The 243,307-nt window shown below is 43.3% G+C and overlaps 4 protein-coding genes across 12 annotated transcripts; 2 read left to right on the forward strand and 2 right to left on the reverse strand.

Moving 5' to 3' along the window:
* Positions 1–38,270: 38,270 nt before the first annotated feature.
* Positions 38,271–65,010, forward strand: AQP11 (aquaporin 11). Its single transcript, XM_077842021.1, has 3 exons — positions 38,271–38,862; positions 62,887–63,003; positions 64,958–65,010. Exons 1-3 carry the CDS (start codon positions 38,271–38,273, stop codon positions 65,008–65,010), a joined length of 762 nt encoding a protein of 253 aa, XP_077698147.1.
* Positions 65,011–70,643: 5,633 nt separating this feature from the next.
* CLNS1A (chloride nucleotide-sensitive channel 1A) lies at positions 70,644–91,929 on the reverse strand. The gene is made up of 7 exons (XM_077807121.1): positions 91,767–91,929; positions 89,505–89,641; positions 85,427–85,537; positions 83,607–83,717; positions 76,576–76,749; positions 74,592–74,676; positions 70,644–71,258 (listed from the first exon to the last, which is right to left on the reverse strand). The coding sequence occupies exons 1-6, from the start codon at positions 91,883–91,885 to the stop codon at positions 74,609–74,611; spliced, it is 720 nt and encodes a 239-aa protein (XP_077663247.1). The 5' UTR covers positions 91,886–91,929; the 3' UTR covers positions 70,644–71,258; positions 74,592–74,608.
* A 999-nt stretch (positions 91,930–92,928) lies between these two features.
* Positions 92,929–208,637, reverse strand: RSF1 (remodeling and spacing factor 1). Of its 6 annotated transcripts, XR_013344815.1 has the most exons (17): positions 208,423–208,637; positions 170,000–170,091; positions 162,074–162,166; positions 160,634–160,839; positions 158,385–158,539; positions 153,286–155,045; positions 151,392–151,595; positions 145,760–145,864; positions 143,579–143,658; positions 138,930–138,984; positions 136,757–136,866; positions 129,961–130,028; positions 126,427–126,634; positions 124,382–124,605; positions 121,692–121,883; positions 105,978–106,790; positions 94,105–94,132 (listed from the first exon to the last, which is right to left on the reverse strand). XR_013344815.1 is itself a non-coding variant. In XM_077807160.1 (16 exons), the coding sequence occupies exons 1-16, from the start codon at positions 208,619–208,621 to the stop codon at positions 94,086–94,088; spliced, it is 3,798 nt and encodes a 1,265-aa protein (XP_077663286.1). In that variant the 5' UTR covers positions 208,622–208,637; the 3' UTR covers positions 92,929–94,085. The 6 variants fall into 6 exon arrangements, 5 of the variants coding, with proteins under 5 accessions (XP_077663286.1, XP_077663294.1, XP_077663272.1 ...); XM_077807160.1 differs by lacking the exon at positions 105,978–106,790 and having other exon boundaries at positions 92,929–94,132; XM_077807168.1 differs by lacking the exon at positions 105,978–106,790 and having other exon boundaries at positions 94,062–94,132; positions 121,655–121,883.
* A 287-nt stretch (positions 208,638–208,924) lies between these two features.
* AAMDC (adipogenesis associated Mth938 domain containing) lies at positions 208,925–232,123 on the forward strand. Of its 4 annotated transcripts, none has more exons than XM_077807191.1 (4): positions 208,925–208,996; positions 218,777–218,925; positions 229,681–229,776; positions 230,724–232,123. In XM_077807191.1, the coding sequence occupies exons 1-4, from the start codon at positions 208,933–208,935 to the stop codon at positions 230,862–230,864; spliced, it is 450 nt and encodes a 149-aa protein (XP_077663317.1). In that variant the 5' UTR covers positions 208,925–208,932; the 3' UTR covers positions 230,865–232,123. The 4 variants fall into 4 exon arrangements, with proteins under 4 accessions (XP_077663317.1, XP_077663333.1, XP_077663325.1 ...); XM_077807207.1 differs by lacking the exon at positions 208,925–208,996 and adding an exon at positions 209,066–209,104; XM_077807199.1 differs by lacking the exon at positions 208,925–208,996 and adding an exon at positions 209,154–209,270.
* Positions 232,124–243,307: the final 11,184 nt, after the last annotated feature.

Below are 243,307 nucleotides of genomic sequence, written 5' to 3' on the forward strand. Positions count from 1 at the left end.
GTGCAGTAAAATTCATCCATCAAATGCATAGCTCTTCTATAGTAACACTCTGAGTTTATAGCTGCTCCATATGATGTCATTAACAGCAAGAGGATCCAAATTCAATATCCTGGTCTCCTCTAAAAAAAAAAAAAAAGGGAAGTGGGGTCCTCATCTGTGGCTGATAAAGTAGCAACTTCAATAGTTAATCCAGCAGAGAGAACTGTAATAAACAAACAGCTGTATTGCAATCTAGCAGAGGACAGTGGTATGCAAATAATTATATCAGCTCTAGACTGATTGTTACAGAATGGGCCACATGGGGTTCAAAACCACTTTGGAGATGCACATTGTTTTAGACCTGATGCTAGAGATTTCCTTTAATATGATGTACTTTCTCTCAGCTCTCTCGGAACTGCTGATGAGCGGTGTATTATTCTTGGGGAAGCAGGGCATCTCAGGTTTTAGTGAAACACTTTTATTTAACTATATCATAAACCTGATGGATGGAACTGGATTCAGTGTCAATTAGAGAACCCCTAAACTCAGTCTGTCTCCATGTCTCTCTATAGACTACTTCCTGTTATGTACCTGCAAGGTCCACAAGATAAACAATGTCACAAGCTGGACTCCTGCTCTGGGCTTTTCTTAAATCTAGTACATCACCTTTTAGATCTTCTGAGATTTTGGGGTGAAGCTGCTCTGAAATCTGGTGAATATGCCATTCAAGATCATTCCAAGGTTGCTTCTGGGAGTCATTTGTGTGGTATGTTGTACTAGTTGCTGAGTCTTTTCACCCTAGGCGTTCTTTTCAGTCCAAATTCCAGAAGTACTTTTTCTGACACTGATGATAATCTCTCCGCTGGCTCTGATATTGGTTGGGCCATGTGTTCTGCAATACAGAATGTATGGCTTTCTCATATAAGTGCCAGGGCTGGCTTTCTTCTTGTTTCCTCTTTTCTGGGATACATAGAGACATCCAATTCTTGCCCATAATTCACTTTACAAACATTCGTGACTTAACCTCTTACCTCATTTTCCCCATCTGTAAAACGAGGGTAAGAATACTTACAGGATGCTTTAAGGATTAATTACAGGTTTCAGAGTAGCAGCCATGTTAGTCTGTATCCGCAAAAAGAACAGGAGTACTTGTGGCACCTTAGAGACGAACCAATTTATTTGAGCATAAGCTTTTGTGGGGTACAGCCCACTTCATCGGATGCATAGAATGCTGATAATAGCTCATCTTAATTAATTAGCCTCTTACTCCATCTTTTCATGTTCTCTGTATATATATATATATATCTTCTTACTACATGTTCCATTCTATGCATCCAATGAAGTGGGCTGTACCCCACAAAAGCTTATGCTCAAATAAATTTGTTAGTCTCTAAGGTGCCACAAGTACTCCTGTTCTTTTTGCGGATACAGACTAACACGGCTGCTACTCTGAAACCTGTAATTAATCCTTAAAGCTTCCTGTGAGTAAGTATTCTTACCCTTTTTTTCCTTGGGGAAAATGAGGTAAGAGATTAAGTCACACAACAAAACATTGGCAACACTGGAATTTGAACTCAGGGGCTCCTGTCTCCCAGTCCTGTGCTCAGACCTGTAGATTGCACCCTCTCTTGCTAACATCTTTGAAAGAGTCACATTTTCAGCAAATGTAACTTGGTAGACTGCTGCAGAGTATAATGTACTACTATCCTCCAGAACGGTGAGTTGAAGTGTGAAGTGATTTATGGGAGGAAAGTTTTTTATTTATGGGGGAGTGCATCAGGTTGGCAGCATTTATCTGAAATCTCCACCTGCTAGCAGACTATGGTCCTGCTAGAAAATGTTAAGTATGTTTTTCTGTTCACTCACAGTTGCAGGTAGCTCACTGTCCTACCGGACATAAGGGAAGAAGGAGTGGCTCTGTTCAGAGAAAGGACATGGGTCATGAACTGGGCAGTTCTCAAGGAGCAGCCAGTCTGGGGAACTGGGGGGATAAGGTGCATTGCTTCCTTTCTTTTCTGAATAAAGCCAAACCCCAGGAAGGGGATGACCCACTCTAGTGACTGAAATGGACTGCGTCTGAAACTGTGAGGAAGCTACCCGCTTACAGTAGGTTTGTAGAGCTGTGGTTGTAAGGTGGACAATGCTCCACTGTGAAATTTGTACGTATTGTTCTTTGCATGTATATCCAGAGCTCTGGATTAGCACATTTAATCAAATGAAATAAATAAAATAAATAAATAATTGAAAACATACATTGCATTTAAGAGGATTGTATTAAAGTAACTCTTCTTCCCCTCTAAGTGGTTACAAAACAATGAAGCTTTCAGTGCTTTACACTTCACAGGGTAAAAAGTACAATGAGCTGCTTAACATCCCTCAGTTCAGCTCTTCTGTTCTCATGGGTATCCAGTTGCAATGTATCCACATCAACCTCTCAATTCTCAGCTGATCCCAAAGCAGAGAGCATCTGGCTATGAGCTCTTCTGTTTTAAGATGCTGCTTCAGGACCTACTACGTTTCAGCACGAGTGTACAAGGTTTGCTATGCTTAAATTTGCTTGATGTTGGGAAAGGAGCAATATCACAAAATCCTACAATATTCATTCTGTTTATGAAATGTGCAGTAGGCACTCTTACACCTCCAAGCTAATATTAACCACGACGTTTGCAAACTAGAAGGAAGCCAGTTATATAACAGCTAAAGCAGGCCTGTTACAAGGAAGACTAGATTTCAGAGTAACAGCCGTGTTAGTCTGTATTCTCAAAAAGAAAAGGAGTACTTGTGGCACCTTAGAGACTAACCAATTTATTTGAGCATGAGCTTTCGTGAGCTACAGCATCCGATGAAGTGAGCTGTAGCTCACGAAAGCTCATGCTCAAATAAATTGGTTAGTCTCTAAGGTGCCACAAGTCCTCCTTTTCTTTAAGGAAGACTAGAACACTTCTTGGTTTGTTTTCTAAATACATTTTATATTTGTCTCCAACAAAGTCCAGCTTGCAATCCATGTACAATACAGTTATAATCCTTACAATTGTAAAATTGGTTCATTCAAAGAATCAGACCGAAGGACATAAATCTCATCCTGGGATCAGCTAACTGTGAATGGGGAAGCCAGACAACTAGAATATAAAGGAATGCAAATAAAATTTTCTTTCATTATTGACAAGTAGTCTCAATTGCAGAAGGAAGGAAAGGAACAATAAAAGTATATTATTAGCATCTGGATTCTAATTAAGTTATATGTGTACTTGCTCATATCAAACAGCTGGAAGGATGCTTGCCAGCGCAGGTAGACAGACGCATGCTAGCTCTGCTTGAATTAGCCTGATAACAATAGCAGTGTGGCCGCAACAGCATGGGTGGTGGCTAGGGCTAACTGTCCAAGTATGTGCCCAGGGGACTGGGTGGGATTGTACTTGTGGGGGAAGCAGGGAGGGTAGTCCATGCCACCACCCCTGCTGCGTAGCCACATTGCTATTTTTAGCACACTAACTTGGGCACCACTAACAGTGACTGTCTACCCCTGCTGGAAAGCACTCTCCCAGCTGCTATGTAGACATAGCCTAAGGGAGAAAGAGGGGAGTGTGAGGAATGAAAAGGTTAGGACCATGGTCTCACTGAGCACATGTAGTTGGCATGTCCTAATTCAGTCAAAAGTTTACTGTATGAGAGGCCCCAAATCTTGTATAATTTCTCACTCAATCTGCTATGCGCTTATGTTGTGTTGAAGCAGGGATTATAATTGCTTGACAGAGCAGGAGGAAGGGATGAGAATGGATAGTCCAGACACGTTCCAGGTGGGAGAGGGAAGGGTTCAGAAAATACTCCATGCAGGAATATCATCATCCTGAGAGAGCTATAGAATAGGTTGATGGAATTTAAAAGTTGAGGCCTAAAGTTAACTCTCTCCATGACATCCACAGCAGATGGGGAATAAGTTCTGCCAGTGATGCCTGCATTTATCATTGATCCACCCAGTTTTTCTTCAAACACCTTTGCATTTTCTCCAGTGTTCCTTTATGCATAGGAAGAATTTCCCAAAATCCACAAACACTATTTTATCCTTATTTCATTAAAACTCCCGTCTGTCACGATACCTTCAAAGCACTGTACAGTGGTTAGGCAGTTGGTACCATGACTGCTGCTTCTTATTCTGATCCTAATCACTCATTGTTACTTTGTGCGTCCCATGTCTGTATGTCGTATCCACCTGTTGTCTCTCATCATATACTTTCAAACTTGTAAGCTCCTTAAAGTGTGGACCATCTTTTTGTTATGTGCGTACAATGTCTGACACAAAAGGGCCACAATTCTTAATTTACAATTTGAGGTCCTACCACAATTCAAACAACAAATTGATGAGAAAAAACTGTAAAATTCAACACAGACTCCACCTGGCCTAGGTGTTACAGTAACTAAAAAGCTTGGTGAATGAGCAGTCAGATCATAGATGTACCAAATTAACTACGTAGGCCAGATCACAGAGACTGTGTCTTTCTGATAAGTTTTTAACAATACCTAGCATGATGGGGCCCTGGCCTACATGCTGTACTGTAATACAGATAAATAATTTTATTAAGATGATGTTAAGATAAAAAGGAAATGGTACAGAGTTTAAGCATAGAAGTTTCTGGTTATCAGGGAATAAGGTACAGATTATCAAGGGCGCGAAGTTCAGTTTAGGAACGGGTGGCGTAAGGAATACATAAGCTGCAATCTCCCCGATTGGGGGTAAAAGGTTAACAGGTCAAAGTACAGACATTGAGATATGGGGGTGTGTTGTTCATATAATGGCTATGTTCAGGTGTGGAGTATAATGAGTGGATGCGATGATGAGGATGGATTTACCCTCATTTGGTGAGATTTAATGTTCAGTGAGTTCATGGTTCGAGTTCCTTTTAACTGACATCTAATAGACACAGACAATTCCCAACTGCCCATTAGTATTAAAGAGAAAGAATTCTTGTGTTTCAATATCTACCCTAAGGAATGGTGTGCAAACATATTATGTTGTTGTTCCTTTATATTGGAAAGTTTAGGACTGAAGACTCTGAAAATGTATTACCATGAGGGTAAGAAACAGGCAGGGGGAATAGCCTCTGGAGATAGTGGAGGAGGTAAAATAAACAAACAGGGCCTCAGTATAGGGTTGCCAGGCATCCACTTTTCAACAGGAATGCCCAGTTGAAACGGGACCCTGGTGGCTCTGGTCAGTACCACTGACCGGGCCACTAAAAGTCCGGTCGGTGGTGCAGCAGGGCTAAGGCAGGCTCCCTGCCTGCCCTGGCTCCACGAGGCTCCTCCCAGAAGCGGCTGGCATGTCCCTGCAGCCCCTAAGCGCAGGAGAGGCCAAGGGGGCTCCTCACGCTGCCCCATCCCCTAGCACCAGCTCCCCTGCTCCCATTGGCCAGGAACCCCTGCACCCCACACCCCATCCTGCACCCCAACCCCCTGCCCCAGCCCTGAGCCCCCTCCTGCACCCAAACTCCCTCCCAGTGCGCTCATCCCTAGTCCCACTTCAACCTCCTGCCCCAGCCCTGAGCCCCCTCCTGCACTCCAACCCCCTGTCCCAGCACAGTGAAAGTGAGTGAGGTGGGGGAGAGCGAGTGACGGAGGGAGGGGGATGAAGTAAGCAGCGGGCGGGGTCTCAGAGAAGGGGCAGGACAGGGGCGGGGTGGAGCAAGGGTGTTCGGTTTTGTGCAATTAGAAAGTTGGCAACCCTACCCGAGTATTCATTGGCCTGCACCTTGTACACTCATTTACACTTCTACAACCAGAGTGTAAGATGCTATCAGATCAGAATGGTAGCATTTTACCCCCAATATAAATAATTACACAAGGTGCAGGGCAATAGAAATTCAGGCTCAAGGAGATAAAATATTCCACTTGTGATATATTAACATCAAAGCTTTTATTAGCTTAAGTAAGATTTCCCCAGTGCCCTTTTCTACTACAGTCTTCAGCAGCAGAAGACAGGTTTCAGAGTAACAGCTGTGTTAGTCTGTCTTTGCAAAAAGAAAAGGAGTACTTGTGGCACCTTAGAGACTAACCAATTTATTTGAGCATGAGCTTTCGTGAGCTACAGCTCACTTCATCGGATGCATACCGTGGAAACTGCAGTAGACATTATATACACACAGAAACCATGAAACAATACCCCCTCCCACCCCACTGTCCTGCTGGTAATAGCTTATCTAAAGTGATCATCAAGTTGGGCCATTTCCAGCACAAATCCAGGTTTTCTCACCCTCCGCCCCCCCCCCCCCCCACAAACTCACTCTCCTGCTGGTAATAGCCCATCCAAAGTGACCACCCTCTTCACAATGTGTATGATAATCAAGGTGGGTCATTTCCAGCACAAATCCAGGTTCTCTCAGAGGTTCTCCCAGACAATCCCTACACATAACTGGAAACAGAAGAGTAAACTTGTGGGGAAGTGTGCGGGAGAATTAAGCAGGATTTTATAGCAAGGAAGCTTCAGATTAGAGATTATCAGTGGCTATGATCTCTTAAGCTTAATTCTTTTTCCCCCTTCCCAAGACTCTGTAAAATGCTGTCATGACAGAGCAGAAAATAACACAGCAACAGGTTGTAAAGTCTGCTGAGTAGGAAAAAATCTCTATAAACACAAACCAAACAAGATAACTTAAGCAAAAAAACGTTCCCAGCCTTACAAGTAAGCCAGCCCTCGGAAACTGGGTAGGAATCCCTGCCTTCCCACATGCACTCTCCTCCTTCTGCTCCCCAGCAGACTTTTTTATAGCTCATCCTTTTAAGGGAGCTGGAATTAACCTCTTGTGTACTGGGACGAGACAGTGCTCCTCTACCCAAACCCACTCCCCTAGGTTGAAATCTCCTCTTTGGTCAGGCACTCATAGCTACACAGAAGACAATGCATGTACATTATTCATTACTTGGCTATTTTGTCTGACAAACTTTGTTGGATTGGTGACAAAATATTCCTCCCTTTCCAAACTGCCCAACTCTCTCCTCTCCATCCTGATACCGCCAGCCTGTGTGCCCTATTTTTCTCTATCCCAAGGTGGGTGGCCACCCCTCTCACTCCAGTTAAGTCAATTTCTTGGCCCACTTCAGCCCACTTCTTCCAGCACCTTCCCACATGCATCTAGAAACCACAGTGACAGCTGCTTTAGATTAGACAGAGAAAACAGATTTTAAAAAAATAGATACAGACTCCCCTCTCTGATCAGCCTGGCTCATTCCCAGCCCTGCAGACAACCTCCGGCACAGGCTAATGAAATCTGGATTTACTTTGCAATAGCTGCAATAATACATAATAATAAATAATTCTTTGCACTTCTACAGCACATTCCATCTGAGGATCTCAAAGCACTTTATAAATTTGAATTAATAAAGCTTTACAATATCCCTGTGACATAGGTAAGGAATACAGAGAGTCATTTCACCCAATACTGAAATGTAGCAATTGTTTAACAATGCACTGAAACACTACGCAGCTGTTTAGGACATGACAATTACCTTATCCGGTTAAAACTGCAGATGGAATTCAGGGAGGCAGGATGTAACTATGTTTGCTTGAATTTAGAATGCAATTATTTGTTTGAATTTGGCCAGAACAAAAGTGCCCAGAGGATCTTAAGGCTATGTCTACACCAGTGGTTCTCAACCTATTTACCATTGTAAGCCACATATGTGGCCCACAATGTGTTATGTGGGCTGCATCCAATACTACTTCTATGGCCTTGAGGATGTCACATGGGCCGCAGCTCTGTGCTGATTGGGTCACAAGTGGCCCACAGGCCGGAGGCTGAGAGTCACTGGTCTACACTAACACTTTTGTCGATCGGGGAGGGGAAGGGGTTAAAAAAACACTCCCCTGACCAACATACGTTACATGGACAGAAGCAACAGTGCGGATAGCAGGAGTGCAGGCTACTGCCGGTTGTTGAAGGTAGTTTAATTATGCTGTCGGGAGAGACCACATTTTGGCGAGGGCCTTAGTTTTACATTTCATTCAGGGAAGACCACCTCCAGCAGCACAGCAGCCCTTGTCACCGAACTGGAGTACTGATTCAGTACTGACTGCAAGGGAAGAGTGCCAGCTACTGAATCACCAACATCTTTTTCGAATCACCTACATATTTCTTTTCCTTGGAGATTTTCCATGCAAGTACGGACCTAGTCCAAACCTACCAAGCACATGAGACACCCCAGGGTCACCGGACAAAGCAATAAGGCTGCAGTTTGTCAGCCCTTCTGCATAGTGGTCAAAAATGCATCAATAAATTTGACACCTCTACATTTGTTCAAGTTTTCTTTCAGCTAACACACTTTGCTCACAGTTTTCAGAGTAACAGCCGTGTTAGTCTGTATTCGCAAGAAGAAAAGGAGTACTTGTGGCACCTTAGAGACTAACCAATTTATTTGAGCATAAGCTCAAATAAATAAATAGCTCACGAAAGCTTATGCGCAAATAAATTGGTTAGTCTCTAAGGTGCCACGAGTACTCCTTTTCTTTTTGCTCACAGTACGATCCCAAAGGAGTGTTGCTCAGCACTGAGTCAAAGTAATCAAAGCGTTACTTACACTTTGATTGCAAAGGAACATTTTTGCTGGCTTTGCCCCTATTTTTGTTTGTTGTGGTGTCACCTCTCAAGGCAGAAAAAAGTAATTAGCAACATCAACAGCAGCACTTCTGCCTTTATATCCATAAGTCATCCTTTGAAGTGTGATCAGCAGCAATATGCATAACATAAGTGGATAACTTAAGTTTGTCAAAAAAAAAAAAAAAAAGAGTACTTGTGGCACCTTAGAGACTAACCAATTTATTTGAGCATAAGCTTTCGTGAGCTACAGCTCACTTCATCGGATGCATACTGTGGCATCCGATGAAGTGAGCTGTAGCTCACGAAAGCTTATGCTCAAATAAATTGGTTAGTCTCTAAGGTGCCACAAGTACTCCTTTTTTTTTTGCGAATACAGACTAACACGGCTGTTACTCTGAAACCTGTCATTAAGTTTGTCAGGTAGTGTGAGGTGACTGTTTCTTCAGTTAGAACAAAAAGTTTAATTCTTGCAGGTAATATTCACCCACATGCTTGAATACTGGCCAAATTCTCCTGTCAGTCACACTTTTGCCACACATATCAGACCAAAATCATTTAAGACATAACTCCATTGCCTTCAATAGAATCACACCAAGATAAATTTGGCCCACTGTTTTATTTATTTGTATGTAATTCATTTTTTTATACAGGCATCTAGGATAGTATAGCAAATTAAACCACAACAGACATAGCAACCGAGGAAACCCACTCGCTATAATAGACAGACAAAGCAAAAAGGAAAATAATCCAAAAGAGAAAGAGCCGGCAACAAAGGGAAGCCAAAACTGTCAAAGATGTACTGAGCCGACTAGAACAGCTGCACACCAAGACTAGAAGACAGCACAAAGGGACTCTGGCAGGTCTCCACAGGGAGGGAGTTCCACAGACAAGCTTCCTGAACTGAGAAGGCCTTATTTTCCCTGTTAATTCAGAGGGGACCATGGGATGATGAACAAGACAGTTAGACTGTTCTCCTCAGGAAGGCCATTGAGACAAGTGACAGTCACTGAAGTACTTTGAGACAAGATTATTTTGTATGTTTTGCATATTAGGAGGACAGGTCAGTTTTATGGATATTGTAACAAATGCACGGTCGTCTAGGAATGTCACCGTTGTCACTGTACTGCATATCATGGTCTCTCAACTTTATGGTGAGAATTCTCCAAAAGCACAGATTCCTACCACTTGAACAAAAGGGGAATCTCCATGATCTATTAGCAGTATAAGGCCTATAACATACAGTTGGGCAGTTCTGTCAAATACCGTATTAAATATGTGTAACCCCTTTGGAGGGGCTGCTCCTAAAATACCACATGGAGCATCTAGGAGACTCACCCCAGGACTACAGCAGCAATTCTGGCAGAGATTCAGGACTCTATTTCTCAGCCTGCCTGTGGTCCAGGGCAGAGATAGAATGGGCTAGCAACATTACTAGAACCAATGATAAACCAGAATTCAGAGACAAAGGGATTGGTTTTATTTTCAGTTTTTGGCTGTGTTGAGCATAGCAGAGAGAGAAGCATCACAGCCACAGAGGACCCTTCTCCCCTCCACATTCCTACCCAAGGGAAGACTTGTGAGTCTTTTGGGGATTTCTGGGGCATTGAACAGTGTCATCCCAGCAGAGACCTAAGGATGCTGAGGAGAGTCATAGTCAAGCTACCAAGAGCCAGCCTAAACATACATTGGAATCCAGACTAAAGAGCCACAAGGCTGATCTTCCCATCCTTAGTGTGGATACTTTGTAAGAACACCATTGTTTATTTATTTTGCTATTCTGTTTTAAGATGGCCACCAACTTCAGAACTGCAACAAGCATCAGACACTGAGCTTAAATTCACTATTTGCCTAGGCAGGTGCTAGGAGGGGACACAGGGTGGTTTGTCCTGGCTGTACATTTGGTAGGGACAGAGTTTATGTATTATTGGTTTTTGTCTTTACTATCCTGATTCCTCTTTCCATTGTCACCTATCCTGAATTCCCCATATTTAATAAGGCCCCAGTTACTGTTTTATTACTCTGGGAATTGTGATAGCTATTTTTGTGTGTGCTCTGACTGACACTCCTCTGTAACAAACTGTGTGTTAAATATTTCCCAAGTGACAAGCCCTCTGTGTTCTCAGCACTAGGAGGGGTTTCCTTGAGTGGAGGCACCAAGCACCCTTATAGGTGAACACAGCACCCATAACCCTGAGGGGAAAAGGGAGAAGGCTGTAGTCACACCTCAGGGATGGGTTACATATGTTATGTTTTACATTATTCTATTAATCACGTTTATTATGGCAATGCCCTGTGATAAACCAAGAATGAGGTCTCAATGTGCTAGACACTGAGGTTATGTCTACACTGCCAGCTGATTGGGGCTCGCAGAGCTCAGGCTACAGGGCTGTTTCACTGCAGTGTAGACGTCTGGGCTCAGGCTGGAGCCCGGGCTCAAGGACCTTTTGAAGTAGGAGGGTTCCAGAGCCTGGTCTCCAATCCAAGCCCAGAACACTATACTGCAGTGAAACAGCCCCACAGCCTGATTCTCACAAGCCTGAGCCAGCTGGCATGGGTCAAGTGCGGGTGTTTAATTACAGTGTAGGCATATCCTGACAGTCCCTACCCTGAAACACTTACAGTTTAAACAGACAAGACAAATACTGGGTAATACAACACAAGACTATTTTTATTATGACTTGAGGAGCAACTCATCATAATATTATGTTTCCTGAGGACATTCATTTAACTCACCCTGTTTACTGGTTCAAATCTAGTCCAGCTCTGTGGCAACTGAAAAGTTTTAGCTTCTGATGGCCATTCAGTGCTATAACTACAGCGCCTCTAGGTGGATTGCTACATAAAAAAATTATACAAAACTATGCTGAAAGAACGTTATTAAGGTTGCAAAGTCAAGCACTCAAAAGCTAGGAAATGCCAGAAGTCAGATTGCCTGTGCAACTTTAATTCAGCCCCCTTGTGCGTATGGATTATGATACAGTCCTTAGTTACATGATCGTGTGTTATGTTTCCCAGAGAACAACTCCATCATTCAGGGCACATGATGGGCAGTGCTCACTGAATGTGCAGTTTTCTCCTTGTCGTTCAGTGTGTGGGCCTACACTTTAATTACTCCTCACTACAGAAACCCTGCTCTGAAGACAGGATTATTAGATTTATCATGGGCTTTTCTCTGATTTTCAGCACTATTGTGTCTGAAAGCTTCACTATACAATGCTGACCATCCCCAGAACAGGTCCATCACATGCATTTAATGAGGCAGGGATTCGGTGTGGAACAGATTCTTCTCACATGTAATCCTTTCTGCCCCTTTCCCTCCAACCCATCCCTGTTCCAGTTCTGTCTCTTCCCCACCCATGGCTCCTCATCCCAGTCCCATTCTCTTCACCTAGCTAGTTCCAGTTTGCACTCTGGCTTCTCATCCCACCCCAGTCTCCTTGCCCAGCAAATCCTATTCTAACGCCCCTAGACTCCCCATCCCAGTCTCCCCAGATTCAGTCCAAGTCTCCACACTGTTCCCAGTTTCCTTGCCTGTCCAGTCCTAGTCCCCTGCCCACTCAATGCCTCCTAGTCCACAGATTTCAGCCTGTCCCAGTTCTCCCCCTACCACTCCACAGATATGTCTCTCCTCCCTCCTGACCTGCAGTTACTCCCATCTCAACCATGTTCCCCACCCCCTCTGGCTCCCAGTCTCCCTGGGATTCTTAACCAATCTCAGTGTCCCTGCCTCACCCAGACAATCGCATTCCTCCCACCACACTATGGATCCTCATCAGATCTGTCTCCACTCCCCTTTCCAAACTCCCTCCTCCCCACCCCACTGATTCTCAGTCCCAGTTTCCCTGCCAGGCCAGCCTCTATGTTCCCACCCAGCTCCTCATCCAATTTCAGTCTCCACACACACACTCCAATAGCTTCTTTTAGCTGCTAACATCTAAGAAGTCTTTACTGAGTATGTGTGAACTGAGATTTTTCAGAGGCTGATAACTTGGCCAAATTTGGTGAAGGCATATCCTTCACACAAAAGCCATCCCCTCCCCGAAAAGTTCCTGCTTCAAATCATGGAGGCTCTAGAGCAGCGGTGTCCAATACAGGGGTCTCAAACTCAAATGACCATGAGGGCCACATGAAGAATAGTACATTGGCCCAAGGGCCGCATTACTGACACCTCCCCCGCCACCGCCCTCGGCCCTGCCCCACTCCACCCCTTTCATGAGGCCCCGCCCCGCCTCTTCCCACCCCTTCCCTGCCCCCATTCCAACACCTTCCCTGAGCCTGAAAAAGGGAGTGGCACAGGGATGAAGCGCCGAACCCCGGTGCCACCCATGGGCCTGAAGCTGGGAGCAGCACGGGGCTGAAGCCCCACCCCTGGCACGCTGCCATGGGGCTGAAGCTGGGAGAGATGTGGGCCGAAGTCCCATCCCTGGTGCCCCCTTGCGCCGCCCCCCAGCTTCAGCCCTGCAAGGCTGAAACTTCATGCTCCCCTTCTCCCTCTCCCCCTGAAGCCAGGAACAGCGTGGGGCTGAAACCCTGAGCTCCCCTCCCACCCTGAAGTCAGAGCAGCAGGAAGCTGAAACCCTGAGCTCCTCCACACTGAAACCAGGAGCGGTGGGGCCGAAGCCCTGACATGGGCGGAATCCCTGAGCCCATGGGCAGAGTTGAGGGGGCACGAGGATGTTGCCCCCACAAACTGCAGTACCTTACCCAGAGTGGGGCTGTCCTGGGGGCAGCTCCCTGCCCCCAACTCCTCCTCTCCCTCAGCCCTCTTCAGGCCCCACCCTCTGGCCAGATCCTAGGCGGGAGCCAGAGCCAGGGAGTGCGGGGAAGCTGCTCCTCTGGCTGGTGGTGCCATGGAATGGGCAACTGTGGCATCCCCCATCTGCTGCTGGTGCCCGGGGTTCTGGCTGCTCCTCAGCTCCCAGCCCCCTTTGATTGCTCACACAGCCGGTCAGAGCAGCCCAGGTGGGGACCTGGCTCCGGGGCCGGCAGAGCCCTCGGGGAGCAGCCACCAGCACGTAGCCCCAAACAAGTGGGTGGCACTGCCTCCCTGGACCCTGCTGTGCAGAGCTGGCCCGAGCCCTGCCAGTCCTTGCCACCTCCACCATCCCAAAATAAAAGTCAAACTACGCCTATGCCCAAGGGTCCCACCCCTGGCCCGGAGCTCCGAGTCCCCCACCCTCTGCTGGGCCCTGGAGTTTTTAATAGCGTGTTGAGGGGGGACTCAGAAAGAAAAAAGGTTCAGAATCACTGCTTTAGATTACTTTGAAAAGTTTCATTTGATTCATGTAAATGACTGAGTCTAGCAGGATATCAAAGAGCAAAAGATAGTCCCTTTTCCTTCAGCCTTCTTTTTGCAGGAATCAACAGCAGTCTTCTTCTGAGTGGCAGATTACTGAGTCTACTTCCTTAGCTAATTTCAAGGCCTTTTCTTTGCCTTAGAATATTAAGTACTTTATTAGTCCTGTTCTTGGTGGTTCATCAGTGTAAGAATATGGAAATGGGCTGCAATTAGCTCTTTCTATCTCAAAATTCTGTATCACAGATTTCCTTGATGAAGTTATTTATAAAAGAGAGCATATCTCCTCCTTCCTCTACTTCAGGGAGACATACTAATCAGATTCAATCTTTTTGTTCTATCCCTCAGGTCTTCCACTTTTTCCTAGATCCTAGTTATCTTTGATTTTTCATTATTTGAGTTTGGGATGCAGATTCTGTCTTTACTGCATCCAAACAGGCACTCCACCTTTGAAATCCTCTCTTGGAAGTCCTCCATCCCAGGCAGTTAATATAATTTACTGTTTTATGAACACAAGTCAACTGTTCTGCATGGATATTTATGCCTTTCTGCATTTCTTTTCAAGCTGTTTTTGTGTTGGAGCTTCAGGGTTTCCTATGCAGACCTCCTTGTTCTCTACCTGGTACTGGAACAAACTGTAAGGGGCCAATTCCACATCAGAGCAGTCTGGTGAATCCTGATAAAAATAGGTAATTTGACTTTTGCTTTTCTCCCAAGTCTGTTTCCTGGGCTTCTTCAAAGTTGCCATTTTGGGGGTTGGGGGAGAGAATGGCAGGTATTAAATCAATCTTTTGATGGATTTTCTGATCATGATCAGCAGAACTTCAGAGCTGTCAGCCCTCTGCCACCTTGGATGACCTCACTATCAGTGCACTGCTTTGTTTCATATCCTTTCCTTGCAACCTTTCCCTCACTGTGTGTAGTTTTGCTATTAATGCATAGCAAAGCAACGCTACCGCATAAAGGCAGCAAGAGAGACTTGATTGTATAAAGAAAAGGAGTACTTGTGGCACCTTAGAGACTAACCAATTTATTTGAGCATGAGCTCATGCTCAAATAAATTGGTTAGTCTCTAAGGTGCCACAAGTACTCCTTTTCTTTTTGCGAATACAGACTAACATGGCTGTTACTCTGAAACCTTGATTGTATAAGTAGTTTAGCTATTTGTTGCCACTGTCATTTTCTCCCAATTGTAGATTTCCTAAAGTCCTACACAAATTTGCAGTGTTCAGGGGTAGCATAACCATAATGGGGAGGAAAAGGTGTTAGTACTCTGCTTAAACTCCTCCCATATTTCCAACCTAAAATGATCAGCAGTGAAATAGTTGATCTTGACACTTACTTTGTCATCTTTGAGGCTTCAGCAACAACACCCACTCAGAAGAAAGGGAACAGTTCACACTGCTCAGTTTTCTTCTGACAGACTGAAAAAATACCTCTGAGTCACATTCAGAAAGTTTTCTTTGCAACCATAAGAGTTAGATGTTTCTTTAAAAAACAAAAACAAAAAAGAAAACAACCTAAGCTCACATTCTGCAGAAAATAGTGGTACCACTGGTAACATGCTACTATGGTGTACCACCCAGTACTGATTGAATCTGATCCCAATCATATCATTAGTTTGTTTTTTATTTGTTATATTTTATTCATTCTTCCCCAGAAAGTAAGGAAAGAACAAACAAACAAAAAGTAAAGAATGGAAAGGGAGGTGGAAAGGAGAATGATCTCTCAGTTTCTATCCACTAAGAATGAATCCAAGATTTCTAAAAAGTCAGACTAAATCTTTTCAAATTTATCTGAAGTTCCTCTTCTCCTGAATGTTACCTGCTACTGAGCTGCCAGGTCAACCAAGTCGCTGTGCCAAGCTTCTATACCTAGCGGCAGGCTGCTCCTCCCTTCTAAGCAATATATGCCATTTAGAGAACCGAGCTTTCTGTGAGGTGGAGAGTTTCCAAGATGATGGGATATATCCCAAAACACAGTTCTAGCAAGTAACTTTTAAGGAAGTATCTATTATTATATTAATCTTCCTGCCTGCATCTAGCCAAAAGGATTGTATCCTGGGACAATCCCAGAATATGTGAACCAGCATCTTCAGCAGCAGTCTACTGGGGGAAGACCCATGCAATGTGAGGACCAGTGTGAACAAAATGTAACCTTTTGCTGAAGCATTCTTAATCATAGATCAATAGCAGAGTTTTTAATGTTTTGCAAAGAGTGACTGGGTGCATGGGGTAGACCACATGAGAATGCCACACTCAGAGCAGACTGAAAGAAACAGGGCAGACAATCCCCAAAACTGTTGGTTTATACTATAATTAGGTTCACCAGATTAGTAAGAAAAGAGCTTCTGTAGCTCCACATTGGTTAATAAGAAGCCAAACATAGTCCCCCTTAGGCATTCCAGACCTTGGTTACAATCCAGACAAACTGGTCTAATATAGTGAGAGTTTACTGAAAACCCAATTCACCATATGTGTGGGTCTACCAATCCCAAAGGATCAGACACTTACCCCCAGGTCAATACATATTTCAGATCTTATCCAAATATCATGCTGTCAGCCAATCCTTAGTAAACTAACTAAAGATTTATTAATAAAAGAAAAGAAGAGAGTTTTTGAACGGTTGAAGAATCATACATACAAGTGATTTTCAATGTTCATAGATCAGGATCATAGCAATAATGGAATAGATTGCTGGCTTTCAAAAGTCTCTCTGGTAACTTCCAAAAGATTGGAAGGTGCGCAGTCTAAGGTTGCCAACTTTCAGTTTCTTAAAACCAGACACTACAGGCCCCTCTCCATCACTCGCTCCCCTCCTCCCCCAGTCACTCGCTTGCTCCCTCCCCCCACTCTCCCTTCCCCTGGTCGGTTGGTCACTCCCATCAGCTGCTCACTTGCTCCCCCCCACTTCTCCCTCCCATGGGACTCACCTGCCACCTGCACAGCCAGGCTGGAAGCTGATACAGAGCCTGCCTGCCAGCCCATGAGATGGAGGTAGGAGGTAGCCCCGGGTGAAAAAGGGCTGGCATAGGTTGATGACCTGGCACGGATTGATGACCCCCCTGCACTGCTCTGACCCCTGGCCCCTCCCAGTCCCCACACCCCTGGCCAGGCTGTAGCATTTGCAGGCAGCACCCCTCCATTCCAGCACTCCTGCAGGCAATAACTGGACTTTTGGTGTCCGGTCAAAAATCTTGTAGATTTTCAACAATGAGACTTTTTGGTTGAAAACCGGGCACCTGTCATCCCTATATCTGCAGCATTATCAGGAAGAGCTATCTGGAGAGTTGATTCTTCTTAATGGCCCATCAAGCTTGAATAGCCCATTCAGAATGGTCTGGACTATCTTGTGGGTGTCACCCCAAGAACAAACATTTTAGATACAAATACATAGCCAATATTCCTAAAACTTCAGATATAGTGATGCTACATGGATTTAACCAGGATAATCATACTTGACAGACTATAACTTTTCCATTGACACCTTACATGATACACTTTGTATAAGATTTGTTGCAACTGCATAATAGTGGTAGCAACAATGATACAGATGGTCATCTTATATACACAGATCTTTATTCCAAGCCTGGCGCAGTCAATCTAAGTTAGGGAGAGTCTTTTAGGCCAGGAAATCAGAACAGCTCGTTGTGTGAACCTATGGACCTTTCTCTACATAAGCAATTCTGGAGTCTCTGATGCTCCAAGCAGATCAGGACCAAATATGTCTTTCAAGAGATGTTTAACCTGCATGTAATGCCATACAACTGGACTAGGTAGGTTGTATTGTTGTAACAGTGCTTGGAATGGCAGAACTTCGTCCTCTAAGATCTGTTGAGAGACCCAATTAAACTTTTATCCATCCATGTCTCCATATTAATGGTTTCTTGTAGATTTTCAACAATGGCTTGCCCCAAAGTATAGCATCAATATGTGAGAACGGATGGAATTTAAATTTTGTAGACCAACTGACCCATGTTTGTCTGGTAGCCAATATTGTAGGGGACATTTTCTGATCAAAATAATAATAGTCTGAACCCAGTATTCCTGAGAATGTGAGGGAACGGCCAAATTCCCATTCTACCAATAGCCAGGGAGTGGCCTGCAACTTCATGTTCTGGAACCACAGTGCTGCCTGGCTAAGAATAAAGGCTGTATGACACTACCCCATGTTGGGGAAGCAGAACCCTCCAGATGTGACTGGAAGTTGCAGTTTATTCAAAGTCAGTCTTAACCTCCCACTCATCCAGTAGAGAATTTTTTAAATATATATTTAGTTAATTTTCCTAAAATAAAACTGAAGAACAGTAATAGGAGACCATTCTTTCCATTGTTTAATGGTAACAGAGGTCCATTTCTCACCCCCACTGAAACCTGCAAAACTCCGATTTATTCAATCAGAGTAGAATTGGGTCTAGAGTCTCCAAACCTCACAACTATCCCAAGACTCAGTCTTAAGACCACAAACACTCAAATGGCAACATCTGGAAGGGAAAGAAGTCATCTCAGAGCAGCGCTTACGCTCCATACCTCCCCATGCTCCTCATATAGCGTGACATCTTCTAACACCAGCTTCCAATTTATAATACTCTGTTTATAGATAAGAAAGAGGGGTGAGGAAGTATTTGCAGTGACATTTATTTTGCAGTGACAAGTATTTGCAGTGATGGGACATTCAAGACCAATTTTATAATTGTTTGCTTTGCCTTGATCTTGGGTTTAAGACACAGGCTGGCGAGTCAGGGGATCTGGACACTACTCCACATTTCTGGGTAGTAAGCCACAGCTTTCCTTTGTGATCTTGGACAAATCACTTAACCTTTCTGTGACCCAGGGATCCCTTGGTGCCAACTGATAAAGGAAACAGGGTGTGCATAGGGTTTTAAAGGGATCCTCTGCATTATATTTCACCAAAGTGTGGCACGTGAAGTCTCTACTGAGAGCCAGTAGCTCACTGGTCATCTTAATCATTGTGAAATGTAGGTATGGATAATACTTAATTTTCACTATAGACACATCTTATGCCTTTAAGAGAGACACACTGGATCCTTCACCTGGCAAACTGACAGTGTGCATATCTCATGAAAGAAGGGCCATAGCCAGCCTGGCTGTAAGGCAGTGTGTCAGGGCCCAAAACAGTGCAGTCTGACCTAGTGGTCAGAACCAGAGGTGATGTCAGGGTCGCTCTCAGGAGTCACACCAAAGACCAGAACCAGAGTGAGAGCCCAAAGTCACATTATGGGTCAAACCCGAGCTCGAAGCCATACCAAAGGTCAAAGATGGAATCAGAAGCAGGGGTCAGGACATGGTACCAGGCATAGGGACAAGGAGTAAGAGCCAATCAGGGATTTGGTGTCAGTGGCATCTACACAGCAACAGGCCTAACAACTAGTTGCTCAGACAGGGGAGGGACAGGAACACGAAGCTTTATACCCAGTGGGGTCCCATCAGCAGTCTAGTGCTACCTGACCCTGCTGACTCAGTGGGTGTAGCCTCTGGTGGTGGGGCATTAGCTGCAGTTCCCTCATCTGATCCTGCTGTATGAAGGAGCGGAAGGTAAGCGTCTTGCTTGGCAATGCTGTAGGCCTGGGTTCAAGATCTGTGGTATTTGACACCAATCAAGAATTTTGGGTGAGCAACAGTTCATTAGACATGAAAGTATTGTGTTAATTAAATCTGGGCTCTAGATTGTATGTTATGATCTTATTTTATATGCAACCATTTGTTTCCATTACTTCTACTTGCTACTTCTTGAATCCCTATACTTTGTTAAATAAAAGTATACTTGATTTCACTATAAATGAAACTAAGTGCTATGGTAGGGTTGCCACCTTTCTAATTGCTGGTAACAGACTCCCGAGGCCCCACCCCCATCACTCGCTTCTCTCTCTAACCTCCTTCCATTTCTCGCTGGATCGTCTCCACCACCCTCCCTACCCCCAGCTGGGCTCCCTCTGCTTTGGGGCTGGGACGGGAGCTGCTACAGCCTGACAAGGAGCCTGTCTGCAGGTAGGAGGTGGCCCCAGCTGAGCAGGGGCTGGCATAGGTTAATGACCCAGCGCCTCCCCCCACCCCACAGTAACTGGACTTTTGGTGTCTGGTCAGTACATCTGACCGGACGCTGCCAGATCCCCTTTTCGACCAGACTTTCCAGTCAAAAACCAGGCACCTGGCAACCCTAAATGGTACCTGAACACAGAAGCCAAAAACTGGACTGTCTGGTAAAACCCGGAGGGGTGGCAACCCTAGCTATGAGTTAAGCAGAGTAGTGATCTGAGGTAAAACTGGTAAGCTGGGGGGTACTACTTCTTTGGAAGCAGCGGACAGGTGAATATTGTGAGTGTCCAATGGACCAGGGGTTGTACACTTCAGGGAGATGCTTGGAGGGCTTAAGGATTGGAGTGTCCCTATCCCTAACCTGCAGTGACAGCAGAGCCTATAGGGCGTGGAGGGAAGTGCTTGTGTTGCCTGTCACTGGTGGAGTTGACCCATAACAGGCACAGACAGGCTCTCTCATTCTAAGGACAAGTGGTAGTGAGGTGCCTCACAACCCTGGGTGGCCCTGAAAAGCATCACACTTTTTATTCATGAGTTTACGCATCTGCAAAATAATACTCTCTTACTGTATCTCACAAGTGTTGTGAACCTTAATTTTTTAATGTTTGTAAAGTGATTGATATTATTAATAATAATAATAATATTTTGTATTGCAACAGTGCCTAGAGGTCCCAGCTGAGTTTGGGGCCCTATCGTAGTAGACACTGAGCAAACATATAGGGAGCAGCAATCTCTGTTCCAAAAAGTTTACATCCTAAATAGACGAGAAAGGATGGAAGAGGAAACAGAGGCATAGAAGTAACTTGACTTACCCAAGATCACCCAGCAGGTTCAGGACACCGCTAAGATTAGAATCCAGCTTTCCTGAATCCCAACCTAGTACTCTAGTCACCAGACTGCACTCCTTCCTGAAACTATGCTGGGATCCCTACCTGGAAAGCACTATAGAGGAACAAAGTATTATGCTCTTCTTATGCTAAAAAAAAAAAAAAATACTACCAGCCTGAATGAATGAATGACAAAAAAAACCAAAACAAAAAACAATAGCGTATGAAATAAGAATAATAATTAGTCAGTTAGTCTCACAAGAACATGTTTTTTCATATAACTTCTGATACTTCTGGCTATCAATGCAATGGAAACAGGTTTTTCACAGAATTTCAGCAATTCCAGCTCCCATCCCAGCCAACAGCTCTAAGTAAAAATCACTTAGTTGAATATTCAGAACTGGGTGATAGTCTTATTTTATCCAAATCTATGCCCCACCCCAGGTAGAAAGAAACCACAGTGTCAGTTCAAGAGATAAAGTGAAAGAAATTCAATCAGGTTAATTAAGCATTAATCTTATTAAACTTCAAAAGCAATTAGACAAATATGTTGATAAACAAGCAGCAGGTGTCTCTCTGCACTTGCAGCAGCAACTCTGCTGATTGAAACCCATGCCATAGGCGTCCACTCACCCATACTGAACTGACTGCCTGAAGTTGAAAGGGAGTAACTCCACTTTGTACTGCCTTCACAGCAGTTCGCTGCAACAGTGTCAGTCACAGTTTTGCAGGCTAGAGAGGAGGAACAAAGCACAATTGTTGGAGCCCCTGAGGGTGAAGCATAAAGCTGGCCTTACAAAGTAATCTCTTTAGGAAGATCCTCATAGAACTAATTGTACAGAGCAAACAGAGAAGCTGTAGATAAAATAAGGAATAAATCTGAGTCATTTTCTTCCTTCCTCATTCTACAATCCTTTTTCCCTTGAATTATTGTCACAAATAGACATAACCACAGGAGTGAAAGGCAGGATCATTCACCTAATTTATTTTCTTCATCTTTGGTCAGTAGCTCTTTGATAACACTGGCTAGTTGGATCCCTTTTAAGAGGATTGTTGTCTTCCTCCCTCTCCCAAAATCTTGCACCACATGCTTATGAAATCTCACATGTTCACAAAGAAAACCAGAGCTCCCATTTACTTTCTGAACTGCTGCTATTGTTTATGGCCTTAAAAAGCACCAGATGTATTATCATCACCATAGCAATTGAGAGGGAGAACACAAAGTCTAACCTAATTATTCTCTGCAAAGCAGTTACTGGCCTGACAAACTCTTTTTATCTGTTGAGTGAATATAGCATCTGATAACAGGCTCAAAAGGGCACTTGGCAATAATGTGCCACCATCACAGAGCCAATGCTAAGGTTTGAACTAGCCATTAGACCTCAGCTCTATAGTAGTTTAGTAGCTACTTCTGCTGGGCCAGGGGATTTGCTCTGCTAACTTGGGCAAAGGGAACCCTACATGGGCACAGCTCTAATAGGTGGAATATTACTTATTAGGACTTGCCTACACTACCCCTTATGTCGGCAAAACTTATGTTGGTCAGGGTCACACCTGTGAGAGACATAAGCTTTGCTGGCATAAGTGCCCATGTGCACAGTGCTATGTCAATGGGAGACGCTCTCCTGCCAGCATAGCTACCGCCACTCGTTTTGGAGGTTTTATTATGTCGGTGGGAGAGAGCTACACGAGTGATCTTACAGCGACCCGTTACAGCTATGCCACTGTAAGCTTCTTAGTGTAGACATTTAAGAGTAGGTTAGAGACAAATATCTGTCAGGGATGGTCTACATAATATTTAGTCCTGCCATACACGCAGGGGACTGGACTAGATGCCCTCTCGGGGTCCCTTCTAGTCCTACAATATTATAACTATGATTCTATGTCCTTAGCCTTCTCCTCATCTCCTTTGTCCATGGCAGCAGCACATCTGATCTGTGTGGAATGGGCTCTGCAGGGTTTTGACAGTGGGGTTAGAAACTAGAGAAAGTGGAAAACAGGAGTGCTGGATTTTGTACATCTACACTCCAAAAAATCCAAAACAAAACCCTGCGCCAATGAATTTCAGAGCCCAGGTCAACTGACGTGGGCTCACGCAACAGGTGTAAAAATAGCGGTGTAGACATTACTGCTCTGGCTGGAGACCGAACTCTGAGACTCTCCCCTCTTGACAGGTTTCAGAGCCCTGTTCGACATGCAGCTGTCCAAGTGGATATATTAAAAGGAGTCAATGCTGCTTAACACATCAGAGTCCCCTAGGCAGCCTTCCATGTCAGCCTAGCACCCAGAGGTTTACAGCCCATTAAATAACTTGAGCCTCTTTAAATTCCAGTAACAGTCAGTCTGTTCCACAGCACATTACAGAAATATAGAGAAATCTAATTTTCAGTCAAAACAACTGAAGTCGAATTTTTGTACTATTTCAATCTTAAGAAAATATTGCATTTTGTTTGACGATATTATTCATCACTATCTGCTAGTCAGAAACTCATAAGCAAAGCAATACATGACTATGATTTTCTGTTAAACGATAGGACTGTGGTTGGTAGTAAGTGATTGTTAGATAGAATATTTTGGAGACTATTGCCTTAAATGGACACTGCTAACTTGAAACTAGTCAATTTACCCTGAGTCCTGCCAATTTTTATGGTTTTACAATCACATTTAACTATATTACTAAATGTTTTTCTCCCCATGTTGCCATCGTACAAAGAAAACAAACTAAAATAGAGATTTTTTCTCTCTCTGTGTTATAGCCATCTTAGGTATTAGTCATAACTATAGTAAGTAAACCCTTTTCAGACCAAAGTGAAATTTTAACTTGATTTGGTCTCTGTGGGAGGAGCAAGTTGCTTGGGAGTAGAAAACACAAAGAAGGGGAACACTGTGTTGTGGAATTACTACAGATGTGCCTGAAGAAGGTAGTGTGTGTGTGTATGTGTGTATGCATATAAACTGTGTGTGTGTGTGTGTATATATATATATATAAACTGAACAGGTGTAAACCTATTGAATGCAACAGGATTGCATAGCTGTTAGTGACAGCATAATTTGAAGACAATGGGGATTCACAGGTATAGCTGAAGGCTTAATGTGGGCTTTGGAACTTTTATTTCTAGTGGTGATCCAGGAGACAGAAGAGACCCAACCAGACTCTTAAATCCCAAGGTGAGTTTGCAGGTTTGGAACTCTGAAAAATATTTTTCTACTTTTAAACTGAGCACAACTGATATGGTGAGAGACAATAAACATGGAGTCCCTTTATGTCATTTTTTACAGAGTCGCATTTTAGAATATGACTGCATTTTAATCTAAATAGTTTGACTCCCATTGTATTGATGGGAAGTAACATAAAAAATGAACAAAGGACTAAGGACTGCACACTGAGCTATTTATGCTAGTAATTCTCTTGTCAATGCCATGAATAAGCCTACAGTAGCTAACACCAAACCTAATGAAAGGCATAGCCAAAAGTAGTTTTGTAAAACCAAACGCAGAGGTTTTTCACAGAGGTATCACTTTATCCAAACTTTGACATAGGTTAAGGGGTAAGGCTTTCAGATAAATAGTTTCAAGTTAGACCAATCCCTAACCAGCGATGCCATTTAAATAGAGTTGTAACAGCTGCTTAGAATAATTAAAATGCATTGCACAGAATCAGTTCCCTGGCAATTATAACAATTAAATGGACATGCCATACATCATGATGCCAATTTAGTGGAGTCATCTGAATTATGATTGAGTCCTAACCTGTGCATTTATACTGGATACTCAGATGGCTGGGCACCATCACTGGCTAATAATATTACTTCTTGTATTTGACTCATTTGAGTAGTAACGAGTAAGCAATGTAATGACACTTTGCAGAGTGGAAATAAAAGGATCTTTGATTCTTTAGTGCAGCTTATTAAGATCAATGTAATTAGCCCTCTTCCTTCGATGGATAAAGAGAGAAAATGGTTTTGGAAAATCATGCTAGTGTGATATCGATTCTGAGAGCTACATATTAACCTGTCTAGTATACACATTCTTTTTGGTGGCATTAGTTCGCTGAAGTGTACCTAGAATAAGTTATCTCTGTCTTGATATGCAGTCAATGTTCATTTGCATACCCTATATTTGAATATACTGTAATGTACCTATGGAAATGTTGCTTTGTTATTAGAGGAGGAAAAAATTCTTTTCCTTTACTTTTTACTTACAGTTTTAAGAATGAGACGTGACTTCGAGAACTTGGTGCATATAGGCTATGGTGATGAGTGAGATATAAAGGCACAGATGGATATAATAATTTACAATTCCGAGGGCAGAGGCTTCATTCCATTTTACTTAAGATGCAATGCTGAATGCAAAATAATGCCTTGTCTTTCTTGAAGAACATTCAGTAACTTCTTGCAAGTAGAGTGCAGTTTAATAGAAGTTTATATAGGTGCACAGATAATAAGGTGAGGGATTTCCTAGCTATAACAGAGATTATGTGCCATTTAAGCTTGCAGCATGCAACAAGAGAAGGATTTCAATTCATCACCACCCAGAAAAATCAAATTTTATCCTCTCGCAAAAGATTCTGAAATCCTTACTGGCACTATCAAGCAGATGTCTAATCTAATATTGCCAGCCCCAAACTTACCAAAATCAGAGTCAGTCCCCGCAAAATTATGAGATTGGCTTAGAAACCATGAGATTTAAAATAAATGTTGGGTTCTTTTTATTTGCCTTCTGACTTGTGGATGCACTTGGACCATGTTTTCAAAGTTTTTGCCACAACGAGGAGGGCTTTAAGAAAAATGTCAAATATCACAAGATTCATGATGAATGGCAAAATTAAATAACATCTGGCCTTCTTCAAATAACCCATGTCTTCAAATCATCATTCATTTAAAAATAATCAATTGTATTTTTGACATATTAAAAATCTTATTTTAAAACCCCATTTCTACAGGATTCTACCAAGGATCCTCTATTATTTAAAAACCTATAGTGTTCATGCAGATAAATTTTTGTATATGTATTGCTATATATAACTTATATCCTATCCTTTAGCACTAGGAAGGAGAAGGTTGGGGGAAATATGTGAAAAAAGAGGTTTCAATTCTTTGCCCAAGAAATAACCTTTTTTTGGTTTTATGCTGTGACAAATAAATAAAATAACCTTTATGCTTGGTTTTAATGACAAATATGCTTAATAAAGTAAGCAATACAATCTGAAAGAAAATGAAACAGAGAAATGTTACTGCAAGCTGGTGCAGTGGGTCACCGACTTCAGCCAGAACTAAAAGTCACTGGTCAGCAAGGCTCCATCCTCTAGGTTTTATTCTTGAAGAAGGTTAGAATGCATTGGTTACAACCAGAAAAACAAAGGAAAAGTTGTTTGCCATAAATAAACCCAACTTCATGTACAATCAATCTCTACAACAAACGGATGAGAGCTCTCCCTTCTCAAAGGCTATCTACTCTTCTGCCTGGTGAACATAAGAACAACCATACTGGGTCAGACCAAGGGTCCATCTAGCCCAGTATCCTGTCTATTGACAGTGGCCAGTACCAGATGCTTCAGAGGGAATGAACAGAGCAGAGCAATTTCAAGTGATCTATCCTATCTTCCAGTCCCAGCTTCTGGCAGCTGGAGGTTTAGGGACACCCAAAGCATAGGCTTGCATCCCTGACCACCTTTCGCTCATAGTAATTGATAGACCTAGCCTCCATGAACTTATCTAATTCTTTTTTGAACCCAACATTCCATAACAACGAGTTCCACATGTTGACTGTGCATGGTGTGAAGTACTTCCTTTTGATTGTTTTAAACCTGCCACCTATTAATTCCATTGGGTGATCCCCAGTTCTTGTGTTACGTAAAGGGGTAAGTAACACTTCCTGATTAACTTTCTCCATATCATTCATGCTTTTATAGACCTCTATGATATGCCCCCCACAGTCCCAGTCTTCTTGATCCCTGCTTGGATGGAAGCTGTTCCATACCCCTAATAATTTTTGTTGCCCTTTTCTGTACCTTTTCCAATTCTAATGTATCTGTTTTTGGAATGGGGTGACCAGAACTACATGCAGGATTCAAGGTGTGGGTGAACCATGAATTTATATAGTGGCATTAGGATATTGTTTTTTGTCTTTTATCTAACCCTTTCCTAATGGCTCCTAACATTCTGTTAGCTTTTTTACTGTACTTTGACTGGATGTTTTCAGTTATCTACGATGACTCCAAGATCTCTTTCTTAAGTGGTAATGGCTAATTTAGATCCCATCATTTTGTATTTATGTATAGTTGGGATTATGTTTTCTAATGTGCATTAAGCTGTGAGAAGAGTTCCAGATTTTTCTGGATTCCCCTTAGAATTTGATCAAGTGTCCAGTGCCCAATCCTACTTCATTATATGCCCCTAAGTTCCTGCTTGCTGAAAATCAGATAGGGCCTCTGTCACATGGATTATAGCCTTCATCTCATAATTCTGCTACTGTATGTGTTGAATGGCTCATTTATATGACCTGATCGTTATGAACAGTTTAAAAGTATAACCTAATCCTTTGAAGTCAATTGTAAGAAGGAGCTCCCTTATGGCTCTGGTACCTCCTAGTGGCCCATCTGGGGATTGGCTCATCATATGGTCTGACACCCCTTCTGATTGCTCAGCCTGTCGTCCCACTCACTTTGTAGTCTCACTCATGCTTCCTCATAGCTTAGCCATCCAGGCCAGTCACACTGAAGTTCCCCCCATTCCAGAGTATTATCAAAATCCATTCCAAACTGTCCCCAGCAGTCTCCAAATAGGCTGCCCCTTGCATGCTACTCCCACAATGGCTTGTAAGGGAACCCAGGCCCATCCTCAACACTGGGTTCCAATCCAGCGACCCTTGACCCAGCAGCTTAAGTCTTTATTCTTCCGCTCTTACTACTTCCCTGGACCACTGCCTATTACAGGCCTTGCCTCTCTTCCCTCTGTATCAGGGAGTGTGACTGTAGGTTTCCTCAGCCTTCCTCTCTGTTGTCAGCTCCCTGGCTTTATAAAAGCCCCACCTGTTTCTGCTTAGGTGAACTTCATCCTCAATTAATCCTCATTGCACTCTAGCTCCCTGCCAGGTGCAGCCTGTGGCTAATTAGCCTCTCTTGCCTATATTAACCCCTCCAGGGCTAGTGGGGTGGGGTGAATGTCCCATCACATCACTACAAAAAAAAAAAAAAAAAACTATGTCAGGGTTTTGGTTTTGCATTTGTATTCTTCCAAAAATATTATTTATGGCAGCCATGTATTCTAGTATTCTGTATATTTGTCCGTCCAAAGATATTAACACAATGGGTTCAGAAACAAAACTGTGGATCTAAATTATTACAGTGGTTGAGTGTATGTGATCAACCATATCTCAGTCTAGTGGCTGGGCTCAGAGACTAAAAGAGCCTGCTAATTTCTCACAGCTAGAAGAGTTCAAGTAGTAAAGGCCTGTGTTTTTGGTGCTGACAATCCAAAGTCCCAGCCTCACTGAGGACCATGGTGTCTGCATGTATGTGGCCACTGATTGTTACACGAACACCTCACTACTTTATTTAATTGGATTTATAAAAACAAGTTGAAAAGAAAAACTACTCACAGACACTAGGCACCCATTAAAATTGTTTAATCACACAAACTTTATGGTTTGGGCTTCTCTCTAGAAAATATGTAATCTTTTCCAACAGAGATAACGTAAATTAAAGCTGCTGTAGGATTACCCAACAAATGATTGGTTTGTAGAATGCTGCTATATCTTGTGGTCATAAAAAGCAATTATATATACACAGCTTATGTAAAGAATTTATATATTCCAATTAAAATTGCAAGCTGGTGACCTTGAGCTGACCTTTTAGAGAACTATGACTGCTTGATCCTTTCTTCATGTAGTCATATGAGCATATAATGGAAAATTCCATGCTGACATGTCAAGCAAGCTGCAAATCAAAGGAATGAATGATGATCCATATGTCAGCAAACCGTATATCATTTCATGTTTTTATATATATATATATATATATATATATATATATATATGAGCCAGTCCAATCTTCCTCTTCTCTGGCAACTTGACAAGAATGTGAGGAATCTCACCCATAGCAGGACCACAGAAGTGGGAGGCAACTCAGTGACTAATTCCCAAATTGCCCTTCATGACAACTTAGGACACCATAAATAGTAAGGCTGGCCCTTGATAACCCACTCCTTCCCCATTTGTCTGTCTTAGCATCATAGAAGAAGGGACCTCAATATGTCATCTAGTCCAGTCCCTTGCACTCAAGGAAGGACTACATAATAACTAGATCATTTCTGACAGGTGTTTGTCTAACTTGTTTTTAAAAACTTCCAATGATGGACATTTCACAGCCTCCCTAGGCAACTTGTTCCAGTGCTTAACGACCCCAGACAGTTAGGATGCTTTTCCTAATATCCAATCTAAACCACTTTCAGAAGCCGTCCCAGAATGCCCCACAGTGACAGTACAGTTGGTACAAACACTCCTGGTGAGGACACACACCCGCTGACACAAGGATTGTAGCGTGGACATGCAAAAACTGTTCAAGTACTGCAGTGGCTGTATGCTGACATAATTTAGGTTGACATAATTTCATAGTGTAGACATGCCCATAGAATGGAAGAATTACTTCTCCTGTCTTGCTTACAACACTCCTGCTGATACATCCCAAAATGTTTACTTTTTTGCAACAGTGTTACACTGCTGACTCATATTATCTTGTGGTCCACTACAATCCCCAGATCCCTTTCCACAGAAGCCCTTTCTGAGCTTTGGGGGAGGTACCCACAGGTGAGGGCAGTGCGCAGAGCCTTCTGCCCCTCCACCCCCCAGGGGCCGCAGGGACATGGTGCCGGCTGCTTCTGGGAGCGGCGTGGGGCCAGGACAGGTGGGGAGCCTGCCTTAGCCGCGCACTGCTCCCACCCCGGAGCTGCTCAAGGTAAGTGGCGCTGCGCCGGAGCCCGCACCCTGAACCCCTCCTGCACCCCAACCCCATGCCTTGAGCACCATGCCGCACCCCGCAACCCTCCTGCACCCCAACCCCCTTCCCTGAGCCCCTTCCTGTACACTGCACCCCTCCTGCACCCCAACCCCCTGCCCTGAGCCCCCACCACACCCCTCCTGCACCCAACCCCTTGCCCTGAGCCCCCTTGTACACTCCGCACCCCCTCCCACACCCCGCACTCCCTCTCACATCCCAACCCCCTGCCCCAGCCCTACATTCATGGCCCTGCATGCAATTCCCCCACCCAGATGTGGCCCTCGGGCCAAAAAGTTTACCACCCCGATGTAGACTGTAAGATCATCAGGGCAGGCACTATTTCTTACTATGTGTAGTATGTACAGGGCCTACCATAATGGGGCCCAATCACTAGACAATACTGTACTATAATACAAATAAATAATAATTATTATTATTATTATTATTTCCTGAAGTGAAGACAAATGGAAGGCATATTTTCTTAGGAGTGGGATGATGTATAGTGCATATTTGAATGTATAATAAGCTACATATGCAAAAACAGGTTTGTACAATTGTGACGAAGGCTAAAATTTTGATCCTATATGAGGCAATTGTTAACTTGTAACTACGTGTGTGTTTAGAGCATATGAAGTGCTGCATTTTATTTATTTCTTTACTTTGATGTCCTTGTTTGTTTAATATAAAGTAGCAGCACATTTTAAACTCCTAGGAACCCTTATGTTCATGCTTGCTCCTAATTGTTGATCCCTGATTCAGCACTGGCAGGGATCAACAAAAGAACAGGTGGTAAGGCACAGCTATGCGAGAGAATTTATTTTGTTCTGTTTACTCTGAAATGATTTTGCAACTTTGCTCTGAACATTATACTGACCTTAAGCTAAAAGTAAGGTTTTGTTTTTGTTGGTGGAAGGCAACATATTCATCCCAGTAGGCACTGCCTCTGCAAAAAATTTACTGTCTATATCAGTGGTTCTAAAAAAAATTTTTATGGACCACTTGAAGATTGCTGAGGGTCTCAGCAGACCACTTAATGATCTTTCCAAATGTTGTTTGACTGTTAGTTAACTATTGTAAAACACTTTGGATAAAAGCGCTATATAAAAAAACCTTAATAATAAACTTTTTTTGTTCTACAAATAAAAGCACACACCTCATATTTTAATATCAGTAGTCTTACCTTTCTAATGTGATGGATGTGCCCTCTCTCCCCTGCTGTGGCAGCCCCCAAGCTGGGCCTGGGAAGGAGGGGGGTCTCTCCCTCTCTCCCCCCCCCCACAGCAGCCACAGAGCTCAGGCTGAGAAGGAGGGCTGTCTCTCCCCAGCAGCCACAGCCCTGGAGCTGGGGAAAGTTGCTTCTTTTTCTGGCCACCGCAGCTCTGCACATCCCAAATTCCTCTCACCCCACTGCCCCCTCCCATCTACCCCCTATTCCCCTCCCCAAGACCACCACCTCACCTTACATGTGTGTCTTCTCCAGGGTCCAGACATCTAATTAGTGGAGCCACGCAGACGTGGCTCCACTAATTAGGCGAGTGGCCCTTCATTCTCTCGAGTGCAGCTGCCCAGGCACACACCTTAAAGGGAACTATCCGCGGATCACCTGAATGGAGTTTGTGCACCACTGGTGGTTCACAGACTACAGTTTGAGAACCTCTGGTCTATATGAACCTTGTTCAACAAATTGCAAGTCAGAAAGTAATTCCTGAAAGTTTTGAAAACATAAGGTAATCTTTGCTGCCATCTTCTGGAAAATTATGTGTATATATGCCCAGGTATGCTGAACTCTGTCCTTTTCTGCCCTTGCAGATACACTCTGTTTAGTACTAGCTCAGCTGCAACAATCACTGATAACCACTGACAGCAGTGGTTTAGTTTCATAGTGCAAGGGGACTCTTGTCCCCTTACTAAAGCTCAGTGGGCGTGTTTTGGTTGGCTAGCTCCCGTTACCAAAAGGGGAAGGGTCGATGGGAAATCAGGACCCTGAGACTGACAGTCCCCAGGGGCAATGGGGAGAGGCCAATGCTCCAGGTCAGCCTGATTGACAGGGTGGGCAGGCTAATCAGGGAGTCAGGAGGCCAGGGTGGGTCCCATCTTCTGTGTGAGCTGGAATTGCCTGGGTCAGAGAGAGTGTGGCTAAGCTAAGGAAAGAGCAGGGGCCCAAGCTGAGCTGGGAAGCAGAGCCATGCCAGCCAGAGGGGCCAGAAAAGCAGCCCAGGAAGCAGGTCAGAGCTGGAAGCAGAGTCACAGAAGCAGCCCACAGAGCAGACCTGTCCTGGGGGGAGAGCTGCAGCCACAGAGCCAGAGACACAGCCCAGGGAGAGAGCAGATCCTGTGCTGGGAGCAGAGTTGCAGCCACAGAGCCAGAGACACAGCCCAGGGAGAGAGCAGATCCTGTGCTGGGAGCAGAGTTGCAGCCACAGAGCCAGAGACACAGCCCAGGGAGAGAGCAGATCCTGTGCTGGGAGCAGAGCTGTAGCCACAGAGCCAGGTGTGGTGAGCAACTGGGGCCAGCCAAGGCAGGATCCTGGACAAAGGGCCAAGCGCAGAAAGACACCCCCAGCCAAGGGTCCTTGCAGGCCAGACTGGGAGGGGGACCTTAACCCAACGGGGGGCTGATGCTGGGAAGAAGGGTCCCGCCACCCAAAGCCCGGAGGTGTGTGGCCACCACCAGAGCAAGTGTCCAACCTGCAGCCTCCCTGTAGCACAGCCAGGGACTGAGAAGGCCTGGGACCTAAAACGAACAGACTGTGAACTGCCCTGACGTTCCAGAGACACTGTTTGTAATGTTCCCTGCCACAGAGCGGGGTGATGTGTTTCCTTTAACCTTCCCATTTTGCTTTATTCTTTTTTAAATTAATTGTTGATTAAACAACTTGTATTTGCTTTAAATTGTATGTAATAATTAGTGGGTCAGGGAAGTGCCCAGTGCAGAGAGAGTACCCCAGAGTGGGGACACCCTAGCCCCTATCCTAGGTGACCACAGCAGGGTTGGGGGTCGAGCCCCCCAGGAATCCTGGGCCCAACCTTGTCAGGGTTACGAGGTCTCTGCCAGACAGGAAAGTGGAAGAGAAGTCCTCAAGGGTAGGGAGGCCTCTGGGTAAAGGCAGTTGGAGTGAGGACTCAGATTCTTTCACTAGCCCACTTCACCGGGGTAGTGCAGAAGCCAGGAAAGTTCCCCACAATAGCAGGACCATTCCCCGGCTTGCTATAGGATAGACAAGACTCTGGAACCAGTATCTTTACTGACCACTCAGAAGTCAGGACAATGTGCTTTCTACCTTATGATCACAACTACAGAATGTCAGAGGGGTAGCTGTGTTAGTCTGTATCCACAAAAACAACGAGGAGTCCAGTGGCACCTTAAAGACTAACAGATTTATTTGGGCATAAGCTTTTGTGGGTAAAAAACCCACTTCTTCAGATGCATGGAGTGAAAATTACAGATACAGGCATAAATGTATTGTGACGGTGCTCCCCATAAGGCTTTATGGAGATATGCTTATGAATATATACATGACATAACTGGAATATGTTTTATGCTACATATGCCATGTAACATATCTATGTAAAGGTCATGATCTATTGAATATATTTATCCTATTTGTATGCATGTATCATTGTTGTATTTGAAGTTATGAATATTGGCTGTATACTTGTTTGATTTTAAATAACCAGATCTGGTCTGCTTGTTTAGAAAGGAATTTGCAAGTTAAGTGTCCAATCAAGAAGCACTTAACGCACAATGGATCTTGGAAGGCTCCAATCCACATAAGAAGTCTTCCTGGAGACATTCAAGATAGCATGTGGGCGATGGCTGTTGCCTGTAAAAACTGAGTCATGCATGGATATGTGACTTGCCCATGTGACCTCAAAACTCCATTTTGTAGCTAGATTCTACACAGGGGGAGGGAGGGGTGTCCATCCACAAGAGAAAGTCTATTTAAACCCCTGGAAGACCCCTCCATTTTGTCTTCAGCTGTCTCAAGAGATAGCCTCTCCACCGCCAAGGATACCTGAAAGAAACTGGAACAAAGAACAGTAACTATAGGAGGTGTGAGTGATTGCTGGACCCAGACTAGAAGGAGTCTAGTCTGTAAAAAGAAAAGGAGTACTTGTGGCACCTATTCCTCTGCGGGTAAGGTTTTATCTGTATTCAGTTTTCTTAGACATAGACTTGTGTGTTCTATTTTATTTTGCTTGGTAATTCACTTTGTTCTGTCTGTTACTACTTGGAACCACTTAAATCCTACTTTCTGTATTTAATAAAATCACTTTTTACTTATCAATTAACCCAGAGTATGTATTAATACCTGCGGGGGGCAAACAGCTGTGCCATCTCTATCTCTATCAGTGCTATAGAGGGGGAACAATTTATGAGTTTATCCTGTTTACGCTTTATACAGGGTAAAATGGATTTATTTGGGGTTTGGACCCCATTGGGAGTTGGGCATCTGAGTGTTAAAGACAGGAACATTTCTTAAGCTGATTTCAGTTTAAGCCTACAGCTGTTAGGGGACATGGTTCAGACCTGGGTCTGGGTTTGCAGCAGGCTAGTGGGTCTGGCTCACACCAGCAGGGCACTGAAGTCCCAGGCTGGGAGGGCAGGGAAAGCAGGGGCAGAAGTAGTCTTGGCACATCAGCTGGCAGTTCCAAAGGGGGTTTCTGTGATCCAACCCATCACATATATATTGGCACATGAAGAGAAGGGAGTTACCTTACAAGTGGAGAACTAGTGTTGAAGGCCAATGTAGTCAGGGTGGATGTAGTCCACTCCCAATAATTGATGAGGATGTGTCAATACTACAGAGTGGTCTAGTGCTGAGATAATGAAATTCCTCCTGAAGGATAAAAAAAAAATGACACCATCAGAAACGTTTCTTCTCCACACATTCCAGAAATAAAAATTGTAGGCCCAGTGTGAACAGCATAAACCCACCTACACTCACAGCCTGGGACAGGTAGATCTTCACTTCTTCCCTCTGCAGCTGAAAAATACTCTCGGGGAGTGGAGGAACTGTCTCCAGTCAAGTGAGAACTAATTCTGTATGTGAGAATGGAGGCAAGAAACCATCTTCCTGTGTAAAAGTAACTGGTTATATTTATGCTGAGTAATTTAGAATTCACCATCCTTCTTCTCAATTGACCAAACATGAAGCTATCCCAAAGGAGGGACAATACCTATCTTCAGGGCTGGCCTGAGACAATGCAGGCCTTCTATATATATCAAGGCAGGGCCCTGTAATGGTCTCAGAGGTACCCAGGACTGAAAGTCATTTTGTTACATCCCCGCCCCCCAACCTACAGCATGAGGAAGTCTTGCTTGTGCTTAACTGGATATCAGCTCCCTGACATCACCAGCTATTTAGCCACCCAAGCACTCTCCTCTGACCTATACCAGCCTTTGCTTTGCCTTGTAGGTTAACAATGGGTGCACCCTGATCCCTTTGAAGCATTCCCCCTGTAGTGTTAAGCCCCTTATAACTGAACACTCACAGAAATACCAGGCCTGCTGTTTCCAAAGGAACAGTATACACACTAGTTTATATGATTCAACTGAGAATCAGCACCTTACTTAATATCACAGCACTGAGATATATTTATAGTGAAAACAACAATATGTTCCCTAGCCTCTGTTTGCCAGAAGCTGGGAATAGGGATGGATCACTTGATGCTTACCTGTTCTGTTCATGCCCTCTGGGGCACCTGGCATTGGCCACTGTCAGAGGACAGGATACTGGTCTAGATGGACCTTTGGTCTGACCCAGTATGGCTGTTCTTACATTCTTAAGTTTATTTTCAAGTGACAGCAAGTCAGGAAGTTGGAAACAAAAGGCTACATATAAAATAAAATCATAACATGCTTTCTAGAGACTAAATTTAACTGCTTAATCTCCTGTCTAAAGACATTTATTTCACCTCCAAGGTCCTCTGAAGTGTTTCAGCCAAGGTTGGTTGAGATCCCATTTTGATGAATGTAAAGGCACTGCCTGTTTAACTCCTAGGGGCAGGATAAGGGAGTGTGTTGTTTGCCTTCTATTTATATCCCCAAAGTTTACTGATTGTCCCTCATGGTTTCTTTTCCTGTGTGCTGCTTCCCTGTGGACTTCACATCTGTTTGATAACGTCATATGTAAATAGGCATCCATTGTGTTAGCTTGCAATGCTTAACTTACATCCGACAGAGAGAGAGAGAGAGATGAATAAACATCTCTTATCTGACAGAAAGCCTTCTTCTCCACATCTGCTGTGATACAGAAGCTAAGAACATATTTTCAGTGTGTATACATAACTCCTTACATAGTATCTCTACATACATTTCACAGTAGTATTAATAAGCAGTGTGACCCCAGCTTTCGTTTAAGACCTCACATGACATTCTTTGGTGAACCAGAATGTACATACTGTACCAGAAACAGGACAGTTGGAGTTCACTGTATTAAAAATGCAAATGCTTATATACTATTTTGAGGTTGTATGGGGCTTCTTTATCAGGACGATAAGGTTAATGCAATCTTTGGAAGGTATTAGGAAAGTCAAAGGGCTTTTTGGAACAATATGTGTGAAGTGGGTTTCCTAAAAAGTACCTTGGGGTGAGGGGAATGCACATTTTTCCTACCCAAGCCAAACTTTTGAAGATGCATCATGTGGAGAGAGATCCACTGTGTACTAATGACCTGCTTCTGGAAACTCTAGATGGAAGATCCCTGAAATGTATAAAGTGTGGGCTGAGTGTGCTTGTTCTCAGCTGAAGCTGTGATGAACCTATAACCAGAAGGAATCCAATTTGGGTGGAGGTTTGAGGGGCTATCCGAACCATGATCCACTTAAGGTTAGAGTGATCTCTGGTAAGCTTATTAGCATGCATGTAGGTTCTTTTAGGGTAGGGTGACCAGATGTCCCGGTTTATAAGGACAGTCCCAATTTGAGGGGCTTTTTCTTATGTAGGCACCTATTACCCCCATCCCATCCCAGATTTTTACACTTGCTATCTGGTCACCCTATTTTAGGGTTTTTAATATGTTGTTTTCTCTGTAATGCTTTCCCCCTTAAGAATAAAGTAGGCTTGCTTAGAAAGACCTGTGCGGTAATGGTAACTGTGGGCAGTCACACTGTTACCCACCTCTGAAGAGACAGCAAGCAGGCGGTGCCCTTAAGCAACTTGCCTGTGCTGGGTAGGACACAGTGAAGGCAGGGGACAGTGTCCTGAAGTACTGGGGGTCAGACAGAGGCGAGACGCGCGTCTCCACCCGAGAAACATCACGGGGGCTGGGGAGCTGGCAGCCGGAGAGTGGGCGCCCCTCGGCTGGACCCCTGAGGAGAAATACACCGGCAGGAGCCTGACCTGTGACAGCGCGGCAGCGACCGCAACCCAGGGGGCCGAGGTCACGCCCTCAGAGCCATGCGGGTAATTTCATGCCCGGGGCTGTCAAGACGCCCAAGTAAGGCTGGGGGCTGAATCAGGCTGAGGAACGCGGATAACTTGTGAGGTGGGGAGGAGGCTTCTCCCCATGACGGTGTGCGGGGGGCGCGCCCCTGGGGTGGAGCCCGGGTGTGGGGTTAGATCCGTGTGAGGGGACGCGGCTCCCGCCCCCGGCCAAAGGCAGGGGACCAAGCCCCGCCCCTCGCCTCCCCTCCGAGGGGACCCGGCTCCCTCAGCAAGCGCGTGAGCGTCACCTCACCGGATCAACGGTCACAGGCGGCAGCGCGAGCTCCGCCGGCTCGGGCGCCAGGCACCGGAGGCAACGCGCTGCCTGCGCACGCGCCGGGTTCGCTCGGGCTCGGGCTGTTTCTATCCCGCCAGGCGGCCACGGGCCCGGAGCAAAGGCTGGTTCCTTCGCCGGGTCCAAGCGCGGTGCCGCCAGCTGCCGTTTGGTGGAGGCTCCTCGAAGCGGGGAGGGGGAGGGGGAAGGGGCGCTTTGCCACATAGGCATTGCGGAGCGGAGGGGAGCGGAGCTAGCGACCGGCTGTGGGGGGAGCTGGCCAGGAACTGGGGGAGCTGGGAGTGACCCCCGAGCGGGAACTGGGAGAGCTGAGACACCCCCCGACAGGCTGTGGGGGGAGCTTGGCAGGAGAGGGGGGGACTGAGTCACCCCCCCCGACAGGCTGTGGGGGGAGCTTGGCAGGAGAGGGGGGGACTGAGTCACCCCCCCCCGACAGGCTGTGGGGGGAGCTTGGCAGGAGAGGGGGGAGCTGAGTCACCCCCCCCCCGACAGGCTGTGGGGGGAGCTTGGCAGGAGAGGGGGGAGCTGAGTCACACACACACACACACCCGACAGGCTGTGGGGGGAGCTTGGCAGGAGAGGGGGGAGCTGAGTCACACACACACACACACCCCGACAGGCTGTGGGGGGAGCTTGGCAGGAGAGGGGAAGAGCTGAGACACTCGCCTGACAGGCTGTGGAGAAGCAGAGTCCCCCCCTCACAGGCAGCAGGGGAAGCAGGGCTGGAGAGGGCTGAGCCCAGGACCTGAGTGTAATTGCCCCTGTGCTGGGAGAAGTCCTGGCCTGTGTCAGCCTGGGCCTCACTATGGTTCTGGATGAGACCTGGATCTCGCTCCTGCTGATGGCTGGCACCATGATGTTGGTAGGAGGGTGCCGGAAGCTAACCCAAGGTCATATGTACACCCAACGCCCTCGCACGTTTCTCCTGGAGGTGTTTGCCACTTTCCAAATCTGTGCCTGCACCAATGAGCTCCGGCTGCTGGCCAATGTGCAGCCTAAGCCACATGTTGCCCTCACCCTCACCTACATTTTTACTGTTCTGCATGGATTGACACTGACTGGCAGCACATGCAACCCCTGTGGCACTCTGCATCAAATCTTGGATGGTGGGATCTCAGTCAAGCAAGGCGGGCTGAAGATTGGAGCCCAGTTCGCTGGTGCAGTGCTGGCCAGAATTTACATGCACTGCATCTGGTCCATGGGGATCATCAACGTGCACTCTGAGGCACTGTCCGAGGGCTGCTGTAATCCCATCCAAACCACTGAGACCCAGGCTTTTTGCATAGAGCTGCTCTTCTCCACCGTGTTCCAGCTGACCATACTGCAATTTGAGTCAGTTAAACCCAGGCTCAGAGTCCACCTAATTGCTCTTCTCATTACTATGCTGGTGTATGGAGGTTAGTTCCCTTTTTTTTTTGTCAATGGTGGTCTCAAGTTATAGATATTTATGAATTATGTGATGTGTTAAAAAATGTGTGCATGCAAAATTGTTTCTGTAGTGCTGTTGTGCTTTACAGCTTACAAAAAATACTGAACAAAGGCCTTGATCCAGTAAGCTGAACAGGATGGGGATACTTCATTTGGACTCTGTATAGATGTAAAGGTCTACCTGCATAGATCCCATTCCAGGATTGGGGCCTGAGAATGAAGTGAAGTGAAATCTCTGTTCTAAAGAATTTGCAATCTATAACAGTTTTATAATGGGTAAAACTAAGTATAAAGAATTTCTCCAGATGGTTCTTTTAAATATTTTACTGAAACAAACAGAAAAATCCTTTCATAATACAACTTTATATTACATGACATCTTTCATACAACTTGTGTCAATACATTTGCATCAGTTTAACTACATCATAATACATCAGGTACATCAGAGGTTCTCAACCTTTTTCTTTGTGAGCCACCCCCAACATGCTATAAAAACTTCATGGCCCACCTGTGCCACAACTCTTTTTCTGCATATCCAGTAGATTAAAAGCCAGGGCCTGCGTTAGGGGGTAGCAAGCAGGGCAATTGCCTACCAGGGCCCCATGCCACAAAGCTAAGTTGCACAGGCTTCGGCTTCAGTGCCGGGCCAGGTGGTGGGGCTTGGGGCCTCGGGATTCTGCCCCACACAGCGGGGCTTGAACTTTCCGCCCTGGGCTCCAGCAAGTATAATGCCGACCCTGCTTGGCCGACCCCCTGAAACCTGCTCATGGCACCCCACGGGGGCCCGGACCCCTGATTGAGAACTACTGAGTAACATCAATGGGCAAATCCTTAACATAGTTATACTACTCACACGTAAAGCACGGTTTACACCAGTGTGATTTAATTAGGTATATTACACTGAGACTTCAGGTAAACCGTGACTAGACTCCTGCAAATCGGCGGATATCCGTGGACTATGTTTGAAGATCGTGGATTGGCTGTGGATACAAATTTTGTATCCGTGCAGGACTCTAACCATGACCAGGAACAAATGTGTCTCAAGTGTATACACGGTAGTGTTAATTGGCAATCAATTAATTCAAGTTACAGCACAACCAGCAACTCTAATCTAAACAAGACCAGGAAGAATGGAGCAAGTCCATAAAGATTTGCAGAAAAAAGTTTAGCAATTTTGAACTACATTCTGAAGTGAAATTTTGAGGACAAATGCAACGTGGTGGTGCTTCCTAACAGATTTTAAGTGTCTTATCTGAATTTTTCAGCAAAAGTCTTAGAAGAGGGGTATACACTAGATTATAGTATTCTGACAGCATAAAATATAACACAAGATTCCTGATTACTAACATTACTCTGCTGTCTAGCAAATATATGTGTAAGCCAAAGTATGTGTCATGTCATCCCCTTAGTGGCTGGTCCTCATAGAGGATAGTGGCCTGTTACTGCTGTTAGTTAACTCAAATGGTAGATTTCTGCACTGTGGATAGGGTGACTAGACAGCAAATGTGAAAAATCAGCAAAAAGAAAAGGAGTCCTTGTGGCACCTTAGAGACTAACCAATTTATTTGAGCATGAGCTTTCGTGAGCTACAGCTCACTTCATCAGATACATACCGTGGAAACTGCAGCAGACTTTATATATACACAGAGAATATGAAACAATACCTCCTCCCACCCCACTGTCCTGCTGGTAATAGCTTATCTAAAGTAATCGTCAGGTTAGGCCATTTCCAGCACAAATCCAGGTTTTCTCACCCTCCACCCCCCCACACAAATTCACCCTCCTGCTGGTGATAGCCCATCCAAAGTGACAACTCTTTACACAATGTGCATGATAATGAACTTAGGCCATTTCCTGCACAAATCCAGGTTCTCTCACTCCCTCACCCCCCTCCAAAAACCCACCCCCATACACACACAGACTCACTCTCCTGCTGGTAATAGCTCGTCCAAACTGACCACTCTCCAAGTTTAAATCCAAGTTAAACCAGAATATCGGGGGGGGGGGGGGAAGGAAAAAACAAGAGGAAATAGGCTACCTTGCATAATGACTTAGCCACTCCCAGTCTCTATTTAAGCCTAAATTAATAGTATCCAATTTGCAAATGAATTCCAATTCAGCAGTTTCTCGCTGGAATCTGGATTTGAAGATTTTTTGTTTTAAGATAGCGACCTTCATGTCTGTGATTGTGTGACCAGAGAGATTGAAGTGTTCTCCGACTGGTTTATAAATGTTATAATTCTTGACATCTGATTTGTGTCCATTTATTCTTTTACGTAGAGACTGTCCAGTTTGACCAATGTACATGGCAGAGGGGCATTGCTGGCACATGATGGCATATATCACATTGGTGGATGTGCAGGTGAACGAGCCTCTGATAGTGTGGCTGATGTTATTAGGCCCTGTGATGGTGTCCCCTGAATAGATTTGTGAGCACAGTTGGCAACGGGCTTTGTTGCAAGGATGAGTTCCTGGGTTAGTGGTTCTGTTGTGTGGTATGTGGTTGTTGGTGAGTATTTGCTTCAGGTTGTGGGGCTGTCTGTAGGCAAGGACTGGCCTGTCTCCCAAGATTTGTGAGAGTGTTGGGTCATTCCTTCAGGATAGGTTGTAGATCCTTAATAATGCGTTGGAGGGGTTTTAGTTGGGGGCTGAAGGTGACGGCTAGTGGCGTTCTGTTATTTTCTTTGTTAGGCCTGTCCTGTAGTAGGTGACTTCTGGGAACTCTTCTGGCTCTATCAATCTGTTTCTTCACTTCCGCAGGTGGGTATTGTAGTTGTAAGAAAGCTTGACAGAGATCTTGTAGGTGTTTGTCTCTGTCTGAGGGGTTGGAGCAAATGCGGTTGTATCGCAGAGTTGGCTGTAGACGATGGATTGTGTGGTGTGGTCAGGGTGAAAGCTGGAGGCATGCAGGTAGGAATAGTGGTCAGTAGGTTTCCGGTATAGGGTGGTGTTTATGTGACCATTATTTATTAGCACTGTGGTGTCCAGGAAGTGGATCTCTTGTGTGGACTGGACCAGGCTGAGGTTGATGGTGGGATGGAAATCGTTGAAATCATGGTGGAATTCCTCAAGGGCTTCTTTTCCATGGGTCCAGATGATGAAGATGTCATCAATATAGCGCAAGTAGAGTAGGGGCTTTAGGGGACGAGAGCTGAGGAAGCGTTGTTCTAAATCAGCCATAAAAATGTTGGCATACTGTGGGGCCATGCTGGTACCCATAGCAGTGCCGCTGATCTGAAGGTATACATTGTCCCCAAATGTAAAATAGTTATGGGTAAGGACAAAGTCACAAAGTTCAGCCACCAGGTTAGCCGTGACATTATCGGGGATAGTGTTCTTGACGGCTTGTAGTCCATCTTTGTGTGGAATGTTGGTGTAGAGGGCTTCTACATCCATAGTGGCCAGGATGGTGTTATCAGGAAGATCACCGATGGATTGAAGTTCCCTCAGGAAGTCAGTGGTGTCTCGAAGGTAGCTGGGAGTGCTGGTAGCGTAGGGCCTGAGGAGGGAGTCTACATAGCCAGACAATCCTGCTGTCAGGGTGCCAATGCCTGAGATGATGGGGCGCCCAGGATTTCCAGGTTTATGAATCTTGGGTAGTAGATAGAATATCCCAGGTCGGGGTTCCAGGGGTGTGTCTGTGCGGATTTGATCTTGTGCTTTTTCAGGAAGTTTCTTGAGCAAATGCTACACCACCCTTGTTTTTTCCTACACCCCCCCCCCCCCAGACGTTCTAGTTAAACTTGGATTTAAACTTGGAGAGTGGTCAGTTTGGATAAGCTATTGCCAGCAGGAGGATGAGTTTGTGTGTGTCCCCGGGAAGGGTCATGTACATTGGTCAAACTGGACAGTCTCTACGTAAAAGAATAAATGGACACAAATCAGATGTCAAGAATTATAACATTCATAAACCAGTCGGAGAACACTTCAATCTCTCTGGTCACGCAATCACAGACATGAAGGTCGCTATCTTAAAACAAAAAAACTTCAAATCCAGACTCCAGCGAGAAACTGCTGAATTGGAATTCATTTGCAAATTGGATACTATTAATTTAGGCTTAAATAGAGACTGGGAGTGGCTAAGTCATTATGCAAAGTAGCCTATTTCCTCTTGTTCCCCCCCCCCCCCCCAGATATTCTGGTTTAACTTGGATTTAAACTTGGAGAGTGGTCAGTTTGGACGAGCTATTACCAGCAGGAGAGTGAGTCTGTGTGTGTATGGGGGTGGGTTTTTGGAGGGGGGTGAGGGAGTGAGAGAACCTGGATTTGTGCAGGAAATGGCCTAAGTTCATTATCATGCACATTGTGTAAAGAGTTGTCACTTTGGATGGGCTATCACCAGCAGGAGGGTGAATTTGTGTGGGGGGGTGGAGGGTGAGAAAACCTGGATTTGTGCTGGAAATGGCCTAACCTGACGATTACTTTAGATAAGCTATTACCAGCAGGACAGTGGGGTGGGAGGAGGTATTGTTTCATATTCTCTGTGTATATATAAAGTCTGCTGCAGTTTCCACGGTATGTATCTGATGAAGTGAGCTGTAGCTCACGAAAGCTCATGCTCAAATAAATTGGTTAGTCTCTAAGGTGCCACAAGGACTCCTTTTCTTTTTGCGAATACAGACTAACACGGCTGTTACTCTGAAACCTGTGAAAAATCAGGACGGGGTGGGGGGTAATAGGAGCCTATATAAGAAAAAGTCCCCAAAATCGGGACTGTCCCTATAAAATCGGTACATCTGGTCACCCTAACTGTGGATCTAATGCTCTTGGGTTCCAGCCCTGCTGATGATCTATGCAGGAGATCAGAATGGCTCAACATGAGGGAATGTTTGTATTTTTTTAATTTGTTTTTTAAAAACACTGGAATATTACGTATAAAAAAACTACATTAAAAGAACATTAAGGTTACAAAATCAACCACTCAAAAGTTAGGAAATTCTAGAACTAAGGTTGCCTGAGCGTCGTAATTCATCCTTCTTTATGTAACATTATGATACAGTTGTTAATTACATGATTACCTGCTATTTGTTTTACTGGATCCCTGCCTCATTTAGTGCACAGGATGGATACTGAATGAAGCAGTGGGTTGCAAGAAGAGAAAGAATGGTCTCCTGCTGTTAAGGCAATTGGACTGGGACTCTGGAGAGCTGAGTTCTCTTTCTGCCTCAGTCTTCCTATATTGGGCAAGACTGTTATAATGCATACATGAAAAGAGGCTGAATTGTGGTTGCCCAGGTAAACTTAATTATGGTATTTCTTAGCTTGAATGCTTGACTTTGCAACCTTAATGTTCTTTTCAGATATTACTGAAAATCATGTATAGGTGAATGAGATAATCCTCAAATATAAAAATCATGAGGGATGAGTCCAAAAGCTTGTTTAGGCTTTGAGATCCTGATTCACAATGCTGCAGATTAATATTTATAAATTATTAAACTGGGCCATTTTCATTGTTATGTACTTCAAGCATTCAGTTTTTTCTCCAACAAATACCACATAGATTAAACCAGTGGTTATCAACCAGAAGTCTGGGGCCCACTGGACGGCCCAAGCAGGTTTCAAGAGATCTGCCAAGAGGGACTGGCATTAGACTTGCTGGGGCCCAGGGAAGAAAGATGAATCCCCACTGTATGGGACTGAAGCCTGGGGCTGCAAGCCCCACTGCTCAAGGCTGATGCTGAAGTCTGAGCAACTAAGCTTTGTGGGGTCCCCTGTGGCGGGGGGCCCCCGGGCAATTGCCCTAATTTCTGCCCCCAATGTTGGCCCTGGCTTTTATATGCAGAAAAACAGTTGTTGTGGCACAGGTGGGCTGTGAAGTTTTTGTAGTTATGTTGGGGGAGCCTCAGAAAGAAAAAGGTTGAGAACCCCTGGATTAGACCATAATATGGAGTAGTAATTTGCCATTTTAAAAATTTTACATTATTTTACTTGTGTTATAAAAAGTATACTAAATCTGTGAATTTGAACTAAGTTAGATGGTTTGTTTTTAAAAGCCAAATTGTGGGTGTGCTTTTCAAACTGACATGTGCTTCAGTAATGAATGACCCAGATATATCAGAGTACATTTCTTATATGTCAGGCTTCAGCCTAAGGTGAATGTTTTATGACCTAGTAAACGTTCAAGAGCTTTGTGCTGCAAGTGTAGGTGTGACTATATTCTAAAAAGCGATTGTTTTTTAAAAAAAACAAACATGTTTATTATTTGCTCCATAACAAATTTGTTTTGTGTACATTTTTTAAAACGATTTTTTCCTCTATTTTTTTCTGTTCTGGACAGAGACTTGCATGCCGTAAAGTACCTAGCAGCATACTTGGGGACAATACCAAAGATAAACAGGGTTTATGAAGTTATAAGGCAATTTTCACCTGGGCATTTAAGCATAAACTGCTATCACCAACATTTTTCACTAGGATCCTAAAGTCTAGCTGGGTTATTTCCTTATATATAATTACCAGTAAACCTGACCCAAAAGGGTGGTGTTACACCTCAATTTATTTTAACTACCACTAATATACATATTAGATGGGTCAAATTAACTGCTGATGTTGTGCAAGAAAGTTAGAAAAATCATCATTGTTATTTGTAAACTGAATGACTTTTATAGGGAGTGATTGAGAGAGAATAAATTTGGAAGCCCTCAATGTCATATTCTTTCACTTTTTGAAAGTACAAACAGATTTTATAAAAACTAACCTTTTCTGCCTTGTTACTCTTCATATAGTATTTATGGAAGTACCAAAAAACACATGAGTGATTGGTCCCATGTAATTTAGGTCTTTAAATATTTTCTGTTTGAAGGAAGGCACTTATATTTAAAAAGCATAGTGTAAAAATGGAAATACACCTTCTGTACCTTTCACAGCCCATAATTTTCACAGTAACTCCCAGTCTCCCTGACCATCAAAATTCAAGTGCAAAGAGCTTATTAAGTGATGTGCAATATTACCATTATTTAAAAAAAATATACTACAAAATATTTACTGTTGTACTATGAAGTGTTATATAGTATTAAAACTACACTTGTCAAATTAATAAAGAATATTTTGATGCATTATCCTTATGAGACCAGTAGCTCAAAATGTGAACTGGCTGTGATACCTACACACATGTATCATCCTTGAATGCAGGGAGCCCAGGGGGATACAAATATGAGGGAAAAGTTCAAGGTTGATTAAGGTACCTTAACTTTGCATTTCTATGTTTTCTGGTGTTCCTTTCTGTTTTTGTTTTTAAAGTATAACTTTAATTTTTATCGCTTGTAGATTTTTTTTTTAAAGTAGTGTTTTATTAAGGTTCAAATTACATTTTTGGTTTAGAATAAATATCTCAATATTTAAAACTGTCCAAAAGCATGTGAGGTACCTTGGAGAACAAACAGAAATACAGTGATACTGCCTTGAAGACTTTTTAATCTAAAATTTATACTGTATGTAAAATAACCTTTTAAAATGTTGTGTTAATCATTATCTGTATAACGAGAGATTATAGAAGTTCTCCGTTTCCTATGCAAAACTAGCTATGGAGGACTACTGCTTCAGTTTCTAATACTCCATTATCTACTACGTTATTATCTGGGTTGAAGAGGAGCTGATCCCTCATTCACCAAATTTGGCTACTTGATGCTCTTCGGAAATAGCAGGAGAACAGGAGGCAGAAAATCTCCTACTCCTCTGTTTTATGAACATTAAGTTGTTCTAGCAGCTACAACATTGTTAAGAGGAGGGGACAAAACAAATCACAAGGGGAAAGAAGCAACAAAGGATGGAGGAGACAGGAGAACATAGGAGAGAGGCAGGGAGGGTTAAAAATCCCTGGACTGAGAATGTGGGAGGGAAAGAGCAAAGAAAAGATTGAAGCAAACTTTTAGGGTGAGAATCATTCTTTGTTTCTTTACTATTTCAGGTGAGTCTCTTCATTAATTAGATCAACAGCCAAAAGAAGGTCAAACTATAATTTACCCCCTAAACAGTAGTTAAAATAGTTCAAGGTAAATTGGAGAGTTCACCAGTTTTGGTGGATACCATCACAGGTCTGGACATTGTGAAGTAATGTAGTGCTGCATCACCTTGTTGTGATGAGTCACTGCAAGGAAAAGAGAATAAGGATGACAGGAAAAATGTCCAAAAGCAGACCTTTGGTCAGCAAACGGAAAGTGTAAAAGTATGTGTGCGCCTCTACCCAGCTGCACATCTCTGCTTTTCCACACTTCCATTCTGACCATGATGGACAATCTGTTTTAATGTAAAAACAGATATGAAGTGGCAGCTGGGGTACTTTCCCAGAAAATTTTGTAATATACGATGCAGTTCCATACAATTTAGAAAATCAAGACATTTAAAGAGAAAGTTTATGTTAAATCTATATATTTATTTCCCCTGCCTCTTCCCATTAGGGGCTGCAAGGCACTTTCTCCTAGTGCTGCTACCACTTCATGTTCCTTTGGTTTGTGAGTCCCCACTTCAAAGGAAGGGGGGGAGGTTTGGGGGAGCAGTGCTCCCCCAAGAATAATTTCTCTTAGCTTTTAGTGGAGGAATGAGAGCTGTGTTCCTGCACAATAACTCCTGCCCCTAAAATTGTTGAGTTCTTCATAAGAACATAACATAAGAATGGCCATACTGGGTTAGACCAAAGGCCAGTCTAGTTCAGTATCCTATCTTCTGACAGTGGCCAATGCCAGGTGCCGCAGAGGGAATGAACAGAACAGGTAATCATCAAATGATTCATCGCCTGTCGCCCATTCTCCGCTTCTGGCAAACAGAGACTAGGGACACCATCCCTGTCCATCCTGGCTAATAGCCATTGATGGAACTATCCTCCATGAACTTATCTAGTTCTTTTTTGAACTCTGTTATAGTCTTGGCCTTCACAACATCCTCTGGCAAAAAGTTCCACAGGTTGACTGTGCATTGTGTGAAAAAATACTTCCTTTTGTTTTAAACCTGCTGCCCCTCACAGATAAAAATGAAATTAAAACCCTGCAAATAAAAAAAAGTTTGTACTTTTTGCATGATAAGCTAACTACCTGTTCAGTGTTTTTAGAAAAACTTTTGTATGTTGGAAAGTTTCATCGCTCTCTTTCTGTGTCTCTTTTTACATATCTCTTCTAGCTCCTCCTCTTTTCTTCCTTTTTTAAATATAAAAGTGCGGGGGGAAAAGTCTCATTTTCTTGCCTGACCCTTTCTGCCCAATCTGATTTATCCATTGTTCCCAATAAGCAGCCTAAACATGTTGTATAATCTACAAAATAGCAGACTTCATTCTAGTAATATATTTACAAGAGTTCCATGTCTGCAGAGGTGGCCATCTAATATTTAAGGGCCTGCCTTGTATTATTATGATGGCACAGGTAGGTAGGGAAGAGGAGAATGTATGCAGGCCACATTCTTCGCAACATCAGGATAGGATCTCTACTTAACACATGAAGTGGCATAGAGACTACTGGCTAGATGATGGCAACCCGAAGACAGCTAGCATACATGCTTTTTGACAGAACGGCAGTGTTTTCCCAGTAGCACATTTCCTTCCGTCTTTACCACAAGCTGCAGCTTTCAGTCCTAGAATTACACATTTTAAGACAGGATTTCACTGTCAGTATCTAATTCAATATTTCTTATTAAATACTGGTATAATCCTGAAATATTCATTAAAAATACTTTGGCTCTGGAACATGGAATCATAGAATATCAGGGTTGGAAGGAACATCAGGAGATCATCTAGTCCAACCCCCTGCTTAAAGCAGGACCAATATCCAATTAAATCATCCAACAGATTTTTCCCCATATCCCTAAATAGCCCCCTCAAGGAGTGAACTCACAACCCTGGGTTTAGCAGGCCAATGTTCAAACCACTGAGCTATCCTCCTCCCGCCCCCGACATCAAACACTACGATGTCAGAGTAGTTTGCCTTTGCTGAAATAAATACTATGCTTGGTGATATAAAAACTTCACTGTGAACGATTAAACATTTTGTTTAAATACTAAACAGAAAAAGTACTGTTTTTCCTCATGATCAGCAGTGATGTTGGTCTGTTGTCAGCAGATATTGGAAGATAAGGAAATAATACAGTGCCATCACTTTAAATATGTACTGTACCTGCAGCTTTCAGCTGTGCATTGTGGGAGCTACAAAATCAAACCACCCCAGCTCACTGAATAGCTAAGCTAGAAAAGGCAGCCCATGTTTTAAAGTTATAAAAATCAATATGAACTTCATTTTATATTGCCAAGCCATATTATAGGCAATTCTCAAATAAGCCTTCATAGGAAAATGATAGCTCAGAGGATTGTCAATGGATAAGGCTGAATTTTTGTCATGGGAGTCTAAGACTCATTGATTTCCAGGTTTTTAAAAAATGGAAATTTTGGAACTTTGTTATTTCATGCCAAAATTCCCAATAGTTAAACCAGTTTCACTGAGAGCTCAGGTATGTGGGCCGTGGAGGGCGGGGTGTCTAACATATCTCTGCTAGGTTTTTGGGTTTTTTCCCTTGAAAAATTTCCAGTTGGTGCAACTTCACCATTGGTATCAATGGTGGGACCACTAGAATAGACAAAGCTTCACGCACCCACAACCATTTGAAAGCATGTTTACACAATACAAGTTAAAATGCTGATGGGCTGTTGTTGTTTTGTCTTTCCTAGCACTCCCACCATCGTAATAATTGATGAGATGCACTAGTATTTGCAACAGTTGGAATTTTTTAAAATCAGAAAACAGGCTAGTTTAGATGAGGCCTTAGGTAATGGGAGCTCTAGCATCTATTTTATTTTGTTTGATTTATAATTACATTAAAAATGCACCCATTTGCTATTTTGTTTTGAGCTTCTGGTGTGCCATTTTGAGGAAGATGGGTGAGTATAACAGATTTTATGATCTCTATGGTTTTGGATTTTTTAAAGACATCACAGAATTTACTTTGCTGGTTTTTGAAGTGTCTGCAGTGGCTGAAGCAGAAAAGTGGTGAAGAAATGACAGTAGCAGGTCTATTCTGTCTGCCGTCCTGCTTTGGTGCTTCTACAGAGCTGAACTGGAAGCACTGGATAGCAGATATAAATAGTTTTACACAATTCTATTACAAAAGAAGTATTTTAAAATTAAAATAATGCATCTGTGACTTTTGGCCCTCTCCTTTACTATCAATTTGTAACTTTTACCCGTTATCCTCCATGACTAGGCCATCACTTTCTGTATAATTACCGTGATAACCTATTAACCCCAATAAAGGGATGTAGCGCCTATGGACTCTGCATTGCTAGTTTAGTTTAGGTCAGTTCAGAGGTGACAGGAAATTGTTACCATCTGATAGTTTATGTGAAATAAGTTGGGTGGCCTCAGTCTCAGATGGCTCAGAGAAATGAGTGGACCGCGTGGTAAACAATACCAGCGACCCTTCAGACAACCAAAGGCACATTCAACTGTCATTCTGCTCCTGCTGAGCCTGTAGTTGAAAGCTCTTTGGTGCTGTCAAGCAAGGGATAGGCTGGGTCTCCCGGGATCACTACAGGCATTTCAGAATTCCCAATGGTAATCTGCTGGGCGGGAAAGAAAGTTCATGCTTGCAGCTTCCTGAACAGTCCTGTATTTTTAAAGATGCAAGCGTCGTTCACCTTCCCAGACCAGCCCACACTGATGTCAGTAAAGAGTTCCCTGTAATTCACCAGACCTTGCACTCTGGGGCTAGGTGCTCTGGTGCCAGAATAGGGATATGCATGCCATCTGTCACACCACCACTGTTCAGGAACCTAATAGCTGCAAATCCATCCACTATGTTCTGCACATTGCTGAGAGTCACAGTCCTGTATAGCAGGAGTTGATTAATGGCTCTGCAAATGTGCATGACAGTGGCCCCTGTAGTGGTTTTCCCAACTCCAAATTGATTCCTAGCTGACCAGTAGCAATTGGGCATTGCAAGTTTCCACAGTGCAATCACCACTAACTTCTCAGTGGTGCTTTCATTTTGGTGTCCCTGTACTGGAGGGCTGGGGCAAGTTTGGCACACAGACCCAGGAATGTGGCATTGCACATCCAAAAGTTCTGCAGCCACTGCTCGTCATCCCAAACCTGCATTGCAATGTGATCCCACCAGTCAGAGCTTGTTTCTCAAGCCCAGAACCATCGCTTCATCATCTCCTGCTGCTCCATGCACACTACCCCCAACCTTGAATTGTTTCTTTCTCGTCTCCAAGGAATCATCATGTTCCCCATAGCTTTTCTTGTGGCTCTGCAAATACTGCAAGATCATGCACCCTGTGTTTGTAATGCTCGTGACAATAGCGCAGTGCTGTGCAGGCTCCATTCTTCTGTCAGAGATGGTGAACAGCAAGGAGGGACACGTGCATTTGTGGGATTTTGAAAAGGCATGAAAATCATGGGATGGAGAACACTTCTTCGTTGAAGTTGACCCGATATTCCCAGTCACCCCTGCATTACTTGTTCTGGCCTCATCAGGCATTGCAAATACTCCCAAAAGACAGTGCACTGAGTGGTGGCGAGTTGCACAGTGGGATATCTGCCCAGGGTGCACTGCACTCTGCATCGATACAAGCATTCCTGGTGAGTCTGTGCGCTGTCAACTAAAGGAGCCAAGCATGCACGCGCACAAGCGATGTACTAACTGCAGCGGCTGTATGCCGATGGAACTTAGGTTGACATAATTTTGTAGTGTAAACGTGGCCTCAGTCATCACCACCAGTTGGGAAGCATCGTCACTAAAGCTGTGAGTTTGTCATGGAGGTCACGGAAGTCACGGATTCTGTGATTTTCCAGGACCTCTGTGACTTCTGCAGCAGCCAGTGCAGCTGGCCCTGGGGCCACCTGAGCATGTCAGGCAGTCAGTCCCTGGGGCAGCCACACTACCTGCTGCTGGGACAGTCTCTGAACAGTTTATAAACTAGGTCCTGTTAAATAGAAGGAAGTATTTAAATTGGTAACGTAAAAGAAACCATTCAAGGAACAGTTTTCAGATAGTCGAATGAATATTAAGAATCTTACATTTCAATTAAATTCCTCTCTTTCTTTTCTGATGTGTAGCCCGAGAAGCTGTTAGCATTTTAATGCCCTGAGGATAATTATTAAATCTTAAGATTATTACACAAACAATTAAAATCTAAACACTTGGTAGTAATTTTGCAAACTCCATCTCACCAATGATGTTGAAATCTTAGTGATGTCATCACGTTGCAGAAGCAATGATGGATTGGAAGGTTGCTTCTTGATGCTGTGATGTGGGGGGGAGGATGGGACGGAGGGTCACATTGGGTGATGTCCCCCTCTCCCATGATTTCTGCCAGCGTTTATATGCCCTGCCCTGAACCTTGCTGCATACCACCAGAACCTTTAAATTGTGCCCCCCCCCCCACACACACTATCAACAATTACTGTCTCTGGTGGGAGGATTAGCTGTTTTGTTGCTGTTTGTTTGCTTGCTTGTAGAGGTAACGTAACTCTTCAACTTTCTGGTTATATTGCTTTTGTTTTAGTGGCAGGAAACTCTCAAGCCATCTTTAAGTTAAAGTTTTAACTCTTGATTCAGTCCATTTTCTGAAACATCCCTTCACTTCTAGTAGGATTTAATAGGAGTTGAAATTCAGTAAGGGTTCATTGTTCATGCTGATTTATTCACCCAAGGAAAATTAGAAGCAAGCTTTAAAAGACTTAACCCTGGGTAAAATCTGCAAAAACAACCCTCTCACACATGATTAAACACAGGCAGTTTAACAGCATGAAAATTCTGATTTGCAGATATCACTCTTCAGCAAAATGGCCACTACCAGAAGGACACACATCAAAAGTAAAAAAAACAAAAAAGCCAAATTATCCCCAGTATAACTTCACTGATGCAAGTGGTGTTACACTAATGATGTATTTAGCTTCCATAATGTACTTCATTTGTCTTTATGGGCCTAATCCTGAGAAATGCTGAGCATCTTCATTTGCATTTGAAGTCAGTAGGAGGTGAAGGTGCATGGCATCTCTCAAGATCATCCCTATGTTTAGCCTACGTGTTTAAAAAAAAAAAGTGAAAGAAGTAATGCATAAGGCAAATGTGATGTTATTTCCCTCCCCACACCCATTATTGCCTAGCAATTACTTACTGTAAGATAATGTACCTGAAAAGATACTGGAGCAAATTATTAAACAATCAATTTATAAGCACCTGGAGGATAATGAGGTTATAAGGAATAGTCAGCATGGTTTTGTCAAGAACAAAACATGCCAAAGCAACTTAATTTCCTTCTTTGATAGGATTACTGACCTAGTGCATAGGGGGGCAGCAGTAAACGTGATATACCTTGATTTTAGTAAGACTTTTGAAATAGTTCCTTCAGACATTCTCATAAGCAAACTAGGTAAATGTGATCTAGATGAATTTACTATAAGGTGGGTGTACAACTGTGTGAATCATACTTATTGAAAGATCATACTCAAAGAGTAGTTGTCAATGGCTTGTTGTCAAATTGGAAGGGCGTATCTAGTGCAGTCCTGCAGCGGTCAGTCCTGGGTCCAGTGCTATTCAACGTTTTCATTAATGACTTGGATAATGGAGTAGAGAGTATGATTATAAAATTTGCAGATGACGCCAAGATGGGATGGGTTGCAAGCACTTTGGAAGACAGGCTTAAAATTCAAAATGACCTTGATAAATTGGAGAATTAGTAGATGAAATTCAGCCAGATGAAATTCAGGGAAGACAAGTGCAAAGTACTTCACTTAGGAAGGAAAAATCAAAGGCATAGAACAAAGTGGGGAATAACTGTCTAAGTAGTAATATTGCTGAAAAGGATCTGGGGATTAGAGCGGCCCACAAACTGAGTATGAGTCATCAATGTGATGCAGCTGTGAAAAAGACTAATATGATTCTGAGGTATATTAACAGGAGTGTTGTATGTAAGACACAGGAGGTAAATGTCTTGCTTTACTTGACACTGGTGAGGCCCCAGCTGGAGTACTGTGTCCAATTCTGGGCACCACAATTTAGGAAGGCTGTGGACAAACTGGAAAGAGTCCAGAGGTGAGCAACAAAAATGATAAAAGGGTTAGAAAACCTGACCTATGAGGAAAGGTTAAAAAAACTGGACATAGTCTTGAGAAAAGAAGACTGAGGGGTGACCTGATAAGTCTTCCAATATATTAAGGGCTTTTATAAATGGGATGGTGATCAATTGTTCTCCATGTCCACTGGAAGTAGGACAAGAAGTAATGGGCTTAATTTGCAGCAAGGGAGATTTAGGTTAGCTATTAGGAAAAGCTTTCTAACTATAAGTGTAGTTAAGCTCTGGAATAGGCTTCCAAGGGACGTTGTGGAGCCCCCATCATTGAAGCTTTTAAAAACAAATGGGGCAAACACCTGTCAGGGATGGTCTAGGTTTATTTGATCCTGCCACTGTGCAGCAGGCTGGACTTGATGACTTCTCGAAGTCCCTTTGAGCCCTATAATTCTGTGATTCTATGAATGTTAAAAATTACATAAAAAAGTAATTGTTAGTCTAATATTAAAATTGTGATCACTGTTTTCATGTTCTATTATCATTTGGTGTGTGGCGTGTCACGTGCAGTCTGGGCATTGTGTTTCAGATTTCATGGAAGCTTAAATTGATGGGTTATTACACTGAATTCCCAAGGTACAGAGGTCAGAATCTCTCAATCTATAGTCTGTAACCTTTGGAATTTGCTCCCTTTGGGCATTTGGCCAAGGCTTTTCGGGTAGTTTACAGGGAAAGATGCAAAGTACATTTATATGCTTTGGTTTCTGGTTTATTGTTTGGGGGTTGAGTAGTAACAGCAGTAGTAGGTTTTTTGGTTTTTTTGGTTTTTGGTTTTTTAAATTTACCTCACTGTAAGTTATGTATGCAGTTATGTTTATTAACTTTTGTAAAGTAACACCTACTTACTAAGGCAAAAGGTTTAATAATGAATCATTAAGGAAATGGAACAACAAATAGAATAAAATTAGTCTTTTAATAAATTTCCTCCATTGAACAGCAATTAGAAATGGAGGTTATTTGTAACTGAAGTTCTTCAGTAGGCACTCTGCATATTCACACTCCTGGGATGTGCTGACGCAGTGCAGCTACAGTGATGAAACCTTCCAGTAGCAGAGCCTGTTAGAAGCATTTTGGTCCTCTCCTTTCTCCTCCTGACCAAGAGTGCGCACTGGAGAATAAATGCTAAAGCAGAATACCAAGTAATGATACAATTAGGACTCCACAGAAGCAGGGAAGGAGGGCAGGGAGTGTGAATATGCAGAGTGTATATCAGAGAACTCCAGTTACAAATAACCCACCTACGTTTCTTCTTAGAATGCGCTTTGCATATTTCCAGCCTTGGGAAAGTTTGGAAAGCAGTAGAGTAACTCCTTGCTTAACGTTGTAGTTATGTTCCTGAAAAATGCTACTTTACGCGAAATGATGTTAAGCAAATCCAATTTCCCCATAAGAATTAATGTAAATAGGGTGGGGTTAGGTTCCAGGGAAATTTTTTTCACCAGACAAAAGACTTATTTATATATATATACACACACACACACACACAGTATAAGTTTTAAACAAATAATTTAATACTGTACACAGCAATGATGATTGTGAAGCTTGAGATGGTGAAGTCAGAGGGTGGAAGAGGGTGGGATATTTCCCAGGGAATGCCTTACTGCTAAATGATGAACTAGCACTCAGCTGAGCCCTCAAGGGTTAACATGTTGTTAATGTAGCTTCAATCTACAAGGCAGCAGGAATGGAGGGAGGAGACACACAGTGTGTGTGTGTCTGTGTCTGTGTCTGTGAGAGAGAGACAGAGAACATAACATAAGAGGCCATACTGGGTCAGACCAAAGGTCCATCCAGCCCAGTATCCTGTCTACTGACAGTGGCCAATGCCAGATGCCCCAGAAGGAGTGAACCTAACCTAAGTAATGATCTAGAGATCTCTCTCCTGCCATCCATCTCCACCCTCTGACAAACAGAGGCTAGGGACACCATTCCTTACCCATCCTGGCTAATAGCCATTAATGGACTTAAGCTACATGAATTTATCCAGTTCTCTTTTAAACCCTGTTACAGTCCTAGCCCTCACAACCTCCTTAGGCAAGGAGACACACACCGTGTGTGTGTGTGTGTGTGTGAGAGAGAGAGACATGCATTGCCCCTTTAAGTACACTGACCCCACTCTAGTACACTGCCTTTTTAAGTAGATCAGCAAGTTGAGACAGCAGCTGCTGCCAGCAAGCTCCCTCCATCCTGAGCCCTGTCATGTCCCCCCTCCCGCATCTCCCCGCTCTGTGGAGATGGGGTAAAGGAGCTGGGGGAGGGGGACAACCTGACATTAACACCCCTCTTCTCCCGCCAGCTCTTGCACAGCAAGCAGGAGGTTCCCTGGAGCAGCTTCAAGGCAGAGGGCAGGAGCAGCACACGGCAGTCAGGGGAGGGACAGCTGAACTTCCTGGCAATAGATAGCCTGCTGGGCGGCTGCCGCACAGGGAGCTGATGGGGGGCTGCCAGTCCACCCTGGTTCCAAGCCCCCATCAGCTAGCTCCAATTGGCTGCTCTTTCTGCAAGCAGTGGACAAAACAGGTGGCTGCCAAACAAAGTTATAAGGGAGCACTGCACAACTTTAAACATGCATGTTCTCTAATTGATCAGCAGTGTAACAACGTTAACTGGGAAGACGTTAAGTGAGGACTTACTGTACCTCAGTAAAGGAGGGACAGAGTCCTAATTGAACAATGATTGAAATACTGACCTGCCAAAATGAGCATTGGTCCTAGATTCTAGATCTAGTGCATAGTGACTTGTAAAAGCATGGATTATTCTCCACGTAGCAGTCCTGCAAATTTCAACAATGGGAATGTGCTTGAAAAATGTTGTCGATATAGCATTCCTCTAGTACAGTGTTTTCCCAAACTTGGAACGCCGCTTGTTCCCGCAGCCCCCATTGGCCGGGCACAGCAAACCATGGCCAGCGGGAGCCGCGATCGGCCAAACCTGCAGACGTAGCAGGTAAATAAACCAGCCCGACCCGCCAGGGGCTTTCCCTGAACAAGCAACGTCCCAAGTTTGGGAAACACTGCTCTAGTACTATGAGCTCTAACAGGACCTGGAGAGGAAAGTAAAGCTGTCCTATAACACTCCTCAATACAGAGTCTGACCCATTTAGATAATGACTGAGCTGAAATGGCCTACCCTTTGAAGAACTGGTATAAGGAGATAAACACCTTGGGAGAAGATCTGAAGTCTTTAGTTCTATCCAGGTAATATGAGAGTATTCTTTTTTTATCTAAAGGAATGTAATCTAGCATCTTCCTTACCTATATTAGGTTTTGGAAAAAATAAGGGTAAGCTAATACATTGATTCTTCTTTGAGTAGTGTCCCTATAAGTGCTTGTGACAGACTTCCCTGGGTTGCAGCCTGGAACTGGGGTACTGCTGAGTCCTCTGGCATTCCAGTCTGGGCCCCCTCTCATACTGTGGGGCTGTGACAAGCTGCAGTCCTCTCTAGGTCTTGCACTTATACAGCCGTACATAAGCAGGGGCACACCCAGCTACAGTTACATGAATGCTTCTCCTAGCCACTCATGAACTAACAATAGAGAGGCTCCAGCCAGTTTCCCCCAGCTCTCCAGCCTAGGACCCCAGAGCTGTATGGTCTTTCCCTGGTCAGAAGCTTGACCAGTGTAAGTTATTACCCAATCTGCCCCTCCCTCCCTCAATGTGGGGAGGATAAAGCACCAGCCCCTGTTCCTGAGCAAATTTCCCTTTCACTTCAAACAACACCCTGTTATAGGCAAAAAATATATAACAGAGTTATTAACTACAGAAAGATAGTTTTTAAATGATTATAAGTAATTACCTAAGAAACAAAACCAAACTGCAGTCTGTTCTATAAACTAGACAGGATTTGAATCAAGCAGTGTCTCACTCTGATAGTGCAAACAGTTCAGCAATCTTCCATACACAGGCTGGGATTCCCTCTTTCCTGCCTGGGACCACCTTCCCCTGTTCAGTCTGTGTTCCTAAGGTGTTCGCAGGTGTTGAGTTGTGCGGGGAATGAGGCCAAGTGATATCACTTCCCCGTTTTATAGCTTCTTCCATGTGGAGGGAACTTCATTGTTCCAAGCAAAGTCGCCACTCCCCAGCACAGTTTGTGGGAAAAGCACAGGCACAAGGTGGAGTCCAGTATCACATGATCTAGTTACATGCCCTTGAATCATAGAATATCAGGGTTGGAAGGGACCTCAGGAGGTCATCTAGTCCAACCCCCTGCTCAAAGAAGGACCAATCCCCAACTAAATCATCCCAGCCAGGGCTTTGTCAAGCCTGACCTTAAAAATATCTAAGGAAGGAGATTCTACCACCTCCCTAGGTAACGCATTCTAGTGTTTCACCACCCTCCAAGTGAAAAAGTTTTTCCTAATATCCAACCTAAACCTCCCCCACTGCAACTTGAGACCATTCCTCCTTGTTCTGTCATCAGCTACCACTGAGAACAGTCTAGATCCATGCATACTTCAATGAGTCATAGCAGGGGCCATTATCCTTATTCTGGCTAGAATGTTCACAGGAAAGCCCATCAGGCGGGGATACCCTTCTTTCATGGCCTATTGTGTTTCTTAATGGGCCATTACCTTGAATGGTTCATCCACAATGAGCTGGTTTAACTGGATGTAAACTACCTTGTGGGTGTTACCCAGGAGCAAACACATTTGAAATATTGGCACATAGTATTCATAACTTTAGATACAAAAATGAGACATGCATATGTTGGATCATATTAAAGAAGTTCTGTATTAAAATCACAAATGAGTTTGCTTCCCCATAGTTTCCCCAGGGTATTACTAATTAAGAGGTCTCTTGGTTTTTGGTACTGTTTCTTTCCCTCTATTTGTGAAACTTGCAAGCTGCTAATTGCGTTAGTACATTCTAAGACAGAGTCTGTTCTCAAAGCAATTCACACAGAGAGAGACTCAAAGCAATACTCTGTAATAACAGAAACAGCACCCAGAGACTCCCCGCCCTTTTGTTGTATTAACAATTGTGATTAAAATAGAGATAGAGGATGTATGTGGATGAATGCTTGGTGTGGATAATAACTGAATGATCAGGGAGGTGCCAACCTAAGAATCCAGTGTCCATCGGCTGAAGAAGGCGTCAAGTGGGAATAACCAGAGGACCCCCAGAGGGCAGACTGGAATCCACCCAACAGCCTCAAGAATGGGAGAACCAAAGAACAAGATAACATCTAGCAGCGCAGAGCTGTCAGGAATGTGCTATCTGCTGATTGATTCAGCAACAGCATGATGAGGGAATTCCCATAGACTAGCATAGGAAGAAAGTCCTATAAAAATAGACTCTAGAAAGTGAGAACTTTGGGGTCTGATTCTGCAAACCAATTTCCAGGAGCATCAGATGAGCATCTGACAAGGCCCTGCTCCCTCCTCATGTCCAGGCCACCTGGCCAGTGGCTTGGCGTGAGCAACTCTAAGGCTGGTAACTATGATGATAACCTTGCAGAACCTGTGTGTGTGTGTGTGAATGAATGTGTGAATAAATATGAGATTGAATGGAATGTTATAGCTATAACTAGCTGCTTACTGTGATTCTTTCTGTATTCACAATAAATGTGGTATTCTGCCTTTTTCCCTTTAATAAGATCCTGCTGGTTTTTATTTTATTGGTATAACAGATACAAATAGGATAATCCTATTCAGCAAACCATAACTTTTCCTTTAACACCTTACATGACATACTTCATATAAAATGTATCAGAATCATATCGCCATGGTAAATATGGGGGTGCCAGGGTGTTGCTTTGGGGTACAGAATATCATAGTGTTCCACTGTAGATGTGCTTGTGTCCCTGCACTACTGATTGGAGAACTTTGGTAGGAGTGTCCTTTAGGCCTGTGCTGTCTCTCCTCGTGCTGCTCCACCAGGTTAGCCAGCATGCACGGGCTAACCCCCCTCAGTTTCTTCTCAACCGCCCCAGGCTAGAAACAGAGCCATTAGCAGTCTGTTAAGACTATTGTTTCTTATTTTACATACCTATAATTAATTAGTCTCCTACTGATAGTTTTAGTTTTCCCCTTTCTTATTTACCCTTAAAAAAAAAAAGAGACTTTATTTTCTTTCCTCCCTTTTTACCTGCTCTGGACCCTTTCCCCCAACAGGGTATGCCCGGTTCACCAGGCTTCAAGAAGTGCTGCACCAAGAATATAACAGGGTTCAAAAAAGAACTAGATAAATTCATGGAAGATAGGTCCATCAATGGCTATTAGCCAGGAACCAGGATGGGCAATGATGGTATCCCTAGCCTCTGTTTGCCAGAAGCTGGGAATGGGTAACAGGGGATGGATAACTTGATGATTACCTGTTCTGCTCATTCCCTCTGGGGCACCTGGCATTGGCCACTGTCAGAAGACAGGACACTGGGCTAGATGGACCTTTGTTCTGACCCAGTATGGCCATTCTTATGTTCTTATGCCCCTGTAAAGAGGCAATCCCAATCACAGATAAGCACTGTCACTGCATTCACTGCCTCTAGGAAGGCCACATACAACAGAAGTGTGGTCTTTGCCAACAACTCCAGCCAAGATCGCACAAAGACAGAGAGCTCCACCAGAAGATCATTTTCATGGAGGCAGCTCTCTGGCCCCACCTGCCAGGTAGACATGCATCTTCCCCACTGCCTTCTACATCTTAGGGATGTGGGTTGAAGAAACAGGCTCTGGACCCTTCTCACTAATCATCTAAGAAGAGAGCAGAAAATCCCCTCAGTGAGCCCAAAAATACCTGTAAGTGATCACCATCTTGCTCAGTATCTTCACGATTGAGACCATCTCAGTCTGGCATCCATGCCTCATGAAGACCAATGGCAACTGGTACTGCTGACAGGCCCATAGACCAGATGGGCATGGGCACCAGGTCATGGGTACCAAAGGACAAGAGTAAGCACTCTAAAAAGACGCTCCTTGTACGCAAGTCCACTTCTGAACTGCCAGCAACAGCTTGCCTGGCACCAGAACGACCAGTGTGGACCAGGTCTCCTTCCCCCCCCAGCATCACCACTGATGCCAGGACGATTAGTTCTGGCAGAATCTCACCATTCCAGAGACCTCTGCATGCTGGACGCACCAGAGTCCCCACACTTTGTTATGGAGACCTCTGCACTGAGCCTCTACCAAGCATGGGAAGTATTCCTACTGCTATGCCATGTCTCTCTGCTCTCTAGCGAGGGTTCAGACAGTGAGCCCAATACCCACAAATGGCCCCATCACCAACGTCTTGGTACAGCCACTCATGGGCATCACCACCAGGCACTGTGCCACCCCAGTGGCCATATTGGGACCCGCTCTAGCTTTGCCTGAGAATCCTCCAGGCACACCTTCTTAGCCACAGCATCCAAGGATTTGGAACTGCCTCAAAACATAGAGGAACAAGAAGCCAATACTGAAGAGGAAGTGACACCAAGGATCATATCCTCCTCTTCTCCAAATAAAGCCATCATGCCTCCCCCACCATCTTTGGCAGACGACTTTGATCTCTTCCAGGAGCTGGTGAAGAGGGTGGCCGACACCCTCCTGATACCACTGGAGGAAGTTAATGACACCCACCATCAGCTTTTTGACATCCAGTCTTCCTGTTCCAACGTTGGAATGATCATCGATAAGGTGACCATATTGACTTTTTGAGCCTTGACAAACTTGATAGGTCCTAGAGATTGTTCGAACCAGGCACTCCATTCATTTTACCTCCCTACCCATACCACAACACCCTTCCCCTTCCCTCTTCAGGGATCCTTCTCATGAGAATTTGCTATGACAAGAGAGAGATTGCCTCCTCCAGTTCGGAGCTATAGAACTAGTTCCTCAACATCTATGCGGCAAGGGTTCTACTCTCGTTATTTCCTCATACCCAAAAGGAAGGGAGGTTAGAGACCCATACTAGACCTCAGAGCTCTCAACAAGTTTGTCAAGGCTCAAAAATTCGAGATGGTCATCTTATTGATGATTATTCCAGCACTGGAACAGGGAGACTGGTTTTTGGCTCTCGACCTCCAGGATGCCTATTTTCACATCTCGATCATACCGGCTCATAGACCGTTTCTCAGATTCACTCTGGGACACGACCACTAACAGTGTTTTCCAAGGTTCTCTCAGTGGCAGCCACTCATTTATGCTATCAAAGGATAATGATCTGCTAGACAGGAAGGAAGGAAGGAAAGACTGCCAGAAACAATGCACATTTTTTGAAACCGTGCTTCTTCACTTTGACCTCTGTCATGATCAGTAAGTTAATTATGTTGTTTTAATGTTTAATTTAATTTTTTTAATTTAAGTATAACTATACTAACTATTACAATACTGCAACTAACATTTAATTTATTTATTTGTAGACAATTGTACTAATTATGGAGACAGACAGCTCTAAGGTGTCCTAATGTTGTGGCAGTTGGAAGGAACTGAGGTGGCAATGGCGCCAATGATCCTCCTGTAGCCACACCTCCCTAACTGCTGGCACAGGATCTGGGGATGGGAGGGGAGGGACAAGGCACTTCTAACAGGCACTACTACAGAAGGTTTCGCTGTCCTAGCTGCACCAGGTCAGCGCATCCCGAGAGACTGACTATGCAGGGGGCACTCGTAGAAGAACTGATACTATATAGTATCAATCAAGGACAGTCACAGAGATAGGGCTTATCACTATGCACTGGAAACTCAGATGTTGTCAGAAAGGGAGCTGAGTTATAGCCTGTGTTAGAGCATGTTTTTTAAATAGTTTTAAAAATAGTTCTGTCCAGTTCACCTGACCAGACAAACCAAATCAGAATTAAACTGTATTTAAAATCAGTTCTGCTAGTGCTGTTTATTACCAGTGTAACAAAACATACATTTAATATAGTATCATGGATTAACATTTGTGGCCCCATACCAAATATTTCCGCTCAAAGAAATACAAGTCAAGAGAGATGGTTTAGTTTAATTTTGTTTAAAATTTATTGCAGGAGGAAACCTCACTGGAGCAATATTTAACCCAGCACTGGCCTTTTCATTACATGCAAGTTGTTTCCATGACAAATTCTGGGATTATTCAGTAGTGTATTGGATGGCACCTTCCTTAGGTAAGTGCCTTTATGCTTTTTTGCACTTAAAAAAACATTGTAACAACATGTTATTTAGGGAAAGAAATCACAATCCTTTATTTTCACAATCTACTAGTTTTTCATTTCAAATTGAATCCAAAAAGCTACATTAATGCAATGTTAAGGTTAGAACTTGAATCAAGTCAGGACATTCAAGGTTATGGTTCCTAGATGAATCATAATTTGTCCTTGCATATATAGAGAGAGTTTAATCTCATGCCATGTAGTAGTAGTACAAAATATAACTTAGGTGGATGAGAGTATCTTTCATTGAACCAACTTCTGTTGGTGAAGGAGACAAGCTTTCAAGTTGACACAGAGCTCATGATTGTCTCTTTCACCAACAGAAGTTGGTTCAAGAGACAAGCATGAGCTCTGTGTCAACTTGAAAGCCTGCCTCTTTTACCAACAGAAGTTGGTCCAATAAAAGATATTATCTGACACATTTTGTCTCTCTAATATCCTGGGCCCAGCACTGCTACAATACTGCAGACATACATATGATTTAGTAAGGTTTGCTGTAGGGAACATAAGTTTGACTTGCCTGACTGTGAGATTTACATCTTAGCCTTACTGCCATAAAAACGTAGCTGTTGGAATTATTATTATTATTATTATTCTGATAAGAAAAAGTGAGATTGACTATGTGATCTTTAAATTTGTAAGTTAGTGGTCACATAGTCAAAGTCTGTATGCTCACAGGGTGCTTTGAAAGGAACAACAGCAAAATTCCAAATTGGTGTGCAATACAAGCGGATCCATTTTAACTGATCAGTTTTAAATTGACATACCTTATCTACTTTGGCTCTGCCAGAATGATATTCCAATCTGATATAGCTGTCTTTCAGTTGGCCCTGGTGCCTCGGTTATAAAATTCTGGTTGTTTGAGATGTGGAACATACTGTAGGACTGTACAGGTTCTAGAAAAATATCAGCTGCATGTGCTGGGCTCTGGCAGATCCTAAAAGGGAGGGTGAGCTGTGAAAGTGAAAAATAGCCTGAGAGAATTTGAAAATGGACAGAAATTGGTCAGCTGGTATCCATCCAGTTAGATTTTGTACTGCTTAATTACAACACACAAAAACTAAGAAAGATGGATTTTTCTTAAATTTTGGGCTAATTGCTCAAAATCACAAGAAAAGGAGAACATCCAGTATGTTGTTAATGTGAAAATGTACCTTTTCCTCCTCCTTATTAAAGTCCTGACTTGGCAGCTTCCACTCCATGAAATCTAAATGTGCCCTACTTTGGTGGTGATACAGCTGTCATGGAACCCCACTGGAGGTTAGAACTGGCCTGTAGTAGTAAGATGTCATTTTTAGGTACAAAATGAGGATGTTAAAAAAGCAATTTAGCAAAACTGCACAAGACAGTACCTCGTTTTAAAAAACCCTGTTAACTTATTCTACTTCTACTTGTCAGTCATCACCTCCCCCATGGATTTAATGTGACATCACTAGCTTTGAAAAGAAGCTGGCAAGTCAAAGTATGGAAAACTGGAAATGGGGTGTGGAGGCAGAGTAAACTAAGTCAGTGTGCTGAATGCTCCTAAGCCTTGTTACTTGGATCAGTTGGCACATAACTTCAAAGTTTTTGGATTATTGTTGTATTTTCAAGTCAGTTAAACTATATATGCTCTGTTTGGCTTTTAAAAGTAGATTTTTCCACACAATTTCTGTCTTTTGAATAATCTATTATTATGGTAAGAAATCTGACACAGAAGAATTAATTAATGCTGCGATCTTCTACAGGTTCTGCAAGATTTCTCTTTGCAGAAAACCATGTTTGCTATGATTCTTTGCTTTTTTTCTCCAGTCTCCACTGTTCTTTAGACTCTCAAACATATTTTAAAAATGCTTTTACTGTACATAGAACCAGGACTGTATGTTCCTCAAATGTACTTAAACTGCCTTTTTGTATTTTGTCCCGTCAGGTACAGTACTTGTGGCCATTGTGTGGGGTGAAATCCTTCCTTTGATATTCTGAGATATTTTTAAATGGTGAACTCTAGAACTACATATGTTAAAAAGACTCTTAAAAACAGAACTGAATTGCAGCAACACAGTACATAGAGGGAAGACACCGGATACCAGGCGTTGAGAACGCTGATTTCCTTACAGGCTTTCCAGATGATTTTATGTTTTGAAATACAGTGTTAGAACTTTACAGTAGAACTTAATTACATAACAAATTGGTGAGAACAAGAATGAAACTGTTTATCACATATTTCTCAGTTAAGCCATGTATATGAAGAAAAACACTATTGCAAAATGAACTTGTCACTTTAAATTTAATTCAAAATGCCATTCATTGACCTTTCTTCCAAACCTATATAAAATGTCAATTGTAGAGATACACAAAAGCAATCTGAAGTAGTTAGGTATCTGCTACTACTGGTTTAATTACATCAGGCTCTTATCCATATATAATACCCACAAGAGAGGGGATGGGTTCTGAAAATTTCATTCTTCAAATGATCTTTGCATATTCCACTTGTGGCATATGTAGCTTCTGCAAGGGGGCAGGGTGGGGCACGTGGCCCCAAAGGATGCTACTTGCTAGAAAAATTCCAAAGCTTGACACCAGAGGCACCACTTCCCACAAGTGTGAACATACAGAGGTGACACTTGATAAAGATGAGTTACTGATAAGTACTAACCCATCTTTTCCTCTTGTGACGAATCTGCCTCCTGCCACCTCGCTATCATGTATTGGCTCATTAGGGGCCAGTCCTGCATGATAGTAAAAGTTGCAGAATCAGGCCCATACTTCAATTATTTTTGTCCTCTCTTCTTCTGAGTACTAAGTAATTAATTCTTGGTCCTGATTGACAGGAGCTCATTTTCTATTGTTAACTTTGCCTAAGACTAATCAGTATTATGAGCATGAGGAGTCTGATGGAAGAATTTATTAATACTAGTCAGACTGTGTACTCTGATGACTATTCAGAGAGCTTGAATCATTTGTGACTCTATTATGTCTCTTTAAAAGCTCTCAGTGGGCATGTTTAGGCTTTAGTATTTTTCTTTTACATGGAACAGTACTCTGCCGTACAAAAAATAACCAGCAGAGCAGCTCTGCTGCCTCCGAAAAAGGACTCCTGCTGCACACCAGGCCAAACTGGTCAGAGTACACCTGTGCTTGTGGTGAAGACCACCCACAGGATATGAGCATTCCACAGTACTGTATGCATTGTCATATGGCATTTTTCTCTCTATGCTTTTAGAATATCATTAACATAGAAAACACTTTGTCCCCTGCTCATCTGCAAAAACATAATTGTTTAAAATTATATGTAGAGGGGCTGGTTGTATTTCTCCATTTATGTTTAGCAGGTTTGAAAGAGGATAAAGTTAACAAGTTTTATACGTAATTGAGATACTGAAGTATGGGACTCTCAAAGCAGTCAGGAGATTTTGCACTATTAGATTCTGGTATAAAACAGTAACCCCACCCAGACTTTAAAAAGCTATAAGGTGAATATTTTATGGATACCATTAGGTATTTTGCTTGTAGCTGCTCTGATTAATTTTTAGAGCAAGTAGTACTGCCACAGATAAGCACATTTTGCCTTTTTTGTTTTAAATAGCTGTGCATATGTAAGATGTTACAAACGGCCTTCTAGTCTCTTGGCTGTTAGCCTTATCTCAGCTAAGTTTCTTCTCGACTTAAGATGAGGAGTGGGTTTACTTCAGAGCCAATCCAAGTAGTGCTGTGCTAGTAAGACATAAAACTGAAAAACAAATGTCACCTCATCAACATACTTAGTCTACATTAGTCCAGGTCTGCAAATGTTGCAAACCCCTGATCTTTCTCCCAGCAAACAATATAATGCATTTAGGAACAGCCAGAGAGACATTTGAAATTATTTTTGACATGTTGCTGTTAGGGATTTCCAGAATCTTTAAGATGACTGACAAAGATGATTCACCTCTAATTCATTTAAAATCTTAAACAAAAAAATAGTGAGACCTGCAAAACTGAACTCTGAGCTGTAGCCTAAACTCAAGATTAGAGTTTCTCAAATTATCAGTGTTGACCTAATAATATTGGTCTGTTTACAGATTTGATTCTTGCTAGTTATTTTTTTGGGGAGATTTTAAATCTGTCCTTTGGTAAAGTGAAATTGCTACTCAGTACAGTCTTATATAAACAAAACAAATTTGTTAACACCAAGATTACTTAAGGGATGATGCATCAAATTGCCCACAAAGCAAAAAAATATTTCATCAATATTTCAGAAATATAAAGCTATGGATGAATAAAATCTGCCCTTTAAACATTGAAATAGAAATTCCTGGCCTTGATTACACTGCAGACCTCATTTTGCTATAGTACCAGATCAGATTGTTTTTCACTACAAAAGTACTTGGTACTGAATGAACTAAGCCTTACTGAACAGATATTTTTCTTAATCTCTTATTTTTACAAGTGTTCTGGAGATAAATTCTATATTGTTAATGCTTTCTTCAGATAACTTGTTTTATTCTCAATAAAACCTTTGCTTGTATATTTTTCCTTGCATTTTAGATACACGTATTCAGAACTCACTATGAGATGACATGACTACTAACTTAATTGCCCAAACTTTCATACAATAGGCCCCAGCACACAAATATTCACTGCTGTATTTCTGTATTCAGTAACTTAAAAACAAAAAGCCTAGCTTGCCATGTGCCAGTGTTGGGAAGGCTTCTAAGATCTTATCCACTCGGTTCTCAAGAACTCAGTTTGACTCCAAACTGATCACTGAGGTTTATTTATTAGCATAAAATCAAACACTTGAGTTGATTAGGCTCCAGGATAGAGGGTGGTTACAGGGCATACCAGATAAAGTTACAGAGCAAACCTTTTTCTTTATATACATTACATTGAATTTACTACATTCCACTGCTTTTGTTTCTCACTTCTATATTAGCATGTGTTTTATTTGTATTATATTCCAAGCTTTCTGTGCTTTTTTAAGTTTGCTACCTAGCAACACATTCCCCAAGACTACAGTAGTTGTAATAAGTTAAACCACTACTACTACTAGGCTCAATGTACAAAGGGGGTGGGGGGCTGGAGGGTGCAAACTCACCTTCTGTGGCATAGCTTCCCAGGGTATAATCCCACATTAGCTTGCTCTCCCTTTAAAGCATGCTTCTGTAATTTTAATTTTACTTTTATTTTAATTACATTATAAAAACCTGGTACAAAATGTAAATTTTTTTCCATTTAGCACCATAGGAGATTGTTTGAAACAGAACATATGCCAGTTAAAACAACATCCCCTGGGTTCATAGCAGAAGTGGTCCTTTTCAGCCATCACACAAGACATATCAGCACAGGCAGTTTTTACTTTACCAATGTCCCAGCATCTTAACCATATTGTGCAATTTGGAGAGTGAACCCACATGTCAGCAACTCTGTTTTACACCTGCACATCAGTATCCCTCAGGTGCAAATAGAAGTACAGATCAGTGGCTTTCCAGACCTTGCATTGCTGTGTTTGAGGAGGGAAAACAAACTTCCATACCCTATGGATTGCAGTGGTTTCACATTGAATTTCATGATATTTAACACTAGTTAATTCTCATTTCAGGGGTTAAAGGACAATTGTACCCACTTTCCTACTCGTGGTCACAGTTAAAAAGTGGGAGGGAGCAAGAATGGTGGAAGGGTATCAGTAAGGTCCATGTTGGTAACTCCTCTTCCCCAGCTCTGATGGATTTAGTTAGAAATGAATACTAGGTGTGTTTCTTATTCTAACAAACTCACTTCTCTGCAATCATCATTAGATAGCAGTTCAATTACACAGCTTCTGCCCATGCTGTTCCTGTTCTGTAGCTGAAAAGGTAATAGTTTTCAACTACGTGATAACATTTAGAGACTACATTCTCAGTTAGTATCAATGGGTGTAGCTCCATTCATTGTCTTTAATCATCATGGCCATTGCCTTTTTCCTGTTGGCCAGTAGGTGACAGCCACAGTATCAGGACTCCTAATTTCTATCTGCAACTGTGTCACTGACTCACTGATGTAAGGCAATTCACCTAACCTCATGGTGCCTCAATTTCTCCATCTCTAAAACAGGCATAACATGCTTGCATACAGGTGGAGTGTTGTGCAAATTAATTTTCACAGAAAAAAGAAAAACAGAAAAAGTTCAACAGGATGACTTAAAAATAAATCTAAAATATGCCCCCCCCACCCAGGATTGTATTTAAAAAAAAGGCTGATTGAGGACAGATTTAACATTCATGTTGCAGTCCCAGTGGAAAATAGAATAGAAAGGAGGGAAGTGGCTACACTTGCAGTTAAACAGTGTTCAGCACTGGTTCAGCTGCACCTGTTGTCAGCAGCAGGTAAATTTCATTGTGAAAACACAATGATTGGAGGTGAACAAAGACAAATAGTTGAAGGTTACAAAGCATCATAGGAACAGAAGACGAAATTACTTGCCAGAATCTTTCTTCCCTTTTTTGAAGTCTGGTACCCTATCTCCTTTTCTCCAGTCTTCTGTGCCTTTCCAGTTCTCCATGACTTATCAAGTAATTCTCAGTTTCAAAAGCATATTAGCCAATTTGCTTACCAGCTTAAGATACATATAAAATCTGATTTACAAGTGTTCCCAATTTCCAGATACTTGCCTATGTTCTTTACCAGTAAATGGTCTTTACTATTTTCCAACTGTGCCAGCATTTTTATCTGAACAGGCTATAAAAGACGCATCAATAATTTTAAAATAATCATCAAAGCTTCTTGTAGTACATGGCACATTGTTTATAATATTGTTAGAAGACCATTAATTTTACTGAAATAAGAATGCTCTACAAAGAGCAGCTATAACTAATGCATGTTATGTACATTGTAGCAGTGATTATGCCACCTGGTATCTTCTGGTATTCCACAATAAGCAAGTCATCCAGAGAGGGCAGAACCAGTTCAAAGAAAAATTCTCCTCAATACTGTGTCTGAAATAATTATAAGTGTCATAAATTCTAACCAGAAGTTTAAGAGGGGAATAGTTGTGATTGAAGCAGGTTCTCAGGTTGACTTCAGAAGAACAGATGGGTCTCTACCAACTGCTCCAGGCAGCCAAACTGACCTGCCTGCGCTGTTGCATGACTGTTCTTGCAGCTTCCCTTTGCTTCCCCATCAGAAGCCATTTTTCTGCAGGGAACATGAATTCTGCGCATGTTCAGTGGCGCAGAATTCCCCCAGGAGTAGAATATGGAGAGGAGAGTTTATCTGGCAGAAAACTGTCTAACAAATCAGAGTGCACAATGCAGTGGGATGAAAGGCAGCCTCAGCAGATCTGTTCATTGTTCTTGGCAACCAGAATCTCCTAAACCCAGGATAAGTCACAGTGAAGGTAGCTCTACCATACCTCAGTACAGTGCATCTATACTGGGAGTTTGCATCAGTGTTGTTACAATAGTGCAAAAATCCCATATGTAGACAAGACTTTAAATGGGTTCAAGGAAAACATCCCCTTTAAAATGCACTTAATTAATACCCCTCCCACCTCATTCCTCGCAAAAAAACACAAATAAGAACTGCCCAAAAAGAGCCCTGAGCAACTAAATGAGTCTTCCAAAGAAAATGATTGAAGGTTGCAACGCAAGCTTGGACTGTGAGATACAAAAGTCTAAGTTTATTAAACAATTTTGTTAATGTTTATTACAAAGACACAAAACAAGTCTCATCTGTGGGACTTCACTCTACCCTCTCCCCTACCCAGACTCTGTCAGTAAAAGGTGACAGACAAAAGATCTGAATAGATAAAGCTAGTTACTTGGAGGGCTAAAAATTTAGTTAGTTTTGCTTTGCATCCTCAGCTGACTTTACTTTTCTTTACCAAACTCCTGTTTCTATCATACATGGCTGACTCAGTGGATAAACAGATACAAAAATATGGACAAATTCTAGGACAACCTAGAATTCTGTTCTAATTACAATTTTGTTTCTTAATTCCTAGAATTCCTACAAAGGCTTCCTAGAAACGAGCCATGATTAGCCCCATTCAAGCATTAGATAAGAGGTGTTATTGTTTTTATCTTTTAAATAAAAACCCCACGGTGGTCACAGAAATATCAAACTCTGTTTTAAGCACATCTATAAAAGCATTTACAAACATGGATGTCCATGCTTAGGTCATTAATAGAGAAGTTATTAAAGAGGTTAATTCCCAATAGTCACTGCAATGCCTTCAGTTTTACAGCTTATTCTGGAAGTGCCAGGAGAGGAATCTGAAAGATACAAGACATGGGGTTTAGATAATTGGCGTTAATGAGGTTAATAATCTTTACAAAGAAGTCTCTGAACAGCTGCTCGCAACAGCCTGGGATAACTATTCACTCTCAACATGTCCTGGGCCGGATTTTCAGAAGGGTTGGGCACCTGCAGCTCACACGGACTTCAGGGGGAGTTCTGAGTGGCCAGCTGATCTGAAAAATCAGGCTGTATACACATATTACTGCTTTAAAAATCAATATCACCAAACTGCCAGTTTCATATATACAAAATTGTTTGAATAAAATGTGAACTTTTGTAAGTGGCATAAATAAAAAACTACTCTTGACAAGACGAAGCACAAATTTCACACTTTTATCATCAAAAAGTCTCCAAGAGCTTCCTCAGGCAACTGTGACATCTCATTTGCGTAATGAACAGGGACATGCAACGTTAGTTTCACATGAGGGTGTCACTTCAGAGGCATGGTGGTTCCTTGCTTTCTAAAGGATCACTGGGACGTGATGTTCCTGCAGATTGTTTGCTCAGTCTGCTTGCAATGTTAATGAAACTAAAAAGAATTAAATCTAAAATGATTTGCTCCATAGCGTACTATGAAAATCTCAGTAAACTTCCTCTTTATTACAGTAACCTACATGCCAAAAACTTGTTAGCACGGTGATTAGCAGAGACAAAGAGCTGTTTGTTCATCACATGGATTCTGTGATTACTTGGGAGTTATTTTATAATTTCTTGTGTTTTGAACTTGGTTAAAATTACATCAGCAAACCAACCTGGTGGCCCATTCATTACAGGGCTTTTCATACCAAAGGCTCTCAACTGCTTTATGAAGTGACGTAATACTTAGCACTACATACACAGATCACTTTATCCACCACTGAACTGGAGCAGCTGGTTAACTGCACAGCAACAGAGGTTAGGACAGGAAGCAAAGAATAGCAAAACCAATTAACACCAGCAACACCAAGTTCTGTAACATTCTGGGGCATGTATAGTGTAGACTCAGGAAGAGAACCGCCAACTGAAGATATTATAACATAACATATGCTAGGTGCTTTGCCAGCAAAAGCATTACCAATACACAAGGCTTCCATTTTAGGTTTTAACTGATAAACATCAATAAAACACCCAGATACAAAAAAATTAAATCAGTGTTTATCCAACAAACACCAGAACTGGTTACCCAATCTGTGTTGACTTCACCCCCTTCCCAGTGCAGTTTGTTTATATAGTCCCTACTCCCAGGCTTCTACCTAAGGGCTAGTCTTCACAGAGCACTAATGCAGACTTGGCGGGCGGGGGAGGTGGGGGGTGATTTCTAAAGCACACGAATATATTGCACATTAATTGTTCCATGTAAACTAAAAGTTCCCTAGGGTGCTTTCATGTAGTACTGTTTCAAATAGCACTATGTAGGTATACAAAGAGAAAGCCCTGACACCCGCCCTCCCCCCAATTTTTGGACATCTACACTGAGCTTTACCACCACCACCGCCCCCCTCCCCCCAAAAAAACCAACAACCCATAAGCCCTACAATACCACTTCCTAGGCGTCCTTAGATGCCTCCAATTCTACTGCTAACCCAGCCTGACCCAGCTCAGCTTACAGTGTGACCATTTGGTGGTAATGTTAGTACAGAAAGTAGCGTGGTTGCAGTGATATTACCACCACAAAGGAAACCTGCCTTTAGATGTGGCAGATGGATTCTTAATCCATGGGTTGATAGCCCTTGGAGGGAAAACACAGCTCTCAGAACTCCATCTCTATGGTAATAAGAGCGGATCTCTTCAAGGTGCAGATGCCATGGGTATCCCTGATACAGAGCGAGGAATCTGGACATAGATGGAAGAGTGACAAGAATCTTGATGTACCCGTAATAGCTCCTCTTTGAACCACTCATTGCTTCAGGAGGGTGGCAGGGCTCTGTTACAGACCTCTGAGTGGCAAAGAGTAAGGGAGGCAGAGCCCGAGTCCCTACAGCAAAGAAGAAAGAGAATGAAAGCTTACTTCAGGGCCAAGCCTCCCAGGATCAGTATGTGACCAGGGGGACATTCAAAAGCCCCCAGATAGTAGGAAGAGCTGAGTCAGATGTACAAGGAGCAGCACACAGGAAGAATAAGTAGTAGCAGGGGAGAAGAGGATGGGAAAGCCACATATGTACTGACTGTCCACACACCAGTACCCCATAGTGATTCCCAGCCTCCCCCTTGTGCAACCCCTGTTGAGACAGCTGCCTGCCTGCTTCCTACACTTGCTAACAATTATTTTTGATTCATTTTCACTGGTCCTTTTTCAGCCACTTTTTGCACTAACTTTCGGTTAGTTTGTTGTTCCTCTCCTTTTTCCCCCCGCTCCCCAAAGGGTGACACGTTGCTTGGAGTGAGGCTGTCTAATGGTGGCTTCTTGAGGCAGGATTTTGTGCTCTTCTGGGTTGAGGAGGCCAGAGATGCTCAAGCCTATGCACTGCTGCCAGCACGTGTAAGCTGCTCCTGTGGCTGGCCACCTCAATAGCTGCTGCAGAAGCTGGAAGACAGGCAACTTTCATGGAACTGTACAAGCCCACTGCAGAATCTGTATATGTCAGAAGTCAATTCTTCTCATCTTTTCCCAGATTAAACTGCTACCTGCCTGCCCGCCGCCCCTCCCTCCTGGGAAATACTGGCACACTTTGTTATCCCACTAAGATCAAACAGACAGGAAGGGTGACATTGCAGAAGAGGGGACATAAAGACTTTTTTCTAGACCTGCTCCAAAGCTGAAAGCTTGCAATGACACCTCCACTAAGAAAGAAGTCCTGTGCCACCCACAGTAAAACAAGAGATAGACTTGCCACAGAGTTCTACCCCCTTGAACAGTCTGACAAATCTTGTATGTTAAGGGGGAAAACAATAGATACCAGGGACAATAACTTCCCAGCAACAGACCCAGTACTTGTGTAGCTTCCAAGAGACTTCATGAGATCAGACAATTCACGTGACCCAAGGATCTAGATCTACCAACAGCCTAATCTACCTTTCTTTGAAGTGTGTAAGGTCAGTGCCTGAATAAGAAGGTAATTTAACCTGATCTGGCTGTTCATTTTACAGTTTAACTCGTTTCCAGAGTTTTGATAAACACTGTTAATTTTTTTTCAAAGTTGCTATATTTCTTCTTTTACTAGAAGATACAATCCCTGGTTTATTCACAGAACTCTCAATGGTTTCCAAAGTAATTTAACACAGGGACTTATGGTCAATTCTCAATTCATCGAACTACAAAAGCATACGGCTCTGCAGGACTGAAGAACCTCACACTGAAGGCAGAAAAAAAACTAAAGGTTTAAGCTTACAGCAGCATCCAACCTCCTCAGTGATCAACTTCTGCATCTTCAAACTGCCCTGCAACCACTGGTGCTGTGTCCACCTCCATCCCATCTGAAAACAAAGTCAAGGCAATGAAATACTGCAGCACTCACAAGCTGAACACAATGTGACAAAGTCAGTGCCCTCTGCTGGTGAGAGATTAGTGATGCAAGAGATACTAATATTGTGTTGACAGTATTCTAGGCAAGCTGAAAACACAGCAACTCCCCAGACCTATTTCACTTACTCTTAGCAATACCCCTTTTAAAAACGTCAGTCAGATAATAATAAGTCACTAAATTGCATGTTATAAAGAGATGCAAGGTTGTTAAACTGCAGTTTCTATTACTCTCCTAAGAAAACTTTTTTTTAAAAAGCAAGACCCTTATTTGTTTCACAGATTTGAACATCAGACCCTGCAACTGAGATGGACACATGATTAGAAAGCATAACATTGCAGGTGTATATGAAGTAGTTTAGTCTCAAATAAAAATCAGTCTAGGGCCTGTTCTGAGAACGTCTGACCACGCTCATTAGTCTCCCATGTAAAGCCATCATGTTGAGCAAAGTCAGGATTAGTCACTTTTTCTGAGATTTCTTGACACTGCAGCTAAATTCAGAAGATCAGCAGCCAAGGATCTATCATGGAACTAAGCAAACCCCAACCCAACCCACTCTTCAAGAACAGAGCAACAGCCAACAAGATCCAGGAAGGCTACTAAGCTTGCTCAGAACAGGTCCAAGCTGTGCCATACACGGTCCATTTTATTTCCAACATCCAGAATTTTGGGTTCAAAATCCAGACTGAACTTTGAGATGAAGGGAGATTTCACAAGAACAAATGAGATCATATAAAAACATTTTAATACAAATGTAATGTTCCACAAGTTTGTGGATTAAAAACATACACTAAGTTAACCTATAAAAAAGGAAAGAAAATGCAAAGGTAACGCTAAATAGAGTCGTCACTCAGCTGGGTCTCTTATTGCAACCCGTCACACGTACCCAGTTACCATAGTGCTGTGCTCGGCTACAAAAAGGATGGGCTAAGGACAAAGTTTCACAGAATGTTTCAAAAGGGGTTAGGTAAGGGGCAGAGGGTCCCAGGGGACAGTCAGGGGGCAGTTGGATGGGGTGGAGGTTCGGGGGGCAGGGGCACAGTCAGGACGGGGGGTTGGGTAAGGGGCAGAGGGTCCCGGGGGGCAGTCAGGGGACAGGGGGCCGTTGGATGGGGTGGAAGTTTGGGGGGCATGGGGGGCAGTCGGGCGGGGGTGGGGTGGGTTGGATAGGCGGTGGGATCCCGGGGGGCGGTTAGGGGTGGGGATGTGGATAGGGGTCGGGGCAGTCAGGGGACAGGGAGCAGGGGGGGTTGGACGGGTTGGAGGTTCTGAGGGGGGCAGTTAGGGGGCAGGGGCCAGGCTGTTTGGGGAGGCACAGCCTTCCCTACCCGGCCCTCCATACAGTTTCACAACCCCGATGTGGCCCTCAGGCCAAGAAGTTTGCCCACCGCTGATTTAGAAACTCTAAAAACCTTACCTGAACTGGTGCAAGCCTATATTCTGACACACACACTGCACATTTCTGACCCAGGGAAAAAGCAAGAGGTACTACCCTTTAAAGATTAAATGGCTAATAGCCCACAGCTTTTCCCCCGTGTTTTCTAATATTTGTCTCCAGGTTGCTAAGACTGCATTCACAAAGCATATAACAGTGATCGACCTACAAAACAGGTATTTTAAATGATAATGGAAATACTTACACACCAATGTAATTTTTCTTAATGTTTCAAATAATGTTATTACTCACTGTTTATACCATGAAACCGGCTTCTTTTTCCCAAACACACACAGAAGTTTATGATATTATTGCTCACAAGCCAATTTCACCATTGCTACTGCCACATAAAGCTGCATGCAGCAGGGGTCAAGAAACCTCACTACCTGTAGTCTGGTGGAAAGGGGCACGTCTCACCTTCAAACTCTCTCACTGAATCTTCTGTTCGCACTCCAGCCATGTTGTACTGGCTGCTCACAGACTGAGCTAACATGCCCTCTAATCTCTCCAAAGTGGCTTGACCCTCTGCAGTTAAGTGTGACAACCCTTCTTCATATGTGTAGAAGGAAGGGATATCGCCTTGTCCTTGTTCTGCAAAGACAAATTTGTATTTAGCAGATATGAAGTTATAAGATACTAAACCATCTTAAAAAAAGATATTTCCGGACAGGGATCAGGTAACGTGTACTTATTTATTAACCAGGTAGGCTATTTTTAAACCAATAGTAAGAGTCAAACTGAAAAGGATTCACTAGCATTGACTACACAGCAGGATCTCTTGATGAAAACAAGAGACCATTTAGAAAGAAATCCATACACCGTCTAAAATGCTTTTAAAAGAACTCTCTAATGAACAGCATTTTGCACTTTCATTTGCAGATCTCAACGTGCTTCAATCAATACACTTCTCCTCAATGCTCCTGCAAGGCATTATAGCAGGTGACAGCCCTGCTATAGTTAAGGTTCAGACCAGATTTCTGTTTAAAGCCTGAATCTTTTAAGTGCTCTAAATTCAATACAGTTACTCAGATTGCCTTGAAATTTGCAGTGCCTCATGAGAGCACAGGTTTCCATTAGTAGACCAAATCTGGGGACATTTGACCAAGGGGTTCCCTAAATACAGGTCTCCCTCATACTAAAAAAATTAAAAACCCAGCCTCTCTCTCTTTTTTTTTTTTTTTTTTTTTTTTTTTTAAAGTTGACACATCCTGGCAACTGATTTGTGCTTACAGATAGAGATCAAACAAGGGTGCAGATCCTTGCACCAGGATCTCAGACAATCAAGGGTTACCCTGGCAACCACCAGCCCATTGGGGAAAAATCACATTAAAACTTTATTTGACAAAGATTTTGTTACTGTACTGTAGCACATCAAAACCATCGTATGCTAAATGAGATGCTAATGAAATTACAGAGCATGGGGCAGAGACTAGAAGAGGCTGGATGGCATATTGCTAAAATCTGTCGGTCAGATATTAATTTTTGGGAAAATGTATTTTGGCAAAACAATTAGATATGCAAATACGTGATGGCAAGGGAGCTGCATTTTAGAGGGTGGTGAAGCGGAAGGATTAGGGGTGAGAAGAGTCTGACCCCCCTCTTTCAGCTCCCCGCATGGGAGCCAGGTTCTGCAGGGGCTTGCCTTACTGGGAGGGGGTCTGAGCCCCTGCTGCATGCCCCACCAGTATGAGCTGCGATCTTGGTCTCCTGCATCCCAGAGTTGTTTGCGCCCCACTCTCTTCTCCCTTGTTTGTGCGCCAGTATTTAAGGCACCTCAGCACATCTATGAAGGTCTAACCCCCCCCCGTCCCTCCCCATGTGAGCTGGGATCTGAGGAAGCCCTGCCTCTCTGGATGGAGAGCTTAGAATGGGCATGCTCAGAACAGACACTAAGACAACACTGCTGAGACTGGCATGAAAAGCTGGGAATGGGCACTGGGGAGTGGGGAAAAGAACATCCATGGACATGAATGGAGCCGTTCACAAGTCTCAGAGCTATTGTTTCAGGCTGTATTCAACTCCATAGGGTATTCAGCGGAGAACATCTCAGGGGGCCTATTAACACTGCCCTGAGCCTGCAACTTGGGCAGAAATCTGAGAACAAAAATTTTTCCCAAATATTCATTAAGTTGTTTTTTAATTATTATTTTGGAAAAATGTAATCTGAGTACACCAGAATATTCAGAAGATGCTGAAACCATATTTGAAAAGAAAATAAATTACACACGCAAATGCTCACTGGGAGGGGAGTTGTGATTAAGGGTGCGAAAGTAGTTGGTAATATGGGAAGTGACGTTTGGGTCTACAGCAAGGGCAGAAGATAAATGGGAATGGATGGTAGAGGAGGGAAGAAGGCTTGGGGGACTCATCTCAGAGGGAAGGGGTCAGAACATAAGAACGGCCATACTGGGTCAGACCAAAGGTCCATCCAGCTCAGTATCCTGTCTTCCAGCAGTGGCCAATGCCAGGTGCCCCAGAGGGAATGACAGACTAGGTAATCATCAAGTGATCCATTCCCTGTTGTGCATTCCCAGCCTCTGGCAAACAGAGGCTAGGGACACCATCCCTGCCCATCCTGGCTAAAAGCCACTGATGGACCTACATTCCATAAATCTATTTAGGGATTAACTGGAGTGGGAGGGGAGAAGATAGGACAGGATGGACAAACTAATCCAATTTCCTTCTTTGACAGGGTTTACTGGCCTAGCAGATGAGAAGCAGTAGACATGATATATCTTGATTTTAGTAAAGCTTAAGCACACTAGGGAAATATGGTCTAGATGAAATTACTATAAGGTGGGTGCACAACTGGTTGAAAGACCGTACTCAGAGAGTAGTTATCAATGGCTCACTGTCAAAGTGTGGTCCTGTAGGGGTCAGTCTTGGGTCTAGTACTATTCAATATTTTTATTAGAGACTTGGATAACAGAGTGGAGGGTATGCCTATAAAATCTAGATGACTCCAAGCTGGGAGGGGTTGCAAGCAGTTTGAAGGACAGGATTAAAATTCAGAACAACTCTGAAAAAACTGGAGAATTGGTCGGAATTCAACAAGATGAATTCAATACAAGACAAGTGCAAAGTACTTCACTTAGGAAGGAAAAAAAAATGCACAACTACAAAATGGGGAATAACGGTCTAGGTGGTACCACCACTGAAAAGGATCTGGTGGCGACAGTGGGTCACAAATGGAATGTGAGTTACCAATGTGATGCAGTTGGAAAACAGGCTAATATCATTCTAGGGTGTATTAACAGGAGTGTCATATGCGAGGAATGGGAGGTAACTGTCTTGCTCTACTCGGCACTGGTGAGGCCGCAGCTGGAGTACTGTGTCCAATTCTGGGCGCCATGCTTGAGGAAAGGTGGACAAAGTGGAGAGAGTCCAGAGAAGAGCAACAAAAATGATAAAAGGGTTAGAAAACCTGACCTGTGAAGAAAGGTTAAAAAAACTGGGCACGTTTAGTCTTGTGAAAAGAAGACTGAGGGGGGGAACCTCATAACAGTTTTCAAATATATTAAAGGCTGTTATAAACGGGATGGTGATCAATTGTTCTCCGTGTCCACTGAAGATGGAACAAGTAACGGGCTTAATCTGCAGCAAGAGAGATTTAGGTGAGACATTAGGAAAAACTTTCTAACTATAAGGTTAGTTAAGTTCTGGAATAGGCTTCCAAGGGAGGTTGTGGAATCCCCCATCAGTCGAGGCTTTTAAGAACTGGTTGGACAAACACGTGTCAAGAATGGTGTGAATTTACTGGGTCCTGCCTCAGCACAGGGGGTTGGACTTGATTTCTCTAGGTCCCTTCCAACCCTACATTTCCATGATTCTACTACATAGGGTAGCAGAAGTTGGGGGTTCAAGGAGGAGCTCATATCAGCCCTGAGTTCTCCCCTTCTGTGTGTGTGTGTGCGCTGAGATCTAGAGACCCCTAATCCCTCTGCAGCGGTTTGAGACCTCTGCTTGCCTGCTACATATTCTGGAATCTGGGACACCCTGCTCCACTTAGGGTGTCTGAGCCCCTTTCTCTGCCCCTCCATATGAACTGGGGTCTGATGTGCGGGGAATGAAGATAACGTTAAATAAGAATCCAGAAAAAGAATAGTGAAGATACACTGTGGCCAGCCCTCCCATCCCACACACAAGTGATGCATATCAGGGAGGGGAACGGTTTGGAGGTGGTGTGAACTGGGTGGACTCAAGGTACGGCGGGCAAAGTCTGGCTGAGGCAGGGGCAGGAGTCCCAACTGGAGGTAGGTTAGTGGGAGTGACTGTCCAGTTCAGCATGCAGCTGGGGCTACATAACCCAGGTAACATGCAGCCCTCCAGCAAGCTGCAGCATAGGGAAGAAGATTGCACTGTAAAAAGTTGCTCCTTGCTAACTAATGGTTTCATGAGAAGGGGAGGGGAATTGGAAGTGTTGGCGGGGGGGGAGGAGGGGAAGCTACACATTGTGGGGAATGGTGGGGCAGGGAGAAGGAGTCACATACCAATCTTTTCTCACATGCTTAAAGTTATGGTGATAACCATATAAAACACATGGTAAAAGACAAAAACCACTATCTCCCCTGGGCGAACACATTTCACAAAAAGATTACTCCGCATCCGACCTCTCACTTCTTGTCCTCAAAGGAAACCTGTCAGAGGCAACTAGTGAGAGGGACACAAAGGGGGCACCAGCTAAAGGGGGGCACGTGACCTCCCCATGTGACTCATCCCTGCCCCCCAAGTGACTCGTCCCTGCCCCGCCTCCAGTCCAGGACCCCCGCACTCTCCCCATCTCACATTACCTAGCAGGGGAGAGGGGCTCTGCTCCAGTCCCCCTGCACGTCCCAGGCAAGCAGCGTGGCCAGAGGCTGCCTGGGAGAGTCCAGCCGCTGCGTGCCGAACCAGGGCTGGAAGAGGAGGCCGAAAGAGGAGAGGCTCTAGCACCGCTTCTTCCCATCCAGCTCTAGCCCTGCCCCTTCATCTCCGCAGCTGCCGGCCTTGCCCACCTCCCCACTCCACTATAACAAAACATGTAGGAGGGGGAGGAGCACTGCAGAATCACATGGCAACCATGTGGCCTAGTGGAAAGACCACTGGACAGGGACTATCCCTAGCTCTGCCACTGGCTTGCTTGGTGACCTTGGGCAAGTCACTTCATCTCTCCATGCATTAGTTTCCCAACTGTAAAATAGGGATAAGGATGTGAAGCTGTTTGAGATCTACTGATGAAAGGCACTGCATAAAAGCTAGGTCTTTTGATTATTACCTAGCCACAGCTGTATACAAACTGCAAACCTTGGTGAGAACTACAATTGCCTAAATGACCACTAATGCTTACCCACAACATTTCTCTATTTAAAAAAATAGGAAATTAAATGGCAAAAAATTCACTAGCACGGAGTTAAGGCTGCCCAGTGATAGCTCATGCCCTTCCTGAATACTGAGTTCAGCAAAACTCAAACTTCTGAAAACTAGGAAAGAGAGTGTAAGGTAATTGCCCAGGCTACCTTAACTCTGCCCTCTTTCAGCAATGCCCCAATACACCCAGAATACACACTGCCTTCTCACTGTAAACGACAGGCGTTACCTGCACTTGCCATACGCTCAAACACTGAGCCTACTCCCCTGACAGAATACCACACCTGTAAAATTTAACAACTATTTCATACCATTTTATAACCCCTTCCCACTCACTCACAGAATACCATCTCCACCTACACTCTCCTTTACTCCTCATTAAATCCAGACTGTTCTCGTACCCTATCTCACTACTGACAATACCCAGGGCAAAAAAAGGCCCCAGTGCCCTGTTGCTAACACAACCTACACAGTTCTTCACTGAAACAATGCAGACTGAAACCTCGAGGTATATTTCCTGTGACCACACACATGGGGGGACTCAGCTCCAGATCTCCTCATATCACAATCATTGCTCTTCCAATCTGCTTTGACTTATTCCTCCCTGATTCAATACAGTTACACCTAAAACAGTAAATGCATAAAATTCCCAGGGACTAAAACCAACTCCAGGGGAGCAGAGTTAAATTGTGTGGGCATTTACCTTAATGCTGTATGTCCTTGTTTTCAGAAGTTTGAGTTTTGCTGAACTCAGCATTTGGAAAGAGCACAAGCTATCACTGGGCAACCATAACCCTGTGTTAAAGTCTTTTGCCATTTAATTACATTTTACATACAAAATATGTTAAGAGAACAGTAAGGTTGCAAAGTCGAACACTCAACATTTAGGAAATCCCAGAACCAGGTGGCCTGTGCAACCTTAATTCAGCCCCTTGCACATCTGGATTCTAGTACAATCTTTAATTATATGACCACATACTATCTCCCCACACAAGATGCACAGGATTAACGGTGTTCAGGGAATGAATCAGAGTTGTGTATTGAAGGAGACTGTGGTCTGTAGGGGCCCCACTTCCCTTGTTGCAGAAGTTGGAAGGTGTGTAGTGAATGAGGCAGGGGGATTTCAGGAAGAGAAAGGATGGTCTCATGGTTAAGGCCGTTGAATGCTGTCCTGGAGAAGTTGATTTTATCCCAGTCTCTGCCACAAAGTTCCTATATGATCCAAGGAAAGTCACTTAAACTGAGCTTATAATAAACTTCAAACTGCTAGAAACTTTACAAAATAGTTAGGAATAATACTTCCTGGTATACAAAGGAGGAAACAGAAATCAGTTGTCCAAGCTCTCCAGGAAAACTGTGTAATAGTGGAGAACAGAACCTACCTTTCCCGTTCTGTGCTTCAATCACACACACACTCCCTGAAAGTTCCCTTTATTACCATTTCTGGACCAGACTTCAATTGGCATTATTTACATGAGCAAATGCTTTATTTTAAACAAGTGCTTTGCTGAATCAGGACCTTTTACCACTGACTCTTCCACAACATGGCTGGAACCACCTAGCAGTTATTGCCACGTAGAATCCCATCTCCAGCAAAGCAAGTTGCAGGTCATACCTCTGGAAGCAGGAGGAGCCTGAATCAGAGGAGAGCTGCTAGACAGGTCAAGTAGAGAAAGCTAGTGTGGTGCTATCAAGGGACTCTAAGAGTGTGTGTAAACTAACAGTCCACTACACATTGTGTTCAAGTGACCAAGCCATAGGGTAGGTGTTGAAATCACATTAGCTTGTTGACTGGGAAGGCTGCTGTCAGTGTCTTGATGCTTCTGAGAATACAAACAAGGCTGTGTTTGGATTTTTGCTGAACTCCAACTAACAAGCTACAGTCCAATTAGTGATTTTCTGCTCATTTCTGAGCTTCTACGCCCCAAAAGTACAATATAAAAAATTATTTACATTTTTAAAATGTAGATACCACCAGTAACAGTCAAGGAACTTCTTCTAAAAATACAATAGACACAATTCTTAACCTGAGAAAGGCCTTCTGAGACAGGCTCCAGATACACAAAAGTTGGTAGGAATTTAAATGGTAGCTTATCACTAACCATGGGCTTCCACGTCATACTCCTCCCCTTCGTAATCATTGTCTGAATCTTCATCTTCAGGGTCTGGGTGTAGGGCTTGGCATTCGCACATTGCTGAAAACATAGCTTCCACTGTAAAAACAAATCACACAGAATTCTCCCATTGGTGAATGGCCAAAACAGCTCTATAGACACATTCCAAGGCCAGAAGGGACCATTGTGATCATGTAGTCTGACCTCCTGTGTAACACAGACCATAGAACTTCCCCAAAATAAATCCTAGAGCAGTTATACATTAGTAGGGACGTGACAAAGATACTTGTTTTAACCAAACACTAAATATCTGCCCCTAAAAAAGGATGGATAGTAAATATAAGTCTTCAGACTGGGAGGGGTCTTCATCACATACATGGCAGCATCCAGGAGTGGTGAAAGGGCAGAGTAACAGAACCCCTCCACCCCAATACACCATGACAGCACTCAGGAGGTTCTGGGGTGGGAGAGGAGATCAGAGAGCAAAGAAAATAGGAATTCTCCTTCACTAAAGCAGCCACTGAATTAAAATTAAAAGTTACACTATACTAAGATTACAAACTCGCAAGCAAATTAAGTTACTGCTTTTTAGATAATTCCCTTGATAGTCTCTAAAGTCATCACAGGGATGAGAGATAAAAGTTCTGTCATGGATTAGAAATCATCTGAGACACAGAACAGAGTAGGAATAAAAGGTCAGTTTCCAGCATGGCAAGAAGTTAACAGCGGGGTGCCCCAGGAACCCATACTAGGGCAGGGAGGTTAATATATTTTTGAATGATCTGAAAGTGGACAGGCGGAGAACAACATTTGCATACAACACAAAATTCTCTTTAGTCAAGACAGAAGACGACCAAGGAATGCCAGAGACACATAAAAAAACTAGGAGAATAGGCATACTGTAAACCTTTTTCCCTGCACTTATGCATTTTTGAGTTTAGACTCACTGTAAATACCCAAAAAGAAAGCCTAGGTTTCACCCCTACAGAAAATTTCATCCCAATTTGCAGCAGTCAAGAAAGAAAAACAATGTTGGGACATATAAGGAATGACAGAAAAATACTGAAATCACTTTCCATAGATCAAGGGCACTCATTCACCCGGAATGTTGTGTTCATATATTGTCACCGTATCTCAGAAGAGACAGAGGGGAACTAGAAGAGGTTCAGAAATCGGCAATGGAAGTTGTTAGAGGTATGGAAAGACTGCCACAAGAGAGATTAAACTAACAGTAGTTAATGAACACATTTGTTACACTAGTAAAATGGCACTGTAGATGAATTAGGAGTTGCAGACATGTAGTCTGGTTATTCTCAGAATTATTATTCATCAGATATAGTCTGAGTATTCTTAGAAATGTTATTCAGCTACAAACTGCAACTGTACTAGAACACTCATTGAAAACTGACTGCCCAACACATCCCAGCCTTAACTGAGATACTAAGACTGACAATAAATTAAGCACAATCTACTTAAGGCTATTTCTAGAAAGGCAGAAGTCTAATAGTTACCAAAGGGTAGTGGGAGTAGGGTGACCAGATGTCCTGATTTTATAGGGACAGTCCCGATTTCGGGGTCTTTTTCTTATATAGGCGCCTATTACCCCCCCCCACCTCCTGTCCCAATTTTTCACACTTGCTGTCAGGTCACCCTAAGTGGGAGTCATGTCACTTGACCACTCTGTACCTCAACTCCCCATATGCGTCAAGTCCCTACCTCAAAAGGGTAGGATGGCTTAACTCAGTGTTCATAAAGAGCTTTGAATCTCTTAACAAAAAGCTATACCATTATCTTATTTCTTTACTTACAGGCTGATTTGTCACTGGGTACAAATCTGAATTCTGCAATTGGTTCATCATCATCATCACTGTCTTCCTCCTCTTCCCCTTCAGCCATGGGAGTTTCTTTTGGCTCTTCCTCTAAGGAATTCAAGTGTTCAAAAGAAATCTAAACGTTTGCATTTCCCCAAATTCTGGCCCACTTGTTCTTTTAATGCACATACATATTACATATATAACAGAATCAGGGACCTGGTTCCAAAATGAAGCAACAGTACCAGTGTCCCATAATAGAACTAAAGTCACATAAAGAACACACAGGCAAAGCATAGCTAAGGCCCTTGTCTGCTCTGCCTCTTAGGAATTTATAGGATGTCAATCACCATAATATCCTGGAATAGCACTGTAATTGAGCCCCTTTGCCTTACTTCTATTTGTAGTATAGGCAGGCCCAAATAAATGACTAAGGCCATGTCTATGCTAGCATCACAACTGTCTGAGTTACAACCATACTTACATATTTTTTTGCAAGTGTCCCCACTCTGTGTCCAATGGGGCAAGGGTTTCTCTTCTTCTAAATGCAGCCTATAGCATAGCTTTAAAACGATAATAGAAAAAGATACTCATCTACATGGGAATGCTTGTTTTCACCAGTCTAGCAGTTTCCCTGAACAATGTGGATTGGGAATTTTTTTCCCCCTATACTGTAACATCAAGGGTTATAGAGAAACCACAGTCCAGTCTGGTCAAGGAAACTGACCTAGACTCTTCCTAAAAACAACTGTGTTCAAAATATGGTTTTGTCTCTATATGCATGATAATTTCCAATTATAAGAATGACAGTAAGTAATTACTTGATATACCATGTTTATTTTATAGTGCTGTGATACAGTCCCCATTAAATCAGTCAGCTTTTTGGATTGGCCCAGTAACGACAGAGTTAACCCATGTTCAATTTCTGATCTCGCTGCTCCTTTTGCTAGGCAGGCACAGGTGGTGGAAGTGGTGGGTAGGAAGCATGCTCAGCCTCCAAGGAGCAGGTGTGGGTGGGTGCCTCATGACTTCTATGAGTGAAGTCTCTGGACAACTAAGAAGCAGTGCTGAGAAACTCTACAGAGATTCATGTTAGAGCAGTGGTTCTCAAACTGTGGGTCGGGATCCCAAAATGGGTCACAACCCTGTTTTAATGGGGTCACAGGGCTGGCGTTAGACTGGCTGGGGCCCTGAGCCGAAGCCCGAGCCCCACTTCCCGGGACTGAAGCCCGATGGCTTCAGCTGTGGGGCTCAGGTTACAGGCCCCCTGCCGAGGTTGAAGCCCTTGGATTTCGGTTTGCCGCCCCACCTGGGGTGGTAAGGCTTTGGCTTTGCCTCGCCCCCCTCATGGGGCTCAGGTTTTGGTCTCCCCTCCTACTGCTGTTGTGTAGTAACTTCTGTTTCAGAAGGGGGTCTCAGTGCAATGAAGTTGAGAATCCGTGTTAGAAGCCTGCTGCATTTTTACATCTACTGAAATAAATAAAATAAGGAAGATGGCTGTAACATGGAGCCTGGTACCTGGAAGGTTTAGCATAGGGGTACAAACTAAGCCCACATCCCAGGAACTGCAGATTTTCTAAAGGAATATGGATCAAGTCCAGCAAGGCATCCATTTCCATGAAGAGCGTCTTGTACCACCAGAGCCCAGAAATTCTGCAATGTAGTAATGTCAAGACTCAAAACAAGCCAGCAGAGTGTCCACTGGCTACCTCCAAAAATACAGGATTCAAGGAGACTACCCAACACTTTGCAGGCTGACATCAGCAGGCAAATCTCGCGATTGTGGTGCCCAGCTGCCTGTTCTCAGTTATATCAATCTCATGCTCACCACTTTATAAAACACACAGATGCTCACAGGCACACACAACTCACTTGGAGTATGACAAAACTTCCAGAGAAAATACTATGGATCTTAACCAGCCACGCTACACAAACATGGAAATTCCTGCAATAATTGAAGCAGTGAGGTTTTGCTTTAATGCCCTGAATTCCAACCAGCAGATAGCAGCAATATGGTGTTACAAACCAGGAATGGACTTGAAAACTAATTGTTCAGGTTTCCACAGGCTATAGAAGATTTACTGTAGCCTGAGTTTGCACGGAAAAATAGCCAAATTGCTGTTACAACACAGGGGAATCTCTCCAGGTAGATTTCAGAGTAGCAGCTGTGTTAGTCTGTATCTGCAAAAAGAACAGGAGTACTTGTGGCACCGTAGAGACTAACAAATTTATTAGAGCGTAAGCTTTCGTGGGCTACAGCCCACTTCATCGGATGCATAGAATGGAACATATAGTAAGACATATATATATATATATAAATAAAATAGCTCATCTTAACTAATTAGCTTCTCACAATTTGTATGGTAACTTCCAACTTATCTGCATGTGTGTGTGTGTGTATATATAATCTTACTATATGTTCCATTCTATGCATCCGATGAAGTGGGCTGTAGCCCACGAAAGCTTATGCTCTAATAAATTTATTAGTCTCTAAGGTGCCACAAGTACTCTTGTTCTTTCTCCAGGTAGAAGCAGCTCTAGGTTCCCATGTGGTAATGCCAAAACTAAGAGCTTACCCTTATTTATTTATTTATTTAATTCAAGAAGTTTACAAAGCTTTTTCTCTAACCTAGATTCACTCAACATTTTGGAAGAAGCATAGTTAGAAAGAGAAGGATTACAGAACTTGAATAAAAAAATATATACATTGTCCATTTCTCCCTCACACGCTATCTGAACAAGGTTCAGTGGAATGACTGTCTTTTTGTATTAACAAGCAATAGGCTCCTTAAAATATACCTTAAACAGACATTATCAAAGCTGGGACACTTAATAATTTAGCTACCAAACTGCTCCTTTCCCTCCTCATTTGCTACCTGCACCTACTATGATGTTAGTGGGCTTCTTTCTTAAGGAAGCACTAAAAAAAAAAGACTTTAAAAGGAAATTTGCGAAAAATATGAACTGTGCACACACTGTTGCTTCTTTAAGATGCATAAAAGTAGCACAAAAGACTCAGCCCAAAAACATTTTTTTATAAGTAGAAATCCATTTCTTGTCTAACCAGGAAGACTGTTAAATAGAGTATTTATTACTACATTATTACAAGTAAAGTTATGACATCAGAATCTTTAACAGTCCGAAAGCTGAAGCAAGTGACTGGAGAGTGGGGAAAGAGGAGAGATTTTTAGTCAGTCTATTTAAAACTTACTTTTAGTTTGTCTTCGTTAACACTTATTTAACTGCAAAGGACGAGTGTTGTGGAGAAAAAATGTTTTTGTTAAAAGAATACAACACCCTACCCTTTCAGCAGAAGTTCATCATATAAGAGCTCCAAAATCCCCAAAAGCACCTCGAGAAAGACAGACTTATCAAACCTGGTATTTCTAAAGGGGTTTAAAAAAAACACCACTTTCAGGTCTCCTTTCTAGATCATGAAGAAACAAGAAAGAGCATAAGACTTAGTTTTCTTAAAAACCTCTGTCGGACAGCTTTAAAGATTCAGTAATAAGCTTCATACCATGAATTGCTCTTACACACCTGAAAGAATTCTGAATGAAGGCTTCCAGCGTAATTTCAAATCGCAGGCATGCAAACACCCATTCACTACCCAGAGGAAGGGAAGGAGTAGAGTAAGGGGAAGCAGTAGAGGAAAAGGGCATGAACACAAGTATCAAAGGAGCAGATAAGCAGGTTTTTATTCTGTTTAAATAGGACAAAGAGAGAAGGAACAACTAAAAACTGAAGTTTAATAAGAATACTCTCCTGCTATACATTTTAACAGGTCAAGAGGCAGGGTAGAAAATGTGAATAGTAAAAGTGTACAGTCAGGCTTCCAGAAAAGGCACAGCCTTTAAGAAAAGGAAAGTAATGGGGTAGAGTGTTTGAAATAAAAATAAAAAACTTAAAAAAAACAACCAAGGCCTGACACTTTTAGATCTCAGTTTCCTCACTGTTCATTATGAACAGTTCAAGTGACAAATTACCCCAACAGGAAGACCATTTTCATTTCAGTTAGTTTACTGAACTACAAAAGGAAGGAAGAAGAGTATGTAACAATACAGACATACCATACCTTCAAATTTGGCATTCACCATGACATACAAATGTTCCCATGGATAGGCATTTAGGTCCCTGGAGACAGCATGTAAACTTATGGTGGGATAGTCCAAAGAGAAACCCAGTCCAGACTTATCTAACCATGAGAGGCGACTGGAAAAAAAATAAGTCAAATTAAACAACTCCAAAGAAGTTCTGAGTCATGTGACTCAACCTTACAGATGAAGTTCAACAAATCAGAAACAATAAAATCTATGGAAGAGATACTGTAGGCAGCACTCATCCCACTTAGAACTGAACTAAGGCCCAAGAACTATGCTAACAGGTCCTTGTGTTTAAAATGAGACAACTTATGGTCACAGATACTATAACATTTTTTTTTTTTTTTTTTTTTTAAACAAGAGATGGAGTGTGAATCCAAGTGTTCTGGACAAGTTTCATCTTGGATTAATACATTCTGATACATTTCATTTTCTGTCCTTTACTCCTATATGTGCTGTTGATATCTTGCACCCCAGAGGTAGCTGCACCAATCCATGAGTATAGTCCATACCTCAGTTTGTAAAGTGCTTTGTGATCTTTCAAAACAAAGAGATCATCATAAAATAAGATCTTCCAGAAGTTGTGGTGAGGATAACAAATGCAACATTACTACAGCTTACATCAGTGAGTGTAAATGAGTTTCTATGGGACACCAGGAAGAAACAGGATTTGATGAGGTGGGGAATCACTTTCCTAATTATGATAGGCAAGCTGTTTCTTTCCTAAGTTTTAAATGTTGACAGCTGTAAAAGCACTGAGTCTGTACTTGGATCTAATGCCTCATTGTATTCAGCAGCGCCTGCTTCTCCCACACTATGGAACTCCAGTAATGTAACTGGAGTGCATACTGGCTCATTCTATTCATTGCTAGCAAATGGCTCTGGTAGAAGCCTCCCAACACACTATATGAGGAAGCAGGGAGAAATATTTGTGTAGACCTCAGACAAAAGTCTATTGAAAGCAAAATAAAAGGCGCAACTCAGTATTATGCATATTGACAGCACATGTCTTTGGCCTAGTCCACACCTAAAACTTAGCTTGGCTTAGCTACATTGCTCAGGACAGAGTGACGGCAGCACAATTACCTGGTTTATAACTTGGATTTCAGCACAGATAGCTAGTTTACTTATTTCAGAGTAACAGCCGTGTTAGTCTGTATTCGCAAAAAGAAAAGGAGTACTTGTGGCACCTTAGAGACTAACCAATTTATCTGAGCATAAGTTTTCGTGAGCTACAGCCTCTAAGTTTTCGTGAGCTACAGTCTCTAAGGTGCCACAAGTACTCCTTTTCTAGTTTACTTAAGAAGTGTGTCTCTAAGCTCCCCAGGGCAGTTCTACAGCACTGGGCATAGTCAGCAGTTAAATGAGGAAGAGCCGTGCACAGAAAGGCAGAGGAGCAGATCTCTGTACAAGAGTCCAAGAAGAGAGCCCTAGCCAGAGGGAGAGAGAACATCCTGGGATAGCCTAGAGATGGAGCCTAGAGATGGAGGGACCGGGAGCAGACAGGCAGGCTGGAAGCGCTGCTCCACACTGTGTCTAGGTTGCAGGCACAAGGCTCTCAGCCAGCAGTGGGCTTCAGGCACACAGCGAGCATCCCCAGAGCAGCACTGGGCATCCATGGGATTCCCAACACGCTATTGCAGACCGCTACTGCTCGGATAAACACCCTGAAAGGGGCGAGAGCACTGAGCTCTGAAAGTAGAAGTCTGAAAACGGAGCAGCCCCACCGCACCAGGGCCCGCCCCGGCCAGGTCCCCTCGCCCGGGCCCGCCCCCCCGCCGCCAGGTCTCGACCCACCCCACCCGCCGCCGCCCGTCTCCTCGCCAGGGCCCACCCCGCCCCCGGGCCAGGTCTCCTCACCAGCCTCCCCCCCCCCCTCTCCGGGCCAGGTCTCGCCCCCGCTCCCCGGCCAGATCGCCTCGCCAGGCCCCCCGGGACAGATCTCCTCGCAAGGCCAAGTCTCCTCGCCAGGGCCCCCCCCGGGCCCAGGTCTCCTCGCCAGGGCCCCCCCCGGGCCCAGGTCTCGCCCCCGCCGCCCGGTCTCCTCGCCCCCGGCCAGGTCTCGCCCCCACCCGGCCAGGTCTCCTCGCCAGGGCCCCCCCGGGCCCGCCGCCAGGTCTCTCCCCCCCACGCCGCCGCCGCCCGGTCTCCTCGCCCGGGCCCGCCCCACCCATCGCACCCCCAGCCAGACGCTGCGCCTCACTCGCCCCTCCCCCCAGCGGCTCCCCGGGCCGCACCTCTCGGCGATGTACAGCGTCCCGGTGCCCAGCCCGCGACCTCCCAGCACCGCCTCAGTGTCGGGCTGCTGCTGCCGGACCCCCTCGGCCGGCGGCGGGAACCGCTTCAGTAAGCTCATGGCAACCGTCTCCCTCCGCCCGCCGCTCCGAGCCAGGCCGCCGGAAGCGGAACCGCCGCTCTGGCCATCGATATGCCGAGGCCCGAGCCGCTCTAGGCAGCGCTCTATGGTGAGGAGGCGGAGCGCTCGCCCCCCCTGAGGCCGGCACGGCGGCCGCGGCGAAGCCCCGCCCCTTTGCGCTCGACAGCGGGCGTTCCAGTACCCCCACCCCGGGGGCGTCACGTGCCCTGCTGTGTTATTGTAGGGTCTCCTGCGAGGGGAGCCGTTTGGGTCTGTGGCACCTTACAGGCGAAGAGGCGTAGCGGAGCATAAGCCTTCGTGGGTAAACACAGGGGTGCATGCAGGCATCCCACGAAGGGGGTCTTCACCCACGAAAGCTTCTGCTCCGCTACACGTCTGTTAGTCTGTACGGTGCCACAGGGCGCTTTGCCGCCTCTGCCCGGGGAGGCTCGTCTCCCAGCTGGTACTGGGCCAAACCCCACGGGGCTCGGTCCAGACTAGCCCAAGGTGCTAGGGGCGTGTGGTCGCACCAGGCGGTGGGTCACTCCAGTGCCGGCAGCAGGGGGAACGGCCGGGAACACGGGAGGGCCCATGCCCCGGCCGCCGTGGAGGGTCATGCTACGGAGCCCTGTCTCCACAGCAGCAGCCAGGGCTGAGCACGCAGGAACTAGGGCAGGAGCGTGAAGACACATAAACCCTGCAGTGGGGAGACCAGATCTACACACAAAAATAAGTTGGCTTTACTACATTGCTCAGGGATGTGAAAAATCCACACGAGTGGTATAGTTAAGACGACCTCAAACCCTCCCTCCCCCTGTGGACAGGGTTAAGTCAAGAGAAGAATTTGTGTTGATTTAACTATCAGCTCCTGGGACTGTGGATTACGTATACCCAACAGGAGACAGGCCCTGCGGCAATAGCACATTCAGGGACCTTCTACCAACCCCTCTAGGAAACCACCCGCTGTGACACGTGCAAGAGAAATGCATGTTATAGACTCCTGTGAAACACAACAATGAAGGAATGAGAAAGCTGAGCCCCTGGAGCCTGATTTTATTTCTACAGAATACAAATAATTGCTATTGTCTTACATAGGAATTACTCTTATTCTATGGCAGGAAAATAGGATCCCAAAACATGACAGTTAACACTCTTAGCTCTGAACATAAAATAGCACAGGACCTTTAACAATCTGTTCGACCCAAAGACACCCAGTCCTTCCGAACAGAGGTGGAAAAAATCATTGCGGAAATTTATTCATTCAGGTGCAAAGAGCCATTGTGGTGGTGACGACGGAACTTACGAGATTTCATGCACACACCACAAAAAGATAGTGACAAGCAAAGTTTTACAATGCAGCTTTGGAGTTGCCTCTGTTTAGGGAGAGGGCCCAGTGCTGCTCCCAGGTTAGCCGCTAGTTTCAGGTACACTAGATACAGCAGCGGCTGGCACGCTTTTCTATTTGAGCCTTCCACACTCTGCAGTTGATTGGGAAAGGAGTACCTACAACCCATCCACCAGCACAACTGCTCTCTCCTGTGTTCTTCTGTCCCTTTTAACCCTCTCTCCTTTCCTATCTGCAAGATCTTTGTTTTGTCCCTATTTCCATCCTGCTGGCTGATGCCTTCCACTGTCTGTGCCCACACCCACTGGAAGCATACATGATGATCTTGCTGCTTCCAGGGCAGGCAGTGGGTAGAAGACTCTAGTGGCAACTTTTTACGTATAGACCTATAAAGTGAACGCTAGCGGCTGAGACTGCATTGTGCACCAGGACACTTGCTACAGGAACAGAGAGAGGGAGAAGATGAACATTTCCAAGGAGGTACTTGCCCCACATACCCCTACCTTTCTACAGGGACAGAGGGGTTGTCCTAGGCATACAGCAATTTCTGAAGCATCTGGCTCCTTTACCCTCCATGAAACAGGATGGAGGTGGGGGAAGAGAGAGAGGGAGATGGGGAAGAGAGCAATCCATCATGTTCCATATTTGATTCAAGAGGTTCTTTGCACTACTCATTGACCACTGAGCCAGGTTATTTTCCAATGCACAGTCACTGATCTTCCATCAAGTATATACAACTCTTTAATAAATAAAATGAGGGGGGATTTCACCCAGAAAAATCTGTTTTCTTGCTTTTGGGTTTAGGGTCCTGACCAATTGGTGACCTGACTTCAAAACACACCTCCAGTCTGGGTTTCAGAAAGCATGTGTCTTTCGCCGTTTCTTTTTTAAAACATTATCATCTAGAAAACAAAAAGCAAACAGAAGTGTTACAGTCTGCACCAGTTCAGATACAAGAGATGAACCTACTCAGTACACCTTAGTGACAATGCAGAGAAACTAATGGAGGACACTAGTTAAGGCATGGAGGCCTCAGCATGAAAGGTGGCAAATTTAAGAGGGAAAAAAAAGAACAAAGTAGCTCTTCTGTGATCTTCATCGCAGCATGTAAACTGAGTTATTAGTTAGATAGGCAGAGGCCCAGGCCGCATCCCACCTTGAAAGCTAAAGGTAGGAAAGTCATATATACACCTTACTATTTAACTTACCCTTTGATGACTGTGTGGGTACTTCTTGAGATATGAGTTTGGAGGCCTGGAATCAGATTCTGCTGGGAAGCTAACTAATCACAAGCCTCTACTACTTAGCCCACTTGTTGGCAGTCTCAGGACTGAGGTTAGTGACTTTGTGGCTCGGAAGACTGGACTACCCTCTCAGATCTAGGCCCTGTCTATACTGGGTTTGTTTGGACCCTTTTAACTATACCACGGCAAGTCCCTAGTGTAGACATGCTGTACTGGTCTAAAGTGGGGGCTTGCACCAGTACAGGTAACTTACTAAATCAAGTTTCACCAGGAAAATGTGTCTGCATTAGGGGTTTGCACCAGCATAATGACATCAGTGGGGCTACACCAGCGCAAATTTCTTGTCTTCTTGAGGTGACCCCTCCACCTTGCACAAGCCACGTCCACTACAGATCATGAACTAGAGGTTATGAAGCCACCATTTCAATTTGACCCACTGCCCGGCTTCTTAATATGCAGCCCATCCTTAGGCATTTTCCACTGCTTCTGGGGCAAAATGGAAATCCTGCATCAGATTCAGAAGAATTTTTTAAATGGAGGGTTTTTATGGAGTACAAAATTTAAACCAAACAACAGTACAGTGACTTGGGTTAAATTGAAGTTTACACTCCTTCCGTACACACACTTATTTTCGTTGTGCCACAGATTTCTGTGCTGACCATGAATAACTACCTTGCAGAAGACGGTATGGGGGCGGAGGGTGGGGAGGGTTAGAGTTTGGATAGGAACTGAAGGGTAGATGGTTTGGATACGGCAGCTATTAAGGGCTTTTAGCACTTGGGAGGGGAAAAATCTATAGTATCTTTCCCTGTAACAGCCAGCTGACCCATATGCCAGCATTTGCCGCTGGATCTAACAATAAGCTCATTAATTGGTTCCTGCTAAAATAATCAGTGAAAGCCAACACTGACATTTCCATTCACCATTATTAATCTTCAGTGTTACAACACTGAGATACTGAGATAAATGGGAAGTTCATACCCTTCAAAGAAGTCATCTTAGGTTGTCTACAGATTCAGTAAGGAAAACACATTGCAGCCATTTTACACAGTTCATAGTCGAAAGCTTTTCTTCCCAGCCGCAAGGGCTAGAAACAAAGTTTGTTTTAAATGCTCTTGACTTATATTTAGATTTTAAGATCTGGGGACAGGGGCCATCATTTTGTTCTGTTTGTACAGCACCTAGCACACTAGGGTCCTGGTCCATGACTGAAGCGCCTAGATGCTAACACAATACCAATACATAATAAACAACAATAAATCCAAGCCTGGCACAATCCTGCAGCAAGTAAATTTTACTGTATCCCAAGAAAAATAAGGGCCTAGATTTAAAGTATACTGAGAGTAGAAGGAAATAGGTTAAGAGAGACTTCACAGAGGCTAAATTCAAATTGATCTCCAATTCAGCTCCTGCTTTCTTCCGTACTTTCTGGGGCTGTTTCCTGGTTGGCCACTAAAAACTCCTTTCCTTAATGTTATGATTGCCCATTGCCATAAGCACCTATCAGACCGGCTATCACAAGCTGTAAATACATTTCTCTATAGATTTGTCGCAGTTAGTGGTTCTAATATTCTCTGCAGGACTTGGCTCAGCTCAGATGCACCTCTTGTCATGCATGAATAAGTGAACAAAGAAGCAGAGCTCTTGCAGTCCCATCTGAAAGCTTCAGAGCCTTATGCCTGGAATTGTCTGGCTTGGATATCATATTGCTGGTTGTAAGTTATAGCTAAAAAGCTGTGATCCATGTCAGGAGATGCTGACGACACCTGGAAAACCTTGTCTATACAAACAAAGTTCATGGCTGTAATTCATCACTGGTACAGCTCCACCGGTAACAGAAATGGTAGGAGCTGTAGCATAGACATGGCTTAGGTGTTTTAACCACACTAATGCTGTGGAAAGAGAGACACTGAACCAAACCACTTTCACCACTAGGTGAGCTGCACCATTAAGTGGATTATGGCAGACAAAGCTGAAGCGGTTAAGGAAAATGAATATGTAGAGTGATCAGAGCCTATTTACAGCATCACATAAATGGCATGCTGTCTCCAGCTCAGAACTGCATAGACAAAGCTTACTCTGCCTACCTTGAGAATCTACCATTTATCTGTATCCTCTACATTTTCTTCTCAGATGCATGAGTTTGGTTCTTTCGTGTCCATACAAAATGATGTTTCCACTTTCAAATTCAAGATGACCCCCTTCCTGTATTAAACTCTTATTAATATTAGGGTCGCTATAGCCACACTGTACTGCAGAAAAAGAAGAACTATTGTAGATTTAGGCGTTTCTTCCACTTGTGTCAGCGCTTGGCAAAATCCAGTTGGTTTGGAACTCTGTGTAGGGTCATTGAACATCATTTTTGTGTACCACTTACACAGTCCATTCCTCCTTTGCCTCCTAATACTCCAACAAAGCAACAGGTTCCAGCCAGGATCTCCCCTTTCCAAAAGTCTCCATAAACCACATCAGGAAAAAAACATTACAAGCGATAAAGGTTCCCAATCAATTTACTTGCCATCAACATGATTTTAAAGAATCATCAAATGTGTTTCCTTTCCTAAACTGGACCTTTAACTGCAGCTGTTTCTTTAAGGAGGCCTCTTGCCAAGCACCAACATTCCATTCCCCAGGTCTCAGCAAAGTTGATCCTTTTTCAGGTTATGTTTAACCTGCCTCTACAATCCAATTACTGAACTCTGATCTAGGAGATTGTGAACCTCTGACCAAGGCACCCATAAATGTCTGACAGGCTCTGTTGACAGACTGGCTTCAGATGTCTCACTTTGAGGAACTTATTTAAGCCTTACAATGACAAAGATTTTGTACAAACATGGGTCTAGTTAGTCAAAGAGAGCAGGTGGCAGCAGAGCTAAAGCAATAAGGGCCAGATTTTTAAAGATATTTAGGCACCTAGTGGGATTTTCAGCACTTAGATGCCTAAAACTCACTGCTTTCCATGGGTGGTAAGTGCCCCAGATGCTTTTGAAAAATCACACCAGGCACTTAAATTAGGATTACCATACGTCTGTATTTTCCTGGACATGTCTGGCTTTTTGGTTCTTAAATTGCCGTCTGGGAGGAATTTTTAAATATCTAAAAATGTCCGGGATTTTGCCATTATTATTTTTCCCACAAAAAACAGTTGATCATTCAAGAAAGAGAGTGAACGTTGATCATTCAAGAAAGAGAGTGAATGTTGATCACTTGAAAATGCCCGCTTCCCCCCCTAGCTCCCAGCGCTTGCGCCATGAAACAGCTGTTTCGCACGGCTGGGAGGGAGGGAGAACGTGGTACGCTCAAGGGAGGAGGCGTGGTCAGGACGGGGATTTGGGGAAGGGGTCTAATGGGGCAGGAAGGGGGCGGAGACTTTGGGGAAGGGTTTGGAATGGGGGCAGGGAAGGGGAGGAGTTGGGGCGGGGGCCGGGAGCGGGGGGGCACAGCAAATACACCCCTGCACCCCTCATTGGAGTGTCCTTTTTTTTGAATATTCAAATATGGTAACCCTACTTAAATTCCTTTAAAAATCTGGCTCTAAGCAGCTAGTCTCTCAATTTGCCACTCTGGATCAACTAATAGAACAGCCCTATATTTATTTTTAAAAATAGTATATTTAGAAGATACAGAATACAAAGAAAACTGATAGCAAAGACCAGTCAAGCGCAGCTATATAAAAGATAGGAATTTAAAATTTCTTCACTGTCATCAACTGCTGGTCAAAGAGAAACCCCCCCAGGCTAAACTGCCATAAGCAAAACAGCACAATTTGCTACTTGTAGCCAAACAAATGTCACTTTCAAAGGCTGGACCGATTTGCACAACCATTTTCTACTATCTACCTTAAAGTGAGACAAAAAGAAGCCCCTCCTTGCTATTTAGGTGCCAGGATAATTAAAAGCAAACATGCTTCTCCCAAACACATTATACTTTGTACATCAAGTTATTTAATTTTTTTATTATGACAATTTACATGTCATATTTATAGGAAAGAAATGACAGTAGATATTATAACAAAAACATTATGAAAGAAAAAGTTACACAATTAGGCCTACAAGCTATAAAATGGCTTCAGGCCCAGCTTATACACAAAGAGTTCTGACCAGACTGTAGTGACAGACAACAATGAACATTTCATTAACAAAAATATTGGCACCAGCCTTAACATTTTTTTTTTTACTTCATTTACAAGGAATACAGTATTTAAACAGTTGTGTACTGCAAATCTAAAAACATTAGCTGTTATTAAACTGCAGTTAACCCCTTTGAGCACTGAGACCACCATGACTTTTGTTTTAAAGTTTTTAACGTATCATGTTTTACATGCAGATGAAATTACTGGTGGGAAACAAAACAGTGAAAGCACCACCCAAGTTATGTGCAACAAGAATTACACTTCCAGTTTTTTCAACATATTTCCCCCCCTCCACACACACAACACATGCAGTGTGTGCACCTCAGTCCTTTCCCTTCAAAATATAGCAAGCCATGATTTCAGAGAAAGATTTAAAAATCAAGGTTTAGGACTCAAGCAAAGCAAGGGTTAAACTCTACAAAGAACGGCTAAGCGTTTGGAAATTTACCATGTTACCTCTTAAGAGTAAGATAAAACAAAAATGAGGCCATCAGTGAATTTGAGATAAACTTTAAGGAACTGTAGGTTTCTCTGCAACATTTAAACAGCACACAGAAGTAAGACAAAAACTGTATTTCATGTAAGCATATCTTAAAATTTAAGAGACCATATTTGGGAGTTTTGACCTAATTATCACAGAGTATTGGAACAACCATTCTGCTAGCAAGCAATCTGTACTAAATTTACTGGGACAGTGAATAGAGACATGAACATCAGGTATAAACACATAGAACGTGCCCATTTGACAGCTATTATACACCAAAGCATATGATAGCTGCTATGTATTATAAAGGAGAGCTGCAAAACAAGAAAGAAATTAGCAACCATTGGCATTTAAAAGAATTTAATGTCAGTTAGGGGGAAGTACCATTTTAATGAATGTACTTGTAAGAATAAGACAAGATTTCAGAGTCAATATGAATATGAAATTAAAAGCAAAAGATTTATGATTTGATTTCCTTTTCTACCACATTAACTTTAGTAGCAGATTAATATCTATTAAGGACCTTATAGTCATCTAGCTAATAAATGGTGTGCCAGTACTAGGCCTATTACGGCTTTCAGTAGAACAGCTTTTTTCCTGTAGAATCATTTGTTAAGTCCTGAGAGAGTCAAGGTGGGGTAATCTATTTTATTGGACCAACTTCTGTTGGTGGAAAGTACACGCTTTCTGTTCTACGCGGAGCTCTTCTTCAGGTCTGGGGAAGGAAGCAGAGCGCCTGAGCTAAAAAGTTGGGACTAACTACAAACAAAAATCCCGACTTGTATTTAGCTCAGACACCCGACGAAGAGCTCTGTGTAGTTTGAAAGCTTGTACCTTCCACCAATAGAAGTTGGTCCAATAAAAGATATTACCTCACCCACCATTTCTCTCTCATGTCCTGGGACCAACATGGCTACAACAATTCGTTACGACGTCCTAACAGGCTAAGCTAAATATTACAAATCAACATAGCTGTTTGGGTCATAAGAGGAGGGATAAGCATACAGAGTGGCCTCCATCAGATTGTGCCAAAGCCAAACAGTGTTAAAATATCTAATGTATTGCTCCAAAACCCCCCACATCCACACCTACCCTATAGCACTCATTCATCTGTTGTAGGAAACCACCTTTTCTAGCATACACAGATTTTTATGCAGCTGTGGGGACAGGAATGAGGTCAAGAGGGTGTCAGCCTCAGTGTCTTAAAGGGGCACAGTCCATTTGAAATAGTCAGTTTTTAAGAGTGAATTACAAGTTGTTTCAACACTATGCCTTTCTGAATCCCCTTCTGCAAATGGTCGTGAGTTTGCAATCCCATTTTGCTATTTTTTTCTTCCTGTCCCGTACTGCCATTTGAAAGATCCATTCAAAACGACAGGGGGGGAAACAATTTCTGACTAGCCCTGGGAACCAGTGAGGCTCACTATACACAAAGTGCTATCCGGTGCACAAAGTAAACAAACTGGGAAAAACAGAGCAACGTTTTCCTCCTCTAATCTCGCAGCTCTAGTTAGTAACTTTCGGGGTTATTTGTAGCAATCTCAGATATATTTACAGCCACAAGTACCATTATTAAGCAATGTGTCCCCTCTGCCTGCATTTCCCTTGTCTCTACTGCTCATGAGAACAGGTACTGGGTGCAAGCAGTTACAGAGTGATAGCTCAAAACCCAGGTTGTCAGACTTTTTACAGTTGTAATTGTGTCTGGAGCCTTTACACTATATGCTCAATTGTAAAAATCTATTACCTACTTTAGAGTGTTCTACTCTTTCCTTCAGAAACTGTACATAATTTAAGTATTGTTATAAGCAATATAAATTTTTTGGAATGTACAAATAAGTTAAATTACTCTGAAGCTTTGGGCAATTATTTCAATTCCCATGCAACCTTGTTTTTTGCTGTTTGGAATTCTGTCATTCAAACAAGGAGTTATACTGATGCTATAAAAAGAGCTTAGTAAGTGACTTAATTTTCAAATAGGGACTAATGATTTTCAGTGTCTCAATTTTTGGTTGTCCAACGGGAGACACCTCAAAGGGGCCTTATTTTCAGTGAGTGAGTATTCTGCTGTTTCTGAAAAGTCAGGCGTCTTTAACATGTCTCTGACTGGACACCCAAAAATGGAGGCATCCAAAATCATTCGTAATTTTTGAAAATTTAGGTCAATACATATTGCAAACATTAGTTCAATTAAAATTAAGGCCTCTCTCTGCTCACTTCATATTTCCTGCCTTCCAAAACAGTTAAAAGCAACATTTCACCCCAGGTGAGGGGTGAAACACAAAAGCTAAGATTGGCAGCCAGGATTTCCTAGATTGCGTCAAGAATTCTAGTCCTAATCCTGCAAACCTTTATTGGTAAAAGCAGTCTTAATGACTTCCATTGACAAACCTGTGCGTAAGGACTTGCAGACCAGGACTACTTAACATGAACTGCTTTCTTTCTTCCCTCTCCATTCAGTATAGTTTTTTTTCCAGTAAAGATTTGTTTCTGTTTGAAGGATTTAATATTTATTTATATACAATTTTTTAAAGGTTTTATTTACCCAATGGACTGGAAGTGTTCTTACATAAATACGCACATAGGATGCATCCTGTATATTAAAATCTATAATACAAACCTGTGAACAGTAGTCACTGCACATGTTCCACAATCACTTTTTCAAGGCTTAAAGAGTGCCATTTTGAGCCAGTTGACACATATCTTGATTAGACCATTTTTGGACTAGCATGACTGCAAAATATTATTTAATTAATGTATACAAAGGGGATTTTAAAAACCCAGGTGCCTTTATCTTGTTTACTTTTAAGAAAGCTAGTTTGTGAAACTGTGTGATTGGAAGCAAGTTTTAAAAAGTGACTGTTGGGCCAAGTCTTCATGCTGAAGAGCTTTCAATGCAAAATTAGAAATGCATGAAAACAGAGGTTTGTAATGGACACCCTGACAGTGTACTATTAGAATTATTGAACTACTACAGCATTTGGATAGTCACATAGTTCAAATGATAAAGATATTAAGATAAATTAGAACAAATGGACTGCCATGCAAAGGTTTTTTCTTTTATGAACATATATGCTGCCTGAGGTTCTCTGAATAAGTCAGTCTCTAATGAGGTGTTCAGACACAGTGAAGACAAAACAGAAGCAAATGGAATACAAGCCAACTTCCATTAGCAGAAGAGCAACTGAGGCACCTTAATCCAAAAGGATAGTCTTAAAGACAGTGACATACCTTATAAACATAAAATATAGAAAAAAGCATCACTGTTCTTCTCAAGTGCAGTTACAATGCAAAAGCCATTAGATAAAGAAAACGTGTCAATGTGTTCACGTAATTTAATGTGCACAGCTCTGAATCAACTATCAAATGCTCAAAGAGTTCATTGTTTAGTATTGATCTTCCTGTACTCATAATTAAACAAAGAGACATAAACTGTGTCTACATTTGTTTTTTAAAACCAGGAATACACTCATTTAGAAGAATCAAAGACGACAAAAACAGCCATGGTGAAGTTCTTACTAGATTACGGGCTTTGTTAATGTAATCCATCACATCGATTTAGAGTGAAGTGAATTTACTGTACACTTTTGACACCAATGCTCATACAAGTGGTTTGCAAGCCAGCAAATGTTACTCTTCTCTTTGTGAAATGGATTAGAAATTTCCATCCCTCATTTCATTCCCTCAACTTGTACCTTCCTCCACTCTACAATGCTGCTTAAAACCTAAACTGCACTTAATTAACTTTCTTCCCAGTCAGTTCTGCACTAAACAATGTTCAACTTAAAAATCTGCAATACCCGTATAGCAACTTTTAGTCACAACCTGATGGGTAGCTGTTTGTGTAATCAAATCCTTACATATAGGATTGATATCTGCTTATTCTTTTCCAATTGGAACTATTCTGTTAAATAACCCAAGGCAAGTCTCCATTGTGTTTCTAAAATTATTTGATCCTTTTGCTTATTAACTTAAGCCACAGCTGAAGATTAGTATTCACTGTGGATATTAACATAATCCAAAAACATTGCACTTCATTCCTTACCAAGATTACAGTAGAACACAATCTGCAAATGACACTAAATCAACTGGAAGACATTTCCATAGTGTGGACTAATGAAAATATTCTTAACATCTGACTAGGGGTCACTTGTGCTCTTATCAAGAAGTGCCATTTCCCAAAGAAGATACTATACATTTCCCATCAAGCAGAAAATCTTCAAAACTGGGGATTGGGAGCGTGTTGAAAATGTAGCCCTCTCTTTGAGCCAAATGTTGCAGTCTTTACTCAGATATGATTCCCATTGATATAAAAGGGAGCTTTGCCTATGTAAGAGAGTTTCAGGCTTGGACTCTTTGGGATGACATTAACACCAGAGATGACTTTTTCTTAATCAAATAGAAGGTCAGTCTACAAAACTGACATACAGGAAGTAAAGCTCCGAGCAGTGTCAAAGTCATGTACATATTTTCAGAACTGACAGTACCTGAAAAATAACTGGATCATCTGTTCCAGTGTTCTGACTGGACTTTATGATATTATCTGCTTTTACATCATTCCCACAATTAAGCCACAATATTTGATTTTTTTCCTCTGGTTGCATATCCAATACTTCCAACTCTTTTGTATTTTTCTTACATTGAAATTAGTTGCCCGCTACGTGTCTATAATTTAGAGTTAATGCAATAGCAAGAATGTTTGCTACAGCACTGATCAGATACTAAAAGGCTAAGTCAGAGAGCAAAAGGGTTATGGCACTGCCTAAACAAAACAGAAGTCTTGGCTGCAGAGTATTGCATATGTGAATCAGACAATTTGCATTGCAAATATTAAAAATGCACAGTTACTAACATTGAAAAATGGGAGCCACATGTCACTGATCATTTGAAACACAAGTATATTAGAAATGTAGCAGCACTACATTGTTGCATCACCTAAGGGGGAAAAAAAAAGCATATACTATGTAGTAGCTTAAAATGCTACATAGGCTTTTAAGAACACTTTCTAAACTTCTGTGGCTTTTCGCACTACCCTGTTTAAACATCTGTTAATGAAACCTGTTAACTATCAATTGACATGGTGGAAATAATTCGTTGTTTAAAAATTCAAATGGAATAAACTCATTGGGAAAGAAAGAGTGAATTCTCATTTTCTTAAGTTACAAACCTTGCTTACCATAGCAAACGATGAGTGGGTCCTAACCTTTTGCAGCTTTGATGGTTCTAGTTTTATACGTGAGGATATATGAACTGCTAGAATTCCAATGAAATAACATTAATGCAGTCGGTTCTACAGAACTAACATGGACAGAGGGGAAAAACAAAAACAAGGACTTTCAAGGCTAGAAGGTAGGTATTTTTGGATCTAGGTTTTCTAGAGAGGTATTTAGTAAAGGCCTAATGCCAGCTTTATTACAATGAAATAGAAGTGCTTAACTACTGACTGACTCGTCAATACGACATTGAGGAGGTGGGGATGGGGATAGGAAGGAGAATTCTCTCCTTGGTGCCAGCAGCAAATTTGGTGTATCCATTGCCGGCAATGGACATAACACCGGGGGGGGGGAAATCCAAATCTCAGCGCAAAAGGTTTAATAGATGTGACCTTATTCGATTTCAACATTTGGCAGCTATGTTTTAGCTGTGGGCTACAACATGTATAAACTTTACAGCCTGCATCTTAATTAAGAGCGAAGAGAAAACTGAGTGCTATCCAAAACAAACTTCAGCTTCACTGTCTATTATGTGCCAAATAAACTGTTAAAAAAAATCTATATACTTGAGCTAAAGTATATGCCACTCAAAGTGATGAGATATTGTCTTGGAGTCAAGCATTTTCTCCCAGAAATACTGCCTTCTTGAAATCAGTTGGTCACATGACAACTATTAAAATGTATTTTAAGAAAATTCTAATGGCCAAAGGCCAACACTACATTCAAAACCTGCTAGTACATCCAGGCAGATAAGTAAATCAAAACAGAAACACGCAAATCCAAAACAGAAAACCTCCAAAAGGAAAACTGCTCCATTTGTTTACTTCAATTTGAAGTAGATATTAGGGGCATGAATGGACCAGTCAAGGTTTATTTGAAAATCCCTCCATCATCAGATGTGCTGTAATCCTGTGGTCAATGCAGTATGTACAAACATATTCCTTTCAAAATACCCTGATATATGGTTTAAAACTCAAATGGCCAGGCAGTTACTTTATACAGTGGTTCTGGCATCTGTAAAAGTTTACAGCACTCACATGGTATCATCCCACTTACAAACTAACTTCACACCGAGATTCCCTCCCACCAGATACTGTACATTAAAGGCCATCTGATGAAATATGCACGGAAAACCTGTTTTATAAATTCATTGCTGGCACGTTTCAACCGTCAAAACTTCATTACAGTACACTTTACTGTACAAACACTTAAAGGATGTTTATCAGGAAACTCTGCAAGTCAAAATGGATACTAGAGTTCTTGTTTATTGTACTTTCTCGGCCTCTTTATTTACCGTGGTTATCTCCAGTCTTAAATCAAGCTGCTTTCATGAAGGTGGTTACTAAAATGAGCTATGTATGTTAACCTACAACTCACAAAATGCAACAGTAGAGACATTAATTTTTAAACTTGTCTGTTAAATTGTAATCTAAGTTGTGAACATTTAAATATAATATATATCTCATATGAAAAAGCTAGAGCACAAGTGTTTCTGCACACACACCCCCATTCCCGCCTCCCACTGCCCCCTGCCCCAGTTACGTTTTGGGCCCAGACCGATTTGGAATGCTTTCATAGGCCACACATTTCAACAAATTTGTATGCTTTCAGGAAATATAAAGTCAAAAATATACAAATCTCTTGTTGTTATAAGGTTTTTGTGAATGAAATTACCCAGGACCATGGACTTGGAAGGAGAGAAAAAAATTAAGAGGGACTTTACAGCAATTTATCTTCAAAGTTCAAAACTGGTCACTTCACAGAAAGACTGCAGAACTGGTGAAATTCTTGCTTCTAAAAAGTGATACTGTAGTGGAGAGTCTTTTAGGAAAAATAAAACAGCTTTTAATAACTGGCCCGCTGGTATGAGCTACCGTGGAATAAATTAGCACAAAAATGGAAGAAAGTCTTATAACTGTTCACTGTTACAGACGTAATCAACAAGGTCAGTCACTCTCAAAAGTTCATCCTCCTCTTCCTCTGGCCCTACTACCTCCTGCCCACCCCCTGTCCCATTGGGTGCCAGGGTGGCATTGGCTGTGCTGTCTTTGGGGGCTTGAGTCTTCTCACTTGGTTTGCCAATCAAGGTCTCAATAGTTTTACCTGGGCTCTGTCCATTGGTGGAAGGCAAGTCCACTAGGCTGTAGTCCAACGGACTTTCTACTTTCCCTACATTATCAAAGTCATCTTCATCATCACTTTCTATCCGGTAGCAGGGCTTCTTGGTGCTGTCATGAGGAGCATGAGGTGCTGATGGCTTATTTGCAGGTGCAGGCTTTTCTGCATCTTTGTTCGCATTGTCGCAGTTATCTTCATCATCTGTTTCAATTCGATTCAGCCGTTTGCGGACAGGTCTCCCCTCCTCTGGTTCATCCCCATCCTCTTCTCCTTCTGAGTATTCATCTGTGCTTCGGCTACGTTTTCGAATAGACTGCTTTGATTCCTTTGCTGGTTCATCATCTTCAGAGTTCTTGGACATGTAGCTCTCTGGAATGAGGAACAGACTTAAAGCCGTTAGCAAAATCTGACGGCAGGCAAAACATTTACAATTGCTCTTTATATTGTCCCTTTTATCCCTCTCTTCTGAAATGTCAATCCTTTCGGTCTTGCACCCTGCCGCCCCTCCCCTCTCACACCAATTCTGAAACTTTGTTAGCGTACTCACACATAAAATAAAAGAAATAGAAACTGCCATATTAGATCAGGCTAGTGGCCCATCTTGCTTGGTATCTTGTTTCTGACACTGACAGCTTGAGGGGATGGTGTAATCCCACATAATGGATAATTATGTAACAATATGCATTCAGGGGAGTTGTGGAGAAAGTTTATTCCTAATCCCTTAACACCCACTTTACACTCTTCCAGACACTGAGAGCCCAAATTATGGCCATAAGCCTTCCCAAAGAGAATTGTAGAACTCCTTTCAAAGCTCATCAACACTGCCTTAAATTTCAGCTGGAGGGTTTGCTACTATATAATGTAATGTCTTTTCCCTGTATAGGGAGAGTATGCTATAGCCCCTCAGCACTTGTAGCTTCTGCTAGTCTGGGGAAGAAGAGGCTGGGACAGAAAATCAAACACCAAGCAGTTTGACTCATTGGGCCATCTTGAACTACCCAGAATGCGTGTACACGGCCATCTGAAAGTACGTTTGTTGCACAGGAAGTTAACAACAGGCAAGTCTTTCACACAGCTAAGCAGTCTCTCACACAGTTCCACAATAAATCTTCCAGGTAATTATATATCCAGTGACACTGTTACACACTGTACTTTGATATGCCTGGGGAGAATACCAATGGTATCGCTGTGCTGTTTTTACTGCACAAAAAGCCTGTAACAAATTTAATACTATGCAAATTATTTCACAGAACAAATACTATTATTTAACCATTGGCAAGCCAAAAGTCTAGGAGTCAAAGGACTGAAGTTCCCAGTGAGGCTATTGTATTATATAGCAGATTCTTGGCAGAGATGTTCTCTCTACAACCAATTTACGGGAAGAGAATGCAAATTACATTTTAAGGCTCAGTTTGTAAAAGACAATAAGCTTGTATAATACAGTCAAGCTCCTTTGATCCTGAAGGATCCTACAGCACTTTATAAATTTAGGCCAACACTTGCCAAAATATCTTCTAATTATGGATGCCCAACTTGACACACAGTGCCTGCGCTTTGAAACATAAGAACAGCCATAGTGGGTCAGACCAAAGGTCCATCTAGCCCAGAATCATGTCTTCCGACAGTGGCCAATGCCAAGTGCCCCAGAAGAAATGAGCAGAACAGGTAATCATCAAGTAATCCATTTCCCTGTCGCCCATTCCCAGCTTCCCATTCACACCATTCCCGCCCATCCTGGCTAATAGTCACTGATGTACCTATCCTCCATGAATTTATCTAGTTCTTTTTTGAATCCTGTTATAGTCTTGGCTTTCACAAAATCCTCTGGCAAGGAGTTCCACAAGTTGACTGTGCATTGTGTGAAAAAATACTTCCTTCTGTTTTAAACCTACTGCCTACTAATTTCATTTAGTGATCCCTAGTTCTAGTGTTATGAGAAGGCGTAAACAGCACTTCCATTTTACTTACTCTACACCAGTCATGATTTTATAGACGTCTATCATATCTCCTCTTAGTTGTCTCTTTTCTAAGCTCAAAAGTCCAAGTCTTAATCTCTCCTCATACGGAAGCCGTTCCATACCCCTAACCATTTTTATTGCCCTTTTCTGAACCTTTTCCAATTCCAATATATCTTTTTTGAGATGGGGAGACCATATCTGCACACAGTATTCAAGATGTGGGTGTACCATGGATTTATATAGAGGCAATATAATATTTTCTGTCTTATTGTCTATCCCTTTCTTAATGATTCCCAACATTCGGTTCGCTTTTTTGACTGCCACTGCCATTGAGCGGATGTTTTCAGAGAACTATCAATAATTAGTCCAAGATCTCTTTCTTGGGTGGTAACAGCTAATTTAGACCCCATCATTTTATATGTATAGTTAGGATTATGTTTTTCCATGTGCACTACTTTGCATTTATCAACATTGAATTTCATCTGCCATTTTGTAGCCCAGTCACCCAGTTTTGTGAGATCCTTTTGTAGCTCTTCACGGTCTGCTTTGGACTTAACTATCTTGAGTAGTTTTGTATCTTATGCAGATTTTGCCACCTCACTGTTTACCCCTCATGGAGTGCACTGTCAACGTGGGGGCAGGTATTTTCTCCAGACATGGAGATGTAATCCGTGACAAAATTCTTTCAGAAGAGACTGGGAGCGCCTTCATTCTGTCTGCTACTGTAATGAATAGTTGGGTAGATTTCCAAAATGGCTTTGTTCGATATAGAAGGCTAACACCTGGCGAACATCCAAAGAGCGAAGTTTCTGTTCCTGGCTGTTTGCGTGTGGCTTAGGGTAAAAGACTGGAAGAAAAATATTCTGATTAACATGAAACTGGGAGATGACCTTCGGGAGGAAGGCAGGGTGCAGCCGAAGCTGAACCTTGTCCTTATAGAAGACGGTGTAAGGAGGCTCAGATGTTAGGGCCTTAAGCTAGGATACCCTCCTGGTAGATGTTATTGCCAACAGAAACACTACCTTTGATGATACATAAGAGCAAGGAGCATGTCGCGAGTGGTTCAAAGGGGGGCCTCATTAGTTTGGAAAGAACCAGGTTAAGGTCCCAGGGTGGGATCGGTTGTCGTACTTAAGTGTTTAAGAAAGCATCCAAATATTGGGTTGGCAAAGACCGACTAGCCCGCCATGCCTGGGTGAAACGCGGCAATGGCAGGCAAGTGGACTTTTATTGATGAAATAGAAAGCCCTTGTTGCTTCAGGTGCAGAAGGCAGTCCAAGATAAGAGGTATTGTTGAGTGTGTAGGAGACATGTGTTTCTGCGCTGACCAAATTGTGAATCTCTTCCATTTGGCTAGGTAGGTGGCCCTAGTGGATGGTTTCTTACTGCCAAGAAGGACTTCCCTAACTGGAACACGGCAAGCAAACTCCATTGGGTTTAGCCATAGAGCTTCCAAGCCATGAGATGGAGAGATTCGAGGTTGGGGTGCTGAAGACGGCCATGGTCCTGAGTTATCAGGTCCAGGAGCAGCGGTACAGTGATCGGAGTTTCCACTGACAGCTCTAGAAGAGACACATACCAGTGCTGATGGGGCCAGGCTGGAGCTATCAATATTACCGAGGCTTCTTCCCTCCGTATCTTGATTAGCACCTTGTGAACGAGTGGAATGGGTGGAAATGTATAAAGGAAGTGATCCTTCCAAGGAAGAAGGAATGTGACCGTGATCGAGCCCAGGGTGTGACTCAGGAAGAAGCAGACACTTCGTAGTGTGTCCTGTCACGAACAGGTCTATCTAGGGAAATTCCCCACTGTTGGAAGATGGTGTTCATGACACTGGGTGGATGGACGACTCGTGGTTGTGAAAGGACCTGCTGATGTAGTCTGCCAACTCGTTTTGAACTCCGGGAAGATAAGGTGCCTCCAAGTGTATTGAGTGGGCTATGCAGAAGTCCCACAGTTTGAGGGACTGTTCCTGGCACAAGGGAGATGAGCATGCTCCCTCCTGTCTGTTAATATAAAATACTGCTGTCTGTCTGTCATGATTGATACACATCTCCCCTCCAAGTGAGCTTGGAAGGTCTGGCATGCCAGACGGACTGCCCTCAGCTCCCTGACGTTGATGTGAAGTAAGAGCTCCGCGTGGGATCAGAGGCTTGAAGTCCTGAGCTCCCCCAGATGCGCTCCACACCCCATCGCTGACATGTCTGTGACCAGGGAAAGAGATGGTTGAGGTCTGCAGAAGGGAATGCCCGCACACACAGCTTGCGGGTTGAACCACCACAGAAGAGACTCAAGAACTGGTTGGGAAGGAGTGACTACCTTGTCTAGACTGTCCCCGTTTGGTCAATAAACCTAGGCTAGCCACGCCTGAAGGGGTTGGAGCCTCAGTCTGGCATGCTGCACTACATAAGTACGGGTGGCCACGTGGCTGAGGAGCTTCAGGCAATTCCTTGCCGTAGTGGTAGGGAATTGTCTGAGACCTTGTATGATGTCACAAAGGGTCTGAAACCGTGACTCTGGTAGAGATGCTCTGGCCTGTCTTGAGTCCAACACTGCCCCTATGAATTCTATCCTCTGAACAGGGGACAGGGTTGACTTCTGCATGTTCAGTAGAAGGCCAAGGTCATCGAATGTTGCTCTTATCAGGCTTACATGTGCCTCCACTTGTATTTTGGAGCGGTCCTGGATCAGCCGGTTGTCGAGGTATGGAAACGCCTGCACCTGGCACTTCCGCAAAAAAAGTGGCCATAACTGCCAAGCACTTGGTGAACACCCAAGGTGCTGCTGACAAGCCAAAGGCAAGGACCGGGAGCTGAACAGGAGAGAAAATCCCAGTTCTACCATGCTACTCCTGGGGGAATTCTGCACCAAAAAAATCCAAAATTCTGCAAATTTTATTTGTCAAAATAATGCCATATAATCACACCAGTTTCACTTATTTTGGTAATTTATTTAAACTACCGTACAGAGAAAAAAAAATCATACTAACCGTTCAGCATTTCCTAAACACATGAAAATTAAGTTACAAATACTTGGTAACCAAGACCCTGCATTCCAGTTATAATCCTGGATTTTCATTTAGATTACATGACTTTTATTTTGTTGTTTGGTGTTCTATAAAGTAAAATGACGCTTTAAATTGCTCAGACTTTCACACAAGAAAGTCACACAGTTTTGCTAATCACGGTCCCGCATTTTTAAAAATGGGTAAGTAAAATAGATCCTGAGCTGTAATCTGACCCCCCTGTGCCTCTCTGGCAGAGGGAAAAAAAAGCAAGAAAGCCCACACAGCCCTTCCTAGCTGAGGATTCCCTTACTGTCATTTACAACAAGGCTCCTTTACCCCACCTGGCAAAGTAAAGGAGCCTTAATTGACTACAATTAACTAACAATGGGAACATTAGCAGCCTGCCAGTTTAGTTGTTACATTTCTGCTCTGCCTTAGGGACAGAGCCTGCTTCACACAGCCCTATCCCTCCAAGCCCAGGGTGCAGCAACAGCAACCAGAGGGACAGAGAGCGTCTGGTTGCTCACTCATTCCACATGCAGGCAGGCACCAACCCCACCTCCTTGACCAGCCTCCCTCCTCCCCTCCAGGGTGATCTGCGCTCTGCTGCTGGCTGCTCCCAGCAAACGTGCCCGGGCATTAAAATGAGGGGAGCAAAGAAATCTGCGCACGGTATGCATTCTGTGCCCCCCGCAGGGCGCAGAATTCCCCTGGGAGTACCGTGCGGAGCACCCAGCTATCTGACGTGATCCAGGCCCACACATGGTAGAAGTGAGACAGCTGACACGAAAAGGATGGGAAGTTGGATCCGGTGTCTGAACTGGTACATCGCCCTTGGGCGCACCTTCAAAAGGCTTATTTTAAACCAGAGGACTTGCGGCTTCATAGCCTTAAGGACTCAAGAGCCACTCTCAAGTCCCTGGGCCACCATATTCCATCTGTGCAGTGGAGGCATTTTAAGCCCCAGCCCCTGCCTTGATTCTACCAAAGTCTGTTAGTAGAATCAAGGCAGGGGCTGGGGCTTAATATGCCTCCGCTGCACAGATGGAATATGGAGGCCCAGGGACTTGAGTGGCTCGAGTCCTTAAGGCTATGAAGCCGCAAGTCTCTCAGAGAAGAGGGTCGAGCCCTCAAATGGGAGGTTCTGGATGTCTGTTGGACCTCATACGGGAGCCCTGATGCCTGCAGCCAGGAGCTCCTCCAGATGGCCACCACTGAAGACATGGTCCAAGCAGCTGAATGGGCAACATCTAGGGCTGCCTGTAGCGGAGCCCGTGCCACAAGTTTGCCCTCCTCCACCAAGGTGGAAAACTCTGCCTCTGATTCTTCTGGCAGAAGCTCAGTGAATTCTGACGCAGCCCCGCAGGAACTGAAGCTATATCTGCTAAGGATCACCTGGTGGTTTGAAATCCAAAGCTGGGGCCCCCTGGTAGAATAGACTTTCCTCCCGAAGTGGTCCAGATTCTTTGCATCTCAGGCTTTAGGTAATGGACCTTGGTGCCCTTGCCGTTCTCATTCGTTTGCCACGAGTCTGGTGGTGGGTGTGAATAAAAGTGTTCAAACCCTTAAGAGGGAACAAAATATTTCCTCTCTGTCCTTTTCACCACCAGGGGCAGGGAGACGGGGGTTTGCAGCAGCATTCTTGTGGTATCTTGTATGGTTTTAATGAGCGGCAGGGTAACTTGGGAGGGTCCTCAGGGGTCCAGGATGTCCACCATGGGGTCTGATGACTCAGAGACCTCCTCGACCTGGAGCCCCAGGTTCTGGGTCACTCTCTTTAGGAGCTGCTGGTGGACCCTACTGTCCTCGAGTCCAGGAGCTGTGGAGGTACCAGCCACTGTCTCATCTGATGATGAAGATGACGAGGTTCTACCTGGAACCAGCTCTTGCTCCTGGCCTGTGTGGTGACCAGTAGCGTGTGGGATGGCTGGTCCTGCACCAAGGGAGATGGGGGAGGTGCATGGTTTTCTGAAGCTACCAACACTGACCTCCTGGAATAGGATCCCTGGCTTTGATGAAACGCTGAGGGGGTCCAAAACAGCCATTGGGCTGGAGCTCACCATTGCACGGGCCATGGCATCGGGCGAAATTGCTGTCTCTCCCTGTCCAACCTTGAGTGTCTGCGCTCCGATCTGTGCTGGGTCCACCTGGACACAAAGGATTCCACCTCTGAATCCAATTGGGAGGTCTCACTCTGGGAGGACCATGGGAGAGCAGTGCCCACCGGTGCTGTGGAGCCGTGCTGGAAGATTGGTGACCATTGTGGCTTCCCTGCTGGTCTGTTGCCAGAAGGTACCTGGGACTGGTGGACCAGATGATGGTGATGGATGTGGTACCATCACTGGCTTGCCTCGGGACGACACCAAGAGTCTTGGGGGTGCCATTGCCCTTGAGCCTGGTGCCCTGTCTCGCCTGGGCGGGGAAGGCAGTGCTGTGAAGGCGATGAGCTCTCTCGCTGCCTTAAAGATCTCTGGTGTGGTGGGCAGCTGCAAGGCCTCTCCGTGACTCTCCCGGGGAGGGGAGTCCTGAGGAGTTGGACTCCACTGACCCCTTGTTGGGGCAGGAGTCAACGGCGCCGGGCTAGGTGGTGCTGCACTTACGTGGCCCAATGCGGGTCTCGCTGTGCCAGAGTCCTCCTGTCCCGGCCTCAGCGTAGGTGAGCACCCCCGATACAGCTTCTTTTTCTTGAGGGGCACCGGGGATTGGGAACGGTGCTGCACTCTGCCATGCATGGAGCCCCTGTGCAGCGAGCTCTGTTGGTCCTGAGCGTCTCTATCCCAGTCCTTTCTCCGTATCAAAGTTTTCTGTGTCGACGTCGGAGCACTGCGCACCAATGCTGAGGTGCTAGGCATCAGTTCGACCGAAGTCGGTTCCAAGTAGGGATGGAGGACGGCCTCCATCAGAAGGATCTTCAACCGTTGGTGGCTTTCTTTTTGAGTCCTGGGGCAAAATCCCCTAGAGATCTTGCAATGGTCCTTCTGATGCGATTCCCCCAGGTACTTCAAGCAGGAAGCGTGGGGGCCGCTCCTAGGCATAGGCTTGTTGTAAGCTCTGCAGCGTTTAAACCAAGGGGACCGGGGCATGCCCCAGTACCGGGGGGTGGGGTAGGGAAGTGGGGGGGAGGTCCCCCAGAATAATTCCCCACTGGAATCTAGCTATATAATGACTAACTACAGCTACTAGCTAACTGGTTTAACTATTTACAGAAAAAGAAAAGGAGGACTTGTGGCACCTTAGAGACTAACCAATTTATTTGAGCATGAGCTTTCGTGAGCTACAGCTCACTTCATCAGATGCATACCGTGGAAACTGCAGCAGACTTTATATATGCACAGAGAATATGAAACAATACCTCCTCCCACCCCACTGTCCTGCTGGTAATAGCTTATCTAAAGTAATCATCAGGTTAGGCCATTTCCAGCACAAATCCAGGTTTTCTCACCCTCCACCCCCCCACACAAATTCACTCTCCTGCTGGTGATAGCCCATCCAAAGTGACAACTCTTTACACAATGTGCATGATAATCAAGTTAGGCCATTTCCTGCACAAATCCAGGTTCTCTCACTCCCTCACCCCCCTCCAAAAACCCACCCCCATACACACACAAACTCATTCTCCTGCTGGTAATAGCTCATCCAAACTGACTACTCTCCAAGTTTAAATCCAAGTTAAACCAGAACATCTGGGTGGGGGTGGGGTAGGAAAAAACAAGAGGAAATAGGCTACCTTGCATAATGACTTAGCCACTCCCAGTCTCTATTTAAGCCTAAATTAATAGTATCCAATTTGCAAATGAATTCCAATTCAGCAGTTTCTCGCTGGAGTCTGGATTTGAAGTTTTTTTGTTTTAAGATAGCGACCTTCATGTCTGTGATTGCGTGACCAGAGAGATTGAAGTGTTCTCCGACTGGTTTATGAATGTTATAATTCTTGACATCTGATTTGTGTCCATTTATTCTTTTACGTAGAGACTGTCCAGTTTGACCAATGTACATGGCAGAGGGGCATTGCTGGCACATGATGGCATAAATCACATTGGTGGATGTGCAGGTGAACGAGCCTCTGATAGTGTGGCTGATGTTATTAGGCCCTGTGATGGTGTCCCCTGAATAGATATGTGGGCACAATTGGCAACGGGCTTTGTTGCAAGGATAAGTTCCTGGGTTAGTGGTTCTGTTGTGTGGTATGTGGTTGTTGGTGAGTATTTGCTTCAGGTTGCGGGGCTGTCTGTAGGCAAGGACTGGCCTGTCTCCCAAGATTTGTGAGAGTGTTGGGTCATCCCTCAGGATAGGCTGTAGATCCTTAATAATGCGTTGGAGGGGTTTTAGTTGGGGGCTGAAGGTGACGGCTAGTGGCGTTCTGTTATTTTCTTTGTTAGGCCTGTCCTGTAGTAGGTAACTTCTGGGAACTCTTCTGGCTCTATCAATCTGTTTCTTTACTTCCGCATGTGGGTACTGTAGTTGTAAGAAAGCTTGACAGAGATCTTGTAGGTGTTTGTCTCTGTCTGAGGGGTTGGAGCAAATGCGGTTGTATCGCAGAGCTTGGCTGTAGACGATGGATCGTGTGGTGTGGTCAGGGTGAAAGCTGGAGGCATGCAGGTAGGAATAGCGGTCAGTAGGTTTCCGGTATAGGGTGGTGTTTATGTGACCATTGTTTATTAGCACTGTAGTGTCCAGGAAGTGGATCTCTTGTGTGGACTGGACCAGGCTGAGGTTGGTGGTGGGATGGAAATTGTTGAAATCATGGTGGAATTCTTCAAGGGCTTCTTTTCCATGGGTCCAGATGATGAAGATGTCATCAATATAGCGCAAGTAGAGTAGGGGCTTTAGGGGACGAGAGCTGAGGAAGCGTTGTTCTAAATCAGCCATAAAAATGTTGGCATATTGTGGGGCCATGCGGGTACCCATAGCAGTGCCGCTGATCTGAAGGTATACATTGTCCCCAAATGTGAAATAGTTATGGGTAAGGACAAAGTCACAAAGTTCAGCCACCAGGTTAGCCGTGACATTATCGGGGATAGTGTTCCTGACGGCTTGTAGTCCATCTTTGTGTGGAATGTTGGTGTAGAGGGCTTCTACATCCATAGTGGCCAGGATGGTGTTATCAGGAAGATCACCGATGGATTGAAGTTTCCTCAGGAAGTCAGTGGTGTCTCGAAGGTAGCTGGGAGTGCTGGTAGCGTAGGGCCTGAGGAGGGAGTCTACATAGCCAGACAATCCTGCTGTCAGGGTGCCAATGCCTGAAATGATGGGGCGCCCAGGAGTTCCAGGTTTATGGATCTTGGGTAGTAGATAGAATATCCCAGGTCGGGGTTCCAGGGGTGTGTCTGTGCGGATTTGATCTTGTGCTTTTTCAGGAAGTTTCTTGAGCAAATGCTGTAGTTGCTTTTGGTAACTCTCAGTGGGATCATAGGGTAATGGCTTGTAGAAACTCGTGTTGGAGAGCTGCCGAGCAGCCTCTTGTTCATATTCCGACCTATTCATGATGACAACAGCACCTCCTTTGTCAGCCTTTTTGATTATGATGTCAGAGTTGTTTCTGAGGCTGTGGATGGCATTGCGTTCCGCATGGCTGAGGTTATGGGGCAAGTGATGCTGCTTTTCCACAATTTCAGCCCGTGCACTTGCCCCATAACCTCAGCCATGCGGAACGCAATGCCATCCACAGCCTCAGAAACAACTCTGACATCATAATCAAAAAGGCTGACAAAGGAGGTGCTGTTGTCATCATGAATAGGTCGGAATATGAACAAGAGGCTGCTCGGCAGCTCTCCAACACGAGTTTCTACAAGCCATTACCCTATGATCCCACTGAGAGTTACCAAAAGCAACTACAGCATTTGCCAAGAAACTTCCTGAAAAAGCACAAGATCAAATCCGCACAGACACACCCCTGGAACCCCGACCTGGGATATTCTATCTACTACCCAAGATCCATAAACCTGGAACTCCTGGGCGCCCCATCATTTCAGGCATTGGCACCCTGACAGCAGGATTGTCTGGCTATGTAGACTCCCTCCTCAGGCCCTACGCTACCAGCACTCCCAGCTACCTTCGAGACACCACTGACTTCCTGAGGAAACTTCAATCCATCGGTGATCTTCCTGATAACACCATCCTGGCCACTATGGATGTAGAAGCCCTCTACACCAACATTCCACACAAAGATGGACTACAAGCCGTCAGGAACACTATCCCCGATAATGTCACGGCTAACCTGGTGGCTGAACTTTGTGACTTTGTCCTTACCCATAACTATTTCACATTTGGGGACAATGTATACCTTCAGATCAGCGGCACTGCTATGGGTACCCGCATGGCCCCACAATATGCCAACATTTTTATGGCTGATTTAGAACAACGCTTCCTCAGCTCTCGTCCCCTAAAGCCCCTACTCTACTTGCGCTATATTGATGACATCTTCATCATCTGGACCCATGGAAAAGAAGCCCTTGAGGAATTCCACCATGATTTCAACAATTTCCATCCCACCACCAACCTCAGCCTGGTCCAGTCCACACAAGAGATCCACTTCCTGGACACTACAGTGCTAATAAACAATGGTCACATAAACACCACCCTATACCGGAAACCTACTGACCGCTATTCCTACCTGCATGCCTCCAGCTTTCACCCTGACCACACCACACGATCCATCGTCTACAGCCAAGCTCTGCGATACAACCGCATTTGCTCCAACCCCTCAGACAGAGACAAACACCTACAAGATCTCTGTCAAGCTTTCTTACAACTACAATACCCACCTGCGGAAGTAAAGAAACAGATTGATAGAGCCAGAAGAGTTCCCAGAAGTTACCTACTACAGGACAGGCCTAACAAAGAAAATAACAGAACGTCACTAGCCGTCACCTTCAGCCCCCAACTAAAACCCCTCCAACGCATTATTAAGGATCTACAACCTATCCTGAGGGATGACCCAACACTCTCAAATCTTGGGAGACAGGCCAGTCCTTGCCTACAGACAGCCCCGCAACCTGAAGCAAATACTCACCAACAACCACATACCACACAACAGAACCACTAACCCAGGAACTTATCCTTGCAACAAAGCCCGTTGCCAATTGTGCCCACATATCTATTCAGGGGACACCATCACAGGGCCTAACAACATCAGCCACACTATCAGAGGCTCGTTCACATGCACATCCACCAATGTGATTTATGCCATCATGTGCCAGCAATGCCCCTCTGCCATGTACATTGGTCAAACTGGACAGTCTCTACGTAAAAGAATAAATGGACACAAATCAGATGTCAAGAATTATAACATTCATAAACCAGTCGGAGAACACTTCAATCTCTCTGGTCACGCAATCACAGACATGAAGGTCGCTATCTTAAAACAAAAAAACTTCAAATCCAGACTCCAGCGAGAAACTGCTGAATTGGAATTCATTTGCAAATTGGATACTATTAATTTAGGCTTAAATAGAGACTGGGAGTGGCTAAGTCATTATGCAAGGTAGCCTATTTCCTCTTGTTTTTTCCTACCCCACCCCCACCCAGATGTTCTGGTTTAACTTGGATTTAAACTTGGAGAGTAGTCAGTTTGGATGAGCTATTACCAGCAGGAGAGTGAGTTTGTGTGTGTATGGGGGTGGGTTTTTGGAGGGGGGTGAGGGACTGAGAAAACCTGGATTTGTGCAGGAAATGGCCTAACTTGATTATCATGCACATTGTGTAAAGAGTTGTCACTTTGGATGGGCTATCACCAGCAGGAGAGTGAATCTGTGTGGGGGGGTGGAGGGTGAGAAAACCTGGATTTGTGCTGGAAATGGCCTAACCTGATGATTACTTTAGATAAGCTATTACCAGCAGGACAGTGGGGTGGGAGGAGGTATTGTTTCATATTCTCTGTGCATATATAAAGTCTGCTGCAGTTTCCACGGTATGCATCTGATGAAGTGAGCTGTAGCTCACGAAAGCTCATGCTCAAATAAATTGGTTAGTCTCTAAGGTGCCACAAGTCCTCCTTTTCTTTTTGCGAATACAGACTAACACGGCTGTTACTCTGAAACCTGTCATTATTTACAGAAAGACATTCTGAGGACTACTCGGGAGAAGGCTTGCCGAAGCAAGAGCAAATGAGCTTTCCGGCTAACCGTCGCAGGCAGTAAGAAGGAACTGAAATGGCGGCGGGTCGGCGGGGCCCAAAGTACGGCACCATGGAGGCGCAACTCCAGGCGCCTGAGCCGACCCAACGGGTACTGCTAGGGGAAAAACCTTCCGGCTACTGTGCACGCGACGCGCACACACCTAATTGGAATCAACATGAGCAAGTACTCGAAGAAGAACCAATCTTGCCAAACAAACCTAATTTCCTACATTGATATGGTTACTGGCCTAATGGATACAGGGAAGCAGAAAACATGGTATAATCTTGATTTTAGAAAGGCTTTTGTCCCACAGTCCCACATGACATTCTCAAAACCAAACGACGGAAATGTGGTCTAGATGAAATCACTGTAAAAGTGGGTGTACCACAGCGTGAAAGCCTGTACTCTATGTGTAGTTATCAATGGTTTACTGTCAGACTGGAAGGATGTATCTAATGGGGTCCAATGGGTCAGTTCTGGGTCTGGTATTATTCAATATTTTCATTAATGACTGCAATAATTAAATGGAGAGCATGTTTATTAAATTTGCAAAAGACCTCAAGCTAGGAGGGGTTGCAAGCACTTTGGATGACAGGACTAAAACTTAAAACAACCTTGACAAATTAGAAAAATTACTCTGAAATCAACCAGATAAAAATTAATAAAGACAAGTGCAAAGTACTTCACATAGCCCTGGTCTACACTGGGGGCGGGAGAGGGAAATCGATCTAATTTATGCAACTTCAGCTACGTAAATAACATAGCTGAAGTCAACGTACTTAGATCGACTTACCATGGTGTCTTCACCGCGGTGAGTCGACTGCTGCTGCTCCCCCGTCGACTCTGCCTGTGCCTCTCGCAGTGGCGGAGTACAGGAGTCGACGGGAGAGCGCTTGGGGGTCAATTTATCGCATCTAGACTAGACGCGATAATCGATCGCCGCTGGATCGATCGCTGCCCGCTGATCTGGCACGTAGTGAAGACATACCCTTAGAAAATAAAAACCAAACATACAACTACAAAAAGAGGAATAACTGGCTAGGTGGTAGCACTGCTGAAAAGGATCTGGGGGTTACAGAGTGGATGACAAAATGAATATATGAGTCAACAATGTGATATGAAAGATTAATGCCATTCCAACATGTATTAACAGGAGTGTCTCATATGAAAGACATGGAAGGTTAACTTCAGCACCGATGAGGCCCCAGCTAGAGTACTGGATCCAGTTCTGGGCGCCACAGTTTAGGAAAGTTTATGTGGACGAAGTGGAGGGAGTCCAGCAGAGCGCAACAAAATGATAAAAGGTTTAGAAAACCCGGCCTCTGATGAAAGGTTAAAAAAACTGGACATGGTTAGTCATGAGAAAAGAAGACTGAGGGGGGACCTGATAAGAGTCTTCCCATATGTTAAGACCTGTTACAAAGAGGACAGTGATCAATTGTTCTCCATGTTGACTGAAGGTAGGACAAGAAGTAATGGGCTTAATCTGCAGCCAGAGTTAGATATTAGGAAACATTTTTAACTAGAAGGGTAGTTAAACTCTGGAATAAGCTGCTAAACAAGGTTGCGGAATCCCCATTACTGGAGGTTTTTAAGAACAGGTTGGACAAACACCTGTTAGGAATGGTCTAGGTTTACTTGGTTCTGCCTCAGCACAGGGGACTGGACTAGATGACCTCTCGAGGTCTCTTCCAGCTCTACATTTCTATGATTCTATTAAAGTTTTAATTACAACTACAGGCATATTTAGGGGGACAGAACAAAATTACTCAATTTGGATACAACCAGGACACCAGGGTTAACGCCCTTACTCTTACGAAAGGGCTGTGGGATCTTTAATGACCACAACTGAAGTGTGACAAATACTCCTGTCCTCCACAATAACCGCATTTCCTCCTTTGCAATCCCAACATTTAACTACCAGATGGAGTAATTTCACACCAGGAAGTCAAGATAAGGGAAAGCAGGAAATTTGACAAATAGCAGTAATAATGCCTTGTTATATAAATTGATAGGGTGCATCACAAGGATACATTTAGATTTTGGGAAATATCAAGGATCTCAGAAAAGAATTCTCTGTGTATCTCTGACTAAATGCAAATCTTGTGTTCATTTTATGCCCCGTATTTCTCCCTTTCCACTATCACTCACATGTCAGCTCCTGCAAATGGTGGAGTGCTTGTTTTACCTTCACTGTCTGAACTGGGAAGCCTCCGTTTATGAAGTCGTCTTAGCTCCTTTCCATATCGAACACTTTTCTGTGAGCCATCGCTTTCTGAATCCTCCTTATAGTTAACTTGTCTCTTTTGATTCCGCCTTGATCTTCTCCGCCTAGTTTCCAGGTAATCATCATCACTGTAATCTGTATAATCACCACTTTCTGCAAAGAAGAAAACAGCCATACGCTTTATTCTGTTAAAATGAAAATGCACAGACCCACTGTCACATTTCCAAAAGGTATGTTTGTTCAAACAAAGTGCAACCTTGAGTGAACAAAATCAACCACTCTAGTCACAGGAAAACCTCAATCTTTAAGCCTCTAACGGGAAGGTTGTGATCTTGACTGGGTCCAGCCTCATACTACTCCACTGGCTCCCCATTCATTTCCAGCTTGAAATTGCCATCAGTTTTTAAATTCCACTATGGATTTTTCCAGTTACTCTCACAAACCTCTCCCACCCTCCTCTAGCATTGGTTTCCTTGTATCCTTCTATACAATCTTACCCCTACTTGTGTGAAACATACTTCTCCTCTACAGCTCCTGCCAACTAGAACAACCTGCTTGAATCTGAATTGATGATACAATCTCATTTCAATCTCCACTGGAAAAATACCTCTGGCCCTTGATTTTTATTTAACTCTAATTTTATTATATGCAAGCATTTTTAGATGAAGTCCATGAAAGATATTGACAGAATAACAGTGAACTGTAAGCAGTGGTAAAAAATGAAGTGGATAAACTCAATTCCCCAAACGAGAAGTGGCTAAACTCTGTGTACCTTAGTTTACCCTTGGCTATACTACTGATGGTAGGAAAGTACAGATTAATTGTTCTCAAGTCAGCAACAAGGAGATCAGTCCTATAGATTTCAAAGCTGCAGCTACACGTTTGGTCGGAATACCAGATGAGAGTGTTTATAACAACCAACCCAGTCGTTCCTAGTTCTCGGTGCACCAGACTTCTGCAGAATTAGAGCCTTTTTAAGGTCTAGCTTGTCAGCCACTTTTTCCAGCAGCTGAAAATAACTGTGGTAGTGGGATCATGTTTAGCTACTTTTTCTTTGAACCATGTCAAAAACATTATTCCACAGTATTAATGCTGCCTTTTCATTCCAGGGCCACCCAGAGGATTCAGGGGGCCTGGGGTCTTTGGCAGCAGGGGTCCTTCTGCTCCGGGTCTTCGGGGCACTTCGCTGAAGACATGGAGCGGAAGGACCCCCGCTGCCAAAGACCCAGAGTGGAAGAAGCAGCGGCAGGTCTTTGGAGGCGGGTCCTTCACTCTGCGTGTGTTCGGTAGCACTGAAGGACCCGCTGCCGAAGTGCCGCCGAAACCTCTCGTGGGGGCCCCTGAAACCTCTCGTGGGGGCTCCTGCAGGGCCCGGGGCAAATTGCCCCACTTGCCCCCCCCGGGCTGCCCTGTTTCATTCGCATCACAAGCTGCCCTGTCGTGTTATTAACTGAAATGACTCAGACTAAAACAGCCGCGTTTTTCCCTCAAAAACATTAAGGAAAAAGTGAGAGCAAGTCAACAAGAGAGCTCAATGAGAAACCTCAAATCTGGAGAAGAAAAAAAGCAACCCTCCGTGTTTGTTATTTCTTTAGAACCAAAGTAAGGCAAGGCAGGCTCTCCAGAAAGAGAGTTTGTGGGGGTAAGGAAAGGAACACATAGTTAAGGCCACCACCCTTTGTGCATGCGGTTGGTGAGGAGGGAAGAGAGAGAGAGAGAGATACACTGCCTTGTGGAAAGGAACAGGACTGAAAACCTTGAAGACTGAGGTTCTTTATTTGTCCACAAAACAGATGAATACTGGGCAGCAGCAGTGCAAGCTTCTCCAGGGGTCAGTCCTGGAGCCGGTTTTGTTCAACATCTTTATTAATGATCTCAATGATGGGATTAATTGCGCCCTCAGCAAGTTCGCAGATGACACTAAGCTGGGGGGAGAGGCAGACAGACTGGAGGGTCGGGATAGGGTCCAGAGTGACCTAGACAAATTGAAGGATTGGGCCAAAAGAAATCTGATGAGGTTCAACAAGGACAAGGGCAGAGTCCTGCACTTAGGAAGGAAGAATCCCATGCACTGCTACAGGCTGGGGACCGACTGGCTAAGCAGCAGTTCTGCAGAAAACGACCTGAGGATTACAATGGACGAGAAGCTGGATATGAGTCAGCAGTGTGCCTCTGTGGCCAAGAAAGCCAGCGGTATATTGGGCTGTATTAGTAGGAGCATTGCCAGCAGATTCAGGGTGATTATTCCCCTCTATTTGGCACTGGTGAGGCCACATCTGGAGTAGTGTGTCGAGTTTTGGGCCCCACACTACAAAAGGGATGTAGACAAATTGGAGGGAGTCCAAAAAGAAAATGATTAGGGGGCTGGGGCACAGGACTTATGAGGAGAGGCTGAGTGAACTGGGGTTATTTAGTCTGCAGAAGAGAAGAGTGAGGGGGGATTTGACAGCAGCCTTCAACTACCTGAAGGGTGGTTCCAAAGAGGATGCAGCTAGGCTGTTCTCAGATGACATATGACTTGACTGAATCCATATAGCCAAGTCCAAAGTCCAGGCCAAGATTAGAACTCAGGAGTGTGTAAGCCACCTGTCCTTTTGCTTGGGCCCTCTTCTCTGACACACAACAGCTAACTCTTCAAAAGTTAAGCTTACCAGACTCCCTACTTAAATTGTCCTCAGAGTCTTCCTCTTCGTCATCCTCTGAATATTTTTTCTTGACTGTTTTTCTTCGTAACCGCCTGCTTTGTCTCATTGGCCTGGAGTGGTGTCGCTTGGGTCTACTGGCACAGAACTCTGCATCACTGTCTTCGTTTGACAGCTGATCATCTTCACTTTCATCTGGGTTTTCCTCTGATACAACAAACTCGTCCTGAGATCTGTTAAAAAAAATTACAGCCAAAAGATACTTGAAATAAATGAACTAAAATACTGTAACATATAGGAGTTAGATATATTTAATATAGCTTATAATAAATTTAGATGTTATTTCAAGAATACATTTCTCTCTCTCTGTCTGGAGAGCCTAAGAGTGTTTCACAAAAATGAATGAATCTTCTCAAAACTAATGTGAGGCATCAAATCTTTACGCTGAGATCAACATACACAACACTGAAATTAAACACTTGCTGCATACCTGAAGGTGCCTTTACAGAATATAACGTTACACAGTAGATTAGGACAGTAAGTGAATTCAAATGCTGTATCTAATTGACACTGCAGGTGGCTTTATTTAGGCTGCATTCTAATTGGCTCAGTACTTCAGGATAAACACCACTATTCTTATGAAACATTCTTTAAGTACCCACAAATGGTCAAGACTTCAGTTTGTGTGTCTTGTATGAAATATGGCACCCTCACACCTACAGTGCCTTCTGTCATACTGGTTCAGTAATAGTTCAGGCAGAACACCAGCTGCGAAACAGTTTCATGTTTCGCCTACAGTAGGTGTTCCCTTGAGGTCTCTCATTCAAGCACTGACTAAATACAAATCTATTCACTTGTGAGAGTTGAAAGAATCATATCCATGAAGCTGATGCATTTATGAATAAACTTCTAATTCACTGATTTATATTACTGGTCTTTCAGCCCTCCTGTCATATAAAGACTGAGCCAATTTATATAACAGTTAAGCAGCCTACCTGAAAAAAAAGGTTCATATGCAACAGTAATAGGCATCCAACTTTCCCATATGAATGCAAACTCTCATCTAACAGCCAACAGGTAATTAGTAGAGATTATTGTTGAAAATACGTGGACTCATCAATGCAGCGCTAATTCAGTGAGATTTTTACAGGCTGAATTCACTAATTAGGAAAGTTCCAGCACATCTTGCTCAACCACTGAAAAACCTTCAACACCATCACATGTGGAAAATGGAGCTGAAGAGATTTAAATAGAAATAGTTCCAAAACACAACAAGAGGGGTAATGAACAGCATGTCAGCTTTACGGGCTCTCAGCAAAAGGGAGGGAACAAAGTCTTGTACCCTTTAGTGAGTCTTTAGGAGGCATAAAAAAAGGACTGAAAGGATTTTTAACTTTAGAAATTCAGGTCTGTCTGATCTGGAGAATTCTGATGACTGAAAAACTAATGAAATGGCAGCATCCCAAGAAAGTGAAAAGCTGAGCAATTCAGAAGGAAAAGGGATTTTTAATCAGACTGCTTAAAATGTATTTAACATTTTAGGTTTCATATTCTTGAGAGGGTAAACTCTACCTTTTCCTGATCTCCACATCTAGTTCTGCTGGTTTTTGAACCTCAAATCTGTAGTATGCTAAAAATCAAAAGTTGATTTCTATAGCCTCCTTTAATTCTAAGATATCTATGAGGTCTTGTCTACACTAGAAAGTTGTGACTAGATTTTCTATATTGATAGTATAAGATGCCTTATACGAGCACTGCAATTCCCATACAGTAAGAAACACAACTCTATTGGTATAAAAGTCACCTTTATACCAATATAAATGTGTCCACACTAGGGCTTTCACTGATGTGACTATTTTTTTTTTTTAAACAAAAACACCATACCCCTAACTGAAAGAGTTAGACTAATAAAAATTCTAAGTCTAGACCTGGCCTTAACAGGAAACCCACTCTTACAGCTTCAAACCGCAAAGAGACAACCCAGTGGCATTGTAAATTCACAGAAACCTGTAGTGGTTAATAACCCAAGACTAGTAGTTTAAACAGCTACCTACCCATCACTGATCCTGAACTCATCCTCACTCTCTTCCTCATCCAGGTTACTATCACTATCGAGGTCGTTCAGTCGCCGTCGTTTCTTGCGACGTGCTGCAGCAGCCCTTTGTGGCCGCTTATTTTCTTTCCTTTCTTCCTCTAGGATGGTGGAAATGTCTTTTCCCCGGTGACCTGTGATATTAGACATGTCTTTGCCTCTGCCAACACCTGTGTTAGTGGGAGAGGGGGAAAATAAGCTGCAAGTTAATTATAGCATTTCATATTCAATTTCACAGAGACCTTCCCATCCTGCTGCTAATTTCAACTTCCTTTTATAAAGGAGACCCCTCTCATCATCCAAGACTCAAGTTCTTGAACCCAGCTTTCTTACATCCACAGCTATACTAATGTGTCCAGTTTTGGGCCCCACACTACAAGAAGGATGTGGATAAATTGGAAAGAGTCCAGCGAAGGGCAACAAAAATGATTAGGGGTCTGGAACACACAACTTATGAAGAGAGGCTGAGGGAACTGGGATTGTTTAGTCTGCAGAAGAGAAGAATGAGGGGGGATTTGATAGCTGCTTTCAACTACCTGAGAGGTGGGTCCAGAGAGGATGGTCCTAGACTATTCTCAGTGGTAGAAGAGGACAGGACAAGGAGTAATGGTCTCAAGTTGCAGTGGGGGAGGTTGAGGTTGGATATTAGGAAAAACTTTTTCACTAGGAGGGTGGTGAAACACTGGAATGCGTTACCTAGGGAGGTGGTAGAATCTCCTTCCTTAGAAGTTTTTAAGGTCAGGCTTGACAAAGCCCTGGCTGGGATGATTTAGTTGGTGTTGGTCCTGCTTTTGAGCAGGGGGTTGGACTAGATGACCTCCTGAGGCCCCTTCCAACCCTGATATTCTATGATTCTATGATATAGAGTATTTTTTTGGAAGAGCTATAATCCCTAACACTTGGGAGCACAAACCAACTATTAACCCAGGGGATGTTAGAAAGAAGTTTCCCTATGGGCAGGTTACTGGAAAACTGTGCATTACAGGAATGCCAGCACCTTTCTCTGAAGCATCTGATATTGGCTACTGTCTGGGACAGCATACTGGGCTAGATGGACCACTGATCTGATAGGAACATATTAAAATGCTATGTCATAAGACAAACTCAGGGACACACAAAAACAAGATTATGAATGTTCTTGGACGACAAGAAGTCTGAATATGATGTGGGACTGAAGGAAAGCTAGGGAGTAGATTCAAGGACATGACGTGCTTGGGATAACTGAAAGGGAACAGTATTATTAAGAGTATTGTTATTGTTATAGACAGAATAGAAGAGTGCGGTGGGGGAAGAGGTGAGACAGGAAAATTAGAGATACGGTTCTCGTAATCAAGGTGAGAGATACCCAAGTCATGGATAAGTGTTGTAGTGGCGGAGAGAGAGATAGGAAAGAACACACCGATTTTAAAGAAGTAGTAGTAACAAGACTTAGTGAGGGAACTGCGTGTGGCTGAAGGAGAGTTGGGAAGTCTGAGATGGCATTAGCAGCTTGGGAGACAACGGATAGTAGCAGAGTTCTTAGTGATGCCAGAGAGCAAATGAATGGAGAAGGACGAAGGATTAGGAGGAAAGATGAGCAGCCCTGTTTTGGAGAGACTAGATTTGAGTTGATAGCAAGACATCTACAAAAGGTGTAGTTGTGAGATGTGAGAGTCAGTCAATCAATCAATGGCACCAATGGTCTTTACAGAGCATGGTGTACGTCCCGATGATTTCTTTGGCAATCATCTATAAAGGACTGCCAAGGGAGATGGGAGTCACCAGGCAGCTATATCCATAGGCCTTCTACCCGGCGTATTTTACTCCAGCCACTTATGCACCAGTAGTTAGCATATGCTAACAAACTATTGCCATAACTGAATGCAAGAGGTGGGCTGTGGTTGCACACCCTATCACATACAACCTGACTGGGGAACTAGTTTTGAAAACTGGCCGATTAGGAGGTGACATGAGCCCTACCACAAGGAAATAAGTAGTGGGAACATTAGCTTAGCAGCATTTAGATAGCTAAGCTGAGCAGCAGTCAGGGTATACTGACGTTTATTGATGCAATTATAAAACAAAAAATAAATACAAAGTGTGTGCACACGCCCACACTCCCAAACCTGAAAGAGCTGTGTGTGGCTCTCTCACAAACAGAAGTTGGTCCAATGAAAGATATTACAACCTGAGGCCGTATACCCTCACACAACACCATATGAGAATGATGAAGCATGGTCACTCCCTCTGTTGTCCTAACCACGTCTGGTCCTGAAGGCTCAGGGTGTTCCCCATGATAAGTAACACCATGTCTGGATGGAAGTGCTCCAGAAGATAGATACCACTTTTAGTGTTAAAAATATTTTGTTTAGTTGTTTTTATCTTGGTGGGACAGAGACTTAATTTACTTGTATTAATTGAATTATTAATTATGTTAGGGTCCTTAGAGCCTTGAATAAGTACACTTATTACTTTAAATCTAAATAAATAGAAAAATAATCAGGCTTGATTTTCAGACTGCCTGTGCACATCCATAGGGCTTTTGAAAAAACAGGCATAGTTCTGGGGATTCAAAAAGAACAGGAGGAAGGGATTATCTGAACATTTTAAACATGCAAGAGATGTTGAAGCACAAATCCCACTGACAGGCAGTAGGCACCGAGCTCCTAAATCCCTTGGGCATATTTGGAAAAATCTCCCTCAGATCTTCACCATGTCACAAAAGAAAAAGGTTTCAGAGTAACAGCTGTGTTAATCTGTATCTGCAAAAAGAACAGGAGTACTTGTGGCACCTTACAGACTAAAATTAAAACTTATGCTCTAATAAATTTGTTAGTCTCTAAGGTGCCACAAGTACTCCTGTTCCTTTTTACAAAAGAAAAAGAAAGACAAATTAGAATAATAAGATTAAGCTATAATTTTCTAACTTCGTTCTATTTTATTTTTTTTTAAGCTATTAGCTCCTTCCATCTGAGGATCTCAAAGAGATTTACAAGCATTAATGAATAAAGTTTCACAACACATCTGTGCAGTACGGAAGTACTGACCAAGATTAGGGCCAACATTTTCAAGATATTCACTAGCTTTGGGTGCCTCAATGTGAAAACACATATTAGCCCAATTTCCAGAGGTATTGAACACCAGCAGCACCCAGCGGCTTCCTAATCTGGCCATCCAAAGTTAGGGAGTTATTATAAAATGTTTGGTTCTTGATGCTGAGTTTTATGTTTAGATATTTAAAAAAGTAAAAACGTAAATTATTAACAAAAGCTACATGATTTTTCTCTACATGGACTCTCCAACACATGATACCCATTGCCCCACAACCAGGGAAATTGCTACAGTATTTGCATTTGAAAGTCCAGTAGTAAAAATGTCAAGTTATGCAGAGATTCAGATGAGGTATCAAAGGTCAGGACTACATGCATTCCCTCTGGCATTGTAATAGAATGTGCGTCATACCAGCCCAACATGTCACCCATTTTAACTAAACAAATAGTAAGTAACAGAAACATACCTCCTCCATCGGCCTCCTTGATATCATCTTCTATTGCTTCATCAATTGCCTCATCAAATTCATCAAATCTAAAAATAGTATCTTTTATTTACTACTTTGAAACAGAGCACAATTCAGATATATTTTGAAGTCACGTCTCAAAATCTAAAATAGCTGTAAGAATTCAGAGTGCTTCAGACATTCCAAAAGTGAGGGAAAGTGGTAAAATAATCAGAAAATCATCATACGTATTCATAGTGTACTAGACAGATGCTCAATGGGTTTTTTTAAAAATATGTAGAGCATGTCCAGCTTCTAGCACAATCTAGCAGGATGGATATATATTACTACCTGGGCTGACTTACTAATAATTTAGATAAATTCACAAAAACACCTCCTTCTTACAGGGTATGCTACTGAATTAAAAAAAACACAATGTGAATATTTTGTTTTAAAAGTATTTCAGCAAAAATTTTCACAAGAAATAGTTGCTTATTGATTATGCCAAACACCCCCCTCCTACCCCGATGGCATATGCATCTTTGTCCACCCCCAGCTTATGCAGTCAGGGACTAGAGATATGCAGAACATGGGATTGCATCCCTACCTTGGCTAATAGTCATTGATGTTTCTATCCTTCATGAGTTTATATAGTTTTGGCCTTCACAACATCCCCTACAACTAGAACCACAGGTTGACTGTGTGATGTGTGAAGTACTTCCTTTTTTTGGTTTAAGCCCACTGCCTGTTAATTTCATTGGGTGACCCCTCCTTTTTGTGTTATGTGAAGGGATAAACAACACTTGCCTATTCACTTTCTCCACCCCAGTCATGATTTTATAGACCTCTATCATATCCCCCTTAGTCGTCTCTTTACTAACCTGAACAGTCCCAGTCTTTTTAATCTCTCTTCACACAGAAGATGTTCCACACCCCTAATGATTTTTGTTGCCCTTCTCTGTAACTTCTCCAATTCCAGTATATCTTTTTTGACATGGGGCAACTAGAACTACATGCAGGATTCAAGGTGTGGGCGTACCATGGATTTATAGAGTGGCGTGATGATATTTTCTCTCTTATTATCTACCCCTTTCCTCATGGGTCCTAACATTGTTATTTTATTATTATTTTTTTTTGGACTGCTGCTGCAGCACATTCAGAGGATGTTTTCAGAGAACTATCCACAATGACTCCGAGATCTCTGTCTGGAGTGGTAACAGCTAATTTAGATCCCATCATTTTGTACGTATAGATGGGATTATGTTTTCTAATCTGCATTACTTTGCATTTTTCAACATGGAATTTCATCTGCCATTTGGTTGCCCAGTCATCCGGTTTTGTGAGATCCACTTGTAACTCTTCACAGTCAGTTTCGGATGTAACTATCTTGAGTAGTTTTGTATCATCTGCAAATTTTGCCACATCCTTGTTTATCCCTTTTTCCAGATCATTTATGAATATTTTGAATAGCACTGGTCCCAATACAGATCCTTGGGGAACACCACTATTTATCTCTCTCCATTCTGAAAACTGACCATTTACTCCTACCCTTTGTTTCCTGTCTTTTAACCAGTTACTGATCCATGAAATCTTATCCCATGACTGCTTACTTTGCTTAAGACCCTTTGGTGAGGGACCCTGTCAAAGGCTTTTTGAAAATCCAAGTATACTATATCCACTGGATCATCCTGTCCACGTTTGTTGACCCTCTCAAAGAATTCTAACAGATTGGTAAGGCATGATTTCACTTTACAAAAACCATGTTGACTCTTCCCCAACAAATCGTGTCCATCTATGTGTCTGATAATTTTGTTCTTTACTATAGTTTCAACAAATTTGCCTGGTACTGAAGTTAGACTTACCAGCCTGTTATTGCCAGGATCACCACTGCAGCCTTTTTAAAAAATTGGTGTCACATTAACTATCCTCCAGTCATCTGGTACAGAAAATGATGTAAGTGATAGGTTACATTCCACACTTAGTGGTTCTATAATTTCATATGCGAGTTCCTTCAGAACTCGAGTGAATAATATCTGGTCTTGGTGACTTATTTACTATTTAATTTATCAATTTGTTCCACAACGTACTCTACCGATACCTCACTCTGGGACAGTTGCTCAGATCTGTCACCGAAAAAGAATGGCTCAGATGTAGGAATCTCCCTCATATCTTCTGCAGTGAAGATTGGTACAAAGAATTCATTTAGCTTCTCCACAACGGCCTTATCGTCCTTGAGTGCATCTTTAGCACCTCAATTGTCCAATGGCACACTGATTGTTTGGCAGGCTTCCTGCTTCTGATGTACTTTAAAAAAATTTTTGTTGTCACTTTTTGAGTCTTTGGCTAGTTCCTCTTCAAATTCTTTTTTGGCCTGCCTAATTATATTTTCACACTTGACTTGCCAGAGTTTATGCTCCTTTCTATTTTCCTCAGTAGGATTTAACATCCAATTTTTAAAGGGTGCCTTTTTGCCTTTACCTACTTTTCCTTAACCACCTTAACCATGGTAGCACTTTTTTGGTCCTCTTACTATGTTTTTTAATTTGGGGTACACATTTAATTTGAGCCTCTATTATGGTGATTTTAAAAGTTTTCATACAACTTGCAGGCATTTCACTTTTGTGACTGTACCTTTTAATTTCCGTTTACCTAGCTTCCTTATTTTGTGTAGCTCCTATTTCTGAAATTAAATGCTACTGTGGTGGAATTCTTGGTATTTTCCCACCCCCACAAGGATGTTAAATTTAATTATATTATGGTCACTATTATTTACAGGTTGAAATATGCTGTAAAGTAAACTGGAAGGACAAAAGCAAAAGTATTCTTTTTTCATATTTTGTATGTTTGCTATAGCAGCCTTTACAATTTTGAATGTGACTTTGTACATGAGAAAGCAATTTAAAGGCAATCTGCAAATAGAAGAAAACAGGGTCTGTTCCCTCTTTGGTTTGATGTACAAAAGACGACAGGTTTTTGTTTAAAAAGATATGTTTAGTTTAGTTTCTTCAGTTGGAAACTCAGGTCTTGTCTACCTTGGTTTCCCTGGAAGACACTATAGATGGGCAAAAAGCTAGTAGGCCTATGACATCTGATGCATGGAAATGAAATTGGATTAATTGTCTGGAGAAGTACATTTTATTCAGGTTTCAGAGTAACAGCCGTGTTAGTCTGTATTCGCAAAAAGAAAAGGAGTACTTGTGGCACCTTAGAGACTAACCAATTTATTTGAGCATAAGCTTTCGTGAGCTACAGCTCACTTCATCAGATGCATTCTGTGGAAAATACAGAAGATGTTTGTTTTTATACACACAAATCATGAAAAAATGGGTGTTTATCACTACAAAAGGTTTTCTCTCCCCCCACCCCACTCTCCTGCTGGTAATAGCTTATCTAAAGTGACCACTCCTTACAATGTGTATGATAATCGAGGTGGGCCATTTCCAGCATAAATCCAGGGTTTAACAAGAACGTCTGAAGAGGGGTGCGGGGTTAGGAAAACAAGGGGAAATAGGTTATAAACCTCAACCTAAGCTGTCTCTCTGAGATTGACTGTCTCTAAGTTTTGCTTCCAGGACCTCCTGTGTTCACAGAAGGGTGTTCCTACCTTTCATATATCCAGTTAATGAGTGGCACCTGCCACACAGAGCCTGTGGGACTTCAGCAGTTTGATAGACAGATAAAATTCTACTTCCTCCCCCCGTCATATTTTTTAATTTAAATGCTTACCAGCTGGAGAAAACCTATTTTAATAAAGGTTCAGCCCTTAACTGAATGAGCGAGAGAGATCCTCATTCTGTACCTTATATGCAAAACAGGGAAACTATTCCTAATATTTCTTTGGGTGAAAGCCAGCAGATTTTCTTCATAACAAAAGATTTCTGGCCTTCTTTGTATATCATAAAGAAGCAAATCCTCACATTTGCATGTCACCTTTAAAGTGCATTTATGGTAAAATAAGCAACTCTGAAATACCACCTTTGTGAGGTTTATTCTAAGGTACTTCCAAACAAGATTTTTTTCTTCTAACAAAAATCTTTTCACTTCATTTTGTCTTTGGAACAATTAAGCTATTCCTTCCATTCCACATATCACTACTAATAACTATTTTGGAATCAAGTGTTAGCTGACAATTGTCTTTCCATATATGAGGCACAACACAGGACAGCTTGCTCTTCTGCAGTTTTAGTAGTTCAGTAGGTTTGATTTTTTTTAACCTGTTCATCAGTAAGTGATGCCGATGACTCCAAAGACACAGAAAGCAGGTATCTGAACAGAACTAACATATATTTTATAGATTCATTTATGAGCAAAATAAGACTTTAGGATTTATTTTCCCTCACTGAAGGAGGGCCTACACAGTTCCCATTAACACAAACTAGACTTCCATTGTATATGTGTGAATTTGAAGTCATGTACAGACAATACACACACACACATTCACAAACTCAAAGACATCTATGATGTACTGTGCAAGAGACACTTCTGTCATTTTAGATAGTAAGACTGAGTATCAAATGTAATGCTGTATGAAACAAATTATTTCCATTTAAAAATCGCAAGCCCTGCAGGACTTTATAAACCCATCGCAGTACTGTCAAAATATCCTAGAGGCAAAAACATTTTCCATTGGCTCAGTGACTGCCTCAACTGTCAGGAGCATGATAGCAAATCTATAAAAACCTGCCCTTAGCATCATGTCTCTTACAAGCGATATTGAATTTTATATACCAGCAGTAATATTTTCCTCAGTGTGGCATGTGTTGTTAACTAAGGGAGGTTACTCCTGAGGCATTCTGTTATAAAAAAATTAAAAATTCTGCACTCAATATTTTAAAATTCTGCAGATTTTATTTGTCAAATGTGGAGGCTCCAACATGGTATTGGGGAGCACATGCCACTGGCTGCACAAAAGTGGGAGATCACTGTACAGTTCCCTGCCCCGGGACACAGACTCAGCGGTGAGGCTGCACCCAATCCCGACAGCACAAGGACCGGCCTGCCCCTCCATGCCAGGTGCATCAGGTGTGGGCAGGCAGGCTCATCAAGGCAGGATCCAAGTGTGGAGGGGCTTAATGTGGGGGGATCCAGGTGTAGGTTTAGAGGGTTCTGTGTGGGGCAATCTGGGTGCAAATGGCTCAGTGGGGGGATCCGGTGCGAGGGGAGGGGGGTAAGTCTGGATGCACAGGGGCTTGTTGGAGGGCTCTGGGTGCAATGGTAATGGGACTCTGCAGGGGGTCCAAGTGAAGGTGGTTGGGGCTCAGCGGGAGGGATAGAGGGGTCTGGTGTGGGGGGATAGAGCTCTGAACGGGGGTCTGAGTGTGGGGGTCTCAGTGGCGGGGTGCCGATGTTGGGAGAGTGGGATGGGGATCCAGGTGCATCTGGTTGGGGCTCGGTAGGGTGGGGATCTGGATGAGGGTGGTTCGTTGAGGTGGTCCCGGTGCAGGGGAGTGGGGCTCGTCGGGGGGGGGGGGTTCTGGGTATGGGGGGAGGGTGAGGCTTTGCAGGAGAGTCTGGAGCAAGAGGGGGTCTGGATGTATGGGGGTTGGGTGGAGGGGGGAGCAGCTTCCTGTACAGGGATCCCTCCCCCTGCAGATGAGGGGCGATGGGTGCAGGAAGCGTGTGGGAGTTTGCAGAGCTTCCTACAGCCAGCAGAGAAATCTGGGGGTGGGTCTGACACGGCCCCGGATGCCGGGCAGGGGAAAAGTCAGTCTCGTCCTCCCCAGCTCTGCCGGGACTAGCAGCTGAGCCTGGTGCAGGGTAAGAGCCACCAGCCAGGTCTTCCCCAGTCCCACCTGCTGCCACACAGTGATTTACCTCTCTGCCAGCTGCCCTGGTTACCCAAAACATACTGCTGGGGAGGGTCACATGATTGCTCTTGTGGCTTCCCTATGAGAAAGTCACTTTTCTGCGAGGAAGCAAAGAAATCTGCGGGGGACAAATTCTGTGCATGCGCAGTGGCACAGAATTCCCCCAGGAGTAGGTGGTACTGAAAAATATCAACAGTTAATTAAGATAAAATTCCTGAGTGCTCAGTGAACATCACACTGACAAATTCATCATGTTATATTAATGCCCTATCATTCACTGAGAGGAGAGCCAAATTAGTTATTGGCTTAAACATGGTTGTTGCCAGCACGGTTTTAAACAGTTTTCTTGCGGACCAACATGGCCATTGATCACTTAAAAGCAGTACTAGCTATGCTGTACGACAAACTACTTCAGGAAGTAATCTACAGCACAGTTCTAGAACATACTTGGGGCGGGGGGGGGGGGGGGGGGGAAATCTTATGAACCTGCTAGCAATAACTGTCTAGAAACACAGGTGACATGACTATTCTGTTTCCAGCTATTCTGCAGAAGTAAAGTTCATTTTTCTCACTTTGTCTCTTGTGATAAGGTTTTTATTTGTACATTCCTTCAGATGTTTTCAGAGGAAAGGGGCAATCGGAAAAAAGGAATAGGAACGCAAAGCTTTCAGACATTTGTATTAGTCAGTCCTCCATTAGAGGGGAGAACAGATGTATTGGCCAGTATTAGTATTTTGCATATAGTGCAATAAGAATAAAGTATTTTCTAAGATGGTTTTATTTCCCATATCAGTGCGCTAAACACTGTATCTGCTCTTATGTCGGTCATCCAAAGTGGCACCTTTGCTCTATGCTTGGTAATCATGTATAGTATTCAAAAGCAAGACTGAAGACACTATAATTTGATCAGTTGGCTAACCATAAAAGTACCCTCTAAGAAGCAGGTGAGTGGATGGACAGAGGAAATGGCAATATATTATTATTCACCAGTTGGAGAACAAGCTGCCTACCTGTAACTTATGCATTTCCGTGTTCTAGTAGACCTCCTTTCAAGCCGTTTTGATTTTGACTTTTTGGAGTCTTTCTTCTTTTCTTCCTGACTTTCCAGTATTTCTGGCTCCTGTTGAAGTATGACAACAAGTGTTAATTATGCTGGAGCAGATATCAGATAGCTTTGTCTCCCCTCTTAAGATTCACGAAGACTGAGCTGGAATTGTCTATTTTCATGTCAAACAGATAAGTGGTGTGTGCAAAACATTTCAAGTTCCCAAGTGGCTGACTTATATACAGGTACCTAGTTCACAGGTACCCAGTTCTCTTTGTGGTACTACAGATAACAAAGGCAAGATTTACTAGCAACATAATCCTGTAAGTACCTGGATTGAGGATGTAGATTACAGTTACAGTAGTGACATTATGATTCTAGTTGAGGTGACACTTTCAGGCCTTGTCCATGCTACAGTTGAACAAGATAGTTGCCAACAAGTGTTTGCAGCCATTGTAAACTGGGATTTTTTCCTGTGTGTACCATTATATTGATCACCTCCTCTAGACAGCTGACAGTTCTGGAGAAAAAGATCCATATTATGTCCCCACTCTTTGCATACCTTTTTGTGGTACAGTTTCAGTCCCACTCTGGACAGGGCTTTAAATTCTATGCCATTATTTCCAGAGCCTTAGTTTTCAATAAAAATTGACCTTTGGGCTGAATGTTTTGTTCTTATCAAGAGGTGTAGTGATGGTTTGTTTTTTGGGGAGAAAGAGGCTTGTGGTGTTTTGTTTTTTTAAGTTTGGTGAAATCCCATTGAGCCATTTCTCTGTTATCCAAGTGTGGAGGGAGAAAATTTGTTTTAGCACAATGAGTTACAGTGGATAAGTCTACCTGACATTTATGGTTTGAACAAGTTTAAATGTAAAAGCTCATTTACTGGGCCTGGATTAAATCATCTGTTAGGAAGGCATAAGAAAAAATCACTTTGAAATGAGTTTATGAGGGAAAAAGCACAAGCTCTGAAGGAGCAAACCATTTTTCTCCCATTTGGGGAGTTGGCGCGGGGGGCGGGGGGGAGGGAGGGAGGGAAGGTCAATAAAAACTTTTGCCACAACATTCTGGCTGAAATCTTGCAAGGCAATGGAAAGAATTATGATTCCTTCAGCAGCTGTAACTCACAGTGTACACTTGTATTAAGACAAACAGTTAATACAATATCCAGTATCAGAAGATCCTGCCTATAGTAATAGAGAAGTTATGGATGCTGTGGGCACCATAACTTGGAATTTTCTGACTTTTGTGAATATAAAAGCCAAAATCAAAACACTGTTATTGTAGTCTTTTTGCAGAGAAAGCGAACTCCGGACAGCAACTGGTTTCTTTCAGGAAGTCCCAATATGTCAAATTACATTGGCACCAAAAATGAAGACCTGCTCATTTATTTAACAGTGTAGTTTTAAAAGAGGACAAGAAAATTTCTTTGGGGGTGCACAACTGACTTCCCCTATCAATTATCAGGAAAGTGATAATCAGAATTGAAAAAGGTAAATAATGTCTTAATTGCCTGTGAAGTATTTTACTTAGCACTATTAATAAAGCTTTAAGCTCTTAAAATTTGAACAGATTTTCTTGATCCCAAAATAAAGCAACAGCAATTAATATCCTTGCCTAATTCTTACACTCTCACCAGCTAAAACGTGAGCCACTGAATTAATTCTCATCTACCTATTAATTAATGTATTGCCTTGAAAGAGCATTTGCCACTCCTAACACTTCGGTGTTCCGTTCCCTGTGACCACATAGGGACTGTTGAGTAATTATGCAGAGTAGACAACATCTTTGCGAAGCCACTCTTTTGAGCAGTTCCAGAAATGATTTTTTCACCAAGCTAGATATACTAAAAGGACTCAAATTATTTTCATTATCAATACACAAAACAGCAAATTACAATATAGGGCAGTAAACTGTACTTAGGCCCTGATCCAGCAAAGAACTTAAGCATGTGCTTAAACACCATAGTAGTTTTATTTGGTAAAATTTTGAACCTAAACAATGTTGACAATTTCCTTTTAAAAATTATGCAAATCTTATGTTAGTATCTTTGTTAAAAAAGAAGACTGAAGTAAGTCACTTATTGCAGTAAGCACATTTAGGAAATGAAAGACCACCACAACACAGCTGAATCAACTTACTTGTGGTGGGATGATGTTCTCAATACTGATACCCACATACACCAATCGCTCTTTCCTTTGGAGAGAAAGAAAATTAAAAATAGTTCACAAGAAGCCTGTTTGTAAAATGGTACAGATTTAAAACAATGATCTAATCAGTATCATTCAGAGCTGTTCATGCAGTCACGCAGAAGCAGCCCTATGAGTTGTCTCACTGCAAACACAAGTTTCCAGACCTTGATTAAAGTTAGTAAGTATTATTTGTCTTGAAGGATCACAATTTCCTTTACATGTGAAACTGGTGACTTTACAAACAGTTCAGACAACTACAAGTTTCTGAAGGGAACAGACACCAAGGAAGGAGAGGAATGGGTTACTGTGGTACGAGGGAGGGTAACTAGTAGTAACAGACCAAAATTAAGGAAAATTTAGAAAATAAAGAAACGGTTGAATATCTAGAAAAACAGAGCTGTTAGGCTGTGGAAGAGTCTCCCAAGGGAAGCCACATCTTTTGAGGAATTTAAATCTAGACTGGACAATATAATGTGCTAAGAAATATACTGTAGAGAGCAATTATATGCTGGCAAGGGATGGCCTAGATGTAACCTAATAGTCCTTCTTCATCTCCACACTACAATATTCCATGAAGCATTGGTAGAATAGAACCTCAAAGTTATGAACTGACTGGTCAACCACACACCACATTTGTAACTAGAAGCACTCAATCAGGCAGCAGCAGAGAACCAAAAAAAAAAAAAAAAAAAAGGCAAATACAGTAGAGTACTGTGTTAAACATAAACTACTAAAAAAAGAAAAAAAGATTTGACAAGGTAAGAAAACGGTTTCTGTGCTTGTTTCATTTAAATTAAGATGGTTAAAAGCAGCATTTTTCTTCTGCATAGTGAAGGTTCAAAGCTGTATTAAGTCAATGTTCAGTTGTAAACTTTTGAAAGAACAATAACGTTTTGTTCAGTGTTACAAACATTAGTGTTACGAACAACCTCTATTCCTGAGGTGTTCATAACTGAGGTTCTACAGTACTGTTAAAACAGAAAGTAAGAATTAAGGCCAAAGTGCTAGACTTATGTATTTTTATGAGCTGAAACAGATCCTGGACGGCTGTTTTGTCAATCAGAACCAGTTTTTAAAGTTAGCAGTAAGCAACTGCATGTATAAATCACATTTGCATGCATTGTCTATGGACCTAACTATTCACACACATGCACAAATACCTGATATGCTTATTAACTTTATATTTGCATGTGTTAGTTAGGAACAGACTGATATATGTACACAGCTGCAAGCATCTATCTTCAAAAATATGTTTCCTAATGTTTGCATTTGTCTAATAGCAGACCAAGATTTTCGAACATTCTGGTTACGGGGTATCTCCACAAGACTTCCTTCTCTCAGTACCCTTCCAATGAACAGATCGCAGAACGAGTACGTCCAACCTTTTTCTTAAGTAAAAGCAGCAAATACTGGTTTTAAAATAAAGCTGACAAAACAGTAAAGTGGATTCTGGATAGTTCTCCTATAGCTGTAGTAACGAGGCTGCATGTGGTCATGATTTTATATTATTGTAGGGTAACACCTGCACTGACATTTTTGGCTTTATTTGAAAGTACTTACTTTTCTATCCTAGTGCCAGTTCCCTAACCTTATAAATCAAAAAGAAACTCTCTCTCCCTCTGAGTGCTAGGAGACCTGGGTGGAGGGAGAGAAAATTGCTTCATTTGTCTAGCAGATTTAAAGTAAGGGAAATGCATGAAAATAATCTGTTGATGCAAGAGAAGCTGCTGCTGCTAAAGGGGAGAACACAGATGTAAAAGCTTTAATAATCATCACATTTTCTTCTGTACGGAGATTCATTGCCTCTTCCACTTATTTCCTATGAAGCAAAAATCAAGTACAACAAGGGAATGAACAGTAAAATTCAACCAGGTTTTACTAGAGAGTGTCTCAAGTTCTGCTCCTAATTCTGACAGTCAGGAACCCAACAGATTATGTAGGAAATTAGGAGATAAAAAATAGCATTAAGGATGGAGCCTGCAATGTTGTAGCAAAGGTCTTATATTACACAGGCAGATGAAATAGCGTTTACCTTCTTCACCAAGGAGGAACAAATGAAGGCTCAACATTTAAACTAGCAGTTCTCAAATTGCCTGCCATGGAGATGCACTGACTTTCCTTATCTCTAACTGTTAAACTGCATTAAAAGAACCTACATACACATTATCTCGTACCATTATTTTTCAGAGGGGTAGCCATGTTAGTCTGTATCAGTTTTTAATTATTTTTCTGTGTAACTAACTGCAGCAGTTGCCACAGGGATATATGATATGATATTACGAATGAGAGGAGGCGATCCATGAGACAGGGCATGGGTGAAGAGGTGACCAGGAACTGGAAACTAGTCCCAGGAGACTGTCAAAAGATATGGTACAACCTCTGACAAGGTTTGAGAACCCCTGACTTAAATGCAAAATAGCATCAGCAAAATCTTCAGTGTCCTCTGTTTCCATCTGGTGGCAGAACATGGTTATAAACATTAGTAGGTGTATAAATGAAAAACCTGAAATTCAGTATGCCTGGAGTAGAAGGAGAAAGATTCTGACCCAAGTCTACATTTTTGTCACAACTGTTATTGCCACCACGGGGTCAATGGTTTTCATTAAAAATAAGTCCCTCAAAATGGCAGGTTATGGCTAGGTGTATGGAAGTGTTGCTGAATAGCTAAACCAATTTCAATGAGAACGTTGAATGTTGCCAAATTAAACCCTGGGCTGCATGGGAAATAATCAAAACTAGGAGACTCAGCAATGTCACTGCAGTGACACAAAGGATCAGACCATTGTACTCTTAGTGAGAGTTTTAATTCCTTCAGAGGGTTCTTTTTCCACCAAAGGAAAAGACTAAAAAACATGAAGAGTTAATATAGGTTTACAAAGTTGAGCTCTCGTATAGCAAATAGTGTCTTAATACTGGTCTATTCTTGTGCCCCAAATAACCTTTATTTTCCCATTTTAGCTAAGAATTGTACCTGTACTGTGATAAAAAACAGGCCCCTGGACTTTCTTCAACACCACTGTGTCATGATTCCTACCCTCTTCACCATGATTACCCTGTAACACACAATAGAGTGGCAGTGGACTCCTGCCAGATCAGAAAATTATGCCATCAAGTTTACTGTACTGCCTTTCCTACCAGTAGAGATCAGATGCTTCAAAAAGCAGCAAAAATCAAATGTAGAAGAGGAAGCTAGACTATTTTGGCTGGAGGATCAGGACGTGGAATGTTTGTTCTTATAGGTTTCAGAGTAACAGCCGTGTTAGTCTGTATTTGCAAAAAGAAAAGGAGTACTTGTGGCACCTTAGAGACTAACCAATTTATTTGAGCATAAGCTTTTGTGAGCTACAGCTCACTTCAGCTGTAGCTCACGAAAGCTTATGCTCAAATAAATTGGTTAATCTCTAAGGTGCCACAAGTACTCCTTTTCTTTTTGTTTGTTCTTATAGTAATTTTCACCATATAAAACAGATGTAACATGTGAACAGCATGCTGTTCTGTAAAAATTACAAAACCTACAATAATGCAACACTTAGCCTGCAAATTTAAAAAGCAAGATAGACTGACTGGCGATGAAGATGACAAATCTGATAGCATTAATAAATTGTGTGCTACTTGAACATTTAGGAATGCAAAAATGCTATACATGAGCTATGTGAAGGAGTTAACATTGCTAGAAGGAACCTTAACTTTTCTGTATTTCCCACCTTTTAAAGTTTTCAACTTTTAATGTTACATTAATATAACTAATACAAAACCCATTTTATAAAAACAGACAAAACAAAAGCCATGGCTCTGACTTGTACCACATACAATATTGTAAATAAAAAGAGAATAAAAATTTCTTTACTGTGCATGTGTTAAAGTTGATTTTTAAAGGCACACAATGTTTTAAGAAATACTGCACCTCTCCCAACTATTGATTGCTACTCACAAACCTGTTTCAGATATCTGTACTTGGAACTGTGGGACTGCTATGCACGATGCACTGTTACTGCAACAGCTGGAAGAAATTCTGTTGATTTACACTAACCAGGATGATGGCTAGGATAGACACAGAGCTCCATCTCAAGTTACAACTTGAGACCACTGTAACATGCAATTGTGTGATCCTGTAGTATAGATGAAATTTCAGACTAATCTAGGTAAAAATGGCAACAGGAGTCTGTAAGGCACATTACATTAGAAACTTCTGTAGCCAAGTCAGGTGATTCAGACCTTGCCTACACCAGGAAATTTACACATTGCTGACTGTATTAGCAAAGGGTGCAGATGAACCAGTGCTGAAAATTGTTTAACTGCAATTGTAGGCAGGACCAAACCGTGTTCAGGAGCCATGACTGAACCTTAGCAAACGCCATCCCCTCATCTTTAACTACTGGACTTCTGTTTTACCCTCTTGTAAGTATCTCCAGATTTGCTGCCAGCAGTAAACTCCCTGATTAATAGGAAGTTCAATTAATCAAAAACAAACGTATCAGCTCAAGGTCTCATTAACACACTTATCCAGGTCCATTTAACACTTGATCAATTACTTCCACCTCTTTGCCTAGCAACTCACTGTGAGCTGTTTGTGAACACAACCAATTAGGTTTCAGTACCTTCGCTCTGCCCGCTCCTTCTTTTTCAAGACAACATCCAGATCTTGCAACTGTTCTTCTAACTTCTCACAGAGTAATTTCTGAGAGGATAATACACAGTATCAGTTTCTTGCGTAAGCAAATACCTTCATTAATTAGTTTATTCAGACACTTAATGCACTGTTTTCACATTTGCCTTAGTGATATCTGGAATAGGGATAAGTGTTTACATGTGGAATACTTAAAACTAAATTCCTAGTTCTCTTCGCATTTCCCTGTATATAGCCTAAGATTATGTTAATTTAACCTCTGCCAGAGACTTTAGTGGTGTAACAACACAGTATTACTTCTGTTGGAATACCACCCGGCAAGAACAGGGCATGTAGTGAAGGTTCAGTCTTCTAAATTTAAGGTACACTTTAGCATAAATTTTGCTAGACAGATAAACTCTTCTGGTGAGAGGTATCTATTGTAGAAAGCAGTCTGCCCAGTGTACATATTAAAGATGAGTGTTTAGAATAAACATACTTCTAAATGTTTCCCTTTTTTAAACTTTTAAAATCTGTATAGTTAGCAGAAAGGTAACTGGGAGGTACTTTGTATTTTATTTTATTTATATACATACATACAGTGCATTTTAGTCCTCTTTCCCACACTTCATTTATTGTTTATCTTTAGGTTGTAAACTTTCATTATTTCATTGGAAAACACATAGCACTCAGTTTTCATCTATTGATTACTACTGTGGTGCTTTTTAAAAAAAATGTTTTGTATGATATAAGACCCTATATCCACATCTAATATCAAGATAATGATCAAGTCATCATGTAGGTGGCTATTATTCACCTGCTTTGTAGGGATTCTAACATTATGTCTTAGGTCAGCAACTGAGTTGATCTTTGTTACAAGTAAGTGGCCCCTATGAGAAGAACTTGCTTTGCTCTCTCAACATGAGACTTGCCTTTTCCCATTACACTTGTTACATGTGCAAAAGTTCTCCCCAAAAGTGTTATTGCAATCACTGTAGAACCTTTCCCCTTTGATCACATTTAAAACTTCTCTTTCGCAAATGTGATTTGTTCTCTCCCATCCATTCCTCTTCTCCCACCATATACTTTCCGTTAGACTTTTTTGTAATTTTAGGGGTTTTTTTTTCTTATTATGTACTTACTAGGAATTAGTCAACATTGCCCTTAGCACCTTGGTGAGGAGGTGCTTCATATATAATCAGGTACAAGTAGCACTTCTAACTTCATTTGTAAAGAAAAAAAAATCTTACACACTCAACCTATTCATTATTTAAATTAAAAAAAATACTTAAAACCACAGAAACAGGCAAATTTTGATGCACAATACAACTATACATCATCACTGATCAGGATCTCCTCTTCCACAGCAGCAGCCCTGCCTTGTGACATGCAAGTGATATAGCTGTTTTGGAAGCAAAGATGGGGTATGAGATCCACAAGGCTGCCTCTATAATGTGCCTAATTCTTCCCCAATCACTGCAGTAGGAGAAGTACTAGTCACACTACGGCCTTTAAAACTCCAGGCACCTACCTGGAGAACTCACTATTTTTGCACTTTCTATTTCACATGAAGACCAGCCATATGTTTGCACTGAAATATTTTTATAGTAGCATCCAGCCTCATTAGAGGAAGCACTGAAATTTGCCAGCCGCTAGGCAATGACAGCGCTTGTTCTCAGAAAAGACCGACTGGCATATCACAAACATGCTCCTGCTGGCTTGCTACAGGCAACTGGCTGCATGTTCCAACCAGGTTCTGAGCAAATAGGTCTGGGGAGGGAAGTGGGTTTCAACCAGAGATGCTGCTTCCTTGATTAGTGCCACACTTCCCACATTCAGTCTTTCTTACAGGAAAAATTAAGAGAATGAATATTTCCAATTCTACTGTTTCCTTGATGCAACCTCTGCAAAGGTAGGAAAGAACAGATTCTGTGAAGCAGTAGAATTGCCATCTACAATAATGAAGAAAAAAAAAGAAAAAAGCATGAGGAAAAGGTTATCTCCACTCAGAGCTCGGTTAATAACAGAGCCGGGGGATGGTTGAGGCAATGCATCCCAAATGAGGGGCTATTTTTTAACGGAGAAAGATGGATACTAGAAACAGTTTGTTAATCAAACAATGATCCTCCACAACATCTAGCAGAGACGAAAACTAGTCAACTAGAAAGCATACATGTTGGCAAGGTGGGCAGAACCACTCTCCATCTGGGATTATCATCAATGGGGGTCGAAGGCAGGCTGTGTGATATCCACTGTCACAAGAGTCACACAAAAGAATCTGTGGAAACCAAGTAACAGATTAGCATCACTTTGCACCTCTTGGCAGGTAACAAGTTCTAAAGCTATTTCCTAGGCAGTGTTGAAACATCTGCATAAATACTCTGATCTGTACAAACTTCAGAACCTCCAAAATCACTTATTTGTAGGGTTTTATGGAAAGATGAAATATGTCTTTTCATGGAACAGTTGGTGTACCAGGATGTTCAGACTTAACTCTGGATTGTTTATCATGCGTACAGACACAAACAAACCCTATCTGGATTGCCTAGAATCATAGGTGAACACACAATGTTAAAATGCATACTGATTTATCAGGATAAACCCTAGATGCCTCTTTTCCATCAAATAGGAGATGGCAAAGTTGATGTGAATTGTGTGCTCATCCACTGGAGTTTACAAATCATTCAAGGAGCTACTATAGTGGGCTCAACCATGCTGGCATGTCTGTCACATAACTAAAAGAACGCTTACTTTGTGGATTAATGGCAGGAGTGAGCATTATGATTTGCCAGATAAATATAAATGTTAAAGATGAGTGGCAAGTGTTGTTAAATCAGAACTGTAGAAATTAGAGATAGAAGACTATTCTCTATAGCGTTTTATCTAGTCCTTTGTTCAATTTAGTGGTAAGCATCTCAAGCAATGGGGTTTTCAACACTTCACTGAGCAGATAATGCCACTTCTAAAGAAACTCGAGGTCAGGAAGTCTTCCCTGATATTCAGGCTATGCTTTTCTTATAAATTCTATTCCATTTAAAATATTGTAATATTCAGCATCTTATAATATTGAAAAAATAAAGGAAAACTCCAGTGATAAGTTATGATCCTTAGTTAATTGACTGTATATGAACATATACTTATTCAAAATGGATCTCTAGAACAGTTTTTAGGAAACACTTGTCACATTACCTTCACAAATGAGAATGGCCTCAGATGAAGCTGCAAATGATACTTCTCAGCAAGCACTCTAGACAGATGATGGAGATTGAGACTACGATTGCTGCTTCCACATGGAAGAGCAAGGACTTTCAAAGCTGAACATAGCAGTGGGTTTTCTGAAATCTTACCCCTTACATTTCCTTTCCTATCCACAAAAACGGGTTCTCTGTTTCTCTTAAGTCCTACCCTGCATTCTCAGATACCCCATATTGTAGCTTCCTATTTAATTCATTCTTTGTTATATGTAAGACCTAGCTTTTTGGTGAATTATTCAAGTAATCATCAGAGGATCGTATATTGCACTGGAGTTTTCTTTTACTGTTCACGCACAGTAAACCCCATGTCATTCGAGTTAAAGAAAAAGTAATGACCTCTAAAAGACACAGATTGTTGCCCATGGCTTATTTAGGGGGAAAAAAGTAATCAACCCTTATTATTCCAAAGGACATATCCAGAATATAAAACCCAATGTTTCATCACCAAACTGCCTGGAGTTTTAAATTAAGGATAAGTCATAAATGTCTTATTTAAAATTTCACATAAAAGATGTTTTTAATGTTTACATTCTGGGTCTGGTCCTTTATGGGTCTGGACTTTATTACACATTAAATGGCACCAAGCTGGATGATTTCCGAGCACTTTTTTTTTATACTGGGCTGCAAGTAGTTTTCAAACTACTTGATTGTGCACTTACTTCATAAATATCCAAACTGATTTTTAAAAACAAAGCAAGAGTGAACCAGGTGAGAAGCCTGATAGTTTCTTTTTATTCAGTTTATCGTGGAGAAAGAAAGCGTTCTAACTTCAGTCTGCAATTAAAGTGAATATTACATGCCAAAAAGCTACATTCGAGGAAAATTAAGGTTGTGAAGGCAAGCACTCAAAAGTTAAGAAACGCCAGAATTAGGGGTTGCTTACCAAACTTTAATTTGCTACTCTTGTATTTATGATAAAGTCTTCAGTTACATATTTATTTATCACAGGATCCCTGCCTCATTTCTTGCAGAAGTTGGAAGGTGTGTAGCGAATGAGGAAGGGGACTACAGGAAGAGAAAGGATGATTTCATGGTTAAGGCTATGAAGTCTGTTGTAAAAAATTGGTTTCTATCCCTGCCTCTGCCATAGAGTTCCTTTGTGATGCTCTGCAAGCCACTTCAACCCAACTTTTAACAGGCGGCCACTAACTGTGTGCTTCTCATCCTCTGCATGCCTAATTTGAGATCCTGGGTTCTGATTTGCAGATGTGCCAAGTACTCACAAAAAGAAAAGGAGTACCTGTGGCACCTTAGAGACTAACCAATTTATTTGAGCATAAGCTTTCGTGAGCTACAGCTCACTTCATCGGATGCATACTGTGGAAACTACAGAAGATGTTTGTTTTTATATACACAAATCATGAAAAAATGGGTGTTTATCACTACAAAAGGTTTTCTCTCCCCCCACCCCGCTCTCCTGCTGGTAATAGCTTATGTAAAGTGATCACTCTCCTTACAATGTGTATGATAATCAAGGTGGGCCATTTCCAGCACAAATCCAGGTTTTCTCCCCCCAAAGACACTTCCCCCCACAAACAAACCCACTCTCCTTATGCTCAAATAAATTGATTAGTCTCTAAGGTGCCACAAGTACTCCTTTTCTTTTTTGCGAATACAGACTAACACGGCTGTTACTCTGAAACAAGTACTCACAGACACAATTGAAGTCAATGGGAGCTGTGCTTTAAACACAAAGCACCGTATAATGCTACATACTCTGAAAAATCAGGTGCTGGAAGTCTGAAATTGGAAACCCAAAATTAGTGAACACTTTCAACCTTAAATTGTCCGTGCCTTAGCTCCCCATCTATAAAATGGTGATGATAATAGCCCCTTTCCTAACAAGGTGTTCTGAAAATAAATTAACATTTGTGAAACACACAGATATAATGTAGTCTGAGTGCCATAGAAAGTCCATGAAGAAATTAATAATTCTGTTTCCTGAGCAGGGTTTAAATAGGGTACAGTAAATAAGGTCTATGGCTACATATTGAAGAATGGAGGATAAAACAAAATATTGAATAGCTGCTCATTAATTGAGCACCATCCATCCTGTACACTGAATGAGGCAAGGGGCCTGCGGAAAAATAATATGTGATCATGTAATTAACACTCTCCCATAATGCATATATACAAAGGTGCTCATTTAAGTTTGCATGGGAACCTTAATTTTGCCTTTTCCTAACTTCTGAGTGGCTTGATTTTGCAACTTTAATGTTCGTTTAGAATAGTTTGTGTGTGTGTGTGTGTGTGTGTGTGTGTGTAATTTATTCATTTATATTACAGTAGTAGGGTTCAAAAAAGAACTAGATAAATTCATGGAGGATAGGTCCATCAATGGTTACTAGCCAGGATGGGCAGGGATGGTATCCCTAGCCTCTGTTTGCCAGAAGCTGGGAATGGGCGACAGGGAATGGATCACTTGATGATTACCTGTTCTGTTCATTCCCTCTGGGGCACCTGGCGTTAGCCACTGTCAGAAGGCAGGATACTGGGCTAGATAGACCTTTGGTCTGACCCACTATGGCCGTTCTTATGTTATATTCTAGTAACCTAGAGGCCTCAACCAGGTCAGATCTTCATGGTGCTATGTACAAACATAACAGAGTATACACTATAAAAGGTAAGACATCCTAGGGGGCGAAACAAACTTGCACTTTTCCCTCTTGGTTCCAAGTAAATGGTCCCATTTCTCTGCCTGTGATGTCAAAGGGATCAAAAACATCACACAGCTTACCCAGTAAAGGAGGCCAGAGAATGATCTACTCCTGGGGGAATTCTTCGTCACTGTGCATGCACAGAATTCAGGTCCCATGCAGGTTTTTTTTTTTCTCTGCAGAAAATACTTTCTCCCAGAGAGGTGCTGCAGTTATGCCTTTTGCCACCAGAGGCTGCTATGGCACCAGAACAGAGGGCAGATGGCTCACCAGCTGTAGCAGTCAGCAGCTGATAGGGTGGAAGAGAGGCTGCATTCCTCACAGTGCCATGCCCTGCCAGCGGGGCCAGGAGAGGAGGCACGGGATATGGGGGGGACAGACAGAGTGGGGCACATGGTGCTCCTGGGATGGTGTCAGAGTGGGGTTCAGAAGGGCTAGTGGCTGGGGACAGACTAGGGCAGGGGCTGAATGGAAGTAGGGATGCAAGGCCAGATAGGGGTACAGGGACACATGGGGATGGCGAGGAGGTGTAGCTGAGTGGGGGTGCAGGGACATACAGGGACAGAGATGACCCATACCTGCTGATAGTGGGGGAGGGGGGGCACAACCCCAGAACAGCTCAAGTCACTCACTCCCCAGGTAGCCCCCCCTCCAGGAAAGCAGGACCCCTCCATCCCAGAAAGCAGCAGCCCCTCCCCACAGATTCCATCTGTTCCTCCTGCCTCTGCCTCTCCCTGTCTGGCACAGCTTGCCAGCTCAGCTGCTCCACAGGGAGGGGGCTGGCCACACCATGTGGTTGAGCAATCCCCGGGGGGGGGAGGGGAGAGGAGATATGCATGCCCCCCCACCATGCATCACCTCTGCATGGGGACAGGGACAGTTGTGTCTGACTGAATGAGAGAGACTAGGGGATCAGCTAGGGTCTGCATGGGGAAGGCTCCCCAACTCCATAACACTCCCCCTCTCCCCCACAACAACCCTCCAGGTTCACTCCCAGGCTCCTTCCCAGCAATTACTTCCCTCTCCTTCAGCTCCTCCATTCCCCCTGACTCCCCCAAGCCTTTGCACTACTTCTGTGGGGTGTGGGAAATATGTTTCTGTATTGTAGTTTAAATGAATTATTACTCAAAGTTCTGTATTAATATGACTACTAAGGAATCTATTTGTCAGAAAACATTTCCTGAATCTTTTTTGTCATCTGTATTGTTACAGACACACTTGTTGACAGGTATTTTGAAATAAATTACCAAAATAATTGAAACTGGCATGATTATATTGTGTTATTTTGACAAACAACATATGCAGGATTTTAAAATACTGTGTGCAGAATTTTTAGTTTTTTGGCGCAGAATTGCTCCAAGAATAATGATGACTCACATAACCTCCCTTTTCCCAGCTTGAGACTCAGAACTGGTGGGAGGAAAGGAGAGAGAGAGAAAATGTTGGGGAAGGCTGAAGAGATCAAGCTGGATTCTGAACCCTGCCTCCTCCTCCTACTCAGGCCACCATTATGTCAGTCAGCAAGATCCAGACTGGAAAGCAGACAGGACAAGTGATGTGAGTGGGGCCACGCTGGAAGCAGATTTCATCTTAGCTTCAAGCCATCAAGGCATACCCACAGCATTAAAAGCCTGTTTGTATTAAGATGAATAGCGGACATATTGCAGCCTCATCCATGTCCCCTTACTGTTAATACCTATTAAACCTGCCGTATCACTTTTCCCAGGGAGGGATTGTTTATTGTAAAATACTATTACACATCTCTCATAAGAAAGCTCTCTCATGGCAGAAATAACTATGTTTTACACATTACTAGTCTAAAAAACCATCGCTTTCAGGGCGATTAATGGAAGTTTTTTCCCCCATCACGCTATTTTGTAGATCAAGAACATACTAGCTCAGGGTGATTGGGAAGGCCACACTTCTTGCATGGTTCATCATCATCAGCAGGTGCAGGTTCCTCTTCTTCCTCTTCCCCCTCAGATTCCTCCTCAGAGTTTTCTTCGGTCTCAGACTCCTCGCTCTCTTCATTACTTGAATATCTCCACCTGCCACGTGTTCGAGTACCTGTCCACCGCACTTTGTTTCTCTGTGTGGCCTAGTGTTCCAAAGATAAAACACAGCAAAAGGCACTTACATTGCCTCGTCATTTACACCAGGGGTTTTCTAAGTGAAAAAGACTATCGCGTTTAAGTTTGAGTAAATGTTCTCTAAAATGAATGGATTCATTTCAATCAGAATAGCTAGAGGAAAACATAGCATGATACAGCAGCTTCAATGAGTAGATCTTTCATTGAGTCCAAAAATCCTCACAGAACTCATTAAAACTAAAGGAAAAAAGAAATTAAAGGGTATAGGCAAAGAAAATGCTTCAGATGAGGTTTAAAAGATGTGAGGACAAAGCCTTAGAATGTGACTCCACCCCTTTGTTGAGCTATCAAAATCTAAAATTTCTACTCAGACAAGGTAATTTTGCATAGTGAACATGAGAATTTTGACATGTAAACTTTTCCCCTCCAGAGTACAATAAAACCTTATTTTGAAGCTGCCTTTCCTCAATCCAAAGAGAATATATTTCTAACATTGCTTGCTTTTTGAGAAACAAATTACAGAATGTGACTTATTTTACTTTCAGAATCATCATATTGTAAGAGATAAATTGCTGTCATCAATACGTGTGGTCTCTGCCTGTGGGGTTGGAGGAGGAAGATGTTTGAGAGGATTGTGTGCATGTGTGTGTTTTATACAAAGAGGCCAGGCCCAAAAGTCTCTATTATATTAATTTTTGTATCTCACTACACATATTTAGATCACTAAGTCTTTCAAAAGCTATGTCCATTTAAGACCATACTTGTATCAATTTTAACATAGTTACTTGTAGCACCTATTACCAGAACAGAAAGATGAAAAAAATCTCAGTACTTTTGCAGTTTATGTAAGGCATTTGACAGCATTTACTATGTAACAGTTTCACTTTGTCCCCTATAAGGTCAATTTCTCATTTTGTTTGTGAAGGTTATTCACACCGCAACAGAAGAGAGAAAACTTTTTTTAAACCGAGGAAAAGGTGTTTGTAGAACTACAAAAGCTAGTACGGAGATTCAGAACAGGAATAGCGCCTGAAAAAAACCTAGTTATTCATTTTTGAAATTAACCAGATTTCAAGCTGACACTGTTCTTTTAACAAGGGCACTTTTTAAAAGAAAAATATTGCCTCTATCTTCCTGTTTTTTAAATTTATTTTAATTAGCTTTTCAGGAAGACATACAGGTCAAACAAAGAGAACACAAAGTCACAGCAGGGCTAATAGCAGGATGTACGTGCCTTCTACCTGCAAGCTCACTATCATTTCTACTCTATAAACTTTAAAACTGTGCCTGAAAGACAAATTTATCATGCAAAACACACTTTCTGAACCCAAAATAAAACCTACATGAGAGATTCCCTCATAATCCCTCTAAAAGTGGTTCAGCTACTCTCAAGAACAAAACTCCTGTTAAATTCTATATAGCATTACTACTTTACACTAACATTTTCCCTGTTCCCATCTATCCACCATCATCATCAAATTGACCAAGCATCAACATATACATCACACAGTCAATCTTTGCACTCTCCTGGGGGCTGTTTTCAGATCAGTCACTGCCCTAACCAAGTTACTGGACTAGTAACATGCATAAATTGACCATAATGGCATGCTTCTCAACATTCCTCCACAAATGTGTTTTCCTTAGATCGAAAACCACCATCTCCTCCTTAGATCGAAAACCACCATCTCCTCCTGTTACCTTGCTCACTTTAGAATTGGACTCCTTCTCTTGTTTTTTCACATCCTCTCTTCGGTCTTGCTTTTGCAGCACTGCCAGTTTCTCCTCTTCCTCTTCACCTCGTTTTTTGTCAGGTTTCTGATCTCTAGTCTCCACCACTTTTGGAGTAGGTTTAGATATTCTTGGAGACCTCCTTAAAGTGCGACCAACACTGACTTCCTCCTCTTCCTTCTGCTCAGTGTCCTGAGTCTTCGGAGGTGGATCAGGCTTTTTCTTTCTACTGGAGATCCTGATGGTTAACTTGATCCCTTCCTTTTGCCTCTCGGAGGTTATTTCCTTGTTATCTGTTACACAGATGTTCTCTTCAGAAACCAGTTTATATTTAAATTTGCTTTTTTGTACTGCAGATTCCGTTTTAGTCTCTGAAGACTCCTCTACACTAGAGGTTTGGGCATTATCTTGTTTATCTGGTTCTGTCTGGGCAGCTTCAAATTCCTCCTTCTGTTTTTTTAAGTCTGATCCTTCCTGTACTTTGCTTTCATCAGCAAGTGTGTTTTTGGAATCTGAGCCCTCTTTTTCTGAAGCAGATTTCTCAGAAAGAACAGGAGGAATAGACGATGGAGGTGTTTCAGCGGCTTTTGGAGAGTCAGATTTCTTCTCCAGTTCATTTTCACTTTTCAAACATTCTTCATCTGTTAGACCAAGCTTGGGTGGCTCCTTAGGAGTGGATGTCTTCATGGACTTTTCCAGCTTTTCTAAACATTCTTTGAGTGGTGGTCGTCTGTCCTTCCTAGTTTTCAAAGCTAATTTCTCTTCAGGTTTCTTGGGGCAGTATCCTGTTTTCCAAGAGTCCTCCATTGCCATCTCAGAAGTCATACTGTCAAGGGACTCTTTTTCCATAGGACTAGATTCCTCCTTTAAAGGCACTTTCTGATTAGAAACCTCAGAGACCATAGCAGCTACCTCTTTGTCTGTAGGCACATTTTTCTCATCTTCACATGTTCTCACAATTTTGCTAACAGAGTTTAAAGAGTCTGATATTTTCCCCCCACTTATGCAATTTTTCTCCTTCGATGAGCTGCTGCTGTCTTCCTTTGTGCTAATGGAATGTTCTGACTTATTATTTTGGGTGACATTTTGGGTAACTTTTTCACCACTAACCTCTCCATTTACTAGCAATTTCCCATCAGGACATAAAGCAGTGATTGTAGGGACTCGTCTAAAACCCTCCTCCTCTGGTTTTCCTTCCTCTTTCAAGACATCCTTTGTTGGAGTAACACATTTACACAAGGACCCCTTTACTGGACTGTCATAGTCATCTGTTAGCTTGATCTCTCGCTTTTTCAGTGGTATCTTTGCCTGCTGGTCATTTTTAAGTTTCTCACTTTCTTCTGCAGATTTCTCCACAACTTCTTGAGGGGTTTTGACATTGACAGAAAACTCTAATCTCTCAGGCTCATGAACTGTTATTTTATCTGTGCTGCTTTTTACTTCTTTTAAATCTTTTGGTTCTACTTTATTTTCCTTTACTTCTGCTTTAACAGGCTTGACATTTTCTTTAAAAGAATCACTTTCTTCTTTGGTAATCTGCTTTTCCTCATTGTTTTCTGAAGGCTTCTCTAGCTTTACTATGACTGGCAGTTTTATAATTTCCTTTTCTTCCACTTTCTCCTTTTTCATCATGTTTTCATCTGCTGGGACTGTAGGTGGAGGAAGGCTTTCCAATTCCTTTGACTGTACCTCCACTGTCTCCTTTTCTTCTTTTATTTTTAATTCATTTCCTGTTAAAATAGAAACAAAACAACATAACATAACCAGATGAATTCTAGGATAAAAAAAATAAAGCTAAACAATGCATCCTACAACAATCAAAATGAATCCTCTCTAATGAAATTAAGGGTTTGGCCTAACACTGGCATTTGCCACCTGATTGACAAATATTAGTTAAAGAATAGGACAGAACGGCAGTTCAGTTTAACTAAAAACCAGAGATAATTCTAAACTTGACAGAAAATATCAGCAGAGCCCCAGATCTATCTTTTCTATGCTGACCTTTTAGCTCCCTAATCAATTTTAGTACAGTTTTTCTAAAAGTATGTGTACATAAAATTTAAGAACGAGGTCTGCAAACACTAGTTTTTAAAAGAAGTCTGACTTAACAGTTTGAATTATTTCACTATAACAAAATATTTTACCAGAATTCCTTATACTAGAATTTCAAGTGATGTGTCCACATCCAAACCACACTCTTGTTTATACACACTGATATTTTCAGAAGGGTTTACTTATTATTTTTTTCTGTTTCAGAGGGAAGAGGAGAAGCTGCAATACTATGTCCTGAACCAAAATTCACCCAGATTTGTTGCACTCTAGTGGGGCCACGGTCCATGACTGGGTCTCCTAGGTGCTACCACAATACAAATAATAAATAACATTCTGCATTCATTTCACACGCAAAAGTCCCGTTGACTTCAACGGGACCAACACATACAAAATAAGTGCAGAGTACAAGTACGTCAGAGAAAACTGCAGGGAGCAGATCTACCCAGAGTTAGATGGTATGGTCTTTGCACAGAAGTTGAGGTATATCACATACCTACTGGAAATTGTAAGTCAACAAAAAATGAGATGTAATAGCACTGCATATTCTGCATTGTGATCTTCCCACACTTGAAAGGCTCTTCCTATTCCAAAAGGCAGTAAATCCCAGCACCAAGTTATTCCTTTCCCCTGCACTAATGTAAGCCCTTTCCCAGATGAAAGCTGGTTTAGTTCTAAATGAAGAGGGGGGATCCAAAAGCTAGCTTAACTCACATTCAAACAGGAAACTGTATAGAAGGATAAAATAAAATGGTGAGGAGAAACTCACGGGACGTTGAAAGAAAAAACAAAAACAAAACCAAGTTAGTTCATTTCAGAAGTCAGAGAGAAGTCAACTCCCCACAAATGCAAAACCAGGGACAATATTTCAAAGGGTCCAGTCCCATATTTTCCTTCTTCCGTAGGTGATTTATACTCTGCTTTCCCCTGTAACTTCTCAATGCTTCAAGTGGCTTTCTTGAAGGCAGTGCTTACCTGAGATAAGAGTAGGATGCATTTTCTGTGTCTACTCTTTTTCCGCTTCCTCTTCCCTTGTCTCTGACCTCGTTCTTTCACAACCCTTTTCCCTTAGCTATGACTCTCCCTCAGCTATGCCTGTCCCTCAAGTTTCTAGCATTAGAGGGCAGCAGCCATTCTAATTCTTGTCTATGCTAGACAAATTCTCCATTCTCAGAACCAATTTAGTTCCCTACATCAAAGCATTCACATCCACTCACAAAGAGGATGTTAGCTGTTTACAAGTTCTCAAAACAGCATTTGAGTTGAGTAGACGTTCAACAGATTTAAGAACTGGTTCAGTTTAAACTGTTTTAGTATGGAATAATTTAGTGCCGGTGTAGATGTGGACAAACAGTACATTTGGGGGTAGGGTGTTATTTCAAGATCTCCCAGAACGTACTGTTTCTGAAAGCAGTGCTTGGATTGTGCGATAGGTATCAGAGGGCAGTGCAATTGGAATGGTTTTAAGTGCTGAACTGTTTGTACTTAAACCAGCTACAAGTAATTCCATTGTCTGGTATAGACACAACCCCATTGTCTAGCACTAGAAATTCTACAAGCAATACATATCAGATGCTAGCCTAACATGAGTAGTGACATTAGCTAACTTTGATGGATTGGTGTACCATGCGGTCTTGGGGCTTGTCTATACTGGAGAACTGTTTTAAAAGGTTTTAAAACTGGTTCAGCTAAATAGCCCTGAGTTTAGGTAGCTTAAACTGGTCTGACCAGTTTTTACTGAACCAATGCTTGAAATTAACTCTGTAGTATCAATGATAGGGGAGATTTTATCATCTCTTATTTGCAATGTAATTGCAACTTTAGCCATTGTAAAATATCTTAGTTATATTAAACTTATAACAACCAATACAGATCACACTCTGTATTAATTATTGATATCAGCAATGATACAATTGTACAATAAGATTTCTTAACTTTTTCTACAGCACCTCACAATATAGTATCATTGTATTAATTGCTTCTTCCCTTTACCAGTTCTTTGGAAGAACATGCATAGAATGTCAATGAAACAGCAATGCTTCCCCTTGTAGGCCAGAACTCTAGGCCAAATTCTGCCCATAGTTACACCTATAACACCCACTATCTTTAATACTATTGGCATGGGTGTAACTGAGGGCACAATGTGAGCCTGAAAGCCTGTCCCCATTGTGGAAACTTCCCAAAAAAATGCAAACCAATTTTAATATAAGATTCCACAGGGGAGATAGGCCTTTAATTGCTTTGAACCTGAAAAATTAGGTCTTTTACTACAAGGAGAAGCATTTAACATTAACTGATTCCTAATAAAAAACCAACACATCAAATAAGTTAGGCAACATATCAGAAATATGCAGTGACAAAGCAGTAAGGAACAAAGTAATGTTTCTTCACTGGTGAGAAAAATAAAATGTGCACAGTTAAGGGCTTTTTATCAGACAACACTCATCACAGATCTTCACTGGGATTAAGCTACTTCACAGTACTGTACCTAAATCCAACAATTTAAACTATCTTGAACTGATGTGTTGCTCTTGATTTTAAAGAATAGATTACTAAAGTGAAGAAAAATCCATATTTTGTGATACAAAGCTAAAGACAATGTCAACACAACTATGGGTGTGGTGTTTGACATCAATTATGCCACTCCACAAATTTGGGGGGTGGAAGGAGTTTCATATCCATTAGAGACGTGAAGCTGGGTTGAAACCTAATGCATGACAAATGAAAGAAAGATAATGGATAGAAAAGCAAATGTCAGGTGTCAGTGGTGTTACACAAAATACCACAAAAACAAAGTTAAGTTTTTTTAAAAGAATGGAAAGTTGTAGATGTAATTTGTTGGGTGGTTTTTTTTTGTTTTTTTTAAAAGTAAACTGAGTACACACCCAAATTATTTTGAATTTTAAGATGTGTGAAAAGGTTTAAAATGTATCCTAGATACATGGATCACAGATTTTTAGCTCAGAGAATAATAATAAAAAAACCAGGCCTATTCTAATGGTAAAAAGAGGATAGAAAACCTGGTGGAGATATTTCTTCCTCCTTTTTGCTATCTTCATCTTCTATGCTAGGGCTTTCACGTGATGAGCTGTCCTGCTGGTTGTTCTTTTTCAACAGTGCAGGATCGATTTGTGCTTTCAAAAGTTCAAGTGTCTCAGCTAGCTCATTTCGGTTTCTGGATGACAAAGGAAAGAAATAAGTTATTTGATAAAGCTCTTTACTGGCTCTCCCCAAAGCCATCCATCTAAAACAAAACACACCACCTGCTTAAATGAATGCTGCATTACAAACTACAAGACCAGCGGATCGGCTTTGTCCAATCAGAATAGCCATCATTTTGTGATTAAACGACTTGCCATTTTATCTATAGTAAAACTAAAACTACCTTGCTGACCCTTCCAGACATCCTGCTTTGGATCTAAGCTTATATTGTTAATTAGTTTTGTAATTATTAACCTATCATCATCAATGCCCATTTTTTCTGTTTTTCTTCAGCAATTATCAGATTCCCCCACTGAAAGGGGTAGCACTCATGTAGTGCAGTACTCATGAAACAGAAGAGCAATTATATCATTTAAAAGTGGATTTTCAAAAAGCACTGTAGTACTTTCAAAAATCCCACCCTAAACAATACACAGAAGGCTAGAAAAACTTGAACATTTAAAATTAGTTACTATACTGATGTAGAGATTATGGGGGGAAATTAATGCTCAAGCAAGTAAAATAAAGTTACCAATTTAAACGTTTAAGTAAGGAAGCAGAGAGCAGTAACGGACAATCTGTTTTGAGAGCTGGTTAAACGGATGCAATGCTGCACTACAGGACTAGAAATCAGGGCTCTCATATTTATGCTCTCAAGTAAATACCTAGCAAGTTGTTTTGGATAGGAATTTCGGTTTTATATACACAGAAAACCAAAGCCTTGAAGCATGCGCAAGTTTAGCATGGGGAGTTTGGTGGTTTTAAAACCACTTCAGATCTCAGAGACAATTACCGTGTTTTACCAGCGGGAGATACATGGTGCCAGGGCTCCCTCAGCATAAGCCTATCCTATTTTGATTTTTGGCCTGTCTTTTACCTGGCAGTCCCCAGGTGCATGATGCAAGGCGAGCATAGTTTACCTTTTGGCTGATTTGGTTTGTTGTGTTTACTTTATTCACACACAGCAGCTACTAAAATCTCCTTAGTGGTAACACTGGTCATGTTATGTAACCCATTGAGAACTGACTTTACAGTTTAAACTTTTTGTTCAATAACCCTAATTGCTAAAGCTATAGCTATATACACACACGTCATTTAAATTACAGACAGTATTTGGCATTTATGAGATCTCTTTCACCATATTTGTTTACCATTTTACTCAATGCTGATTCTCTTTTGATCAGAGTCCAGCTTTAAACACATTTGGAATTGACTAGATTTTTTTTTAAATAAAGATTTACATGAGAATATATTAAAAATCAGTCATTTGAAAATTTTAAATAAATAAATTCAAAATTAAAAGACTCTTCCATGGAGAATATGCCACAGTACACAAGGTACATGTTAGAAAATGAAATATTTACATAGTACAAAGACACTTTCTTTCATTTTAATAAGAATGATGAAAGGAATTTGAGTCCAGAAGATCATGAAAAGGTCACCAGGCTAAACTGCTGGAGCTCACTGAGACTCAGAGGAGCAGTGAGCCCCTGCATTTCAGCAGTTACTAGTAGACTGTTAATCATTAGTCATCCAGGATCTGAGTTTGACTTCAGAAGGTTTTTGTGTTTGGCTTCCTGTACTAGATTAAGGAATTATTTTTCATTGTATGAGCCTAGAACTCAACCCTGCAGTTCTAATGAGAGCATAATGTTGTCTATTACTAATTTGTGATCGATAGCATGAGAGGTTAGAGAATTAACACCGTCTTCTTCCATGTTCCCGATAGCACATTGTCAGCACGTAGTGGAACCATTCTCCAGGGGGCACAATTCTCCTCCTGATCTTACTGCCCTATAACCATTGTGCTCTTGAAACTCTAGATGGTGTTTCTCTTATAAACCATAAAATGACATCTGCATTGGCTATTATCCCATAAACACTTAAGCTGCTTTTCTTCATAAATTGTAGTTGTGCATGTACTGGGTACGTCTGAAGGTAGAGAATTAAGTTGACAGGAATACTGCTCTCTGAAAAGAGGATACTTATTGAAGTCAACATCTGAACTTCATAGTCACAGATAATCACATTTAAAATTTGCAGTTACAAACAAGAAAAAAAAAGTTACCTGACAATGCATTTCCAAGAAGACCCATCCTGGTCATCCTGTTCTTCTACATACATTCTCACATTATGTTCTTGATCCAGCTGGTACCAATACATTAAACCATCCTTGTCTCGACCAATTGGCTGGAGACGCATAGCATCAGCATCCTCTTCGTTAATGATATTCTTAAATTTTAGATTGTCATCAAACTGACACTCACAGAGGTACTGAAAAAAATCGCAATGTAGAAAGATTTTTTTAGAACACCAAGATACTACAAAAAAAACTTATTTATTTGGTTCTCTTTTTATACCTGCCTTTATTAGTTTTGTGACTTAACTAGAGAAAGGGGGATACAATGCATAGGCCTCTCCAGATTATACTCTTTTGGTAAATCAGAGATTAGTTTTTAATTTCTTGTTAGTGGCCATTTAGAATGGCATTAAACCTGTTCAACAGCAAACTTTAAACAGCGGAGAATGAAGGCATCCTTACTGTACAGTAGAACCTCAAGAGTTACGAACACCTCGGGAATGGAGGTTGTTCGTAACTCTGAACAAAATGTTATTGTTTTTCTTTCAAAAGTTTGCAATTGAACATTGTCTTAATACAGCTTTGAAACTTTACTATGCAGAAGAAAAATGCTGCTTTCCAGGTCTGTTTGTTTTTTTTGTAGTTTACATTTAACACAGTACTGTACTGTGTTTGCTTTCTTTCTTTTTTGTCTCTGCTGCTGTCTGATTGTGTACTTCCAGTTCCAAATGAGGTGTGGGGTTAACTGGTCAGTTCATAACTCCTGTTTGCAAGGCTGAGGTTCTACTATAGTAAACATTAACAGCTACTACAGCAGGATGAAATCAAGCCACCACCAAAGCATACACACACAGCGTGGTGTTTCTATTTCCTCTTTTAAAAGTAGCCATTGAAACTCTAACCTCTGTATTTTATATAGATCTGAAAGCAATGTATATGGAAGTTTCTTTTTTGTGAATGACCTAGCTAAACAGTGGATATTATTTATTTAGTATATTAGTCTACAGTAAAACTCCATGTAATTTAAGCCATCACACATGAGGCTCATTACTCCTGACTTTTCTCATGATCTGAAAAGCTGAAGATAAGCCCCCACCTCTCACCATTGCACTTAAGATAAAATTGCTTCATTACTAGCTCATGCACATAACAAAAAAGAATACTGCATGGGTAAACACCCTCCAAGGGCAGAACAGTAACTACAAATATATTTCAGTGCGAACAAGTAAAGTATGAAAACAAACAGAAAACACCGTATTTAGTTGAGGCTTATCCCCATTAACAAGACCATCAGCAACTATGATTGGTGATATTTATTTGTTACATGCTCTGACGTCTCCAAATTACATGCTCCAAATTTAATACATTTAATTACTGCAATGTATAAGTTTTCAAAGGGTCATTTAAAAAAAATAGTAAATACATTACCTTCAGAATTCCCAATTTGCATTCAACACTTGTTTCCAGGTATCCTTTCTTCTCCATCTCCCACGCCCAAGTACTGTTGAACTCTTGGCATATCTGTCAGATAAACAAAATATTAAATTAACTAGTATTAGTGGATTAATGTCACTTGAAAACTCTACAGAGGAAGAGTATTTTGTTGCAATACCAATGTTTACTTTTATCTACAAACATTGCAACTTCTGTAAGCAAAAAAGCCATAGACAAAAACCAGAGATAAAGCCAGGTGTAGGAAGGCAAGCACTGGGCATGTCTCCACTAAGTCCTGAAAGACCATATCACCAGGATCTGGACTATCATCACCTCCATTTTCCTAGCTCTGAGCAACTCTTAAGAGACAGCATGATCTACAGCTAGGGCACTAGACTGGGAGTCAGGAGACCCAGTTCTATTCCTAACTCTGTCATTGACTTGCTATGTGACCTTGGACAAGTTACTTCACCTCTGTGCATCCATTTCTTTTCCCATCTCCCTTTGTCTGTCATGTCTATTTAGACTACAAGTACTATGGAGCAGAGACTGCTTCATACATAGCACTAAACAGGGTATGTCTCACTGTGTTTTAAAACCCATGGCAGCAAGTCTCAGAGCCTGGGTCTACAGACTTGGGCTTGTGGGGCTCATGCTAGAGGGCCAAAAACAGCAGTGTAAACATTGTGGCTTGTAATGTAGTGTGGGTTCTGAAGCAACATCTTTTAGCTGTTTTTAGCCCCGTAGCATGAGCCCATATCTGCAGACCCAGGCTCTGAGACTTGCTGCAGTGGGTTTTATAATGCAACGTAGACGTACCCACAACGGGAATCCCAGTCTCAGTTGTGGCCTCTAGGCACTGCTACTGTAATACAAATAGTAAGTGAGACTACCATTCATTTGATGTTGTAAAATGATGTAATTACATATAAAATGCTGAGGTCCTCGGAGCACATACCTCAAACCATTTAAAATGTGTTTGAAAACATAATAAAAACAACTAACACTGACTAAATGGACCACTGAAAGTGGGTGGTGGTGGAGAACGAATATATGGGATCAACAGTGGAAAAACAGGGTTGGGATAATAAGTTTTAGATTTTTTTTAAGTGAGGGTCAAAATAATTGTCATGAGGGAGCAAGTTTCACATCCTAGGACCCATAATAGCAAAGGCACTAGTGGCCGCTTACTTATTTAAGATACAATAGTGGGATCCCTAGTAGGTATGCGGTATCTTAGTGCAAGTATCCACTACAACAAAGTTCAAGGTAGTCTCAAATATACCCAGAGACTACAATGTTAAGGACGGTCGTTTTAAAAATGGCACTGTTGTACCATGGATGCTTAAATCACTGGCTCAAAGTGCTGCTGCATCCTGAACAAATTGCAATCAACAGAAGTTCTCTTGAAAGCATTAAGGGAATTATCAATCTTCCTGATCAAGATGTTATTGTTAAATAGAGGGTGCACTCAGGGCAAAGTAAGCTTCTAAACCACATCCAGCATGTAGCTTTCGATAGAGCAGCACGGCTGAAAGTGAGCCCAAACTTCACTAGCTAACGCTGAATGAGTTGCTTCAGAAAGTGGTAACAAAAAAAAAGTACCATCTCATAAAAATGACTTCTGCTCAGCAGCAAGTTTGCCTGTTTTGAGGACAAGCTATGTTGTCCATTCTTCCAATGCATAGGCCAAAACTTAGAACAAGAGATACAACTGTTTATTGCCAACAAATGAATACATTCTACTTTATCTCTTGTATTCAACATTCTAAACATGAAGATCATTGGGGGATGCTGCATATCACAAACATTGGAGAAGACACATCAAACATCCATGACCAACTCCTATGTTTTATGTATCACTCAAACCAATGGAGGGAAGTTTCAGAAACACTGGAAATGCCTTTTAATTGCCCAAGCAACTACTCAGTGGCATCAGAGCTGTTGAAACCATTTTTCATGAACACAATGACCAAGTTTCCATAAACTAAAACCAGCAGATTATTCTTACTCCTGATAAATGCAGTCTCAACTCCAAAGAAAGCTAGAACCCAGTCTGAAGCCTTCCACAGAGGTCCTGGGTTTAAGCACATCTGGTATGCTAGAACCACTGCCTTTTCAAAAGGAGAGTTTGAAACTGGCAGGCACTTCAGCAACAGGAGTTGGTTTCTTAAGGAAGCAGCTGATTTCTGCGCATGAAAGTATGACCATACCCTACCAATCTGTAAAGCGGGTGCTGATATGGGTCTCTCCAAAATACTTCTTAAGGCCCTTACACTGGCATCTAAGTGCTACTTACTGGCACCATGCTCAAATTGCTTGCTTTAAGCAATAAACATAGGAAGGAATCAAACACACAGCTGGTGAGAGTCTCAGAGGACCACAGACATCTGGATCCCAAACCAGTGCTGGTGGAAGCAGCCTACTGGAAACCTGTAGATTTCACAGTCAAAGGGTCCAGAGAGACTACAGATGAGTCGCATCATATGTGCATTTAATTTACACGAATTCAACTATACGCGCTCGGCAAAAAAAAAGAAAAACAACAAGATACCTGTAAATAGTGCGGGCGATTCCGCCCACCATTCCACTCAATGAGCGTATGCCCCGGAGTGAGCATGAGATGGGAGACGTGCATCTGCTGTTCCCTCAGACGGTCTCCGTTCCCACGTGCCTCTCATAGTGTGAGCATCTCGTCGCACTGAGTGTGATTCTAGTGTTTTAAAGATACTGTACGTATTTTTCGTACAACATGGCCCCGAAACGCAAGCCAACTACTTCCTCTGGTGCTCAACCAAAGAGACAGCAATCTGTTCCAATGCTGGAGGAAAAACAGGCTGTGTTGGACTTACTGAGAGACGATATGTCTGTCTCCAATGTGGCGCGTAAATATGGCCGCAATGAATCTAGCATCCGTGCCATCAAGATTCGAGAGAGAGAAATTCATCAAGCCGTGGCATCAAGTGCTCCAGTAACTGCTAAGGTGATGAGACAGGTGCATGATAAGACTTTAGCGAAGACTGAAAAGGCATTAAACTTATGGCTGGAAGACATGAACCGTAAACGTGTGCCTATTGATGGCAACACATGCAAGAAAAGGCTCTTAGCCTCTATGCGCTGTTCAAACCTCCCGCCGAAGAGGGACAGCCTTCTGATGAGAAGGAATTCAAAGCCAGCCAAGGCTGGCTTAACAGTTTTAGGAACCGCTTCAACCTCAAAAACGTGCAGACTACTGGTGAAACTGCATCTGCCAATGAAGAGGCAGTAAAAGCCTACCCCAAACAATTAAAGAAAATCATAGAAGAAAAGGGCTATCTTCCGGAGCAAGTTTTTAATGCTGACAAGAGTGGGCTCTTCTGGAAAAAAATGCCCATCTGCACTTTCACTTCAAAATCAGAAAGACAAGCCCCTGGCGCCAAAGCAGCTAAAGACCGTGTGACTCTGTTGTTTTGTGGCAATGCGGCTGGGCATTTAATAAAGCTGGCCTTGCTCTACAGGGCTGCAAATACCCGTGCCTTAAAAGGCAAGAACAAAAATTTCCTGCCTGTGTTCTGGCAATCAAATAAAAAGGTTTGGGTGACGGCAGCATTATTTATGGATTGGTTCCACAAGCGTTTCATTCCGGAGGTCAAGGTGTACCTAGAAGAGAAAGGACTTGACTTTAAAGTGTTGCTGATTGTAGACAATGCTCCTCGTCACCCTGTGGCACTCTGGTTTGCGCATAACGACTTGGAAGTAGTCTTTCTCCCCCCCAATACCACCTCATCCTCCAACCTCTCAATAAGGCATGATTCGCTGTTTCAAGGCCACGTACACGATCTCTCACGGATATTCTCACGGATACGTAGCACTATGGATGCTGATTTCAATCTTAATGTGATGGAGTGTTGGAAGTCCCTCAACATTGCCGATTGCATCACTTATATTAAACAGGCAAGGGATGCAATCAAGCCTGAAACAGTCAATGCACGTTGGAAAAACCTATGGAAAGAATGTGTGAATGACTTTAAGCATTTCCCGACAATTGACAAAGAAATGAAACACATTGTTCAGGTGGCCAGGCAAGTGGGTAGTGATGGCTTCGTCGACATCCTTGAGGAAGAAATTGAAGAATTAATTGAGAGCCATAGAGAAACACTGACTAACGAAGAGTTAGAGGAACTGATAAAATTGTCTACAGAAGACGAGGATGACGACGACGAACAGGACAAGCCAGAAAGTTGGAATCTTCATAAATTTGCTGAAGTGTTCTAAGCTGCGAAAAACTTGAATGATTTAATTTCTGAATACGATCCCTCTATGGAAGGAAGCCTCAAAAAAAAAAAAATCACACGTAGTATTACGGACAATTTGAGACCATATCAAGAAATGTTTGAGCAGCTCAAGAGACAACAGCGACAGTTACCGACCACCATGTTTTTCAAGGAAAAACAACCAGCAGCAGATGAGCCTACGCAATCAACTTCTCGAACTGAACCAGAGCCAACCACTTCGTCTACGAATTGCTCTCCATCACCCAAGCTCTCCGTCACCTCCGTCTCCTGAATCGACATCAAGGCCTGACGACCCCCTGTAATTACCCCCCTGTAATTAAAAATACAGTACTGTAAAATTACATTTTTCATATGTACTCTTTATTATATACTGTACATTACTGTAAACATTATACATTTTACTGTACAGGGTTGTATACACAAAACCATGTACAGTATACTGTATTTTATGGGCAATTTAAGGGATTTTCAAGAGTAATTTTGACTATACGTGAATTTTCACCTTACGCACTGACTTTAGAACCTAACCGCCGCGTAAGATGCGACTCCACAATAGTCCAAAGCCAATAAATCTTAACTGCATAAGAATGTAAAAAACTTTTGAGAGTGATCAAATGAAGGAAGTACTCATGGGACAAAACAGTCTGCATTAATCAGACTGTGCACTTCCCAAAAGGGCTAAGCAGTCTATATCGGAGGACAAACAATGTGTCTTTGCCTAAGCCAGAACCTTCTGTATGACCACATGAGAGCCCTGCATAGACAACACCAATGAGACTGCAGAAACACACCAAGTATCTTCTCTTCAGTAAGTGTCCCAATTACTTCCATTTGAACAGATCACTGTTAGCAAGGGGGACAGAAAAGAATCAACCATCTGCCATTCAGTAATTTGTGGTCTACGTGTAAAGTGTTATATATTAAAAATTTCAGCAAAATTGAAAAATAAAGCACTGCTAATAGTTACAGCCACTTTAAAGTTGCAATGCAAGCTTAAAAAACAGGCCTTATGACTGGACGCTGTGCCTGGTGTTGCAATGCAAGCTCTGTTCTCCTCCTGACTTAATTACTGTTGCTTGTTACAGGAATCCAGAAGTGTAAAAGTGAACAAAGCAGGATTGTCTGGCTTTATGGACTCTCTCCTCAGGCCCTATGTTACCAGCATGCCCAGCCATCTTCGAGACACCACTGACTTCCTGAGGAAACTACAATCCATTGGTGATCTTCCAGAAAACACAATCCTAGCCACTATGGATGTAGAAGCTCTCTACACAAACATTCCACACAAAGATGGACTACAAGCTGTCAGGAACAGTATCCCCGATAATGTCACGGCAAACCTGGTAGCTGAGCTTTGTGACTTTGTCCTCACCCACAGCTATTTCAGATTTGGGGACGATTTATACCTTCAAGTCAGCGGCACTGCTATGGGTACCCGCATGGCCCCACAGTATGCCAACATTTTTATGGCTGACTTAGAACAGCACTTCCTCAGCTCCTGTCCCCTAGCACTGCTATTCTACTTGAGCTACATTGATGACATCATTATCTGGACCCATGGGAAGGAGGCCCTTGACAAATTCCACCAGGATTTCAACAATTTCTACCTCACCATCAACCTCAGCCTGGACCAGTCCACACAAGAGATCCACTTCCTGGACACTACAGTGCAAATAAGTGATGGTCACATAACCACCACCCTATACCAGAAACCTACTGACCACTAAACTTACCTACATGCCTCCAGCTTTCATCAAGACCACATCACACGATCCATTGTCTACAGCCAAGCCCTCAGACACAACCGGATTTGCTCCAATCCCTCAGACAGAGACCAACACCTACAGGATCTCTATCAAGCATTCATAAAACTACAGTACCCACCTAGGGAAGTGAAGAAACAGATTTACAGAGCCAGAAGTCCCAGAAGTCACCTACTACAGGACAGGCCCAACAAAGGAAGTAACAGAACGCCACTACCATCACCTACAGCCCCCAACTAAAACCTCTCCAGCACAACATCAAGGATCTACAACCCATCCTGATGGACGATCCCTCACTCTCACAGACCTTGGGAGACAAGCCAGTCCTCGCTTACAGACAGCCCCCCAACCTGAAGCAAATACTCACCAGCAACTAAACACCACACAACAGAAACACTAACTCAGGAACTAGCCCTTGCAACAAACCCCATTGCCAACTCTGTCTGCATATCTATTCAAGGGACACCATCATAGGACCGAACCACATCAGCCACACCATCAAGGGCTCGTTCACCTGCACATCTACTAATGGGATATATGCCATCATGTGCCAGCAATGCCCCTCTGCCATGTAAACTGGCCAAACCAGACAGAGTCCACAAAAAATAATAAATGGACACAAATCAGATATCAAGAATTGTAACATTCAAAAGTCAGTAGGAGACCACTTCAATCTCCCTGGACATTAAATAACAGACTTAAAAGTCGCCATTCTTCCACACACAAAAAAAAAACCCCAAACAGACTTCAATGAGAAAATGCAGAACTGGATTTGCAAACTTGACACCATCAAATTAGGCCTGAATAAAGACTGGGAGTGGCTGGGTCACTAGAAAAAATAATTTTCCCTCTGTTGATACTCACCCCTTCTTGTCAACAGTTGGGAATGGGCCACATCCACCCTGATTGAATTGGCCTCATTTGCACTGACCCCCCACTTAGTAACGCAACTCCCATCTTTTCATGTGCTGTGTATTAATACCTGCCTATTTTTTTTCTCTCCATGCATCTGATGAAGTGGGTTATATCCCACAAAAGCTTATGCCCAAATAAATTTGTTAAATAAATTTCTCTAAGGTGCCACAAGGACTCCTCATTGTTTTTGCTGATAGAGACTAACACGGCTACCCCTCTGAAACAAAGCACTCAGTGACAGCCAACCAAACTACTAAAACAACAAGGGAATAACCAAAGTTCAAATTGAAGTAATCCTGATTAGCACAATGCTTTATTAACAAAACATGGACCTTTCAGTCTCTGCAAATTCTCTGGAGCAAGGACTATGTCTTATATATGTTCACACATTGACAGAGCACCTTATAACATTACGTAAGTGATTTATAATTCCAATATAGAACCACCTCGGAGTCAGAGCAAAGGAATGGTGTACCACTATTGATGCATAACTACAATTTTTTCCCAAGTTATGCAATTCTGGGTACTCTGATAGCATAATCACAGTGTCCTTATTTATCAATAAGCACACAGCATACAAATCTCTGTATGGTTGTCAGCTAAAGTACATGGATTTACATCACAGAATTACTGATAAACTACTGTATCATTAATATGGAAATCTCTCTGCTCTGACTGGCCACTATAATTCTTATACTCCAATCTGCTCCTGTCTTGCACATGCTATAGAACTTGCAGGTTTGCAGCCTTCTAGATGCAGAAGTTGGTATCTAGTTTCAGAAATTTGTGCGCAGACCCAGGCAGGATGAAAGTTAGTTAAACTAGAACCTTAAGCAACTCCGTCTGGGCACGCACACACAGATTTTGACTACAGCACAAGGTTCACTAAAATTCATACTAGGGATTTCTGACATAAGATTTCATCAGATCCCAGCATTTCAGAGTAACAGAACAGACATTTACTGTACCTTGATCAAGTATTTTTCCCATCTGTCTGCTGTGACAGACTTCCCAATCTTCCTCATCAGTTTCAAGTGAAGTTCTATCAACTCTTTTGGAACTGCAGTATTAAAAGGGGGGAAGAGGGAGAGCAAATGTTAAAAATAACCAACATACATAAATCTTAATACTAAATATTATAAAGGTATTGAGATGAAGCCATACATTGAGAATTTTTAAAAGTGCATAACAACTTGAAAACACTAACAAGAGTTCCACAACTAAAAACAAAGCAAGATCTAAAATAAATGAAATAGGTTTGCATTTAGATTTAAAATAAAGACATCTATCCAAAGCTTCAGTTACCTTAATACATCATTGAAAATACAACAATATCCCAGGAGGATTAAAATACTCATTTTACAGGAAATGCACCAGCTAGACAACTACAGAAACTAATTGCCACCCTTTCATCATTGTGAGAAACACAGACTCTCCAAAAACCCTATCAAACAGGTGTCTTTTGCTGCATGCCTGGAAGGTCACCAAATTGGAGCTATTCTGGACCAAGTGGGGTGGCTCCAAGTTCTTGAGACTCCGAACACTCAAAGAGAACAATCTGCCCTCCACCTCACCCTCTTTCATAGTGCAGGCCATCCAGCTTGCATGCCCCTGCTGACTGCAGCTGTGGCAATGTGGCACAGGATCTAGGGTTTCTAAACCTCAGCTGTGCTGAAAGCTTAATGAGTGAGAGAGGTTTACTATTATTTCATCATTGACAAAGAATTGCTTTGCTGCTCATTAAAGAAGAGGTTACTCACCTTGTGCAGTAATTGTGGCTCTTTGAGATGTGTGTCCCTATGTGTTCTCCACTTTAGGTATCTTCACATTTCTGCGCCTCAGATTGGAGATTTTTGGTAGCAGTGTCTGTTTGGCCCTTGCACTGTGCTCTGTTGCTGTATAGCGCTGCATGGGCAAACCACCCTCAGTTCCTTCTTTACTGCAGCTCATATATAAGAGCTTCAAAGCAGACAAGAGCAGGGTGGGTAGTGGAGCACTCATAAGGAGACACATCTTGAAGAAGCTCAGTTACAACACAAGATGAGTAACCTCTTCTTCAATTCATGTCCCTATGGGTGTTCCACTCTAGGTGACTCTATAGCAGTGTCCCTGATGGAAGGGTGGGGCATCGGAGCGGAGTCCAATATTGATGATAATACAGTCAAACCAAGTGTCACATCAGATGCTGAATCACGAGTGATTGCATAAAACTTGACAAACGTATGAGTAGATGCCCAAGTCGCTGCTCTGCATATTTCTGTGATTGGAACATTATTGAGGAAGGATAGAAGTTGACAGAGATCTTGTAGAGTGCGTTCAGGCTCTCAAAGGGGGCTGTAAGTCATGCGTGCAATTGCAGTAGTTAATGCATTCCGACATCCATCTAGAGAGCCTTTGCATAGTTATCAGGGATCCCTTAGATCTGTCTGCGATGGAGAGCAATAGTCTTGGAGATTTTCTGAAAGGCTTAGTCCCTTCCAAATAGAAGGCTAACACTCTCCTGACATCAAGTGTGTGCAGTGTTGCCTCCCTTTTATCCCGGTGTAGTTTAGGAAAGAATGCTGGAAGGTGAGTAAGTTGATTACGTGGAAGGCTGAAGGTATTTTGGTAGGAATTTGGGGTGTGGCCGCAATGTGGCCTTGTCCTTGAAGAAAATTGTAAAGGGAGAGGATATACCATTAGAGCCCCCTCTCTCCTCCACTCTCCGAGCAGATGTGATAGCCATGAGGAATGCAGTTTTCACAGAGAGGTGTAGAAGTGAGCAAGTGGCCATAGGCTAAAAGGGTGACCTTATCAGACAGTTTAAGACAAGATTAAGGTCCCATACTGGTGTAAGATCTCTGATTCAAAGGTAGAGGTTACCCATACCTTTTAAGAAATCTTTTCATTGTAGGATGAGCAAACACCGAATAATTGGTATGGTTGTGTTTTGGCATGAGGGCTTGATAGTTAGCGATCTTAAATTCTAGAGTGGATAAGGAATATGATTTACATCCAAATAAATCCAGTCATTTCCAGTCCTTATTGGTGTCATTTTAGCGTGGTGCTGTCTGCCATGTTCATTAACTGCATCAATGACTAGTGAATTAGGGGATGGATGAAAAAAATAAAAAAAAGTCTCCATCTTTATAGGACACAATATTTTTGTCTACCCTTCTGCACGTTGGAGGTATTGTGGGTGGTGTCTGCCATATAGTTTTCACCCAATCAAGCAGTGCCTCATTGATGGGGAATGCAATATTTGCTGATTATGTCAAACAGTTTGCACTGTGATTATGACTTCATTAAGCAGGATTCGCAGGAAATCTGCTACCCTATTAAAGAGGTCTTGAAATTGCTTGAAGTGGTCTGTTGTAGTTGGTGTGGCCACCTTATCAGGAGATGAAGAAGAAATGTTGGTCACCTGAGTGGCTTCCTTGTCTAGTCTCTCCTCCTGTTCCTCAAAGGTCTCCTCTTGAGGATCAGGTGGTCTGGCTATTGAAGCTAAAGGAGACTGTTTTCCTCTAGCTCTCTGGACGACTAGTACTAGAGTTCCTCAAAAACTGTTGTCTATATGCCACCTGTGGGTCCCAATATGGCCATTGAGGTGGTGAGAGAGGGCATGGGTGGAAGCATCCAAGGGTGTCCATACCAACTGGGTGGGTCTCTTCTACTCTGCGGATAGATTGAAGATACATGACTTTCCACCCAGCTAGCTCCCTGGTGCTGTAATGGAGAACCTTGGAATGACACTGAGTATAGGTCATCCCCATCATCTTCCTCATCATCACTTGACAGGTGAAGCAGTCATGGAAGGTTGAGTAGAATGTCTTGGTACTGCATGAAAGTCCAGGGACCTAGGCATAACCCATACCATGGTTATGTCAGTGCCTAGTAAGGGTGATTCAGGTATCTGAGACCATCAAGTCTTTGGGGAACCAAAATTCCTGTGGTACTGGAATAGCCATCAGCACCCGCTGAGGTCAGTTGAGTAGGTGCCATTGAAGTGGAGAGAGCTGTTGGTACCAGAGGCTCTCTGCACTGTGAGAATGGCCACCAGGTGTCGCCACAACCTTTTGTGATGCTGGTGTATGCAGTACTGATTGTCTAGAAGACTCCTTCGTTTCCATTTTAGAGCAGCTGGGTCAGCCTTCATCACTCCTTTCTCCCAACAGTACCATTCTGCCTGAGCCACCCTCTTAGGGCCTTTGGGCTTATCCATGGTACTGGTAAAGGAGGATCTTGCAACCTCATAGGTACCTGGTCGAGGGTCAGTTAGTAGAGGTTATCGACTGTGCCAGGGACCTCTTTCTCTTGGCCAATTCCCTGTTCAGGAACTTGTGGCCTGTTTTTTCAAGACTTTCTGAGAGGAATCTGAGGATTTCGTCTTTGAAGTCACTAGAGAGTGTTGATCCGACGATGTAGACGGGATCAGTCTTGACAGGGACTGCTGTCCGGAGTGCATCCCGGGCCAACGGTTGGAGGCTGGTCAGAGTGAGCTTTCCATCATGAGCAGTCTTAATTTTAGTTCATGGCTCTTTCTGGTTCCAAATTTTACTTTGAGACACTTCTGGAAGCATGTGTGCCTCTCCAGGGCAGCAAATGCAGCAGAAATGACTGTCGCTGACAGAAATGGCTTCCCGACATGAGAGGCAGCAGTTAAACCTGGGCATACCCTTTTCAAGGGTTACTTCCCAAAAAGGAAGAGCTAGGGAAATCTAATTTATACTAAGGAGATAACTATTCTACAAGCGAAATAAAATATATATTTATATATTTAAAAAAAGAAAAAGAAAAGAAGGAAGTACTAACATTAACTGAAGCTCTATTACTACTAAGGAAAAATTATTAAGAAAAACACTGGGTAGAATCTCTTTTAAGGGGCTCTGCTAAGGCTCAGTTTCAGGCCAACGGCAGTTGAGAAAGAACTGAGGGAGGTTTGCCCACATAGCACTATATAGCAACAGAGCACAGCACGAGATGGGGAGAGCGCATGTGAGGGCCAAACGGACACTGCTACCAAAAATTTCAGATCTGAGGTGCAGGGACATGAAGACTCCTAGAGTGGTCCACCTATGGGGACACTACTACTTTATAAATCATCTGTGATTTATATATCAACCTGGCACCATCACACGGCAAAACCCCTGTGCATCATCATTTTAATAAGCTATAGACAATTCAGACCATCCATTATTATAATATAATTGACTATTAGTAATGCAATGCCACAGGACCCTCAAACTAACCCTTATTTATTTATGTATTCAGGAGATTCCATAAAATTAGTGATTTATTGTCCAAGAACCACAAGGATCAACTTTTTTTTTTTAAATACATGTGATCATCTATTGTTTACTTGTAATAATTTGGTTGTACACAACGTTACAGTGTATTTTCTAAAAGCATTTTGCGCTAGTCACTTCAAAACACATGCACACAGGCCTGGTCTACACTACAAAACTGAGTTGGCTTAACCATATCACTGGAGGGTGTCAAAAATCCACACTCTTGATCAGCTTAGTTAAGCCGACCTAACCTCCAGTGTAGACAGAACTAAGTCAACAGAAGAATTCTTCCACTGACCTACCTACCTCTTGGGGAAGTGGATTACCTATGCCAATAGGAGACTCCCTCCTGTCAGTGTGGGTAGCGTCCACACTGAAATGCTACAGTGGGGCCGTTGTAACATTTTAAGTGTAGATATACCCTTGCTAATTTTAACAGCCGTAAATGTACAAAATGAGAGATTTTATGATTTTGCCTGATGTTTTCTTACACAGGCTACATTTAACAAGAGTACTGCTTACTCGCTCCAACTGCACTTTGTCTACACTGCTTCTTTTATTGACATATTGTTTCTTCCCTTGTTGTTCCTTGTTGTATTGTCATTTATCCAAGACTTACATTATGGAGTTAATTTCTTCACCATTTCACTTATATTCTTCAACTAGCTAATAAGAGTCTTTAAACCAAATGCCTTGATATTCAGGTTAATACAAAGGAGTTCAAAATATGTAGTTTGTGTGAAAGTTTTATTGCAATGGCACTAGATCAGTTACATAACTTATAGCCAGTTTAGTATAGAGAGGTCCCACATTAGACGTACAAAATCACCTGTTTTGGGGGAAAATATCTGCTTTAAATATAGACAACTGAGAGTATCAAGATTATCTCTAGCATTTATTGATTTTTTTGTCCATTTATAGTTTGCCTTTATTTATCTTAATTTTGAATCGTCAGGAACTGCTCCCATTTGGTTTTCTTGGAAGAGCTAGTCCATGTCACTGTAGTGCCTGAACACCCGTTTTAGAACAAACAAATACAATCTCAGGAATCAATTCTGCTAGGTGCCAAGCACTATTGGCCTGATCCACTAAAATAATATTTTAGCACAAACCACTTTAAGCATGTGAACAAGTTCCACAGAAATCAACTCGACTATCCATTTGATTAAAGCTGAGAATGTGCTTAGGTGTTCTGCTGGATCAGACCAGAGAGTGCCGCACTTTTCAGGATCAAGCACTTAGTTCTTCTATCAGTCTATTCTCCAGGCAGAGAGAATGTGTGTGCATTTAAAAAAAACAAACAAAAACAGTTACTGTAGGACAGTTAGCTTGGAGAAGTGTCTCACATTTTTTCTGAATGCTGAAAGTCATGGTCACTCTGAACAGCCCTTGTTGAGGAGTCAGCTCTTTGAGGAAACAGGGCTGAATTATAAAGCTCCAAAAGTTACAGAAGTAACTGGAAAGCCATTTCTTAGCATGCTCAGTGGGCATCCGCTACTATTTTAAAATAACCTGTTGATATCCTGCCATTTTTGTGACATCTCAATGTTTAATGTCCTGGGTCAGCAGGCCCAGGAGCTGCAAGACATATTGATGCAGTTCTTACTTTACATAGACTTCACAACACATTTAAAATCCATTCTTAATTTATTCATCATTCTCACAGAACTGCATTCAAAAACCATGCTAATATGAATGGCTGAACCAGAAAGCAAGAAGGCCAGAGGTAAGTTGGTTTTGAAAATTTACCTTGTACATTCCCAGATCCTTACACTATTCCTGGAGCATCCTAAACTACTAGGTGGATCTCTGAGGTGGTAAATGAGGGACCCCCATACATGGTATGGGCTGCTCTGAACGTATTGAATAAGCAGCCATGGACCTACGGTTGCGAGTTAGACTAACTTCCTGTCCACATTTTTTTAAAAAAAAGCTTACAGTTATGGAAACAACTTATCTGAAGAGTCCATCTCCATTAAGAGATGGCAACACTGGTTCCCACATGCATCATAAGGTACGAGAGCCTCAATCCTAATCATCTACAGTACCGGTGATAAAATGTATGAACTGCACAGATAATTCATGGGGGGATAGAGGGGAATAGGGTGTGTGTGCGCACGCGAGCGCATTACTGCATATTTTCAACTGTGAGCCATAGTTTGTATGTTTGGGGATGGGAAGGACAGGAATGAAGAGCATTTCATGGAGATACAATAAGTTAGTATCTTCACAGAATCTGGACTCATTGCACAAAGGAGTACACAAGGCCCTTATGATAGTTAAACTTTATAAAGCCCCATATTTTGATGTTTTTCCAATAATGTTTTATAATGTACTTAGACTGCATATTTATAGCAGACAATCTACATATAACTTTTGTAAAGCTTTTCTTCTAAAAAATTATGCCAAAAGGCCAAATACATTAGTACAATAGTGCCAAAGTGGAGTCACTGTGTTTAAATATTAGTGTCCAACTCAGATTCAATGACAGCAAGGTGGATTAAAGTAGCATCCTGGGCTGTATGGGATCTGAGTTTAACAGGGTGTCTATGTGGCAATTGAAGGTGTGATTTCACGTTGGGTAGGCATACCTGCAAAAACATTAATCTAGTTAGCACAAGTAAAGTTACCAGTCAAGACATGGCACCACAGGATGGTCCTCCTGTTATACTGCACGGCTAGCTAACATGGGAGCCCATGCCGCTGCATCTTCACTGTTGGTTTTAGCTGTGCTAGCTATATAAAGCTGGCATGGGTATGCCTATCCAACACCTGAAAGGTGCCAGACGTACCTGCTGGGGCAGGCTGGGCTGACTCACTAGAGAGAAAAATCAAGGAGTCAAGAGTGGGAAGACAAGTGTGTGTCTAGTAGGTTGGAAGAAGAGTCTGTTTAGGGGGAGAGAGGACACAGGCTACATGGTAAAATTCTAGGGGTGTCTGAAATTTGTGGGATCCAGCTATCTTCAAACTTACTCCTTTCTTGACCAGTATATGAGAGTCATTCTGCCCTGTTCAGATACAGAGGGGTACAAATAATTACCATTTTAAAAATGCTTCTGTAACTCCACATTTAACACTGTCAGAGGATTGAAAGTAAGATGGCTTGAACTAATGTTTTTATTCCTTCACAACAAGTGTTTTCTTCTCTGTATTTCTTATGGAGCACAACCCAACAAGGCTCTGCATCATTTACTTTCATTGTTTGTGGACCAGCATCTGAGGAGATAAGCTCTGCTCTAAGAACAGTGTAGTAATTTTGTTCTCTGATAGCTCACTCTGCAGCAAAAGAAAGGGAACCAAATATAATCAATCTTACAAGAAACAGCCTGTACATAAAGTTTTGGCCATAGTGTGCTAGATTAAAACCAAAATTAAAATCTGAATGACATTCCCCACCACGTTATACCACTTAAGATAAATCAAATTTGAACAGTCCTCTAGATTCTGAACTAAGAGAAAGCCATCTCGGAGCACAGCCGGTTAAAATAAGCTTAACGGGTTAGGAAGTAACCATAGGACTCTAGCCACTGTGCTAGCAAAACTTGGAATACCACACATGGTATGTTAAAGGAAGAGTGTTAGGGGGCTTATTCCTTCACCCACTTACTTCTCTGGTCCTTCTGGCATCAACAGAGAGCAACAATACCCAAAATCCAAAGGTGCAAACAATTCGGTGTCCAGTTTCCTTCCTTAGTATCCTCCTTCCCAGCTCTGACACCACAGAGCCTTACACTTGTGTCCCTGTTCCCATTCCTGCCCTTAGCAAAATATGATTCCAATTTCCCCACCCCCATTCCCTGTTCCCATCTCCTCCACCCACACACCCACCAAAGCAACAATCTGATCCCCCAGAGCCACCCCTAGGCTCAGTGCTCCCATCAAAGAGACTTATTTAACTTACAATTTCATTATGCTGTCTGCTAAGCTATTCTGAGATGACTAAGGGCAGATCTGATAAAAGTCTACAAAGTCATGAATGGTATGGAGACAGTGAATAGAAAATTGTTATTTACCCCTTCACATAACACCACAATAAGTAAGGATCACCTGATTAATTGTCAGCAACTTTAAAAAAACATAAGGAAGTACTTCTTCACACAACACAGTCAACGTGTTAAACTCATTGCCAGGGGATGCTGAGAAGGCCAAGAGTATAAATGGGGTCACAAAAGAATTAGATAAGTTCACGGAGAATCATGAATGGCTATTAGCCGAGATGATAGGGGTGCAACCCCATGCCCCAGATGTCCCTAAACCTCCAATTGCGAGGAGCTGGGACTTGACGACAGGAGATGGATGACTCAAAATTTCCCTGCTCTGTTCATTCCCTCTGAGGCATCTAGCACTGGCCATAGTCAGACAGAATACTGGCCTAGATGGACCATTGGTCTGACCCAGTATCACCATTCTTACATAGACTAGCAATTATTTTTTTGGACAAGCACGGTAGAACTTGCAAGGCCTTACAACCAACTTGACGCCATTTCTCCAGTTGTCTGACGGACAAAATGCAATAACTTTTGAATGCTGCATCTCATCAATTCCACAATTTCAGAGGCATCAATGGAGAGAACCCTACTTTTTTTTATTTTCCCAAATCAAAAAAGGGGAAAGTGGGGGACACAGAGCCCATGCCATCTATATAGCAGAGCAATAACTTCATGCACCTCAGCAACTGTCTATACATCAAAGAACTGGCTGACACCCCATCTCATCTCTGCCCATCGTCTCAGAGTTTAACATGCTGACACCCTGAATGACTTAGCTCCCAGATAGAAGGGATAGAAATAATAATTGGGGGTGGGAGTGTGCATAGAGAGCCCATGGCATGTGGGAGAGAATGGGGGGATCCTGCTATAGGGGTGGGAGAACACAGATCCTCTGGTTTGGGGGAGGAGTACACAAGGGGGGGAAAATGGGGGCACACAGCCCTGGCATGGGGAAGGGAAGATGGGGATCCTGATATGGAAGATGGGGGTCACACAGAACCCCAGGCAGGGGGGCTAATGGGAGACATCCTGGAATGGAGGGAGAAAGAGGGAATGGGAGCCACAAAGCCCTGGCATGGGAGAATGGGGAACCCTAATATGTGGGGAGGGTGGAATAGGGGCACACAGCCCTGGAATAAGGGAAGGGTGGGGAGGTTGCAGCGAGTTCTTGAAATAGAATGGGATGGAAAGATTGCACACAAGGAGTTTGTGGAGAACAGAGGGATGCAAAGAAACCCTGGTGTATGCAATGTGCTTGGCTTAAAGAAGCAACAAAGAATGTAACCTTCAAATTAACTGTAGTGCCCCACTACGTACTAGGCCCCTTCCAAACATGCAAAAGCAGCAGCTCTCGCTCCAAGGAGCTCACAATCTAAGCTCACATCTTCTGGCTGAGCCACTCTATACTACCTCCAAGTTGTTTGTCCATAAACAAATTGTACAAGAAATGAAAGAACTGCAACAGCCCAGGCTTCCAAGTGAACATAAAAGAACAAGCAAAAAAGCTGTAATTAGATGGAAGATTCAGACAGATGGAACAGAGTTGCCTACCAGCACTTAAAGATCCTTTTTTGTTCCTAGAAAGATCTTGACATGCATTTAAAAAACTAAACAAAATACCATAGGCACAATTGAGTAACACATTCCTGTAACTATTTCAATTGTTAAAAACACCTGTCAGAAAACACTTGGCTTGTCTAGAGTCTCTAGCATATATTCATTTATAGTCATATTATTTAATATTGATATGGGTATTTTGCTCTTGGGATGCAATGGACTGGGACTCAGAAGCCCTGGGTTCTATTCCCTGCTCTGCCACTGGCTTACTGGGTGACTTGGCAACTTACTTCACGTCTGTGCCTCTACTTCCCCATCTGTAAAACTGGAACAGAGTCACTTTGAGAGGTCATCTAGTCCAGCCCTCTGTGCTGAGGCAGGATTAAGTATACCTAGACCATCTCTGAGAGGTATTTTCCAAGCCTGTTCTTAAGAACCTTCAGTTATGTGGATTGCACAACCTCCCTACATAATCTGTTCCAGTTCTTAACCATCCTTATAGTTAGAATATTTTTCTAATATCTAAATCTCCCTTGCTGCAAACTAAGCAATTTACTTAATGACCAACTTTTTCAGTGGACGTGGAAAACCACTGATCAAATATGTTAAGGGCAGTTACAAAAAGGATGGTAAAGACTTATCAGGTTCCCCCCCCAGTCTTCTTTTCTCAAGACTGGACATGCTCAGCTTTTTATAACCTTTCCTCACAGGTCAGGTCTTCTAACTTTTACCATTTTTGTTTCTCTCCTCTGGAACTCTAATTAGTCCACAACTTTCCTGAAGTGTGCCCAGAATTGGACCCAGTACTCCAGCTGAGGCCACACCAGTGCAGAGTACAGCAGGACAATTACCTCCTGTGTTTGACATACAACACTCCTGTTAATACATCCCACAATAATATTTGCCTTTTCCGCAAATGCATCACATTGAATATCAGGCAATCTGTGATCTACTAGAACCTCCAGATCCTTTTCTGCAGTACTACTGCCTAAACAATTGTTCCCCTTTTTGTATTTGTGCATTTGATTTTTCCTTTCAAGCTGTAGTACTTTGCACTTATCTTTATTGAATTTTATCTTATGGATTTCAGACCAATTCTCAAATTTATCAAGATCATTTTGAATGCTAACCCTGTCCTCCAAAGTTAGATGTCATCTGCAAATTTTATAAACGTACTCTCTCCTCCATCACCCAATACGTTAATGAAAATAGTGAATACCAGACCCAGGAAAGACCCCCACAGGACATGTCCTCCGAATTTGATAGTGACACATTGATAATTACTCTGGGTATAGTTTTTCAACCAATTATGCACCCACCTTATATTAATTTCACCATCAAATTTGCCTGGTTCGCTTATGAGAATGTCTCGTGCGACTGTGTCAAAAGCCTTACAAGTCAAGGTAAATCACGTCTACTGATTCCCCCATCCACTAGATCAGTTACCCTGTCAAAGAAGGAAATTAGGTGGGTTTGGCATGATTCGTTCTTGACAAATCTATTTTGGCTAGAACCTGATTTTCCTGTAGGTGCTTACAAATTGATTAATAATTTGTACCAGTATATTTCAGGGTATTGAAGTTAAGATGACTGGTCTATAATCCCCAGGACCTCCTTTCGCTCCTTTTTAAAGACGGATATTATGTTTGTCCTTCTCCGATCCTCTGGATCATCACCCATCCTCCATGAATTCTACAAGATAATTGCTAATGTTTCAGAAATTGCTTCAGCAAATTCTTTAGGTAATTTAGGATGAATTTCAGCTGGCCCTGCTGACTTGAAAACACCTTATCTAAATATTCTTTAACCTGTTCTTTCCCTGTATTGTTAATATGCTGTTAAGTATTGGGTCACAATTAACAGTTGCCCTCACAATTAATTACACTTATCGCCTTTATAAAGTGCTTTAATATCTACTGATAAAAGTGCTATCTAGGAGCTGGGTATTAGAATCCTTGTCATCTTATTTGGGCCCAACAGTCTTAACCATCAGATATTTTTTCCAAAGTTTGAAACATATCCCAAGGCCACCCCAATTACCCTTGGTTTTTGTTCCATGCGTTTGGAAATATGACAACCATATTTAAACATCCTTTAAATGCCCAAGAATAAGTTATCACTTAGGTCAGGTGGCCCACTGTTTGTTCACTAGCCTTTCATCACTACTCAAGAGAATCAGATGGGAATATTAAGTTTCTATTTGCACACAAAGCTCATGGTGCTGTGGCAGAGTGACGTAGGAAACTTTGCATAGCACCCGATCATACAGTCATCAAAGTTGGTGATAGAAAAGAACAATTAGTTTATCTGAGTCCATCTTCCAGTCAATGCAAAATTATCCATACTACTACATTCTCCAGGTCTTCTATCCCTTCCCTGGAGAGACTACTCTACTATTAACACTAGCATGTTACAGAGTGATATTCCCCAGCTTATCTCATGGAACAGGATACGTTTTTCAAGTCTTGATTTCCTGATGTCTACTAGACAGATGAAAAATACCTGCGATACCATGCTTCTCCTTCCCCTACAAGCCATGGCCCTACCATTTTAAAGGGTGTAAACTGACGTGTATGGTATTTAATACATTTCTTATAAAATAGCAACTCTTGCTTTTGTTTTACCTTATTCCCTTCCTGGCTTCATTCCAGTTTCTATAATATATGATGGGTTATCTTCCTCCTCCCCCGCCCTGCACTGTTTTCAGTGTCAGTTTCCTCTTTTCTGTCACTCCTCTACCTCTTTATTTAGTATAATAGAATATTTTCTGATTTTTTTTTTTACTTCTGCCCCAAATCTCTCAGCTAATTCTACTGTTTTGCGAAAATTAGTCTTTCCTTCTCTTACTACCCCTCTCCCATCTACCATCCCAATTTTGAAAAATGTAATAGGCACCTAACAGCCAGAGAACTAAACAGAGGGGCCTTTTTGTCCAAGGGCAATGTCCAGGTTTTTAAAAAAAAAAAAAAAAAAAATCAAGCCACCCTCCAGCTTCTGGGAAAATATGTGGAGAGTCCTATCAGGGTTTAGTCTCTGGTAATCTCCAGCTAATCCAGATATCTGAAATGCAGAGTCCCTCCCCTGTTCTTCATTCCACAGCCTCAAGGCTTCTAGTGCTGTAGGACTTTGCTGAGCTATCCCATCCCTAGCCTATGGTTTTGGGATCCCTCTCTACTGTGTAGCTCCAGTGTTGGTAATGATTTGAATGGCAAAGGCCAAGTGCAACAGAGTAAAGTTCTAAATCTTGTCAAGATTCCCAATAGTAGCACTGAAAACTGCAGCTGCAACTTGGGAAAGCTCTGAGCAGCAGAAGCAATGAGTGTGAGGTATACTCTGCTGGCAAGGCTATTCCAAGCGTGGGGGGAGGGGGGGCAGGGAATGGGAGGAAGGGGAGAGAGAAGCAGGTTTGCACTGCAGCTAGAAGGGCTGGGGTAGCTGTCCAGGACCACAGGGAGAGAAAAGGACTAAAAAAAGAGTATAGGTGTGGCTGAAGCCACTGCTATGTGGAGCATCGAGGGCAGAGATGTAGGGTGATCCAAGGCATGATTGGAGTTGCAGCTAGCAAGGAATGTGAAGGGTAACAAAAAGGGTTTCTACAGGTATGTTAGCAACAAGAAGGTCAGGGAAAGTGTGGGACCCTTACTGAATGGGGGAGGCAACACAGTGACAGATAATGTGGAAAAAGCTGAAGAACTCAATGATTTTTTTGCCTCGGTCTTCACAGACAAGATCAGCTCCCAGACTGCCGAACTGGGCAACACAGTACGAGGAGGAGGTGAGCAGCCCTCAGCAGTGAAAGAACAGGTTAAGGACTGTTTAGAAAAGCTGGACATGCACAAGTCCATGGGTCCAGATCTAATGCATCCAAGGGTGCTGAGGGAGTTGGCTGATGTGATTGCAGAGCCACTGACCATTATCTTTGGAAATTCGTGGCAATCAGGGGAGGTCCCAGATGATTGGAAAAAGGCAAATATAGTGCTCATATTTAAAAAAGGGAAGAAAGAGAACCCGGGAAACTACAGACCGGTCAGTCTCACTTCAGTCCCTGGAAAATCATGGAGCAGATCCTCAAAGAATCCATTTTGAAGCACTTGCAGGAGAGGACGGTGATAAGGAACAGTCAACATGGATTCACCAAGGGCAAGTCATGCCTGACCAACCTGATTGCCTTCCATGATAAGACAACTGGCTCTGGGGATATGGGGAAAGTGGTGATGTGATATATCTTGACTTTAGCAAAGCTTCTGATATGATTTCCCACAGTATTCTTGCCAGCAAGTTAAAGTATGGATTGGATGAATGGACTACAAGGTGGATAGAGAGCTGGCTAGATTGTCGGACTCAACAGGTAGTGACCAACAGCTCAATATCTAGTTGGAAGCTGGTATCAAGCGGAGTGCCCCAGGGCTCGGTCCTGGGGCCGGTTTTATTCAACATCTTTATTAATGATCTCGATGATGGGATTAATTGCACCCTCAGCAAGTTCGCAGATAACACTAAACTGGGAAGAGAGGTAGATACACTGGAGGATAGGGTCCAGAGTGACCTAGACACATTGGAGGATTGGGCCAAAAGAAATCTGATGGGGTTCAACAAGGACAAGTGCAGAGTCCTGCACTTAGGACTGAAGAATCCCATGCACCGCTACAGGCTAGGGACCGACTGGCTAAGAAGCAGTTCTTCAGAAAAGGACCTGGGGATTACACTGGATGAGAAGCTAGATATGAGTCAGCAGTGTGCCCTTGTGGCCAAGAAGGCCAACGACATATTGGGTTGTATTAGTAGGAGCACTGCCAGCAGATTGAGGGAAGTGATTATGCCCCTCTATTTGGCACTGGTGAGGCCACAACTGGAGTATTGCATCCAGGTTTGGTCCCCCCACTACAGAAGGGATGTGGACAAATTGGAGAGAGTCCAGCGGAGGGCAACAAAAATGATTAGCAAAAAGAAAAGGAGTACTTGTGGCACCTTAGAGACTAACCAGTTTATTTGAGCATAAGCTTTCGTGAGCTACAGCTCACTTCATCGGATGCATAAAGTGGAAAATGCAGTGAGGATGTTTTATACACACAAACCATGAAAAAATGGGTGTTTATCACTTCAAAAGGTTGCTAGGGCATATGACTTATGAGGAGAGGCTGAGGGAACTGGGGTTATTTAGTCTGCAGAAGAGAAGAGTGAGGGGGGATTTGATAGCAGCCTTCAACTACCTGAAGGGGGTTCCAAAGAGGATGGAGCTAGGCTGTTCTCAGCGGTGGTAGACGACAGAACAAGAAGCAGTGGTCTCAGGTTGCAGTGGAGGAGGTCTATGTTGGATATTAGGAAACACTATTTCACTAGGAGGGTGGTGAAGCACTGGAAAGGATTACCTTGGGAGGTGGTGGAATCTCCATCCTTAGAGTTTTTAAGGCCCAGCTTGACAAAGCCCTGGCTGGAACGATTTAGTTGAGGTTGGACTAGATGACCTCCTGAGGTTTCTTCCAACCGTAACATTCTATGATTCTAATGAATATTTACAATGCGGGTGATAAATGGATTTGTGTTAGGTTTTCATAAACCAGGCCCATAGAGAGGTACTATTGAAAGAGGTGAGCTTGCATTAAGTTATTGCATTACTGAAAAGGAGGCAGAGGACCACAGAGCCAACCCTAGCCACAAAGGGGCACAAAGGAAGCAGCCAACCCTGTTACACTTAGATTATGTAGAAGTTGGCAGCATGCATCTGGGAAAGCTTCCTACTCTTCATAGGTACATGGATTTTCAAGCTTTGGAGAGAGGCTCTGGTGCAGCCACACCTACAATTTTGCATTCAGTTCTGCGTGCTAATACTATAATGCTATTGACAAGTTCTGTGGAAATCAGACAACAGCAATAAAACTAGTCAGAGTGACTTTTGAGAAAAAAGAGTGAAAATATTAGGAAGAGCAAGTACTTGGGAAAGGGATAGCAAAGTGGATCATTAGTCTGAAAATATCTGAAATGAGGTAAACACCAAGGATGAAGAAGAATTCTTTAAGATGGTAAAATGGACTACAGGTGAAAGAAAACTTCCTGACAGTGAGATTTCTTAGGATGTCCAAGACACCTCTGAGCACAAAATCCTCTAGTTTGTTTTTCGGTATTGTTTTTATCATAGAACTGCCATGGCGTCCCAATAATTCTGAGTTAGATGATCAGAGTGATCATACCAAATAGGAAGAGTGAAGTTATAGAAATATCACAGGGGGAAAATAGTCTGAAGACACAGGCATTGTAAAGATTAAACTAGATAAAGGTTTTATTAAGAAAATACAAGAAGAAACCATGCATCCTTTGTCTTGACAATGAACTATAAGGAACACGCAAACAGCTGTATTTGAGCAGACCATTACGGGTATGTCTACACGACAAATAAAATAAAAATAAAAAATAAAAATAAAATAAAAAAAACACAAAAAGGCAATTAGTTTTAGAGCCCAACTGACTTGGTCTCACAGGGCATGTGCTATGGCACTAAAAAGAGCAGTCTGTATCTTCCTGGTTGGGCTGGACCTTGGAATCCAAGACCTTTCGCCCTTGCTGCGTCTTTACCGCTCAGGCTGGAACCTCTACACTGCTATTTTTAGCCGTAATGCAACCTGCCGCACGGTGGTTTTGTTTTGTTGGTGCCTTATAGACATAACCTACATCTTTTCAGTCTCATGCCTCAGAAGGAAGCTAAACTAAGGCACCTGGCCAAGTAGTCAACTCATAGGTCTTAAGGTTTATTTGGGTACAAAGACATTGAGTACTCAAACATCCTTGATAAACCCAATATGAGGCTCTAAATTTTTTAGCTTTTATTGAGCTTTGAGAGGAAGAGGAGACCTTATAACCCCTTGATGAATTATATTTCTTATTGAGAGGCCACTAATCTGAAACTATTATATTTAGGGGGACATTAAGAATTTAATACATGGAAATAAAGTTACACGTTAATAGCTGGAAAGGTTTTGGCTTCATTTCAAAGAGTCTTTTCCCTCACATATAAAATAATATTTATATTCAGAGTTAAACTCCTATGCCCTGTTAGATGTTAAATAAATTGATTTGTGGTGATTTTGCTTCATTATATGAAAAGAAAGGCAGTCTGAAAGCTTTTTCTGCTTGTTTTGGGAATGCCATGTCTGGTGATCTTTGGTTTTGCTGAAGAACTTTAGCAGTCTCAGATGTGGGCTGAGAATTCTCTCAGCCTTTAATTAAAAGGGAAGCTAATGGTGTTGACCTGCTTACAAAGACATTGACTCCCAAGTGTTTCTTGAGTTAAATACACGATGTTAAAAGAAAGCTTTAACAACAGCCTCAATTAAAATCTCGTCACGATCCAGAAAGTGAAACCTGTCTGTGAGAAATCAGAGAACTCACGCCTAGTCACCTATAATCTTCAAAGAGAAAGAAGAGGAAGAAGTAGATTAAAAACATTTGAAAAAGTTTCTTGATTTCCTCAGACATCAAATAAGATTGGCCACAAACATTTTGGCACCTTTTTGCATTCATCTGCAAAAAGAATTCCCCTCTTCCGTGTTTGTGGTGACTTTCCTGAACTACTGTTTGCCTCATCCACCTCACTCATGCTTGAAAACATATCCTCACTCATGCTTTGAAACATATCCACAGCTTTACTTCTCCCTTTCCTAGGAAGTCTGCTAGTCATGCAGAAGTGTATGTGATTTTTAAACATTTAGCTAGATACTAACACTACAGGAAAAATGTCAAATTAACAAATACTGCAGCAGCCTCCTCTACACACATGGTCCAGCAGCCTTAAGATTTCATATACTAAACATTATTTTTAATTTTAAAGTCTACCCTCTAGTACAGGACTGTTACCCCAAAAATTGTATAGCAAATATGATCATATTGCAGGCATTTTCATCATATGCTCTGCAAGACAGTCAAAACAGCTATGAAGTTCAATAGAAAATGCAAGTGCCACATCGTTGGCACTGTGAATTGTGACATGGGTGTCATCCAAAGACAAGCATTTCATTTAAGCAAGCGTTCGACTACATAAGTATTCAAACAACCCGGTTTATAAAGCATAATTCAAACTTAAAATGGGGCCAGTGCAAGACATCCTTCTGCACTTTAAATAGCCACTTAGCCTTTTAACTGAACAGAATCATAAAATGTACAATAATTGCCAATATTTAACAGGAAAGGTTATCTTCAATAAGAGATCCTAAATCATCCAAATGTATATTCTTCTTTCTTTCTTGGTGTCTGAGAATGTATCCTGTCCTCACAAAAGGGATTTTGATGCTTCTTTCACAAGTTTGAGATGTAAATCAAGTGTCATTTCCTGAGGCTTGTACATTAGACATGCCTCCAACTGAATTTCTTGAATGTAATCTTAATGTTAAAGTGCTCTTTAGCATACCTTGAGCCTAAACTGTTTGTTAAACACCTGCAGCTGAATGTAAAATAAATGAACACCTCTAAGCTTCAGATTTTTCTTGCTGTCCTCTAGTTATTATATAACATTTACATGGCAGCAGCATCTAAAAGCCTGAACCAGGTTGGGTTTCTAATGTCCCAGTTCTTTGTACCTGTGACACCAACAGACTGGTCAACTTGGATATGACCCACAACAACTCAACAAAAGGCACTGAAATGTAATCAAGACAATTTACTTGTATTTGAATTTCAAAGAGATGTACTAGATCAGCAATCATTAAGCCATTTATTTGTAGTAATAGAAATCAATGGTAGATGCGAAGTGTATTTGCCTGTGTTTACCCATATCTTGTTAGAAGTTAACAACATAACCAGATTACCCTGTAGATGCTAATTCCCTTTCATGTCTTAATAGCCTTATATTACGCATGCAGGTAGTTCAATTAACCTCAAAGATGTAAGATATTATTAGTTTCCTGCAGTATTATCTAAATCTTCTTCAACTTGATTATCTATGTTATAATGAAGTACCGGCTAATTGCTTTATGTCAGTGGTTCTCAGCCAAGGGTACATGTACCCCTAGGGGGTACGCAGAGGTCTTCCAGGGGATACATCATCTAAATATTTTCCTAGTTTTACAACAGGCTACATAAAAAGCACTAGCGAAGTCAGTACAAACTAAAATTTCATACAACAATGACTGGTTTATACTGCTCTATATTACACACTGGAATCTAAGTACAATATTTATATTCCAATTGATTTATTTTATAATTATATGGTAAAAATGAGAAAGTAAGCAATTTTTCAGTAATAGTGTGCTATGATACCTTTGTATTTTGGTGTCTGACTTTGTAAGCAAATAATTTTAAAGTGAGGTGAAACTTGGGGATCTGCAAGACAAATCAGACTCCTGAAAGGGATACAGTAGTTCAGGAAGGTTGATAGCCCCTGCCTTATGTGAATGAATACAACTAGTTTAACTGTGTAGGCATAGGAAATAGAAGATGAGCTTCAAAGCAACTATCTGCACTACCTATTCTTCCTCAGGGGAAAGTCCTGCTGTGACAAGAGGCTTATCAGCTTGCTATAAAACAATAAAGAAAGCTTCAGACCTGATCCTTTTCATCTCAGGTCTGCTTAAACTTTAACAGGAAAGGTCTAAGCCATAAGACTGAAGTCTCCAGGTTTACCTTGGATTACTCTGGAATTATCATGGAAGAACTTGAACAGACTCTACACCAGACTGCCTATCGGACTATAACCTTTTAAACTGATTCCAGAATGACTTTTACAAATCAGCAACCTCAACATCTCTGCTATGAAACTGACCTAAGGACTTTACACATCTGTATGTATACTGATCTTTTGACCACAGCAACTCTCTTCTTTTTCTTTTTATTATCAAGCTTTTAGTCTTTTAGTTACTAAAGGATTGGCATCTGCATGATTATTGGTAAGATCTGAAACTCATACTGACCCAGTGAAAAGTGTCCAGTCCTTTGGGATTAGTGGACTTCACATACGGTAAATCAGGTTTTCAATAACCTCTCACTATATTAGACTTGGTCTAGATGGGAGTCAAGGGCTGGAATGCTCAAAAGGGACTGTATCTGGCTTCTTGGAAACCAGTGTGGTATTACAGAAGCTGTTTTGTTACTGGCTTGGTAAATCTAAGCATAGAATAAAACACCAGGTTGGGGGATTGTCTGCCCTATTCCTTGCAGTCTGCCCTGTGTACAACATCCTCAGTGTGGCCCATCGGCACCCAGTCACAGCACATCATGATTATCCACCTCCCTCGATGCTGATTTTTCTTGTTACTATCTCTAATATTTATAGGTCACCAGTTTATGAATGGTTTCTAAGGTTATCAATACTGCCCTGCCCAAGTTGTTTAAAATGTCTGCTCTTGGAGTGAAGGAATATTTCTCATGTTCTGAATATCTAATCTTGCCAATGGTGAAGTATATGACAGACACTTTCTTAGGTCTTTCGTTATATTTCTTATTCAATTAATTTCAGTCAAACAAAAATATTTGACCTTTCTTCTCAGAAATAATTTCAATCTTCCTGGTCTATGAGCCGCCCACCTAGGTGGCACAGCCTCTGTAGATCGTGAAATGCCTTTGCTTGCATTAATCAAATCCATGGGCATTTAAGCATTTCATTGTTTAACTAGCTATTGTTGTCAACTTCCTAATTAAAAGGCGATTCACTGAGGGGTAACTATTCATTGCTTGCTCCTATTGAGAATTAACGTGTCCATGAATACGTTTAGAGCAGTTGTTAGGCTAAGCTATAGCACTCTTGTAATGTTTGTTTTGACAGAAGAATCTTGGGAACCTCTGCCACTCACTCGTTAGTGCTCTGCCAAATCCATCAGAAAACCAGAAAAATCAAAAATTCCCCTGGAGAGTTGGTTATAATCTTCAGGGATTCCACTGGAAATTTGCATCTGCAGTCTTCTGGAAAGATTTTAGGTCTAAACCTACTCATTCTTTTTGGGTAGCCCAAAAAAGGAAATCACATAACCAAGTACGGGTCAAATACTGCCTATGACCAAATGCACAGGTTCTATTTCCATGCACTTGCTCCAAACATCTATATTGTGACACTGAAGGAGCTAGAATCCTTGCACAAATATTTAGCCAAACTCATCATCTAGTCCAGTGGTCGCCAACGTGGTGCCCACAGGCGCCATGGCGCCTGCCGGGGCATTTTTGTGTACTCACAGGACAGCGCGCTGCCAAAACGCCACTGCCCCAGGCGCAGCTGCCAGAGAACAGCCCGCCGAAATGCCACCGAGAAACGTTTCTCAGTGGCATTTCGGCGGCAGGGTGTCCAGCGCCTGCCACAGTCTTCTGGGAATAGCAATATGCTAGTCCCACAGAAAGGTTGGGGACCACTGATCTAGTCCTTCCAGACCACATCTAACACATACAGTAGAACCTCAGAGTTACAAACACCTTGGGAATGGAGGTTGTTTGTAACTCTGAAATGTTCGTAACTCTGAACAAAATATTATGGTGGTTCTTTCAAAAGTTTACAACGAACATTGACTTAATACAGCTTTGAAACTTTACTATGCAGAAGAAAAATGTTACTTTCCCCCTATTTTTTTTTTAGTAGTTTACGTTTAAACACAGTACCGTACTGTATTTGCCGTTTTTTTTTTTTTGGGTCTCTGTTGCTGCTTGATTGAGTACTTCCGGTTCCAAATGAGACGTGTGGTTAACTGGTCAGTTTCGTAACTCTGATGTTCATAACTCTGAGGTGCTACTATACCTTGAATTTCTCTCATGGTTCGGGAATAGGTCTAGTAGGATCTTCTATTTCTATTCTCCCTAGAAACAGATCAATCAGTATCAGACACGGCAGTTGAAGGAATTTAGCCTGACTTGCATCTCTGTTTCAGGTAATTTCATGTCTTTTTTCTGTTCCACCTATTGAACGCAGGAAACACACCTCCTCAACAGAAGGTTCTAGAGCAACTAGAATGTTTGCGGGTCATCAGTTTTCCATTTTAGGCTTGCTCACCATTTTATAAGCATCCAATTTATCTGATTGCTACTACGCCTCTGCGGATAGAATTTATTTTTAAAATGATTCTAGTCAATGAAAATGAGTAATCCTATCAAGTTAACTGCTTAGGAAGTTTCAGAGGTAAGCGGGGAAAGAGGGGAGAGGAGGGACAGGGCAACTGTTATTTTACTCAGTGCACTAAAAAATAATCCATAAATGGAAGCTACTTTGATTACTTAGAAGCAAAAAATTTCTAAACCAGATTTCACAATAGACCAAAAATAGCATGGGTGGACATGACTGATGTTTAAAAACTTGATATTTGCATGATAAAATTATTTCAGCAAAATCATAATTTGGTTTTGTACAATTCTCAAAATGCAGTACTGGCAAAGGATGATGGAATAGCCACACTTTTTGGTAAGCACAAAAATGATACAAAACATTAGATGTTTTAAAACGTTTGTGTTTGCTTCACGTCCTAGTCAGTTTCACGATTGGCAACTGAAGTGATACATCACAGCTCAGAAGCTGACAACCGTAAACGAGGCACTGAGTGGGCCAGAGACATAGAAACAGAGCCAGAATCCACCGGAAGGGACAACAGGCCCAACAACAAAATGAACACAAAGTTGTTGAACTTTAAAAGCCATTTAACAGAACAAGGATGACAAAGGCAAGGCAAAGAGACAGGACATGAACAGGGTGACTGTTTCAACTTCTGTGGTCAAAAAACAAAATGGTCCACTGGACCAATGGTCCACAGTTCCTTAACCAACTTCTGACCCCACTCACCTCACTCCCCCACACAAACATTTAAGGTTGCAGTGAACACGGCTGTGCACAAGGTACCAAACTCACAAGCCAGCCGAACATGTGTGAAAATGTTGGTAAGAAGTTATTTTGCCAAATCAATTTTGAAACTATATCTGCTATCCAGGGTGTCTCCTAATGGTAATATTGGAAAGGATAATTCTTGCAGAGATTTTTAAACCAGTCAATGAAGTTTGAAATAAGGCTTTTCTTGTACTTCCAGTAATCTCTTCTTTTCTGTCTTTAGTGAAAATGATTTGTTAAGAACCACACCAGAATCCACATCAAAAACATGGAGGAACAGTGTACTGCAATGGCAAATCTAATAAGGGTCAAATTTATAAACTGTGTCAGGCTCACTATTTTTTTGTGCCTTAACTCAGGTACTTAGAACGTCCCTTAGCTATCATTCTGCTTCCACAGGTCTCATGTGCTCTTCCGGGCCGCAATGCTTTCTCCAATTTAAGCAGCATGGTCTCTGTGAAGCTAAGTTTCTCTTTCCTTGTGTGTACCTTTCTTGTTTTCTATCTTCTCACTTTCTCTTCCTCAAATCTGAAATTCTCTCCCTTCTTGCATCATATCCTCATCTTTGCTATTCCTCCACATCACTTTGTAAGCCTCCTCTTTGTTCTCTTGCCACTCTTCTTCAGAGCATAAGGCCATACTGAGTCAGACCAATGGTCCATCTATAAGAACACATTGCTATCACTCAGCCAGGTTCTTGCAATGGTGCAATTGTAGTCTCAGAGCACCTCCTAAAAGAGGGTCACCAGAGTCACAACAGGCCAATGGTTGATAACCTAATTTTCCTCCCTACTTCACATGAGGTAGCCAAGCCTATGTTTTTGGGGGGGCATCATTATCCAGCATCTGTAAAGAATTCAAGAGGACCCATAAGCTGCAGACCAATTTGAAAAATTAGAGGCAGTCTCCTCCACAGAAGGGTAAATTGATAGTGGATACTAGGTCTTACAAGTATTTCACTATGTCCATCAACATCCCATCTCTTTCCCTGGTTGAGCTTCGGCCAACTGCCTACCATGCAGCCATTTATCTCAGCTAGGTAGGGAGATGGCACTATCCACATTGAAGAAAGGGGACGCCTTGGATATCATCTGCATATTGCTGGTATTTGAGACAATGGTCTCTCACAGTTTCTCCCACCCACAATAAATGCACGTAGATGTTAACAAGAATGGGAGAAGAGCATGATGCCATGTAGGACTCCACAGATGAGTGTTCTGGAGGTAGAGGAGCAGTTGCTAATCACCATTTTGCATATCCTGGAAAAGAAAAATAAAAAAAATGGAGCCATATCAAAGCTTTCTCGTCAACCCCTGCAATAACTCTGGTGAGAGAGCAAGACAGCAGCACACCATACAAATACACAGCCAGAATGAGAGTGAATTTCCTCCTCTGATCTTTTTTAGATCACAAAAATCTAGTTTCCTTCTCACCTTAGCTGACACAAATCAGAACTACAACAAGCTGTGAGAGAGGGCATGCTTATAGTTGTAGCCAATGTGTGTTTCTTCCATTTGATGAGAACGTAGGAAGTGTCATAAGAATTCAGACCTGTAGTCCATCAAGTCCAGTATCTTGTCTCTTACCATGGCCTGCCCCACATACTTCAGATGAAGGTGCAAGAAGCCCCACAGGAGATGTGGAATAACCTGCCACCTGATTAGTATCTAGTCCTCTTAACCGTTAATAGTTAGAGACTGGCTTATGCCTGTACATATGTATATCACTAAGTTAAGTATTTTTATTGCAATTCTGGATATTAGTTATCCAAATGACCAACATTCCCTTTAAAACTTGCTAAGTTTCATAGAATATCAGAGTTGGATCTTGGCTTCAAAAATATATTGCTATGGCAATGAATTCTATAGTCTAATTATGTATTTTGTGAAAAAGTATTTCCTTCTATCAAGTTTGAGTTAGCCACCTTTCAGTTTAATTAAATGTCCTCATTATTTTATTATGGAAACAGGAAGAACACAAGTTCCCAATATACCTTCCCAACTCCACACATTTTTGTACACATTTGTCTCCTCTCTAAAATAAACAATGCCAGTATTTTCAATTTCTCTTCATGAGAGTTTTTTCGTGTCCTTAATTATTTTAATCACTCATCTTTTAACTCCCTCTAATTCTTCAGAGATGGGGAGATCAGCGTTGAACACTATTCCAGATTAGAGAAAAACACTGATTCATATAGATGGCATTACATGATTTTCCCTTATGCCATCTAACATTTTGTTCTCTTTTTAAACTTTTTCCACCAATGCACATTACTTTACTCCTGTGGGAATCCTGCACCACTGCGCATGTGCATAATTAATGAGCCATGCATATTTTTACTTTTTTTACACCGAAAAAAAGCTTCTGCCAGAATGTTGCTGCAATTCTGCCTTTTGCCCAGCAGAGGGCACTGCAGTGCTAGAGCAAAGCAGCAGCTCCCAGTAGAAAATAACTTCTGCAGTTCCGCCTTTTGCTCACCAGAGGGTGCTGTGGTGCTAGAAAACAGCAGCCGCTGCCAGCCAGCCAACTAGGGAACAGAAAGAGCCTGCCTTCTTCACAGCGCCTGCCAGGCCAGGTCAGGAGACAGGGGCTATGGAGAGATAGACAGCGTGGGGCTGCTGGGGGTGGGGTCAAACAGGGGCTCATAAGGGCTAGTGGAGGACGACAGACTAGGGCAGGGGCTGAATAGGAGTGGAGACACAGGGCCACATGCCGGGAGAGGGAGCAGAGCTTCACGAGGAAGGGGGGTGGCTAAGTGGGGGCACAGAGACATGGGGACGGGGGAGAGGGTGCAGGCCACACAGGAGCAGAGGGGTGCATGAGTGGGGGTGGAGGGACACATGTGTCCTTGCACATGGGGGTGCAGGGACACATGGGGACAGGAGCAGATGTGCCTGACTGAATGGGAGAGGCTAGGGGTCAGCGAAGGTCCACATGGGGGAAGCTCCCTAACAGTCCCTCCCCACCTCCACCCCCCAAAAAAACCTGTTCCATACTTTTCCCCACTTATACCCAACAACCCTCCAAGTTCACACCCAGACTCCTTTCCAGCAATTACTCTCCTCTCCCTCCGCTTCTCTGTTATCCAACTCCCCCAAGCTTTGCACTGCTTCTAAGGGGTGAGAGAAATACCATTCTGTATTGTAGTTTAAATAAATTACTACTCAGAGTTCTGTATTAATATGTCTAGTAATGAATCTTTTTTGTTGTCTGTATTGTTCTGGTAGTGCTGTGGTGATACTGGCAGAGAACGCAGAGCCTGAAATCTAATTGTTACTTGAACTTTTTCTGGAATGGCTTCGCTTGGTAGAGCGCCATTTCTGGGCTTGGCCAACTAGCACTGACTGGTGGGACAGGACAGTTATGCAGACCCAGGATGACCAGCAGAACTTTGGATGATATAGGACACTTTCCTAGAAGTCTGTGCAGACCTCACCCTAGAGATGCAGTGACAGAACATCTATAAGAAGGTTCCCCTGAGCATGGAAAAAGCACATGGCCATTGTTATCTGGAAGCTCACCACTGACAACTGTTACCAGTCAGTTGCTAAAAAGTATGGTAGATCAACTCTCAGGGCTGTTTGTGTGCTACTAAGAGGGTATTGCTATCCTGAGTCACAAAGCTTGGCAATACACAGGAGGTTATAGATAAGATTTTCTGGTTGGGTTCCCAAGTTGTATTGGGGCCACTAATGGGACCTACACGCCCATTCTTTGCCTATCATACCAGCCTTCAGAGTTAGTCAACAGAAAGAGGTATTTCTCTGTGATGCTGCAAGACCTGGTTGAACACCGTGGAAGGTTTGCCTATACTAATGTGGGGTGCTCTGGAAAGGTCTATAACACTTGGCTCTTTAGAAACTCAGATCTGTTTTTTGCAGTGGGAAATAAAATTTTTGCTCCAGAACCACTGTGAACATTAATGGTATCGTGACTTCCTACTGTCATTCTGCGAGACCCTTGCTACCCTGCTTATAAAGCCTTTTACTGTGCATTTGGATAGGAGAAAGGTGCTAACTATACCGAGTAGCTGTAGAGGAACAGTGAAGTGTGCATTTGGAAGACTGAAGGGAAGGTGGAAGTGCATCATGACAAGGCTGGAGGCTGTTGAGTAATATTTGCCTTGTGCGATAGGTACTTTCTGCATCTGCACAACATCTGAGAGAGAAAGAGAACCCCTCCAATGGGTGGCACGCAAAGATGGAGACTTTCTGACCATCATGAACAACGAGAGAGGCTGAGTAGGTCAGTGACACACCGTGCTACTACTATGAGGTCTGGGCATAGTGGTGAAAAATGTATACACCTTTGTGCAAGGGTTTTATTATACTTCATACAAGCATTTTATGAAATTAACAGTTGTAAATTATGAAATCCTTACAGAGCATAACAGTGAAAACATAAAATCAACAGAATGGCAGCAGGCATGCTTGAAGTGCTGAGTGCACAAGTTTGTGCTGATGAGGTCACAATCACGTGTAGGTAGGGAAATGGGTCAAAACTGTTTTATGTCTTGGTGTGTGAGACAGCGAGCAAAGGACCTGTTCCCTGTAGTAGAGGAAGGGAAGGGGTGTTCAGCATACAGTATTCTCAAGCAGCTGCAGGACAAAGCTAGGTTCAAGTGATGGCCATGAACATAGTAACACTATGCTCTTCACCAGGGTTGTCTGCTTCTGCATCGTTTCCTCCAGTATCTGTGCCCGAATAGCCTTTTCTTTGTCAGAGCGTAAAGGTCAGAGAGGACCACTAGATCATCCAGTCTGACCTCCGTATATCAAAGCCACCAACAGCACTCAGCACTCGCACACTAACCCAACAACTGAAATGAGACCAAAGAACTACAGCCCACAGGAGACTAGATTAGGATGTGCAACAAAAAGAGAATAGGAAGAACTGAAATACACTAGTACCTGATCTTAAGAAAGATAATCCTGGCAAGTGACCCGAACCCACATGCTGCAGAGGAAGGTGAAAAAACCCAAGTTCACTGCCAATCTAAGCTGGGGGGAAATTCCTTCCTGACCACATATATAGCAATCAATCAGTTAGACCCTAAGCACGTGAGCAAGAACTAGGCAGGCAAGCACCTGAGAGAAAAAGACTGTTCAGTGCCATCCCAGAAGCCCCCACTCTAATGTTCCATCTCCAGCCATGGCTATATCCTGATGCTTCAGAGGAAGGAGGTAAAAAAACCCCTTCCAGAATAAATGGGGGGGGCGGTTTCTAGGAGGAGGGGGGAAATCCCTTCCTGACCCCCTGCCGGTGGCCAGCTGAAATCCTGAAGCATGAGCTTTAGGAACACAAGACATAAACCAGGAGTGAGTCCCAAGATGGTTACGCTCAGCCCCCATCATCACAAACAACCCAGATATTTGTCCAGCTATCAAAATTAACTTAGTTTTTTGCCCTCCACAACTCCAACCCTCTGATGGTTACATACCTTCTTCTAATTTCCAGTTAGAGTTTGTCCATGGCCAGTTTATATTCATTTGTTCTTGTGCCGACACTGTCCTTTAGCTTACATAGCTCTCCACCCTCCCTGGTATTCACCTCCTCTCCTGCTCCTCCGCACATGTATTCACAGAGAGCAGTCATATCCCACCTCAGCCTTCTTTTTTGCTAGATGAAAAAAGCTAAGCTCTTCCAGTCCCCTCTCATAAGATAGGTCCTCCAATCCTCAATCATCCTAGCTCTTCTCTGCATGTGTTCCAGTTTAAACTCATCTATCTTGAACATGGATGACCAGAATTGTACACAGTATTCCAAGTGAGGTTTTTCCCAATGCTTTGCACAATAGCATTCATATTTCTCTCTCTCTCTCTCTATTGGAAATACCTGACCTAATACATCCTAAGATTGCCTTTTTCACAGCTGCATCACATTGTTGGATTATAGTCGTCCTGTGATCAACCCACATACCCAGGTATCTCTCCTCCTCTGTCACTTCCAACTAATAAGCCCCCAGCTTGTGGCAGAAATTCTATTAAACCCTAAGTGCATGGCCTTGCACGTTGTACTACTGAACTGGCAATGAGATCCCTTGTCAGTTCCCTCTCCTCCTCAGTATCATATTGAATAACCCTTGCCTCCATTCTTTAGTGACCTCATAGCTGCATCCCAGGAGAGGCAGACGATGACCCCCCCACCCCAAGATTTGCCATGTCTTCAGACTCCGATAATGCTCCTGTCTGTGGGGGCTGCTGTGTGTCAGGTACTGAAGGGCCGAGAAACAGCACAAGTAGTTTTTGTCCCAATTCTAGTTTTCATGACAACACTGATAAACTATCGCTTTTTCCTCAAACTGGAATTTTATTCCCATGGGCTCAACCCAGTCTAGGGGGAGTTTGGAGATGGTAAAATGTATTCCATTTTGCTACCCCCTTGTACAGGAACCCTGTACCAATGCTGGCTTGGTGGTGGCCGTGGGGGGGGGGGGGGGCTCAGGGCTGAGCAGCAGAGAACAGGTTAGTAATTGCATGTGCACCTCTACGGGCTTTCCTTAGGTTGGAGGATGTTACCCTAAGGAGCATCCCCAACAGGCAGAAAAGGATCTTGTTCAAAAGGCAATGGACAAAGTGGGAAGATATGCCAAGCTGTTATTTGCCAGAATGGTGCCCACCACATCTGGTACAGGAATAGAAGGGAACCACCTCTTATACAGGCAACCACAAGAAAGCTGCATTTTTTGCAGTGGAAATGCCAAACTAGAGCACTATCTTTTCCTTAAGTTCTCTTTTAAAATATCTGCAAACTAACACAAAGTGTCCTGCAAAATAAATACTTTTGCAGTAATTCTTTTGAACCCTAGGGATTATCAATAGTGAGTGTGTGATTAAAAGCAGCCACAAACACATTACAATCTCTATGCATTTTGAAATATCTCTGTAGACAAATGTGGGAGATTTACCTCAGACTACAGGGAATAGGTCAAACTGTGAGCCAAAGTACTTTTCCTACTGCTTTTTCACTTTGTATCTGTAGCTAAAATAAATATGCCTGCCATGCAATGTTGTGTATGATTTTTTTTTTAATCCCTATGGTGCTGCCATCTTGAACAGAGGGAGGGAGCAATAAGCAGCACAGAAAGAGGGGGCGGGCACATTTGGCTGATGGTTATGGGATTTGATATTTCAGAGAAACAACACTTTGGAGCTTAAAGAAGCCTTTTGAGCATGTCAGGTGGTTAGGAGGATAAAAGCCAAGCAAGTGGAAAGGGGATACCAGCTCACATCCACCCAACACGGTGGTACCCTGACGATATCCAGAACAAAGTTGTTTAAATCCCCCTATAAATGTGTATTATAATATAGCACACAATCCTTACTGGAAAAGGTCCCTCACAACTACTGTCAGGCTGGTTGTCTGAGTTTTCAGGGTCTCCCTCATTCTCTCTGCCTCAGGGTTTTGCAAGTTGACGAGATCTTGGCTGGCCTTGGCAATCTTCCCACTTGAGGTCCTGTTTGGGTGTCTTTGCATGCTCAAGTTCAGTGATGGACTCCCTTGCAAGAATCCAGCCTGGCTCTTCATAGTAGGTGAGAGTTTTGTGACCTTTGTCAGAGATGTCATTACTGTACCTGGTACTTTTATAACACTGCCAGAACTCCACTCCTTCGTTGTGGAACTGCACTGAGTCCTGGACTGCCCCCCAGACATTTGGTCTGATAGCCTCTTATGTATCTTCACATTTTGTGTTCAGACTGGATTAGACCTGCTCCTCTTCTCAGAGGCCAAGGACATCCAGGACCTCTTAAAGGCCCACACACAACATGGCTACTAAAATCAGAATGGACTCCAGATACACCATGAGTTGATTTTCTTTTTTGGTGTTCTTAAAACAAACAACATGCTGGGTCATCATCCGCGACTGCTATAACATGAAATATATGGCAGAATGCAGTTAAAACACAGCAGGAGACATACAGTTCTCCCCCAAGAAGTGAGTAACAAATTTAATTAAAACATTATTTAACAAGCATCATCAGCATGGAAGCATGTGCTCCGGAATGGTGGCCAAAGCATGAAGGGGCATACGAATGTTTCGCATATCTGGCACGTTAATACCTTGCAATGCGGGCTACAAAACTGCCATGTGAATGTGTTCTCACTTTCTGGTTACAATGTAAATAAAAAGCAGCCAGCATTATCTCCCATAAATGTAAACAAACTCGTTTCTCTTAGCAATTGGCTGCACAATAAGTAGGGCTGAGTGGACTTGTAGGCTCTGAAGTTTTACATTGTTTTGTTTTTGAGTACAGTTATTTAACAAAAAAAATCTACATTTGTAAGTTGTGCTTTCACGATAAAGAGATTGCATTACGGGACTTGTATCAGGTGAACTGAAAAATACTATTTCTTTTATCATTTTACAGTGCAAATATTTGTAATAAAAATATAAAGTGAGCACTGTACACTTTGTATTCTGTATTGTAATTGAAATCAATATATTTGAAAATGTAGAAAAACATCCAAAATACTTAATATGTTTCAATTGGTATTCTATTGTTGAACAGTGCAATTAACTAAACAAAATTAATCGCAGTTTTAGTCGCTTGAGTTAGCTGTGATTAATCAACAGCCCTACTTCCTATCTTCCCTTCGTGCTGGGATAGTTTGAAGTTGCACCTTTAATATAGCCTCATTGAGAAACTGCCAACTCTCCTAAACTCCTTTATCCCTTAAGATTTTCTTAACATGGGACCTTAACTACCAGTTCTCTAGTTTTTAATCTGCTTTTTGATACTGTTGCTGCCTCGAAGTGGTAGTGGTCCAACTTTTTTATGTCACACCACTTCTAGATCACAGACCCAGTCCAGCATGTGATCAGCAATGTGTACTGATCTGGAGATCACATGTTTAAAATCCTCAGTGGATGGAGGATTGAGCCAACGTAACAGAGATGTTTTAACTGAGGACTGGTGCAGTTTCCCAGGAGAATGAAGCTTATGTCATCTGCCTTAATCATCTGCTCAGTTCTTTACCCATCCCAAGAGGGTCTAGCAGTAAAAAGCATCCCACAAGCTTCTAGAAAGAGATGTTAACAGCAATTCTCCTGTCCAACGTTAGAGTATTATCAATGAGATGTCAGATCTTGTTCATGGACTAGAAAGGACAGGGCCCATCAGAAATTGGGACTTCTATACTGATGCTATAAACACTGTGCCTTAAATACAGTAGTGGATAGTCAGGTTATTGGCCACAACGTATGACACTCTTGTCTGGTACTGCTTCTAGCATTGCATACAATTGCTGCTAATATTGATTGATTAATTAATATAGAAGGGACCATTATAGCAACCTAATCTGACCTCCCATATAAGATTGGGTGAAATTCTGTAACCTGTGATTTCTGCAACAGGTACAATAACTCAAGAGAGTGTTTGGGTTTATCTTGTAGAAAGATATTCAATCTTAATTTAAAGATTGTGATTTCACTTCAAGTGATTGTGAATCCATCCCTTCGTAAGCTGTTTCAAAGGTTAATTACCCTCATTTTTAAAAGCAGACAAGTCTAAATTGGAAATAACGTGCCTAACTTCAGAAACTAGAAGACTTATTAATGTAGCAGGACATCCAAAACAAGATCCATTGGCTGGAAGCTGAAATGTTCTCCCCATGTAGGTACTTACAAGACAGCAGTCAAATCATCTCTTGCTTTTAGTTTTATCCAGATGGTTAAACTAGAATCCTTTCCACAAGCTTTAATCCAGATATGTGAAAATTGTAAGAACGGCAACCTTCACACCAACACAAAAAATGACTCTAGGATACAGAGGAAAAAAAAACTCAGAAAGTTTTATCCCTTTGCACCTACCATAGATACTCTCAAGAAGAACCAGTGCTAAAGGGAAGCTAGAGGGGGTTAGAGTACAGAAATCTGTGAAGCAGCTTACTTGTTGCTTTGAAGCATGGCAACTCCTTGAAATAAGTATTTTTTTAAAGTCAGGACAGCTTTATGGTTCTATATATAGTATAAGATATGCTCTAATGGAAACAAAGGAAAACTAAAGCATAGGCCCTTCATGTATTACCAGAGATTATCGGTCACATCTTTAGCTATTTCAAGATGTATCTCTACCTTAAATTCCCTCTTTCATGCAAAAACTGCAGAGGTAGAGAGAAAGGTCTATGGAAGCAAAAGAGTAACTACGTTGCACCTGAAGCTAATACACAATAGCAAATCTGTCACATTTTTATGTTACATCATTTCTGGACTCTGAACCAATACTTTACTTATACAATTATCAAAATCAAAGCACTTAATATAACAGATACATGCCGATAATCACCCATGTGAGAAGAGGGACTTCAAGGTTGGACCAGCTAGTTAATACAAACAAAAGAGACAAAGGAAATTAGATGAACAAGAGTTCAGAAAGGGGCAAGAATGCAAATATACAAGGAGTAGACTTAAGACACACCATGGTAGCATCCACCTCAAAGACCTCTCTCTTCTACAGCACTTAAAGAAATGGAAGAACTACTTAGAGGCCATCCTACACACCTGAATATGTGAAGAGCAGGGAAGGAAACAAGGACTAGAGAAGAATGTAATCACAAGCAGCAGCACAAAATTTCTACTGAAGTCAAGGTCTCTATACAGTTTTCTTATAGCACTAGTAAGTCCCAATTTTATGGGCAATACACTACAAACATGTACCTATCATATTTGTCTTCCAAATATCCTTCTTGAAGATTACCAACCTCTTACATCAGTAACTTCTTACCAGTCCACTGCTGGAAGAACATCCAGAGTATTCATTCCTCTACTGATACAGTTTCAATCAAGTACAAATCAAGTATAGTATGGCTAAGGAAGGTTTATAAAGCTGATAATCGCTAACATAATTCAAAACATGCCATTTACACTCATTCATACACCAAGGAACCTGGCAAACCAGCAAGTCTTTTGCATAGTCATGTGTAAAATTTGATCTCTGTTTTGCAAGCTAACACTACTAATATTTTCATTCACAGGTGATTCAGTGAATAATTAACATTTATACGGACTCAAGTATTTGCAAACACAATAGAGAGTATCTGATATTTCTCTGACTAAATACTGTACTAGATATAGTGCTGTGTTCTTACTCCCTTCCAGTCACATGTATTTTTTACATTAAAAACATACCACCATCTCCCTTTTGCAAGGGGAACTCTTAGTAAGACAATGCATGATGTGGTCAATACTGCAAGTAGAGTTCCAGTATGACAAATCATTTCAGTCTGCACAATTTTGCCACTGGAAGCAAAAACAGTTTGCTTAAAAAGGCTAGGTTCTTGAGATACATTGTAGGATGATCCACAGCTGGTAGCTTAGATTTGAGTCCACCCCATCCCCATCCACTAACTACAGTTTATATCAAGTTTAATGAAATTTCCCTGCCTTTATAAAGAATTTATTTATTAACCAATATAGGGTTTCTTTTTAATCGAATCTCAGTGCAAACAAACACCAGTTTACACACTCAACAGCATCTACACAAGCAACTGCTAAAAGCAGCTATCAAGATTATGGTAATTCTGCTATATATTCCACTCTCCTCTTTTGAAACCAAGCTTTCAAGGTTATAGTTATGATCACAATGCTAGCTGCCTTAGATATAGCATTACAAGAGGGAAAAGCCTTTTAACAAAGACCAAATTATTTGTCTTAGCCAGAGCTAGGGTACGGCGAATCAGGGCAATCGCCACGGGCCCCATGCTTTGGGGGGCCCCCGTGGGCCGAGAGGTGAGGCAGGAGGGCAAGCAGGGTGAGGAGGCAAACGGGGAGGTGAGCAGCAGACTAGCAAGGCGGAGCCCCCCTATTAGAACCTCCCCCTAGCACCTCCTGCCTACTGGTGGGCCCCAACAATCAGCACCTCCCCCTCCCTCCCAGTCCCCACCGTCAGCCGCAGATCAGCTATTTTGCGGCATCAGGAGGTGCTGAGGGGGAGGGCGCAGCATGCTCAGAGAAGGGGGTGGAACTCAGCGGGGAAGGGGTGCAGTGGAGGCAGGGCCTGGGTGGAGCCAGTGGGGAGCATCCCCCGGCAGATAGACACCAAGTTTCTAATGTCCCGGGCCCCACACATCTAAGGATGGCCCTGGTCTTAGCAGTAATTCACTAAAACACCAGGGGTCTCATTATTTTGTTCAAATAATGTCAACTTCCAAATGAGCCACTAACAGTACAAGTTAAAAAGGATTTTTTTTTAACATACATTTTCTCTGATAATCAGGCTATTTCCATGGCCACCATTTCACCTCATCATCCTACCTAAATATAAAATAAAACTGAGACAATCATGAAACTGAATTGGCATGTTCAAAACATCATCATTCAATCACATTGTTTGTCATTATGTCCCATCCTTCACCTGTATACTGTAATATAGGAAGAAGTCAGCTCTTTGGGGAAGGCCTTGTCTTAGTACTTGCCTTCAAAGCACTTAGCATACTGTTGGTGCTATGTAAATTAGAATATCTAACCAGATCAGACTACAAAAAGAAAGCTATTAATACTTAGGTATAGAGGTGATCAATATATTTCTTGATATAGTAAAATACAGAGGCAATATAGTACTGCACAAAGGCTGACTGAGCAGTAGTAACTTTTTAAGCTTCAACAGTAACATATCAGAATCAATATTATTTGATAGTCAACTAGGCAACTACCAAATCTCTCCTCTGCACCCCTAAATCATCCTTTTTTGATAATGGGAACAGAAAGTAGAAATTATACCTTGCTTCCTTAGAACAAAAGTACCTACAGCTTGTCCATTCTCACTCATTAGCAGGAAGGATTTTCTTGATTGCTTTTATAGAACTACAGAATGTAGAACAGTTCATTCTTGAGTTCATATATAATTGTTCTACCTGAATCTTTGAATAAAGGTTTGTATGTAATATAATGAGAAATAAATTGCTTAAACAAGTTTTACACATATGCTCCAAAAGGCTCTGTGTCTTAGGCCATAAGCCTATGAAAAATTTCAGCTTGGAAGTAATTTTTGAAGAGATTTGTGATAGAGTGCTCACTATGAAACTACAGCATCACTGTTAATACACCAATAGAACTCCTCCCTCCCTTCCCCCCCCAAAATGTGCAGACAAGACATTTTGCCACTGTTTTTTCCCTATGAATTTTTTTGCTTTCTTCTCTCCTTTTTGGTGGGGGAAGGATTTAGTAGTAAGTGTTAAAAGCGCCTGAATTAAGACAGTAGCAATGTTTACATTAGGAGGTAAGGGTATGATTCCCAGCTCGTGTTAGACATATTCACGCTAAGTCTCCTCAAACCAGAACACTGTGGATACATACTAACCACGACTAGCCCGAGCTGCCACTCGCCGCTGCCTATGCTACCATGGCTACTCTACTATTTTTAGCCCGCTAGCGGTCCTGAAGCTAGTACAAGTACATATAATGTGAGTGGGGAATCCTCCCTTAGCGCTTAGTGTAGAAATAGCCTTTAAGACACTATCAGGTAGGTTAGGGCCAAAAACAGGTTTTGTAAAAACTTCTTAAACACAACCCATATTTAAAATGTTTTTCATTAGAACTGTTTGGATTTAAATATTCACTCCGCACTATTGTAAACCTCAACACTGCACAAGTGTGCTAGTGCATAAAAAGTGAAACTGATTACACATTTAAATTAACCAGCTTAATTTTTGCTACCCAAGCTGAACTGCATACAGTAAACAAACAGCAAGTATTAGGGGGAAAGGATTAACATTTTCCAGTTCTAACAGTCCATTTAGTAACAGGCAACAAAATTTGTTTTACACTTATGTCATTAAAAAAAAAGGGTTTACAAAGGCTCAAAAATAATTTTATAAAATAATGGACATTAAATTTAGTCATCACAACAGTGTTACAGAAAATATACAGATGCATCTTTTGATAAGATAAAATAGTACAACACATGCAGAGGACAATAGTCCTCACAAATGTAGTTCAAGGGTTTGTTTTTTCCTTTTGTCATATAACCACCACACAAGCTTTCCCAAAAACCCTAAAAGATGGTCATCTAAGCTTTTGTTTTCCATCTCCCCACATTTCCTTCCCTGAAAGACAGCGCCACCATAAACATGAGCACAAGCACCTTTTAACCTTGTCTGAATAAATGTCCAAAAAATAAAAAAAGTTAAGATAGTGTTTTTAAGTGTTCAAATTTCTTTCAATGTTGGGTCACACATGAAAAATATTTATTGGTTTGCTTCCCATTCTTCCTTCAGATCTAAGGGACCAGGAGTGGGTTGAAATAATGTAACAACATCTTATAGATACAATCCAATATATAAACTCTCCTGTATGACACAGCTAGAAGCTTTCAATTAATAAACTATAAAGAAAACTCTTGGTGATTATCACTGTCTATTAAAAAAGTGTTTTACTCATGCAATTAAAGACTATTGTAAGGTTAAAAGTCAGTTTATACAGAATTTACAAGATCTTAAATTAGAACTGAAAACTTTAAATTTGATTTTTAATTTTCAACACAAATGCTATTAGTTTACTTTTTGTACTTCAGTCAGATTGAGCATAGCGCCTCTTTTTAAAAATATTCCTTTACATACTAAAAAAAACCACACTGAAGTCTTGGGGAGGTAGGAACAATTATTTTATTTGAGAAAGTAGTAGTGTAGGCTGCAAGACCCAGGCAATGGCCACTGCATTTAGAAGTGTCTTGTTTGCATGAAAAAAAAAAGTGATACTGGACATGCAAAGGAGGTAGTAAATAAATGAACCTTGGCTGGTGTTTTGTTTTGTTTGTGGGTGTCATAAGCATACAAATACAATGTTTGCACTGCATGAGCCAAGAATTCTCACGAGAACAGACCGATGCCGTGGACCCGATTTACAATATATACACATGGAAGGGGCTCTATGGCGGGGGGCTGTTGGACCAGCAGCAGCCCCGAGCTGGGATTCTCTAGCAGCAGGAAGTTTCTATGGGGCCGGGGGAGCATGCGCCCTGAGGCTCCTCGTCTGTCTCTATGTGGCAAGAGATCACAAGTAACCACCACCGCACCAATAATAGACAGAGACCAAGAGCAACAAGCACCTTTCCTTTCGGTATCCGTGCGTCTCTCCTCCCCCCGGCTTTTCTGCTGCCCTGCCCTGCCCCCCTCCCCCGCCATCACCTCACGAGTCAGGGACCGGGGAACAGGGGAGTCCGGCATCCCAAACATGTCAACAGCCCATTCCCTGCAGCCTGCTGGAGGGGGGACGGGACGGGGGGAGACCGGCGTGAGCGAGGAGCAGCTTGAAAGACAGGGGAGCGTGTAACCCTTCCCTCGGCCGGTCCAGGTGGGGAGCGGGACTCGCTTAGCCCCCAACCCAATAGGAAAATCACACACCGGGGGAGGGGGGGCTGCAACGTCTGCACGGGGGGGGGGGGGGTCTGGTCTCGCCTCTCCCTCACACAGAGCCCGCAGGGGCAGCAGCACACGGGGCCCGACCCCTGTGGGGGGGAGACCCCCACTGAGGGGAGGGGGTAAGCCCCACGGGGAAGGGACTCCCAGCCCCCACAGGGCCCAGCGGGAGGGGGCAGGCGCCGGAATGAGGAAGCTCTCCCCTCACATACCCCTCCGGTGGGGCTGGGGAAAGAAACCTCCCGCCCCAGCGGCTGCTCCCCTTGGACCCGGGGGGGGGGGGGTAAGGACACAGCAGAACTCTCCCCTCCCCCACCGCTCCACTCTGGGAAAGCCAGGCTCCTCCTTCCCCTCGGTGCGCTCCTCCCCCGGGGCCACGGGCGGGGGGGGGGATAGCCCCAGCCCCCCGCCGGTCTGTGAGGGGTGGGGGCGTCCGGGCCGCTTACCCTGGTCGCCGGGCTCCTGCGGCGGCTGCAGGACGCGCTCCAGCTCGGGGAAGGGCAGCTCGGGCAGGTCCAGCAGCGCCCCGTAGCGCTCCAGGAAGGAGCAGACCACGGCGAAGTTCGGCCACGAGCCGGGGCAGCACGGGCCCGGCGGGGGAGGCGGAGATGGAGCCGTAGGAGCCGCCGCCGCCACCGCCGCCATCTTGGACCTGAGGATGGAGAAGGAGACGGGGAGGGAAGAGAGGGGGGCGCTGGCGAGCCGCGCTTGGAGGACCCCGCTCCCCGGCGCCACTATCCCACAATGCAACAGGGGGCGCCGGCCAGAGCGGCCCTACCCGCCTTCTCCCCCGCCCGCCTCGTGTGACACAGGAACGAAAACAAGGCGGGGGCAGGAGGGAGGATGGGAGGGGGGCGGGGCCGGAATCCAGGGCAGCCAATCAGATCGAGACGGAGGAGTCGGCTCTTGTTACTCTCCGAGCGCGGGGGGGGCGGCCTGTGTCGGGGAGCTGGCCAATGAGCGGCGGAGGGGCGGGTCCCCCCAAGGGCGCAGCGGCCTCGCGGCAGGGGGCGAGCGGAGGTGGGCCTGCTGCGTGAGCGCGGGCCGCTGGCGGGGCGTTGCCAAGGGGGCGGGGCAGGGGCAGGCTGGCTGAGGGGACAGTAAAAACGCCGCCGGGGGCTGGGAGAGGTAAGAACAGGCCCCCGGGAGGTGGGGCGCGTGTGCCTATCCCCGTCCCTCAGGCAGGGGCAGAGGTGAACGGGCTGCCCTGGGGTGGGGAGGGGTGTGTAGGAGCTTCCTTCCCGGGGGCGGTCGGTCAGACAGACGCCCTGCGCGTGGCTTTGGAGGGCGTGAGGTAACTGGCGTGTCCCTGGGGTGGGGGTAAATTGGACTCTTCTCTTCCCCAGGGTGGGGGATAAATGGGGTTTCCTTAGAGGGGGCTGGAGGGGTAAATGGGGTTTCCATAGAGGGGGCTGGGGCGGGAGGGGTAAATGGGGTTTGCACGGGGGGGGGGCGCTGAAGGGGAGGGATTTATGGGGTTTCCCCCTCAGGAGGAGCCAACTGTCACAGAATCTGCCAGTGCCAATGTTCCATCCTGTTTCCAACATTCCATCCGGTCTTCTGTTACAGAGATGTCACCCCCCCCCAAAAAAAAACCATCTTGCTTGCTGCAAGCCTGATTCTGCCACCCTCATGCTGGGGTGTGTTCTACTCAGCTGGTGGGGCTACAAGCAGAGTAAGATATGATTATAAGAAAGGATAGTCCAGTGATTAAAATGTAGCCTTACTTATAGTCATGGCTATTTTTAGTAAAAGTCACAGACAGGTCATGGGCAGTAAACAAAAATTCACAGCCCATGACCTGTCCCTGACTTTTCCTAAAAATATCCATGACTAAAACTTGGGGCAGGAGCTTCCTGGGACCCCTGCTGGTGGTGGTGGGGGGCAGCATGCAGCCCAGGACCCCCACCGGTGCTGGGGGAGGGGACAGGCAGCAGTGCAGAGCCTGGGACCCCACTGGTACTGGAGGGGCAGGGCTGGACAGCAACAGCATGCGGCCTGGGACACCCACTGATGCTGGGGGGGCGGGTTGGCGGTGCTGGCAGGCTGCATACCTGCCTCTGTGCCTTCCCCCTTTTTCCCCCAGCAGCAGCAGACTTAGTTTGGGTATGGTAGGGGGCAGGGGCATGGGACAGGGTGAGGAGGGCTTTGGGCGGTGATTACCTGGCTGGGAGGCTCCCTGGAAGTAAAAACAGCCCCCTCACTCAGTTCTGTTCTAGGCAGACACGTGGCCAAGCAGCTCTGCACACTGCCTCCACCAGTACGCACCGCTCCGCAGCTCCCAGCCAGTGGGAGCTGCGAAGCCAGCACTCTGGGCGGAGGCAGTGTGCAGAGCTGCCTGACCCCACCTCCACCTAGCAGCTGAGCAAGGAGGATGTCACCACTTCTGGGAAGCCCCCCAAGTAAGCACCGCCCAGAGCCTGCCTCACGCCATCCCATGCCCCAGACCCTCCCCCTCCCACACCCAAACTTTGCTGCTGTGGGCACAGTGGCCTGAGACTGCCTGGCTGCCTGGCTGCATTCACAGAGGTCATGGAATCTGTAACTTCAGTGACAAACTTGCAGCCTTAATTATAAGTATGTTCAATAAATAGTTATTGTGCATAAAGGTGGCAGAATCAGATGTTAGTTAAACAGCAGTAGAAAAAAGAATGTATGTTCCTTCTGCTTTAGCAACCTATCATAGCTGCTTGAATGCACCTATAATGGGCAGTTGGCTGATTCCCAATAACTAGGCTCTTTTTCCGGGTGCTGACATTCAGATACACTGCTTAGGATGCAGTAAGAAGGGACTATTTTCTCCCAGATGGCCCCATGAGGACATAGGTTCTTGATCAGTAATACTATCACTAGACCATTACCTCGAGGACAGGTCCAGGATTCAACTTGCTAAATACCAAATTTGTGATTGTCCTAAAATTAGTACACACCATCAAATGTCAGAGGAAGGAGACAGAAATTAGTCCCATGTATCATTCCAACAAGATATTTTAAATAAGTTTCAAGAATTAAATTGTGTTTTATTCTCCCCATACAGGGCTTTATGTAATCTTGCCCCACTGTGTTTCTGTTCTTGATTCTCCCATTACCCCCACCCCACTCCATACACTCCTCCCAGTTCTTTGTCCTTCACTTCTTTTTACCATTCTCAGCTTTGTGCCTTCTGTCATGATCCCCTTATGCCTGGAGCAATCTGATCACTAGTTTACTTTCTCCCGATTAAACAATGAAGCTAAACTAATAATTTCCTAAACCAGAACTTTTTGATTCTTAAACACTAAATCTGCCGCCTCTTCTGATCCCCTTCTTTTCTATAATTTAATCCTGCCCCCCCCCATTCCCTATATAACTGTCCAATCATTGTTTTTGATATAAACCTCCCATAACCCTGACTCTTAACGGCTGCACCATCTCTACTGTTCCCTTTTTACAGGTGCATAAAAAGTCACCTTATCTCACCTATTTATCCACCCCTCTCTCAGCAGTCTTGAGGAAATATTATTGTCCTCTGATCAGAGCTTACAAACTGCCCTCCTCCATAGTCAAAACTCTTTGATGGTGACTGACTCCTTTGTTCTCATCCTCCTTGATCTCAGGCCAGACTTGGATTTTTATGAACCCCTTTGCTCTCCTACACCATCTCAATGCACAGTTATCTCTGATTCCCTCCTGCCATACATACCTTTCTGATCACTCTGCCTCTTGTTACTCTGCACCAAGATCTAACTCCACAGGGAGTTAGGTGCCTAGTGTTGGATCATATTAAAGAAGTTCTGTATTAAAATCACAAATGAGTTTGATTCCCCATAGTTTAAATTCCAGGGTATTACTAATTAAGAGGTCTCTTGGTTTTTGGTACTGTTTCTCTCCCTCTATGTGTGAAACTTTCAAGTTGCTAATTGTGTTAGTACATTCTAAGACAAAAAGAAAAGGAGTACTTGTGGCACCTTAGAGACTAACCAATTTATTTGAGCATGAGCTTTCGTGAGCTACAGCTCACTTCATCGGATGCATACCGTGGAAACTGCAGAAGACATTATATACAGACAGAGACCATGAAACAATACCTCCTCCCACCCCACTGTCCTGCTGGTAATAGCTTATCTAAAGTGATCATCAAGTTGGGCCATTTCCAGCACAAATCCAGGTTTTCTCACCCTCCGCCTCCCCACACACAAACTCACTCTCCTGCTGGTAATAGCCCATCCAAAGTGACAACTCTCTTCACAATGTGTATGATAATCAAGGTGGGCCATTTCCTGCACAAATCCAGGTTCTCTCACTCCCTCACCCCCCTCCAAAAACCACACACACAGACTCACTCTCCTGCTGGTAATAGCTTATCCAAAGTGACCACTCTCCCTACAATGTGCATGATAATCAAGGTGGGCCATTTCCAGCACAAATCCAGGTTTTCTCACCCCACCACCCTCATACACACACAAACTCACTCTCCTACTGGTAATAGCTCATCCAAAGTGACCACTCTCCCTACAGTGTGCATGGTAATCAAGGTGGGCCATTTCCAGCACAAATCCAGGCTTTCTCAGCCCCCCCCCCCCCTTCCTGGGGACATACACACACACACAAACTCACTCTCCTGCTGGCAATAGCTCGTCCAAACTGACCACTCTCCAAGTTTAAATCCAAGTTTAACCAGAACGTCTGGGGGGGGGGGGGTGTAGGAAAAAACAAGGGGAAATAGGCTACCTTGCATAATGACTTAGCCACTCCCAGTCTCTATTTAAGCCTAAATTAATAGTATCCAATTTGCAAATGAATTCCAATTCAGCAGTTTCTCGCTGGAATCTGGATTTGAAGATTTTTTGTTTTAAGATAGCGACCTTCATGTCTGTGATTGTGTGACCAGAGAGATTGAAGTGTTCTCCGACTGGTTTATAAATGTTATAATTCTTGACATCTGATTTGTGTCCATTGATTCTTTTACGTAGAGACTGTCCAGTTTGACCAATGTACATGGCAGAGGGGCATTGCTGGCACATGATGGCATATATCACATTGGTGGATGTGCAGGTGAACGAGCCTCTGATAGTGTGGCTGATGTTATTAGGCCCTGTGATGGTGTCCCCTGAATAGATTTGTGGGCACAGTTGGCAACGGGCTTTGTTGCAAGGATAAGTTCCTGGGTTAGTGGTTCTGTTGTGTGGTATGTGGTTGTTGGTGAGTATTTGCTTCAGGTTGTGGGGCTGTCTGTAGGCAAGGACTGGCCTGTCTCCCAAGATTTGTGAGAGTGTTGGGTCATTCCTTCAGGATAGGTTGTAGATCCTTAATAATGCGTTGGAGGGGTTTTAGTTGGGGGCTGAAGGTGACGGCTAGTGGCGTTCTGTTATTTTCTTTGTTAGGCCTGTCATGTAGTAGGTGACTTCTGGGAACTCTTCTGGCTCTATCAATCTGTTTCTTCACTTCCGCAGGAGGGTATTGTAGTTGTAAGAAAGCTTGACAGAGATCTTGTAGGTGTTTGTCTCTGTCTGAGGGGTTGGAGCAAATGCGGTTGTATCGCAGAGTTGGCTGTAGACGATGGATTGTGTGGTGTGGTCAGGGTGAAAGCTGGAGGCATGCAGGTAGGAATAGCGGTCAGTAGGTTTCCAGTATAGGGTGGTGTTTATGTGACCATTGTTTATTAGCACTGTAGTGTCCAGGAAGTGGATCTCTTGTGTGGACTGGACCAGACTGAGGTTGATGGTGGGATGGAAATCGTTGAAATCATGGTGGAATTCCTCAAGGGCTTCTTTTCCATGGGTCCAGATGATGAAGATGGCATCAATATAGCGCAAGTAGAGTAGGGGCTTTAGGGGACGAGAGCTGAGGAAGCGTTGTTCTAAATCAGCCATAAAAATGTTGGCATACTGTGGGGCCATGCTGGTACCCATAGCAGTGCCGCTGATCTGAAGGTATACATTGTCCCCAAATGTAAAATAGTTATGGGTAAGGACAAAGTCACAAAGTTCAGCCACCAGGTTAGCCGTGACATTATCGGGGATAGTGTTCTTGACGGCTTGTAGTCCATCTTTGTGTGGAATGTTGGTGTAGAGGGCTTCTACATCCATAGTGGCCAGGATGGTGTTATCAGGAAGATCACCGATGGATTGAAGTTCCCTCAGGAAGTCAGTGGTGTCTCGAAGGTAGCTGGGAGTGCTGGTAGCGTAGGGCCTGAGGAGGGAGTCTACATAGCCAGACAGTCCTGCTGTCAGGGTGCCAATGCCTGAGATGATGGGGCGCCCAGGATTTCCAGGTTTATGAATCTTGGGTAGTAGATAGAATATCCCAGGTCGGGGTTCCAGGGGTGTGTCTGTGCGGATTTGATCTTGTGCTTTTTCAGGAAGTTTCTTGAGCAAATGCTACACCACCCTTGTTTTTTCCTACACCCCCCCCCCCAGACATTCTAGTTAAACTTGGATTTAAACTTGGAGAGTGGTCAGTTTGGATAAGCTATTGCCAGCAGGAGAGTGAGTTTGTGTGTGTGTCCCCGGGAAGGGTGGGGGGGGTGAGAAGCCTGGATTTGTGCTGGAAATGGCCCACCTTGATTATCATGCACATTGTAGGGAGAGTGGTCACTTTGGATAAGCTGTTACCAGCAGGAGAGTGAGTTTGTGTGTGTGGTTTTTGGAGGGGGGTGAGGGAGTGAGAGAACCTGGATTTGTGCAGGAAATGGCCCACCTTGATTATCATACACATTGTGAAGAGAGTTGTCACTTTGGATGGGCTATTACCAGCAGGAGAGTGAGTTTGTGTGTGTGTGGGGGGGGGGGGGGGCGCGGAGGGTGAGAAAAACCTGGATTTGTGCTGGAAATGGCCCAACTTGATGATCACTTTAGATAAGCTATTACCAGCAGGACAGTGGGTTGGGGGAGGTATTGTTTCATGGTCTCTGTGTGTATATAATGTCTTCTGCAGTTTCCACGGTATGTATCCGATGAAGCGAGCTGTAGCTCACGAAAGCTCATGCTCAAATAAATTGATTAGTCTCTAAGGTGCCACAAGTACTCCTTTTCTTTTTGCGAATACAGACTAACACGGCTGTTACTCTGAAACCTGTCATTCTAAGACAGAATGTGTTCTCAAAGCAATCCTTTGTAACAACTACTCACACAGAGAGAGACTCAAAGCAATACCCTGTAACAACAGAAACAGTACCCAGAGACTCCCCGCCCTTTTGTTGTATTCATCTCGCTTTGTTAACAATTGTGATTAAAATAGAGATAGAGGATGTATGTGGATGGATGCTTGGTGTGGATAATAACTGAATGATCAGGGAGGTGCCAGCCTAAGAATTCAGTGTCCATCGGCTGAAGAAGGTGTCAAGTGGAAATAACCAGAGGACCCCCGGAGGGCAGACTGGAATCCACCCAACAGCTTCACAAATGGGAGAACCAAAGAACAAGATAACATCTGGCAGTACGGAGCCGACAGAAATGTGCCATCTGCTGATTGATTCAGCAACAGCATGATGAAGCAATTCCCATAGACTGGCATAGGAAGAAATTCCTATAAAAATGGACTCTAGAAAGTGAGAACTTTGGGGTCTGATTCTGCAAACCAACTTCCAGGAGCGTCAGATGAGCATCTGACAAGGCCCTGCTCCCTCCTCATGTCCAGGCCACCTGGCCAGTGGCTTGGCATGAGCAGCTCTAAGGCTGGTAACTATGATAACAACCTTGCAGAACCTGAGTGTGTGTGTGTGTGTGTGTGTATGAATGTGTGAATAAATATGAAATTGAATGGAATGTTATAGCTATAATTAACTGCTTACTATGATTCTTTCTGTATTCACAATAAATGTGGCATTTTGCCTTTTTCCCTTTAATAAGATCCTGCTTTTTTAATTTTATTGGTATAACACCAGGTGCTTTTGAAAATCCCATTTGGCATCTAGCCGCATATTTAGGTGCCTAAGTAACTTTAAAGATCTGGTCCCACACCTCTTCTTTGGAGTTCCACTAGATTTAATTCCTGGCCCATTGCTGTTTTCTTTCTATTTTCTTCTTGTGTGAACTTCTGTCAGACTTTAAATGTACTTGCCACTATTATGCTGATGTTACCAACTGTTCACATCCTCTTATATTTCTAATGATTCCTTCCTGTCCACTGTCTCTGCCTGTTTTGAATATGCAGAACATGTGGTTTCATCTTAACCTACTTTCTCAATGTCTCAAAGACCGTGAAAGGGCAAGAAAAGCATCCCCAAGCACAACTCCATTTCCCTCCTTGACTTACGTCTCCTGCCATAACCTCTTATATTGCCTCCACACAGTCTGTAACCTAGGCATCATCCTTGATTTTAAGTCTCTCTCTTCCTATATTGCCTATGTTTGCTAATCTACCTAACTTAATCAGCTCCCTAACACTGCCCCTGTTATGCATGTCATGGCTGGAATCCTCCTCCATTCCTCCACTACCTCTTGCCTTGGCAGTTGCAATTCATAGGAAAATAGGAATTGCTATAGAAGATCAGAAGGGGGCCTGGTATCCGGTCTCTGACCTTAAATCAGGAATCTCAAACTCAAATCACCACAAGGGCCACATGAGGACTAGTATATTGGCCCGAGGGCCGCATCACTGACACCTTTTCATATGAAGGTACAAAAGCCCCCCACGGCTCCACCCCTTCCATGAGGCCCTGCCCCTTCCTCAAAGTCGATTATTTGAGGAATAATCAAATAATTCCTCAAATTATTTTTGGCGCTCGATTATACAGATATTTCGATATTTTCTGGCGCTCGATTATACAGACCCAGTTATTTCAACCTCTCTTCCTATGGAAAGTTTTTCATACCCCCAATCAGATGTTACCTATCTAAAGAAAACTATAGCTCCATTCTGTATAATCTCGAGCTATTGCAACTCCATAATACTTGTTTCTTAGTAAACTCTCACAAATATTTCATGCAGAAACTCTCCTGTTCAGAGCTAACTTCTAGATGGTCTGCTCTGTTGCTTTTATTCTTTGGTCTGAGTCGGTGAACAGAGGTGAGTGACTGATCTTTTCTGTCTTGAGACTTGCCCTTGTTCTTCCTTTCTTCTTCTGTTGCTGCCTCACTTCACATACCTCTCAGAAATGAAGATTTGAGTCTCCACATGAAAAGAAGCTGGCTCCATGGCATTGATTGCAGACATGTACTGAGAGAACATAGATCTGGTAGAGCTGTAGTGTTATGCAGGGGACATCCCCTGCGAACAAGAGTATCAGGCACTTTGTCCTTAGCTTCGGAAGGAGGCAAAAAAAAAAAAAAAGTTGTCCTATTATCATGCTATAAGCATAAATGCTGAGGCAGTCTAAAGCCTTTGCCGACTCTCAAGTAGTAGTGCTGTTTGCTCTTGATGTGACATTTGAGGCAGCAAACTCAAATTCATTCTTGGCAGTCAAAGAAGAGTATCTACTGTCTGTCTGGTGTCATAGTTTGCCTTGGTGTATGTAAGGGGGGAGAGGGGCTGTATTGCAAGGTTACTGTAATGTTATTTGAGCCTTTGTGCAAATGTTAGCAGGTTTTTCCTTAAGATTTTCCAAGAGGACTGAAAATCTGTTAATCCAGAGATTGCTCTTTTGTGAGGACTCTCTCATTAATTAGCAACACCAGGCTTTCTGTAGTGGATTTTGCTGTTGAATTTGAATAATTTAACACAACTTCAGGATGGGGAAATGTTTCTCTGGGTGGAAATCTGGATAGACTAGAGAAGAGAATGTAGTTTTTAAGTGGGTGGTTGAATTCCATACATTTAATTAAGGGGCCTTTTAACTATTCACTTTATAAAGAGAGTCCACTCTTCAGATTAGTTGAAACAGGATGAACAGAGCTCTCTTCAGTGCAGAGATAGCATTTCAATAGAAAACTGATTGTTTCCAGCCCACCCCACTCGCGAACTGAAGGACAGAAAGACAAATCTCTAGGATGGTGGTCTAATGTCTATTAAGCCAGTCTAAAGCATTTCTGTTTACCTGCCACCCTATCATCTGTGTGATGAGCTGAAGTCTGGTGGAAGATTCATATCAGAGATCCATCTCTGGTGCTGTAAAGACAGTCTGGCTCCCCCCCCCCCCCGCCCTTCCTGGTTTCATGGGAAAAGGGAGCATTTTGTTCCTTTATAGTATCTTCCACTGTCCCTGATCACTGCCTGTATCAGCCTGTGATGGGTGCATTAGAAATGCCTAAAGTAGACTGACAAAAGAATGGTGTAATAGCTTTCAGCCATCCCTTCTCTGCACAATGACCCCACACGCAAGCGGGAAAAAGCAAGGGTGGAAGAAACAACAGTACGCAAACATTCTTAAAAGTTAGTCCTTTGTATAGCATACAGTTGTCTTTCCTTGTTCTACTGAATACATTTGAACCTTGATTTAAAACTAACAAGGCAAGTATCTTGCATTTTATCCTCCTCCTCCAGCTCATCTTAGGCACCATAACCATCTATCTAAGTGTTGATATTACCATAGTATCTGAGCATCACCCAAGAATTTATGGCTTTATCTTTGCAAAACCCCAGTGAGATAGAGAAGTAGTATCATTCCTGTTTTACGGATGGGGATCTGAGACACCAAGAGGTTAAATGTCTTACCCGAGGTCCCAAATGAAGCCATTGCCAGAGCTGAAGACTGAACACACATCTCCTGAGCCCCAATCCAGTGCTCTAACTACAAGACTATCCTTCCTTCCTTCCTCAGCACTCATTGTGAATAACATCTATATTTACTTACATTTCAAGCTCCTCAGGGCATGAACACTTATTTTTCTGATAAGCGCCATACATGTTATGGTGCCATGTAGATAATGTTGTTTATTTCAGACCTTTTCAATTTGATGATGTCTTCTCCTGAAATCGCTTCCCTTTCATGGGGTCAGATGATGGTGAAAGGTTGTTCTACAACTTATAAGGACTGCAAAGTGTGGCCAGGTGGGAGCCGAACCTGGGATTGGAGAGAAACGGGGACAAATGTAAGTACATTGCATCCAGAACTGGACACAATACTCTAGTTGAGGCCTAATCAGTGGAGTAGAGCATGGAGAATTACTTCTCATATCTTGCTTAAACACTCCTGCTAATACATCCCAGAATGATGTTTGTTTTTTTTACAACAGTGTTAAACTGTTGACTCATATTTAGCCTGTGCTCCACTATGACTCTCAGATCCCTTTCTGCAGTACTCCTTCCTAGGCAGTCATTTCCCATTTTTTGTGTGTACAACTGATTGTTCCTTCCTAATTGGAGGACTTTGTATTTGTCCTTACTGAATTTAATCCTGTTTACTTCAGACCATTTCTCCAGTTTGTCCAGATCATTTTGAATTTTAATCCTGTCCTCCAAAGCACTTGCAACCCCTCCCAGCTTGGTATCGTCCACAAACTTTATAAGTGTACTCTCTCTATGCCATTGTCTAAATCATTGATGAAGATATTGAACAGAACTAGACCCAGAACTGATCCCTATGGGTCCATACTCGATAAGCCCTTCCAGCTTGATTGAACCTCTGGGAACGGTTTTCCAACGACTTATACACCCACCTTATAGTAGCTCCATGTAGGTTATATTTCCCTAGTTTGTTTATGAGAAGGTCATGTGAGACCATATCAAAAGCCTTACTAAAGTCAAGATTTACCACATTTACTGCTTCCCTCCTATCTACAAAGCTTTCTTTGACAGGGTAACAAGCCATTAGGTTGGTTTGACAAATCTGTGCTGTTACTTATCACCTATTATCTTCTAGGTGTTTGCAAATTGATTGCTGTTTGAAAATCACACAATTAAAGCAGTACAACCCCTCTAATGTGGATGCAGTTATATCAATATGAAGTGCTTATACTGCTATAGCTCTTCTGCTATGGGAAGGGAAATAAGTTTATACCAGGATAAAGCATCTTTATCAGGGATGGGCAAACTTTTGGCCCGAAGGCCACATCTGGGAGGGGAAATTGCATGCAGGACCATGAATGTAGGGCTGGGGCAGGGGGTTGGGGTGCGGGAGGGGCTGCGATGTGTTGGAGAGGGTGCAGTGTGCAGGAAGGGGCTCAGGGCAAGTGATTGGGGTACAGGAGGGGTGTACAAGGGGGCTCAGGGCAGGGGGTTGGGGTGCAGGAGGGAGTGCGGGAGTGGTCTCGGCAGGGGGTTGGGGTGCAGGGTGCATCAGGGAGCTGAGGGCAGGGGGTTGGGGTGCAGGATGGGGCTCAGGGCAGAGGGTTGGGGTGCAGGAGGGGTTTGGGGTGTGGGCTTCAGCCCAGCGCTGCTTACCTGGAGTGGCTCCGGGGTGGCAGCGGTGCACACTGGGGCCAGAGTAGGCTCCCTGCCTGCCCTGGCCCTGTGCTGCTCCCGGAAGCGGCCTGCACCAGGTCCCTGCTGCCCCTGGGGGACGGGAGGGCAGAGGGCTCCACATGCTGCCCTTGCCTGCAGGTACCTCCCCCAAAGCTCCCACTAGCCGCGGTTTCCCGTTCCCAGCCAATAAAAACTGCGGGGGGTGGTGCCTGCAGGCAAAGGCAACACATGGAGCCCTCTGCCTCTCCTCCCCCGTGGGCCGCAGGAATGTGGGGGTTGACAATCCTGCGGGCTGGATCCAAAGCCCTTCCAGGCCGGATGCTGCCCGTGGGCCATGGTTTTCCCACCCCTGATCTTTATGCAAATATAACCGTGTTCTCAAAGCAGAGGTTGTACTGGTATAACTATATCAGCAAAAAACCCCACACACCCCTAACCGAAAGTTAAATGGGTACAAAAGTTATGAGTAGACCAGGACTGATGCTCTTGATCCTGAACCTACAACTATATCTTGTGTGGGTACACACAGAACCCCACTGAAGACAAATGGCCTGGTGCAAACCCAATTGCAGGCCTGGAACCCTTGTTTAGGAGCTCAATATAGAATCTTTAGAGAAATTTCTTCCAGCACTGAGTATTAGTTTGATACTTACAGTATACAGCGCCCTTTGTGTAGTGATCTTAAGTGACTGGCAAAGGGGGAAAATGTGGATTAGTAAGCCCCCCCTTCCTTTTTTTTATTGTGCTACTTTATTATGGAGAAGAAAGGCCTGAGGGTGAGGGGTCAGTTTTATTTTTTCTTTTTACATTAGAAATTCAGATCTTATCTACCCTATTTTTTCCTTTAAGAATCTCTGGATGACTGGAGAACTAGAAGGTTTATAATAGTAGAAAAGTCATGCAAATGAAACCTGATTAATTGAGCAGGAAGTGATTTTTAGTTAGACTGTTTCAAACTTGTGTTTTGTTAACACCTACAATATGCCTGGGAGGAATATGCTGTTTATAAAGATTCAAACCAGCACCCTTCAGCTGAAGGCTGAGAAAGCTTTAAGTCCATAGCAGCCTCATCTGAGGACTCCTCCAGCTAAAGCAGGGAAAATAAGATGCAACATTCCTGAAATCTATAAGGTTAAAAAAAAATACAAGAAAAAACAGACCACCTTTATTCATTATCAAGAAGCAAAAACACACCCATATTTTTCCCTTTGCAGGTCACTTTTAAAGCTCTGTACTTAAGTATTATTTTCCTCTTGCAGATAGGGAAGCAAGCAAGGAGCAATTATGTGACTGGGCTAAGATCATACAGCAAGTAGCAAAAAAAGGGAATAGAACTAAGGTTTCCCAGCTCCAAAACTGCTAGGAAAAGGTTCTCTTTATTTGATTAGCAGACTGGGAACGTTTGTGATAGTCACAACACTAGCCTCATGACCCAGACAAGGGTGTGCTTCCTCTGGGGATGTTTCCATGGCTGGGGCTGAAGCCTGTGCAACAGGTGATGTCATCAAGGATGCCCCTCGTGCTCTGTGCTCCTTAGAAATAAATTGCTTCCTTTGCTGCTGTGCTGACAAATTGATGCCTTGTAGGTAATTCTCTCCTTGGGAAAACTGCATAACTGGCTCTGCGGGGTTCTGTAGCTTTAAGGACTAACAGTCCCTCTGACCTTAACCCTGGGGGATAAAAGGCAGCCTCCCTGGCTGACTGCACTTCTGTGCCAGCTGCTAATGGGAAAAAAGGAACAGGATTCCTGAGAGTTAGAGTGGAGAACAGAGAACAACAGACAAAGAAATTCTACTGCAGTTTCTCTCTCCCCGAGCCCCCAAATCAGGAGAATTGACTGGGATAATGTATTTGCACCCATGTTAGATATCCCTCCCCATGAAGCTTGTTTGTTAAGAAACAGACAGCGCTCCCCTCAGAGAATCTTTCTGTAAACAAAAGATTTTTTTTTTTTTGGATCCTAGGCTTTAACGTCTCCAAAGTGTTGATCACAGGCAATGAACCCTCACGAGCATCTAATTATTGTAATTACATTAAACCATATCTTTTCCTTTTGCTTAGGTCTAAATGACTATCGTTAAAGTACACAAAGGTTTCTAGCATACCTCAGAGGCCCATAAGGAATTTTCTCTTTCATAAACACACTTTTTAAAAACGGTTAAATCCACCCAGGTGAGTAGTGTAGGAGAGGACATTCAAACCTACATGGGCTAAAGGGATGGGATACTCTCTATTTTCCCTGTGGGGGCTAGAGCAGCCTGGTATTTATGCCACGTTCCTAGCCTGAGGAACTAAAGATGAGACCCAGATGTCACATGGCATTGCAGAATGGGGATGATAATATTGCTGTAACATGGTGGTTTCCTTCACTTGGAACTTAAAGAGCTGGTGAAAAGTTGCCTTCAGCTTGGAAAGACTCCTGCTTAAAAAATAAATCTGACAACTGACAATAACAGTACACAGTGATTAAAGAACAGGGGTGACATGCAATGAAAAGAGTTGTCTGGTCCTCTGTAATACCAAAGATTGGGGAAGGAAGAAACGTAGATCCCCAAACCATCAGAGTATCTGCCAGATGGCAGAGTTGGGAAACTGATGAAACACCAAGAACAATGTTATTAAATTGTAGGCTGATGCTTTGGCCTTAGTTTCTACAGTGAATGGGATATTTTCTGGGAGGGAAGGAATGGTTGCAAGTTAGCAAGTTGTCTGATTACATTTATGTGCCTTTGATAGTGGTCTTCCAGAAGAATTGTTCAAAGATCTGCTACAGTGCTGCCTATTTTGTAAGGAAAGAAAAACATGGTCAGTCACTCGGTCACATTCTTAAAGAATATTTTAAACTCTTTAAAGACTTGAATAGATTAATGGTAACAATTTTCACACTGAAAAGAGCCCATACTATAGCCAAATACAAGGCATAGTTCTTCTGTTTGTGTTTACAGTACATTTACTGCTAACCTTATACAGAAAGAAGCAGCAGGAAAGTTAATGTAGGAAAAACAGTGGAAAAACCTTTGCAAAAGTGTGGGAGGTTTTGGTGTGTGTGTTTTGTTTGTTTTTTGTTATTACAGGGAATGAGTAGATCGGGGGGAAGTCACATTTTTTTAATTGTCAAAATCTTCCATAAATATTTTAAGGAGATTAATCTCTTTCATGAAAATAATTGTCTGGATTTAAACATTCCTCTACTAAACATTGCAGCATTAGGATAGTACAGGAGAACTAAAAAATGAAACAGACTATAAACTGAAGTAAAACTGACCGGTATAACTATCCCTACTGAATGAAATTCACAAAATCTACAATATAAACAAGTAGAAAGTTGCATTTAACATTTTCAGTTTTAATAATCTGGGTTGTTTTTTTTTAAAGGTGGGGGTGAATTTTACTCTGTCACAGCTGTGTAATCCTATTGACTTCAATAAGGTTTTGTTGAGTTTAACACTAAACTTTTGCTGTTATTTTAATCTGACAGTATTAATTTAATTTTTCAGTATGTTAGACGTTAGCTGCCAAACTGAAATACTATATAAATGTGCAGAGGGGCTACACATCCTCTCAGTTTATAGGTGTCTATATAGTATGTTAGCATATCAATCATATGATCAGTTGATGACAATCCTCTTTCACTGGTACATTTAAACTACCTAGAGTATCCTCCTTGTGCAGTGTTGTTGTAACCATGTTGGTCCCAGGCTATTAGAGAAACAAGGTGGGTGAAAATATCTTTTATTGCACCAACTTCTCTTGGTGAAAGAGACAAGCTATCAAGCTTACACTAAGCTCTTCTTCAGGTCTGGGAAAGTACTCAGTGGCCTGATCTACACTACAAAGTTAGGTTGAGGAGAGGTGTCTTATGTCAACCTAATTGTGCATGTCTACACTTAAATTTGTCTCCCGCCGCTGACAACACCCCTGATGGCAACATATTAACACTACCTCCCTGAGTGTCCTTGTACTAAGATCGCTGCCACAGAAGTGTAGACGCTGCAGTACCTATGTTGACCCTAACAGTCCTCCAGCAGTTGCTCCACAATGCTCAACAGTGACTGCTCTGGTCACAATTGTGAACTCCATTGCCCAGCAGTCATGGAGACTGGAAGCCCTTCGCTCACCCCTTAAAATCCTGTGAATTTTTGAAGTGCTTTTTCCTGATTGTCCAGCTTGACGAGCCCACCTAGTAGCTCTCTCTTGTTGTGTGGAAGTGCCCAGCTGATCGTACTGGCTACATGATCAAGACACACAGTATACTGTCGGCATACCAGAAGGGCAGGGAGGCCAACACTTGATCTGGAGCCAAGCCACAGACTTGCCTGTTTTACAAAGAGCTGCATGCCATATTTGGTGGAGAGCCCACTAGCACCCCGCAGACCACCCTGGGTACCTCAGAGGAGCCTGACATGTCGCTGCTGCAAACAGCAAGGAGGAGGATGGGGGACATGCAACCAGGAAAGGATCGAACTATGCCACGAGCCAGGATCTGTTTGAGACTCCACTACAGTCCAGTCAGTCGAGCACAAGTAAGCAGGGGAAGGAACCTTGGGTTAGTGTGTAAATGATTTCCCATTACAATATTGTACTGATGACACCTCCAACTTAACAGGACATGGCTTTTCACTACTTTACTTATACTAGGCGAGGTAGCTGTACAACAAAGAGAAGCAGAGTTATCTGCTTCCTATACCCTTGTAGTTAGGTGGGAGGGGGACTGCTGTACAGAACAGTTTGCTTATGTATCAAGAAATGGCCCTAGCACCCTCCTGAGAGAGCTCGATGTAACTTTTGTGGAGGCACTTTGCAATCCTCTCCTGAAGGTTTCTAGGGATGGTAGCCTCATTTCTTCTTCCACAGTAAGACGCTTTCCCATGCCAGCTGACAATAAAACTTCATTAGGCACCATTGCAGTAAACAGGCTAGCAGCACAGGGTACCAGCTGGCTTCAGGACCCCAGCAACAGCTGTGCACTCTGCCTTTGTTACCCTCAGGAGTCAGATATTGACTAAAATCACCACAGCCTGTGGAAAACGGTGCCAATATTCAGTGTCATTGCCCTATACTCAGTTCCATGGAACCAAGCAATTCCCTCCTCATTTTCCTTGCCCCTGCCATGCCATACTTACTGTGGCTGGGGCCGTGCACAATCATTCCAAGGCAGAAGTAGCAATGAGCATGTCTTGTGTAAAACTTCAGGAGAGCAAGGGAAGGGAGTTATAAATCTGAACTTTTGTTTTCTGTTGTGATTATACTGACAGTGGCACTTCTGTGTTTTATCTGTACTGCTGGTGTTGCCCTTGTGGGTTTCCCCTCCACAACTGCAGCATGCCTTAGCCAGATAAGGAGGAGAAAAAAAGGAGGACTCAGGCTGCCAGATCCTGCAAGCCAGAGCTATATCAGATTATAAGCAGAGGGCCTGGGGGAAGGGGGTGTGAATATTTCAGGCTGTATGGAAAAGGAAAGAGCAGACAGGAGAAAGGCTCTGGAGTCCTGGCAGGAAAAGGAGAGGGAGATGCAACAGGACATAATGGGGCTTCTCTGGCAGCAAACACAGCTGTTGCAGACTCTTAGGAATCTACAGGTTCAACAGTCGGGCTTGCTTCCCATTGCAGTCCACAGAGAACTCCATTATAGCACCTGACATGTTTCCATTACTCAATTAAATTGTATTATTTGGGATAATTCATTATTAGTTCCCAACATATGCTGCAGAGTGCCTAGTGGAATTGAAAGCACCCATTTACTTGTTTTTGTATAGTGTGACAAAACTCATAGGCTCAGTGACAAAAACAGTAATAATCAAATGTATAGCAAGCACCACAACATTAAATAGGTGCATTGACAGTGTTATATTCATACATGTACACCAGGCATCACACAATTCCTCCCAAAACAGTAGGGCCAGGTAGAGCACAGTACACCACAACACATTACCGTGGCTTACTGTGAAAGGGCTCCTTCAAAGCCTTCCTGAGCCACGTATCTCCATGTTGAGCTCTTCTAATAACCTTTGTGTCTGGCTGTTCAAACTCAGCAGACAGCTGCTCCACGTCTGTCTGCGCCAATTTTTCTCCCTTTGCTTCACAGATATTATGCAGGACACAGGAAGCAGCTATAACCATTGGGCTATTTTACTCACTGAGATCCAATCTTGTGAGTAAATAATGCCACCCTCCTTTCAAGCACATTCAACTGCCATTCTGCACCTGCTGAGCTGGTAGTTCCTTAGAGCTGTCAAGGTGGCTGGTTTATGGCGTCATGAGCCAGGGGAGCAAGGGGCAGTAGGTCCCCCAGGATCACTGTTGGCATATCAACATTGCTAATGGTAATCTGGCAGTTGGGAAAGAAAGACACTGCTTGTAGCTTTCTGAACAGTCCTGTGTTCTTAAAGATATGAGCGTCATGCACCTTCCTTGAACAGCCAACACTGATGTCAATGAAGTGTCCCTGGTGATCCACCATTGCTGGCATAACCATAGAAAAATAGCCGTTTCTGTTGATGTACGCTGTGGCAAGGTATTCTGGTGCCAAAATAGGGATCTGTGTGCCATCTATCACTCCACCACACTTAGGGAGCCCAACTGCTGCAAATCCATCCTCTGTGTCCTGCACATTGCCAAGAGTCACAGTCCTTCATGGCCAGGGACTATTAATGGCTCTGCACACTTGCATGACAATGGCCTCTGCAGTGGATTTTCCAATTCAAAAATTATTTTTCCACTGATCGGTAGCAATCTGGTGTTGTATTGTGGAGACATGCAGTAATGTCTCACTTCTCCATTGTTAGTACAGCCCTCATTCTGGTGTGCCTGTGCTGGAGAGCAGGGGAGAGCTTGACACACAGATCCAGGAACGTGACCTTGAAAATCCGAAAGTTCTGCAGCCATGGCTCGTCATCCCAAGTCTGCATTATGCTGTGATCCCACCAGTTGGTGCATGTTCCTCGGGCCCAGAAGCAGTGCTCCAGCATCTGCAGCTGCTCTGTGAATGCCAGCAACTACCCTGAATTGGTTCTGTGTTTGACAGCAATCTGTCCTCCTGGAAATTATCATGTTCCCTGCTGATTTAGTCCTCCTTGCAGCTCTGCAAATACCAGAGAATGATGCCTCCAATGCTTGCAACGCTCATGACAATAATGCAGAGCTGTGCAGGCTTCTTGCTTCTGTCAGAGATGGTGGACAGCAAGGGTGGTGCAGCTTCATGGGATTTTTTTTAAAAAGGTGCAAAAATTATGGGATATAGATGACATTATGGGATGAAGAAAGTTGAATGCTGGGACGTTGACCTCTCCTGGCTCCCAGTCACCCCTGCATCACTAGTTTTTGCCCCACCTCGCATTGTCAAAACTTCCCAAAAGACAGTGTGCTAGATGATGGTGAGTTGCACACTGGGATACCTACCCCGGTGCACTGCACTGTGTATCGACACAAGGACTCCTGGTGAGTACACACACTGCCAACGCAAGAAGCCAAGCATGCATGTGCCCAAGCGATATACTAACTCTGGTGGCTTTAGGCTGATGTAACTTGGTAGCAAAAAATTGTAGTGTAGACATGGCCAGAGTGTCACATCTAAATACAGGGTGGAAAAGATTAAAGCATGAGGTGGTAACATATTGCAAGAGACCACTCAAGGTCAAATGGCTGTTAAGACCTCTGCAGTCATGGGAGAAAGGAGGATTAGTGGGTTACAGATTGTTATAATGAGCCATAAATCCAGTGTTTTTGAGTCCATGGCTTATAGCATTTAGCAAAGTTATGAGTTTAAGCCCCCAGGCTCATCTTTTGAAGGCACTGTGAACCTTTGAGGTTTCCTTTGAGGACAAGGTCTGAGAGATCAGATATGGAGTGATCATTTTATGAAAAGCACTTGCCTATGGGTGGTAGGGTGGTTTTTTTTATTTTTCTGTGAGAGTTCATTCAGGAGCATAACAATTGTTTTGTTTCACCCACATAGTTGTTACTGGGGCATTTTTGATGCACTGGATGAGGTACACCACATGATGTGATAGGTATGTGTAGGACCCATGGATCTTGAAAGTGGTTTTTTTGGGGATATTGATCATTCTATCAGTGGAGCTTTGTCTACCGGTTTTGAATCTGTTATGGCAGGGTCTAGTGCCGCTTTGAGTTGGTGTGTACTGGTCTATGGAGCTTGCTTCTGCTGTTGAGTTTCGCAAGGGTGGGAGGTTGTTTAAAAGCCAGAAGATGGTGTTTAGGAAAGATTTATTTCAGGATGTGGTTCCCATCAAGTATGGGTTGTAATTGTTTGGTAGGCTGTATGGGTTCCAGTGTGGGGTGGTAGGTGACAACTAAAGGTGTGCAGGTGGGAGGGGAGGTTCTGCATTGAAGTAGCTTCTCTCAGGTGGTTTGTGTGCCCCATTCCATGATACAATCTACTTCTCTGGGGGAGTATCCTTGTTTAATGAAGGCAGTTTTAATTGTGTTAAGGTGTGTATCCCAGACTTTCTCTTCTGAGCACATTCCGTGTTATCTCAGTGCCAGGCTGCAGATAAACAGATTTCTTGGTGTGTTTGAGGTGATTAGTGGATGTGTGAAGGTAAGAGTGGCGATCTGTGGGTTTTGTGTATAATTGTTTTTAGGATTCCCTTGTTGAAGCTGATTATGGTGTCCAGGATTGTTGATGCTGGTGTGGGAGTGTTCAAGAGATAGAATTATGGTGGTTGTTATTGAATTTGTGGTGGAAATCTACGGGGAGTTTAGGTCGTCTTTCCAGAGGATGAAAATATCATTGATGGCTCTTGGGTACATCAACAGTTTTGGGGTACAGTTTTCCAGAAATTATTCCTCAAGGTGGCCCATGAAGAGGTTGGCATAGTGGGGAGTCATCCTAGTACCCATGGCTGGTCCCATGGTTTGGACAAAGTGTTTGTTGTTGAATGTAAAATTATTATGGGCGAGAATGAAATGGGTGTTTAGCGATGTTTGAGGTGGCTATCTGGAGTGTTGTCCATTGTCTTGTAGATATTTGAAGCAGGAAGTGAGGCATGTTGGTGTATAGGGAGGTGAAATGTCTGATGGCAAGGATGGTGTTCTGAGGGAGGTTGTTACTGTTGCAGAGTTACTGGAGGCAGTCAGTTGTGTCCTGGAGGAAATTGGCCCTTTGTGGGGGGTGTGGTTTGAGGATTGGTTCTGAGAGTTCCACTATTCCTTCTATAGTTCCACTATTCCAAGTAAGAGTGCCTTGACCAGATGTGATGGATCTACCAGGGTTCCCTTGTTTGTGTATCTTGTTTGAGTATCCTTTGACTGGCTAGTGTAACATAAAATGGGTGTTGGGAAGAAAGGGATGTCAATTAGTTCTTGTAACGTTGTTACGCTTTGTCTTATAGCCTGGGATACTGCCACTTGAAAATATTGAGATGAAGCGTTGCTGTTTGATGCTCTCAGCATGCAAACTTAGCACTTTTTTTTCTTCAAACTTAGCATTCTCCAGGTGTGCAGCCAGCTGATCTTGAAGAAGTTGTCAAGAAGGGAGTTAAAACTTTAGTGATTGGTCGTGGCATGAACGAGGCCTTGCAGGTAGGTTTTTGGTCTGACAACCACACCTTGGAACTGCTGATTTTGTTTCCTCTTTAGACAGAGATCATTTTTAACCTTCACAGAGAACAGTCTAGTTCATTTTCAGCCCTGTAATTTGAACCTGTTTTTTTATAAAACCCAGAAACACTTATGAAAAAAGTTGTAAAAATGGAGAATCAGCATTTTGGGGTTAGAGACATTTGCTGAAAGTAACCTCATTTGATGCCGATACATTGGCAGCCCAGTGTCAAACTGTAAGTGGGTTTACAACCTTCAGGAATAGCAGCAACAATGAAAATCTTTAAACAATGTGTTAATTTTTAAACCCTTAAAACTGTTTGTAAACCAGCTCCCCAGCCTGTTGTAATAATGTCTGTCATTGATTACCTTTGCTAGTAATGGTATAGCCAAGTGTCACTTCAGCAGATGATCTGTATCAGCAGAAAGCTGAAGAAATGTTGATCTTCAGGGAAGCTTCATTCACCATGAGAAGCAGTCCACTAGCTTTTTGAACTTGGTTGGCTGAGCGAAATGGGCAGAGACATCCTTGTAGCACTTTCCATACTTGGGAAGGTCTACATTCTGTTACATGTATTAATTCACAGTCACTTCCACCACTATCTCCTGAATTTTCTCCTAATAGTTCAGTTCAAAATTGTATTTAGGAACACGTTAGAGAAGAAGGAATACAAGATGGATATACTTTAGCTATTATTAGATAGTGAAATAAAATTCCCCTTCTCTCCACTATAACAAATTCAAAGTTTATTCCCAGCATATTACCAATTTGGTTGTTACCACAAGTTTATTTTACTGCCTTTGAAACTAGATTTAATTAAGCATTTTTATGAACAAGAGCAACCAGTACTTGTTTCTTATTAGGGGGTATTGTCTGCAAGGAAAAGAATCTAGCATTTGTTCTTACCTTTTCCTTTCCTCTTCCTCAGGTACCAGCATCTACAGTGGACTATCTCAAGAAAAATGGGATTGATGTGCTAGTCCTGCAAACAGAGAAGGCTGTGAAGGAGTACAATGCACTCGTTGCTCAAGGTGTCAAAGTGGGAGGTGTCTTTCATTCAACGTGCTAATGAATTAAACAATACGGCCCTCTTCCCCCTTAGCCAAAAAGTCTTGTGCCTTTTGACTGAAGAAATGATAGTAGTCAGTATTGTGGATTTATATATAGAATTTAAATGAATCTGATTACTCACAAATGTTCTTCCATGGTGCTGGATATGGTAGACTATTTAATCATGATTCCCTACGCTTGTGATTTTGACCTAATCCTCTAGGTCTGAAGGCGTAATTCATCCTCTGACCATTAATGTTTGGCCCAGCTGCTGAAGTAAAATATTCACTTTAAAAACCTGTTAGGAAATGATCTGAGACTTCACTTCTTTTCCGATTTGCAATAGCTATTGGATGATCACATTTGGTCAGTACCAACATGTGCCAGTTTTGAAAGCTCCCAGCACATTTTTAAGAGCTGTATAAAAACAGTGAAAAGCTCTGCCTTCCATTGCCAATCCCTTGAGCTGTCCAAACTCTTAGCTGTGCATGCAGAGTGAAATGATGGTGGATTTGCTTCTTTGGGATGAATACTCTTTTCATAACTTACGATTTGTAAATTTTACATTACATGAAATCAAGTCACTGGGAGCTAAAGAAAAGATAGCCTTAATAGTGAGAAAGTGAACCCTATACTGCGATATGTAGTAGTACACCTCAATAAGGAAAAAAACTAACATATGGTGTGAGCAGTGGGATTACTTCAAACCCTGGCTTTATAGTTAATGAAAAATAAAGCTAGTGTGCAGCATATTAGACGAGCTGATCATTGCTAACTAGCTGGGGAATGGCGGGTGGAATATTTAGATCAGGTGCAGACTATCAGTTGAACGTTAAACACATGCATAGATTTTTAATAAAAGCTGCAGGTTTTAAACCTAATGGTGCCTGTCTTTTTCACTTTTATCTTGTGCTGGACTTACTGTAGCATATGCCCAATTATAAATTATCTGTAAGTGTCATAAATATAAAGGGAAGGATAAACACCTTTAAATCCCTCCTGGCCAGAGGAAAAACCCTTTCACCTGAAAAGGGTTAAGAAGCAAAGATAACCTCGCTGGCACCTGACCAAAATGACCAATGAGGAGACAAGATACTTTCAAAGCTGGAGGGGGGGAAACAAAGGGTTCTCTCTGTCTGTGTGTTGCTTTTGCCGGGACCAGAGCAGGAATGCAGGTCAGAACTCCTGTAAAGGGTTAATAAGCAATCTAGTTAGATATGCGTTATATTCTGTTTTGTTTAAATGACTGATAAAATAAGTTGTGCTGAATGGAATGTATATTCTGGTTTTTGTGTCTTTTTGTAATTTAAGGTTTTGCCTAGAGGGATTCATATGTTCTGAATCAGATTACCCTGTAAGGTATTTACCATCCTGATTTTACAGAGGTGATTCTTTTACTTTTTCTTCAGTTAAAATTCTTCTTTTAAGAACCTGATTGCTTTTTCATTGTTCTTAAGATCCAAGGATTTGGGTCTGTGTTCACCTATGCAAATTGGTGAGGATTTTTATCACGCCTTCCCCAGGAAAGGGGGTGTAGGGTTTGGGAGGATTTGGGGGGGAAAGATGTTTCCAAGCGGGCTCTTTCCCTGTTATATATTTTTTAGACGCTTGGTGGTGGCAGCAATAAAGTCCAGGGGCAAAAGGTAAAATAGTTTGTACCTTGGGGAAGTTTTAACCTAAGCTGGTAAAAATAAGCTTAGGGGGTTTTTCATGCAGGTCCCCACATCTGTACCCTAGAGTTCAGAGTGGGGAAGGAACCTTGACATGGTGGCAGAGCGGTAGGATTAACTTGAAATCATTTCAAGATTTTTTTGAACCAGAAGCACAGATTTTTTTAAAAGGAAATATTATTTTTCCTTTGGGCTGCTGGAAAGCAGGTTTTAAGCTGAAAGCAGTTAGGGTTTTTTTTGTCTCTGCTTGGGGGCCAGAGCAGAGACAAAAGGGAATTGTCTTTTGTGAGCTGGAGTTTTCTCTACCTAAAGGCAGGGTAGTTAACCTCCTGCAGAGAAATTCACAAGTCTTCACAGACCTGAAGTTGTTTTTACCTAAGAGCAACTAGAGGAGTTTTCTGTCTGTTTGCCTGGAGACAAAAGTGTTAGTTTTTTTTTTTTTTAAGGATTTTTCTGTAGGCGGACAATCACTATCAGAGAACATCGGTATCCGGTTACAGCACAACCTATTTTTGTTTTGACAAGCCACGTTTTTTTTTTTGTTTGTTTTAGTTCTAACTCTCGGGTGTAAAGTTAGTTAAAAACAGAGAGGCAAACATGACAGAAACCAAGGAAACAGCCAAAGAGGCTGTCCACAGGAGAGCTATGGAGGCAAAGGAAAAAGAAATGGAGGAAAAGGAAAAAGCCCAAGAGGCTGCCCACAGGAGAGCTATGGAGACAAAGGGAAAAGAATGGAAGCATGTTGAGGAGGAAAGGGAGGCTGCCCACAGGAGAGCTATGGAGGCAAGGGAAAAAGAAATGGAGGAAAAGGAAAAAGAGAGGAAGCATGCACTGGAGATGGAGAGGGCAAAGGCTGAGCGGAATCTACTGGATAACCCTAACAATCCTTCCCCAACAATCCACAAATGAGAGCGACTATGTCCACAGTATGATGAATCCAGTGATATTGCTGAATATTTTCTCACCTTTGAGAGACTGTGCACTCGCCATAAAATTCCTGAAGCTCACAAGATGACCACATTGGTCGCAAAATTAACTGGAAGAGCTCTGGACATATTCAATAAGATGCCTATTGATGAGGCTTCTGACTATAATAAGTTCAAGGATTTGGTTTTAAAGCAATTTCAAATTACATCTGAAACATACAGAGTAAAATTTTGAACCCTTAAGAGAGGACCTGGACTAAGTAATGTAGATTATCTAAACCAGATGAAGGATCTGTTAGATAAATGGGTCCAAGGAAGGGGTGTCACTAGCTTTGACGGAATGTGTGATTTGATAGCTCAGGAGCAATTCCTGAATATGTCCAAGGAGGAAATAAAACAGTGTTTATGGGATAAGGAAGTGGACTCAGCAGAAAGTCTTGCTTCTTATGCTGATCAATACGAGCAGTCCCAGACCGCCAGAGAGGCGGGGCAACCCGGAACAAAATGGGTGGAGAGAGGAGAGAGGAACAACCCTGGTCACAGTTGGAGCAGATAGCAGACGGGACACCCTCAGACCACACCCTACTACCGGGGGCAGCCCAAGGCCCCAGCTACACACCAAGGAATACTCCAGACACCTTATCGTCCTGCCACACCGTTCTCCAGCAACCCACCTCGCCCCAGTGACCTGTCAGCTGGACGATGTTTTAAATGTAATGAGCCGGGGCATGTGAAGGCCAACTGCCCCAAGAACCCCAACAGATTACAGTTCATTGCACCAGAATCACACCAGAGGTCCTCAGGCCCAGATACCTCCCAGATACCCTCAGAGTGGAGGGAAACTGTGAGTGTGGGCGGGAAGAAGGTCACCGCGTGGAGGGACACTGGAGCACAAGTGTCTGCTATCCATGCTTCCTTAGAGGACCCCAATTTAATCGACCCAGAGATCCAAGTGACAATTCAACCCTTCAAGTCCAACTCTTTCAATTTGCCTGTTTGTTAGACGCTTGGTGGTGGCAGCAATGAAGTCCAGGGGCAAAAGGTAAAATAGTTTGTACCTTGGGGAAGTTTTAACCTAAGCTGGTAAAAATAAGTTTAGGGGGTTTTTCATGCAGGTCCCCACATCTGTACCCTAGAGTTCAGACAGTAAGTAATATAGGCTTCATTCCACAGGGACTGCTAGCTGTTACTTAAATCTGTATCTTATATGTATTACAATAGGGTACAGAGGACATCAGAAGGGTCCTACTGTTCTAAGTGCTATACAATCATGTTGAAACAACTCTTCCTGATTCCTATTTTTTGGAAAGAATTCCTCTTCCTTTACCCTGTTGGCTTTTCTCCATTTTGTATTACAATTAAATGTAAATGACTTCATAGAGCAAATAAGAGGAAGAACTAGTGTTTGTAAAACACAAACTTCATTTTCAGCTCTTTAATTACAATAATATCCTTCAACACTAGGGCTATGTTGAAGGATATTATTGTATTTATATTGATATTGTACTATAATTTAATTGATATTATTAACTTAGCCCTAGTGTTGAAGCCTTCAACACTAGGGCTATGTTGAGGCAGTAGCTCACTAAAATAGCAGGAGCTTCTTTCTGGGTGTATTTGGATTCATTGATGTGGCAGCCAGTATAATGAGTAGGTGATTATTCTCAGTATAAATGCTATAATATAATTCTGAATAGTTGGTGTGGTAAGCAATAAAAGAAAGCATTGACCCAGAGGCTTTAGCTCTCTGACAGAAGTCAATGGAACAAACTCTTCTCTCCAAAGACTCTACAAATTATGAAAAACTGTTAATGCAAGGCTGTACTTCAGTGCTTGGACCAGGATATGGCTCCTGCCCAAATCCAGCCATCATGATATGCAATCTCCTGAGCTGCCAAAGCTTCAGAAAGCCTCAAGTAGTAGTTACTTGGCAGAAGCCCCACCACCAAACAATCTGAGCTCCATCTGGTGATGCCCATAATGTGCAGAGAAGTGATGCAAATGAGCAACTCAATTCCTAGACTCCTTTTCTTTCAATCTTCCCATTCACATAGCACATGATATTTAATCCAGTTTCAGACAGGAGCCAGATTTGTAGAACTGAGGTTGGATGAGAGCCAGCCCTGTTTATTTAAGGGGGTGGCACATTACCGGTTCCTCAAACTGCTGCAGTGTGCTCCATTCCCATCATGGTATTTGGGGCAGTTAGCTCCTTTTACTTTTGCCTAATTGACTTCCATCAGATGCCTTCGCTGTACTGTACCTTTATGCTGCAGCCATCTTAAGTTTCTTCTCTGAGTAACTTCCATCCCTTTGAATCTGGTGATGAGGAAAGGGAGGTAGATTTCCTATACAGTTAGACTGCATCCCCTGCCATTGTGACACGTCCCTGCATTAGCATAAGTCATCCAGTCTAGTAGAGCTTTTCCAGCCCTAGCTTCTAGGATTCCAGTTGTGATGTGAGTCAGCGTGGGTGGCTGTTACCTTCAACCCCACAAAAAGTAATTCTGTGGAATGCTACAGTCACTCATGAGGCCAGACTTCTGCCTCAGTAGCTTCCGTAGCCTCAGAGGTAAGGTTAAGATTTTGTCACAGTTATTTTTAGGAAATGTCACGGACAGGTGGTGGGCAATAAACAAAAATTCACAGGAGCTCTGACCTGCCAGTGACTTTTACTAAAAATAACGGGGAAGAGGAGGCGGGAGGAGGTAAATGACACCTGGATCCCCATTGGAGGGACTGACAGCCACAGCCCTGGCTCCAGGCCTGCCGAAGCCCCGGGTACACAGCCCTGGCTGAAGCCACTGGGACAAGGGGACACACAGCCCAGCTCCGGCCCCGGCTGAAGCCACAGGGAACAGAGGGGCACACGGTTCCAGCCAAAGCCAAGGGTGAGGGGGACACAGCCCGGCTCCGGCCAAAGTCGCTAACAGCTGAAGTCAAAGTCACAGGTCTCATAAAGCCACAGAATCTGTAACTTCCCTGCTCTCCCGTACACATAGGCCAGCCAACACCTGGCTGAATTGTCATTGGATCAGGCCCCACTGGGTACGTCTATGCTGCAGCTGGGAGTGAGCCTCCCAGCCCCAGCAAACAGACTGCCACTAGCTCGGCTTGTGCTAACATGCTAACAGTAGCAGTGTGGATGCTGAGGTGTAGACTCTGAAACCCATCCCATCCCCTGGGTGTCTGGCCTGAGCTGCCACCCAAGCCACGTCTACAGTACTATTTTCAGCACATTAGTGTGAGCGCAGCTAACACAAGTCTCTCTTCCCAGCCCAGGAGGGTTACTTGCAGCTGCAGTGAGGACATGTCCATTGTGTCAACTAACCAGCACACTACAAATGTAAGACCTGCCACGCTGGGTCAGGCCAATGGTTCAGCAGGCCCCCCTGATCCTGTCTCAAACAGCAGCCAATACCAAAGCTTCAGGGGGCGCGTAGAGAACAGGGTGCTTTTGGAGCTTTTGTTGAAGCATTAATTAGGCCACACGTCCTTAAACATCCCACGTGGGCAGCTTTGTTAAATCGTGATGTCTGTCCAAAAGACAGGCTCTCTATTTCAGAAGCCAAACAGCTCCAATACCACATTACAGGTAGGAAGGCTCAGGGCAGGGCTCTCAACCACAAACGGCTTCTCCGCTCCCTCCTACCTCCCCTCTCCACCACAGCTAGCAAGAGAGTCTGCCTCCCAGCAGGCTGTGAACACCCACCCCAGAAAATTCTTCAGCACAGAGCTGCTTCTGGGCTCAGGGCCAGCAAGACTCCATCCCAGTTCCTACTGCCACGGAGCAGCTCAGCCCACACATTGCTTATATTTGTGAGGCAAGACGCAGGATCAGGCAGCAGGGAGAGGCAGGACACACACGCACGCACGCCCCATCAGGACCAGTGCTGCATTATCCCTTCTCTGCACCACTGTTCCCTGTGAAGGCTCCTCTTACCCAAGAGGAGGGGAGGGATAGCTCAGTGGTTTGAGCATTGGCCTGCTAAACCCAGGGTTGTGGGTTCAATCCTTGAGGGGGCCATTTGGGTCAAAAATTGGGGATTGGTCCTGCTTTGAGCAGGGGGTTGGACTAGATGACCTCCTGAGGTCCCTTCCAACCCTGATATTCTATGATTCTAAGAGAAAAAGGAGTATTTTGAGAATAGCTCAGGGCTAGCCAAGCACCTAGGGTTTAGTCTCTCGTTACTTTTGAGTTTATTTTCAGGCAAAATGAAAAAGAACATTTGTTAGCTGCCAGCCTCATAGAGCCCCCAGATCCATCTGCCACAGCCACAGGAGTGAGTATTTTCTTCACTATCGACTTGAATTCATCATGGTTTGAGAGCAAGGATTGGGAAGCAGTTACACCAAGACATCCTGGCTCTAGAAAAACACATGGTTGCCAGGGAAGTTCTAAGAGTTGCTGAAGATGTTTTAAGGGCTTCTAAAATCTTCCTCCCAACAGATTGCTGTGTTTTACAAGGAATGCCATTGATGCGTCAAACCTGGGAAGGAACAGATGGGACTACCAGGAATTCTGTAGAATCTCACAGCTGGTCAGTTCATCTATTTCCTTTTGTCAGCTGCTTCACACTCCTCCCTAATGACCTCTAGGAAGGGGGATAGCCTGTTGGTTTAGTTTTCAAGAGGAGGTTATCTGTCCTTGGCTTTAGGCCACTCAGGCTCTCTCTGGCTGGCTTTCCATGGTGGCCAGTACTTTCATCTACACTGCTTCAAACATATCCAGTGTGACAGGGTCAGGCCAGATGGCTACAGGAGAGTGTTCCTATTGGGATCCGGGAAGTGGGCGGACAAAGCCTGAGCTGCCACCCAAGCCACATCTACAATGCTATTTTCAGCACATTAGTGTGAGCGCAGCTAACACAAGTCTCTCTACCCAGCCCAGGAGGTCTCTCTACCCACCGCTAAAGGATCCCCCCAGCCTAAGAGGGGGATCCACAGGACCTGAACACCAAATGAGTACAGGGGACAACTAATGAAATAACAGGGACAGAAGTGTGGTCAAAGGGTCAAACAAAGGGAACCAGACAGGGACACCGAGCAGAGAACCCCGGACAGCGCCCACTGCTCCTCAAAGGCGTCAAGGGAGTCACTGGACGCCGCCCAGAGGAACTCTGCCCAGATTTTTGAATGGACGGAGGATTGGAAATAGGCCCCACAGTCACAGGAGACTCCATCAGCCAACCTCCTCACACTGGTTTTATAGATGGCCACTTTAGCTAGGGCCAGGAGGAGGTTGGCCAGGAGGTCCAGCGACTTTGTGGGGCCACAGATAGGGAGTGCATAAATAAGAAGGTGAGGGGAAAAGTGCAACCAAAACCTTAAAAAAATGTCTAAGAGGAGCTGGAATAGGGGCTGCAGCCTGGCATACTCTAAATAAATGTGTGCCAGGGTTTCCCTCACACCACAAAAGGGGCACGTATCCGGGATGGGGTGAACCATGCCAAGTACACCCCTATGCTCACGGCCCCGTGGAGGAGCCACCAACTTATATCCCCGGCGGGCCTCGGGACCAGGGTAGAGTATAGGCTGGCCCACCGGGGCTCCTCACCCTCCAGAGGTGTCAGGAGGTCCCACCACTTTGTGTCGGTGTGGGATGCGAGGGCGAGGACATGAAGGGTGTGGAGCACGAGCGTGTATAGATGCTTCCTTGGTGCGGTCTGGAAGCAGATCGGCCGCAGATTGTGCAGCTGGCTCACGGTGACAGGGCAGGGAGCCAGGGGTGGAGGGTGGGCGGGGCGCGCCCTCGTGCAGGACCCGCTTGAGGTAAACCCGAGCAGCGGGTGGCAAAGCGGCCCTCAGCTCCTGAAGTACGCGCCGGGGAGTACAAGGCTTAGAGAGCCCCATGCGCTGAGCGAGCGTCAGGGGATCCAGCCAGTCTCCCCGGTCGTAATCCAGGTCTCTGACCCTGGTGACTTCTGCCAGGACCAACCTCTGGTGCACTGAGGGGGATTCCGCACATGGAGCTGGGGATTGTGTAGCAGGGGCTCTGCGAGGAGATCTGCCCCCTCGGTGGCTGCCACAGACCTGGTCACCGAGAACAGTTTCCAGGTCCGGTGGAGGTCTTGGTAGAAGACCGGCAGCCCGGAGAGGTCTCACGGAAGACCTCTCGAATCGAGACAAAAGGAGCTGCCAGTCGTATCGGAGCCCTCGGAAGCGGCGCAGGAAGGCATGCGCCAGTATGCTCCATGCCAGGCTACCTGCACCATAAAGGAGCCTCTGCAGGGCCTGGAGGCGGAAGACGTGGACCTGAGTGTGCAGACACTTCAAGCCCTGCCCTCCCTCCTACGGGGTAGATGGAGAACCCCTACAGGGACCCAGTGCAGTCCTGACCAAAAGAACTCCAAAATCGATGTCTGAAGGATGGCCAGGAAACCCGGGGCTGGGACCAGGGTGTGAGCCGGTACCAGAGCATGGACAAGATTAGTTGATTAAGCACCAGCGCTCTCCCTCAAAGGGAGAGGCACCGGAGTATCCTGTACATTTCCAGAGCTGCTCTATCACCCTGCCCTCTTAATCGTGCCAGTTCTCCGGCAGAGAGGGATGAGTGGCAGAGAGGTAAATGCCGAGATAGAGCAGTGGACCCCCACTCCACTGGATGGCCTGAAGCATGGGTGGGAGGGAGCTCGCCTGCCAGCCGTCCCCGACCACCAGGCCAGAGCTCTTGACCCAGTTGACCCGGGCCTGGCAAGCCTCCACCCGCGCCAAGTCGCCTGGGTCCGGGACCATGAGGAGCACGTTATCAGGGTACGCCGACAGGACCAGCTGCAGCTCCGGCTCCCACAGCACCAACCCTGTCAGCCTCCTTCGGAGGAGACCGAGGAAGGGCTTGATCGCCAGAGCATACAGCTGGCCCGAGAGGGGGCACCCCTGCCATACTCCTCGCCCGAAGCTGACCGGTTCGGTCAGGGTCCAGTTGAGCCTGACCAGACACTCTGCAGAGGTGTACAGTGCCCGGAGAAAACCCACAAACTGGGGTCCGAAGCCAAATGCCTGCAGAGTGTTCAGGAAATACCCGTGATCCACCCTGTTGAACGCCTTCTCCTGATCCAAGGACAGGAGGGCGAACGACAGACCATCCCTACACCCGAGTTCCAAAAGGTCCTGGACCAGATACAGGTTGTCAAAAATACTGCGGCCCAGGATGGTGTAGGTCTGGTCTGGGTGGACCACGTCCACCAGCACGGCCCCTAGCCTCAGCGAGATTGCTTTTGCCACGATTTTGTAGTCTGTGCTGAGGAGCGAGACGGGACGCCAATTTCGTAAATCACGGCGGTCCCCCTTCTTCGGCAATAAGGCGAGCACCGCTCACCTGCACGAAAGAGGGAGGACCCTGCTCTGCAGAGACTCGGCCCAGACAGTGACTAGATCTGGGCCGAGGACGTCCCAGAACACACGGTAGAACTCCACGGTCAGCCCGTCCATGCCTGGAGATTTATTGGTGGGCATGCGACGGAGGGCTTCCGAGAACTCAGCCAGAGTGAGAGGCAGCTCCAGCCGGTCTCGGTCGCCTGCACTGACCTTAGAGAGCTCCTCCCAGAGCACTCTGCAAGTGTTAGGATCGGTCAGATCCGGGGAGAAAAGGCTTGCGTAGAAGGCTCTCACCCTCCTGCACATATCCACCGGATCCATGAGGGGGGTGCCGTCTTCTGCCAGAAGGCAGGTGAGGTGTTTCTTGGCCCCCCTCCTTTTCTCCAGGGCGTAGAAGAAAGGGGAGCCATGATCCATCTCCCGAAGGAGGTGGATGCGGGATCGAACAAAGGCACCCCGGGCCTGATGGTCCTTGAGGGCCCGGAGCTCCTCCCACTTCTCCCGGCATGCTTCGCAGAGGGGCGGATCCTCAGGGCTGGCAGCCAGACGCCTCTCCAACTCTAAGACCTCCTGTTCCAACTGCTCTATTGCCGCATCCCTCCGTCGGCTGGCACCCCGGGTGTAGTCATGGCAGAAGAGCCGGGCACGCACCTTCCCCAGGTCCCACCACCGCTGAGCCGAGGGAAAGGCATGCTGCCGCCCTTGCCAGGCCAGCCAGCACTCCCGGAAGGACGCCACAAAGCCCACATCCTCTAACAAGATGTTGTTGAAATGCTAATAGGCCGGCCCCGGCCTCTCCGCGCAGAGGGAGGCTGTCACGGTGGCTAAATGATGGTCAGAAAATGGGACCGGCCGGATGCTGGAGGAGTGGGCTCATGAAAGGTGGAAGTGTGATAAATAAATGTGGTCCAACCAGGAGTGGCGCGACTGATGGGCCTCCACCCGGACAAAGGTGAAGGTGGAAATGTCATCCAGGTGGTGGTTGCGCCAGACATCCACCAGGGAGTGATGTTCGACTATCTCCTGGAGGACGTCCGCGGCAGCAGGGCACTGCTCCGTCGCCGAACGGTCCCGCTCCTCAAGGGTGGTGTTGAAGTCCCCGCCCAGGACCAGGCACTCGTGAGGATCGAAGGTGCCGAGGAAGGCAGATGCCTGCTGATAGAATCTCAGCCGCTCCGGGCCCGATGTCGGGGCATAGACATTAACGAGGTTGACCACGAGCCCCTCCATACGGACCCGGAGGTGCAGCAGGCGGCCCGGCACAGCCTCAGCAACCCCCAGCACCTCAGGCCATAGGTCGGGGGAGAACAAGGTCGCCACTCCAGCCGTACGAACTGTGAGATGGCTAAAGTAGACCCTGTCCCACCATTCCAGCCGCCAGCTGTCTTCGGCGGCCGGCTCCGTATGGGTCTCCTGCAGGAAGACCACAGAGTACCCCCCCTCCCCCGAAGGAAGGAGAGCACCTGGGACCTGCGAAGACCCATCCTACAGCCCCGGGCGTTCAATGTTGCGATGATGAGCGGTGCCATGAGGAGGGCTGGGGGGGATCCTTGCTGGCAGGGACACTCATGGCCCCCATTGGGCCACGCAGCAAACCATGACCTGCCCTGTAGGTGAGTAACAAGTCTTGACTGTGTTTGGGGGGACAGGGGGTGTGGCGTGGAGCTGCCCCCAGATCCATCTGTGTCCGCTCCCAATTCCCACCACTACCACCACCGTTGCCCCCACCACTACCACCACCGTTGCCCCCTCCATCATCCCCACCGGCTGTATACCATCTGCCTCTGCTCCTGCCTCTGGACTCGGCTGCTTGCTTGGCTTGCCACGCCCTATTTCCACCATTTGGGCCAGAAGCAGCAGCCAGCCTAAACTGACTTTGTGCAAGCACACATGGGCGCACGCGCCCCCACCCCTGGACTGCCCACCTCACAGCTTTGCCCCTTGCTACCTTCCCCATTTGCCCCAGCCCCCCTTACTAGCTTCAGTTTGTTTGCCTGCCCCAGCCATTTCCCTCTGCAGCCTTTGTTTGTTTGCCCCACCCCAACTGCTGAAGCTAGCCCCTTGGTTTCCCTGCCCTAACTCCAGCCCCGCTTAGCCCCTCGCTCCGTGCGCCCTTGCCCCCTCCCATGCGCTTGTGCCACTCCCCCTTTTAGTTTAAACCCTCTTCACTGCACCCCCAATGCTGTTGTATCCCCCCCTCCCCTCGTGCAGCTAGAGGAGCCAGAATCCCACCCAGTGTTGGTCATTGACCTCGAACCCCGGATTGCCCCCCCCGTCCAGCCCACCCCCTTTAGTGCCCTCCTCCCCTGCATGCAGCCTAGCAGGGAGGAGTGGTCGACCTGCTTCCTCTTTTTCCCCTTCTCCTTCTGGTGTCTCCCCTTCCCTCCCTGCTCACGATGGCGGGGACCGAGACGGGTGGGGCCCCTCCAGAAAACCCCACCGCCCCTCCCCCACCTGCCGCCCCATTGCCCCCTCTCCTCCCCCCCTGAGCCTTTACCTCCGCTGCTGCAGCCAAACCACCTGCTGGGGCGTGGGTACCGGAACGACCT

Source organism: Eretmochelys imbricata, chromosome 1 (genome assembly GCF_965152235.1).
Source record: "Eretmochelys imbricata isolate rEreImb1 chromosome 1, rEreImb1.hap1, whole genome shotgun sequence".
Classification (NCBI taxonomy): Eukaryota; Metazoa; Chordata; order Testudines; family Cheloniidae; genus Eretmochelys; species Eretmochelys imbricata.

Excerpts from the sequence above, each read along its gene's own strand:
- AAMDC (XM_077807191.1), top strand. The coding sequence starts at position 208,933 with ATGAGCGGCGGAGGGGCGGGTCCCCCCAAGGGCGCAGCGGCCTCGCGG. Across the intron at positions 208,997-218,776 it reads GCGGCAGGGGGCGAGCGGAG|ACCTTTTCAATTTGATGATG; the intron begins GTGGGCCTGCTG and ends TGTTTATTTCAG. Across the intron at positions 218,926-229,680 it reads GGAGAGAAACGGGGACAAAT|CATTCTCCAGGTGTGCAGCC; the intron begins GTAAGTACATTG and ends CTTCAAACTTAG.
- AQP11 (XM_077842021.1), top strand. The coding sequence starts at position 38,271 with ATGGTTCTGGATGAGACCTGGATCTCGCTCCTGCTGATGGCTGGCACC. Across the intron at positions 38,863-62,886 it reads TACTATGCTGGTGTATGGAG|GAGGAAACCTCACTGGAGCA; the intron begins GTTAGTTCCCTT and ends AATTTATTGCAG. Across the intron at positions 63,004-64,957 it reads TTGGATGGCACCTTCCTTAG|GTACAGTACTTGTGGCCATT; the intron begins GTAAGTGCCTTT and ends TTGTCCCGTCAG.
- CLNS1A (XM_077807121.1), bottom strand. The coding sequence starts at position 91,885 with ATGAGCTTACTGAAGCGGTTCCCGCCGCCGGCCGAGGGGGTCCGGCAG. Across the intron at positions 76,750-83,606 it reads GTATGACGTGGAAGCCCATG|AACAAGGACAAGGCGATATC; the intron begins GTTAGTGATAAG and ends TTGTCTTTGCAG. Across the intron at positions 74,677-76,575 it reads TTCAGTGAGAGAGTTTGAAG|ATGGGATGGAGGTGGACACA; the intron begins GTGAGACGTGCC and ends CTTTGTTTTCAG.
- RSF1 (XM_077807134.1), bottom strand. The coding sequence starts at position 208,621 with ATGGCGGCGGTGGCGGCGGCGGCTCCTACGGCTCCATCTCCGCCTCCC. Across the intron at positions 170,092-208,422 it reads GCAGGAGCCCGGCGACCAGG|TTCCAAAAGAGTTGATAGAA; the intron begins GTAAGCGGCCCG and ends TTAATACTGCAG. Across the intron at positions 155,046-158,384 it reads GGAAGAAATATCTCCACCAG|GAAATGAATTAAAAATAAAA; the intron begins GTTTTCTATCCT and ends CTATTTTAACAG.